This window comes from Phyllostomus hastatus, unplaced genomic scaffold, assembly GCF_019186645.2.
Source record: "Phyllostomus hastatus isolate PE091 unplaced genomic scaffold, TTU_PhHast_1.1 phas_contig_495, whole genome shotgun sequence".
Lineage (NCBI taxonomy): Eukaryota > Metazoa > Chordata > Mammalia > Chiroptera > Phyllostomidae > Phyllostomus > Phyllostomus hastatus.
The window spans coordinates 6,848,755-7,095,414 of NW_025333895.1; the positions used below are offsets into that span (position 1 = coordinate 6,848,755).

General features: G+C 59.8%; 1 protein-coding gene across 3 annotated transcripts; it reads right to left on the minus strand.

Moving 5' to 3' along the window:
- Positions 1-37,301: 37,301 nt before the first annotated feature.
- MED27 (mediator complex subunit 27) lies at positions 37,302-189,509 on the minus strand. 3 transcript variants are annotated; one of them, XM_045846494.1, is made up of 8 exons: positions 189,281-189,509; positions 187,169-187,313; positions 135,574-135,704; positions 84,839-84,932; positions 58,272-58,379; positions 49,357-49,398; positions 39,975-40,052; positions 37,302-38,024 (listed from the first exon to the last, which is right to left on the minus strand). In XM_045846494.1, the coding sequence occupies exons 1-8, from the start codon at positions 189,481-189,483 to the stop codon at positions 37,890-37,892; spliced, it is 936 nt and encodes a 311-aa protein (XP_045702450.1). In that variant the 5' UTR covers positions 189,484-189,509; the 3' UTR covers positions 37,302-37,889. The 3 variants fall into 3 exon arrangements, with proteins under 3 accessions (XP_045702450.1, XP_045702451.1, XP_045702452.1); XM_045846495.1 differs by lacking the exon at positions 49,357-49,398; XM_045846496.1 differs by lacking the exons at positions 84,839-84,932; positions 135,574-135,704.
- Positions 189,510-246,660: the final 57,151 nt, after the last annotated feature.

Sequence of the window (246,660 nt, forward strand, 5' to 3'; positions counted from 1 at the left end):
GGGGACTCGCTCAAGGTCACACGGCGGAGCCGGAAATCAAACCCAGCTCCATCCAGGTCAGAGCCTGAGCCCACGCATGATCGCAGAGCAGGGCGCGGTCCCACTGGGAGGGGAAGCAGCAGGCGGCAGGGGTCTCTGGGCGTGGGCAGGCCTGGAGGGGGGCTGGTGGAGGCTGCCGACCTGGGAGCCCTCGGGGACCCTGAGGTCCGGGGACCGGCGCCGACACCTTCCCGAGCTCAGGGTGATCACAGAGAGTGAGTGAGACAGACGCACTAGAAACTGAGTGTATGGATCTGCATGGATTTAACAGAGATCAATACAAATAGCAGGCGGGCAGGGAGGTCACGGAGATAAACATGTATCTACACGGTATCTACAGCCATGAGTGTAAAGACACGGCGATCTTTTCCTCCCGTGTCTGCTCAGCCCCAGAGGTACCAGCAGTGAGTGTCGCTGGGCCCTGGGGACACACCGGTGAGGAGGGCGCAGCACCGCCTGTGTCCACCAGGGGCGCCCCAGGGCGGGAGCAGCAGCAGGACCAGAGGTTCCCAGGCAGCGAACGCAGGCAGAGGTGCTCACCCAGGAAGCAGCAGAAAGTGCTCCTGGCTCAGGGGGAGAGAGGGCTGGACATGGGGAGGGGTCCCGGCAGGGGTAAGGCCTGAGGGGGGATGTCTTTCCACGCGCACACACATGCATAGATGCATACATACACACATGCAATGTACTGTATGATTAAGGCACGGTAAGTGTGCAGAACTTACACGGGCACCCGCCACCCCGGACAAGACAGAACCCGTTTTCCGGCACCTTTTCAGCTCCCTCCTCTGCTGTCTGGTTTCTAACACCTAGACACCCCCTGCTGCCCCCGGGCCTCGTGCACACGGCCCACGCGTCCTCGCCGAGCCCGTCCCCAGCCCTCGGTGCCCCTGGGGGAGCCAGTGCTTATCTGGCCGCGCTCTGCTGAGCCACCACCTCTCGGTGGGTGTTTGGGGTTGTGTTTCCAGTGGTTATAGACAAAGCTGCCAGGGACGTTCCCGTGCAAGTTTTTCGGGGAACTGCATTGTCACTTGTCCTGGGTAAGCGCCTAGGAGCGGGACAGTGGGGTCACCAGGTAGGTGAACGCTGAGCTTCATGGGAAATGGCCAGTCGGTCCTCCAGGTGGTGAGCCGCCCTGCACTCTGCGGGGACGCACAGAAGTTCCAGTTGCCCCCCCTGCCCTCCAGTCCTCGCCCTCGTTTGGTGCTGTCAGCCTCCTGGCTTTCAGCCGCTCCAGCGGGCGCTGAATGGGGGTGTAAAGCCTGGCGTGGCGTTAGCCAGGAGGTGGGGCGTCGCAGCTCGGAGGTGGGACACCAGGGTGGGCGTGGAGTCTGCAACAAGGGGACGCAGGGGGACGCAGGGGGACAGGGCTGTCGGCAGCGGGGTCGGGGCCCAGGAGGAGGGAAGGCAGGGCCTCCGAGCTCCGTGGGTGCAGGGACGGGGCTGGGCCTCGCAGGCCAATGTGAGCTCTGGGTCCGTGTGGGCCGCTCGGCGCAGGGCCTGGCCCGTGGGGGCCCTGGGATGGGGATTTTGCTGGCACCTTCTGCCCTGCCATTTCCTCGTGACCCCAGGGTAGCCAGCGGCTCGGGAGGCCCAGCTCACCCGAGGCCGGTCTCAGGCAGAAGCCACACTCAGAAACGGAAAAGCTGTGAGTTGAGCTGACATCCCCCCTTTCCCAAAAGGAAGGTTCAGGCCCTAACCCACGGTGTCCGTGGCCGACCTTGTCTAGAAATCAGGTTGTTGCCGACATAATTAGTTTAGAAGACAGGGTGCCGGGCTGGGGCAGGCCCTGAATCCAGGGACAGGTGTCCTTGCGGGGAGAAGAGCCAGAGGCCCAGGGCCAAAGGCCACGTGCAGACGGAGGCGGAGGCTGGAGTGACGTGTCTGCAAGCCACGGGACATCCAGAGCCACCGGAAGCCAGGAGCCAGGCAGAGACCAGTGTCCCCAGAGCCTGAGGGTGGGGGGGACAGACCCTGACACGCCTGGGGCTCGGACCTCTGGCCTCCTGGGGCCGTGTGAGGCCACCCAGCCTGCGGTGCTCGGTTGCGGCGGCCTCAGGGCACTGACCCTCACGTGAGGCCAGGAGGGCCCCGCCCCCTCTGCCTGATGCTTCACCCCTTACCTCCTTCAAGACTTTGCGAGAACCCCAGTTCTCAGAGACCCTCCCTAGCCGCCCGCTTCCACACCACCACGCCCCGCACTCCTGGCCCACCCACCCTGCTGTGTTTCCCTCCCTGCAGCCAACCACCTTCTAACATTCTCCCCAATGTCCTCACTGGTGCCTGCCTGCCTGCCGCACCCCAGACCTGAGCCCCTGCTGCTAGCAGGCTGGTCCCGGCGCCGGCACAGAGGCGCCCCGTCGGTATCTGCTGGAGGGATGGACGGACGGGCAGAGGACGGATGGGTGGGTGGGTGCTCACGCTCTGTAGCAGCTCAGGGACCCTTGCGAGGCCCCGCTGAGGGACCTCCTGCCGGGCACACCTGCCCCGAAGGCCCAGGCGTGTGAGATTTGGGGCGACAGCTCCCTCTCTCCAGGGGATCACAGGGATATTTTTGCTTCAATCGATCCCGCTGCCGCCCTCCCCTGTGTGAGTGACTAGCACGTGGTTTCACTGGCCTTGCTGAGCCGTGGGCTGAGCGGGGGCGGGCGGGGGGGCGGTGAGCTGGTTTGTCACACCCCTGGTGCACGGGGACGGTCCAGCCAAGGGCGAGAAGACTGGCCGCCCCTGCAGGGAGGCTGTGCCGGCCCCCCGGGGGACGGCTGGGGGACCCGTCTCGGACCTCTGTCTTCTCCCCACACGCAGCCTCGGCTCTCTCCACCCAGGCCGGGCTGGCCTGCCCACCGCTGTGTCCCCAGAGCCCAGCCAGCACAGCTCAGGCGTGTGTAGTGGCGCACAAGCCCGGGGGGTGCCCGTCCCCTCGCGCTCCTTGTGAATGGTACCCCCGGGAACTTCACACTTTGACAGCCCTGGTCCCGGTGGACCTACCGGGGCTCAGGGACCACGCCCGGAGGTGGGCCGCTCAGGCCGCCTTGCCCACTCTCGCCATCCCTCCCCAGCTGGTGGCGAAGCTGCGACATAAATGCTTCCAACCTAACAGAGACTTCCCCCCATTTTACAGACAACAAAACTGAGGCCCCAGGTCCCGAGAGCGGCAGCAGGTTGCCCCAGGCCACGCAGCCTGCAAGCGGCAGAGGCGAGATGCTGCCCCAGGCCCTCCTGACCCGGAGCTGCCACTCCTCACGCTGAGCCCCATGGTGAGGGCACGTGCTGGGGGCGTGGCAGGGGCGTGGTGACCACGAGCATCTGCCTTGAGCTCCCCGGGGGAGAGGAAGGGGCCGGGAGGCTCTCCCCAAACTCCGAGCACAGAGCTGCTCGCCCAGGGCTTTGGGGGCTGAACTCAAATCCCGCTCCCCCTACCAGCCTGGCCTGCTTGCTCAGGGCCCGGCACCGGGAGGCACCCAATAAATGGTTGAAGTCAACGCAGTCCGAGGCACAAGCTCAGGGGTGGGGGCTGCAGCGAAGACCCCTGGAGACCAGGGGCAGCGGAACCCCCCCTTCGTCCCTGCCAGGCCCCGGCCCGTCTGGGTCTCTTTCCCATCTCTCTGCTCAGCGCTCGCCGGCTGCCCATCCAGGGGCTCCGGCTGCCAACCACGGCCTCGCCTCCTCCCCACCCACCCACGTCCCGTGTGCACGGAAGCCGTGACGTGGGGTAGAGGACTGTCCGGCCCGGGGCCGGGGCTGTGGCAGGCAGGGCTGTGGGAGCGGGACGAGCAGGTGCCCTTCGGTACAGGCTGCTCTCCCCCACGCTGCCGTGGGGACAGGGGACCGTGGCAGTGTCCTGGGTCCCTGGACATTGGGGGTCTGGACGGCTCGGCAGTGGCCTCTCTGGAAGGAGCCCAGGCAGGTCTGCGGGCGGGGCAGATAGAAGGGCAAGAGCCGGGACAGCGGGGTGGGGGGGAGCGGTACCAGGCGCCCGGTAGTGACAGCTGATGGGCTGGTGCAGGGCGCAAGGGACAACACCCGGTCTGAAACTCGCAGAGGGAGCTGGGTGTGGGGGGGGGGGGCAGGGGAGGCTCTGGAGCCAGCGTGCACCTTGCGTCCCCACAGAGAAGGTCCCGGTTCAGCCGTTGGAGTCCTCAGGCCCTGAAACTGGTGGGGGGTGACGGCGGGGCAGAGACAGGAGGGGGTGGGGTGGGGGGAGGCGAGTGGGGAGGCACCTCGGGCTGATGCGGGAGAGGTGAGACTCCTGCGGGGGAGGGCAGAGCCAGGAGAAAGGCCGAGATGAAACGGGTTGGAGGCACTGAGTTAATGGAACTACTAAGTGGTTCGTATTTCCCAACTAATGAGGCCTCCTCCGCGGGAGGGTGGGGTTGGGACAAGAAAGCGCTGTGGCTCGAATGACTCAAGGCGCTGGAGCTAATGAAGTCACCGGAGACTCGGAATTCCTTGGGCACATCTGACAACGCCATTCTAATTCAGTCTGAGGACGATCAAAGGAGAGAAAGTCCCCCCTGTTAACGTGAGGAGCTGGGGGCGCAGGGATTTGGAGGGAGGTGGCAGGAACTCGTGGGGGGCGGTGTCTAACGTGGACAAAGGGCCCAAGATGGACGCAGGCATGGGGAGGGGCTTCCGGGCTCCGTGTTTGAAATGGGGAGCCAGGCTGCAGCCACGGGGTCCAGGGAGGGTTTGGGGGCAGGTGCGACGCGGTGCTGGGAGGTGGCGTGCACGCCACGGGCGCAGCCACGGCAGCTGCAGTCCCCAGCCAGAGACTTGCGCACAAGGAAGCCCCTCACCCAATATGTATCCGGGGGCCGTGGGTGCAGAGAACAGGGGCCAGCAAGGCTGCGGCCCCTCGGGGCTGAGATCTGTCCGGCTCCCGCGTGAAGCACACGCGGTCTCACAGCAGGAAGTCCAGGCTCCGCTGGGCCTCCTCTGCCCACCTGTCCCGACGCCCCCGGCATCACCCCCGGTATCACCCCCGCCCCCGTCCCCGGCGCACCGGCGCTCGGGCGCCTCCCCCCTGGCTCAGGGCCTTTGCACCTGCTGCTCCATCTGCTGGGGCTGCTCGCGGCTGCTAACTCCTGTGCAAACTCCAGGGCTCCGATCAAACGTCATCTCCTCCGGGGCTGCCCCCGCCTTTCCAGTCCAGGGTGGGCCTCGGAGAATGTCATGGTTTCCTAGGGCGGCCGTAACAAACCGCCACCCCCTGGGGGCTTGAAACCGCAGAACCTGAGTCTGTCCCAGCTCCGGAGGCTAGGAGCCCGACATCGAGGTATCGGAGGGGTCCGTGCCCTCCGGAAACTCTGAGATAAACTGTCCCACGCGCCCTCCCAGATCCTGGTGGCTTCTGGCAACCCTTGGCCTCCCGAGGCTCTTGGCGGTGGAATTCCAGTCTCTGCCTCATCACAGTCTGCAGAGCCGGCACAGCAGGAGAGCCGCGGCCAGCTTCCAGAGGGGGCTTTTACAAAGCAGTGCCATTCTGAGCCCAGAGGTTTTTTTGGGGGGGGGCTCTCCATGGTGCTGAACCGACACCAGGCGGGAGGCCGGCCGTCTCCCCCATGTCTGGGCTCAGCCGGGGGCTGCCCACCTTTCAGGGGTTCTGGCTCGAGGGAGGAAGGAAGTGGCGGGTGGAGTGGGAGGGACGGTGGACGAGAGGCGACTCCGGACGAAGGCTCTGGTCAGACTCCTGGAGGGGCTTTGGTTTCCACGTCATTGCATCGCTGCCAAGCAACAACCCCGCCCCACCCCCTGCCACGTGGGAAGCTGGGGCCCCCCGCCCACCCACAGTGCTTGCGACGCCGCCTCTACGGCGAGAGCCAAGCCCATCCCGTGTCTCCGGACCTGAGATCAGCTCTCCGCACGCACCCTGTTCCTTTCAGCCCAGAGCTCTTGCCCTCCTCCTCATCTCATCACCAACCCACTCCTCGTACCCTTCAAGGCCCACGCTCAGTGCCTCCTCTTCCAGGAAGCCTGCCTCGACCACTTCCTCCCACCCTGCCCTCTCGTTCCTCCGACATCCTACCGAACTTAGAACCACGTTTAGCCAGCCTTCTCTTTCTCCCCACCAGCCGAGGGGGCTCGGGGGGACCGGACCCCTGCTTCCTCTGTCCTCTGCCCAGGAGCACAGAGCCTGGACCTGCGTGGAGGTCAGCAGCATGGTGAGCAAGCGAGCACCAGTGCCCGGGCTGGGCTGGCCCATTCCTGCTCTGCCTCACTGAACACTCGCTAAGTCTCTGAGGCGGGCCCCCTTATTATCGCCGTTATAGTGGGAGGCGCAGAGGAGCCGAGGTGCTTGCCCAGAGTCTACGGACGCCGGAGCCAGGGTTCGAACAAAGGTCTGTCCGACTTGGGAGCCCAGCTCCTAACCGCCAGTCCCTCCGATTCACAGGGATGACCCGCAACCGAAACACACGCTGAAACCAGCCTGGCTCTGCGGCTTGCTCACGGTGAGAACAGACCCCGAAGAACCAAAGCCAGCAGGACGAGAGAGAGGGGGTCGCTGCCATCCGTCCCCGCCTCTGGGAACATCCCGTCACCCAGGAACTGCGGGCGCTTCTGCAGACTCTGACCAAGCACCCCCTCCCCACCGCACCCACGCATCGTGGGCCACGACGAGCACGGGGTGAGACGGCCACGTACACCGAGCACGTGACACGGCAGCCTGCCACACCCGGAGCCTGCACGGAGAGAGTCAGAGACTGACTTTGGGGCCTGGCCCCGTCTCTCTCCTGGGAGCCAGCCCATAGGTGGCGCCAGCTGCTCTGCTTTCGGAGAGACTCTGGGGTGTTCTGAAAATTGCAGGGACTCCGGGAGGGACAAGATGGGCCGGCCGGCCGCTGGGGCTGGGGCTCTGGGGCTGGGGCTCTGGGGCTGAGGCCGCTGGGGAACCACAGACACCACTCGCCTGGCCGGCACTTTGCTTTGTCAGGCCGCTGGATGGCACCGGGCCGCTCAGAGAGCCGAGCCGGCCTGTGGGGCGGGTCTCTGCGTGTGCACGTGTGAGTTTGGTGAGGGGTGCACGCAAGCCTGTGCACGTCTCCCTTTCTGCTCCGTTAGAGGCAGGGGACAGGGCAGGGACGTGACGAAATCATGAGGTCACCGGGTGCATGATGGTGAGGTACCTACAGTACGTGACGATCAGTTGTCCCGTGTGTGTGCGTGTGCACATGTGAGGAAAGCTACAGCCAATGAGAAAATGTCACTTCCTCTGTGCCCGGCGATGGCGCCGAACAGAGCAGGGGCTCCTCGGGGAGCTCCGGGGTTGCAAGGCGGGGTGAGCGGGATGCTGGTGGTGGCGGCCCTCCGGGCAGTTTCGGGGCCTCAGCGGGTCCCACCTGGGCCTGAGCCACACCGCAGGAGCCTCAATCAGAACCTGCCCTCCCCGCCCCGCCCCCGCACTGCCCCCTGCCCCGCCTTCCCTACCTCTTTCCCAAAGGGGCTGTCATCACGTCAAAAGCCCAAGGCTTTTTGGAGAAGCTTTCTCTCCTCCCGCTTTGATTCAGCCCCATCTCCCCAGGGCCTGCCACAGAACAAAGTGCATGACTGAGTGGCCGAGCGTCCCCGCCCCCTGCCGGCCTTGACTTCCACTCCTGCTGAGGGGGCTTGGGTTGCAGGTTCAGTGGCGCCCCCTCACCCTCCTGTGGGAGAGGCAATGCCCACGTGCTTCCTAGGAGCAAGCAGGGCCCCCCAGCCGCTGCCACTCAAAGGCAGGATTCTCCCACTCAGCCCACAAGCACTGGCACCTGCTCCCTTCGCTCAGCACACGCTCAGCCCCGTTGCAGTTGAGGGGAGGGAGCAGCTGAGTCTCCAGACCAAAGCTCTGGCTTTCGTGGGGCTTGTGCCCACGCGGCGAGCGGAGACGTAGGGCCGGCCCAGGCCCCGCCCTTTACCAGCAGTAAGACTGAGCAGAGCACCGAACACCTCCCAGACTCAGTTTTTCCGTCTTCAAAACGGATGCAACAAGAGTGTGCTGATTGTATATGGCTACCACAACGCCGCGTAACAACCCCACGGACTTCGGGGGCGAGCGACGAGCCCAGGCGCCGGGGAGCTCACTGCCGGGTCTGGGGTCAGCTCGCTGTGGGCCGCGGGGACTCAGGAGCCCTGGCCATCAGGCCAGCCCACGCACGTTCCTCACGGCAGCGACAGAGGGCCAACGCGAGCACCTACCCCATCTCGCGAGTGACGCCGGCGCCGTGCTTGCGTCCGCGGGCACATCCTTCTGGCGGAGGGAATTCCCTCCGAGGACCCGGAGAGCCGGCGGTGACGGGCGCGCAAGGTCGCGCAGGGTCGCGCAGGGTCGCGCGGAGGAGGCGGAGCCTCTGGCCCAGTTGGACTGCCGCCGCCCGCTGCAGGAATGTCCTCCAGGCCCGTGGGCAGACGAGCGAGCAGGAGGAGACGCCCTGAGCCCAGCTCACAGCGATGGAGAAGCTCAGATAAAAGCGGAGCAGGGGTTTGGGGTGAGTGGGAGTCGGGCAGCTCTGGCCCCTGGCTATCCCCGAAGCTCCATGATGACTGTCGCATGAAAGCACGGTTCTTCCAGAGACGAAGGCAGCGGATTTCGGCGGCGGTTTGAGCCCACCTGCTGCAGGCTAACCGGCTGCCGGCCGCCCCTGGGGGAGGTCAGGTGGAACCGCCCTGTCCTCGCTGCGGCCTCCCAGACCTCCCAGCTCAAACCAGAGGAACCGCTCCAGGGCTGCGCTGGAAACGCGTTCTCGCTGCCCAGCTCCCAAAGGCGGATGAGGGAGGCCTCCTGTGGGGGTGACTGTAGTAGGCACCAGGGCAGGAGGGAACAGGTGACCCCTGAAAGAAAGCCTCTTCTCGCCTGTGTTGCTCCTGGACATGGAGAACTACATTTCCCAGCATCCCTTGCAGCAGCAAGATGGGGCTGTGCCACGAGTTCTGGCCCATGGGACCTGGGTGGGAGCGATGCAGGCTGCTTCTGCACGGGGCCCACAGCTCTGTCTCCTGGTCTCCTCATCCGAGGCAGAGGCAGCGGTGAGGGACTCTACGGCTCCAGGGCAGGCTCAGAAAGCTACAGCCTGCAGGACAAATCTATCTCTCTCCATGTGTTTTTGTAAATAAAGTTTTATTGGAACGCTGTCATGCCCGTTCTTCTCTGTGTTGTCCATGGGGGCTTTCCCAGCACAGTGGCAGAACTGAGTAGTCGTCACTGTATGGCCCACAAAATATTTATTCTCTGGCCCTTTACAGATAAGGCTTGCTGGCTCCTGCTCCGAGGGGTGGGAGAACCTCTAGCCGGAAGGAGCCTGGGTCCCTGGGTGGCTGCGTGGGGCTCGGTCTCCCCTCCTCTGGTCACCTCTGCTGGACTGTGACAGAGGCAAGAGAGAAGCCACGTGGGGCCCCTGAGGTCTGGGGGCTGTGTGCACAGCAGCCGGCCTGCCCTGGGTGCACGCAGGCCACGGAGCTACACTTGCGCAGGAATGCAACGCTGCCTGTCTGTTTCCCTACCTCGCGCCCGGCACACCCTGGGGAGTAGCCCGGTCTGCCGGCCAGGGCTCCTGCGGGACCGAGGTCACTCAGTCCCGGGGCCCTTCAACCATGGTTGGGCTGGGCTTCCTTTTATAGCGTGGTGGGGTCCTTCTCTCTGCCCGGGAGCTCAGAGCAATGAGACAGGAGAGTGTGGGGGCATGGGGGCAGGGGAGCCCACCCTGGTGCCAGCCTGCCAGTCTTGGAGAGGCAGCCTTGCTCTCAGGACCACCGTTCCAGGAATTTGACCTTGAGGGTTTGTTAATCACTGGCAGTGCGATCCCGGATAAAGTACTTGACTCTCCCTCCCCAGGCCCGAGTTCTCCCGTCCGCAATCGGACCCCCAGTCCCTGTAGCCAGGACCTGACGGTAGACAGGTCTGCAGCAGAGAGGCGCGCCCGCCCTGACACCTGCCACTTCTCCCTCCCGCACTCCGGGCCCTGGAACCACGCCCCTTCTGAGAAACACCTGCCCTCAGCCCTGGCTTCCCGGCCACAGCCCGAGCCCCTGGGGCCCAGTGCTCACCTACAGACTGGGCCGGGCAGCCCTGGTGTCTCTCCCAGCACTCTGGCGGAAGAGGGGCTGGGTGGGGACAGGCTGAGAGGGCCCCAGGCCGGGCCACGTCCCAGAGCAGTGGGCGGAAGGACCCGGCCTGGAGAGGAGAGCATGTGTCCCTGTGAGACAGGCCCCCACCCCTTCTGGGTCGCACCGGCCGGCTGGGGTGGCGGGCTCAGTGTCGGCTTCTGCCACGTGGCTGCTGAGCCCCTGAAATGCAGCTGGTGCGACTGAGGAGCTGGATATTAAATTGCACTTAATTGAAGTAAATTTAAATTTGACTCAATCTATGTAATTAAATTAATTTCAATTCAAACGTGGCTGGTGGCTGTCATCCTGTGCAGCGCCACTCCGGGCTCTGCTGCCCTCCCTCCGGGCCTTCCCTCTGGGCCTTGGGTGCAGGGGGCCGTCTCCCCTGCACACGCCCACCCCTCCGACGGCCTCTGTCCCCCCAGGGTGGGGCTTCTCCTGCGCCCCGGAGCTTGGGGCTGAGGGCAGCCGGCCGGGTGCCAGGGGCTGCCAGGCTACAGTTGTGTGTGCGAGTGTGTGTGCAAACCCACGTGTGTGGAGTGCCTCGCAGGACGGCAGGTCCCGCCAGATGGAGCCAGGCAGGTGCGATGGAGAAGCAAACGAGTCCCGTGTCCCTCTCCGTGGGCGTGGCCTGGAACCTGGTCTTCCCCCGGAGCTCCCAGGGCACGGGGCTCCCAACAGCAAAGCTTCAGAAATGAGCTGCTCTGGGAACTCGCTTCCCAGACCCGGACTCCTGACCCGGCACCGCTTCCCCCACTCCTTCTCAGACCAGCTTCTTGTTTTGCCTCCTGATCTGGTGGCTCGGGAGGTGGCGAAGGGAACAGGTGGTGGAGGGTTTCCCCGGTTTGGTGCTGTGGCGTGTTGGTGCGGAGGCGGGTTCGAGTGCCTGTGCTCGCTGGGCGGCCTGGGCAGGCCGGTCGACCTCTCTGGGTCCCGGCGGACGCATCTGTTGAGCGGGGTGAGGGAAGGCCTCACGGGGGCCCAGGGGCCGGGGCCTGGGTCTGTGCCACACATCGCCTGCCGAGCCCAGAGACAGCCAGCAACTTACTTACAGGCACACAGCTGGTAAGGAGCAAACACAGACTAAGTCCCAGCTGCCACGAACCCAGTGCCTTCACACTTTGAAAATAAAGGAATTCCACAGCCTCTCAGGCTCTGCATCCAGAGCTGATCTGTACGATGGGGAAAACTGCAGGAGGTGATGGGGGCCGGGGAGCCTGGGGCCCCTGGGAACAGGCGTGGGGGCCAGGGGCCGGGGTTTTCTGGGACCTTGGATCTGCTGGGTCCGCTGCCCCCATCCCGAGGTCTTGGCAGATTGCACAGCCCTGACCGAGCCTCAGTTTTCTCCCCTGCAAAATGCGGCTAATCGCAGCCACTGGGCTCCACCAGCGGGCGGTGAGAAGTCAGTGTGCCACTGCGCCCGACGCTGCACGCAGTAGGTGTGCAGTCCGGCGGGGTGAGAGAGGGGCGGTCAGAGGAAGGACCGGGAAATGGCACCGCCTGCTCCTCCTGCTCCTCGTACCACCACCCTCCCAAAGCGGGGCTGGGAGAGAGCCTGACACAGGAGGCCTCCTGCACTGCACCCCCCCCCATAAAAAATGCCTCACCCTGGCCGTGACCTTGGGCAACCCTCCCTTCGCTAAAAGGCAGGGTGGGACTAGCAGACCTTGAGGCCCCCCCCCCAGTCTGAAGGTTTAAGCCTGCGCACCCTCCCCACCGCAGAGGGGGTGCTGCGGCAGCGCGGGGGGGAGGGCGGGAGTCTTTTGGCTTCCCTCCACCCAGACTTGCCCTGGGGTTCCTGAGAACCTTGAATTCATTAGCAGCGGCAGCTCTGAGCGTTGATTAAAAAGATGCCGACTTTTATCCCTTCCTCTTTCCCGAGCCCGGATTTCAATTTGCAGCTGGCTCTCTCTCGGGTGGAGAGCCAGGCGGGCGGGGAGCTGGGCCCCTCCCTTTCTCCTCACCCCCTCCGCTCCCGATCCTTGCCCCTTCCCCTCCCCCCCACCAGGCGCAGGCCGGGATTGGACACACCTGCAGTGCGCATTGATTGCCTGATTACCGGGAGATAGATCGGTCCCTGCTGTCATTAGCATAGAGTTAGCAGTGACCCCTCTGCCTGGCCTCCGGCTGCCACTCTGACCTGAACGGATCAGCAGGACCGCTGGGAAATGGGGCTGTTGGGGGAGGGGCTCAGCGGGGAGCTGAGGCTGCCCAGGTGGGCGGGTGGGAGACCACTCCGGCAGGAGGCCCCCTCCCTGACTTGGCCCAGGACCCTCCACGGGCCCCTTGGGCCTCAGTTTTCCTCTGTTCTAAGTGGGGGGTGGGGGGGGTGGAAGGGGGCCGTGCTCCTTAAAAGCACTTCACACGAGTCAGAGAAAGGGGGGGCTCTTGCCTCCCCAAACCCTTCGCCATCTCCCCACTCTCCCGGCCCCTCTGCTTGACGGATGGGACCAAAGCGCCCCTAGGCTGAGCGCTCGCTCCTTCAGGGAGACTGTTCCTTGCACTTACGTCGTCCCGTGGAGAGAAGCAGCCAGACGGGGCGAGGGGGGAGCAGGAGTGGCCCGAGGGTTGGTGGGGCGCCCACCAACTTCGACCTCACACTCCCCCGAGGACACAGGACGTTTTGTTTGATGGCCGAGCCAGGAGGGCGGGCTCCCTGGTTTATCCACGAGTCCCCTCCCAACCCCCCAGAGGAAAAGGATTTGGAAACTGTCAAGAATACATAAAACAGCCTCCATGCGCTGTAAAATGAAGTTACGGTTCTATCAGCTCCGGCTGTAAAAATCACAACTTTTTCATAAAGCAGAAACCAGAAGAAACACCGAGTGCTCCAGGAGAGGCCGGAGTGGGCGGGGAGGTGGGGGCCTGGAGGGGGAGGAGCCCCGCGGGCCTGGGCACAGGCCACGCACAGGCCCAGAGCGCATCCCACTCAGTCGCTCAGCAGCTCTGCCGCCACCCTCTGCGAGCTCACGACCTCTTGGAGCCGCCTCCCCTGACAAGGACATTAACTGCCCTAAACGGACCCCGAAGGGCTTACATGACATGACTGACACGGGTGGCACGGAGCAGGCGCTCGCCAGATAACGCCGGGCACGGGGAGGCCTGACGCCCGAGGTTCCGCTCCCGCACGCCACTGTCCCCGCCTTCCAGAGTGGCCTGCCTGCTGACCCCCGAAAGCTCGCGCTTCGCAAACAAGCGCTGAGGTTACCGGGCAGTCCGTGACCGCGGGGGACACCTCTCCTTCGGGCTGGCGTCACCCATGGTGCACCTGGGACACGGCAGGTGTGCAGGTGTCCACCAAGGTGAGGCGTTCCGGACCCCGGGTGCTCCCGGGCTCTGTCCGGGGTGCCTGGCTCAGCCCCCTGAATGGTGACCCCTCCTCAGCTGGGGCTCGCACAAGAGGATGGTGATGGATGAAGTAAGCCTAGCCCGCCCTTCCGGCTCCTTGGACGGAGACTCTCCCCCTGGCCACAGCGCTACCGCTGGGAGGGGGCCCGAGGGGAGGGCGGGCCTGGTGCGCATCGCGGGGCTGGGCAGAGGGCCGCAGGCTGGATGCCCCGGAAGGGGCGCCCGTGACATCGCGGCCTGGTGGGTGAGGCCGTGTGTTAGCTCGCTCGGGATGCTGTCATGAAGCGCCGCCTCCCGGCGGGGGGTGGGGTGGGGCAGGGCTTAAACAGCAGGCCTTTCCTGTCTCAGTTCTGCGGCCAGAAGTTCCAGATCGGGCTGTGGGCAGGGCTGGACCCTCCCGAGGACCCCAAGGAAGGGTCTGCGCTGGACCCCTCCCCTGGGCCTGCAGATGGCCGCCCTCTCCCCGTGTGGCTTTTCCCCCCGTGCAGGTCTTGTGCGGGCATTGCGTTGCATCACGGGGGCCTCGCTGGAACTCCACTACTTCTCTGATGACCCTGTCTCCCCGTGAGGTCACCTTCTGACGGTCTCGGGATTAGGACGACAACGTGGGCTTGGGGGCCGCAGGTCAACCTAGAGCAGGTCCCTTGGGGCTCGGAGCCAGGACAGGGCACTGAGGACGGCTGTGGGAGCCTCTGGTGGCACGGCCTGGCTTTGCCGGGTCCGGCTGGTGGGCAAAGAGCATCCCCCGGCACTGGGGGAGCGGCAGCTCCTGGGGAGGAGGGCGGGGCCGGCGGGCGCCTGGCTGAGACGCTGGGGTGCCGCGAGACAGGGTCCTGCAGCAGGACCCGGCACAGCCGGGCGGTGCTGGCCGGGCGGAGCCCCAGCGGGCTGGGCCGCAGAAGGCTCCCCGTGGAGTCTCGGCCCCTTGAAGCTGACTGATAAGGTTGCCTTCTCCTTCTGAGTTGAACGAGCCCGTAGCTGCACAGAGGCTGCCGTCTGCCTACGCCATCCCTGCCAGCCGGGCGCCAGGCCCTCGGCCAATGGAAAAACCCCAGCACGCTCAGCGTGAATCTGCTCCACGGCCGGTGCCGGGGAGAGTCGTTTCCCCTCCACGGCAGAGAGGCCTCCTGCCTCCCCTTCTGGGCCCGCCTCCAGCGTGGATCTAGCACCCTGCGGCCCAGGAGCCCGGAGGCCGTTGGCACCGGCATCGGGAGGCGGAGCGCGACTAGGAGACGAATGTGAGCTCGACAGCAGACCAGTGCGCCCCCCGCCCCAGCTGCTAGAGGCTGGGACGGAGGGGCCACAGCACCTGGGCCTCTCTCCGGGTTAGCCAGTGGCCCATCGTGGTGTAAACGTTTCTTCCCTGGGATGGCTCCCCGTGGGACCCCAGGCCCCTCGAGGGCAGTGCCCCACACGTGTTGTTAATAATAATCACGGGTGATGATCGAGTGCCAGGGCATCCCCAGAACGGGTCGCCTGTGGGTTTTCAGCCGCTCGGGGGTGGGGCGGGGCCCCGGCAGGCAGATCCCCCCTGGGCGCAGGGGTGTCCGACCCGAAGCCCGCGGCCCGAGTGCAGCTCAGGGGGGCTGTGAATGCAGCCTGACACAAAAGTGTAACTTTACATAAAACAGTATGAGATACCTTTGTGATGCCGTGTCGCAAATGTATTTACTGCGCGGCCCAGAGACGCCAGGGGTTCGGACAGCCCTGCAGGGTCAGAAGGGTGGTCGCAAAGCCGGCAGCGTTGCTCAGACGGCTTCCTTCACAGCACTAAGAAGCCCGGAAGGGTCTGTCCCAGCCCACAGCTGCACAGGGAACCACGAGAAGACGGAGAGGTGGCCCCTGGCAGCAGAGAGACAACGGCTGTCCACAGAGGAAATAGGTAGAGGACCACGGCATTTGGGGACCATTTACCTGTGGGGAGCCCCTAGCAGAACATTCCCTTGTTTATTAACGTGCGCATCACGCTGCCCCTCCCCCACTCCACGCTGCGGAGGACCACCCCTGCATCCGGGTCCTCACCATCTGCCATCAGGTCCTGCCTCCCCACACCCCCGGTCTCCCTCTGCCTCCGGCCACTCTAGCCTTTGTTCCCCAAAGCCTGCATCACCGGGGCCTCCTGCCCCAACGCTCTCTCAGCCCTTCCCCCCGCTGCTGCGACGGTCCGGCTTTTGACGGCCACGTGACCGGATGTCAGCCCAAGCCCCGCCCCCGGACTCCCGCCCCCAGGGCCCTGCCCTGCATCTCATCAGCCACGCCATTTCCCCTGGAGCGGGCCTCCCCTCCGGAACGGGCGTGGACCTCTGGGGCTGGGTGCTTCGCGGCCTCCGCCCCGCCTGGATGTATGGTTCCCTGCGCAGGGATGTCGTCTTGCGCGGTCACGGGCTTGTCCCCAGAGGACAGCACAGGCTCAGTTCCTAGAGGCTCCCGTGAAGCCTTTCTGGAAGGAGAGAGACTCCAAGTGGTTGGGGAGGCTCAGGGAGCGAGCGCTGGGCGGCAGGGAGCGGCCCGAGTCCCTGGCGAGGGAGCGCGGCGGCCGAGGCCCAGCTCCAGGTCGCCGCGTCCACTCCGCCGGGGACTTTGGTTGGTCACACAGCCTCTCGGAGCGGGGACTCGCACCTGAGCCTTGTATGGGGCAGGGGGAGGGGTCAAGGTGAGGACCCGGGAGGAGGACCCTGCATGCACGGGTGGGCTTGGACGGCGGGAGCCCGGAGCCTGCCAGCCTGCTCTGCAGGCCCCGGGCAGGGGCCTCCGGCTGCCCTAGAGCCGCCCGAAGCAGCAGCTGTCCCGAGCTGGCAGGGCAGGCGGGCCCTGCAGAGACCTGGACTGCGTTGGCCACAGGCACGGTTGGTGGCAGTGGCTCCACTCCAGCCCAGAGGCTGCGGGAGGAGCTGCGTCACTCTCACTGGCCGGTCCTCGTCCAGGGCCGGCAGGCCAGCCGAGCTCTGGGAAGAGCAAGGAGTCAGGGCTCCTTGCGGGCCCCCAAGCCCCCCATGCTCTGGGAGCTGCTCCTCCCCCCGCCAGACCCAAGGAGACGCCCACGGGGACAGCCATTGGACCACCAGAGACTCAGTTTCCCCATCTGTAAACGGGAGGAACACTACCACCTCCTGTGCACAGTGAGATGCCCCGGACTGGCACAAACCAGGTCCTTGATCGCCTGGGTGCCTGCCCCTCTGGCCACAGCTGCCCCCCTGCTCTGTGCGGCTTCCCAGGGGCTTCCGTCCCCATCGCCTCCCTTCTGGAAGCAGAAGCCTGCTCTCTGATCTCAGGTGAGGGTCCCAGCCCCTTCTGGCTGCAGAGTTAAGGCACAGAAAGTGTCTCCCCAGCAGGAGGCAGGGTTGACTCGACAGGCCAGCAGCCGAAGACACGGGCAGTGGCAGTGACATTTCAGGCTGGCATTCGTGGCCAGAGATGTTCAGGCTGAGGCTGCTCTGCCCTGAGTAAGTGGCTTCTGGTGAAGCGTGAGATGGTGGAAGGGGCGACAGTGAGGGGGCGCTGGTGCCCCCCAAAAATGGGCGTTAAGTCCCGGCCTCTCCGCTCGCGGGCTGCGCGGCCCTGGACTAGCCTCTCGACCCCTCTGAGGCGTCACAGGACTGGAGCCGGCACCCGCCCCCAGGGCTGTGCCCAGGACAACATGGCTGTGCCCGGCAGCCTTCGGCACCGTGTCCGGCGTGCGGCACGGGCCCTCTTCTTCGTCACCGCCGCTGCTGCTGGTTTTACTTCGTGACCAGGAGCTGGTCTCACCCTCAACACGTTCATCGGCCCCAAGCCCTCGGGTCCCCAGCAGCTCGGCTGGGGGGACACAGCTCAAGGCCTGGGGAGGGGCTGCCACTCCCAGACCCCACCCCCTGATTTGTGTGAGGACACACCTGGTTTTTGCCCTTGGACGGGCTCCCAGTGGGAGTGGAGGCCTGGAGACATCACGTCCCAGAGCCTCCGTGTCCCCGCGAGCCGGGCTGCCCCCTCCCGGGGCTGCCCTGTGTTCCTGTCCCCGAGGGCCCGGCCAGCGAGGACGGTGTGTGCCCAGCAGCCAGTGAGTGGCGTCAGGGAATGGGCCAGACCGGTGGAGGGCGGGCCGGGGGGTGGGAGGGCCTCTGGGTAGCCGGCATCTGGGGGCCGAGGGAGGGCTGGAATTTTCCAGGAGCTCACTGCAGCAGCAGTGACCCTGGCCGACCTGCCAGTCCGTGCAGGAGCTCCTGGCACCGAGCCAGAGGCTGTTTCCAAACATTCTTAGGCGGAGGCTCCAGGAAGCTACCCAGGCTTCCTGGTTCCTGGGCTGCAGCAGCGAGGGGGCACTGGGCCCATGGCCGTCAGGAGGGAGCCGGCCACCACCTGCAACGAGGGGCTGGGGGAGGCTGAGCAGGGCCCAGCCGGGACGGTGGACTGGGAGGGCAGAGCTGGCTCAAGAAGCATCTCTGTCCCCGCCTCGTGCCCACAGGGCCTCAAGACGAGGAGGGAAAGCAACAGGGGTGGGAGGGGAGAAGAGGGGAAGACACAGGCCCAGGGAGACCCCACCTTGGCCGACCCTGAGGGTCGGAGGAGGCCTGGGACCACCCCCACTTTCTGGTCACGGCGGGGAGGTCCGGAGGCCCAGACGTGGCCGGGGTCTCACATCAGTGGCGGGAGCTGGCCCTCCCACTACCTGCCTGCTGCGGGAGGGGCGGCGTTTGAAGCCAGGCGGATGACCGGTCCCTCTCCCGCACACACCCCCACTTTGCAGACTAGCAAACGAAGGCCAGTGAATTCACCGACTGCCTCAAGGGGTCACAGGTAAGCAGGCAGATCCGGGCCGGAGCCCAGCTTCCCGCCCCCTGCCTGGGGGCGGCAGACATCTCACTGGCTGGCTACCTACCGACAGTTGGGCTGGCTCCCTGGAGCCCTGGGCTGGGAGGATTAGGAAGCCAGGCTTGGGGCTCAGTGGGAAAGGGCACGGGGATTGATTAGCAATGCCTGCCAAGGGCATAGGCGAGGGAGTGGCAGCCTGCCTGCCACCTGCTGCCACGCTAGCTGGCGCAGTCATACCCCACAGCCCCGGGCTGATGGAGGCCTCCTGCCCTCGCAGCGGAGGAGTCAATTTAATTTCCCAGGGGTCTCGCAGGCCCACTGGTCCTAGGGCAGCAGCCTGGGGGCTTCATGACGGACTAAGGGGACGATGAGAATCTGAGAATCTGAGCGGGAGTGTCCTCCAGGCACGAGTGGTGACGCCCCAGGGTCCACGGCTCTCCAGATTCGGGTTTTATCCTGGGCTGCAGCGGGGCGGGTGCTGGGGTCTCTCCCAGCCCCGCCTGGAGTGCCTGCCCTGGTGCTGGTCTGTGTGTCCGGGGACCTGGACCTGAGGCGCCACTTGGAATCTGCGGTGCCATTTTCACAGGAGCCAAAGGAGCGCCTGCTCCAGCTGCCTCTGCCCCCACGCCTTGCCCTTGGGTGGGCGTGCCAGGTCCCGGGGCTGCAGTAATCCATTTCCCCCCGCCAGGCCTGCCGACCGGCCACTGGGCTGCTGTGGGGGCTGGACGCAGCCGTCCCTGCCTACGGGTGTGTCTGTGAGCGCGACAGGACTCCACCGGGCACCACACCCTGTGAGCCGTGCTGGCCAGGCTGGCCAAAGCCAAGTGCACCAGGGAAATCTGTCCTCTCCTCTCTCTGTGGGGGCTCCTGTGCGGTCGGCAGACAGGGGTCTCTAGGCCCTCCTCCGGAGCGGTGAAATCCCTGCGTGGAAACGAACAGGAGCGAGAAAGACCAGGTGTCGGCTAATGACAGGAGTGCCGCCCAGCACCACAGGCCGGGCTGACCTCGAGCCGGTTCCTCTCCGCGCCCGTCCGGCAACGGTGTCTGCAGCCCGTGCTGCAGAGGACAGGGCGCAGGACTTGCCCGGGGTGGCACGGCCAGTAAGAGGCGGGGCTGGGAGTGACGCCTCGGGCCTCTAAAGGCTCTGCTCCCGAGGCTTCCTGGAGGGGTCGGGCCGCCCAGGCTTCAGTGTGTGGGGGCGCTGGACGCTGGGGCGGGAGGGGACCCGTGGGCAGGGGCGGGGGCTTCCCGGTTCCTGCCCTTGGCCACTCTGGGGCTCCTGGCCGTGGAACTGGACCCTGAGCCAGAGCTGGGTCTCACCAGAAGGTGTCAGACTTTCAGAATGGCCAGACTTTCCTGACGCGGCAAGCAGGGACGGTGCACAGCTGACTCCTGTGACACTACACATTAACGTTCGTGTTGTTTGCTGTACGAACCACTACAAACCTACTTTTGCCCCACCCTGTAGGCAGGTATGTACCACTTTTGCAATTAAAAAAAAAAATCGATCAATAATAAATACTGTGAGGGGCCCTGGCTGGCGTAGCTCAGTGGATTGAGCGCAGGCTGTAAACCAAAGCGTCGCTGGTTCGATTCCCAGTCAGGGCACATGCCTGGGTTGCAGGCCATGGCTCCCAGCAACCACACATTGATGTCTGTCTCTCTCTCTCTCCCTTCCCTCTCTAAAAAAATTAAATAAATAAATAAATAAATAAATAAAAATAAATACTATGAGGGGAAAAAGCCCAATATCCTCAACCCAAGAGAACTATCAAGGAAACAGGGACAACCTGACCGTTTTTGCAGGTGCGGCTCGAGCCAGACCCCAGCCGGAGTGCCCCCTGTGGGCCGAGCAGCGCCGGCCTCCCTCAAGGGACCGCCTCTGCGGGGCAGCGGCCCCCCGGGCCACCGTCCGAGCAGCAGGGGGTGCCCGGCCACCCCGATGCCACCGAGGCAGAACCCCCGGGAGGCCCAGGGCCGCACTGGCGAAGTCCTGGGTGGTTCTGGCACGTGCCGGGCTTGGGGACCCGTCGTCTCCCAGGTTCCGTCTCCCAGGGGCCAGGAGACTGTGTCTGAAAGGCTTTCTCCACCTGCTGGTGGCTCCGTTTCCTGCTGTTTGCATCCTGGTCCAAGCTTCCCGTCTGAGCAGGGGACAGGTCCTGAGACGCTGCCCCAGGCCACCACAGGAAGTGGGCGGCACCCCCGGAGCCAAGTAAAAAAAAAAGACAGGACGATGTGAATCTCTAGGAGAATCACCTCCCGCAGCCCTTACCCTACTTGTCACCCCGTGCTTCTGTGGGGACGGGGCGAGGCCCGGGCGGGCTGGTCCTGCGTGCGGGACTGTGCCTGAGGGGTCCCCTCAGGGTCCAGCGCCTCTAAGCAGGCCACCCAGGAGGGCGTGCTCAGGCTGACAGCAGGGGACGCGCCCAGCAGCCCTCGTCTCTGGCTGGCAGACTGTGCCCGGGCGTGGCCCCGGCCCCGGGGCCTCCCTCCAGCTCTTCTCCAGCTCCCAGGGAAGCACCTCTTGGGTCGGCGGCCGTGGGGGACAGCAGGGTGGGGGCAGACCCCGACTTGCACACCCGCCCCTCCAACCCCTCTCTGCGCCCAGCCCGGCCTGCCTGCGCCGTGGGAAAGGGCCGCTCGGCCTGCGGCTGTCCGGGCTCGTGCAGTGGGCACAGTGTGGGACCGCTGCGTCGGCACCCTGTCAGGGAGACGTCACAGGCGCCACTGCCGAGGCCCGCGGCGAGGCTGCTGCCGAGAGCCCTTGGCCCCGCGCTGGGCAGCCCCGTGGGCGCTCTGCTCCCCGGGCCTCGCCTGCTTCTCGGCCAGGCGAGGACCGGGCAGGCGTCTTTAAAGGCCGGGCGGGGTGGCCACAGGACGCCGGCCCGGGAGTTCTGAGCGCAGTTCAAGCTGCTCTGCGTGAACGCCTGACCCCGGCGCAGGGTTTGTGCACGTCAGCCACGACATCACCAACTTCCCGTCTCACGGTTGCCGGGTTCAGGGCCCACGCTAATTCAAGGTGACCGTGAGGTCCCACCCTCAGCCTCAGCCACACCTGCACAGACGCGCACCCCAGATGAGGTTGGTTCTGAGGTGCTGGGCGGACGCGTCTCTCGGGGCCTCCTCTCCACCCACTTTGGTGGGAGACCCGGCAGCTTGAGGCACCGCAGGGCAGTGCCGCCCCCTCAGGGCTGCCGTGACCCCCTCGCCCCAGGGCACAGCGGAGCCCCGAAGCCCCTCCCGAGACAGGGTCCCGGGGCCCTGGCTGGGTGCCTCTGGGAGCGGCGGCCTGCCCGGCTCGCAGTGGCAGGCAGCTCCCGTCCCCACGACCCACTGCCCGGGCTGTGGTCCCCACTGGCAGATGAGGAGAGACAAACTCAGGGAAGTGCCTTTCCTGGGGACCCACGCCGGCCAGCACACGGCAAGGACGCGTGCTCCCCGCACACACAGCTGGCTCTCCGAAGAGCCTGTGCCCCTAGAGTACAGGGGGGTCCCTTGAGCATGCGCACGGCCCCTGTGTCCCCCAGCTCCCCCAGCTCCTCCCAGGGAGGCCTGAGCAGCGCCGGCTCCCAGACCGGGCGGCGTTCACTCCCGTCAGCAAAACCATCCATCACGGCGCGCGCGGCGGGCCTCCCGAAGGCCGCGTTATGAGAAGATGCTGATACGTGTGTTCACGTCTGCCCGCCCGTCAGGGCCGCTGGCAGGGGCGTCCGCTGAATGCGGACTTTCCCCCGCACGCCCGCCTCCGCCCCTCTGCCCCGCCCCATTGATCGCCGCCCGCGGCCCATCCTGGTGACCGCCTGCCGACGCGGTGGTAGGCATTTTTTTCCCCCTTTTAATTTTCCGTATCGGGTTTCATTGAACCCCGGTGCGCCCCAGCCTGTCAAATGATATCCAAACAGGTCTCCCTGCTGCATGGGGAAAAACATCGGCATAAATTATTGATTGATCTTCATTCAAACTAATCTATCAACGACTGTCCCCGGCTGGGGGAGGCCAGGGGAGCCCTTCGACACTTCAATGCAAAGAGCACCTGAGAGCTTCATTTCAGGGAGATCCGAGGGCCGTCCCTCAGCATCAGTCGCTCCGGCCGGTGGCCAGCAGGGCGGCCCTGGAACCCGGAGGTGCGGCCACACTGTGTGTGGCCCCAGGCCCGCAGCCCCATCAGGTGTCCTGTCGAGTGGGGAGTTCCGTCGGCCTCTGCCCTGGGCGTGGGCCACGGCTCGGGGAGGGGCGGGGATGACGGCAGACACAGGCACAGGGTGTGCCGATTTGTCAAGTGCCGCGACGCAGGCGTTGGGGAGTAACGCTGACAATCCCACAGAAACCTGTGTCGTCGGATGGCGGGCGGTCTGAGGTTTTAACTGAGTTGGAGAAGACATCAGGAAGAACCGGACGCCGATACAGTTGAAAATCAAATGAAACACGTTATCTTAAAAACACAACTTATCCAAACTATCGTAAGGAAAAAATACTTCTCTCTATTAAAGAAACTGAATCCAAAATGAAAATGAGCTGACAAAAAATTTTCAGATGACTTCACTGATTCTGCATGGAAGGAAGCATTTAAGGAAGAAATAACCGGAATTTACACAAAATCCCCAGGAGAAGACAGAGAGAACGGGCCCTTCCCAAGTCGTCTCGTGAGGCGAGCACGGCCTGACCACTGGGTCCCCACGGGGACAGGACGGCGAAGGAACGTCACGGTCACCTGGTCTCGTGCAAACAGACGCAAAATACTTAAAACATGAGCAAGTCCAACCACACGGTGACGTTCAACCTTTTCCATCTCATGGCGCGCGTGCACTAAGGACTAAGATTTTGTGGCACACCAAAAATACATCGTGTTTTTTGCCGATCTGACAACAAACAGGTATAATCTTGATTCTTCCATACCGCACAGGTATTGCCGTTGGCTGGCGTCATTTTTTTAAGTTTGACCCTCTAAGGGGAAAAGAGGTCGGTGCCCCTCACGAAACAGTCAGGTGCTGCGCATTTTGAACATCCCTGTGGTGCCCCCGTTAAAAGTCGCTGAAGTAAGAGCACCTCACAGCCCGGTGGGGTTTGTCTCAGGAAGGCAAGTTGGGCTTAACGTTCACAAGAAAGCATAACAGAACAAAGGAAAAACAACCTGACCAGCTCTACGGATGCAGAGAGACTATTTGATGGAATTCAAGATCACCCGTGAAAAGACAACGCTCTTGGTGGGAGACCAGAACTAGACGCGAACATCCTTACCTTGAACGGAAGAGTCCACCGTGAAATCACACCCAGTGACAGGTTCCAGAAACCTGCCCTGCCCCCAACGAGCCCGGGAGTGAGGCGAGGTTTCACACCATCGTCGCTTTCATTCTACATTGGCCTAGCACTTTTAACCAATGCAATAAAGCAAGAAAAAAAAAAGTACAAGGCTTGAAGAAAAAAAACAAAGCCTCTGTAGTTTTAGATGATACTATCACATACATTGAAATTCCAACAGGATCTGAAGCAAACTACCAGAATAAGTGAGTTTAGCAAGACTTCTGCAAACAAGGTCAGGATATTCCGTCTCCTTATTTCATAAACAAACAAAATGGAAACAAAATCCAAAATAACATTTGTAATAGCATAAAAAATACTTCTTGGGAGTCTACCATTGTTTCTAAATGGAAGCTTTTAAAACGTGCATACCCTCTGATGAACTAATCCCCTCTTTATGATTCTAGCCTGAGGAAAAATAAAAAATGTACTCGAAGGGTTAGCGAGGTCGGCCATAGCAAAGTACCACCAACAGGGGCTTTAACCACAGAAACTAACTAATTAGTTCTGGGGGCCAGAAGTCCAAGATCAAGGTCTCAGCAGGCTTGTTGCCTGCCGTGTCCTTACATGGTCCTTCTTCAGTCCCCATTGTTCACGTCCTGACCTCCTCCTCACAGGGACGCCAGTCACCCTGGATCGGGGCCGCCCGTGTGACACCTCACTTTACCTTACATGGAAAAGGCCCTATTCTCCCAAGAGTCACAGTCGAGGTACTGGAGGTGAAGAGGTGAATGCATGAATTTTGGGAGTGGGGGCAACTCATTATCCGAGATTGCCTCCGGTGACGAAAAACTGAAAACGGCTTCCGTGCCCCCAAAGCGGGGGCTGGTGGGGGGAACGGGGGTGGGTTGGTGCTTCGTGGAATCGGCATCATTTTCTGAGGACCGTGGCACGAGGGTCCCAGCGAGGTCAGGGCTGGCTCCATCCCAAGCCACCGCCGGAAGAGCCAGTGCAGAAGTGCGTGAATGTTTTGCGTTTCAGAGGAGGGAAGGTGGGGGAGAAGGGAGTGGACTGCAGATCGGTCTGGCCGCCGACCACCAGCTGTCACAGCAGCGGGACTTTTTCAGGAGGCGACTGGGAGTGTTTTCCCTTCCCCCCGGGGGGAGCGGGGTGTGGGGGCTTGTGCTCTGCGAGGTTGCGGTTCGAGGGGTGCGAAGGAGGAGAAGACACGGGGCCCTGACACCTTCCAGCAGGGGTCTCCACCGGGAACTGGGGGCGGGAGCGCCCAGGGCTGTGTGCCCGGCCTCCCTCCCCACGCTTGGCTCCTGCCCGGGTTAGGGCAGGACAACTATCGTGGTGATGGGACGGTGGGGGGGGCCGCAGGGTACTGAACAGGCCAGAACCTGAGCTCTTCCCACACTCCTGTCCCGTCCTGCAGGACTCCCACCGCCCCCACCCCCATCCGGCCACGGCCCTACCTGAGTTCAGGTCCTCGTCGCCTGGAGCCCAGCGTGGGTGGCCAGGTTCCCCCTTCCCTCTCTAGCGGAACCTTCCCCCTGCCACCGTCCACCCCCGGGGACAGCCAGGCTGGCGCAGGGGCTGACACAGGCTGTCATGTGCCCGCCCGTGCTCACCTCTCCTAGAATCTTCCCTCCATGTCCCCCCAGCCAAAGCCAGGTGGAAGCCTCCCATTGGCTGAGTCAGGCACATGCCCCGCCCTGGCTGTTAGGGAGCAGAAGAGGAGGGGGAGGAAGGGAGGGGAGGGGCCGGGGTTGGGACCCCTGAGCAGGGTGGGGCTCAGACGGAGCCCAGCGTCTGCTCCTTAAGGTGGCGGAGAGCCAGGCACCTCACTTTCATCTTCAAAATCCCACTGCTGGACCTGAGAGGTGGCGCTGGTGTGGTTAGGGACTTGGGCCTGTGGCAGCACCTGAGCCAGGTGACCATGGCGAATGACGTAAGCTCTCCGAGACTGCTGGGTCCCCTGCCTCCGGCCCGGCTGGGCTGGCACACTGGGGCCGGGAGAGGAGAGGCCTGGGGCAGCCCTGGGGGCGCTGGCCACGTCTCTGGAGGAAGGACTGGATGCGCGGCCGCAGCAGCGAGGTCAGCCCGGCTCCCGGCTGCTTGAGCCCAGGCCTGTGCTGCGGAGACCTGCCCCTCGGACGGATGCCGTGTCCTTCAGGGACGGTTGGCGTCCAGTGACTCGGATGGGCGGGGGTGTACGGTCCAGCAGCCGCAAACCGTCCTGGAACACCCGGACGGACGGCGCTCGTCCTGAGCTCCCCACTGCGCTGGCCAGGCCTCCAAGGTGCCATGGCCCAGCCACGCCCGCTGCCCAGCGCCCCGCCTCCTGCTCCCTCTTCACGGCTGTCGGTCGACAGGGAGTATCTCACGGCCCGTCCCAGCGTCTGCCTCCGGAGAGGCTGGTCTGCGGCGAGGGAGCGCACAGTGCGGGGCACACGGCCAGCCCTCCACGGGTGTCCTCTCATGCCACCGCCACCGCCGTCATCGTCACCGTCACCACCATCGTCACCATCACCCACCACCACCACTGTCATCACCATCACCATTGTCACTGTCACCACTGTTGCCATCATCATACACCATCATCACTATCGTCACTGCAACTACTATCATTACCATCACCATCGTTACTGTCACCACCATCACACTGTCATCATCACCCATCACCACCACACCACCGTCACCATCATCACTGTGACTACTATCATTACCATCACCACTGTCACTGTCACTATCACCCACCACCACCACTGTCACTGTCACCACCACCATCACCATCGTCACCACCACTACCACCATCATCATCATCAACCCTCTCTCAACCCAAATATCAGGCTAGCAGGCAAGCAGATGGATTCAAAACTGGGTGTACAGGAAAAGCCAGACGCCCAAACCAGGTGCGATGTCCCGAGTCCAGGTACAAAGTCTGGGAGCCCGGGGCCTTGGGGCACCTGCCTTCCAAACAGCCGAGACCCTCACAGCCCAGGAGCCGGAACAGGCAGTCAGAAACGCCCAGAAACTGAGGTGAGCATGAAATCTCTTCAGAGCATTTTAAATGGGAGGTGACGTCACTGGCCACACGCGTGGCTGCCTATGGTTTAACTTGGGCGATGCCTGGGAGCCACGCTGTTCCCGAGCTCAAATGCCAGCTTCTTGCCTGGCGCTCTCGCCCGTGGCACCGCCCATCTGGGCCCACGGGCGGCAGGGTGACGATGTCTCACACTCCCCGGCGCGCAGGGCTGCGTGAATCAGGGCCGGGGGAGTCGGAGCCGGGACCAGAATACCCTGGTATTTCATGGTGGTGAGAAAGGACAGGCGATCGGAGAACCTCGCCGCTAACTGCCGGTGGAGGCTATTTTAGGTGGAGCTCGTGTTGTAAGCAAATTCCACCCTGCCCTCCCGTGAACCCCTGGAGCTGGGCTGTGAAGTATCTAGCTGGGCAATGGTCGGAGATGCGTCCGTGGTTGCTCAGGCGCTGGACAGCAGGGACGGCCCCGGGCTGCCCCTGGCGGAGAAAGGGCTCCAGACACAGGTGCGGCCACGGGCGCAGCCATGTGGGTTTGGGGGAATGGCCTGGGGGTGGTGGGGGGTTCCAGGGAGAACCTGGAGATAGCCGCTGATCGTGGGCGGATCCATGGCGAGGCCTCTCTGCGTCCGCATTCTTTCAGGACGGCGGGCCGCCCCCCGTGTGCCCGCCCGAGGGCCCTCCCCGCCCTCTCCCTGCCGGGACTGGCCCCTCGGACGTGCGTGGGCCTCTGCAGGGACAGCAGCTGCCCGGCCGGCCGTCGAGGGGCCGGAGCTGCAGAAACCCCCTGGGCCCAAGGCCTCCGTGGCAGACGCCTCCCGGTTCTGTCCGGAATCCGAATCCAGGCCGGGGTGTCGGCCCCGCTTTGGGCCCCTCAAGGGAGCTGGGGAAACGGGGTGTGAGCCTTCCACATGGACCACGTCACCCAGGGCCAAGTCCCCCGCCCTGGTGTCCATGCCCCACACGCCCAGCACCCCCCTCTTCCAGGTCCCAGAGCACAGGAGGAGCAAAGGGAAAGGGACAGACGGGTGGACGCTGTAGGGTGGCCAAGAGCATGAGTGGGCCTTGCTCCCTCACTCGGTCCCTGTGTCCCCATCACAGGGCAGGCCCGAGATGTGGGGACACACAGTGCCGGTCCCTGCCTCTCTCTATGGAGAATTCAGGACAACGCTGCATGTGGTGGGTGGGTGGGTGGGGTGCTCTGGAGTGACCCCGCCCCTTGGGTCAGGGAGGGGAGCGTAGGGGAGGTCTCCCCCAGGGCCCCAGGCCGGGAAGATGGCGCAGGGAGACACAGGCCGGCGCACCGAGTGGGTGGGGCTCAGGGAGTCACAGGCCACCTCTGTCCCCTGGGCCACCACTCCTCCGACGGGCCGAGGGAGAGGCGCTCCTCGTCCGAGGCTGGCTCCTCTCCACACACGCGCGCACACGCACACACACACACGGCAGGTCTACACGTGTCATTGTCGGCAAATTCCTCAAAGCGTGTGTGCCAGGCCAATCGACACGATCACGACCTCAGTTCTCATGGCCCCTCTGCGACCTCACAGCGAGGCGACGCTGAGCGCGACACTGCTGTCCGGGCCCTGCCGCTGGGTGCGCACGGCCAGTCGGGGCTTCGTTCAGCCCGTGACTCCTGAGCACGGGGACTCCAAGGTCACGGGCACGGCGCACGCGGTCTAGCCTCCAGTCCCCCTTCCGACTGCTCCAGCGCCCGGGGCTGCGTCTCAGGCCGCCCTCCCGCAGCTCTGAGGGCTGATGACCCCGTCCCCTCCCCCTGCACTTACTGGGGGCTCCCCACCCGGCACGCCCTGTGCTGGGGGCGGGGGCGCAGAGGGGGCCAGGCCACCAGGTCCCTGATCCCGTGGGGCCCACCTGCCGGCGGGGGGGTGCGGGGAGAGGGAGTCCGCAGGAAACAGGCAAAGCGACTGTGGACATGCCACGGGCAGTGAAGGACACAGGCCGAGGGACAGGTCTGGAGGTGACATCTGAGCGGGACTGTGAGCCGACCTGTGACGGGCCCAGCCCTTCCGGGCTCCGGGAGGGGCCGGGAGGGGTGAGAATGCTGCACGTGTCCCCGTGTGACCGGAGGGCGGAGTGTGATGACGTGAGCGTGTCCACTGTGACAGTGCGACTCTGTCCCCGAACCCTTTGGGGGGCCCTTCCCACGGGGGGATGGGGCCTGGCCCCCCGCCCCTGGACTCGGTGGCTCCCTTCTGGCGACAAGGAAACGAGCCAGAAGATGGAGCAGGAGGCTGGGTCGCCAGAGGCGCCGTGGGCCCCGCCGGCCCCTCCGACCCCTCGCCCAGGAGCGGGCACACTGCCGCGCCACGGGGTGCCCAAGTAGCCCTGTGGGGGCGCCCGCTTGGCGAGGAGCCGCGGTCTCCTGCTTACGGCCACGTGGGCGTGAGCGCGTACCCCCGGCCCTGTGCCCTGCTGAGGGCGGCTCCTGCCATTCGGCCACGACTTCCGAGGAGGCCCCGAGGCAGAGCTGCTCGGTGAAGGAAGACGGAGGCCCCTGAACCCCTGATGCACAGAAGCGGGGGGCCAGTGACTAAGCCTGTGCCCTGAGTCGCTAAGTGTCGGGCGCTTTGTCATGCAGCAGCCGGGGGCTAGCACAGAGGGCGGCTCCAAACAGGCCCTCAAGAGACAGGCTCCTTAGGGACCCGATGACGAAGCACCTTGAGGCACTGCATTTAGGTGGCAGCGGAAGGGGCTGGAAACCCAGGACCTGGCGTCCTGGGAGTTCACCCCTGATCACCCAGCGCCCGCAACACGCGGGCCGGGGCGTGGGGGTCGGCGGCGGTCCGCCGCGCGGAGCCCCTGCCGTCTGCGGTGCGGGAGACGGGGACGCGGGGCCGGCCGGCCGGGGAGGCAGGGAGGCGAGGGCCCGGGGCTAGAAAATTCAAGCTGTTTGCTGTGACCTGACAGCTTAATCAGCCGATCGATAGCGCTCGAGGGGCAGAAGGAGTTTCGGGAGCCGCGCGTCGGGATGAAAAATGCATGAGGGGACAGGCGGCCGGGGAGGAGAAAATGAAAAAGCCAGCCTGGTCTGTTTGTCCGACCCCGGCCAGGAAGTGCGGCCGGCGATGGGGGGCGGGGCGGGGGAGGTCGGGCCGGTGCAGCTCAGAACGGCGGGCAGCCTCTTTCTCTCCACGGGGCAGAAACGTGCCAAGGAAACGGCTCTTCTTGACTAAAGACGGACTCAACGACCTTTGGCGGTGTTAAACGCCGGCAGACACCGTGGATCTCTGAGGGGGCCAGCGGAACGGGGTGTTCGTGGCCCGGGCAAAGCCAGCCAACTCGACAAGGAGGAAGGGGGCACTCAGCCCTGCCTGGGCCTCGGGTGACAAACACCACATTCCAGAACAAAAAGGGGCGACTGACTGGAACTCTCCATCAGCTCCTCCGAGGGGCGGGCAAGCGAAACAGGAAAACAAGCTCATTCCCAGGACTGTTTCAACGGCCCGCCTTCCATCGGATATCCTTGTGTCTATCAGGGTCAGGTTCAGCAAACGTACAGAACATTCAGAGGAGTGGTGGCTTAGCCAAGGTAGCCTGGTTCTCTCCCACGTGAAAGAAGACCACGAATGGATGTCAAAGTTGCCAGAGAAGCAGGCTCTTTCTTGCTGCTCTGCCACACTCAGCATGAGGCCTCTGCCTCATGGCCCAACATGGCTGCTTGAGGCCAGCCATCACAGTTACTCTTCAGCCAGCAGGAAGGAGGAAGGGCAGAAAAGAACTCCCTTCTCCTACTGCCCCCTTAAGAACACCTCCTAGCAGTTGTACATAACCCAAGTCCCATATGAACGGCCCCCCTAACCATGAAGGAGCTGAGACATGGAGTCTTTATCCCAGGCTCACACAGGGGGCTCTCTTAGGAAGAATGGCCCTGTAGCCGCCGGAAAGGCAAACAGCAGACGCTGCCAGGTCCTGAAGTCAAAATACATCCCAAACCACAGCTCGGGCCGGAACAAGACATCGGCCTTGAGTGCAGCACCGGGGCGGGGGAGGGGGGCAACGAGGGAGCTCGCCAGAACGTCAGAGTGCACGGAAGGAGTCACGCAGACGGTGACAGTAAGTCACGAGGCCATTCGTGCCATGCGGTGTGACAGCCCAGCGGCCGGCTCTCCCGCTGGCCCCCGGCAGCGCGGGGGTTTCGGTCACTCTGGGCTTCAGTCTGGACCCTGCGCTCAGTGGCTTGGGGACGCTTCGTAGAGTGAAATCCTCTGACCGCTCAGTTAGCCAAGGATCCTACAGCCATTAAACGGACCAACTAACCAACCTAGGCTCCTCGTGCAGACCTACTGTGCGCTGAAACCTACCGGGTAACAGACGATCGGACACTGCCCAAATAATCCCGCGACAAACACAGCCTTTCCCAGGCAGTAAGGGCCGGTCGGGGGTGGATGTGTCAGGACTGCCCCTGCTGTGTGAGGGGCAGAGGACACAGAGGGTCTCAGACGGGCCGAGTTTTCACAACCCCGTTGTCAATCCACGCCACCAGACACCCGACTCTGCTCTTGCGTGCTCTCCTGAGCGGCCTCCACTCCCCAGGCCACTGTGTGGTCCGAGCCCATGTCCTCCAGCCCCCCCCCCCCAGTGGAGAGGAAAGGGGAGGGCGGGCCCCCTGCTCTGGTGTTAAAACAAGCTCACACACTCCCAACATCTCTCTTATCTGGGGGGAGGGGGGAGGGGAGGCAGAGGTGAGGGTGCGAAGGATGGGAAATGCTGTGGCCATGCAGGGGGAGGGGACCCTTGCCACGTGCAGCGGGGGGCTGGGTCAGGCCGTCGCCCCGGATGAAGCAGAGCCCAGAAATCCGCCCGATGGACCGCGACACTCAAGAAGACCCCGGGCTCGGGGCTGAGGAGGCTGCCTTGTTTCTTACTGGCTAGAGAGGAAGCTTTCTAGTTTCGAAAGGAAATTCAAAGAAACTATGGAGTTTCTTTGGGTTTGCAAATAAAACCGTTGCTCTGCCCTGATCGCTGTGGCTCAGTGGGTTGGGCGTGGGCCCACGAACCGAGAGGTCATTGGTTCAATTCCCCTCTCTCTAAAAAAAATAAAAAACGGTTTCTCATCCTGGCCTCTCCAGATGGGAAACAACAACAAACAAACAAACAAACAAACCCTCAGATTAAAAATGGCCTCCGGGCAAGGATTTGGCACGGGACAGGGACGGAAGGCTGCGCAGAAGCACCCGAACGTCTCCCGACTGTGCCGGTCACCCACTCCCCCGCCCCCAAACTCACCTCCGGTGCCCGATCTGCAGAGCCCGCCCGTCCGCTCCCCTCCTCGCCCGCCGGCACCATGCACAGGACACACCGGCATAGACGCTGGCACAGGAGAAGGGGCCTCCCCCTTGCCACCCTGGCCCGAGCCTTCGAGGGTGAGCCCCCCGCCCCCAGTGCCGTGTCCGGCAGCCTCTCGACCCCTCTGCTCAGGCTCAGCGGAGACGGGTGCTCTCCTGTTCTCGCAGCGCCCCGGCGGGGTAAGGCGGTGTATCTTGGGCTGGGTGGGACCGCACACCCAGCCCGCAACCAAGCACACGTGTGCATGTGCCTGAGTGCGTGTGAGGGGGCTCTGATACTAAGAATGGCCAGAACTTCCTTAGTCTGCAGTGAGGTGAGGAGGGGGAGCACAGGGTGGATGAGGGGGTATGGCGGGGGGCTCCCCAAAGGCAAGGCAAGCTCCTGTTTCATCCCAAGGAGGGTGGCACCGCCACGGCACCTGGGTCCTTGTGGTCAGGTGTGCCCATGGGCAGGCAGCGTGCACACGCGCAGCTCACAGTGGGGCGGGGGGGGCGGCCGGGGACTCCGAGGACCCAGAACCTTGGTGCAGCGAGGCGCCGTGCACATGCTCTGCGGCTCGGCTGGAAGTGCCCGGGCCTGAGGACGAGCTCCAGCAGGGCGCCTGCATGCTGGACGGGCGCTCCCCACCTGCTCCAGGTCCCTGGTACTGACAGTCTGAGAGCGGGAGGCCGCAGTGGGCAGGCCGCTCTGGACCCGCCCTCGCCGCACGCAGCCCTTTCAGACCGAGCGGGGCCCCCCTGCCCCAGGCAGACGGCCTGGCCTGTGGTCCCTCGCTCAGGGCTGCGGACAAGTTAAACAGGCCACGCGTTCACCCGTGTAGCATGTGGCGGTTGTCCAGGCCTCTGGGTGTCAGGCCCGCAGCCAGGGCTGGCTTCTCTTGCAACTGTCCCACGGCTGCTTGGAACTCGAGGTTGCTGAAAAGGCTTTAGAACTATCTGCCTGCTTCCTAATGAGATCCCTACGCTTTTACGCTGGAAGTTTTCTCAGACTTTGCAGGTCTGCAAACTAACGGAAAGAAAGAGGACGAAGAGCAAATGAATTCTGGCCTTTTGGTAATCGTTAATCTGACCCGCTACCCTTTGGAAATGAAAGGCCAGCACCTATTAGCTTTAGGGGCATCGAGAGCCAAGTCAAATATCGAAAGGCCACGATGAAGAGGGACCCCATTCTGATCTCCGCGGGGAGATGCGTCGCTTCCACAGAAATGCAGATCAGACCCGGAAATGGGGCAGTGTCCTTCCGGGCACCTCCGTGCCAGGGATGGCGTTTTAAGTCTCTTGTGCTTGACAGTCGGTCTCCAGCCCTGGCTGGTGCGGCTCAGTGGGCTGAGCGCCAGCCTGCAAACCACTGAAACGTCGCTGGTTCGGTTCCCAGTCAGGGCACAAGGCTGGGTTGCGGGCCAGGTCCCCAGTTAGGGGTGTGCGAGAGGCAACCGATGGATGTTCCTGTCCCTCCCTCCTCCTCCCTAAAAATAAATAAATAAATAAATAAATAAATAAATAAATAAAATCTCGGGGGGAAAAAGAGTCAGTCTCCATGCACAGCAGAGGCTGCTCCTCCACCTCCCCAGAGGGGCGGTCCCCGGCGGGGCTGCCACAACCCCCCCAGCAGTTCTCTCTCCCTCGGAGTGAGGGGGGACCGGTGGGCGGGCGTCCCAGAGACCACAGCGAAGAGGGACCGGGGCACGCTGTGACCACTGTGTGTGTGTGTGTGTGTGTGGCTGCAGGAGACGCCAGCGGCGAGCTCCCCTGCACAGGCTGGCCCTCTCCCCCTGGATCTGTGGGTTCTATGCCTGGCCCCTGGCCCCTGCACATAGTAGGTGCACAACAAACATCTGCTGTGTGAGCATCTGGTGTGGTCTCTCCTAGGGCCCCCGCATGGGACGGCCAGTCACGGATGAACAGCACACGTGCAGAGGAACTGAGTGACTGACTGGTCATGGTTGCCCTCTAGGAGCAGAGCGGAAACCCGAGCCTGGCTTTCTCACTCCCTTCAGCACCTGGCAGGTGTCCACTGAGCACCTACTGGGTGCAAGGGGCAGAGCAGCGCCCGAGGCAGACACAGTCGCTGTCCTCGTGGAGCTGATGCTTTCTGGTTGGTGTGGGTGGGGCGGGGGGCGGGCGATGACAAGATAAACAACTGATGTCCAGGGCACGGGGTACCGGACTGAAGGGCCAAGCCGGGGTGGGCAGGCCTGGGGACACGCCCTCTCCCACGGCCAGCGGTCCGGGAGGCCTGCCCGACCAGGCCCCGCTCCCCGTGGGAGTGAGGGAGCAGGCCCATGGCGACACCCCGCTGTCCTCCCAGAACCGAAGTGCGAGGTGGCCTGGCCTGCAGCTGAGAGAGGAGCAGCAGGCGGGTGACCTGCTCCCTTCACCGAGGACGGCCCGTCCGCTCCCCGGGCACGTCCAGGGGTGGAGGTGAAGGATGGTGGCAGCAACTTAAAACCGCCGAGACTCAGCCTCGCCGTTCCCCTTCTCACCAACTCGGGCCAGGGGGCCGGGACTCCATTCCACCACACAGGCCCCACCCAGGCCATGGGGGAGGGGGGCTGCGGGGGTGGGGACAGAGCCAACCTCCAGCCAGAACCGCGCCCTCTGGGGCTCTCGCAGGGGAGTGTCTATATAAGCCACCGTACCTGGGGGCTGCTGTGTTCGGGGTAAGTCTCCGCTCGGTGCAAAGAAGCAGGTTTCAGAACAGAGTGCAGGAGGATGTTGTTTTTCACAGGGAACGGACACACACAGACGCGTCCGTGTGGAGGTCCGGACGGACCGACCCCCACGTGCTCTGGTGACTGTCCCTTGCTGGTGGGGGTTACAGGTACCCCTTTCTGGCCTCCGCTCACCCGGGCTACCTCATCTTCCAGAAGAAGGACGTGCGTCCTCCTTTCGTGACGGCAGGAGCGACTGAGACGAGAGCCAGGGACGGGCTGACAGGGAGTGACGGATGCAGTCGCCGAGAATCCGCACGAAGCCCGCAGGGTCCCAGGCTGGCCCCCCACCCCCACCCCACATGGCACGAGGGGAACGCCAGCGTCCAGTCTCCGCGCACACGGGGAAGCTCGACGCACACAAGCCTGCTGCCGGCAGGGCCCGCCTGTTCGGTGAGCGCCGAGCCGGGGCGCACGCCGTCCCCGAGGACAGCCGCGCTCTCCGGCGGGGATTTCAGACTCGATTAGCACAGAGACGGGTGGGAGCCGTTCTCGAGCGACTGACTCATCGCCGTGCAGCTGCCAAGACGGCGCTTTACCTGGGACGCGCCCATGAACTCCAGGGCGCACCTCCTCCAGCACGCGTGACAGGGAGCAGCCGGGAAGCAATTTGAACTCCGACTTGAAAGCGGTTTCCTGAGGTTCCCTTCCACTGATCTGAGGCGCTGCGGCGGGAGCGAGGCGGGAGGGACGGCAGAGGCTGGGGAAGCAAACCTGCCTGTCCTAGAAAGTGAAGCCTAATGACGCTCCGCGCAGACGGGCTGCAGGGCTGGCGGCAGGCGGCTTGTGCAGGCACCTGCCGGGCACCCCTCCCAGTGCCGCCCGGGACGAGCGAGTGGCGGCACGCATGAGGGAGCAGGTGGGGCGGCGCCGGCCCAGCCTCCCCTGCCCACGCGGCCCGGACGAGCAGGTGGGGTGTCGCCCTGCCCTCCCCCCCTCTCCTCTGGACCTGCGCGTGGCCTGGAGATGCCCCCCTCCCTTCGAGCTGGCGGGGGCTCCAGACCCGGTGAGAACCCCGGTGGCTGCAGCCGGAGTCCCTTCAGGGGTGACCTTCAAAGGCTCTCGATTTAGCGCGCCAGGCCCACACTGACACTCCGGGTGCGACGGAGACTTCGCACATTCGCGCCGAAAGGCCATCTCATGCCTGAGCTTCCCGTCAGCAGCGGGAAGTGCGAAAACGTCACCCGACAGCACAAGGCTGGTTCCCGATTTAGCTCAGAAAAAAACCTGGGCCGCCTTTCGGAGTCCGCCTCATGCCGCTTGTCCGCTCCTCCCGCAGCCCTGCTGACCAGCGGTCACCTGGCCGCACGGGGCAGAGGCTGCCCGGCCTGGGCCGAGGGCACCCCAGACGCGGGGCCCTCACGCCCACAGCAGGGGACCCCACACCCACCTGGACGCACACACGGGACACGCCTGGCACGGAGTGGGAGCCGAGATGCCAGGGCAATGGTCAGGTCGCACAGGACGTCCCGCAGTCCTCGAGATCAATCACTCTGGGACAGTCTAAGTAACGTGAGGGGGCACGGCCGCTGACGGCCACGCTCCTGTCCATCAGGCCCCGAAGGACAATCCTGGGACCCCTGGCAGCCACCCCCTGCCCCCGCCACCCCCGCCTCGGAGCAGCTCCGGTCCGCCTGCCCTCTCTGCTGTGGCCGACGTCAGGCCCAGGCCGTCTCAGAGCGGAACACAGAGCCAGTCTCGCTCCCGAGTGCCCCCTGGGGCGCCAGCCTCGGAGGCTCGGCCGCGGGAGGCTGGTGCGAGCGACTCATGCCACACGGGGCCACTGCAAAGGTCACGCCCCCGTCCGGGCGGCAGCGTGCTTCCCGTCCTTGGCAGTCCGTGTGGTGGCGGTGCGCCTCACGGGAGACAGCACCTCCCACGCGGTGAGTGGTGGTCTCCCGACTAAAGCTCCGCCCTCTGGGAGCCCGCCCGTGCGGCGCCACACTGCCGGTCACCGCACTCCTGCCGCGCCAGGCCCTGGGGCCCCACCAGGGCACCGGGCTCCACTGGTTGGGGGGTGCCTCGGAATTCTCGGGAGCCCCCAGGAGCTGGCGCTGCTGGACCGCACTGGGCGCTGCGCCATCGCTCCCACCCCTCTGTCCCGGACCCCTCCGGTCCCATCGGCCTGGTGGCGGTGGGCGGGGAGTGTCCATGCGCCGGGCCCAGCTGGGGACTGCTGTGCTGCGGGACACCCCTGAGGGCGGCGCCCCCCCAGCACACCCACGGCAAGGAGACTAACTTGCGGCGGGGGCGGGGGCGGGGCCGGGAAGGCTCCGGGAGACGTGCGCCTCCTCCTCAGGAACTTGGAGGGCTTGCAATGTCGGGGGCCGAGGCCGGCACGAGCTCAGCAGACTGGACTGGAACCTGCTCACAGTAACGCTCAGGCCAAGACTCAGCGTGAACACGCCACGCACACCAGTCAGGCCTGCCCACGTGTGTCCTAGCTGGTGACACAGGGAAGTTCCTTTCCCTTTGGGGTGTGTGTGCGTGTATTACTAGTTTAGTACAAGAAACGTCTGTGTGTATTTTCCTCAGAAAGTTTCTCACACTGCCAAGGGTCTTTGGCAGGGAGCACTGGCCAGTGCCGCCCTGTGTCCTGAGCGCGGACGCAGGAGGGGAACGCGCCCCCGGAGAGGACCGCTCTGAATGAGGCGGGCGTCACGGAGCCCCCCCCCAGAAGGCCCGGGCTGCTCACGCCGCGTGCTCCCCGATGGACCGTGGCGGTGCTTCAGGAACCAGGAGACAGGGCCCTGCGGTGGGCGAGGAGATTTATTGCTCACAAAGACAAGTCACAGGGCGGGACAGGCCGACAGCCAGCCCGGCCACACGCATGCTCACGAGGGCTCGCTTGCACCTCCGGGCTCGTGGGAGTGACTCGGAGCCCGGAGCCCGGGGGCCAGGTCACCGGCACCGCTCACGTACGCGGAAGGACGTGCTGTGTGGCTTATTTTAGAGAGAGAAGGGGGATGGGGGGTGGGGAGAGAGAGAGGAACCTCGCTCTGTTGTTCACTTATCGACACACTCACTGGTGGGTTCCGGCGTGTGCCCTGACTGGGGCTCGAACCCACAACCTTGGCGCACTGCGACGACGCTCCAACCGCAGAGCCCCCGGCCGGGCCCCGTGCTGCGTTCTAACGAGGTCGTCTTTGCCTTCCACCCGCCTGCGAGGGGTCTCATCAGCACACAGACAAGTCCATTCCTCCAGAGGCTCGGCCGGCCCCACGAACGACACGCTGTTCTATAACAGGGGGCTGGGGGTAGGGGGGCCCTGCGCTGACACTGGGCAGTGAATGACGTGTCTGCTACCCTGAGGCCCGGGGCGGGGCGGGCGCGGCCCGGTCACTGCCGGCAGGTGTCGTGGAAGGCCTCCAGGGTCCGGAAGTCCCTCCAGGTGGGTGGCAGGCCGTCCTGCAGAAACTTCCCGCAGCGCTGGCAGGGGGCCTGGAACAGCTTTATGTAGCTCCGCAGCCAGGTCTGAAACGAGAGTGAGGAGAGGGAGGGGGGGAGCGGGGGCTGGGGGCCTCGGGTGTCACCCTGCCCGCCCAGCCCACCGACTACGGGGACAGAGAACCCAGGGCGCCGCTGGCTGTCCGTCCTGAGGGGTTTGAAAACCGACGCCCTTGCCCCCAGGGGCAGGAAGTGCTCCTGAGCTGTGGCTGAGAAGCAGCCCATGGCACATGGCTCGGGCCACACGTGAGCACGCGTGCCTCTGAGTGCCGGCAATGACCCTGCCCTGCCCCCCGCTCAGCGTGGCCGCGGGCACGCGTGCTGGGAGACTGCGCATCGATGCCGCTGGCAGAATCCTCCCCCGAGGTCGACGGGCTCCTGTCTAATTGGATTTCGGAGGTCGTCACTCGCTGTCACAGCGCGGCCCGACGCGCCTGCGGGGGGGGCAGGGACAACCTGGGGCCACCAAGTAACACGATAAGCGGCACGGACGCGCTGGAGCGGGTCAGAGTGCGGAGTTCTCCCGGCGTCATGCATAGGGATGAGGCCGCCTAACTCGATTCTCAGACTCAAGGAGACCCGCCGCCAGAAGCACGCGGAGCCCCGCCACCCAGAGCCCGCCCGGCCGGTGAGCCAGCCTCCCGGCGGCAGGGCCCCCGCACCCCGTCGTTCGGCGTCCCCCCGCGTCACGTCGGCGGGGGAACGTCGTTCCTCGAGGAGGCCGGCCAAGGTGACGGATACGCGGGTCCTCGCTCCTCATGGCCGCGGCCCCCGCAGGGCGTCCTGTCCCCGTCAACGCTGACCCGCTCTGGAGGCACGGCGCCGGGGGCTCGACAACGAACTCGGGGAGGTCAGCGGATGGATGGCTCGGCCGAACGGTTCTTCTTCGGTGCTGGGGGAACTCAAATGCTCCCCGCGCCCCCGGCCAGTCACCACAGGGAGAGCGGGCACCCCTGGACGCAGGGGGCGGGTGAGCAGCAAGCTTCTGCGTGTCCCCGGCGGCGGGGGGCCCGCAGCAGACGGTCGGCGGGAGTGACCTCCAGGCGCGTGCGTGACCCGCCCTGCGCACGGCTGTGCTGAGCAGCTGGGTTTGCTCGTCCAGCTCCCCGGCCCTGGGGGGAGCCAGGCCCGTGTCCCCCAGGAGGCGGCCCGCAGCTGAGGGGCCTGGCTGTCGGGGCAAGCACGCCGGATGACAGGCACAAGGGGTGCCCGCCGCGGCCGGCCTGCCCGGCAGGCGCTGAAAAGGCAGCTCTCGCCGCGGTGAAGGACGGGCCTGCTGGTGGGAGAGCGCGGCGCTCTGCCGGCGTGGAGTGCACGCAGCTGGCGGGGCTGGCGGGGTGTGCGGCGCCAGCTGCTGGCCCTGCTGAGGCCAGCTGGCGGTCGTGTGGTCGATCCGGGCAGCGGCGTGCTGATGGGCGGGCTTTGGGGCGTGGCGGGTGTGGAGCAGCCCCAAATCAGCGTTTGCTGGTTGCCGCGGTGTAAGTATCCAGGCCCGACCCCGAGCCACCACTGGTTCAATGACCAGCTCAGAACACGCTGCAGGTGCTGCGAGAGCCAGCAGCAGCTGCCTCCAGCACCTGTGGGAGGCTGCCTGGGGGTCGTCCCTGCCCTGAGCCCCAACCCTTTTGACCCGAGGGTGACACGTCTGGGGGAAGCGCCAGATCTGTCTCGGTGGCCGCCACCCGCTCAGCGGCAGCACAGGGCCTGGCACCGACCGCAAGCAGGGGACTGTCTCCCGACCGCGCCTGCGTGGGAGCCCGTGTGGAGGGTCACCTCTGAAACCGCCGACTGCTGGGCAGGGACAGAAGCACACCTGCGTTCAGCAGGAACGGCCCCGCCCACACCCCGTCCCAGCGTTTGGACACCAGCCCGCCGCGCGCTGGGAGGCCCCTGCGGCGTGAAGGAGACGCCCACCTGGGAGCCTCACCCGGGGGGAGTCACGGGGCAGAGGGGGCCTTTGCTCGCACAGCCACTCACCATGAAGGACCTGACCACGACGTCCGGCATCTGGGGCAGCTGGTAGTGCAGCAGGGCGGTGGTGGCGTGGTCCGTCACCTGCGGGCCGAGGACAACGAGGGGGTCAGGGGCCTGTCCCCGTCAGCTCCGAGAAAACCAGGCAGACGCAGCCCTTTCGGATGACAGACAGACCTGCCTGTGAACGTCCCCTGAGGAAAGGACATCTAAAATAGGATCTGGGTACGAACACCAGTTTGCAGACTCGGAGCGGGGAGGGGAGGGTGCGGCCGGTGGGCAGGAAGAAGGGGTTGCAGAGTGTGGAACACCCAGCAACCTGGCAGAGGAGGGGCATGGCTGGGGGGTCGGAGCGGTGAGGGGCACCAGGAGGGGGTTCATGAGCAGTCACTGTGTGCACAGACCCATCTCCCAGCAGCGGAGCCGGTCTCCCCGCTTCCCTCCATCCCCCCTCTGCCCCACCCTTGTGGCCGCATCAGCTGCACGGCCAGGAACAGGGTGCCATCTCACTAGCTCTCCCCGGGCCTCGCTGTGGCTGCCTTTCCGGGGCACTTGCCTCTGACCAGCACTTGGAAGGTGGGGGTCTGTTTTCAGCACCCCCAGAGGGCCCGGCCTGTCCCACAAGCCCAGGCCGAGGCCCCACCAGCAGGGCCCCGTGGCCTGAAGTCTGCCGAGGCAACCCCTGTGGCCAGAGGGCGCCTGCTGGCCCTGTCCTCGGACCCTGACCAAACGTGCAGCCTCCCTCCCGGCTCTCAGGGTGCTCCGGGAAACAGAGGGCCGTCTGCGGCCCCTGCAGCTCTGAAATGGGACGACATCGGGGACCGCCACGGCCTGCCATCCGTCGGCAAATTTGCAGGTGGAGCCTGAGCTGACGGCCGTGTTCCGACACACGGCTACTTCGGCCGTCCCGCCAGGGGTTCTTGCCGTCACCGACGGCGGTGCCTGAGCCGCACCGCGACGAGGCTCTGCACGAGCACAAATGGTGGCGCGCCCCGTGTCTACGGTTGGCCGGCCCCACCGGGCACCACGCGCCGCGCTCAGGACCTCAGGGCAGGGCGCACGCCAGGAGGGGAGCAGCCAGAAGGGCTGGTCCGGGCCCCATGCACGTGCAGAAACCAGCCCAGCGGTGGGCCCATGAGCGAAGCCAGAGCAGCCCCGCCCCCGCCCCCGCCAGGCGAGAATGCAGGCTCCGCAGCTTAGGGGACGCGCTGACAAGCCCTGGCTGAGCCTCGGTGCCCCCAGATACAATGGTCGAGAGACCTCAGCCCCCAGCCTGCCTCCCCATCTCCTCCGCTCTCCCCGGACCTTGACCTTGCCCTCTGCCCCCACAGGACGCGCGTGGCCTGCGTGGGGGCCGGTGGACCCCAAGTGGGGCAGGGATCACGCCGTCTCTGAGGCCCAGAACAGCGCCCGGGACGCAGGAGCAGGTGCTCGGTGCGCGTCTGTTGAACGAGGAGGCAAACCCGAAAATGCCCGCTCACCGCGGCCACCCCCAGGAGCACCCGCACCGGCTGTCTTGCCGGTGCAGGAACAGGCCGTGCCTCCGACCCTGCTGAGAAGCCCTTGCCCAAGTGACCTTCAGACGAACGTCCTCACTCCTTCAAGGGCAAAGGCTCTTTTCGTTGTAAGCATTTCTGACAGACAGCTTTCTAAAACGGGCAGTGCTTTTTTTAGAACAGCAGCAGCGATAACTTGGTGACACGGCAGGTGGTGGGTGGTGGGTGGCGGGTGGGACCGACTGCTCCGACACAGCAAAGCGACGGTGGCCCGGGGGCACCCGGTCGGTCATACGGGCCCGGCTGCCGCCCACCCGGAGCCTGCTGCAGACCCCGGCAAAGGGCCCGCGATCAGCTGGTGAGACGCTCCTCACAGCCGCACCGGCCGTCACGGACAAAGCTACTTCTCTGCCCTACAGTGCCCCTCGCAGGGCCCCACCCCGGGCGTCCTCCTTCCCTGGCCGTGCGGGCCCACCCCCAGCCCCGGGAGCCCCCTGGGATGAGCCCGGATCTGTCCCTCTCAGCCACCTGAGCTCCCGGCCGGGGCCTATCGCCCTGGTCCGATGGGCACCCGGAAACCTCCTCCAGGGCCGGGACGCTGTGTGGCCGTGCAGCCTCTTTGCTTTGCTTCTGACAGTCCGCAGCACGAGCGACCTGCCCTGAAGCCTGGGAAACGCCATCCCACCCGGTCCCAGCTTCTCGTGAAGTGCCGCAGTGGGCGGCATATCCGTCTCAGCCGCAGCCTCCTGGTGTGTCACCTGAGTGTCACGCTCCGTGACTGTTCGCAGCCAGTTTCCCTGAGCTGCCCGTGAGCCCTGACAGGCCAGAGACCCCGCCCGGGGCGGAGTGTGGGGCGGAGAACGAGGCCTCCACGGGTGGGGACGGGAGACGGGAGCGGAGGACTCCGGACTTTGCGTCTGTGCGCGGAGTCCCCAGGGCTCACTGCCCGGCTCTCCTGGCCCCTGGCACGCCGGAACTCCCCAGTTCGGCTCGGTCCACGCGCTGGCTCCCCATCAGGAGGGGAAGGGCAGGTGTCCTTCACCTGGAGCAGAGCGGGGCGACTGTGGGGTCCCCACGTCCTCGCTCCCCGCCAGGTCGGGAGCCGCGCGCAGGGTGGACTCACGGGGCGGAGCCCCTGCTAGGCCCAGTTCCTGGGTGACGGGCAGGAAGGAGCCCAGCCCTGGGGCAACTCGGGCGGCGCGCGGCGCGGGCAGAAAGCAAGCTGCCTGCCTGCAAGGCTCGGACTGAGGAGCGCATCTGTCACCGCCGCACTCCTCCCCGCACACCAGTCTGTCCCCCTTGGCTCCCTTCCGCAGGGTGAGCCGAGACAGTGGCCAGGACGAGGAGTCCACACTGTGGTGCGGGAACGGCGCTGCCGGGCGCGTGGTTTGTGGGCCAGCAGTGCTGGCCTCCCTGGGTGCAGGGGCCCCGCTGCAGACCCAGGGCCGGGGTCTCGGGGCTGGCCCAGAGGCCACATAGGCAGCCCCTGCAGCTGTTCTCGGGGATACTGCGGCATGGGAGGAGGCATAGGTTCATGAGCACGCGCGTCCCCGGGGCCCCGCTACCAGGCAGGTGCTGACTGCGCAGGTCTGGGGCGGGGGGGGGGGGGGCTTCTCCCGGACCGGACATTTCCACGGACCCCAGGAGTGTTTGCTGACTCCCAATCCTGGTCTGACATGAGTCCCTGCTGCAGGGGCCCCTCGAGCTAACCCCCATGGTGACAGTGACGGTGACAGTGACGAGGGTGTGCTCTCCTTATTCCCGCCGCACTGGAGGGGAAGAGCAGACCCACGGCAGGCGAGGACCACGGTGTCTGTGCCCAGGTGCCGATGCCCCGGGCCAGGGGCCTCCCTCCCAGCAGACGCCCCGGCCAGCTCTGCTGGTGTGCTGACAACAGCACACGCCCCAGGTGCCCGGACGTCGCCTGCCCACCACCCCATCTTCGGAGCGCCAGAGTCCCGGTTGGCGGCGCGGGCCGGGAGAGCTGTCGCCGTGGCCGCTGCCCCAGAGCAGAAGGACCTGAGAGCACTGCACAGGGTCCCCGCCAGACCCAGCAGGAGTCACACCCATGCTGTCTGGCGAGGGGCCCCCCCGGGCACGGCACCTGGTCAGTCTTTCTGTCACCGGCCAGCAGTGAGCTCCTTTCAAACAGTCCGGCGCAAAGCACTCCCCCGCTGCCAAGTGGTGACGGCCGAACTTTCCTGCGTTTCCCCATCACCAATCACAGCAACATTCCGACAGAAGGAAACAAGGCTGACTCACTTGCCGTGTTCTCTCTCCCTGCCTTCCCAATCCCTCCCCTGCTGACTGTCGGGCTCCCTGCACCCAGCCCCGCAGCACCAGGCGAGGCGGGGTTGCCGAACAGTGGAGAAATTCACCTTCGATGATCCTGCTTTTTGTCAAAGCATCCCACCTTCAATGTGCTTTTGTTTTACACTTTTCAACAACAAAGTTGTTTTTCTGTTCAGCATCCTAAACATGGAAAAAAACAGGCCTGGGGCAACAATAAAAAAACGGCTATTAACTAATTTAAACTGACTGTGTGCCAGGCAGGCGGGTCACCCCTGTATTGTGAAGCTAATGAGATTCCGCTGGGAGATAAAAGCCGGCCTGCCCGGCTGCGGCGGCTGCGGCGGCTGCGGGGCTGAGACTGGGAGGGCACTAATGCTTCCAGAAGCGTTCACCCCACCAGAGCCGGGGTTTGGAAGAGGAGTGTGGAGAGATCAAAGCGGACGGGAACCCAAGGACAGGAGGGAGGAGACAGGGACCCGCAAAGGGGGGTGGGGGGCATGAGGGAGGAAAGGAGGGCCCCCAGCTCAGTGTGGGGGGCGCCTGCTCCCCCGCCCCAGGCTGGGCTGCAGGCGCTTCGCTTTGAGGAGGGTGATGTTTCCACCGTCGCCGGCAGACCACCTTGTCCTATTATTAACCTCACGTCCGGTTTCTCCTCCTCCCCCAGGCTCACGGTGGCCCAGGGACTGTCCTCGGACTCCTGCGCCCGCTAAGGTGGCAGGCGCCCTGCAGCGGAGTACAGACTCTGGGCCGGAGCGGGGAGCTTGCGGTGCAGAGAGACGGGCTGGGGCACCGGCCCGCAGCTTCTGGAAGGTAGTCTAGGCTGGGGGCCAGGGCCTGCGCTGTTAAGAAGCCCCCAGCGTGATTCGGATGTCAGCAGCTCGAGGAACTGCAGGCGAACAAGCCACTGCGGGTCACCGCCCGCTTCCCACCACCAGGGGGCAGGACTGTGACCACGCAGTGCCAGGTGGGAGCTGAGCCTGACACCGCCCAGCAGTTACGCCAGGCTCCCCCCAATGCAACGAATACCCTGATGGCCCGAGCACATGGCCCACGCAGCCCACGCGGCCCAAGGCCTGCCCCACTAGGCCAGGAGAGCTGGGGCCTCTTACTGTTAAAAGTATGTCCCGCAAGATACAGAAGGAGGAAAAGTTGAGGACCCGCGTGTTTAGAAGCTGCTATTGAAAAGCGAAGCCCAGTAGAGACCGGATTCCGGCTTCCCTCCCCCCACACCTGCTTCTGCTACAACGGAGAGGAGGCTCTCTGGCCTGGGTCCACGGGCGCAGAAGGCAGCCGGTGGGAAGGAGGGGACCCGGAGCCGGCAGGAGACAGGGGCTCAGTCCTGAGTTCGCCACCGCATCCCGGCCGCCCCCAGAGAACGAGGCCGGACCAGCGGACTGGCCGCGGGGCCCGACGGCACGCGCTGAGGGTGCGCCTGTGCCCGGTGAGCGCCACCCTCAGCCCAGCCGGCCGCGGCACTGCGTCCTCCTGTCTTGTAAAAGGGACAAGCTAACCCCAGCTTAACCCTGGGAACTTTTCTTCCACACGTGGAACTGCCCATGTGCCCTCGTGCCGGTGGATGCCGTCCCCTGGGCTGGGCAGCCCCGGGACCCACAGGGAAGGACACGAGGCCACCACACTGGCCCACGACATGCAAATCCTCTGTCTAGCTGTGGGGCCTCTGCCACGGGCCTCGCCCACGCAGTCTCTGAGCAAGGGGGAGGGCAGAGCTTCAGGGCAGAGCTGCACCTGTGCCGCCCGAGGAGAAGGGTTTGTGGACGGACATGTCACTGAGCTTGGGGGAGGGACTCTAGGTGTCGCAGAGCCCGTGACTTAGAACCACGCAGCGACTCCTGGCCGAGCCCCTGGCGAGGTGCGGCACTGAGCAGGTGCACGCACGCCACCCAGCCTTCCCCGAGGGCCGAGCCCGTCTGCTGGCAGCTGCCGCACACTGGGACAGCTCCCGGTCCTGGGACATGGACTGAGTTACAAGTTAGCTTCGTCACAGGCAATCTCGGCAGACAGTGTGTGCTAGGTGCTCGGTGAATCCAAAATTTCAAGAACCGACGCTCCCGGGGATGACGCCGTCTGTGTGCTGACAAGCACCGGTGGCCACACGGCACACGGCCCCGGGTACAGAGGCCGGTCTCTGCACCGGAGTGCGAGCAAGAGAGCAAGCGAGTGGGGCGTGAGCGAGAGGCTGCACGAACAGAGGCAGCGGCAGCCTGGACAGCCTGCCGGAGCATCGCCCACGGCTGGGGCGCAGGGAGTGTGCCGCCGGCACAGCCCGAGGGCTGCACTGCCCCCGCTGCCCCCAGACAATGACTGTGGACTGAGTGGGGCACCCTGGGCTACGACTCTGTGCTTTGCCCCCAAGGGATGAGGCTGGAAGCCTGTGCCGGCCCCTGACACCGTCTCTAGCATCCCCCCCGTCCCCGGGGCGGCACACAGCCTGCCGAGATTTAACATCCGGTGCAGCTGCGCATTGCCTCTCGCGCTTCCTAAGTTACTGGAGGGAAGCGCACACTGTTTTGAACGAGGAGGTTAAAGATCGCAACAGGGACTGCCCTGCAGAGTTTAAATGTCAGGGAAACAAGAACACACTTGAAACCCTTCCCGGCTCTTTGTCAGTCTGCCCTTTCAGATGGCCCGCCCCCCTCCCCAAGCTCCATTCTCTGAATCGGCTCTGCTGGAGCCTCACGGGCTATAAAAAGCTCCTTCGCCCCAGGACGGAGCGCACAGAGCCCCCAGGACTCCGCGGTGAGCCACGGCAGCCTGTTGGCAGCCAGGGACCGCGGTGCGCTGTGCCCAGCCCTCCGCCCTCCCCGCTCCCTCCCGCGGAAGGGGTCTAATGAGGAGGAGAGAGGGCTTGCGGCTGAGCCCCGGGAGCAGACAAAGGGCAGGCCCTGCAGCCTCCCGTGGCGGGAGGGGCAGCAGAACCTTGCCTGCGTCTTTAGCCCAGGCAGCAGCACAGCCCGAGGAGAGCTAGGCAGGTGCGTACTGCTGAGCTCCGACACGGTCCCCAGAATGAACAGGCCTAGCTAGGCAGTGGGGCTCGGCTCTGCGGGCCAGTCCCCCCGCCCCCCACCCCCGCCCCAGGTTTGTCTGGGACGGGGAGGGCCCGGGGTGGGAGGCTTCCCTCCTTCCCAGCAGGTCGCTCTCTGCAGGGGCCACCGCTGCTGCCTGTGGGCAGGAAAACACACGACACACAGTGACCGTGGAAGGGAGGGAAGTCCTGGGCTTCAGGCCCGGAGCGAGGCCCCCCAAGCATCCCAGGAGCCCAGGTGGCGGCCCAGCCGTCTTGTGGGGGAGGTGGAGGAGCAGCACGGAGCCCGCCCACCAGCACGGCCAGGACACCTGGGCGCCGCTCTCCCCCTGGGAAACCCCCTCTGCTGATGCCCAGGGGGCCGCGCGGGCCACCCCGCCGGCGTGCTCTCCCCAGGGCCCCTCCCTCCTGCCTCAGGCTGAGCTGTCCCACTGGCGGCTGCCCCGGGCCGCCTGGTCTGCCCGGAGGGCTAGCAGCCGAGGTCCCCACCGGGCTCTCGGCGTTTTTCTGGAAATGCCACGGGCAGCACTGGTCAGGACCCCTGAAACTTGTGTGGGCGGACAAGAGGAAAGGAGAATTCTGAGAAAAAGGTGACACTAGTAAAAAGCAGAGTTTCGGGGTATTGCCACCTAATCCTTCTCTATTGGCATTTTGAGGTTTTTTTTTTTTTTTTTTTTACATTTTTTGAAAATGTCTTATTTATTTCTTTTTGGAGAGAAGGGAAGGGAAAGGGAAAGGGATAGAAACATCACTGTGTGGTTGCCTTTTGCGCGACCCCTGCTGGGGACCCGGCCCACAACCCACGCATGTGCCTGACCAGGAATCAAACCAGCGACCCTTTGGTTCGCAGCCCGCGCTCAATCCACTGAGCCACACTGGCCGGGGCGGCATTTGGAGTTGGAAATGCTCAACTTCACCCCATAACCTGCACCAGGCCTTCAGAACCTGCAGTGCCAACGTGCTCCCTGCTTTGCCTTTAACAGGTGGCCGTGGAAATGGGGCACCTGCCCTCTGACCCTCCCCCGCCTGGCCCTCGGGGGTGAGCACAGTGACCTGAGCCCCGTGCGGCCCCTGGTCACGACCCCACTCCACGGCGTTCCTCTCCTCTGCCGGCGGCTCCGCAAGCACAGCCATGCAAAACAGACTTTCAGAACACAGAGCCCCACACCATCTCCCTGTGATGATAAAGAGGCGAAAGCCTTACTGGAAAAGGGCTGAGCCCAACTCGTCCCGCACTGTTCTCCGGGGCGCTCCTTATCTGGCGGCACAGGCGGCCCTGCAGCGGGAGGGGAGGCGGCTCCGTAACCCGCTCCTCTCGCCGCCTCTGCGAGGGGAAAGGACTTCGACGCCGTCCGCCTCCAGTGCTCCTCAGGAAGCACTGTCACCTGTCCCCAAATGCCGGCTCCTGGACCTGGCACTGTCAGAGCTGGGTCAAGTGCGTCCGGTTACAAGCAGGTGAAGGGCGAGGCGACGAAAGAACGCCAGGAAGGGCTCCGCGCAAACGCAGACGACGCGCCCTTCTCCAAACCCACCTGCTGTTCCCGCCCCAGACGACAGGCCTGTGCACCGCAGGAAGGGGCCGGCAGGGGCCCCTGAATCCCTCCGGCATCGCGGACTAGTATCAGAGTGTAAACGAGGCTCCAGGGCGTGTGTGCGGTTTCGGACAAACACAAAACGTGCTGTTTTTGGGGGAGGTGGGATAGAAACGGCACCGTCTCTCCACGTGCATGCTTCACGCATTTCACATCCCCCCATCCACTGCCCGCGTGCACTCGACACCACCCGAGACGACACGGAACACGGACAGCCCCGTGTGCAAAGGTGCCCAGTGCACAGCCGTTGTTGACCTTGGTGAGGCAACGAGTGGAACTGCAACCAGCCCTCCACTCGCTCGGCTGGGTGAGCACAGGGGCGGAGGGCAGAAGGGCCTGGCCCGAGTGCCGGGCAGGCGGGGGAACCCTCGCAAGCCCCAGGGGTGGAGCGGGTTCGGGGACAGGACCCCCCCACCCCCCGCCCCCACCCGCCCCGGGAGCAGGAAGTGCGTTTCTCTGGTCACACTTCATTTCCCCCCAATGTATCCCGGAGCGTATTTCACAAGGAAGCGTGGTATCTGGAACAGACATCACCAGTGTGTAAAGTGGGGGCGGGGCGGGGGCGAGCCTCTGACTGTTTTAAAGGTGTAACCGACAGGCACGAAACCCGCCCTCTGCGGGCCACAGCTGCACCGGCTCTGGAACACAGGCAGCTGTGCAGCTGCCGCCGCCACGGTGGAGACACAGACACTCCCGTCACCCAGCCACGCCCCCCCGCACCCTTTCCAGGACGCTCGGGGGGGCCCCCCCTCCAGCCCCAGGCGGCAGCCACCGGTCGGACTCCTCTCCCGGAGGTCCGGTCTTTTCCAGACTGTCCTATAAACGGGATCACGCAGGGAGCGGCCTTTGTGTCCAGCCCTTTTTCGCTTTTTAAAAAGGCTGGCATTAAAGGCCACCGCCTGTCCCTCAAAGCACTCCGACTTCCCTTACGGCCTCCCGAGTAAGAAGCGGAGAGCGCGGCTTACCTTCTGGAACACTTGGTAGTTGGACTTGGACCATATATCCAGCTGGGGAGAAGAGAAAAGGTACTGTCGGCATTCGTTTCAGACTCTGGGCTTCAAAGAGCGGTCTCCTAACCACTGTCGCTAAGCTTGGGAAAAACCCAGGACGACTGAGTAACAACCCTGGGGCTGGAAGGATCTAAATGTCCTGCTCGAGTGCTGGTGACTTTGGTGACGGCAGGAGACTAATGAAGGGATACGGAGAAGTCGCCTGGAGGCAGTGGAGCCTCCGAGGCCCCAGGAGCCACACCCACCACTCACCCCCCTGACCTTGACTCCTACCCCTGTCCTCTCACGGCGCTCAGGGCACCCCGCCCCCCACCCCGTCAGTCCTGCCTCAGGGCCTTTGCACCTGCTGGGCCCGGTGCCTGGGCTGCTTTCCCCATGAACCCCCCCTCGGCCCCTCCCACAGCTCCGTGAGCTCAGAAACCACCTCAGACAGGCCCAGACAAGCATTTCCCAGGGACTCTGAGATGTTATCCCTGTACCTGCTACTTGGGTTCTCATTATTCTTTAAAACAGTTTAAATTTTCCCAGCATTAAAACTGCCTGAAACCTCCTGTGTCGTCTGTGTTGCCTCCTCTGGGCCCCAGGGCGCTGCAGGCAGCCGCCGGCCCCTGCGGGTGGAGGAGGCCTCCCGGCCAGCAAGCACCACGCGGCGCCTCCACGTCCACTCTCCCCAGCTCCCGGAACGGCTCACACGGAGCGCCCCGTCAGCCACCTTCCCCTCCACGTGCCGGACACGGCTCAGAGCCGCTCGACCGCCCAGGTATCTGGGAGGCCTCTCCGGGCGGTCTTGCCTGGGCGGCCTTGCCTGGGCGGCCGGCCGCAGGGGCCCCGGCGGCACCTGTCTGTGGTTCCCCCCACACAGGCCCCGGGCTCCGCCCCGAGTGCATTTTCGGGGGGGGGGGGAGGGGGTGCCGCAGGGTCCGCCCGCATGCTTGTTCCAGTGGCGCTCCCCAGGTCACCGAGACCCGGGACGCCCCCATACCACACGGGGAGAGCAGAGGTCCAGCCGCCTACACCTGGGCCAGCCGTCCTCGGGCCGCACGGGGTGCCGCCCTGTCAGTCCGGCGGCGGTGGCACAGCCTCCCCAGAACCACTCTGGAGTCACAGGTTTGCAGGAGGGATCGGATCGATGCCCTCCCGCTGTTTTCGAGAACAGATGAGCGTGGCCCGGCCAGCGTCGCCCCCAGGCAGTGCTGGGCTGGGGGAGAGCTGGAGGACAGTGCAGATTAGACGGGGCCGCTGGCGGGTCCCCGGGCGCTAAAAAGTCAGCTCTAATGTGCGGGTTCGCGAGCCGAGCAAATTGAAGCGCCTGGTCAATGGGCCTCTTGGAACCTGCCTCCGGGGTTGGCCAGTGGTCAGGGCGGAAGGCTGAGAAGCGGCTATTCACGCCTGCGTGTTGTGTTATTGATTTTGGAACACCTGGGAGCACGAGGAGCAATCAGATGGGAAGATTTCTCTGAGGCAGGAAGAGAAGTGTGGCATCTGGCAGGAGACAGTTCTGCTCAGAGGAGAACACCGAAACTTGGCTTTCTGAAACGGCCCTCGGAAATCAGAAGTTGGGCTGCAAACAGACATACGATATACCCAGTCCTCCCGGGCTCTCCCTCTCCGCGGGTGGTGTCATGGAGACTTCACTCCGTCTGGGAACTCTTGGGGTGGCGGAGAGGCTCCCGTGACCCCGAGGACTGCTGCAGGGCTCCTGCGGGACTGGCGGAGGTCCGGCCGGTGCAAGTCCCGGGCACACCACAGAGGAGCTCTGACGGACTGGCCCGCTACTGGTCCCCACCCTCCTTCCTGCATTTCTGCAAAAGCCCCCTCGGCACCCCTTCTCCTTCCATCCCGGCTAAACTGCTCTCCAGAAAGGTGGTGTCAATTTTCAGGGACTGCTCCTCCCGCCCACCCCCTGAGAGACCAAATGACAGGGTAAAGATTTTTAAAAATCTTTAGGCATCTAACTCGACGGGTCGGTGATTTCTAGGGGACGAGTGACGTGTCCTTTCCAGGTGAGTCTGCAGGAGAGCTCGGGGGAACCACCGGGGGAGGGCGCCCTGTGTGTGTGTGGGGGGAGCTGGCGCGGAACGCTCCTCTGGGCGGCCGGGCGCCCTGCGGGGAGGGCGGCTCGGACCCCGGACCTCGTTCTCAGCGTGGCCCGGGGCTCAGAAAACGCAGCTGAAAGGCTGTCCGGGGACCGCAGAACGGATGAGATTCTGTGCCTTTTGGTTCTGCCGGATCACTGCCAGGATGACGGAGACTCTCAATCCAAATTTTAGGAAGAGGGACACCCGTGTCTGAACTTGAAACTGACACATTCTCCTGCCGCTTTGGCGCCCAGAGCGGTGTCTCTGAGGTCCTCCCCACGTGGTCCCTCCCGCCCGGGCCCGCCGCACAAGGCCCGCCGAGGCGCAACCGCGGGGTCAGGGGCCAGGGACGGAGAGCAAGGGGAGGGTCTGCAGACAGGCGGGACAGTCACAGTTTCTGTCTCGAAGGCAGAATGACTGTTGCTGCTGTTTTTGAAAAAGACCCTTCAGTGCTGCGAGGGTTCTAACAGGAAAATCACCTGGAGAGACATACGCGTCGGGTTTAACTGAAGGCAGCCTCTCTGGCCGGCCGGCCAGGGGTGCTTGGAACACCGCCGCCCCCCCTGCCGCCCCCGGCTCGTCTGGCATGGGCGTGCTGCTCTGCTCGAGAGGCAGCTGAGCTGCATTATCTGGGACCCCAGGGGACGGTGCGGACCATCTGGGGCAGGAGGACGCCGGACAATACGCCGCATCTACCAGGTGCACTCAGGTAAGAGAGGGGATCCGATGACAATGGGTTCTGATTTTGCTGGGGAGGCACAGCAGGTGGCTCGTACTTGATTTTCTGCTAGATTTACGCCAGAGAAAGACACTGGAGCCGGCACTCTGGGGTCGATGGCCTGCCTCTCCTCAGGGCCCGGAAGAGTTTGGAAATGCATTTCAGGGAGCCGGGGCTGACCCGGGTGAATATTCATGAGCTTCAGCCGCCCCGCTGCAAAGGCGGCAGGGCTACCCATGACTGCCGGGGCGGCATTCAAACAGGAGCATTCTGGAAGCTGCACACTTTCAGCCGATGAGTGGGAAATTACTCTGAACCGGAGGGACAGGAGGAAGGAGGGCAAGCACCAGGAAGATCTCAGACCGGAGAAACCAGCCCCGCTGTACGGGAGCAGCTCCCCCCGGGGCTGGGCAGGAGTGGGGTCTGCCCTCAGTCGGACTGCGGCCGCCGCCGCAGGTGGCCAAGGGCTCTGGCGGAGACACACTGCCTTCCGGGCGGTCGTCAGGACGCAAGGGCCCTCTCGAGGTGCGGGAGGAACCAGTGGAAACGGTGACAGTTATTTTTCACTGAAGAGAAAAATCAGGACGACCCACCAGTGGGCCAGGGGGCTCTCACTGCCGGGATGACCGGCCCCTGTGGCCTCCGCCACCACCGGTGAGGCGGGCGCCTCTCTCCGATGATGACGACACGGGCAGCCGGTGCCGCCCCTGCGTTCTCTCCTGGGATACCCCCGGCCAGCGCACGGGATGATGCGATGATTTCTGATCCCCAGGTGGAGGCGCGGAGGCTCGGGGGGTTAAGCCGCCCGTCCAGCGCCACAGGGTCCAGGTGTGATGGGGAGCCAGAGACCGGGGCCGCCTCCAGAGGCGCAGCTCGTGACCTGCAGGGAGACGGCCTTTCCGCTGGACTCTACATGGCTGGAGCCCCGGCCCTGGCTGCCGCCGACCCTCAGGCAGCACCCTTGCGAGCCCGGCACGCCAAGTCGGCCCCGAGGCCTGCAGGGGGACAAGCGCCACGCTAAGATGCGTTAGCAGCAAGAGAGAACTCGGGCAGCTGATCAGAAAGTGGTCAGTTCTTCATTTCAGAAAACAGTGCAACGAACTATGAGTTATCTGAAGCCGACGCTTCCGAGTAGCACTCGTCAGCCTCACAGGGGCGTCAGCCTTCGCAGCGTCTGTCGGCGGCTTCGCCTCTCAAGGCCTGGAGACGACGCGGCTGCGGGGAGGACGGGGCCGGGCGTCTCCACGGCTGCCAGGTGTTTGAGCCGTAAACGTCCCTTTGGCCCTCTTAGGCACCCCCTCCCCTGGAGGACGGAGGAGATGGTCTCACCGAAGAACGCGGCGCCCCAGGCCTGGCACCCTCGAACCCTCACCTGCAGCCAGGACGCACCTGTCCCGGGAGAGCCGCCCAAGGCACGGCTCCGGGTGCCCTCTGCCTGCCGGGTGCAGGGACCCCTTCCCCGGCCGCGCCCTTCCCCCACACGTGACACGGGGCCATTTGTCTGAAGGTCGTCTGAACAATTTCAAAGGCTATACCAAATCAAAATGTTCCCTGCATCCGATATCAAACGGGGCTGATGCCAACACTTATTAGAGAAATCAGATCCGAGCTTCCCGGCCCCAACCACCCCCCCAACTTTGAAGTGGGAAGAGCGCGGGGATCAGAAATTACCCTGGAGACAGCACGGCTGTCTTTGAAGCTTCCCTTTGATACCGCGCTCCTCTTCCTCTCATAGGCGCAGCGGCTAAAAGCAGCCTCTCTTTCTTTCTCTTTTTAATTGATAGGGGAGACTTAATGAAGCTACAGCGTTAACATAACCTAAATCCCCTAATAAGATAAACTCAACTGAGACCCCTGCACTTTTCCAGTTCAGTCCGACGGGCAGTAAAGCCAGGACCACGGCCGGGCATTCAACTCGAACCTGCTCTTCAGCGTGCCGAGTCACGGCTCCGTGGGCCCCTCCGGGCGCAGGGAACACGGGTTGGCCAGTGCTGGGCGCATTCCTGTGTTTTATCAGAGGGAGCCGTCTGCCGCGGGCTGCCGGGACGTGCACCGCGGGTCAGGGGGCGGGATGGCGGGGCAGGGAGCCGCTGGGGCTGCACGGTGCCGGCCCTGCTGCGGCTCTGAGGGGGAGCCCGCTGGGCCTGGGAAGTGGGGTGCGGCTGGGCCACAGGGCAGCCACTGGGGTCTCAGCTCCTTTTAGAGCGTGCTGGAGGCCCCGGATTTGGAGGACACAGCTGACTGCATGCACAGGCGTTTGGAGGACACAGCCGACTGCACGCACAGGAGTTTGGGGGACACAGCCGACTGCATGCACAGGAGTTTGGAGGACACAGCCAACTGCATGCACAGGAGTCCGGAGCCTGTGAGCCCCAGAGGCCTTCCTGCCCATGCCCACTGTGTCCGCTGCTGCTGCCCTAGGAAACCGCAGCAGACGGCCCCAGGCCAGGGCCCGGGCACCGCCAGCGGCTCAGCAGGTGCCAGGGCGCCCGGGGACCAGGGGCTCTGCAAGCAGAGGTGTGCTCTCCTAGACCGCACCTTGAGCGAGTGCCACGGGCTCCTTCCCACCGTCACATTCTGGCTGGGGCGAGCCAGACATCGCCCTGCGTGGACTGCACTAATGCTTATCTGTACGTCAGTACGCTTAAGTTCCCACACACCAGCATCAGTGCTCAGAGCAGAAGACTAATAATGGCTGCACGGCTTTATTTTTATCATGTGTAAAGTGCTGTGAACAAAGGGGCTAATCCAGTTGGCTGGGATTCGATTCTGGGCACCGCAGTCATTTGAGAGCCACTCTGCCAAATGCGGTTAACGCACCTTTAAAATCACAGCGGCCTCGGTCCCTCAGCCCGGCGGCCCCGGCCCGAGGGCCCCGCTCAGCACCTGGCCCGGCGCCTGCAGCTGTAGGGGGAACGAGGGGCCCCTCCACCGCCCTGGAGGCCCGAGTCGTGGCAGGTGCAGGTCCCGGACACACGCATTCCCCGTCTGACGAGCGGAGGCCCCGCTGACTGCTCCCTGGGCCAGCACATGCGTGTGCACACGTGTGTGTGTGTCCTTCACTCTCCGACCCACTCACGACTTCACTCCCACCACTCCCTTCAGTGCCCATCCCTGATTTCTCGCTCTCCGCCCTGCCCTTCCGGAGCAGGCACGTTCGCAGCCCGCGTGGGCTCCCTGGTGACCCCGCCCCGCGCTGCTGGGCGCCCGCGGCCCTGGCACTGCGTTCTCTCCTCGGGAGACAGGCACAGGACAGGGTCGGGACCCGAGGGAGCCAGCTCCCGGAAGAGGGAGGTCTGCGAGCTGGCTCCAGGAGACCGGGGCCAGTCACTTTGCTGCTCTGGGTCTCGGCCTCCTCCTCCGGAAGATGAGGCCAGGACTCCACACCCACCGCAGGCGGGGTCTGCTGGCACAGTGCCTACCGGGGTAACACTGGAGGTCTGTCCGGGAAAGTCCAGCCATTGCTAACACAACGAGAGCCGTTTGTGCGACGTGGATGTGACCTGGCAGCCCAGGAGAGTGGGCGGGAATGCGCATGCGTGAACACTGATGACTTCACGGTACCAGTCAGTGGGGGTGGCAGACAACGCTGAGTGAGCATGTGCACTGTGTGGCCATTGCATTCAAAATGACTGAGCGAGTGGAGCGGACACATCTGCATCAAATTCTGTGTTAAATAAACTTGAATATTCCTCTGCACCAAGTATCCAGATGACTCAGAAGGCCGCAGGTACGGGCGACTGGTGATCGGCAGCCGCATCACAACACACCTGCTCATGCATCACGCATCGTGCAGAGATTTTTGGCAAAACTTCAAATCACTCAGGTGACTCAGCCCCACTGCAGCCCAGAGTTGGCGCCCTGAGACTTCTGCTTTTCCCAAAACTAAAACCACCTTTGAAAGAGAAGATATTCCAGACTGTTGCTGAGATTCGGGAAAACAGGACGGGGCAGCTGATGGCGACTGGGAGAGCTGTGTGAGGTCCCAAGGTGTCTATTTTGAAGGGGACTGAGGTGTCACTGTCCTGTGTACAACGTCAATTGTAGCTTCTTCAATAAGTGTCTCCATTTCTCATATTCCATGGCTGGGTACCCCCTGTACCCCGTATGTCAGTATTTCCACTAACTGCGAGATAGACAGGTAAAGAAATAACCACGATGTGCTAGTTCTGGGAAGGGAGAAGAGGGCTGCGGACGCTCCGGGCACATTGACGACGACAGTTTGTGCCATGCGGGGAGGCAGCCCCAGGCCCGCCGTCTCCGGAGCCTGTGCCCCGGTGAGAGGCCCCTGGGGAGATGGGGATGCAGTGAGAGGCAGGTGGCACTTGGCCAGCGTGACGGGGGTGAGGCACGTGTTTCAGGTGGGCGAGAAGGCAATGGCAGCCCCGGTGAAAGGCACAGAGGGTGCCGGTGTGGGTGGCATGTGACACTGGGGGCGGGGTGAGAGTAGCCAAGGGGCACGAGCGAGGAGACAGGACCCGGGAGTCTGGGGCGTCCGGGGCAGAGGCGAGGGAAGGACCGCGCGGAGCAGCTGAGGAGGGTGATGGGAGCGCCAGGACACCGCTGGCGCCGCTTTCTCGTGCCCTCGTGTTCGGTGCAGAATAACAGCAATAACAATAAAAGACGAGCAGCACTCACTGGGCATTTACCAGGTGGCAGGAGCGCCAAGTGCTTTATCGGCACTGTGCCGGCCCCTGCAGCGTGGGCAGGTGAGCAACCACAACATCGGAGCTCTCACTCCTTGTAACTGCACTTCAGCGCCGCCTCACCCGCACCCTGACCTTGGTGCCTCGTCTCATAGCACCGGCGTCATTCGGGCCCAACTTTTTATGCTCCTGTTCTTCCTCTCTCCACTTCTACGTGCCTGGGGGACCAGGGCTGTTTGGCACCAGGCGAGACTACAAAGCTGCCAACCTTGAACAAAGGCAACCAGAATCACATCGCCAAACGACCACCAGCCCCCGGGGGGGCTCGCAGCCAGGGACCCACTACCCAGGCGCTGCTCCCGCGGCTGCTGAGCGGTCTCGAAGGCCTCGGTCCGAATCCCCACCCGAGCTTCTGAATCACACACGCACAGGTCCTGCCCGCCCCGATTACCGCCCTCAACCTGCACACTCGCTGCAGAGACAGGCTGGTTTTCTCGAAAAGGAGAAGGAAATCTCCCCGTGAGGGAAGCTGCGCCACCCGCGGTGAGGCTCATGAGAACTTGTCCGGAGGCCTGGACCGGGACGACGCCAGCACGAGGACCAGGTGGGCGCGCTGGGCCGCTTGTTGGAAACGCAGAGTTCGGGCTTCACGGGTCGGGCCTCACGTATGTGCAGTCACGGGCTAAGCTACACGCCCCACCTTTCTTTACTTTAAAGAACACTCTATCCTCGGCGTCACGTGGCCGTTGGTGGAGAGTGCCAGAACTACCGCACTTTCAAACTGAAGTGGGATCCACGAGAGAAGGGGCAGCTGCGGAGAGGGCGGGAGAGAGCGCCCAGGCGCTGGAAGGGGCCGGGGTGCATCTGGGGGGCGCCTCGGGCAGAGTGCCCGTCACATGAGGGAGGCAGACATGAGTGAGGGCTGTTGGCCCCCAGCAGTGTCCCCGACGCTCTAGACAGAGCCGCCTGGACAGTGTGTCGTCACGGGCAGTTAGGGGTGCGCCCGGGGAGTCTCCTACCGTCTTCGCTGGCAGAGCTCAGCACGGGCTGCCGGGCGGTTTCCCGGGAAGCGCCTGCCGGCAGCTGGTGTGCCAGGAGAGCTTGGATCTTCCTCGTGGTTCTGGGACAGCGGAACGCTGAACCCTGAGGCGCCTATGTGCTGCGCGACCACGCGACAGGAAAAACCCCATTTCCTCAGAAGACACGTTTAATGAGGTGCCTGGGGTCTGAGGCGATAAATCAGAAATCCCAACCGGGGGCGGCGGGCTCAACGCGAAAAGCAGAAGCCTGATGAAAAACGCACCCGGAGAGAGCTGCTTCCGTAGGGTGTCCCCCTTCACACTGACACGCCACGGCATGGCATGACACGACACAACATGACACGACATGGCATGAGACAACACGACACGCGGGGCGCGGGGCGCTCACCTTGCCGTCCTCCGTGTAGACGTTCTCGCTGAAGCCCTTCACGATCGTCCGGTCGATGAACAGGCTCCGCATGACCACGATCACTTTCAGCACCTTCCCCAGGGTCACCTGTCAGAACACACGTGTGCAAACGTGAACACGTACACGTGAACGTGCAGATCACACACAGGCGGGCAAGACGGTGAAGGAAGATGCGCTCTCCCTCCTGTTCCTGGCAGGGGGGCCGCCCCTGGCGCCGGCCCCCCTGGAGCACCGAGCAGCGAACTCCCGGAGAAACAAGCGAGTCCTCAAACCACCGAAGGAGGGCGCGGGCCGCGGCGCACCGGACTGCCCCGGACGTGCCCCTGATTTCACTCTCTGTCCCGCGGGTGTCTTCCTCAAAGGCGCTCCCGGCGCTCTGGGAGTTGGTGAGCCCACGTTCCCACGTGACCCATGGCCCCCGTGCGCCGTGGACTGCGCGGAGAGTGCAGGGGAGACCGAAGGCACGCACCACACCCCCCCGGTGGAACCGTCTCTCTGTAACGGCGGCTCAGGAGTGGAGAAGCCACGCCAAACAGACTCTGAAGGGGAATGCAGAGCAGCCGAGTTTTACCCCCCAAAAGGAACGTCATCCTGGAGATACATTTAAGTGCTTTTATTCTTTCAGAACGTTAAGGGAGTACATGGATTAAAGAAAAAACAAAACTAAAAAATGCAGTTTCCTATATGCCAGGGAAGAAGTACCCCGCTGCGCCTGGTGGGACAGCCGGCACCATGACAAGAAACGGCCCCTTCCTTCAATCGGGCGGGGGCTGGGGGGTCCGGTAACCCTTCCGATGCTCTGCCAAGCCTCTTGTTCCAGCCCCTAGACGGAGGGGTCCCGGACCCCTGGAGGGGGCCTCAGCACAGGACCCACCGGGGTCCACAGTCGGGCTGTGCCGATGAGGCCGGCATCACAGAACTGGCTGCAAGGAGTCCCACAGGTCGGCACAGCACAAAAGCCCCTGCCCCAGAGAGCAGTTCCCCACCCCGCAGCGCCGACGTGCAGCGGGCTCCGGGGTGCTGCCCCCCTCCCTTCTGTGTTTCCCCACTCCTTGCGGGCAGGCATTCGACCGACTGCCCTCCGCAGCACCCTTCCTCCTTCCCTGATCCGTCCCGCTCTCCCTAACGGCCATCCCGTCACCAACTCCTGGCGCTGGGTTGATGCCCCCATTTTCGTGAGCCTGCGATGGTCCAGAGTATGTGCTGGGCAAGAGAAAGGTGCGGTGCATTTATTCCCACGGAGGAGAACGTTGATAACAACGTCCTATTTTACTAACTGTACGCTTACATTTCTGCGTAGTACTTTTAATTATCGCTGCGCCACGTAGCCCTGAAAGGGTCATTTCTTCTACGACTGGAAGTCACTACTTAAGGATGCCAATAAGCCACAAAGGCAGGAAGAGCCACTCTGTCTCTAGGTTACAGGCCTTTCATGGGCAGGAAGGGAGGGAGCGGGGAGGGGAAGGAATCGGCTGTAGTTCTGCGGTTGCAAGCACTGAAATGAGCCGCTGCGTGGTGGGCTGCAGCGAGGGCCAGTGCCGGCCACTGGGTCCGAACACACGATTCGGCGCTCTCTGCCGCCAGGCAAGGATAACCGAGCGGCCGTGTCCTTTAAAACACCCAAAGCCTAGTTGATTTTAGTTACCTGACAAATTGCCTTAGTAACTCCTCAAGTTTCCTAAGTTGGAATTCAGGGGGAAAACCACTAAGAATACCAGAAATTTTATATTTAACTTCTTTTTTTATTTTTTTATGGCTGCAACACGCATGTCTGTTCACGAAGCTTTCACTACGTTTGGGATTATTTCTCGAGGACAGGTTTGTAGAGTTGTAATTACTGAAGAAATAATACAAATATTTCAAGGTTTTTGAGACAATCTGCCGCAGGATAAATCGCTATGAACCCACCCACTTCATCCTGCTCTTGTTAGCAATAGGTGCTATTAGAGTAAAATAGAATCCACCCCCTCCGTAAGTACCAACTTAATTTATTTCTTCACATCTTCTGTTATAGATTTTTTTAAAATCCTCACCCGAGGACATGTTTATTGATTTGAGAGAGAGAGAGAAACATCGATGTGAGACAGAAACATCAATCAGCTGCCTCTCACACACACCCCAACTGGGGATTGAACCCACAACCTAGGTATGTGCCCTGACCAGGGATTGAACCTGTGACCTTTTTGGTGCGTGGGACAATGCTCCAACCAACTGAGCCCAGCTCAGGCACAGAAAATTTTAAATAATGTACAAAAATAAATGAAATGGTATAAAGAATTCCCGTGGACCCATCCCAACTTTAACAGTTATAATTCTTGGCAAACCTTGCTTCACCCCCCCCCACCTGCTTTTCTCTTCCTGTATTTCTTTTGAAACAAATAACAACTACGGTATCACTTCAGATGTCAGTATTCCGCTCTGTATCTCCAACACACAAGGGCCCTGAAAACAGCAAAGCCTCGCCGCGATGCTCTCCTGCGTCTGAAACTCAGAGGTTAGAATCCTCCGATAGCACCACCGGCACTCGGCCCCGTCGGCGTTCAGAGCTCCGGCGGCCCTCCCCCCGCCCCCGGGGGCGTGTCGGTCCACGTTCGCCCGTGGCAGGATCCGAACACGGCCCGCGCCACCTGACGGCGGCCAGGTCTCAGCAGCCTCTGCTACACGAAAGCTCCCCTCCTCCCGGCCACCGGCCCCACTTGGTTTGGTGCCGAACCCGGGCTCTGTCTCCCCCTCGAGCCTTCCGGTCGGGATTCTGCGGACAGCCTCCCTGTGCGGTGCTCTCCGTGCTCCCCTCACCAGTACTTCCCGTAAACCGGTGAGTACGTGCGATTCCAGCTTGATTTTTTTTTTTTTTTGGTCAAGACTCCTTCGCGGGCAGTGTCGCAGCTGACCAACGGGGGGCGCTAGAGGCCAGGCATCTCACTGTGACACAGGCAGTGGGCGGCCCAGGAGCTCCCCGGGGTTCCTGACACCGTGCCCCACAGCGATCACCCCGCTTTCGTTCACGAGCTGGGGCGCTTCTACAAGAAGAACTCCCCCTCATCTCCAATTTGCTTATTCAGGGGTCGAGTTCGTTCCACCGGAAAAGCAGGGTAAACCGCTCATTTCTTTTTATTTGCCAGTTTTTAAAACTATGCATGGGTTCACCATTTTCTCCCAGGGTAGGTGGGATTAGCTTCCCTCCCCTAACATGAGTGTAAACTCACAGATTTAAACACATTGACGTGTTTCTGCCCAGTGCGCACTGTTCCCAGCGACGCGCACACCGTCCAGCCTGCGGCGGGCGGGCATGTCCGCCCCACCCCTGCGGCGGAGCCTCTTCGCCCCGCCCCGCCCCGCCCTCCAGGATGCTTCCGTGCTCTCTGGGGTCTGACACTCGGGGCGTCTTCCACAAGTCCTGCCTGGGGTCCTTTCCTCCAGTGGCCCTGGCTCTCTTCAGTGGGAAATGGTATTCCAAGACCACGATTAGCGGAAGAGGGGCAAGTAATTTGATGGGTTAAATTTTTTAAACTGATTTTTAGACAGCGAGAGAGAGACACCCATTTGTTGTTCTAGTCAGTCATGCCTTCACCGGTTGATTCTTGTACGTGCCCTGCCCGGGGATTGAACCCACAGCCTTGGAGCATTGGGACGGTGCCCTAACCAACTGAGCTACCCAGCCGGGGCGACAGGCTGAGTTTATTTTTTCACTGTATGAATCTGAATCCGGGTGAACGCCTTCCTTCCCCCTTTCCCGGTCCTGCATTCGTTCATGCACCGAGCACCCCGACGGCGGGCCCGGGACACGCTCCCGCGGTGGCCCCGCCCAGCCCCGCCAGGGCTTCACCGAGGAGGTGGCCTGAAGCCAGCTCACGTCAAAGCTGGACCCGCAGCGGCGCTGCCTCCACACGGCGAACCTGCACTCACGTCCCTGCACCTTCCTGCCGCCGCTCCTGCGGCCACAGGGGCGCTGCGCCCTGAGGCACGCACAAAACCGTGCTTCCGCATGCCTCCCAAAGACGGCAGTGAGGGGTGACGGCCAAGGGCACCGGGCTGCAGCCTCGCACCTGCCACGTGCAGGCAGGGGGGCCGAGGGCAAGTCAAACGCCCTCCTGTGCCTGTTTGCTCGGCTGGGAGCGCGGCAGGGCCTGTTGGGGGGATTAAGCGGGACGATCCATGGGATGCACAGCTACGGGTGCGGCGCACTACTAAACGAAACAGCCGCCGGCCTCCGTTTCTCCGCAGAGCGAGGTGTGCTCGAGAGGGCAGGGTGAGCCGCTCAAGCTCCGCCACCGAGACGGAGCTCCCCGTGCGTTCTCCGGCGTTCCTTCCGGCCCTCACATCCCTCCACGATGATTCAGATTCTCGTGCAGCTGGCCCGGGCTGGCTCTCATGCATCTGGGCGCACCAGGATGCAGTGACCTTGGGGTTTTGGTAGATGGATATGGCAACGCCTCACACACAGGCTGACGGATGCCATCTGCAAACGAGCCAGCGCTGGCCATGGTCACAGGCAAAACGCCCAGTGACAGGGGCTACACGTCGGTTCTTGGCAACGGCTCCGGAATACCACAAATAAAGCTAATGCCATCTGGTAATGAAGCAGGCTCGCTGTTGCCAAGGTAACCCTTCTTCTATCCTAGGCAGCACATTTCCAAAGAGCTCACTCCACACTCCTCCTGCGTCTGTCCCCGCGAGTGTTCGGTGGCACGTTGTGAGGAGTCACAGAAGGCACCGTGCTTCCTCCCCAGGAGCTGAGGTGGCCGGAGCAGGAAGCCGGCAGGCCTCCCAGCAGGTCACCGGCCTCCCGGGGAGGTGTCCTTAGAAATGCTGTCGCTGCCCAGCTGCTCATCAGGCTGTGGGCTGGCGGGCGGGCAGCCTTCCCCATGAAGAGAATTTCTGGCTCGCTGTGGAAGGCAAGTCGCAAGGCAGGAGGGCAAAATGGGGACAAAGGCGAGGATAACAGCAAAAACGTTTATTTCCGGCTGCCCCCAAACACTACCTAACACAAACTTAGCAGACAGAGCAGTGGGGTGCTGTCCAGGCTGGCAGGCCGTAAAAGACGCCGACCACTGGAAACCTTGCCCCTCCGGGGCTCTCACGTGGGGAGAAGCACTTTGACCTTGAGCAGGATCTGTGTCCAGGATGCAGGGAGGCGAGCCGACCAAACGCTTACCTGCACGAGGAGCCCAGGCGCAGGTGCGGCAGGCCCGCCCGGCGTAAAGGCCACGTTGGGGGTGGGGTGAAGGGAGCACAGGACCGGTCACTCGGACAAAGCTGCGCGGCTGACCTCGGCTTTGGGGGAGGGACGTTAAAAAGAAAGAAGCCAGCCACCCCGCCCCCCACAGAGGTAAGTTACCTGCCAGGTCCACACAAGGCAGGAGTCTAACGTGCAGGCGTCCTCGGGAGGTCTGCAGTGCTCTAAGTGCGAGTTCTCCAAAGCGTGGCTAGAAAGGTGGGGGCGGGAGGGCGGGGCGTACGGCAGGGCGACAGCCCAGCACGGCGCCGGGAACCTGCCTCTCCGGGCCGACTGCGAGGAAAGAGACGGCAAGGGGCGCGGTCCCGATGAGCGCTTTCCTGTGAATAACTAAGTGTCTGCACGACGGGACGCTCTGGGCGCAGACACTGGTTCAGAGAACCGTGTAACTTTGGATCGGGAAAGAATTTAAAAAATCATTGGTCAAACTCCCGTGCTTTTTTATCCTCACCCGAGGGTATGTTCATTGATTTTTAGGAGGAGAGGGAAAGGGAGAGGCAGAGAGAAACACTGACGTGAGACAGAACCACCGACCCGCTGCCTTCCGTAGGTGCCCCGACCAGGAATTGAACCCGCGAACTTTAGGTGTGCGGGATGACGCTCCAGTCAGTGGAGCCGCCCGGCCAGGGCCCGATGCTCCCATTTTTAAAGGTGCAAACTGAAGCCCAGACTGGCCAGGAGGTGCCCAATGTGGCTCCCACCTCGAAGGAGGCGATAAAAGTGACAGGTGACTGCAGCAGCAGCAAGCGTAAGCGCCGCATAGGCGGGGCTCCCGGAGCCCCCGAGGAATTCCGGGGGGCGGGGCACTGCATCCTCGCTGAGCTGTCTGGCCCCGCCCAGAATACACACTCAGCGCCTGCCCAGTCATCACCGCCCCGGACGTGGGGGCGGCTGTGTGGAGGAGCACGCCCCGCACCGTGTCCGTGGAGCACCCCCTGGGGTGCTGGTAGACGCGGCCTGGGAACAATGTGCGGCGCCGCCGGGGCCCTCCCTCACTCCTGGGGTCTCCCCCCAAAACGCAGTTCACCCCTGGATCTGTGACACGGGCGGGCGAGCCCGTGAGGCCGCAAAGGGCTGCGTCTGGCCTGAGCACCCGGCCGGTGGTTTTGCTCTTGGTTGAGGTGAGATGAGGAAGGAGGCGGAAGAACAGGGTGCAGGGGGAGGGGTCACCTCGCCTTCAGTAAGCTGGAGATGCTGCGAAACCTACACGCAGAGAGCTTAAGTGGGCAGTCTGCAGACAGACTCCCAGACAAGGTCTTGGCTGGGTAGTTCAAGTTAATGATCTTTTTCAGGGGGTCTGTGTGAACTCAGATGTGCTGACAGCTCATCGTGCACCCCCACCCCTGAGCAGCACTTTCCGGGCTCTGAGGTGCTGCTCAGGGGCGCTGTTCCCCCAAAGAGGCAGGAGGCGGGTTCAAGTCCAGGCAGAGGGGTCCCCACCCAGACCCGCCACCTCTCACCTGCACGAGGAGGGCACCAGGGCGCCCCCCCCACCGCCGTGGCCAACCCGGACCTAGACACCCCCACTTGTCCCGGCGATACCCTGCTAGGCAGCACTTGGCTTTTTACTATTTTGACTGTAGGATGTGTGCCAACTTGACCTTGATGGAGAAAATTTTAATTCAAATCAATACACAGACAAGGTCACTTTAAAGTCCAATTAGTACGAACGGGGAAACACGCCCCCGGCTCTGTGGGCTGCAACAGAACGGCCGCAAGTGCCCGACGACGAGAGCGCCCCAGCCCGCGCCCGAGCCCGGCGGGCCCCCTCCCGTGTGCGGGCGCCGCGAGCCGTGTCCTCACGCACAGGCCGTCGTCGGAACACTGGGAAGCTTTTTTTTTGCTTCTATTTAGGGTAGCTTAAAATTAATCTAGTTTGTTTGAAGAAATGTACTGAAAACTGTGAATTCCTATAACCCGATTTTGAATACGCGAAGCCCCGGACTTCAGCTCACCCGGGAATCCCTGGAGAAGCCGAGGGCGTCTGAGCAGTGTGAACCTCGGCGATTTGCACTTATGCAGAACGCGGCCCCAGGGCGGAGTGCCAGACGCAGAACGCGGGGGAAACTGAGGCGCTGGTGTCCCGGAGGCTAGTTCCTACGGGTTCTGTTGCGGGGGGGCCGCTCTGCAAGCGGGGTGCCGGGCGCCGCCTCCACAGACTCGGCGCCTCTGCCCCTCCTCCTCCTCCTCCTCCTCCTCCTCCTCCTCCTCCTCCAGGAGAGACGTTTATTCTGTCCCAAGAGCGGGCGAGCCACACAACACATGACGGGAACACAGTATTATTACCAGCTTCTTTCCCTCCCGCTTCATCTCCTTCCCACTTGGCGCTCAGCTTTCCTGCCCTGAAGCCAGGTTAGAGCAGCATATAAATGATCGAGGATCCATCAAGAGAGGATAAAATTGCTTTGTAACTTCAAGAAATGGCTGCAAAGCATGTAAAACTGGAAGGAGATATCAGGCACAGGGGTGCCAGTGAAATATCATAAACCTCCTTCTTGGTGTGCTTTACACTGGGATTTGTTTTTTCAAAGGCTGCTCGCCAGAGGGGCCGAGCGGCCCGCGGAGGACCCACGGCTCCGCCGGCCTTCTCAGCTCCCGGGAGTCCTCGGTGACTTGAAGCGCAGACGTCCTGCAGCGCAGGGCTGGGAAGAAAGCCGCCGCGGCCGATCCCTGCCAGCTAAGGCCGCAGGCAGCCGTGTGAGTGTGCGCTCGCCTTCCCAGGCTGCACTGCGGCAGCGGATTAAAAGCAGCCCGGCTATCTGCAGCCGAAGGCCAAGCTGCCGCCTTGCACCCTGTCCTCTCCGTCCTCCCGCAGCAGACCGGCTCAGAGGACCCCTCCCCCCGCGCTCTCCTCCACCGGAAAATGATACAACACAACGCCAGCAGCCTCCCCCTCCGCCCCCCCTCTCCCTAACAGCCCCATTACCTCATCTGCTGCCAGTATTAATGCTCTTCACACACTCATTATTCTTTAACGATGCCTGTTTGTAAATAGCAAGATGGGATGCAATTAAACCATGAGAGGCTAAATAAACACATACTAATTAGGGCCTTTACAAGAGATTTTTTTTCATGCGTAGACTGGAATTTACCTTTCATTAATCTAACTTAATTGCAATAGTGCACCAATAAAGAGTCAACACAAATTAAGTGCTCTAAATGATTTCCCCACATCACGTTACAGGCAGCGCGAGATCCTCCTCTGGGTGACGAGCCGCACTCTGCGGAGCCGGGGGCTGACGGGGCAGGCAGCCCCGCGGAGCACGAGGCAAGGAATTTCGGCAGCCAGACAGGTACGTGCACAGTTTCGAGGATGCTGGTGCTTCAGATGCCTGAAGTTAATGAGGTCAGGGTCACAGGTTCGGGCTGCAGCCTCGCCCTCTCGTGAGCCAACGAGCTTCTCTCAGTTCCATGTAGCAGACACCGCCCCTTACTCCTGTCGGCTTTCCGTCACTGGCTCCAGGGGAGACAGGGTCCAGGCTCGGACCAATCGGTTCCAGTCCACTCCCACTCCGGGAACAGTGATGCCCGGGACACGTGCCACGCGGCCAGGCCGTGCACAGCAGGTGCTTCTGCGTGAGGGCACACCCGCTGGCTGCAGGAACAGGAAAGCGAGCTTGTCGTAACCTTTGACCCTAGCTGTGAAAGATTCCACACGTCTGACGACGCCACCTCGACAGAAGGGGACGGAGCACCAACGCCAGAGGCCTTTCCTGCAAAGAACAGGCACCGCACCCTGGACTCACCCAGCAGGCACCGCCTGGGCCCCGCAGGGCGCAGCCCCGGGGCAGGGGCAGCGGACCACGCCAGAAAAAGGTTTCCTGTTCCAGAGCGCCTTCCTCTCCCACGCGGTCACTTGTCCTTCCCCACTCACTGCTGCTCAGGCAGGGTCGCCCTCCTCTTTGCCAAGGACAGACAGGCACGGGTGAGCAGGGGCCCACGCTGAGCCGGGGGCGCCGGCGGCTTGGGCCCCGAGACCCAAAGAAGCCAGCCCCTGCCAGGTTCAAAGCGGCACGATGGCCACCGCAGCCACCCCGGGCGAGGGGCCGAGGCCCGAGTTCAACGGCGGGACCCAGACAGCATCACTTAGTTCTTCTGTTCCTCATTTTAACGTGAGTACTCAGGGACGGCTCCACGACGGCGTGTCCCAGAGCCCACCCCACGAGAAGGAAATGGCTCCCGTGGTCAGGAGTGTTGGGGGAACTGTGCATGGGACCCCCTTGGAGGGTCCCATCTGACCCGGCACGGTCAAGGCTCTGAAGGGGGGCTCAAGCAAGGAGCCTGTCAGCTTCGTGTAACCACGGAGTGCTGCTCCCTGAGCTGGCGGACTGTGCATCGCACATCGACTTCCTTGACCATCAGCGTGGCAAGAACCCGCGCTTCCGTGGGTACCAGGAAGGGAGTGTGGCCCAGCAGCCCGGTCGGCAGTTTGCCATGCTGCTCCCTCCGACCCCCTGCATCCGCCCCCCGCCCCGAGCCCAGAACCCGCTGCAGCCGGGCTGCTGGGCCGCAGATCCACGGCAGCACCAGGGAAACGCTCCCTGACACTGTGGGTGAGAACCCACCGGCTCCGAGACGCCCGATTGCTCCCAGTTCCAGAACTCCCCAAAGATTCCCTCTGAAACTCATTTTTATGGTTACATTACACGTCTCTGAAAACCTGGTCTCACAACAGCACCACTGACAGCCCTCACTTAATCGCGCCGGTAGAACATATATAAAAACAAAACAGAGCTAAAAAAATCACTCAGCGTTAGTGAGCAGATGTCTAGCCCATTTGCAATTAATACGACCCACTTCCACACAATCAGCCTGCTTAAAATTCCTGGAACAAGATGTAAAAGTTAAGATGCAAATGTTCCGATTTTAATGAGAATGAATGGAAACCATAAATCCTCTCTCCCTTTGAGGGCAGGTACCATCTACAGAGCAGTCCCAACCGTGCACTGAATTTACCGACAAGACGACCAGCAGGTGAGGCCTGCGTGAAGAAGGAGACAGACCTGGGAGCGTGAGAAGTGTGTCCTGAATGCACTTCCTACCAAAATTACGGGCTGTCGAAACCACAGTTCTCTCGAGAAGCTTTTAGAGAGACCCTGGCTCCTTTCAGCCCACTCCGCCCCAGAGAGCGACCTGTCCCGACTGGGACCTTCTCGTACCTGCCTGACCCAGCCCAGTGGCCTCCCCCTGGGCAGCGCAGAGGGGGACTTCCTGGACCCCCTCCTGATCCCAGCCCCACTCCTTCACACGCCCCGCCCCCCCCCCCCCCCGCAAGTTCCACTCTCACCCACCAGACGGCGGGAACACCTCGCGCTGCGGGGCTGCTGCGGAAGTCCAAGCGGCGAGCACACGTTACAGTTCCAGCCGCACTGCAGGCACCTTTCCTGGTGGCAACTATCAGAGCGCCACCCACGGCTTTTCCAGAATCAGCACCGGTCTCCCCTTTCCCTCCGCTCTCGCCTGCTCGGGAGGCCCCGGCGGCTCCGTGGCACCGCAGCCCCGCCGAGACGGTGCTGCTGCGGAACTTCTCCTGGAGTCTGTTTCTCACGGGCAAGGCGGGGGCGCCACCGCACTCCGCCTGAATCAGATACCCCGACCCCTCGCCCCACCGGCGCCGGGGTGGACCGGCACTCCCGCCAGCGCCGGGTCAGGGTCTGCTGGGCGAACGGCAAAGGGCTGTCAGCACCGTTTCTGCCCGGGCCTCCTTGTCTCAGAGCGTGCCGGTGGAGTGGCTATGAGGAAGGAGGAGGGAGGGGAGAGGAAGGACGGCGGGTCGGCAACAGGAAGCCGGGAGGTGCAAGTGGAGGAGGTGGGGTGGGCTCACGGACGCAGGGGCCGCTGCTGAAGCGGGACGCCAACAGGCAGCGGGAGTCTGGAGAGGCCCGGGCCCCCGGGTGACAACGCGGGCGCCGCCAGCAAACAGAACGCAGTCAACCCCAGGGCAGGGTGTGTGAGGTCACCCAGGAGGCGGGAGCAGGCAGAGGAGGAACCGCGCCCCAGAGTCAAGTCGGGGGCGGGACTCGCCGGTGGTCTGGGGGGAGGAAGAGGGGTCTGGGAAGGAGGCTGAGAGGAAGCAGCCAGCGTGGTGGGAGGAGACCCTGAACCAACGGGCGCTCACAGAGGCGTGGAGGCTGGCTCTAAGGCGAAACCCATGCGGCCCCTGCTCCAAGTCCGCCCGACAGACCTCCCGTGTCCGGAGCCCACGGGCTGGAGAACCGGGGGCTCTGAAGAGTGAGCGTGAGCAGCAAGCAGCTGCCTTAAAGGCTGATGCAAACACTGTCACCAGCATGAGGGGGAAAAGGAAGAAAAGTATTTTCACGTTCTGTTTGGAAAAAAAAGCGCCTCACTTTGTCCCAAAGGACTTTTGCGCAGAAAAAAGGAATGTTCTTGCATTCACACTGCCTATGACCGACAGCTGACACGGTGAGCTAAGTCAGGAACGGGGCCTACAGAGTTTCTCGGCCTTGGACAGACGCCTACTGGACACCATTGTCCCCCCCACCCCCGGCCTGCACAGCAGCCCCGCTCGGGAGGCCTCTGGCCAGCTCCACCGTGCAGGGCAGAGATGGCGGCACAGGGAGTGAAGTGGCCACTCAACACCACACGGCTGGAAGTGGCCGAGCCAGGGACGGAACCCAGCGGCCTGGCTCCTGGGCCTGTGTTCTTTCTCACTCATTTGCCGCTGAGGTGGGGTGACGACGGTGACGGAGACGGTGACGGTGCGAGTGGTGACCCCCACCACTCCCATAACTGCGGACAGCCCCGTCAGTGCAACCGGCTGTGGTCAGCATTCAGTAGGACGTGATTTACCTAATTAACACCACCAGAGGCCACGGCAGTGCAAACGACACGCACTGTGTGCGCCGTGTCTGTGAAAACGAGCGTCTGTTTCATCTCGGCGCGTGGACACGGCGGAAAGATTAGGTGGAGGAAAACCAAGCGTGCGGACTGGGACTAGGGAACAAGTAAAGCACAGAGATAAACTGCTGTTGAAACCAGCTGCAGAGCTAACACGGCTCTGGAAGGCTTCGGTCATTCGCAGGCGCGGCCTCTGCAGCGTGCACATCCGAGCTAATGAGGTTCAGTCGCCGCCCACAAATCTGCAGTGAGACAGCCCCGCGGCCCGCGGACACAGCAGCCTGGGCGCCCGAGTGCACGGCTCTCCAGAGCAGAGATCACGACGCGGGAAGAGCAACGTCGTCCTACTGCACGTTACTGATCGTAGCCGGTGCTGAGGGAAGTGGCTCCGTTTGGTCAAATACAAACCGAGACAAGTTACAAGGGGTTGAGAGAACCTACTGACCAATATTGTTGTTCTTCTAATAACAAGATCAGCGACAATAATTCACACCGTGTCTCTGTCCTGTGGCAGTCTCGAAGCCCCGAGAGCAGCGGCCCGCGTGAAGTGCCAGGCCGGCACCGAGGGCGCCGTGGGGCTGCCGACGGGGTGCGGTGCCGGAGCTGTCACCGGCCGACCGCAGCACTGCCCTCCCGGGCTTCATCGCGGCTCTGTGCCCTGCCCTGTCGTGTGTGATGTTGCAGGACTGTCCAGTGGCGCTTCAAAGCCAAGGGATCCCTTTAAGATGGAGCCACGACACTTCTGTGCACTGTTACCCCTGTAACGCAGGCATAAGCAGTACTTTAGGGGCAGAGAGAGAGAGACCGTCTCGACCCGAAGAAGGGTGGGCTTCTTGAAAGTTCTGCCGGACGCCAGTGTCAGACGGAGGACACACGACAGCCCTGCCCGCAGGGGCAGGAGGTGGACGGGGACTCCTGTGGTTCCCAAGACCCAAGGGGCTTCTGGGAATGAGGAGGTATTTCCGCGTGCCACAGGAAGTGGGGAGAGCTACAGGTGTTTAGCAGTGTGGGGCTGGGGGTGCTCAACCTTCTGCATACACCCCCAGTTCCCTGCGAGAGGAACCGTCCAACCCGAAACGCCAACCGTGCCTCCGTGGAGAAACACCAGCGAGCGCCAGGGCCGCCCAGGCAGGTGGAGGGAGGGAGGGGGAAAGAGCTTAGAGGTAAACTGAGGCCAGGCCATAAGGATCACGTAAGCTCCTCCAAGGAGGAGGGCTTTCTCCTACAAGCAACAAGGCACCCCCAGAGCAGCACACTGGCCTGGTGAGAGCTGCCCGTTAGAAGGGTCACTCAGGTGTGGGGATGGCGTGGAGGCCGAACGTCCAGAGACAGGGAAGCCAAGAGGCCAATCGGAAGCCAGAGGCGGGCAGAGTGCAGGCCACAGGGGGCGGGGGCGGGGGGGCAGGGGCCGAGGGGACTGCGCAGGCGGGACCACCAGCAGGCACACCGGAGACAGTGCGTGCGTGGCTCACCGCCGGGGGTTACAGCGCGGGGTTATTTTCCACACAGTGTTTGGTCAGCAGGTACCTGTCAGGAGAACGAAGATAAGTGCTGGAGCAGAGGGCTGTCCGCACGGGGCCGCAGTGCAAGACGAGCAGTCTGGCAACCAGACCCCCGCACGCAGAGCCGACCCCCCCAGGAAACAGGCCTGAACGAGCCCGCCGGAAAAGCTGCCGGTGGCTTGGGCACGGCGCTCCCTCGGCCACTCGCCTGCGTCTGGGACGCGGTTTCGCCCTGTTTCCCCAGCCGGTGGTTTCACGTGATGCATTCAAAACAGTTTGAAGCGAAACCCAATGTAACACCTGTGGAGTCGGACGGCTTCCTCCAACCCTGCGACTCGCCGCTGTCAATGCCAGGCTCGTGCTGCACACCGGCGCGCGGTGGCAGAGCACGCGTCCCGACTCTCCGGGGACAAACGGAACTGGGAAGCATCGCGGGAAACTGAGATACGGATTATGGGCTTCAGCCGTCACTATGAATGACAGAACCTGAGGAGCACTGAAACACCAGCACTTCGGGGGGATTGCAGGGTGCCTAAGTGGGCTGGCACTCATCTGGACTAAATGTTTCTCGGGAATCTTAGGGAAACTGTCAGTCACCGGTAAGTCCCAAACGCACCTTGGGTGACCGATGTGAGTGCGTCACCGTCGCCTCTGGGAACGCCTGCGCGGAGCTGGCAGCTACAGAAAGTAAAGCAGCAACACACACCTAGTAATGGCATTTGTTTTAAAAAAAGGAAACAGTACGAACTACTCCCCCCTTTCTTCCTGTTCTAAAAAAAGTTAGCTTGTTTGTACTGCTCCTTGAAACTAGTTCTAGGAAAAATCAAGCTTTTGTCAGAAAATAAAACGACGTAACTCAAAAATTTTTTTTTAACATCCTAGCTGTCGGATCTGAAGCGACACATGTGACGTCCGCGTGTGTTTTCAAGCCACCCTGTGGTGCCGCCCCTGTGGTGCCCGAAGGCGCCCATCCCCCTGCCCCCGTTCGCAGGCCCCGTCTTTAAGGGCGGGATCTCCCGAGTTCACCCGGACGCCGCCGAAGTTCACCGGGAAACGAAGCCCGAAGGCTGGTATCGGGCTGAACACGACACAGCAGCACAGAGAACAGAACCCCCGCCTGCGGGCAACCAGGAGGCCGGACGGGAAGGGCCTCAGAGCCCCAGTCAGGGACTAAGGGGGACGTCCGCCACCGTCCTCAGGACGAACCGCCCTCCTCCCGGGAGCCACAGACCCCCGCCCCGAGGAGAGGGCACGTGGGCACACCGACGCGCAGACACCGCCGGGCCTCCAGGGCTCCTGAGGCCTAGCCGCCGCCTCCGAGAGCGCACGAGCCCAGGTTAAGATGCCGGAAATGACAACAGTGGCTGGTGTCAGAGGGTCAAGTAGGGACAGGACAGGGACTGACTCCCAGGAAATGGCATCTGTGTGTCTTAAAGGAAGGCCCTATCTACACGGAACTGAGAACCACATGCCCCCCCCACCCGCCCCCCGCAGAGCGAGCCCACACAGCCCCTCGGGGCACGGACAGCTCTGCAGGGCGCGGCAGGCCGGCAGGCCTCTCGCCCGAGGGGCCTCAGGGAGGTGGGCCTGCCATCGCTGAGGCCACGCCCGGCGGCACCCTCTCAGGCCTGGTGCGGCCGCCACTGCGGGTCTGCCCCGTCCTGAGTCTGTGTCTGGGGGGTGGGACCCCCCCCCGCTCCCCCCCCCCCCACCGCCGCCCCAAGGGCCCAGAGCGCCTCTGGGAGGAGGAGCAAGAGGACTCAGGACGGGACAGGACGGGACAGGATGGGACATCGGGGATGAAAGTCTGAGCTCCTGCCCTGTCGGGACTGGGGGTATCTCGCAGCCGTGGGGCCCGCAGCCTCTGCACACCTCAGCTTAGTCACCTGGAAGGCCTCCGGAGTCGCAGGTGGGGCTGGGAGGTGGCGCGTGGGACTGAGCTTGGCACCGGCACTGGGAAAGCTCTCGCTACACAATGACAGTTAGTGAAGAAATCTGTCACACAAGCCAGTATTTCTGCACCCATTGAATTTTATACTTGAAGGGACAGTTTTTCTTTTTACAAATCTTAATCCCAAGAAGGACTCATGATTACAATTTAAAAAATCAAATAGTATTTAGTGTTTCATGCAGAAAACAGAAGCACTGCCCTCCGTGAGATCAGTAGAATTCTACCAGCTGGGGACACTAGGGACATGCGGACACAGGGTCGGGCCCCCTCTGTCCACACCAGCCTGCGGGCTCCCTCGGGGCTCCCATCTCTCCCCAGGAGCTCATCTCAGCGTTTAAACACCCTGGACTCCGGTTTCCTGTACACCTGCAGGGTGGCCAACCTTTGGCGTCTCTGGGCCACACTGGAAGAAGATTTGCCTTGGGCCACATGTTAAATACATTGCAACGCGTTATCGCAAAAAAGAAATGTCATCATGTTTTAAGTAAATTTATGCTTTTGTGTTGGGCCGCACTCGCAGGCCATCCTGGGCTGCCGGCGGCCTCGGGCCGCGGGGTGGACACCCCTGCAGGCACACAGGAATGTGACGGTTACGCCACGCACAGTTATCAAGCACCTATTCTGTGCCAGGCCCTGGTCTAGAGGCTTGGGGACACATCAGTGCACAGACAGCCAAGCTCTGTCCCCTGTGGAGCTCCCAGTCTCCCCAGAGGTGACACTGGGTAAGGAGATCATGGACTGTCTCAGAGAGAGGTAAGTAGTATGCAAAACACAAAGGACATTCCAGGAGACGGGGGGCAGCTGTACACGCCAGTCAGTCAGGACGGGCCTCACTGAGAGGGGCGTAAGCGTGGACCCTGGTGGCTGCGAGCACGGGGCGCAGCGAGGGGCAGGGTGGGGAGCCAGGGCAGATGGCGAGCCGCACGAGGACTCGGGCTGTCAGGGAGGGAAGTGGGGAGCCACTCGGCGGGCTCCGGACAGAGCAGACCCACGACCTGACTCCCCTGTAAAAGCCTCTGGCTCTGGGCGGAGAGCTGGACGGAGGCAGGGGAGCGGGAGGGCTGCCAGGAGGCTGCCGCACAGTCCCGGGCCGGGGTGGTGGCAGTGCGGGGCGGGAGGGGCAATGGTCACACTCTGGACCAAACGCATATAATACATCTAATGAATCAATCTAAATATGCATGCTTAAAAAATGTAACTTCTTATTTTGAAATAATTTTGGACAATTACAGACTTATAGAACAGTTGCAAAAATAGTGCCAAGAATTCCTGACAACCTTCCACCTGGATGACCTAAATGTTACCATTACACCCCTTGGGCTTGTGCTGGTGGCCACAGATCCGCGCTCTCTGCACACACACACAGGTGTACACCCCAACATTCAGACTGTCCATCCCCCAAGTTTACTCATTAATCTCAGCATCCCCCAATGAGTCTTGATTCTTAGGGGAAGCAATTATTACTATGATGGCCGCTCAACTTTCTCATTCTTTGCATATTTATTAGCTCTCATTCTACTGTGAAGAATAGTTCTCCTGTAGCTGTCGTTATGTCATGCTGATACCTCCACTTCTTTACTCGTTTATTTTTGAGTTACTGTTTCCTCTCTGGGTTATAACCCACTACCGTCTAACTCAGTTGGCGCCCAGGGGTCCCAGCTTGGCCGGCAGGAGCCCCTCCAAACCGGCGTCTCTGTCTCTCTAACCCAGCCCAGCCCTCCTTCAAGAACGCCCCGATCTCCCGCACAGCGAGGCGCTCCGGGTTCACCTCGCACTCCCTCCGCCCCCGCCCCGTCCGGAGCCAGCCGCGTCTCCAGGAAGCCGAGTTCCCGTAAGGGAGCTGATGTCCTGGAACTCAGACGCGGACCTCGGGCGCTCTGGCGCTTCCCGGCGTCTTGCTGCTTCCCCACCTTCTCAGCAGACGGAGCTGGGACTGGCGTGTGTGTGTGTGTGCGCGCACGCGCTTGCACACTGCCGCCTGTATCTACCTCTCTCTACTATATGTATTGGAAGATAATCAGTTCCTACTGTCACTCCTGATTCCAACCCTAGCAAGAGGTGATTCTAGCGTTCCCCCTCCTGTAACTGCACTGTTTCTCTCCGAAAGGGAGCGGCCTGGCTCCCATCCCACTTAATTTATCTCCTTATTTGCTCAACCCCGGAACACACAGCGCAGCTGCAGAACTGCTAACTCACGCTCCTGGGGAAGGCCGGCCAGCCTAGGGTTTTAATATCGGCTCACGGCTTTAACAGTCCTCAGCCCCAGGATTAGAGTAAAAATGCTGTATCCAAAGGACATTCCTCCTCCAAAGAGTGGCTGCATTCTTTATTTGAAATGCAGTCAGGTTTACTCACTTCCCTTTGCATTCTGTTTTTTTTAAAATCCACTCTTGTCAATTAGATTTATTTTTTCAGCATGTAACACATTACCTTGGTTCTAAAAGTCAGAAGTATGCAAAAAGGACACTCAGAGACACGTTCTCCCTGCCCACAACCTCTGTCCGACCTATCCCCGCCCACCTCCCCGCTCGCCCATTTCTTGGGTCCCGGTGCACCTTTCCTGTGTGCTCCCCTCCCCACGAGCAGAGGGCGGGCACCCCACATCCCTTCCTCACAGAGAGAGAGCGCACAGTAAGGACACTGCTGCACTTGGCTTTCTTCCTCTTGGCAGTGCGTCCTGGAAATCGCTTCCTGCGAGCCACCGAGCGGCACGGCAACGGTGTGGCTGTGTCACGGCCTGCACAGGCAGTCCGGTGACGCCCGTATTCTGAATTACAAGCGAGCCCCGACCAACGGTCTGCGCACACGCACTCTCCTGCTGCTGGGCGTGCGCCGTCAGGGGCACCTCCTGGGAGCGGTGCTGCTGGGTCGGAAGGTGAACACGCCTGGGTTCATCAGACACCCCCAAGTCCCTCCAGGTGGGCGGGGCCGCCTCCAGTCCCAGGGGCGGCGGCGTCTGACATCTGAGAGCGTCTGCTTCCTCCCGGGCTCGTGCGCAGCAAGCGGTGCCGCGCTCCGCGGTTCTTGCCAATCTGGTAGGTGAGAAATGGCACCTCAGCGCAGCCTCAATTTGCATTTCTCTAATTATGGAGAGGTGGAACATCCTTTCATATGTTTAAGTGCCATTTTTATATATCTTTCAGTGGGGTGAATTGTCTGTTTCTTTTCCTCATTTTCTACCCCATTTTTGGTCTTTTCCCCTTCACTTTTAAGATTTTGAAAGTGATCTTAGGGATATGAGCCCTGCATCTCTGATATATGTTGCAAATATTTTCTCCTAGCCTGTCAGTTGTCTTCTGACTTCATGTTTCCTGGCTACATTTTTTTCCCTCCGATGACTGAGGCCCTAGGATTTCAGATGCCGCCTTAGCTTTCTCACGGGCTAACCCTTCGTATGTGCTCTAGCCTGTTCTACTCTACTCGTCGGTGTGTTCGCCCACGGGCCACGGCCACACAGCTTCAGCCACAGATGCTCTCGCAGGGGCGTGCAACCCACAGCCCGCGTGCAGCCCGGGATGGCTGCGAGTGCGGCCCAGTACGAACCGTAGACTTGCTTAGAACACGATGAGGTATTTTTGTGATGCTGCGTCGCACTGTATTTAATGTCTGGCCCAAGACGACTCTTCTTCCAGCGTGGCCCAGAGACACCAAAAGGCCGGCCGGCCCTGGTGGCGTGTGTTTTGATGACAGACACGGCCAGTCCCCGGGCAGCTGCCCCCTTCTGGTGGGTTCCTGCCCTTTCTTGCATGTTTTTTTTTTCATAGGAACTTTAATACCAACTTTAAAAGTCTTTTCACGAGCAAGAAGTTAAACGCGCTCACCTGTGTGGGTGTGACTGATACGTGCGGTCTCACGCTGCTCCCGTAGTTGCACAGCTTGTACGCTCTGTTACACGTTCAATGCTCCCCTGTGCTCGCCCGCTTGGTCACCCGCAGCCCGGCTGTGCTCAGGGGGGCTCGGAATCGGGAAGGCGCAGCTGTGAAGTGCACGCTCAACAGCTATACACTCTAATAATGCCCTCCGCCCCCGCGTGCAGCGTCTCGGGGGCCGATTTTTAACAGTACCTCTGAGCCTCATCCGTCACACACACGAAAACCAGCGAGCTCGCTCTGCTGTCCCCGCTGCCTGTCCCCTCCCTCTTCGGTTCCGAGGATGCCCACCGCGCTGGAACCCACACGGGGCGCATCGCCACTTCACCCCCAGCAGCGCCCTCCTTTCCCGCCCTCCCTCACACGCGTCACACGCCCGCTCTCGGTCCGCAGGCTGAGGTCCTCCCGCCATCTCCTGGCTGGATGGAGCCCACCCTCCCGCCAATTCCTTAGGACGGGGTAACAGGCACAGACTTCCGTGTTTGAAACGGTTTTTCTTGGCCTGGATGCTTGAGAGACGCACATGTCCTTGAGTCACGCCGTCGTTGACCATGGGGCTCCATCACTGCCTCGCCTTATACATTGATTTCAAGGCGTCTGATGCCAGACCAAGTCTCCTGCCTCGTCATTTATTTGATTCTTTTTTTCTTTTTTTTTTTTTGCTTGGAAGCCCTGGGGGTTTTTCTTCATCTCTGAAGTCTGAGAGTATCACCAGCATGTATCTTAGACCGGACTGCCGCTGGTCGATTTTCCCAGGTGCCCCGGGAGCCCTTCCCCGCGCAGATTCAGACCCCCTCCAGCTCCAGACACGACAGTCCCCCTGCTGGTCCTGCCCCCCCGCCACTTCGCTCTCCTCCTTCACAAACTCCAGTCACAGTGCACGCGCGTTTTCCTTGCCTCATGTGGCACTTCAGCCGCCTCCTCTCCGACCCCTTCTTACTCTTTTCTTTCTCTTCCTTTCATTCTCTTGGTTGTTTCCTGCCATTTCCTCAATATCCTTCATTAAATGTCATTGGACTCCGGTTTTTCCTCGAGCTTCTGAAAATGTAGTCAATTTCTGAGATAATTTTATCATTTTTACTTTGTATAATAAACCCTTCTCGTGTCTTTACATTCTTTGCCTGTTTCTGTCTTTAACGTCTCAGTTTTTGACTCGAGAACACCCTTCGCCTCCCCACGCGCCTGAGCACACTGAGGTCGGCACGGGGCACGGGGCAGGGCGGGCGGTCCTCACCTTGCGTCGCTTAGCCCTTCGACACTTTATTACGGAAAATCTCAAACACCTAAAGAGTCCAAGGAGTTGCAGAGTGAACGGCCACACTCCCAGGAGCTGGGGCCCGTAACCATCATTTTGTCCTGCCTGGTTATTCCATGCATCTCCATCTCACTCTCCACTGATCTACCTTAATGCCACTGGCTGGGAGGCTGGACCCTCTCATTGGCTTTTCGCATGGGATTCTGGGAGAGGAGTTTTGAAACAGAGCGCGCCAGACAGCAGAAAGGCAGTGGGTTTGTTCCCCTCCCCTGGGAGGGGGACACGTCACTGGTCGCCAGCAGGCCTGCCAGCGGTGGCCAGTGCTGGCCTGTGAGCAGAGGCCTGGGGCGCAGACTCCTAGAGAGTCCTGGAGCCAGACAGGGACTGGGGACCAGCTAAGCCACCTATGTTTACGGCACCTTAGGGTGGCAGAAGAGATTCCTGGTATAACCTTGAGCTGAGCTGGCAGAGGGTGACAGGGTGACTTTTCTTTGGGTGTCTTAGTGGGAACGGGCTTTGCGGCAGAAGCTGGCTGTTGTTTCCAAAGGCCCTGGTGAACAGGCTTTCGCTCTCGTGTTACTTTCAGTTCTTGAGCCTGGCAGTAGCTCTAACGAGACAATCTTTGATGCCATACCCTGACTTTTCCCTTCCCCTTACTTTTGTTACCCAGATATTTTAGGCAGAAACTTGCCATTAAATAAAAGATTCCTTTCTTTTTCACCGAACTCCATCTTTGGGGAACTGCCAGTAGGCAGCAGAGGTAGGCCCGCCCCCACTCCCCACCTGGTTGGGTTTGGTAACAGAACCTGGCGATCAGGAAGGGACCCTGGCCTCACGGCAGGCAGGCCCGCCGCCGGGGGAGTGGGGCTGTGGGTTTCCCCGCTGCTGGGAAGTCCTCTGCATTTGGAAGCTGCAGACATTAGTACACTTCATCCCTAACCACTTAGCAAGCATGCCATTCAGGAGAGTTTAATGTTTAAACACTTTTTGAAGTAAAGTTTGCCTAGAGCAAAACGTACAACTCCTACCTGTGCTGTTCCCTGAAATTTGGGAAATGCACACAGCCACATAAACCTTTGTCCATGCACGGGACTCCCCCCCAAACCCCGCCCAGTCCACGCCCACCCCCCTCTCCCAGGGCAAACACCTGCTGATTCTATCGTCTCCCCGCCGTGGGCCTGCCCCAGGACTTCCCGGGGAACCACACAGCCCGGACTCTGTGTGAGGCCCTGCCCAAAAGCAGAGCTCTATGGTGACAGCGCGAGTGGCAGCCCACTGGCGGGGCGGTGCCGCCTGCTTTTTTCCTGAGGCGTGGCCATTCGTGGTCTCCTGCTGTGTTTATGGTGTTTTCTGTAGTTTTACTTGTTTGCGTTTTCCTGGATTTTTTGGAGGATCCATGGGAGAGCTGGATTTAGGTAGTTACAATACTTCTGGTTGCAAACATTTTCAAACATAAAGGAACAGAGATTATTTAATAACCACCCAAATTAAAAAATGGCCAAGACTTAGATTTTGCCTCACCTGCTTTATCTATCCCTTTTTTTTTGCGGGGGGGTGAAGATAGTTTAAAGCAAAACTCACACATATTATTTCAACTTTACACACCTCGGTGTCCATCTCTGAAAAGCAGACTTTCGGTTTTACAGCCGCGAGGCCATTACTGCATCCAGCAAAATCACCAGCAGCCCCTTGGCGTCATCTGGAACTTAGACGGTGCTTGAATCCTTCAAAGCGCTTTAAAAATGTTCTTTTGAAGACACTTGAGTTAGCTGTCGTGTGGAAAGGCCAATATTCCTTGCTTTTCACTTTTCGACATTTTTTTTAACCGATTTTTCAAATCAGTAATAAACCTCCATTCACTTCACTACCATTGCAACGCACATTTTTGGAACCACTTTTCTGAAGTGTAGCTGGATGTGCTGTTCTGAACGTTCTTGGGTTAAGTCAGACACATTTCCCCTTAAAGCTGCAGCTCTCGCATTTTGGTCTTAGGGACTCACTGTGCTGGTGAGACTGACCGCGGGCCTTAAGGAACTTCAGTTTCTGAGACACGGCTCTCCGCAGTCACCGTTTCAGAAACACAACAGAGTTGTCTGACACCGAGGCGCGAGCCGACAAACGCTAGGGTGATGACGTCATCTGACACAGCGGAGCCTCCGGGGAACTCCACCCCGAACTTGTCGATGATGAACGAGAGTGGAGAGGGAGAGCGGGATCTCAGCACTGCCACCAGGACGGTGCTGACTTCGGGACCCCCAGAAGCGGTCTCTGCGCACCGCTTCTCCACGGCGGGAGCGCTGCTCTGGCCCACGGCGGGAGCGCTGCTCGCTGCCTTGAAAATGGGTCCAATGTGTGAAAACAAATGCATGACTTTTATGTGCCAAACACGAAGTAGAAAATAAAAGCTGCTTTTTCTTATAAGTCTTATACAGTGGCATTTAAAGAAGGCATTTAGCAAAGAACTCCAATAACATTCTGTGCTGTGACGAAAATGTTAAAACGCCGTCCAGGGCCCTAGAGCGGGTGCTGCAGCCTCTTCAGAAACTTCTGAAGGACAACCGGAGCTACTATTTCCGTCCCCGTGCACTTGGGAAAAGGCCCCGTGGGAGAACACGCTGGCATTTCCACGGGACACCACACATGGCACGCACTAAACCAGGGCTTCTCAACCTTGGCACGATCGCGCGTCTGGATGGTTTAAAAAGAGACGTGTCATTCAAAAGCAAGGCATGAGTATGTCAAAGCAACTGAAGGTTAGTTAAAATGCATGTTTAGAAAGATTGACACATGAGTTTTATCTGCTGCAAATCAAAAACCTATAAAGATGAACTGTATACAATATCAAGTTACCTTCCAAGTATCATGGCTGAAGCTTCATCTTTTCCATCTTTTCTTACATTTTTATATCTAGTGAATCAGTCACAGTTGTAGATCAATACTTTAAATGCCAGAAGAAGCCAGCTGCTTGTTCTAGTCTCTGACTCAGTTGAGCTCTTACAATATTTTGACGGTTTGAAGAATACTAATAATGGGATGTTAGGTGGTAGATTGACTGAAACTAAATATCAACATAGCTCGGTTTATTTTCGGAGGACTGAGCTCATCCCTTCCGAGAGCGGAAACAGGGTTCGTTACATCACGAGCTGTTGTTACCTTATGGCATGCCAGCGCAGCCCCCCGCCCGCCCGCCCGCTGGGGCGCTCTGGGAGACCGGAGGCTGAAGGGTTCCGTTCCCAGCAGCCGGGGCCCGGGGTGCACGGGCTATAGCCGGCTGTGGGAGACTCCCAGGGACGCTGCGGGAGTCACAGCCACCAGCGTCCGGACAGTTCTGGGGCCACACCGGTGTTAACGCCTCAGCCCTCCTTGCCCGGGGGGGCGGGTCCCCCTCGCAGCCAGTGGGGACAGTCTGACGTGTGAGGAGAGTGCTGCTTCCATCCGTCTGTCGAGCCTCTGCTCAGCAGACACTTCCCAAACACCTGCCCGCCCTCCACTTCCTCTCGCCCCCCCCCGCCCCCGCACGCACTGTCTGCGCACCGCCGTAGGCGCTGAGAGGAAGTGCGCGTGCACTTCCACGTCAGCCTCAGCGCCCAGGCCAGAAGGGACGGCTCCTCAAGTTCCGATGGGTTCTGCGGCCCCGATGCCTCCAGGCCAGCAAGGAAAGGCCGGTTTAGCTTCGGGTGAGCCAAACGGACCCCGACCGCCCAAGAGAGTGCCAAGTGCGCCCTCCCCGTTCCCCTCCTAGGTCCTGAGGAGACCAGTGCTGATGTGGGGGTGGGGGGCTCCCAACGACAGGTCACGGTGCCTCCGAGGCCCCTCTGCCTCTCGGTGAAGGAGGAAACCACTCGGGACCACCAAAGCCTGCGCCGGGTCAGGGGCTCCGGAGTTCAGTGGCTGCCTGTTTCCCCATGCACGTGCACCGGAAGTCTGAAGACCCCTCTGCACCAACATGCCCAGACCAGCAGACCTCTGCACCAGCAGTGAGATCAGCAGGACACGCTCCGCGTGGAGGCCGGGCCCCTCCGCCACAGCCGCCTCTGCACCCCTGTGAACGTGGGCGCCACGCCGCCACCATTCACGGCGCCCGGAGGTTGCGCCCACCAGCCCCACTGCCACCCAGCTTCCCGGGCACACGGCACCCCAGGCGAGCACAGCCCACCCCAGCTCGGCTCCAGACAACTCGTCCAACCCTGGTCCGAACCAGCCGGGGCGGTGCCCTGCGGGCGGCAGTGCGGGGACCGGGGTGCTAGGGAGGGGAGCAGGGGAGGTGGCAGCTGCCGGTCCTCCCAGGTGGGAGTCCCCTTCAGCCTCGAGCTAGGTGCGGGGGCAGTGCAGGGCCCCGAGACCTGCCGTCTGTAAGGTGCCACCTTTGGAAAGCAAAGGCCCCGTAAGGCCATTACACTGAAAGTACGACCACCCCCCTGGCAATCTGACGCTGAGGCAGACCACCCACTGCTACTCCTGCAGGTAAGCTCCACCGTCTGTGAATCCCCGAGTCCCTGAAGGAAGCTCACGAGCAACTGGCTAGACCACGGCGCCTGAATTTGCCCCTCACTGGTGGGGGCTGGGGGGTGGAGGGGTAAAAGCTCCCACCTTCCTCGAGAAATGCAAGCTCAGTGGCCCAAGAGTGACAGAACAGACCTATGTCACCGAGGACGCACTCGTTTTTGTCCTCGCTAACCAACTCTCCGGTCCTCGTCAAGTGCGCTGGAAGCGGCGTTTGTTTCAGCTGCTGGGTACAGAGGACCCTGCAGTTTAGAGGCGGAAAGAACTGAGGCAGAAGACACTTCTTCATGTTCCGCAGACAGACACAAATCGTTCTTCTATTAAAAGAACACCGCATTATCTCACTCACCGTATGTGTCAACAGAAAGGATCTTAAAGAAACGTAGCATGTCACCCAGATAAACTCCACCCCCCCACGAGGCACCCCACGTCCCTCGAGCCCACTGTTCCTCTCCCGAGAGACGGGCACCGGGTCCGCCCGTGTCCCGGGCGAGGGCGGGGGCGCGCGGCAGCAGCTCACCCCGGCTGGCGCTCCTCCCGGGAGTTCACCAAAGCACAGCGCCGAGGTGCGGGCTGCCCCCACAGGCGCCCGGAGGCTGAGACACCCGAAGGCCCGGAGGCACCGCCCCGACACCCGTCAGGACCCACCGCTCTCGCTCGACCAGTTCTGCTTTCTGTAGCCCGTGGTGCTCCCCCAAACCGGCGTTCGGGGGTTCCGCGCGTGCATGCTATTATTACACAGGCCCTTCGCGGGGCCTCTCGCCGTCCCCGCTCTGCGCCTTTCTGAGGGTGCCCCGGTGCAGCACTGCTGCCCGCTCTGTCCCCCAGACACCCCGTCTCCGGCGAACTCACACGACCGCGAACATCAGGAGTGGGGAGGTCATGAGGCCCGCCGGCTCCCAGCAAACCAACAGAAACCACAGGGGTGGACGCCATCAGTGACCAGGTCTCAGGACAGTTTCCTCGAATACGTAATGGGCGTTATGAGCGACTCCCCACAGACCCTGCTTCTGTTTCGAGGGGCGTCTCCGTTAGCAGGGTCCAAGAGTTGAGGGGACTCCTGTCATTGGGACACCAGAGAACAGAGTCGCTGGAACGCCAGGAGCCGACTGGCTGGTGACACGGTCTCGGAGTGTCCTTCCTCTCCGGTTAATGCGAGAAGGGCTCTGCAGCTTTGCTCAGAAGCAAAGTTCCGAACGAAGCGCAGGGTTCTGCACTGCGGAACGCCGACGCAGAGAAACGCGCCATCTGCCTCCAGCTGGGATTTAACTTCCATTCTGTACCTCCGACGACGCAGCACCGGCACGGTAACCCCTAACCCCGAGGCCGACTTTCTGCCACACGCCCCCGCCGACCGTCGGCTGGAACTCACCAGGAGCATGGCTGAGGTCCCGTTGGGTCTGGACAAGTGGATGGACATCTCTGGAAACATCCTGTCGATGCGGCTGATCACGTCGTCAACGTACCTGGGCGGGAAGAGGAAACACCCGTGGGTGAGGCGAGACCTGGTCAAACCAATGCAAGTCCACGGGCTCTAAAGCTCCTCTTTCCAACTTAGTTTTTAATTCATGGAGTGCATTCTCAGGAAGGCAAACAGGCCAGCATGGCTTCTGATAAAAATACTGCACCCCTGCTCCTCCTCTTGCCTTCCCGAGCTAAGCGCTTCTCAGCGGTCGCTTCGGTGTTCTCCCTGGGGTGTTCTCGGTCGGCATCAGTCTTGCCTTCCCACCTCAGGGCGTGGCCCGGCGACCCTCTCCTGCAGGAGACCAGAACTCGGCTCGGTCACCGTGCTGGCCGCTGGGCTCCCCGCTCTGGCCTCAGCGCCAGGAAGGCAGCTGCTTCCCGGGCTCAGCTCTGGCCGCCTCACCACCTGCCGTCTGGTTTCTCGGCTCGGTCACTGGAACCACCCACTTCCGGGGCCGAGTTCCTGCGGTCACCTGCGGTCACCTGCGGTCTCCCGGCGGCACGCTAATTCAAGTTGTATCACGGTTTGTGTTCGCGCGGGTGTTCACAGCCTGCGTGCCCCGGGCTCTGAGCCGCGGCGGCTCAGGAGCGTGCTGGTTCGCCGGGGGCACAGCCTCCCGCTCTGCCTTGCCTCTCCCTTGGCCCGCTGACTCGGCACCCACTCCGAGGCTCGCCCTCCACCCGCCCCCCCGACCGCCCACTTCTCTCAGCACAGGCACACACCTGGGCCATCCACCAGTTCCAGTTTCCTTGGGGGCCTTCTTCCAAAAGGGAGCCCTCTGTCCCAGAGGGAACCTGCAGTGACGATTAGCTCTTAAGGCCTTACTGTCGTCACTGAGACAGCTGACTGGAAGCACGGGGCACGGACCCGGCTCACAGGGAGAGCACCAGCACCCTGCTCCCGGTGCACCGTGGGCCTGGTCCGCAGGACGGGTCCTCCCCTGCAGGGCGGCGCCCTGTGCAGAGGCGCCAAGCCGCAGCACCCGCAGAGCTGGGTCTGGCTCAGACCCTCTGGGAGTGAAATCACACCGGCCTCCGTGCCCCCGTCTAATCCGCTGGCCACAGAGGGGATGCATAACACAATAGCTGGGATGCAAAACTATCCATTAAGGACCCTGCGTTGGATTTTGTATCTGTTGGATACGACAAATTAAATTACATGTCCATTAGAGGAGGGACATGGAAAAGCTCTGTTCTCTTGGGGGAGCAGGGAGGTTAGCTCTCCGCTCACAACACGAAGCGGTTCCAGCCCAAAACCTGGGGCTCCGGAGAGGCGGCGGGCAGCGCAACGCCGTTTGTTGAAAAAGTGAACACAGCGTATCGGCTGTGAAAGTGGAGAGTAATCCCACTGATTAACTTCCCGGGCTTTCCTTAGAGAGGATTATGCAGTTTTGAACTCTGAGTTGAAGAAGGAAGAGAAAAAACGACAGAAGGCCGGTGGCAGACAAGGAATTAGCAGTAGGAAGCGAGCGTGAGAGGAGGGGGAGGTGCCCGAAGGCTCTCTGCTGCTGGGAGAGGGCTGGGGGGACGGGCACTCTTCCCGTGCAGGAGCGACCTCTGCAAACCCAGGACCTAACAGCTGCCGGCCGCCTCCGGGAAGAACCGAAAGGCGAGGATAAGGCACTCGCAGGCGAACCAGCTCAGAAAGAACACGAGGTGTTTCTCAAAGCCCCGTTCGGGTGAGTCTGGAAGGGGCTCGGAGACCGTGACCAGGAAACCACGCCTCCTGTCCCAGCCTCCTTCCAGACTCACGGGGGCATGACACACAGCCTTGGCTCTAGGCTTAAGTGCTACAAAAGGTGGAAGACGGAGACGGGAGGACAGGAACTCATTTTTCATCAGCGCCTGACGTTTCGAGACCCGGTGGGAGGCACACGGCACACACCATGTCCCTGGAAACGCTCGCACGCTTCTCTTCTACACCTAGCACGTAGACTGACTGACTGCGGCGACTTCGGCCTCAGCAGGCAGCGTCCTGAGCAACCCGCTGTCCTGGGTGAACAGAGGTCACTGCTAAGTGTATGCTAACGGCAGGTGTAGGCAACGCTTCCCAGCCGACCCTCAATCAATAGCCGTGCCAGCTCTGGACAGCAGAATGCAAATGCACGCCCAGAACTCCAGTGCAAAGGTAACTCCGTCACTTGCTCTCCCGGTGCCCTTCACCTTGACAGGTTCAGAGTCCTTTCTGGAAGACTCGCCTCCTCACTAGACTAGGAAACAGGGAACAAGGAGGTGAAGTGATGATCCCAGGAAACCGAGAAACCCAGATGCCGGGCTCAGGCGTGCAGGTTCCAGGACGCCCTTAGGGAGGGCCGGCGTGCTGTCTGGGCAGACGGCACACGTCCCTTGCCGTTTTGGGTTCCTTTTTCGTTTTTGTTAATGAGTTCTTCACTTGTCAAGGGAGACAGCGGCAGGGGAAAAGAGCCCCTATGAAGGACGTCTGCTGTCCGAGTAGGAGAGTGGAGAGGTCCGGGGAGGCAACTTTTCCTGCCCTACCCACGATCACAGAAAAGGCTCGGCACGCTCAACCCAGAGACTTTACTGAGCAGGAGTGATTTTCAAGGAGACTGTTCTTCATTCACAAGCCCAACATAAAGGAGATGCAAATTTCCTTTTTTACAGGTGACATTATGTGTTTGCCAAGGAGAGAAGGAGGGGAAGTCAGCTGTGCTTTCACGGAGAAAACAACAGCTAAATCCTAGAAGCAAAAATCAAAACATTTCACTTCCAAGCAGACCCAGCTCTCGAAACGCAAACCCGCCACTTGCGACTTGACAGAAAGGCAGAGCTGGAGACAAAGGACACTCTCCTTCTGCCGAGGGGCACTGCACGGGGGGGTGGCTGCCCCAGGTGCCCCTCGGGCGGGGCTCCCCGAATGCCGCCTCCCCGGCCGGCTGAGGCTGGGGGCTCGGGGGCAGGGCCGGGCCCCGGCGGGACGGTGCGCGCCCCTCCTGCACGCCGCCGCGTGCGCCGTCCCTTCTGTGCAGGATGACATTAATTTTTACCTTCGGAAGCCAGGCAAACAAGCAGTAACCCAGCAGTGGTGACTCGTTCACACTCGAGCAGATGCAGCGTGGAAAGATTAATTTAGTGCCAAATTGAGCAGTGAGTCACAATTTGCACATATCTGTCAACCTGTTAACAGGGTAATAACTTGGAGAGATCGCTGCTCCTATTTACATTACAGGAGCCTGTCGGATGGAGAGCGGCCGGGTTCTCCGATGAGCTCGTGGCTCCACGGTCCAGGAGCGGGGTTCGGAACACGGACCCCTAGAAATCGCAGGTCCACTTCAAGGTGTGGCTCATCGCTTGGGTGTTCTCAGGCAGGAAATTCACCTTCAACCAATCAGAGAACCCCACCCCCCTCCCGGCTCCCCAGTTCCAGTGAGACTCCCAGGGCTTCCGACCCGCTCTCCCCCAGGACCGTCCAGCAGACCCTTCTCAAGGCTTCCACAGGCCTCCTCGGACGCAGCTCCAGAGCCAGTCGCCTCGCCACCTCTGCTGCGTCAGGAACAGGCAGGCCATCCTCAGACCCCAGCGTCAATTTCTGAAGCCCTTAAACCTCCTTCCCTTATGCTTTTCTTCAAGTACCTTGGCCTGCTCCTTCCAAAAGAGCGCCGGGACCCCAGAAGCCCCTCCTCTGACGCCCCCTCCACCCAGCACTTCCACGAGGGGGAACACCCCTGTGACGCCTCCCCAAGGCACCGGGTACTGCTGGCCACCAGGGGTACTTCAGTCCTGCCACCCAATCAATCACCCACATGGGTCTCAGGGAATGACACTCGGTACTTCCTCCAAAGCCCAAGGGCTTTCTGCAAACCCGTAAGAGACTACGGGGTTCATCTCCCCACCAAGGTCAAGGACCTGCCTCCGTGACCGCAGAGAGACGAGGCTCTCATGGCCACATGCACGCGTGCTTTACAGATGCTCCTTCCTCTCTGTCGCTGTGGAAGGCCCAGCTCAGGGTGAGCTCAGGCCCCGGGCCCTCAGAGGGCCCGACAGGTGCTGCGGTCAGCTGCTGCGGTCAGCTGCTGCCACTGCTGCCGACCGGCCGGGCCTCCTCCTTCCCGGAACGGCCTCAGCAGGCTCGCACCGCCCGGCACCGCCTTGCACACCGGGCACGCTCTGCACTCTCTGCCTGGAGGGCTCGTCACTGCAGCGTCCACCCCAGGTGCCGGCCAGCCCTGCTCGGCTGAAACACCAGCGGCGGGGGAAGCCCCCTCCCCTGCCGGCACGCCCCCGGCCCGAGCCAGTCAGTGCGTCTCCTCTCCCCGCTCACGGGGCTGTTAAGTTCTCCTCTGCGTCTCCTGCCCTGGTTGTAATGAAGAGGTTTTTCCGGTAACTATTTGTTTAATGTCGTTCTTCCCAACAGGACTCTCCGCGGGATCTCATGACTCCCTCCCTCCGTGCTGGGTCCTAGCACAGCACAGCACCGCCCCGCGGGGCCTGGCGCCTGCGACGCATGCCTTCCCTGTGTGCTGCGCCGAGCGGCCAGGACATTGGAAGGCCAGTCGTGTGGACTCAGGTGAGGCAGCCAGGAAACAGCTCAGATGCACAGTTCCCTGCAGCAGACGTTATTGGCGGATCTGAGGTGCTGGGCGAGCCCACTGCCCCAGCCACCAGAAGCCACCGATAACGGCACCCGGAGACCGCACGCGGCAAACCCCGAAGAAAGCGGCAGAGCAGCTTCCAGTCTCCAAGCTTAACACGCGGCCACAAACCCCCGCAGCCGCTCTGGTGGGAGCCGAGGCCCCCCAGACGCCGGAGCCTTCTGAGGAAGCGTGTGCCGCGCATGCCCGTTCTAACACGCTGCTTCTAACCAGCTAATTAATCCTGCAAAAGCGTTAGTACAGAGATACGTGCTACCAAATTGGAATCGCAATGCAGAACGATAACACAACAGAATGTGGGAAACATTTCTAAAGATGCTGGTTTCACAAAACGTTCGTTTTCCACTCTACACATTAGAACAATTGTGAACTATTTGTCATTAAAGCCGTAACGTAACTTGCTGGACAGATGGCTGGGTTCTCTAGAGTCTGACCCCTCCTCAGAAGAAAACAAAACCGCAGCCAGTCTGGCCTCCCGCCAGTGCTCCCGGGGAGCCAGGTGCCCATCGGCTCTGGCAGGACTCAGGCGCCCGTCTCCCCCACACGGCGCGCACCACATGACACGCCCTGCTCACTGTCCCCACCCGTGCCCGACCCCAGCGGCAGGAGCGCGTGGGTTCGTCAGCCACATCTGGGACAAGGGTAGTGCCCGTGGACGTCCTCTGCACGGCCTGAAAGTGACAGAGCGTCCTCCTCCACACCTGTCCAGGTGACAGCCGAGGGGACTCCGCCGGTGGGGGACGCCGAGGGGGCCGGTTTAATGACCCCGTGGGGGTGCGGCTGCCTGAACCCTCACCTACCACTCTCAACACGCCAGCGAAAGAGACTGGACACTCAGGCCAAAAGGGCTCACGGCTCTCCCTCGGGCCCCACTTCTCAGATCTGGAGGACGCCTGCGTCATGTCTGGGAAAGACTTCTGGTGCTTCTCCCGGGTGGCGCGGCAGAAACGAGACTCGCTGCCCCCCGCCCCCCATGGAAGCGAGAGCACGTGCCTGGACTGCGGTCCTCTCTCACTGCACCCGTCCCCCCCCGCCCCCCGCCCCTACCCCACAGCCGCCTCCTGCGCTGCTCTCTGCCCAGGGGAGGCCCTCAGAAACGCCGAGGCCTCTCCATGGGGTCGGCACCCCAGCACACAGCTGTGCAGCTCAGAAGGCCCGCTGCCACCGCGGAGTGAGGGGGCCGGGCCACAGACCCCGCAGGGAGCCCCCGCCCCCCTCGGGCGTGCCTTTGGGCCTGCGCGCGCCCGCCCGCAGCCCTGCCGCCTGCACAAACAGAGGAGGGGGAGCACCCGCACGAGCCCACAAACACCACCCCGCGCCTCAAGCCGAAGTGCGCGCGCAGGGACCCGCCGCTCGTGCAGTTCGCGGAGCCCGCCTTCCGCTGGGTGCCAGGCAGCCCCGGCGGTTCGTGGGCACGTGTGGCCAGCACCACCGCAAAGACAGAGCTCTGCTCAGCACACGGCACAGAGGAGCACCGAGGTGGGCCACAAAGCTGCCCCTTGCTGAGTGCCTGCGGTCCCCACGAATGGTCCCTGTGTCCGGGCAATGACAGTAACTGGGAGGACGGAGAACAGCAGAGGCCACTGCCCGCGGTGGGCTCTCTGGGAGTGGGGTGGGGTGGCTGGGGCGGTGGGCCTCGCCCAGCCTCCTGCTGCAGGAGGGCTGGGAGGAATGGGGCAGCGGGCACTGCGTCCCCGGGCTCAGAAGCCCTCGCGCCCTGGGTCTCACGGCTCTCTCACCTGCTCTGGGAAGCAGCAGGGGCAGGTGTGACACGACAGAGAAAGAGGAGGCTGAGCGACCGGCCCGAGGTCCCAGGCGGCTGAGCGGCGGGCCCCACTCCAGGGCCCCCTGGCTCTGGGCGGCGGCCCTGTGAGGGGCCTGCAGAGACGCGGGTCTACTTCGTTCTCTCGCTCCCTGCACGTCCGGTAAGACGGCTGGATGACGTTCCCGCGGCGCACCAACACGAACCCAGCTCACGGCCTTCTCTCTCCCCATCCCTCGGCAAGTGCCACGCAGTGCCCGAGGGGGCCCGGGGGCACAGTGCCGCGGCCGGAGGCCGACACGCGGGGGCCCCCACCTCGTTCGCTGCACTGCATCCCCCTCAGGGCCGCCAGCTCACGCCCAGAGAAACAAGACAACCGAGTGAAACCGCCCTCCGTCCGCCTGTTGGGCTTCTGACTGTGTGACTCTCAGTTCACGTACAAAGTTGGCAGGTAACAGGAAGGGGCAGAACAGTAGGCACTTATTTTGCATTTTATTTTATGTTAGTAACTGAAAGGCAGATGTTTTTCTCAATTTCTGTTCTTGCACTAAAACTGTACTCAATATCTGTAGGTCCCAGTTTTCCCCCAAACACTGAGACAGTGTGTTAACCTTGGGGAAGGCTTGTAATTTTCACGCCACAGCTACTCCTTTGCGAGCCCTGGCACGTCAGAGAGACGCCGCCCAACAAGGAAAGCACGCGCACACCGAGCCTCCCGGCAACTGCCATCAAAGACAGTTACGAAGCCGGCCTGCTGCGTCAGACCTGGTGAAGTGACACCTGGCGCTCAGATGGGCGGTGACGAGTGTGCAAGCACGTGACGCGGTGACAGCATACCCCCGGGCTTCTGGCTTTCCACCAGGGAGCTGACCAGGACACAAGGGCACGAAGGCTCCCCGGCTTCCCCAGCCCCACGGCCGCCCCGCCCAAGGTCACACGCAGACCGGTCACCGAGTGCGGACTGGTCGCACAGGCCTGGCTCGGCCAGGCGAGGCTGTCGTGTGGTGAGCAGTTCCAGAGGCGGTTCACTGCGCACATGCAAGGCAAGAACCCTGTCCCCACGTGACTGTGAGTGCCCGAGAGCACACGGGGTAGACTGCACGAACAGAGAGAATGCCGCTCACAGCCCCGCACACGGGACTGGCTGCAGGCGTACAACACATGACGCAAGCGCGTGCGGTGGTCAGCAACGCCCTCACAGTCCAGGAACCGCACCCTCCGCCCCCGGGACAAACGTGCCTGCATGGCAGGGACTCTGAGTTCTGCTCTCAGTGGTCAGACAGTCGCTCCAGGGAGCGGCCAGCCCGAGGCCCCGCCCCCGGCCCCTGCCGGGACTCTGCACACGCCCCAGGCGCGGCACACCCGTGCTGACCTGGACAGCCTGGGGGTCAGGTCAGGGCTGATGAGGAACACAGTGAGCAGAACCTTGCCGGGCACCTGTTCCTTTCACAAAAACTAGCAACTTCCCAACCTGAAGGTGTCGTTCAGCAGAGTTCACGGACACACGAGGTCGTCCCCCACCCCCGGCCCGTGCTGACAGCACTGACTCGAACCAGCCGAGACCAGACATTCCCGGTGGGCGGCTCTGGGTGGGGCCAGGACTCCGACCGACAGTCGTCCGCAGGGCTCTCAGCCCGGCTCTCCGCTCCCGCCTGCCCCGCCAGCTCCCCGCTGCCCCAGCCCGCGCAGGAAAGCCTCCCCGGGGCCCCCCCCACGGAAAGCGCTCCTTCAGAGCCCACCTCACCGCCGACCCCAGCCGGCCGGACCAGTGACTGTGGACGCTGACCTGCCCCACCAGACTGGACACTGCACTGTTCCCGGCCACCAGCCCCGGCACACCGCCCAGCACACAGCGGGCTCCCAGGGGTCCCCTGCCGCCACCGGACAGGAAGAGCACTGGCTGGGGGTGTGACCGAAAGACACACTCCCTCCAGACCGACGCCTCCTCCAGTGGCCCTGCCCCGACAGGCCGACCACGCAGACCTCACCCACGGGTCCCTCGCCCTCCGGCCTGTGGTGGGGTGCGGCTGCGGGAGGCAGTGACAGGGGACAACGCAAGGTGTTAGAGTGAGAGCAGAGCACCTCTCCGCCAGCGAAGCCACCGTCCCCCAGCTGCGTCCCTCAGCAGGGCTCTCCCACGATGCCTGTCCGGCGGCTCTCCCCCTCTCTGGGTGCCAGTAAGCACGCCCTCCTCCTGCCCCTGGGGGAGGACAGGCGCAGGGCAGCACCACTGCCGGTGGCCGCCCGCCTGCCCTCTAGAAACAGCAGTCCCCAGCCAGAACGAGAAATATGGAAAACTGAAAAGTGTTTAACTGAGGACAGCAGTGACACGAGTATTCTGAATTGGTAACAAATAAAGCCTTACACATGCTCTGCTGACTTAATTCAACATCATTCACGTGACAGACCTTCCCGGGAGCGTTTTAACTGTGGATGCGGCTAGTTCGGGCAGCCACGGCGTTCCAGCAGAACGGGGGGGGGGGGGGGGGCCTGACGGAGGGCTGCACGTCACTGAGAAACGGTGCCCCCGCCGCCTCCTCTGCTCCCCTTTCTCCCCAAGGGCCCCGGCACCCCACGCAGCGGGCACAGCGGTTCCTTCTCGTACCACAGCCAAGGGCTAGTCTGCTTTCCCTCTCTCTGAGTTCACTGTCACAGTCATGCCTTCCCCGGACTAAGAGCTCCCACGGCGTGGCAGGCGTGCTTACTAAGTGCTGCGGGCGGTGCTGGGCGGTGCACGGGCGGGCACTCTGAACTGAACTGTGCGTGTACGCAGAAAACTATGACTAGCAAAGAAAACCTATGAGCTCATGGCGTCATTTCTTAGAATGAGGCTAGGTTTTAAAAATGAGTTTATTTAAAGAAAATTATTACACAAACAATAGAACGGCTGATCAAAGGTTACGGCAGAAACCCTATAGGTACCTGGCTGTAAACGACTGACCGGAGACCCCCTTAAAGCAAGGCAGGTGATAAAACAGCTTGGTCTGAAAAAGGTCTTGCTTGTCTTTGTAAACTGCGTGGGGGGGGGGGTTCCATTCTAAATAAATCTCCATATGCGCACCTTTACAACAACCCCAGGTTTCCGTGCGTACAGCCAGAGCCGGCGAGGAGAGGAGACGAGGAGAGGCACGCGGGGAGGGCCGGCTGCTGAGGTCAGCAACCCCGGGACGGGGTGCGGGGCTGCAGGCGATCAATCACCCTGGGCGCTGCCTCCGCTGGGACGTGTCTGGGAGAGCGCAGTCTGAGCACCGCGGCGGGGCGGGGGCGGGGATGGGGATGTGGGGGCTGGGGCGGGATGTGGGGGCTGGGGCGGGATGTGGGGGCCGCGCTTCTCGATAGAAAACAACATGGCTCCCGCACAGGCAGCAGCAGGCGTGGCCGCTGGCCCCCAAATTCCTCTCGCCACTTTCAAAAGTGTTAAAAATGGTGCCGGAGCCATCTTCTCCCACTGGAGCCAAATCTGTGAGTCTCCTGGAGGCAGGTGGGTAGGTGACGTGTGCAGCACCCAGGACAAACTCCCAAAGGGCGCCCTCTGCAGGTGTGCAGGGGCCTCGCCCGGCCACAAACAGCAGTGACCGCGGTTAGCTCCCTAAGCGCTGCATCTGCGTAGGGCAGTCCTCTGAATCCCGCAAACGCCTTCTCCGCTGTGAGTCCAGGAAGGAACAGCTGGTCGCGCGGACCCCTGCCTGTGCACCCCCCCCACCCCCCACCCCTCTCCCGGCCTGGCCTGCTCTCTGCCCCGCCCGGCACCCACCCCAAGTCCCAGGGAGACTTTCCTCCGCTGGGGAAAGAAGAGCACTTCCGGGGAAAAAGCCCATGATTTACAAAGAAGAAAGTCGTAAAAATGATTTAAAAAATGAAAAAGCTTGAAAGGATGACTTAATAAATCCTAAGTGTTGTTCCCAAGAACCGTCATTAAGAACCTTCTCTCAGTAAGTAGCAGAACAAGGAACAGATCAGTAACCTACTCCACAGGCCCCCCCGGTATCCTATTCAGTTATTCTAAATAACTCATGAGACAAACAGGAACTCACAAGGGAAGTTAGAAAATACCCTGAAATGAATGATAAAAACATATCAAAATTTGTGGGATGCAGCTAACGCCACGCTGGAGAGAAATTTATAGTTTAAAAAAGCTTCCATAAAAATGGAAAAGTGACTAAAAGATCAAAGATCTATGCTTCCGATTTAAGAAATTAAAAAAGCAAATTAAACCCAACGTAAAAAGAGGGAAACGATGTTTGTGAAGGCATGAAAAAGAAAACAGATAAAAACTGAAATCAAGAGTGGGTAATTTGGACGAGAACAAGTGACACTGAGAAAGCCCCAGCCAGACTGATCGAGGGAAGAAGACAAGACGCAACTCAGCGACATCAGGGACGCGCGAGGAGGCGTCGCTCGGGCGCAGACACGTCAACAGGCCCGCGGGGGCGCACCCTGAGCGACTGTGCGCCGACAGACCCGACAACTCAGAGGACGGGACAGCCCTTGAAAGACGGCGACTGGATACCTGACATACGGAGAAATAAAAGTCCAAGCCTCTACTTTTTAAACAGTGCATTTGTTGTGACAAACCTTCCTGTGAAGAAAGCTCCAGTCCCACACGGATTCGTGGTTAATTCCAGGAAACACCGGGGAAAGCAGCGGTCACAGCCTCACGGGTGCTCCTTCAGGAAACTGGAAGGGGGAGCGGTTCTCGGCCCCTCCGAGGGGCCAGTGTTACCCTGACACCGGTATCGGGGTCAAGGGCATCGCAGACGATGCGCTCCTCATAAGCAAAGACACAAGATTCCTCAACAAAATACCGGCAAATAGAACCCCGCAACACACGAAAATGACAACACAACCAAGTACATTCTAGAATGCGAAGTTGGATTGACGTACAAAATCAACCCACGTTGTGCCGCATACATATATAATGGAATGTTACTCAGCATCAAATGGGTCTGGTTTATGTGAATCACACCTCGAAAAGTCCACTTAAAAGAGTGTTCACAGCGTGCTGAACCCCCCGCGTGAACCTCTGACAGCAACGGGTGAGAGTCGGAGTGGTGGTTTCTGACGCCCGGGGGGCAAGGCGGGAGACGGGCTCCCTGTGGACACCGGGGGGCGGGGCGGGTGTGCTTCCCACCCCAGGTGGCTCGTCAGAGCTGGAAGACCCGTGTGGCGCTCGCTGTGACTCGGGGGGCGGGGAGCCCCACCCCAAAGGCTCCGGTGCAAAGCGAGTCTCTGCGCTCCCGGGGCCACGGCGATGGCACACCGTCTGACCTCGGCTTCCCCTTCCGCGCCCTAGGAGGGCCCCTCCTGCTCCGGCCAGTGCGACCTGCGGACGTCTCCTGCGAGCTCACCGAGGTGCAAGGAGGAGATTACGCGGCTCCAAAGACCATCCATCTTCCGATGGTCCATGCGGTCGTTGCTCCTGGAGACCCGATCAATCAGAGCACCCCATTCTTTGACCTTTGTACGTAACCGGGATCCGTTGTACTTGATGGATCTCAGTAAAATCCACGGTGTTTCAATAGCAGACCCACTCCGCACACTGGCACAAAACACACTGCCTCTGTCACCGCGGTGGGGGTGGGGGGGGGTGGGGGGGGCGGTCGTTACCAGAAACCTCTGAAGAAACTTGTAACGGGAAAGGACTACCGCAACGAGATCTTAGAACTAAAGAGGAGAGTCTTAACGAGCACCCCAGGACACAGCAAACTTGCAGCCCAGGAGACCGACAGGGCGGACCTGCCCAGCGGACCTCACAGACGAGGACTCGCTGTGGCTGAGCGGCCGCCCCAGGGTGGCCGGGAGGGTGTTCAGGGGGCGCGTGCCATCAGCGGGCGCCTGACTCCTGTTCTTCACTGGAGGGTCTCGGAGTGAGACGGAGCAGAACCACCGTTCACTGAAACGCTAATGCCTCTAGAAGGAGGGACCAGGAGTGTAAGCATCCAGGTCCTTGAAATCTTAGACTCAGATGCCCACCCTGCGAACAGAAGACCTGCCCCGGCAAACAGGTGCAGCCGTGACGCAGCTGTGCCGTGCCCACCAGACCCCACCTTGGGCGCCTGCCCGCAGCAGCCGTGGCTCCAGCTCCGGCCTGAGAAGGGGCGGGCACTCGCGCGCGCGCACACGCTGCTTCAGGGGCAGGGCGGACTGCTCGGGGGTCAGGGCCGCGCTCTCCACGCGGGAGCGAGCCCAGCTCCTCCGCCCGGACGCCGCGGTGCCCAAGGAGGATGCAGAGGACCGCCCCGGGAATGAGTCAGCAGCACAGCGGGTTGGAGGCGGCTGCTCGGAACTGTGTCCAGGTGGGACAGGCGCCGTGCCACCGGGAACGGCAACGAAGGGATGACAAACTGCAGGGTGTGCACTTCACGGGGGGGGTGCTGCTGTCTTTAACGGAGGTGAGGTGACACGGCACTCCTCGCACACGCCAAGCGAAGTTGCTGAGCGAAGACGGATCAATTATGCGCGGTCGATGAGAATAATAAGAACGAGTTCCAGCAGGGAACATGGAGGTTAAATATTAGGCAAAACTTTACAAGTGGAGAAGCGGCTGGCAGCGTGGAGAAGAGGCCGCCGGGAGAGGCAGGGAAAGGCCGCCTGCAGAGCGTTCCGGGGCCAACCCGACGCCTGCCTCCTCCCAGTGGGGTCACTCCTGCTGCACACAGTTCAGGGGGGCCGAGAGACGTGCCCCCAGAGGGGTCTCTTCTGCGCTAGGCGAGAAGGAAAGGAAGGAGGCTAGCCCCTGCTTTTCAACACCCCGAACCCCGAGTGGAGGTGAGGGTGTGCCCCCGGGCAGGACCCTGCACACTCCAACGCGCCCACTTCAGTGAGAACGGGCTGCGCCCGAGTCCGCGGGCGGGAGCCGGCGCGGGGGGAGCACAGCTGGAGAAGAGCAGGACCCCGGCCCTGCCCGGAAGGCCTCGCCATTGTCGGCCTCAGTTCAGAGGTTGTCCACTTTGCTGAGTTGCTAACGCGGCACTGCTTGTTGTCACACGTGGGAAAAGCATTTACGCTGGATTAGCATGACTGAACGTCTCCGCACTTCAACGGAGGTTCCAAGGGCCTGCCGCCGGCTCTGGCAGACAGGACTTTTTCCAGGTTTCCAGTGTGCATGACCGACCACCGGCCTCCCCGCCCCAAGGCCCAAGGGGGGGCGGCAGGGTGCGGGAGGGCACTTGGGCCTCCCCTAGCGCGCTAAGGGGCCTCGAGTTGGGAGAAGCTTGCCACCGCCCCCCACCCCTCGAAGAGCAGAGCCCACGCACGCCCACTGGGCCCTAACGCTCTGCGGCTAACAGGCCTGCCCGGCTCCGATGACGACGCCGTGCACAGTGTCACTTCTGCAGCCGTGTCCTCCACGAGGAGGAAGGCGCCTTGGGGAATCGTGCGTGTTTGGAAAGACATCCTGAGAGCCGACAGATTTAAGAATTATAATATATAACAGCCCCCAAAGGAGGCATGTAATGCTTAGGCCGGATGGCAGAGGCTGCCCAGGCCAAGCCCTTCCCTCTCCGGAGAGCGAAGCTGGGGCACCGGGGGGCTGGCGGGGCCGGCGGACTCGCCGAAAGCCTTCCGGCCGGCCGCAGGCAACACTGGCATTAAAACTCAGGCCTCTGAACCCGTCCTGGTCCCAGGTACAGACCTTTAAAATGTGGCTGCATAATGAAAACATGAACATAAAAAAAAATAAACAAACTCTTCCAAAAGACATATTTAAGAGCCTTTCATAGTAGCCACATGCAAGAAAGTTTTCATTGTGTATTTCCACTGTAGTTTTTACAATACCCTCAGCCACTCTCACTTTTCCAACAATAAATTCTGGTCATAGCTTAAATGGGATTGGAATTACGTCGCACGGTTCTGAGAAACCTTCTTGATCTGTTTTCCAGCACAGACTCTGGAGAAATAATGAGTGTGTGCTCAGATGCATGCGCGGATGTCCTGAAACCAAGCCAGGCTGGTGCGGCCGTGCTCAGTTAACAGGTGCTTTGGCGTCTTCTGACACACAGCTGGAGGGGAACATGGACCCGGCGGAGAAGCACGCTTCCCTGGAGCCCCGCGGCGTTTTCCCGTCGGTGCGGAGGGAGGCGGTCCCACTGCGTGTGGGCGCCAGGGACCCACCCGGCCAATGCCGCTCGCCCTGCAGATGCGGGCGGCACCTCAGCACCGACTCAACCACACTTGATGCATCCATCCTGGCGCGTGAGAAAGTTTCCCCTCTTAAAAATAAAACTTTAAAAACCCGAACATGTATCTCCAAAACCTTGTGCCGCAATGACCAGTGAAATATTGGAGCGTAATGTTCCGCTAAACCATTTCCAGGCCGTACATCACCTTCAGTTTGGGCCCTACCCGACTGTTTGAAAGTTCATTTTTACAGTGCTCAGGGATAATAGCACCCGCATCATTCACGGGAGCCGTGTCCAGTCAGTTTCTACAGGGAGCAAATGGGATTTTTCCAAATAGATTAAGTTTTAGTGTAGAGAACAAAGGCCCCCTGAGGTTAGTGTTTCCAAAACAAAATGGCCAGAAATTAAGTTTAGATCATTTCAAGGGGTATTTTTCAAGTGTGACTGGCTCAGAACGGGAGGCCCACTACCTTGACCGTGGAGCTTCCCCAAGCCCCAGAAGCGGCGTGCAGAACAAGGTGCGGGGTGCAGGTGCATCCCCGCCCCCTGCCCCCCTGCCTGCCGCTCCCGGGGAAGGCACCCCTCCTCACGCGCAGACCCCCACACACCTCAGGCCCACCTCTCTGGGTGCCGGCACTGGGTTTCATCCACCTTTACGAGCTGCTTCTTGAAACAGAGACACATTCACCCCTAACAGAGAACAGGTGACTTCACGACTGCCCTGCGCAGCCACTTGTGGTTCTAGCCCCTCCTCTCCTCCCTGGTGCGCAGGCGCGGGCTCCTCATCGTGGCCGGCGTGTTTCCCAGCACCTCGCCATGGAGCCCGAAGGTGGGCCCCACAGGCGGGGCTCTGACCGTCTGAGACGTGGACAGCGGTGGTAGCTGGGCCTGCTCTCCCACTCTGTGGGTCCACGTGTTATGGAATCAAGAAGGGACAGTGAGGGGTGGGTGTGGCCGTCCTTGGTGCTGGCTGTGTGGCAGCAGAGAAGGCGGCATCGGTGGTGACAGGGGCATAAACGCAGGCTCTGGGCACCTGGGCCAGGAACCTGGAGCTCCCAGCCTCTATCCACACCTGGCACTCGAGGGTGACAGTTGCACCCGGTTCAGAAGGGCGCTGGGGCTAAGTAAGGTGCTAAGCGCTTAAAACAGGGCCTGAAACCAGGCCGTCACCCGACACATGACAACTGCCTGCGGTGGTGGCCGCGGCACTCGCTGAGAAGCAGCGGCCAGGCTCATGCCTGCCCTGACCTCCTTTGGGGCCAAGCCGGTCCATGGGCAGTCCTCCCCGGGGGCTTCCCCTCCGGTCACGCAGCCCACGGGCCCCCAAACACAGAACTGTGGGGCTCCAGGGCGGGACAGCGAGAGAAGGAAGGAGGGGGAGGGCGGGGTGCTGGCGCTGCGGTGCCGCACCCGCCCCGCCCATCCCAGACTCTCTCCTGCAGACCCCGCGGTGTGGATGGTGTGGACGTGGGACCGGAGGCCGAGGGCGGTCGGTTTGGCGCGGCGGAAAGCCCAGTGCTCCGGCACAAGGGAGCACGCTGGCCCGCGCCTCATTCCGAGGCAAGGACGCAGGACGCGCGCCTCCAGCTGCCCACGGCGCCACGCGTCAGCGCCGCATCTAAACCCCCAAACCCTCAGCAATCCCATACCCGGGTCTTACTTCAAACGCACTGCGTTGCAGGACTACGCCTCTCTCAACAAAGGTTCTTCGAAAGCGGAAGGACACACACGTCCATCGAGTGTGCATGGTGGGTTTTGTTTATCGGGACCGAGATCATTTGCAGGCATTTTCTTCACTGAAGTACAAAAGGTTCGGGAAGGGGAAAAAGTTTGGATCCCTTCATCTTTTCTTCGGAAATAAATTATTCATGGAGCTCTCTCCCTCATTCCCAAATGGCCAGGTTTAAACAACTGCTTAAAGTGCTGTTTTTAACTGAAGAGCGCATTATTCATAATGCCTGCAGCCCAGGAAACACTTACTGCTAACTGGCGTTTTCCCTGATCAATGGCTGCTCGGTGTGGGGCACGCCGCAGGGGCAGGGGCTCCAGCACCGGCCAGGGGCGGTCAGTGCCCGCCTCCCGCGCCCAGAGCGGGCTGGCGAGTGGTCACAGGGCCCGCCCATCACCCTGACAGCCTCTTCCAGTGTGGCTCAGCCGGCCTCATCTCAGATGACCGGGGGTACTAAGCACAGTGGGAACCTTCCTGTAACAGGTTAGTGGATCAATCTATTTGTTTCAAATGTGTTCTCTTCAAGTTGAAAAACCGCTACAGACGTTCCAAGCCATCAGCTCACCACGCGCAAGGCGAGGCAGCCACGCTGGATCTGCTGACGGAGGCCCTTGTCGGCCCAGTGCGGTTCCCGGCTGGGCCGGTGCGGCCGGCCCACTGGCGGCCCCCAGGCAGAGCCGAGACGCCACGCCGGCTGCGCCTCCCAGGAGCCTGCGTGTTGGGCCGCCTTGTTTTGTGCTCGAGAGCACCAGTGTGCTCCACTTACCTTAAATACAAATCAAAAACTAAGAAAACAGTTCAAATACACACACACACACGCAGGACTGCATTCCAACAACAAAGCCCAGCCACGCTCATTGGTCGGTATTACCTCAAACTTCGCATACAACAGTGTCACTAAAGGTACAACTAGACCCCTCCACACGCACGTGCACACACACACACACACACACCCCTCCAAACTGGGGACACGCTTTTTAGACGAATGCCTTTCAAGCAGTCAGGCTCCAGCGCAGCGTGAGCAAGCCTCAGCAGGACAGCCGGTGACCGCCGGAGCCTCCGGTGCGTCCTGGTGACCGTGGGTGCCGGGAGGGATGCACCCTGCAGTCTGGGCCGCACGGCTGAGACCGAGCACGCCATCCTGCCAGCGGTCCCCAGACCCCGGGCCTCAGCGACCGGGCCACCGGCAGTTTCACTCCTGCTGGATTTCATGTCGCACGCAGTAGGGCTTATGACGCAACCTTGTCCCCGACAGCAGGAACACGTCTGCAGTCTCTTCACTTAGGGCCCCTTGTGCTCTGCTCGTGTCACTGCTCGTGGCTTGGCTGAACGCAAGGATGGTGCAGTCTTTCTGTCGCACCATCTGCTGCTGGGCAACACGATACCGAGATGAGACTCTGGACGCCGACTGCCAGGTTCAAGTACACCCTCCGACATGCACTAGCAATGGGGCCTTGGCCAAGTCACCTCTCATGTCCACGCCTCAGCTTCCTCGTTTGGGCACGAACCACCACAGCCCCCACCTCACGGGGACTCGGCCGAGATTCAGCGGCATACTAAGCACGGAGCACGCAGACCAGAGCGCGGCACCTACTAAGCACACTGCCCGAATGCTCACTGGGATGCTGACCTGGTCGCCGCCACGAGCCGTGGGGCAGTCTCCGTGCCTCGCCGCCCAGCCTCCTCACCTGCGAAGCTCAGGAAGGACAGCGATGTTTTCCTCATCCGCAGCAGAGCCAACCGATGGTGCGCGTGGTGCGCGGGGCGCGGGGCCTGGCACACAGCACGGGCGCAGCGCCAGGGGGCCGCCGTCGTCATCCGTCAGTGAGTGACACGGCTCACACCACTCCTATCTGCGCAAGCTCATTGGTGCTCGAATAAACAGGACGCCGCAAGCTTATTTACAACACCAGCCCCAGGCCAGTCCAATTTGTGGGTGTTAATTCAAAAGCCTCAGAAAGGCACGGTACTGTTTTCAGAACTGAACCTGACCGAGACACCTCTCCTCCCGCGTGCGCCCCACGCCGCCGCCACTGCAGATCCACACAGAGGCTCCCTGGCTGCCTGCAAATGGACAGCTGCAAACGAGACTGGCGCGCACGGCCTTTCCAGCGTCCCCGTCTGCTCTGTCGGGTCACGGTCACGGCCGAGGCTCCGATCAGACACCGTCTCGTGACTGGGACTCAGGAGTCAGCACTGGTCCTGAGCTGATAGATATGAGGGGAGACTCCCCATAAAACACGATTTATTTATAAAAAATTGTACATTTATTCTTACACGTTTAAACTTCAGTCACCTTCAAAGTCCTCTCCAAGGGATGCAGTACACCTATTGAGACTTTTGTCCCACTACTTGAAACAGTTTAAAACAGTTTTTGACCTCGTCGATTTTGGTATCTTTTAGTGCTTCTGCCATTTTTTGGTTCACCTCTTCTGCACCAGCAAAACGTTTCCCTCTGAGGACGTTCCCACCAGGGAAACAGAAAGAAGTCGCGCAGGGCGAGATCAGGTGAGCAGGGAGGGTAGGGCATGCAGGTCATGCCATTTCCAGCCAAAAACTGCTGACCACTCAGCGCAGTCGCGCTGGTGCAGGTGCGCTGGCAGAGCACCCGTCATGGGACAGGCAAATGTGTTGAGTCTTCCAAGAAAAATTCGCAGAAGCTGAACACAGCCTCTCACAACAATGCCAGCTGGTGCACTGATGCAGACGGGATCCTAGAACACTCACCTAGCGGCAGAAGCCTGCACTCCAAGGGGCCTGCCCTCCAGAAGGTAGTTCTGGGTTTTCGTGGGTACCCCCTAGTATTTATAAGAATGTTAGTCCTCGGAGCCGTAAGGAATCCAGCCCCCGTATTTTAAGTGATGGAAGAAAACCTAATGGCATTCAGTAGTCGAGGCCATGCAATTGCTAAGGGCAGAGACGGGGCCACAGTCTTGCTTGCTTCTGGCTCCAAGTTCATCTTTCTTCCTGCCGCATCACGGGGCTCCCCAGTGGAAACATCCCGTTGGCGAATCTCGCGTTTCTGCTGCAGACGCCAGCTACTGCCCATCTGACTTCAACGACTCTGTGCACCGAGCACGCGGTGCATTGTGGGAAAGACAAGAGACCGGGAGAGCAAGACATTCGTCATCTTTGCTGGGACAAGGTTAAGTCCAGAGTTTAAAATTTTGATGATATTTAATCCAGTGTATATTTCATTAATATTTTAATATCTTAAATAGAATTTCCTTCTTGCACTTTATTAGTTTAAGGGCCCTCAATACGCTGGAGAAGATTTTCCTCTCCCTCAGCTTTCATAGTAATTTAATCACCGTAAAAAGGGTCAGCGCCGCGGGGAAAACTCCACAATTCCAGGGTGGTGGGGAGGGCGGGGCCGCAGTGGCCGGCCCGGCCCAGCAGGGGTGCGGAGGCCAGGACCCCGGCCCTGACAGGCGGGGGGCGGGGGCGAGCGCGCTGCTGCGCACGGGGGCCCGGAGCCCGGAGTGCGGGTGTGGCAGCACGTGGGGCGGCTGCCTTGAGGGTGGCCAGGAAGGCCTCCCAGGTGCTGTTTCACTTGACGGAGCCAGCATGATTTTTGGAATCTTTCTAAATCTCTCCTGGAAACTAGACAAAACATCTAAAATAGTGAGGGACGGAGGGTATTTTCAATAAAACCTGATGTGAAAAACTCCTCCCAAACCACAGAATCCAGGCGGGCAGGACAGCAAAACCTCCAAGTCACGTCACGGGGAAATACCCTAACCCTCCGAAAAGAGGGGCCGTGCCGGGCGGGAGAGCTGCAGAGAGGGCCTGGGCGCGGCTGGCACAGGGAGGGAGTCCTCCCCGGGCCTGGGCGCAGACAGACGGTCAGACACCCAGGGGGGCCCGGGGTTGCAGGAGGGCCGGCCAGCACCTCCCGGCACACACTGTGCTTAGACAGGCCCCCGCCCCCCGAGGACATGGGCCCAGAGCAGTGGTCAGTGCAGAGGGTAGGACGGCTGGGCGCCCAGCACCGAAGGCCCCTGCAGCGGCATGGAGCCCCGAGGGGCGGGCTGTGCCTGGGTCCTTCGTGAGCCACCGTGCTCCCTCCCCAGAGCGGGACGCCCACCCCACACACAGGGACACAACAGGAAGGGGGGCCCGGCCGGTCAGGACCCCGGAGACGAGAAGGTGAAACGGAGCAGCCCAGCGGCCCACACCGCGAGAACGCGCACAAGCAGATGAACACGGCGACCGAGTTTTCACACCGAGCTGCAAGACCCCGAGGAAACAGCCGACTGGCGGTTTGAAAAAGCAGCACGAACCAGAGACGCCGCTCCCAGAAGCGGGAAGGCCGGGTGCACGCGCAGCTGACCTGAGGGCCGACAGGACTCGGGAGGAGGACGCGAGAAGGAGCTCAGACGTGAAAACCAACCCAAGAAGCAGGATAGCCCAGAGGCACCGTGGGGGGGGGGGGGGAGGAGCGCAGGGGGGGCAGGGGGGGCACGGAGCAGAGGAGACAGGCACAGGGCACAGAGGCCCACTGACTGGGTCCCGTGGGGTCTGGGTCCGCGAAAAAACCGGCCGTGAGGACGTTTTCGGGACAACTGGAGACACGTGAGCAGGACCGGAGTGTGAGGTGGCGCGATGAGGAATTTGAAGGGTGATAATGACATCGTTATTGTAAAAGTGAGCGCCCTCGTGTTGTAGAAATAAGCATTCAGGAGTAAAACGAAGAGATTTGCTTTTGAAAATGTAACAGCAGCAACAACAACAAAAGCAAAAAAAAAAAAAAAAAAGGCTAAAGAGACCACGGCCCGCCCGTCGTTGGGGATGAGAGTCCGGGGCCGTCCTGCGGAGGTCGTCCTCCCGCCCTCTTTTACATCCATCTGGGCCACCCGGGGTAAAACGTGTGTGTGTGTGTGGGTGTGTGGGGGGGGAGCAGAGGGTGGAGCTGGAGCCAGAGCCGTGGGAGGGCAGGGGCAGGGTTACCTGGGTGGGCCGGGAGGAGGGGTCTGGAACTTGGTCTGGGTGGGACGGGAGGTCGCCGGCAGGTTTAACCGCTGGGGACAAAATCAGCCCCAGGCCGTGAGAGGGCCCCTCTGGCTGCAGTGTGTAGGGCGAGGAGGAGGTGGCGGGGCCAGCAGGGAGTGGGTGTGCAGGGTTCCTGTGTGCAACGAGGGGCGCCGTGACCCGGGCCACAGGTGGAGACCGTGAAGGGTGGGTTGGGAATGTGACTGAAAAGAAGTTGCTAACGGACCAGACTGGGGCGGAGTGAAAAAGGGACGTTTGCTCTGGATTCGCTCTTGTTTGTGGCAGCTCTCCGTCTGATCTGAACCTTCTCCCCGGCGATGAAAAGGAAGCTTTGTGGTTCCCCATGGTTAATCTCTGAAAGGTGCTCTAGGCAGGGGAGCGTACAGTTCTCGGAGGGAAATTTCAGGAGCACCGTCGGATGCTGTCACCACGAGAAGCCTGCTGTGGGTGGGCCCGGGCCCAGCCGCGCTCCACCCGCGGACCGGACTGTGCAGGCAGCAGGCGGCGGGGCGGCTGCCGGGCGAACTGCACCCCCCCGACCCCGAAACACACCCCAGCCCGGCACCTGCAGGGCCCCCAGCCCTCAGTCCTGCCACAGACACCTTCTCCCGGACCCGTCCCATCACGAACCGAGAGGTTTCACGTGTGAGAGCCTGGCCAAGGAGCATTTATTTCTCATGTGCTGCAGGAATGAACGCTGGAATGATCTGGGTCTTTCCCCGCTTGGGAAGTGAGGTCGGGTTTCACATTCCAATCCCCAATCGGACCGGGTCCTCAGTACAAAATAGTGTCTTTGGATTTGTCAAAAAAGAACAGCTAGGGCGGGCAGCCTTCGCTCAGTCAGTCCCACGGCAAACGCTGCTTTTGGGGATGTCCTGCTGCAGACCGTCAAGGGGAGAGGCCCATGCAGTTGAGGGACAAAGCACAGAAATACTCCCCAGGCGGCAGAGAGGAAACGTGACCCCCAGCACTGAATCCCTCCAGACCAGACCCCCGTCCTCCCGAGGGCCCTAAGGTGGGAGGCACAGGCTGGGTCGCCTCTGAGTCCTCACCAGCACCAGCGCCAGGCCCTGCAGACACGGGCCCGGTCCAGGCCCACCCAACGACCACCGCGTGAGCGCGTGCCAAGCCCTTGAGTCCAGCGTCCTCCTCCTCCCCTGCCCTCCCCAGTCCCCGGGCTGCATGAAGACGGCCTCGAGCAGGGGTAATGCTCCGGGGGGGAGCGAGGCGAAGAAGACCCCTGGCGACATCCACAGGAGAACGGCTGCGCCACGAAAGCTTGGGTCCGAGCAACCAGAGACCGCCGCCCCGGTCCCACTCAGGCCGCCAAGGACAAATCCGGCGCCTGCGTGCCAACAGAGGAGGCAGGGTGCATAACTACACCACGGTCGGCTTTTCGGGGGAAGGAGGGGAAAGGGCCCCCCTCCGGGCACCGGGCGCTGAGGCAGGAGAGAAGCACTGTGGGCGCGCAGGCCAAGGCCAGGAGGCGGCGCCCAGGAGCCTACCTATCCAAGTGGCGAGTGGGCTACAACGTCTCAGTCCTTCCAGAGCTCTATCAGGAAGCGTAAGTAAACGGCTACATTATTCCAAATCAAGAACAAGAGCATCAAGAACACCTATTTCCTTTGTCATGAAGCACTTAAAAATAATAAAAAGGCCCTGGCTGGTATGGCTCAGTGGGCTGAGTGCTGGCCTGTGAACCGAAAGGTCACCAGTTCGATTCCCAGTTGGGGCACATGCCTGGGTTGTGGGCCAGTCCCCAGTTGCAAGTGTCTAGAGGTAACCAATCAGTGTTTCTCTTGCGCACCGATGTTTCTCTCCCTCTCTTTCTCCCTCCCTTCCCCTCTCTCTAAAAATAAATAAATAAAATCTTTAAAAAACCCAAGGGATTCTTAAAAAAAAACAACAAAAAACCGAAAACAATAAAATGAAGCCTAAATGTATGTGGGAAGGAAGATAAATGTTCAAACGGTATGAACTGCACGTCCGCCTTTAAAGGATATGCAAGTTAAAGAACGCCGTGTCACAATCAATCAGCGAGCATGTAGAAACAGACTTCACAGCTTGAAAACAAAAACCATATTTTTCAATAACCCGGTATGTACCTTTCCATGTTGCACCGGACAGAAACAATTACACTAAAGAACTCACACACGATTTCATGCAGCAACGGCAGCTCAGACGCTCCAATGCTCAGGGCGGGGTGAAAGCTGACCTGGTTGCGGACCTTCTTCTGGTCACCAAGTTCTGCCCGGAAAACCCTGAACCCCACCAGCACACTCTCCTGCTGCAGCAGCCCCCGTGCCTCCCCTCTCTTCCCCGGGCGCCGGCCTGGCCGTGACAGCGCTGACCGGCGAGGGCTGAGCCCCGAGGAGCCTGGCCCCAGCCGCCCGGCAGGTGCTGGTGCCCTGGCAGGGCCCCTCGGCCGGGGGGGTGGGGAAGGGCACCAGAAGGGGCAGAGCCGCCCCACGCCTCGGGCCTGCCCTGCCGTGACAGCACGGGCTGCAGCCCCCTTGCTCCTGGGGGGAGCGGGCCAGCAGGCGAGGCCGACCCGCTGCGCACAGCGGCCCGGGAGGACGGCGCCCCTGCACACCCCCCAGTTCTAGGATCCACTGCCGCCCATGCTGGTCGTCCCCGAAATCAAATCAGGCGGGCTTTACAGCCGATGGCACGTCACGGTCTGACCACAGAGATTCCTCTTCCTCAGTGGGACGTGCGGCACGGGAGCACCTTCCAGGTGGTGACGCCTGGGCGGTGATGAACGGTGGCACACCCGCAGAGCTGCCAACAAACGGCCCTCCTGCTGACGTCAGCGACACCGGGTTTCTGATGCGCGCGGAGGAAGGTCCCAGTGCTAACTGATACCCGAGCGCACGGGAGTCACCCGAGGCTCAGCGTCACCCCGAGTCTGCATCCCAGTCTCCACTCCCCCCCGCCCCGCCGCCGGCACTGAGCTGGACTCCGAAGGCCCAGGGCCTGCGGGGTGTGCGCACGGTCCGACTGCGTGGGCCGGGGTTTCCCGCTGAGACGGGGCCTCGGAGACTGCCCAGTCTGGCGCTCTCAGTTACAGCCGCGGCCGCGCTCAGGCCCAGGGAGCAGCGGCCTGCCCTGCCCGCCGGCCGAAGGCGCCGCACAGGAGAGGAGAGCCACGGCGGCGAGCGGAGGGGACGCTGACCCAACCTGCCCTTGCAGGCCCCCAGTGCCCCTCGCGGGCTGGTGTCCGCGCTGGGAGACCCCCGTCCCTCCCTCCGGCTGTGCCCCTGCATAGGTGCCGCATCCCTGTCTGGGTGACGGATGGCTCGAGGTCGCCTCCACTTCCTGTCCACTTCCCGTCCACTTCCCATCGGTTCGGAAGGGCACCCGCAAGGTTCTAAGACCAGCAAACCCGAAAGGTGCCAGGAGAACCGTGTGACTCGGGGGTAAGGCACGGGGGCGGGGAGGGCCGGTCAATGGAGCCTAAGTGATTTTCTGTCTGACACGCTGGCTTCCGAGTTTAACTCTCATCCATTTTCATGCTGACCTTTAAGCCAGCGTAAAAGGCCATAAAAAGAAACTTAATTACTTTGCAGTCATTTGTAACACTTGTTTTAGTTGCCGTTATTTATTTTTTTATCCTTTAAACATGAGGTTTGGAGAAGGTTTGCTGAATAATATCTTGGAGCCAACGTTTTTTAAAAACGAATGTATCTCTTAACTTTTTTTTTTTTTTTACCAAATAAAAGTCAGCTTAGCATTACACCTCTGCTAGGAGAGATTCACTTGATCTTTAAGACTGCAAAGTCGCTTCCCGCCCCTCCGTGACACACGGAGTAGGCAGGAGACTGGCTAGTGGGCCATCTAGACCAGGCGACTCTGCCTTTGGCTTTGCCGGCCGACCCCAGCTACTGACCGGCACCCCAACAGGGGGCGGGTGTGTCCCTTGCCGCTGGGCACCAAGGCGACAACTGACTGGGAGAAGGGACCCAAACCAGCGGCGACAGGGACGCACAGGCTGACGAAGTCCTGGGTGCTGACGCAGCTCCTGCCTCTACATTAACAAGCTTCGTAAAGTCTGAGCAGCTCTCTCTCTGGGGTTCGGTTTCCCAGTTTAAAAAAAGGAGCTGCGTCCTCCGGCCCCTCAGGCTTTCGGCAGCACCTGCTGCGCCCGGCGCCGCCGTCAGAGAGAAGATGAACGGGGGTTGTCCCCTGCCCTCTGAGCATGCCTGGTGCGGAAGAGGCAGAAACGCGCAGGGACAGACAGACAGAACGCGCGGGCTCCGTGAGGGGCGGGTGTCCGCGGGAGCACACCGCTGCAGGGGACGGGGACTGCCGAGAGCACGGGGAGGGCCGGGGCGCCCTGCGGCAGGACAGCGGACGGCCCTCACAGACCCGAGCAACAGGGCCTGCGGGGCGCCTGGCTGCACCTTCCCATCCGATCCGTCGGTCGGGCTGTCTGTCCTTGCCTGAGACAGCCACCGGTGGAGGCAGTGACCGTCTCGCCCAGGGCAGAGCAGGTCCGGGGGGACCAGAGTTAGTCCAGCTTCTCACAGCTGCCAGCGAGGAGGCCGAGGGGAGCGTGAGTCACGTGAGCCCAAGGTCGCGGGCTGCACGGAGGAAGCCCCGAGGGCGCCCAGCCTCCTCTCGCGCTCAGCCCGGGAACCTAACCCGACTTCTGCTCTAAAACACTGTGATGCTAGAGATTCGATTATCCCCTCCATTATCCTAATCAGCTGATGATAAATTACGCTCTTAGGATCAAAGGCCAAGAAGGAAATGAAAACAGACGCGGGGCTGCTGGCGCATTAGGCAATTTCGTTCCCGACATGAGTGATGGCACTGTCCCCGGGGCTGTGAGGGCCGGTCCTGCAGCCGGTCGGAACAGCTGTCAGCCCCGGCCCAAGCTTCCACCACCGATAGGCCTTGCCCAGGACCTCGACCAATCCCGCCGGGAAAAACAAGGCAGTCTCGGGCAGGGAGCGAAGAAATATGTTCCAAGTCTCTCTTCTTCTTTGACAAGCTGAACTCTGATAAATCTGCTCCATCACGTGCTTTAAAAAATCCGTAAGCAAAAACTGTTTACAGTGATTATGGAAACAGCTACCAAAAGACAGCCACCCAAACCCCAAACGAGCGCAGCAATCCACCTGGCCGGCTCTGCGTCCAGCCCGCCGCCGTCACGTGACCAGGAGGGACGGGAGAGCGGGTCGTCAAGCTCTCGGGACCCAGTCCTGAGCGAGGCCGCCCCGCCCCTACGCCCCCCGCCCCCAATCCCAGCCCGGCCACTTCACGGCTCCCCGCCCGTTTGAGCAAGGGCAGCACTAATTGGGACTCTGGCAGCAGCTGCACGGCTTTGATGTCCGTTAGGAGGGTGAGCTTGAGCAGAATCCCTCACGGCCCTGCCAAGCCAGAGCCAGGGAGGCTGACCCTCAGGCCGCGCTCGCCGTTCCAGTCGTGGTTTCCGGAACCTCTTTCAGAAGCGGCTGCCGCAGGGACGCTCCGCGTGGGACGCGTCCCCTGGCGGGGTCTCTGCTCTGCGTCTGTCACAGCGCACGCAGGCAAGCGCCAGGTGACGGGGCCCGTCAGGAGGCGGCCGCCCTGGAGCCAAGGCAGGCAGGCCGAGCCTGCCCGGCTGGGAACAGCGGTCCACGGCAGTCAGACTCTCTGTCACGGCTGCCGCCTGAGGCCACCTTTCCGGGCCTCCTGTCCCTTCTCTGCACAGCTGGTCAGGAATGACTGCTGAGGACCGTCTGACTCCTGCCCAGGCAGGGGCAGGGCGATTCGGTTTATTCAGCCCGTCCCCAGGCCCCCAGGCCCCCGGCTCCCGAGAGGCGTGGCCCACCTGGCTGGGTCTCCTGCTGGTGAGCCCCCAAAGAGCAGTGCACGGATCACGCCTGAGAGGTTTCTGGAACCCAGCACAGCCACCAGCCCCCAGCAGCCTGGGCATGCTCTAGATCCAGGGAAAGGACCACCAAAGCCATCTGAAAATGAGTGTTCCTACCCCAAAATAAAAACCTTACTTTAAAGTAATTAGAAGCCGAGTGACTAGGTCTTGGCTGAAGGATGATTTTGGGGAACCAGCCCCGTCCCGAGAGCAGGAGAGGAAAGGGGAGGAACCCAGCCTGACTCTGCCCGGCCGATCTGCCCCGCCCCGCCCCATGCCGCACCGCTGGGAGTCAGCCATGGGTGCGGGGAGCCTGCCCGTACGGCAGGATCCGGCTGACAGGCCCGACAGACGAGCACGGCGGATACTGTTGGTGCGCCCCCACCCTGCATGCTGCTGCGTCTGCACACTGGGTGCCAATGGCTGCTGACACTGTCGACGACACAGACACGTGGCCCCCTGTGCCTCCTGGTGGGAGACGACGCCGTCGACGGGGCGGCCCTGACCAAACAAACCAGCCGCCCTGACCCCGGCCGAGTGGCGGAGTCCGGCCACACACTTGCCGTCTGCCCTGAGGTCAAAGAAGCAGCTTCCCCAGGCTCAGCAATGCAGCAGCAAACCCAGACCACGGGGAGGGGGGGCCCATGGGACACCGGTCACTCGGGGCAGTGTGGGACGAGAGCAGGCGGGAGAAGGAGGGGAGGGGGAACCGCAGGCTGAAAGAGAAACACAAAATGCACGTCAATCAGCGAACCGGTCACAAGACGGGAGTCTGGGGGGACGCAGAAGAAGAATCTGTGACGAGCCGGAATGTGAAGACTCGCTGGAAATGTGACGTCACAGAACCGCCGCCGGCTTCCTGCTCAGGAGAAGGCAGTATCTCGGCTGCCGTCTGACCAGCCCGAGCACTCTGCGCACCTGTGCCCGCCCGCCCGCCGGGACCCGGGCTGCGACGCCGGGGATGACGCGGGGCGTCTCAGCCTCGCCTCGAGATACTGCAGGAGACTGTCGGCGCTGGGGCACACCTGAGTCCGTGGCAGTACTCATCCACTTTGTGTGTGTCCGGAATGTGCCACTGAAGAGTTAAAACCACGCAGTTAAAAACGTGGGGAAGGACCGGCGGCGCGCCAGGGCAGGGCGGCCACTCTGTGTGACGCCCGGCAGCGGGCAGCGACAGCTTGCATCTGTCACACCCACGGGGCGCAGCCGCCGCGAGTGGCCTCTCCGTGCACGGGGGGCCAGGGGTGACGCTGGGTGTCGGCGTGGGTCCTGCAGCTGAGACACACGGGCCTGTCTCGGGGGAGGGGCCGTGCGTGTGGGGGGACGGGGGGCGCACGGGAACCCCGTACCTGCCGCTCAGTCCTGCTGCGAACGGAAAACTGCTGCAAAAATCAAGTGCATCACTTACGGTGTATTAAGTTAAGGAGTAACACGGGAACAGACCGCCCCACGCGTGGTGCCGCCTCCCACACGCCCCACCGCGCTGGAGCGCAAACAGGCCGAGGCGTCCGCCGTCAGCACAGTTACAGATGGGGATGGGCCCTCCCAGAGGGGCGTTTCAGTCAGGGTTTAATTCTATCTACAGAGAACTTCCAGCAAAGAACACTCTCCGGCTGTGTTCAACACGGCTAGATCATCTCCACCCTTCCCCGAGATTCTTGCCCTGCGTTCACAGGGCAAAACCCCCAACGCCGGGCCAAAGAGCCCCCCTACACACAGCCGAGCTGTGCTGCTGGGCTGCCGCGTCCGCCGGCACCGCGGTGCCCGGGCTGGAGGAGTTGAGGGGCGCTGCACAGAGGCGACGGCTGTCACTGGGACCACTTCCCTCTTCCGCTTCCCTCCCACCCGGGCCCTGGGCCTCGGAGCCGCTCTGGGCGTTGTCTGGCACCCAGAGGTGGGGGGGCGGCTGGAGGCAGTGGACACCCAGTCAGGGTGGACCTCGGGACCGCACCCTTTCCCCTCCCTCCCATGGGGCCGGCGGACAGAATTAAAACAGACAAGCTCCGGGGCATCTCTGCCATCTCTCGATTTGAGCAGATTAAGAAAATCTAATCAATTCTTGCGTATCTTCCTTTCTGTATCAGTGGCATGTGATAAATGTGAGCAAACATTCATCTGTTTCCAACTAAGTTGCACGCCTCATCACGGAGCAATAAAAGCTGTTCTCAAAAACACACCGGAACTGTGGCGCTGAGACAGGATCCCTCGTGTCTCACTCGGGCCCTGCGGTCGCTGCTGCCGCCCGCCATCCGCGGGCACGGCGCCCGGCTGTGCCCGGCTGTGCCCGGGCGCTCAGCGGAGCGTCTGCCGAGTGAGGAAAGGAACAGGGCTCTCTTGCTGAACCCCGGGTGCCGGGAGCGGGGGTCACGTGACCCCCGCGGAGCCAGCCCCGCTGGGCAGCAGAGCCCCCCCGCCCCAGAGCACTCTCACCTCGGAAGGGGGCTCCCTCCCCTGGACCATGCTCCTTCCCCGTAGAGTAGCCCCTGGGCCCAGGAAGGAGGATGGATGGACGGATGGATAGACAGACAGACAATAAAATTCAACCCCCCCCAGGATTCTTCTACAAGATCTCCTTTTTTTTTTCTCTCAAAACCTTGGCCTACTTGGTCTGCCAAACTGACCTTTAAACTTTTAATTTAAAACATAATGAAACTGTAGGCATCTCCGATTCAGAACCTCAGCTCAAACAGCAACCGTTTCTCCAAGTGGCTGCCGGTCTGCCGGAAGTACACGCACGCCGCCACCAGGAAGCGGCCGCCGCTGCCTTGGGGTGCAGGGAACATGCATCACAGGCATACGTACACATAAGCTCCCGATGTGAAGCTGGCCTTTTACAAAGGGGGTGGCGGAGGGCAGGGGACAGAAAGCAAGCTGCCACTTTAATGAGGGTCGTAGCTCTCAGCACCGGACGGCTCTCGAAACGAGCCGGCCTCCCAGTTCATCAGACACCAAGCGCTGGACCAGGCAGAAACCCCCTCCCCCCGCCTCCGAGCACGCCTGGCTCGGACCCCCGCACACAGGCCGCCGCGGTCCGCAGGGGCGGCAGCGGTGAGGAGACTGCAGGGGTCGGGCGAGCTGAAAACAGACCGGCGGGCACCAGCTCCGGACACAGTGGTGTCATGTGCCTGCACTCTGTCTTCCCACAAAACAAACGGGACCCCAGGGCTCAGAGGCATGGGGGACAGAACCACACATCCCTCTTCACGCATCAGGGAGACGGTGACAGCAGATGGTTGTGCTCCCCAATTAGTCCTGAAAAAGCAGCGCGCAAGATTCTATCACTCCGTGGGTTCCGCTCTTCTTGGAGACCGCCTCTTCACAGTGGGCTCTGACTGCTGGGGGAGAAGCTCTACAGGGACGTTGGCCTGCCTGGTCCCCTTTTCACACAGGCACGAGGCGTGTCAGCTCTAACCGGCCTCCCCGGCTCAGCGAGTCCCGACAGTCTCCCGGCGGAGAGCCGTCAGCGAGGGCTCAGCTGAAGTCCTTGTTAGCGGAGGGAACCCTTCAGCGGGGCAGACTGGGAGACAAAGCCCCTGGGGGAGAGTTCTGGTCACCCCAAATTCTTGATGGAGCGCGCCCATCTGGGAGGCAGGGACTGGGCCCCGGGGCTTCGCCGGGGTGGGCGCAGCTTCCCTCGTCGGGAGCCCGGGCCGGACGAGCACCTCGCTTCTCAGCGCAGCGGGGCTCTTCATTGCAACCGGCGCCAGCCCTGAAATCGTCGCCCGAAATATAAATACGATTTCAGAGCTGTTGGCTGGAGCTCACATTCTGTGACTACATGAAACTTAATTTCACACCTTGTATAAACATTTGCTCGTTCGCAGCAATTGTAGCAAGTCCTAAGGAAAATCACTATTTGTTTTGGCTAAATTACAATAAATCACATGCCTTGGATTTTTGCTCAGGGTGACGGCTAAAGACGGTCCCCCTCCACGCTGGCGTGACACACACGTGGAGGGCTTCGCGGAGCCTGGGCTGCGTGCTGAAACAAAACCAGACCACCACCGCTGACAACAAGAGTCGGACACATCGGAACCACACCCACAGACGATCGGAGCTCCTCCTCTCCCTCGGCTTACTTACTGCGAAACGTGGCCATTTGGGAGAGACGACGCTCACCTGTCCCTTCCTCCTGTCCCTTCCTCGGGGATTCGAAGGGGAGGGGCCGAGCACTCACAGCCGCCTGGGAGCTTGGAGCAAACCGGGACAGGGGGGCCAGGCCGGCCCAGATCCCCCAGCAGCAAGAGGAGCTCCAGGAGAAGATGGGCACACTGCAGGCAAGGAGTGTGCGTGCTTGTAGCAGAAACGGGCCTCCGATTTCCAACCTGATTTGACCAGTGACCAGTCCCCCCTGCCCACCGGCCACTGTGTTCTGCAGCAGGGGACGAGGGGAAGGGGAATCCGGGCGGGAGGAATCACCTGGGGAAAGGCGCTCACCAACCTTATTTCGTTAGCACATGTGTGCACAGTAGCAGAGAGCACGCTGTGCGCACACAACGTGTCCTTCCGGGCGCGGTGGTCAGCTACACTGACAGCCCCCAAGGGAGCCCGTCCCAGTGCTTCTGTCTGCCCTTGTGTGGTGCCCTCCCCTAGAGCCCGAGATGACCTCAGGACCTAACTAATCCCGTGCGGCTGCACCCTGACGTGATTCACCCCGAGTCCCTTCTGGCTGTCTCGGGAACGTCACGGGGGATTTTAGCACATGCCAAGCACCCCTCTCCCCTCCCACTCCGGCACAGACCTCCCCTCCCCACGCAGGCCCCGTCGTCACCGTCACTGGGGAAGGCACCCTTTCACCTTAGTGGCTGCTCCCACGGCAAAGGCTGCCGGCAGCACTCGCCACGCCGGCTTCGGCTTGGGTGTGACACACACTGCGTGGACACGTGTCACTGCATCACACCCCGACTTCCCTGCCGGTCACTATCAAGGGTTACACTAGCATCGGAAAGTGTGCACCTCAGACAGACATGGAAATATTTAGCGCCATCCGTATGAGACTGTTACACGTTCACTTTCAATCACACAGAGGTGTGTGTTTTCATTAATAGTCTAACTATATCATCTATTCCCATTCCATGCAGTATTTTGCTTCTATGTTTGAAATAATTGAATTTATTTGTGCAAATAAATGTTCTAAATGGACACTTTAATCACTGAAACTAGCACATATTGTATCCCTGAAAACAACCGATAAAACTAGAAGCCCAGAACTACTGTTTGTAGCACACCAAGGCAGAACAGCCCACCACTGGCGGCTTGGCTCAAGGTCACACCAGCCTAAGTCCCTCACGTTACTCCCACCGACCGATCCAAGGGTATCTGATGGGAGCTGGGTTTTGACCTCTAGTCCCAAGGGTAAGTCCAAGCACCTTCACCTGGAGTTCAAGGCCCTGACTTGTCCTTACAACCTTATCTGAATGTCCCCAGTTGCCTGCGTTCCTCTGGCTGGACCACTCTCCCCAGAAACCTACCTGCCTCCAGGTCACGTCTGCTCAGTGTCACCGTCTCCAGCAAGTGCCCCCCTCTCCGTAACTGTTAAAGCTGCAGCCCTGCTGCCCCAGGCCCAGCTCTCCCGGCACGAGACAACCAGGGCTCCTCCTGCAGAGATTTTGGCCGAATAATTGAAAACAAAACAAAACAAAAACCCAAGATGATAAACCGATAAGACGGTGATGAGCACCACAAAGACGGTAAAAAAGCCGTGTGATGGAGAGTGAGGGAGCTACTTTAGACTGGGCAGTCCGGGAGGGCCTCCCCGAGCAGGTGACATTTCAACCAACAAGGAAGGAGATATTATGTGAACCTCACACATGCTTGTCTGACTCTGTCTCCCTGATCTGTGGTGGGCTCCTAAGCGAGTCACGGTGCCCTCCCACCACTCCGGCTGTGTCTCCTGGCACTTCCTGCCATTGACGTGGTCGGTCGGCATTTTGGCCCCTGGTCTGCCTGCTCTGGCCTCCCTGTGGGCTGCACCCACTCGTCACGACAATGATCCCTCTGCTGCCCCGTACACCGCGTGCCTGAACTCGCTCGTCCAGTATGTCTACCACAGCCCAGTCTCTGAGAAACGCGCACCCCATCTGTCCAGCGGCCCTTGAGCTGCTGCACGCAGTAGGGCTCTGGTGTGGGGGACAACCCGAGCCTTTCCCTTTAGGCACATCAGGGGTGTTTACTTTAGGAACTTACTCCATCAGCATTTAGTGGCAATACAAACGTGTGTCCTGAACTTGGTCATCTTACTTCATGTTTGTATGCTTTCTTCCTACACAAGGTGCCTTTTTTGTTGTCTTGGGAGATTGTATTCCATCTTCTTTTTTCAGGTTCTTCAAAAGGTTTTCTAATTTTTTATCCAGCACTTAAATCTCTATTCTTGATATTCAGACCTATCTCGGGCCCCCAAATCAGACGAGGCGACTCGCCTCCCCAGACTAACTGCTCTGTGAACATTTCCATGTTCCCACATTTTATAACATTTGCCTTACGATGATACGTTATGTTCCTGATGATCACTTGCCCGTGGCTACATATTCAAAAAGACCAACAGCTTTGCCGTTGCTCACCGGCACGTGAGCTAGTGAACTGGCGAGCTCCGGGCCTGGGGCGGGGCCTGGGGCGGGGCCTGGGGCAGGGCGGAGCCACCACACACCCGTGGGAAGAACAAGCGGGTGCAGCTTGTCCCCCGACTCACTGGACTGCGTCACCGGGCAGGTGTCTAAAGAACATTCGTGGGCTTTGCCTGGTGTTTGTTTGTTTGTTTGTTTAAAGAACAGTGCAGTCTTCCTATGTAATAGAATTTGGCTGAATATAAAACTCGTGGGTCACACTCTCCACCCGAGTTCTGGGGCCCCGCCCCACTGTCTCCTGGCACTGCACGGACACTGTGGGAGAGAGGTGAGGGAACGATTGCCGTGACCTTCCGTGGCACCGTCCCGGCCACCATTTTCAAAGAGGTTACACCCTCCCTCCTTCCTCCGACGGAGGCAGATGCGTCTTCTACGGGGTCAGCCTCTCGGCTCTCCCGTCAAGCATACAAGCAGGAGGACGCTGCGGCCGGAGAGGCTCCGCCGGCGCCCCGATGCCCCGCGCACCCGCGTGCGTCAGAGTCCCGGGACACGCTGCCGCACGGCCGGCCCACGGAACCCGCCGCCAGCGTCGCAAGGAGTTCTGAAACAGGGCGTGGGCGATGGCGCAGAGGCGAGGACTCGCAGGAGGCCGGCGCGATGTGCTGTGTCCTCCACCTGCTCAGCGGAGGAGGGGACGGGCGGGGGCCCGCGCTCCTTCCCCACCGGCGCCTCGTGCCGGAGAGGGCGCACCGGACGCGGGCTCTGCCGCAAGGGGGTGGCCCTCCCCGGGGATCACGCCTGACAGCGCTCGAGGGCGAAACACCTGCCCGACGACGGCCAGCCAGCCTTCTGCGTGCTTCCAGGGCGTTCTTGCTCTCCTGCGGATTTACTCCCTCTTCTGTCCCCTCTGGCTTTCTGTCCGCACCACCCCGGCTGCCTGAAGAACAATGTTTTGGCACAGGAGTAAGCGCTCGCTGAAAACGCTTTGGGCAGCCGTGAAGAGCTGCGTGTGCGGCCCTCCCCGCCACGGAGAGTGTGCACCGGAGGGCCTCCCGGGTCCGCCCCTCCCCAGGCAGCGGGCAGCAGCGTGCCGGGAGTCGGGTGCGGACGGACTGGTGTCCCCCCGAGCGGGACCGACCCCCCAGCCCCACGGTAACGGCACATGATGCCCAGCACTCTGTCCCCGCGCCACGAAAAACCGTCGGAGAAGGTCCGAGTCCGCGTCCGTCAAGACACGGGCTGAATTAGCGGACTTTCAGGTTTGCAACCTTTAAGAAGTAGGCTTCACTGAGAAATTCATTTCCGTAAATACGACAAAGTGAAATTTAAAAAATCATGATATTAAAGAGGTAAAATTAGGAGCCTTTTCTTTTTTCAAAAATTTCTCTGGCATAGCAATTACTCACACTTTTTAATTTAAAAAAAAATGACAACATAAACATTGAGAAAATATTTTTTGTTAGCCACTTCGCTATGCTTACTGACACAGGAATAGTTATCGACGTGTCAACCGTCCCCGGCCCATTAAAGAAGCCGCTAACTCCGCCAGCCTCGGGCCGAGCGAGGGCGCTCAGGCAGGGAGGGTGCTCAGGAGCGCAGGGAGGCAGAGCGGGTGCGCGGTGGCTTTATGCTCGCGCTCTCACCTAGACGTCCCAACAACTACAAGGTGTAAATGCTGTTACCCCTGCTTCCCGGGAGAAGAAACCAAGGCTTAAGGCAATTATATAAATAGCTGGTGAATACTAGAAAAGAACACATTTGTAACACTTTGAAAAGGTTCCAATTTTCAGACACCGCTAATTAAAGACTGAGCTTCCTCTCAGCAGAACCACGCAGCGAGGAGACTGCGCTGGTGTGGGCACCTTCTGTTTCGTCCAGGGCCCTGGCCCGGCCTCCCTTTCTGACCAGCCCTGAGGTCCCTCCCCTGTGGTCCTGAAACTGCGTGCACCTCTTCATGTTCGTGAGACTGCCCCCGTGAGACCAGCGCTCCTGTCTGAACCACGTCCCAGGTCCCCGGTCCCTGCAACAGTGCCCCCACCCGATTCCTTCAGGGAGCACCCCACCCACTTCCCAAGGGCGCACAGCGTCTCTCGCTCCAACAAAGGTTCAATCCAGCACCGCTGGCCTCGTCCCCTGCAGTCATGCCTGGGCCACCCAGCCCACCTGCCCTGGATTTCGGTGTCCCCCTAAGGGGATGTGATCTCTCGGTGCACCTGAGCCGCACGCTCTGCAGCCCGAAGGCAGGCCTGCCCCGGACCCCAGGACCCGACCAGACCCAGGGCCCCCAGGAGAGCAGGAGAGCTGGCGAAAGCTCACCTCCCGCGGGACGGCAGCTCACAACAGCTCACGAAGGACCGTCGGTACCAATCACCTGGAGCTGGTCCTCTCCCATCTGCCTCTGGACATAGTTTCACCCTCCCACCGGACTGCCGGCTCCTGCGAGTCCGGGGCGTGTCACGCCACACGCCCATCAGATACGGAGTGGGGAGTCTGTGAACAGTGGGGGCCAGTCCACTCGTCAGTGTCATCATCGCACTGCAGGGCCGGAATGTGGAGGGGCGCCGCGGCGCAGAGCACGGCGAGCCCTGCTCTGTAAACCGCAGTGGCCCAGAGGCACTGACTCCGAAGGGGCCGGTCTCCCTTCCCAGACAGACAGCTTCCGCCGGCTGTCCCTAACTGCCGCCTGGCCCCGGGCGGCTCCGCAGCGGCCGTGCAGGATGACAGGTGCTGGCCGGCTGCGGCGAAGCAGGACTGCCTTCCGGAAGGGGCGGGCGCCTCCGGGGACGAGCCTGCACCTGTGGGGGGAAGCCCTCGGACGCCGGCGTTCGGGACCCACCCGTCGGAGCAGAGCCGCCGCTCTCACCTTCTCCGGCCCGGTCGGGAGCCCAGAGGGAGCACCCCCGTGCCGCCTGCCCCTGCCCACGCCCCGCCCGGAGCCGATTCACACTCCGTCCGTGTCACGGGCAGGTCCGCGCTGCGTGCGCTGAGCACTCTGCCCCTCCGAGACTCCCTGTCCTCCGGGCGCCGCACTTGGTGTCTAACCCGATAACCCGCAGAATTAAAATACGATAGAACGCACGCACCACGAAACACATAAAATGGAATTCAATTTTCTCTGAAGGTTCAGGAAGGAACTCATAGATTTTTCAGTGTCTTGGACTCATTAATTATTGCTAACCGGAACACCCGCCCAAAAGGCGCGCCAGGAGAGCTTTGAAACGGGTCCGCCCAGCGCCCCTCTGTCACGGCCTTGTGTTCGCCGCCGCCGCCCGGCTCCCACGGCCTCGTGTGGGCACCGCGTGCTCCCGTGTGCACCGCGTGCTCCCGTGTGCACCGCGTGCGCCTGCACAGCGGAACGCGCACGTGCCAACGGGAGATGCGATTTCATCTGAGTTTAAACTGGTAGGAAAAAAGAAAAGGAAGCTTCGTGAGTACCCCTGTCACGGGCACCTTCTCGCCTCCCAGGGCGCGGCCATGGAAACGGGTGAAAATCCGCAAACCCCCCCCATTGGGTCTGCACCTCTCTCGGTGCCCACGGCAGAGAGGAATGCACACGTCTGGTCTGCACGAAGGGCAGCTCGCGGCCCCTGGCCGACCCCCGGCGGGGCGGGGCACAGCACCCAGGGCGCATGCTCAGCCCAGGCTGCTGCCACTGTCAGTAGCAATGACCACGCAGAATGAGCGGCTGGCAGGTGCTGAGTGGTGACCGCATGGCAGACGCCGTGCGACGCCCCATCACGTCACCCTCGTCTCACCACCGCACGAGCTGCGGGTGAGAGGCTAAACAGCATGCCTGCCTGGGCGCTCGGGCAGGAAAGAGACCCGGGTTCGAAGCCAGGCAGGCTGGCGCCAGAGCCTGCCGTCTGGCCTCTGCCTCCCAGCGCATTTCCATGTGCACTGGATTCTAAACCCCAATTCACCGTAGACTGCTGAGAGTGAGGCCGGCCCCCTGGACCTAGCTGCAGGGTGAGAGTCCCCAGATGCGGAGGCTGCGGCAGACGCACCGCCCAGAGCCCTTTGGGCGGCTGTGGGAGCGCAGCCCACGTGCAGGCTCCGGCTGCCGGCTCCTGCAGGGTCAGGCGCGGACAGTCACTCTGCACCGAGTCCCAGAGACCCAGAACGTGACCACACTGCTGCACCCTGCTAAGCGTGGGGGCCCCCAGGCCAGGCAGCAGATGGAGTCCTGGCCAAAGCCCAGTTCACAGGGGTCTGCCCACTGGCTCTGCAGACCCATCCGGTGGCACGTAACCAACAGCGACACACCTGACCGTGGGCACAGCCAGCACACCAGGTCCCTGGTCCGTGGGGTGAGGCCTGCTGCAGTGGGGAGGCCGAGCGGAAGTCTGAGATCATGCTGGCCCAACGCACCCCTCCCCCGGAGCCAGGAGAGCAAACAGAAACCAGCCTGCACCTCAAAGCAGTGGGGAGGGTCAGCACCCTTCCTGAAGGACCCAAAGGACACGCGGTGGCGGTGATGTCTGTTTATCTGCCCAGCCTGACCCTGCAGAAGCCACGTTCTGGCCTCCCTGGGCCCCCCTGGGTCTGGTGACCGCTTCTCTCCCCACCTTCCACAGGTGCGGGCACCTACCAAACACACCGCACCCCAAACTCCAGCTCGGCACCTGCTTCCAGAAAACCTGACCCAGGTGAGTACAGGCATGACCCTGCCGTGTGCAGCCGCGATGTGTGGGTCCCGGAGCCCCGGTGCCCAGGTTTGAAACCAGACCCCCCCCTCCCCCGATGGCGGACTCTGGGCAAGGTCTGAGCATCAGCGGCATCACCTGGGAAGGCCGGGAGAGTGACAGTCCCCCCGGAGGGTGAACACAGGGACTAAACGAGCCCCTGTCGTCACTGACCAGTCCGGTGCCCTCCTTGCCTCGCCGTGGATTTGGCTTCGGTCGGTGATCTCTCACCTTAGTTCTTTGGACTCTGCGTCCATCAACGCGGGCTCATCTGCAGAGCAGAGACACCGGTTCCTAGGAGCTGATGAAGCAGTGCTCCTCTGCCACAGAGCAGTGCTCGCAGGGCGGAGCTCCAGGGACCCGAGGGGCGCCGGAGCAGGACGCTGCTGGAGTTCTCCACACACCCACGTGGCAACATCCCTGGCCATTCGCAAAGAACCAGGCGCAGCGGCAAGGCCGGGCTGGCGGCCTCTGCCAGGTTCACATGCAAGACCCAATGTACAGTCAGCGAAGCACCCAACGGGGGGGAAATCCCAGGACAGCAGAGTGCAGGTGGGAATTCTGTGACACCACCGCAAACCATCGCCTAAAATGGCACGGTTTTCTTAGCATCCTGGGTCATCTCCCCCTTCCTCCTACACTGCGCCCCCCAACTCACCCAGGAGTGGGTGTGGGGCGGAGCATCGGCAGGGGCACCAGGGGACAACCGTGCAGAGGCCCCAGGCGGGCTCTGCAGCAGTGCGTCTTTGGTGGAGAGCACGTCACGCAGCAGCAGCAGCAGCAGCAGCAGCAGCAGCGGGGGAGGGAGGGGCCGCCTCCAGCCCCCGCCCCCGTCGGGGCCTTCACCGCACCCTGGACGGTCCCTCAACGGCATCAGAGGCTCCTCGGGGGGCAGGGCAATGCCACACACTGTCTAAGTGTCTGCTGCACGCACTGCATTGAATTAATTGGTCTTGGGAGACCTTTACATTATGTGTCCTTTGTTAAAAATAAAAATAGTACCATAAAAAACTGGCGAGGAGACGCTGATCTGGGAGCACCAATCCCAGCCCCACATCTGGCGTGCGAGTCGGGTTCTGCGCCTCACGCCACCCTCGGGCGGCGGGGTGGGGGTGGGGAGGGGTGGGGGTCATCCTACCTGACGAGACATTTCTGGGAAAGAGAAGAAAGGAATCTGGTGGCTTTTATTTACTTAATTTTGATTATTCTACTTTTCCCAAGGTGACTGTTCCCCCCCCCAAAAATTTTATTTTACATCAGACAGGAAAAAAATATCTTTCTCGAGCTACTGTGCTTGGGATTTACGCTGGCTCAGTAACAAGTCACCGATGAAGTGAAATGCACAAGGGCACTGTCTTCGGGGCCCTGAGACGGCAACACAGGAGCGGTGAGGGGAAGAACAGGACTTCCGGGCCCCGGCGAGGGGGGTGGGGTTGGAGGGGGTGGTTGCTGACTCGGAGGTGACGAGCCCCAGGTTTCCTCTCCGGGCACAGCAGGCCCCTGTGGGTGGGCGGGCGCAGCTGCACGGGAGGTCCGGAGGGCCCAGAGCTGCCCTCCTCTGAGCGGCCGGGCCAGGACTGTGTCTGAGCCCCACACCCGCAGGGCAGGGCGGGCAGGAAGGCGCCGGACATCGGCCGGGCCTGATGGACTCCACCTGTGTGGGCGGCGCACACGAAGGCTGTCCCGTCCTCTCCCCTTGTGACATGTCCAGTGAGGCTGGAGACTCAGGTCTCGCGTAAGTTTGATGGGAGGCTCAGGCCTGGCCAAGTCTCTCCCAGTTACTGAACAACAGGGTTACTAGGGACAAAGACGAGCGGGGTTGCACAGCCTGCCCCAGAGAGAGCAGAGGAGGGGCCCCGGCCTCAGGCCGCCTGTCGCACAGCCTGGTGCCCGAGAAGACGGGCCTGGGGCACCAGCTGCCCTGGGCCTTGGGGAGGCTCCCTGAGAGCGGAGGGAGCCGCCTCTCTCTACTCCGAGGCATGCGGGCTCCAGGGACTCCGGGAGCAGGGTGAGCGGGGGGCCGGGATGCTCCCACTCCTCAGTCACTGCAGCTCGTGCCTCAGTCCCTGCCTCCGGCTCCTTTCGGGGGGGACGGGCGCTGGGCCCACCGCACGCTGTCGGGCAGCCCCAAGTCCAGCACGGGGAATCACAGCTCTTCGGAGTCCACGTCCCCCAGGGAGCCTCTCGGGGGTCCCCAGAGCCGGCCACGCGTCCTTCTGGGGATGCTGACGGCCTCGATGCTTGTCTCCCCAAGACTCTGAGTTCCTTAAGGGAAGGTTTACTTACCACTGAGTATCCAGCACCTCGCATTATCAAATCAACATCAGGCTCTACTGCTGAATTTTAAAAATGAATAAAAAGCAGCGTGGGCTGCAAATAAATGTCAGTTAAGGCGGAAGAACAGCAGGAGCCTAGGCTCGGGTGGCGTGAAGACAAGGGCCCCTCCTGGAAAATCAGGGCAGACCGACCTAACAGCCTGCGCCCAGCACCAGCCAGGCCCAGACCCGGGGCTACGACACGAAGACAGAGGAGAGGACAGACGTGGCGAAGAAACACAAGGCAGGGTCAAGCACCACCTGCAGCGACGGCCTTCCCTCTGACCGCCCCCAGCGACGCTACTTAGCAGACACTCACCAACCCATCCACGCGCAGTGGTCGACCCATGGCAGGCTCCGCAGGACCAGATTTTCAAAGCCATCAAAGGACAGGGCACCTGCCTTTCTCAAAAGTAACATCTCACGCAGCAGACTTCAGCCTCATTTCTGCACGTCACCAGAAAAGGCACGTGGGCGGCAAACACGCACACGCAGAGGGGCTCCAACCACGAGCCCCAGGGAGATCCGGCCACAGCCACAATGAGACGCTGGCGCGCACGCATCAGAACGTCCGACGTTCAGGAGGGACCGCCCCCCGCGGCGGCGCGGACGCGGAGCGACCGGAACTCGGGTGCGCGGGCAGTGGCGGCAAACGGCCGGACCCCGGTGGGGAACAGGCTGGGGGCTCCCTACCAAGTCAGACACGCACCTACCACCTGGCCTCGAGGCGGCGCGCCTGCTCACCCCGAGGAAGCGGCGGCACGCGTGCGCGGGAGGGTTTGTACCGGACGTTTCCGCAAGCGGAAACCGCAAACCACCGGACGTCCGGCGGCGGGTGGGAGGGCAGGCGGGCTGTGGGGCCGGCGCCCAGCGGCCGGCCACACGGCAGCAGGAAGAAACGACCTGATGTCCGCGGCAGTGCAGACGGATCTCAAAGAAGTCGTGCTGACGGAGAAGGCCACATCAGAAAGGAAAGGGTACAGCCTGGCTGGGGCGCTCCGTTGGCTATAGCATCGTACCGATACACCAGGGCTGCAGGTTCGATCCCCGGGCAGGGCACATCCAAGAATCAACCAGTAAGTGCAGCAATGAGCGGAACAACAAACCGATGCCTGTCTGTCTCTTCTCCCCGTCCTTCCCTCCCGCCTTTCCTCTATAGAAATAAATTTTAAGAGTGTGTACTGAACGATTCCATTTATATAAACTTCTGGAGAACGCAAACTAGTTTACAGTGATGGAAAAAAGCAGCCCGATGGTCACCTGGGGACGGTGGTGTCGGGGGAAAAGTCAACAGAGGGGCAGAGGCATGTCCAGGGCGATGAACATGTTCATGACCTTGATTGTGGTGAGCTGCTGATGGCTTCACGGGTGCACACATGTGTCAGAATCCACACGCCATAAACACATGCCGCACAGAAAAGACGACACGGTGGGCCTGCGGTGAGCTGAGCTGCGTCCCCCTGATTTACACAGCTTGGTGTGCAAGCGTCCGAGGACACTAACTCAACTAGAAGGACCAAACCACTGGTATAACATAAAAATTCTTTCAAAGGAAAGGAGTAAAATGTCAGCGGACATTGTGCGTCTTTCCCTGGGGCCCTGTGGGTCACCGGCCAAGAGTGGTCAGGGAAGTGACTGGCATGGACAGCAGTGGGTGCGTCTGGGAGCTCATGAGGAGGCACCCGAGCTGGGACCCACCTCCTGCTGCGTTCCAGTTGGTCCGGGGCCTGGAGCAGGTAAGCTCCGACACGCCCTCCCACAGTGACCACTCCACCATCCGGTACCTGTCGGCCCCTCTTCCCCGGGCCGCTCCATGCCTGCAGTGCCCCCTGTGCCCCTCCCGAGGCGGTGGCCCGGACCCTCAGGGGCAAACAGGAACCGTCCTGTGAGACGTTTAAAAATATGGACGATGGGGCCGCTCCCTGCAAGGGCTCCCGGGCAATTGTCCCGTGGCGCCCGGACCAGAACCGCCGCTCTCAGGGACCCCTCGTCTCTGCGGGGGGCTGCACGCCCCGCCTCTGCCGGGCAGACCCCTTCCTACCCACTGCAACCTGGCTGTCAGAACGTCCCAGGGTGGGCACTGACCTTGACAGCTCATCCCAAGGACCAGGCAGGTCCCGTGCTCAGAGGGCACTAGCCATGCCCCGAGGTGTGATTTGCTAAGGCCTCGGGAAGCCAGAAGTGAGTACACTCCTGCCAACCACGAGGGAGGACTCGGGGGATGCCACCAGATCAGAGTCCATGCTGCCAGACTCAGCTCGGGGACAAAGCCTCTTCCCGGGCACACGCACCACGGAGGTCGCCGTGTCTGTCGGCGCGCGGGACAGTTTCCGCCGTAGGTGAGCGCAGACGCGGGCCCGCCGCTTCTCGATGGCTTATACCCCTGAACGGGGGCTTTCTGGGCCAGAATCGGTGGGTGACCAACAGCTTACACGGCAGAGACAGAAAGAAACGGAGACACATCAAAAGACCAACAAAATGACTTTCATTCCAGGAGAGAAGGGAGATTTGAAAAGAGGAGAGAGAGGGTGTTTCACTTACAAACAGCGTTGGGTGGAAGTGACACAGTGTGAAATATTAATAATCCCGAAGCTCTCTCTGTTATGCAAAAGAGGATTAAAAACCCAGCTCCCATCTGCGGAGCTGCACTGTACAACCACCACCTCTTCTCTGCCTTCGCCCAGTAATGGCCACAGTGATGTAATCACCACACGGGACAGCTGTCTTCCTGGGTCACATCGCCTCGTCAAGGACGCAATTAGGGGGTGCAACGAAGTACAGTGTTTCCACGGGTACTGTAGGCGGCCACACGTGGCGTGGCTCTGGATGGCCAGGTTCTTCACTACAGTTTTCCCTCTTACACAATCGCTCTTTGATTTGGCGTCCACAGAAGACACCGAGTTTCCAACTTCGGAACAGGTCTGAGGCGAACAAAGGACAGAGCAGCTGGAAGGGAGGCCGGGGCGGAGCCAGGTCAAAAGGTGCTGCGGCGCCTCCTGGCAGGCGGGGCGGCGGGGCTCCGGCCCCGGCCTCCTCCGGTCTCCCTCCACGACCCCTGACCAGTCCCACCCACTCCCAAGGCTTTTCCCGCCAACTTTGCACTGCTGATTACCAAACTCGGTTGCTTTAACAACAATCCAAGCTCCAGACCCACATTTTTAAACATATTTTACTGTGAAATTTTTCAAATTTACACAAAAGTAGATAAAACAGTATAATGAGCTCATCAACAGCATCATGTTCTTACCATCCTGTTCCAACAATTAGCAACTATTTTTATCATACACCCTCCCTCCAACACGTTGGAGAAGAGAAGGCAGAGGCTGGAGTGTCTGCGAGCAAACTGAATCCATCCCAGCGCACCCAAGGCTGCGAGCACTCGACTCATCACCCCGCTCGCCTGTTTACGGACGGTGCCGCTGCCCCTCCCACGCCCGGCGGACTGAGCCTGCGCCCGGCCTTGCCCAGGGTTGCAGCACCGGCAGGGTGAGCAGCACAGACTCGCCCACACGGGGACCCGAGGCCCCAGTGGAGGGTCTGGGACGCCAGGCAGCACCCAGGCCCCCCTCGTGGCTCCCCACCAGGGGCCAGCGCTCTGTGGGCGGACACAGGGACCTGCTGGCCGGAGGAGTCCCCCGGTCCCTCTGAAGCACGACAGCCTGACAAGCTACAGGCTCCAGTGTGCGGCGATCAGTGGAACGAAACGTGGTTCTCTCTGCACGTGTGCTAAGGAAGCCTAACGTCATGGAGCATTTACAACAAAATGCCCCTGTATTTATTCTCCAGACAGTTACTACATGAATGTTGATGAGAGATTCCTCTCAATTTCTCCCGGAGAGTCTCCTCCTGCCCAGAAGAGGGGATAAAAGATCAGTGACGCGAACCAACTACCTTTTAAACAGCTACAAAGGACTACCTGAGTCATCTGCATCCTGCCACTTGATGAATCTTCCCCATACACCACTCCCCACACAGGGCCCGTCACGAGCCCCCGGGGCCTGCTGCTCCGCGTGGCGGCACCTGCGCGGCCGCAGCCTGGCTCCCGGGCCCTGCCGGCCGCCTGAGCCTCCGCGCCCCACCCTGTCCGTCCTCCCTCGGCGGGGCCAGGCCCACCGCAGCTCCAGATCCTCACCCTGAGGCACATCTGTCTGTCCCCAAGGCCCCCGACTCCAGGCAAGCGACCCCCAGTGCTTATTCTTCGGGCTTGCTAACAGCCCGAGCAGTGCAGACGCAGGTCCCGAGAGAGGATCTCGTAGAAAGATGTTCTCGGGCCCTGCAGCTGGGACGAGTGTGCGTGGGCGTGCACCGCCGCACAGCGGGGAACTAGCCCTTGGGACTCGTTCACTCAGCCCTCGGCCCCGGGCCAAGGCCAGGCGGCAAAGGAGACACAGAGAGCCCTGGTCCCCACGGCGTTCCCACTCTAACCGAGACCCAGGGGCAGGCAGCGGTAGACCCCTTGGTGCAGTGGGGACGGGGTGGGGGGGCTACGGAATGAAAGCCTCACGGGAGCCCCGAGCCGGAGGAGTCCTTCTGCCCAGGCACCGAGCCACACTCCCCCTCCCCAGTCACTGACACAGGCCGGCAGAGACCTGGTCTGTCCCTCCCTGCCACACACAAGAGCACGAGACGCAGGAGAAAGGACGTAGGTCAGGACGTCCTTCCGAGTGTCTGCTCCAGGCCCTGGCCCAAGAAACCAAAAGTGCGAGGCCGAGCACAGACGGACAACACCCCACCCCTGACCTCTAAATGCCTTCCGACTGTATTTCAAGGAGAATGGGAAACAACCCGATGTGCACAGCAACCTAAATAAATACGTACATAAATAAAATAAGGAAAAAGCAAGCAGAGGGAGGAAATGAAACGGGGCTTGTGCAGTTCAGCTCTGCACCCGGTTGGGCAGGGCCTGCACCTCCCTGTGCCTGGCTCTGAGCCCCGAACTCCCAGCACTGCCCACGGATGGTGTCTTTCTGCCGCTGGGTCAAGACGGTGTGACAGCATTTCATGGTGTTCTCCTCCCTTTCCCAGCCACAACAACAATACTGAAAATATTCAGGTACACTTCAACCCTGCGCAGAAAGGGCGGCCACAACTGGCAGAGACAGTCCCAGGCTGGAGGCCCGTCGTCGGGTGGCCCCGGCTGGCCGGCCAGCCGGCCCTGTGCGAACACGGGGCCAGAGTGGGGCTCCGGGGCGTGGCCGGTGTCCCCGCCGCTCCTGGAGACGGCGGCGGTCCCGCGGGGGAAACGCCAGAGCGGCGCCGAGTCAGACGCGCGCGCGCGGGCTGCTAATAACCGGCTCGGCAGGGACGGTTATTGGAAACTGATCTCTTCCTTATTAACCCGGCCCCACAATGCGGAGGAAGATCTCTCCATGTTCTAGAATGCAAACAATGTTTTAATCTTTAATTATATTCTCAATTTCAGCTCTTCTGGAGAGTTACAGCCACCCAGGCCAAGGATTATTTCTTTATTACATAGCCTCTCAGTGGTATTTAATGAATATTATTGCTTAACACTTGCCAATTGGGGAAAGAAGGATTTGGTGAACTTCTACCCAAGTTTTGATGACTTTTTCCAAAACTCAGGAAATCTACAGCTGCGAAGTTCCCTGCTTCCTTTCGGGGACACTCTGTACAGGCTCGCCAGCCCAAGCTGGGGGGAGGGGATGGGGGGTGCCCGCCTGAGCCCTCCACACCCCACACCCCGGAAAGGGGACTCGGGAAGTGACGCTCTGTACTTCGGGAGCTCGGGGCAGAGAGAACCGGCCTGCCTGCTCCTCACTCGGGCTGCTCCCCTGTCGTGTGCCCGGAGGGAAACTCGGCCCCAGGGAAGAACAATGCCAAAAAGAGCAACTCATCAACACGTCACAAAGTCTGCCCTCAGCAAAATACCGAGACCCTCGGGGGGGGGGGCCAAACAAAGCCCCAGTACTGCAGAGGAAGACCGGCCCCTGGAGGAGGCATGTTCACAGCCACCATTCCAGTGCCACCTGCACGGGGGCGTCTGCAACGGCGGGGCAGTAGGGTGGGGGGAGCTGCAGTTTCAGGCCCGCATGGCCGAGGACGGCTCCCAGAGGGCGGCCTTGGGAGTCGGACACGCAGAGAGGACAGGACGACGCCACGGTTGGGAGGAGGCGCGGGCTTCCTGCGCTTCATTCACCCCACCCGGTGCCTGCTGGCTCGGCTCCCAAAGCCACGGCCACAAAGCCCCACGCTTGTGCGTCACCATCTCCCAGGACAGGGCGGTGTGGCCGCTCTGCTCTGCTCGGTGTGGCTCCATCCAGTCTCACGGGAAGCGGAGGGCGGGCCGAGCCTCCGGCTTTCAGGCGCAGCAGCAGCAGCAGCAGCAGCAGCATCCCCACCCCCCGGAAGACCCAGTCACCCTGGTGAGCACCTGTGTCGTTTTCAGGGACTCGGTGTGCAAGGCGGTGGCAGAAAAGGAGTCTTTCGGTTCAACTCTGGCGATCTGTCGCTCAGACACTGGGCCCCTGGGCGTGCGTGCCGTCACCATCCCTGTCACCTCCGGAATCGGTGGCGTTCCCTTCCAGCAGCCCTGTCCCTGCACGCGGTTCCCGTGTTGTTGCTGTTCCTCAAACGTGGGGCCGGTCGCCCAGGAGCAGGAGGGGGCGAGTTCCCTGCTGTTAGGCCTCCAGGGAGTGGGCGGCCTGTCGTGCGGCGACGGGTAAGGAGCGCAGCAGACCCCGAAGGACTCAGGTGTCGTTCTGAAAGGGAGTTCGAGGGGCTTTCTTAATGACAAAGCTATTTTGTGGTTACGCGTGCTTGTTGTGAAGTTTTGTGATTAGTGTTCTACAGAATACAAGCAGAACATGGGTGACTGATTAATATACAAATTTAAATATTCCACAGATAAAATTATACTACCTTAAAATCTAACAACTACACCCAATAAATATTGAGACGTGATATAGAACAATAGGACAATACAGTCTTTTTGGAGGTTCTTTTTTGTTTTTAAAAATTATATATTACTCCCTGGCTGGTGTGGCTCAGTGGACTGAGTGCCAGCCTGCGAACCAAAGGGTTATGGGTTCAATTCCCCTCAGAGCAGATGCCTGGGTTGCAGGCCAGGTCCCCAGTAGGGGGCGCACGAGAGGCAACCACAGATTGATGTTTCCCTCCCTCTCTCTCTTCCTTCCTCTCTCTCTAAAAGTAAATAAATAAAATCTTTTTTAAAAAATTATATATTACATACGCATAGAAAAAAGTCTAAACAATATCCATCAAAACCTTAACAGTAACTTTCTCAGGGTGGAAGTGTTACTTTGTCTTTTTGTTATCTTTCTTCCCCCCAACCTACAGTAATGCGTACATTCCTAGTGCCCCCATTTAACGACCATTTGTACAGTCCAGCTAAGCCAGCCACTGTGCTGTGCCGGCGTTTTCACCCCCGATGCCTGGAACAGCGGGCACCGCCGCCGCCGCCACCACCACCAGGTACAGACCCCGCCGCGGGACGGGGCCTCTGAGGGCCCCCAGGGCGGCGCGCGCCCGTGGGCTCAATGATGCGAAAAGGCGACAGTCGATTTTCACAGGAAACTGGCTACCCAGTATAGGAAATCATTTCAACGCTGTATTCTTAGCACACGGTAACCACTTTTCTCTTCGAAACTAAGTGTTTTGAGTGATTTATTATAAATGTATAATGACAGTTGTGAACACCTCTCTCTTTTTTTCTTCCTGGCATGAGAACAGAGTCTGTTGATTGCCTTGCTGCTTAAAATAGTTTCTGAGCGTCCTCATAATAGCGTGTCACCTGTAGCAGGCTCCAGGCCGATGCGAGTGAACAAATGGCAAACAGATGGGCTGGGCGCTGACTTCCGTCGAGAGGGAGTTCGCAGCTCACGCCTCCCGGCTCCGGTCTTACGGGGCCGCCGGGATGTCGCTCTCTTCTCGCCAAGTGTGCCGCCCCGGCGGGCAGTCCATGCAGGGCAGGGACGAGTCACGAGGCCCGTCGGACTCCAGAGAGCGGGAGGCCGAGGCTCCTGGAACCACTGCACCGACACACGGGACGCGACAGACACGGGGACGCTCCCCGGGACGCTTCGGCCGAGCAGCGAGGACTCCGTCGTCCCGCTGCAGTCACAGAGGCCCCGTCGTCCCTGCAGAGCAGGGCCCCGGGGTCTGCGGCGGGCGGGAGGGGGCTGGTGGGTCATGCCCGTGCTGTCCCGGAAGCCACCATTCATCGCGAAGAAAGCCTGACAATCGCCGAAGCGGGGGGCGTCTGACAGTGTCCCCCAGTGAGACACGAGGTCCCCGGGCCACCCGGCAGCCTCCCCAGGCCCTGCCTGGCCTGTCTCCTCCGCACCCGCCAGGTCTCCCCCTGACGTCACCGCCCCAGGAGGCCTGCTCTTGACTGCCCGGTTCACACAGTGTCGCCCCCCCCCACGCCCACGTGGTCCCTTCTGAAGCACCAATCATAACCAGAAATGTTTGCATTGCATTGATCAATCTGTTTAGAGGTGCTTTATTTTTTATCCTCACTCAAGGACATGCTTACTGATTTCAGAAATGGGGGTAGGGGGGTAGAAACATCTACGTGAGAGACGAACATCCATCTGCTGCCTCTTGCATGCGACCCAGCTAAGACCGAACCCGCAACCCAGGCACGTGCCCTGACCAGGGGCCGAACTGGTGACCGTTCAGTTTACGGGATGGCGCTCCAACCAACTGAACCACAACAGCCAGGGCGAGGAGGTGCTTTTACTTATTTTTCTCTTCCCCAGTAGACAAAAAGCTTCAGGAAGCTGGGGCCAGGTCTGTCCTGATCCTGACTCCATCCCCGGAGCCTAGGACAGGGCCTGGCGGACAGCAGGTACCATAAAGATCTGCTGATCGACAAGAAAACGAACGAAGGCAAACGAGTGCGCTTCATCCGCAAACGCTCCTCCGGACCGGACGCTTTTACACGGGGTTTGTAACCGGGGGTGTAAACGGAACAGGTTTGTGCGGGAGGGCTGGAGGACACCGGGACGAGTCTGAGCCCAGACCAGCCGGCGGGGAGCGCCGCCCCTCCCGGGGCGCGTGCGTGCCGAGAGAACGCCAGCGGCAGACGGCTGGCTGCGTCCGCCTTTCTGATCCCGCGGCACCAAGCGAGCCTCGGCCCTCACCCTCGGGGGTTCCTGGCACAAAGTAACCCAAGAGGTGAATGAACGGACCAACTGTGGCGGTATTCAAGAAGGAATACTAGGTGGCGACAAAAAAAAAAAAAAAAGAGCCACCGACCTGGATGAGTCTAACAGACACTATGTTGAGTTTAAAAAAACAGCTGACACAAAAGATTACGCATGTGATCTGCTAGCTCCCAGTTCAAGGACAGCCAAGTTGAGGAACGAAGCCGGAGCAGTGCCGAGTGAGGGGAGAGCGGGGGTTCGTGTGCACACTGCGGCAGGAGGAGGGGCCCTGAGCGGCGGACCTGGGCAGTGGCGGCCACGGGGCTCGATCTGCGTGCGGTCACGTGGAGGGGAACATCATCCCCCACGTGAATATTATCAAGCCGTACACCTTGTGAACCTCACAGCTCTCTCTCCTGCTGAGAAAAGGGCGCACACACTCCTATTTATCAAGAAAACAGAAACGGAAACGAGTGGGCCCAGCAACCGCAGCCCTCCCGGGTCCCGCAGGCAGCCGGCAGCTCGTCCCGGCGTGTCCCAGCGTGCCCCTCGGCCGTCCCGTTTGTCAGAAAGGACGGCTGTACTCACCCGCCGCCTGCCGTGGGGGTGCGACGAGGAAACAAAGAGTAAGCGAGGAGGAATCTCCAAGTCCCGGGTGGAAAAGTCACACACACAACAAACACGTCAACTGTGAACTGTGGTATATAACTGCTTCAGTTAAGATCTATGTAAAGTGTTACCTATGTGCCGGGTTTCTAATTTTAACAGATACTCTTCTGAAAGAAAAAAACAAACGGGGCAAAAAGTAACTTTTCGGGAGCCAGAAACAAGCACAGAGGAGAGCACCCCGGGGACAGCAGCCCCGCCCCGCCCGCTACTCACTGCGGTGGTAAGACGAGGGTGGTGGGCTGGGCCTTGGGTCTGCGCTTCGCAGAGACGCCCATCTGGTTGGCAGAGCGTTTCAGCGACTGCTGATTCAAAAGGCCGGACGCCAGGCCTGCGTGGTACTGCAGCTGCGGAGAACGACAAAGCCAAGGGGGGAGAGTGAGGTGTGGGGAGGCGGGCCAAGGGGCGTGACACCAGCCACGCTCGATCCGTTTCACCCCTTTACAACGTGTTACACCACTTCAAGTGCGCCTGCTAACACTCCCCTTCAAGGACGGCATTCGGGGGAGATCATCAGAAACACAGGAAAAGCAACGGGAGCAGAGCTGCTCATCACAGCACCACGTAATGACGAAGGACTGGAAGCCACCTACATGCCCAGCGAAAGCTGGGAAATTGGTTAGTTATAAGAATACTTTTACTTCACTTTTTTTCATTGAAAAAAGAAAACAAACAGGTTACACTATAGACAGATGCTTAAAAAGGCGCTCTCTGCAATGTTAACAGTGTATTTCTAAGTCACAGAAGTAGAGTAATTTTTACTTAGTTTACTACTATTCACATATACTTTATGTAAATAGTTTTAAAACCGATGCCATTTTTGTAAGAAGATCCATTCGCTCCTAAAGATAAATTAGTTCTGGAAACTCTCGCTACTGTCACGTCCTGCGTATAACAAAAACCACGTAACTCGTAACTCGGGGCACCACAGCAAGCCAGGAGCGTGGCGCTGCCACGACAGACTCGAACACCCCAGGGAGTCAGGGTTCAGAAGCACTGGGCCGCCGCTCTCAGTGGCTGAGATACAAGCATCAACCATAATAAGCTCAAGAGGATATTTTACAACGACATATACACAAACGGATACACACGCTGAGGAGGAAGAGAGAAAGAAGTTCATTTCACTCCTTGTACACATAACGGGAACACAATGGGCTGAGGAAGCGGCATGCTTTCAAATGGGCTCAGGGCCAGCTTCCTTTGCTTGTTCTGGACAGACGACGGAGCTTTGAGGTTACTCAGATCATTTCACTTCTCTAGACCTCAATTTCTCCATCGGAAAAGAGAAGTAACTGCCTAATTCTAAACCAAATGGGACTTTTAAAAAAGCCCACCTTGCCCTGGCTGGTGTGGCTCAGTGGACTGAGTGCCAGCCCGAGAACCGAAATGCTGCAGGTTCGATTCCCGGCCAGGCACATGCCTGGGCTGCACACCAGGTCCCAGCTGGGGGGTGAGGGTGTGGGCAAAAGGCAACCGATGGACGTTTCTCTGGCACAGCAATATTTCTTTTCTTCTCCCCCCCCTCCCTTTCTCTCTCTAAAATAAATAAAATCTAATTATATCCAATTTGACATGTGATAGTGACTTCTATCTTCCTTCCTCTTTTTAAATCCCATACTTTTGTTATTTTAGATCATAAGAGTTGTCATCAATCTGTCTATCATGAAATTATCCTTGAAAGGTATTCTAATTTTAAACAGATGTGAATAAAACATTCAAATGTGAAAATGCCAAGCTAAGAATCTGGATTGAGACCATTTATAACATCTAGTGTGTTTCTTCCCCCTCTCTCAAATTAAGCAAGGTCTTCCCAGCATGTATTGAGAATCAACTGAACATACACACAGTAATTCATTCTGAAGCTCTGAATCAATTTCTCTTTCCCAAACGCTCTTCAATGGGCAGATTTCCTCTGCAGAGTCAGCTACATTACAGCTCATGGTAATGAGGCTGGTGACCACCGTTTAAACGGGGCTGGGCCCCGGACGCAAAGGCTAACAGCGTTCTGAAGGACAAATGGCCTCGCCCGCAGCCGCTGGGCTGCACACAGACAGAGAAGGAAAGAAAGCAGAACCAAATGAAATGATCTGCTTCTTGAAAGTGGCTATAAAGTGAAGATATCCAGTCACCCAGGAAGGCCGAAATGTCTGTGTTTGGAGCATCCGTATTGCTTTTTAACTGCCTCTTGATTTACGTGGCCAGCCTGCGGCGGGAGCCTTATGGCGGCACAATGCAAGACAAAGATGTATCACATTTGTAATAAAAACGGAGCTCCTTTCAGGGTGGAAGAGGGGGGCATCATTTGGTTTTAACAACTCATCTTAGACCAATGAATTTTGCTCGAATTTGTTTTTCTCCTACAGAGTTCTTAAATGGGAAATCGATGGCAGCGAGGGGCAGTACAAGTTTGAAAGACAATGTTTCAAAATGTCAGCTGCTTGGGTTTCGATCTCCCCCGCCAGAATTTGCAATGAGTGCAATATGCACGGGGCTTTATGGAATTAAAGGGAGAGACGGCTTGGCAGGGGTCCCCCCCGGCCCCAGGAGCGGGTGCTCCTTCGGACTCGCCTGCGCTTTGCGTCTCGTTAGGGTCCGTGCAAGATCAGCCCTTGCAGCCCTGCTGACTCTGAGTGGAGGCGGCCTGCTAACTGTGCGGAGTGGCAGGGCGATTCTGCCCACCTGGCAGCGTCCTGCGCTTCGCTCAAACAAACAAACAAAAGAAAACCAAAGCAGCAGAAACGCACGCGAGCGGCTGCCCGTCTTTCAAAGGGCTCCTTTGTGTGCCCTCAGCCCCGCGGGCGGCGTCAGTGTGCGCTGCGCCCCGAGTGCGCGTGGTGTGGACGGAAGGGCTCCTCTCCCCAGGGCCAGGCCCAGGCCCACTGACTCACGGTGATTAAGCGGCACTTGTTAATCACATGCCCCTACCCCGGCTTCCAGGAACACGGCTCCGACTGTCAGGATCTATAAGGGCCCATTAAATATTTACTGGACCGTCTTTATAATGGGAGAAAAGGTCAAAGTTAATAAAACTGACAGGCAGCGCCTGTCCAACTGGATTTATACATTATTTAAGCGGCAAATACTCCATTCCATGAAACAGTTTAGATCCGAAAGGACTCTTGGAAAACGTTCATGGAGCCGGTGGTTGTAAAACAGCGGAAGGAGTTCAGAGCGAACCCATAAATTAGCATCAGGAACTCATCGTGGCCCCAAAACACTGCCATAGGTTTTTTCAATTACAGGTTCTGTAATATTTTCTATAAAAATATATTTCAATAAACATACTTTGCTCCAAACGTCTGTGGCATGAAAAGAACTCTGGTTCAAAAGCAACTTGTTCAAGTCCTAGTGCAATTTTTCTCTCCGAGATCAGCTCTGCACTAACCGACGAGAAAAAAATGAAAACAGGAGAAAAAATAGGTTCTGTTCTTTTTAACTCCCACAGCGTGCCGCTGGGGGGGAGGAGGGTTTATGCGGTGCGCTGGGGGCAGGGGTCTTTGCCGCATGGTAAGGTGCTGCTCGGTCCCAGCGGCGACTTCAGGGTCCTCTGGATTCTGAGAACATTTCTCAGTCCCACTCCCTGGGGTGGGCCTAGGGTTCTTCTGTCAGTTCTCCGCCTACAGCCCTTCCTAATCAATTACGTCTGCTCCTTCCTCCAAACGTGGGACAGTTTCAACAGCTCACAGTGACCTTGGGGAAACACTGTTAGGAATTAGAAAAACCTCGATCTGCTGAGTGTTTTTGAACCTGAGGCTGCTTCAGTAATAATAAGTACGTGACGGTGCCGAGTGCCGCCCGGCAGGGGTCCCCGTGACCCCGGGCGGCCGGACCAGGAGCCTGTGCAGGAAGCAATGACGCCCGGGAAGCATGCTCCTGGGCTCTGCTGCTCACGAGAGCCGGGGGGCGGGGGGGCGGGGGGGCGGGGGCGGCACGCGATCTCCCAGGATCCCCCGCCCCCCCCAAGTCTGACTCGTCCGGGTTCTGAAGGAGTCTCGCGGGGAGCTGGTTTCACCACAAACTAGTGAAGTACTATGCCCACACCTCCGCACGAGAGGCGAGCGAACCTTGTACCCCCGGGTAGCCTAGGCCTTTACAGAACCTGTTTTTAAGGAAGCCTGAACGATTAAGGCCAAGTGCAATAAGCTTTAATATGCTTCCGATTACAAACGGCACACACTAGAAGGAAATGGTAGGAAGGGAAATGATGAAGAGCAGGAATCAAATGCCAAGTCTCTGACTTAAATCTTGGGTTCAGAAAATCTGACACACAATCATGCCCCGCCCCCGCCCGTCTCCTGGCTTCGGTTTCCACGCCGTCCTAATACACGGAACAATGTCAACAACCCATGGAGCTCTCCTGCCTGCCCCAAAACCAGTAAGAAACACGCATGCTTTGCGAGGGGCAGGGGTCTGAGGAGGAGACAGGAGAAGGAAACCGCTCACGCCGGTCCCCCCCAGAGCACCGTCAGGCCAGCAGCGCTCAGGTAGGCCGGGGACTCCCCAGCTGGCGTGCGCAGGCCCTCCCTGGCGCCCGGGGCACAGCCGCTCCTCGGGCAGCGCCCCCCTGCCCAAGCCAGATGGCCCGAATCCCGCGCCGAGGACACCTGACACCCCCAAAATCTCAGAGCCCATAAGCCAGATCAGTCAAGGTTTGATTCGTGCCACTATGAACATCATTACTTCCTTGTCTAGGGGTCACCGAAAACTCCTTGGGTGGGGGTGGGGGGTCTCCTAAGGCATGGTGCAACGTACTTTTAAAAGTCTCTTCCTGGATAATCCCCTGTACGTTTCTAAGGAACACCAGCAAGGCACATTGATACTTCTGGTTGCTGAACCTTCGGCTGAAGAACGAGATGTGCTGAAGCCACACCTGACCCTGGCTGGCTTGGGCCGGGGGGCCCTCTGGGTCAGCCTCGCTGCCCCAGGCACAGCGCTCCCGACTGCAGTGGGGCCCAGCACCCAGGAAAGGCAGCCCTGGGTTAGTTCTTCGTCCTGCAGGGAAGCCGGCCACCCAGGGAGACCCTGCAGGCGAAGACCTCGCTGCTGCTCACTCCGTGTCTCGACACCGCCCGGGACAGCGCCCTGCACACAGGCGATGCTGAGGAATCTGCCAGCTGATGAGCGCACCGCCCGCCAGGTGAGCACCAGGGCTGGGCCTGGCCTGTCACGGTAACCCGTCCAGGGGACAGAATGGCTCCCTCAGACAGTCCTCCTGGGGCTGGCCTCTTGAAAAAGCCAGCACGCTGCTCTGCGGGTGCTGGCCGTCGTCACAGAGCCGTGCGGGAGTCCCTCCTCCCCTTCCTCTAACTGCCCAAAAAGCAGGTGCGTCTGATGCCCGGTGCAGACCTGCAGCCAGGTAAAGGCACCCCCAGGGACTGTGCGTGGATGACTTCGCTGCCAGAGAAAGGCCTTGGAGAAGCCACCCCCACGCCACCCCGGTCCTGTTTTACGCTGGAGGGGACGCCAGCTGAGGGCGCGAGTGACCCCAGGCGGCCCCGCTCCTCGGGGGGAAGCAGGCCTCCAGCACACGCCTTACAGGCCGCTCTCCCGGGGGCAGGGTGGGCCACGTCGCCCTCCCTGGCGGCGCCGGCTGGCCCCGGTGCCCTCGCTCCAGCAGGCAGGCCAGCGCCCCTTCCCCGACAGGGGCCCCGGCTGCGCTCCAAGAGCTGCTGCGCTGGTGGCACGGCGCTCGCTGGCTCCTGTCACGCCGGCCTCCTCTAAGCACCGGGAGTCGCCTCTTCTCCCTTCCTGCCCCCCCGTCGCGTCTAGCACGGGGGGTCTGGGGAAGCTCTGTCTTACCGTTTCAAGGTTTTAAGATCATTCAGGGTTAAAAAAAAAAACAAAAACAAACCCTTGGAGAAAAGAAACCTAGAAATCCCGGAACTCCCAGTGCTGCCGGAAAACCTACACCTGGACTCAGCAGGAGCACACCCCGTCCCAGCAGCTCTGATGCCGTGGGAGGGGGCGGCAGGCCGCTGCCTTCCGGGCCTGCAGACCCCCTTCCTGTCCTGGGGGGCTGCGCGTGCCGTCTGTTTTTATTGGGGGTTCTCTTCGAAAAGCTGTATGATGCGCCCCGAGAGCAACAAGAAAGGACGTTGTCCACGTAGAGTCACCTCCTCCTCGGAACACCGACCGACACGGCCACCGCTGGCTGGGAACCGCACGTGCCCGAGCTCGCGCCCCCGTGCGAGGCACGTGGCGCCTGGGTCACGCCGCACCGAGTGTGGCGGGGACGTGTGCAAGGGTCCAGGTGGGGGGGGGGGTGATAATTTGCGATTCTCACACAGTCCTCCTCCCCCTAAACCATTAAGCTTTCAACTAGAACCAAGATTTGTGCAAACACAGGAACGCTTCATCACCACGTGGAGTTGCAGAGACCTTTGCCCCTCGTTATTGAAACATGTTTTGTTTGCAGCTAATGAGAAGGAATCATGCATTATAATAAAGCTCGGCTGCTTCTTTTGAACATAGCTCTAAGGAGAGAAACAAGCAGGCCCGTCTGGTATCATCTGTGCCAAGAAAAACCACCGCAGAAAAATACCATAAATCTAATTGTTTTACTTGGATTTTTTATCTAAATATTAGATAATGGTATTAGCGTCTTTCCTCCTTTTATCTCCCAACACTTCTTCCAAACAGCCAGTATTTCTTAAAAAAGAAAAACAACCTTAGATTTGACTTTTTATGGGTAAATGATCTTTTTACTTGGTCAAAACAACATCAATAAACCATAAGAAGGAAGCCTCCAATTTATTTGCCTATTTGTTCTCCATCGGGGAGCTGGGCTTCAGGCCTTTCAATTACCCTGAAAGCAGGACACCCGACCAGGGCCGTGCTTCCCGCTCAGCTGCAGCACCACCGACGTGCCGAACGCCGCCCGGGTTCCTTTGTCCCCGCGCACAAATCCTCAACTGTCCCGACTTCACAGGCTGCCGCAGACCCGAGGGGACAGGCGGCACGGTGGTGGTGGTGCCCTCCTTTCTCAGACAGCAGTGCTGCCTGGGGTCTCTCAGAGCCGCTCCCCGGGACACCCCAGAACTCACACCTTTATTAATAGCCCTCCTCACAACTGGGCCCGTTGGCACCACAGCTGCACGCATGTCGCCGTGCGCCAGAGATGCCAGTCAGCGGGGGACGGCGCCCGTGTCTCTGAGCAGACTCACCAGCGAGGCGAACTGTGGCTGCGGCTGAAAATGGAGGAGATGACCTTCACGGGGGCGGTCTGTAAGGAGAGAGGGACGGCGGAAGGAGGCAAAGAGGAAGAGCCGAGTCCCAGTCTGTTTGTTTTTCTAACCCGACAGCACGTGTACGTTTTCCATAGTCCGTGTCACCTTGCACTAGGTCAGGGTGCTGCACAGCGATCACACAACCGTGTGCTCCACCGAGCGCCCCCCGTGTTCCCAGCACCCACCTGGCACCACACACAGTCCTCACAACGTGACTGACCGTCTCCCCTGCGCTGTACCTGCTGAACACCAGCTTTTTAAACACGTACTCGAGGCCTGATGGATCAACAGTCTAAAAACCAAAACCAGACTTATGTCTAAAGCCTTTTCTAACATTAAAATTCTATAATGCTATAAATATTTCTCTATGAAAATGCAGTCTGAACTTGACTCCCTCGTATGAAAATCAACACTGGAAAATTGAAACACACTTAGGAAATGCCAACATTTCATCAGCCACCCGAAGTCTCTAACTCGGGCCGTTACTGGGGGGCGGGGCGGGGCCCCCGGTGAGGCCTGCCGCCTGCTATGACTAGCTGGAGCCCAGACCTGGGCCAGACACCCGCCGGGTGTCAAGTGTCTCCTGACCTACGGCCTTTATCCGTGTGTCATTCTGCCCAGACACACCCACGGGAGGCATGGGGAGAACGGAGTATTCCCACACTACAGACACATCCCTGAATGTTTCTTCCTCCTGAAAAGAGAAAACAGAAGTTCTTGAGCTGAGAAGTGAGTGAAGTGAGAACCACCGGCTGCTTCTATAGCTCGTACCTGGACACCGAATGCTGAGCATTGGTCGTCTGCCTAGCTGTCGCTGAAAAGATTTCAGTCAAGAAACCAGTAAACGTGATTTTTTAAAATAACCCATCCGACCGATATAAGATTACAATTAGATTACTATCCGCTTCTTTCGTGAGCAGTAGAAATGATTCCTATGTGCCTCCTGGTCAGCCCAGACTCGGGGGGAGAGCCTGTCCTCTCTCTCCCACGTCCCGAGGGGGTGGCTCTGCCCCCAGCCCGCACCAGCCCGCTGGCCCCCTTCCTCACACCTGTAACTCACAGGAGTGTGAGCGAAGGCAGAGCAGGCGTCAGCCTCCGGGATGGGATTTTCCTGCAGTAACTACGGGGCTACGATTTCTTTTGTAAGAAAAAGAAAAAAGCAAGTCACACGTACTAACAGTGGGTTTGGGTTTGGTTTAAAGTGAGCGCCAGACCAGAGTGAGTTCTCTGCCGGTCAACACAACCCGGCTGCGATTTCTACTCCACCTCCTCTGGCGAGGGGCTCGGGGGCGTCTTCCCCGCCCGGACACAAGTCGGAGGGCCCTTACCGGCAGAGGCGGCGTGCGACCTCGAGCGAGCTTCCCTGCGGGTGGGCGGAACCTCAGCCCTCCCTCACTGGGGCCGCCGCACTCCCCGGTCACTCTACAGGTGACCCGGGACTTCAGTGAGCAAAGCCACGCTCAAGCTCTCGGAGTCAGGGAGGGTCATGTGCAGCGAAGTGCCGAGCCAAGCGGCTGGCGCACACACACACTCTCAACAAGTGTCAGCGATGGCCGTGCACACGCTGAGGCTGCTGAGCCAGTAACACTCAGACTGAGCTCGGGGCTGCCTGAGCCCACAACCGGAAGGCCTTGCTTCTGGCAAAAATCAAAATTAAAACCTCCCCTCCCCTGCCCCCAAAGACACCCTTCGCGGCGATGAGCCAGTGAAAACCAGGCCTGTTCTAGAACGGACCTGAGGGGGGGGCGGGGTACAGGGAAGGCTGGACTGCAAGGGAGCGGGTCCCTGCTCGGGTGCAAGTTCCTGACTCCCATGATGCTCTGCAGCCCTCCTCCAAGTCTCCCAACTCCGTTCTGATGAACAAGCCGAATGACCAAAACGGGGATCAGCAGCCGCCAGCTCGGAGTGTCTAAGAAGGGGCAGTGACAGCACGGCCATCGCCAAACGCCCGCCCCGGACGAGGTCCCCAATGTGGGAAGCAGCCCTCTTCGGAACCGGAAGTGCGAGAGTAGGCAGCAGGTACCCCATGCAGCGTTTCCTTTCCAGCCACGGTCCCCAGACAGGCTGCCCTCCCCTTCAGGAGCTGGCGTGCGAGGAGCTGGGAGGAGCTGGCGTGCGAGGAGCTGGGAGGAGCTGGGGCTCGGCCAGGCCAGTCCCAGAGCCTCCCCGGACCACCCTGCACACGGCCGGCCGCTGTGCACTGCAGCGTGCTTCACCGCGTCTCCACCTGCACTGGTTTCCTAGACCGCTGCCGCCGGGGTCAGGCCCACCTCACACCAGACCACCGGTCCAGCCAGGGGCCCAGGGGAAGTTCCTCGAAGGTTCGCTGAGGACGGGATGGCTTGATGGGTGCTCAGCACCGCGCCGGACACGGGCCGACACGTGAGGGGGCGTCCTCTGCTCTCGGAGGCAGATCCGCCCGGAACGAGGGCTCCGCGGGGGCAGCCGAGAGCGCCCCCGGGCTCCCAGGCTCCACGGTGCGCCCGAGTCTTCACCAGCGCTGGGCGCAGCAACGAAAACCCAGCAACGACACCAGTGGCCAGTGGGTCCACGGACTCCCTGTGGAACGGCAGCACTCTGAGGCACGCGACATCGTCAGCCCACAGAGCCGCCCTGGGAGGTCGGCAGCACTGTCGCCTCTGGTGCACGGAGAGGGAAGCAGGGGCACAGCCGGTCAGTGGCAGGGCCACGGCCACAGAGCCAGTCAGTGGCAGGGCCGGGACCGGAACCGGCGCAGTCTGGCTCCAGGGCCCCTGCTCTGTGCCCACGACCCCGCCGGCCTCTCCAGAGCTCAGCATGTTCCTGACAAGCGTTTTCTAAGTAAACGAACCATTACTAAACAGCCAAGCATGGGAGGAACTTGGGTTCGGAGCCCCCTTCAGGCATAAGGTCCCACGACAAGGGGGAGAGGGAACTACTGGGTCCCCCGGAGCCCTGGCTTGGTCATTTCACGTCGCAACGAGCGGTCGCACGCAGCCGACACAGCTGTGCCGTGCGGCTCCACGGGAAGCGGGGAAAACAGGAGAGGTGTCCACCACCAGGCCTCTTGGGACACGTGCGCGCAGCTCGCCGCCCTTCGGAAACAGTTCCGCCAGTGCCCGCCGGTCCCCCCCCCCCCCCGGGCGCTCAGCTCTGACTCCCTGCCCACTCGCTGCCTCTTCCAGCCCAGCAGCAGCTGCGGCTCCAGACTCGCCCTTGCGCTCTCCGCCAGGGCTCCGCCCGCCCGCTGCCGTGTGCACATTCGCACACGCACCTTTTCACCCACTTAGTGCCTTCTGGCGTGTCGCACCCGACAAGGGGGGACGGGGCGAGAATCTGCCAGCACCGAGCCATAATTAGTTTTTGCAACACAAAAATGTATAAAAAGTTCTGGGAGTCAAACGCTTTCTCATCAGTGTAGGTGCCGAGGCTCCGTGGCAGCACAAACTGACAGGTGCTGACGGGAGTCTATTTCAGTCTCAGTTTATCTCCCTCGGTGGGACCAGCCGCACCACCGGCTACACAGTGTCTGACTCCAGGGTCCTGCCCCGGGCCCCGCTGGGGAAATCAGTGTGACACGTGGTATATGAACCATACCCGCTTTCAACAATCCAGGCACCTTGGTACCTGCTGGCAGCCTCCGGCTCTGGCACCATCCCCGGTGCAGCGGCCACAGCCAGCCTACCGGGCCCCAGGGCGCAGACACCCCCCATGACCTCTGAGAGGAGCTGGCCCTGCCTCCCTCCTCACCTCTCCGGACACCCCCACACTGGTGGGCTCCCCGTTCCTGGTGCACCAGCTCACTCCGGCCTCGGGCCCCTTCTCTACCTGCGGAGCTCTCCTCACCCTGACCCTGCTGCACACATGACAAGGTCAGTCATGCAGGTCCCAAGCTGCGTGTCCCCTAAGAGCCTTCGGTGGCCCCTAACCTACAGAGAGGCCTCGGGGTCCTCTGTCTCACCACGGTGTTTACAATCAAAGCAGTAAGCCAGGGGAGGTGTTTCGCACCTACTGTTTGTTTCCTTGTTTGGTGTATGCTCCCCCACCTCCCCGCCACCACCTCCCCCACGAGAACACACAGTCTCCGCCAAAACGCAGACTTCAGCGATGTTCTGAGTCACTGCTGGAGCTCCGACACCTAGAACAGTGCTTGGCGCAGCGCTGCGGCTCGGTAAGTGCTCACTGAATGAACGAGGAAACACTCGCACGCGGCCTGCAGGCACTGCACAGCCAGACCCACGCCCCTGCCCACACGAAGCACAAACCCACACGACCTGCAGGTGGTGTGTACAGACTTCTCACAGCTTCTGCGGACCTGGCCCAGCAGACAGCGGGGAGGGCCACTGAGGGCACTGAGCGGGGAGTGGGGCGGTCGGAAGGCACTGGAAGCTTCCAGTCATTCTTCAGAACAACAGCCCTACATGGTCTGCATCAGGGTCCTCCGTAGAGTGTGTGTTGGAAATGCAGGTTACCGCGTCGCCCTCGGATGTGAGGGGTCGGGATTTGTGCCCAGGAGCCCCTGGGGGCGAGGGGCTGGGACGGGGGGTGGGGTGGGGAGTGGGGAGGAAGCGCCCAGGCGGCACTCAGACACTCAGACACACAGACACACCGAGGCTCCAACACAGCCTCGGCACAGCCTCGGATACACCTGCTGACTCGCTGGCTGACTCGAGAAATCGGCCGCTACCTGGAACCCCCAAGAACACGCGGCAGAGGGAAACCTCGGACAAGTCTTGGCGCCTGCTGGCCCAGCACCAGGGCCCGGGCCCCGCAGTCAGGATGCCGGCTCCGTGCCGGCAGCTGAGGGGGGCGGGCGGCAGGACCGGGACCAACACTGGAGACGAGCGAGCGAGCCTTCAGACCTGGGTCTACGCTGGTGCTGAGCCACACCTGATCCGAACGCGCAGCGCAAGAGCCTTCAAATAGTTAAATTTCCAATCTTGATAAAAAAGAAAATCCATCAGATTTGATTGATAAGTGTACTTTTTAAAACCAAGAGTAAAAAAGTGAAGATTGGCAACATTTTTCGCCCCATAATTTGCTTTCTTTGCCTTTTTCCACAGCACTGCCCATAAATCAAAGAAGCGTTAAAGCGGCACATACATCACCAGCCGGCATTTCGAAACGGCTGCCGAGTCTCTTAACAGACACAGGCCAGGGCACAGAGAACCGTGGCCAGGGGGCCGAGATTAACTCGCAAGCACTGGCAGAGAGTTAATTAAGTTTACAAATAACACTCCGACGAACAAATTATGATATTTAATAAGAGCAGCCTCAGCGGAGCAGGGTTACGAGATACGGAGGGGGTGGGGAGGGAGACGAGCCAAAGGTCTTTCCGACATGAATAACGCACACTTGAACGAGCCGCCTTCCTATGAGTGAGCGCGGAAATCTGGGCCCAGCTGGGGGAAGCGGTGCTTTGTCAGGCGCACGCGGGGCTTGCGGGCTGCGTTCTGCCTCGCCCTCGGGGAGAGAGGAGGGGGTGGGGGCGTGGTCCCAAAGCTGGAGATCAGCGCTTGCAGGCCACTGCGCGTGACCTGCTCCTGGAGCTGGACTGGCACAGAGGTCAGCACAGAGGGACTTAAAGGGGCCGTGCTTCCCACACAGAAGAATGCAAGGATCCCCCAAGGGCAGAGCACGGTAGTCCTCGCTTACTGGCCGTAGGTTTCGCAACTGTAAGCACACTGTATAACGAAAATCAATTTGACCACGGGATAATTAACATAAACAAGAGTTAAGCTCCTCCGGCATCTCACCAACATAATAATGAAACCATTTTGAATGAAACAGTGGTACTGAGGGCCAGCTGCACTTGAACTGGCGGCTCGGACGGTTCCCAGGACAGGAAGAGAGGCGCCAAGGCTCGGGCTGCTCCGACAGCAGGCGACAGGCTGGGCGCTTAGCCCACAGCCACGGCTTTGCACCCTCCTGCAGACCGCAAGTTCGCGATCCAGGGCCCGCCGGCAGATTCGGGTCTCGGTGAGGGTCTCCTCCGGGCTTGTGCGTGGCCACCACGTCACCATGTGCTCACACAGTCTTTGTGCGTCCCCAGACAGAAAGAGCTCTGGCCCCTCTTCCTCTTCTTGTAAAGATACTAAATCCCACCCTGGGGGATCGACCCTCCCGCCCTCCCCTGATTACCTCCTAACACAGCCCCACTGGGGCAGGACTTCAACACAGGAGTGTGCGGGCGGGGGCGGGGACACGAACAGGCAGTCCGAGGCCGCACCGGCCCGGCCCAGCGAGGGCCTGGCCACGCGCTCCACCCCTGTCCCCAGCACGGGGCTGTCGGCCCTGGCCCCAGAGTCGGGCTCCGCCTCGGGAGCCCCCGCCACCCCTCACCGGGGCACTGCCCGGCCCCGCACGGGGGCAGTGGCTGTGATTCCAACGGCGTTGCTCCTGCTTTGAAACACTGTCACCAGCCGCCAGGCTCTCTTGCCCTCCGCCACGCACCCCAGCAAAGCTCTTGGCTGGGCACCCAAATAACGGGGGCGGCTCCACTGAGACAGGTTTCAAACCGCCTGTCGGTAAAAGAGGGGGAAGGGCCAGTCTTTTCTTCTCAAGAACTCGGTGTTTCGTTTTCTCCCCCTCCTCCTACATAATGAAATATTAGCATCAGAGAGATGGTCTCAGAAAGCGTGCGAGGGGCCTGGAGATATATTACTCTATTTCAAATCACCAGCACACAAATGTCTGCACAAATTCCTTTGAATCTTGCAATGAAAAGGAGACCCTTCATGGAAAATGAAAGCCCATTACATCAAAATGTGCTTTTCACAATACAAAGTTAAGGTGCCGCGAACCTACGTGTGAGAGGAAGCAGAATGTATTCCAAACAGGAGCCAGAGGTCCTCCTGCTGCGCCCGGCGGAATGGGCAGTCGGGGCCCCGCTCGCTCTCCCTCCGCACACCGCCGGACCGCGGCACAGGAACAACCTGGGGCTGCGCCCGCAGGGGTAAAGGGAACAGCAGAGGAGACAACAGCAGAAAGGGAGGTCAACATAGTCTCAGAAGACAGGAAACAAGTGGGCCAGAGCCACCTCCGCGGAGAGAAGCAGGGGGAGAGGCGCCCCGCCTTGGGACAGAGGGCTGGGAAGGCAGCAAAGAGCAGCCGGAGCCGGATTGCAGGGTTCACAGAGGCCGAGGGAGGGGGGGCACGCGGGGTGTGGAGGCCAGGTGTGGGGTGAGCACGAAAGCGCCTGGATGGGCCATCGGGGTCGCCGACCCCTGGGCGTCTCTGGGCCACACAGGAAGAGGAGTTGTCTCGGGCTGCACAGTGAAGACACCGTGACACGAGATCACAAAGAAATCTCATCACGCTGTCAGTAAATTTGCGTGGTTCTGTGCAGGGCCGCAGGCTGGACACCCCCAGTTAGGTCTTCTCCCAACACCCCGACGCCAGCAGGTGCGCTCGCTGGAGAGGCTGGTGAGGAGAGGCTCAGGGCTCGGCCGCGGCCGGGACCAGGGACAAACCGGCTCTCCGGACGGCGAGACAGCCCCCACCCCCGCCTTCACACAGAAGAGCGGTGGTCACAGCACGCTGCATGGCTCGGCCGTGAACAACCGTTCACGGTCCTAGTAATACCAAAACTGAGTATCAATTAAGCAAATCAATGGGAGAAGGGGATTATGGAAGTGAAATCCTTATCTTCCAGAGTGGGGTCAGAGATGACGCCTAAAATGCAGTTTAAACAAGTTACTTGGAAAAGCACAGGCGAGCCCCCGGAGAAAGAGCTGGGGGAGCCGAGAGGGGTCCCTCCTGAGAGCGCCCCGTGGAACAGAAGCAAAGGACTCGTGCTGCTGCTACAAATCTTGGAGGACGACCTGCCGGCCTTTCCGTACTCCTTTGATGAACAGTAAAATTATGCTGGTTGGCGGGGGAGAAGCCTCCAAGTGAAGCAGGTCCTGAAAACGTAAGCCCCTGCACACCACAAAATGTGTGTTGTCACCTGGGGACTATTAGTTTGCTCCAGTAACACTTAATTTAATTTCCTTTTACTGCGACAGTTACAGGTTTTTACAATAGCAGATGCCTTCCCTCCCACACATCAATTAATGTGCAAATCCACTCAGGTCGTAGAAATAATGAGGCGCGGAGACTTTGCACCAGCGAGCCTGCCATCAGAAGGTGGGCGTGGTGGGCGAGTGCTGAACTGAACGGGGCTGCTGGCAGCCCGAGGCTCGCCGGGTGGGGTGGGGGTGGGGTGAGGGCGGGGGCGGTGCGGCGGGCCGGCACCGCATCAGCCCACCAGCCCCAAAGCCCTGACACCTCATTAGGTGTGTACCAAGAAAGCCAAGATTTTTGAAAAGCAGTGATGTGGCCCTCGGAATCCAACTTGGGTCTATAATTTGGCAAAACCACCTCTTAAGCCCACACGTTTGACCTTTTTCCTTCTTTCTGCAAGAGCCGAACCCAAGTAACCAATGTTGTTTCCAAACTGGTTGAAAAAGACTTACGCCACTTCCGCTCTGCCCAAGAACTGCCTCTCGTCTCCTTCTCACTGAACTCTCTTTTGTAACGACCTAAACGGTGAAATGGACAAGAAGTCGAGTTCTCACTCTCGCCTGCACCGACGACGACGCTGCGTGTGGAACACGTCATCGACTGCGGACCTTAACCCCCGGGGGGAGCTGCCGGCCGGAGGCAGAACTGACGAGTGGGACCACAGGGGCCCCCTCCCAGGCTCCCCCCTCCCCGGGTCCAGGACGGGCTCTTCTCTGCCCAGCCTCCCTCGAGGTGCCCCGGCCCCTCTCCCAAAGCCCGGCGGTGGAGCCACCCTCCTCCGGGCAGGGCCCTTGCCTTCTCGCCAGTCTGCGCTCTGCTGCCTGAGTGTGGACGAGCATCTCAAGGCCCTCCTGCGGGGAGAAGCCCCCGTTCCGACCAATTAAACAGCCGTCCACACGGCCTGACGGGTGGAACATCAACCCGTCTCCTCTCCCTCAGGGTCTGGACCAGAAGGAACCCGCCCCGCCCCGCCCCACAGTGTGCGTCCCACCGGTCTCTCTGCGTTCTGAGGCCATTTTCCCCGCGCGCTCAGGAAGGCCGCCGGGGGCCGCCCTGCGGTCCCTGGCCCGGCGCCGACTGCCACGGGCAGGGGTCAGCCATGTTTGAGGAAAGCTCACATATGACAGACCGGCCACGAAGACCCCGGGACCAGGAAAACCCACCGCTCCGCGTCCACCTGCACCCCACCCCGGGCTCCGCCAAGCGCCGTTAAAATGCCAGCAGAGGCGTTTTGGGATCTACAACCAGTTGACATTTTTTCTAAGAAAATTTAAATTTAAAAAACTTGGGTACATTTAATCTTGTGAAGTACCACCCGCCTCCCCTTCCACTCCCCTAGAAAGGGCGAGAAAATTCGCCGCCAAAGGTCGCCCCTCCGCCGAGCGTCCTCGGAGCGTGGCATTTCAGCCCCCGCGCTCGCGCGGGCAGGTCCGCAGCTGCTCTGGGAGCCCGGCCGCCGCCGCCACAGCCGATGGGTTACGGATGGGGCGGCTCCCCCCAACCCCACCATCCCCCCGCCACTGTCCGTCAGCCCAGTGCAGACCCTTCGCGCCCCCTCTAGGCCCCTGGATCCTACCCGGCACAGAAGCCAGCGGAAGGCACCTTCCTTCCCCGTCAACCCCCTCCCGCTCAAGAATCCAAGGACATTCCTAACTTGGTGATTAAAAATGCACTTTTTATTTCAGAAGTTCAACCACAACACATTCTCTTCTTTAAAAATTTTATAGCATCTACACTTTCAATTTGAGACTTTTCATTCATGCTAGGTGAGCCTCTTATGTTCTATATTAAATGCAGGGCATGTGTGAGCAGCACTATTAATAATATAACAGTGCCAATCTCCGAGGCGGCGACACAGCCGCGGCCCACGGCCCCGCAGGGACGGACGTGGACGGCGGGCGCCCGGCAGTCGCTGCCAGGGATGTGGGGACAGCGAAGGCAGCGTGCTGCCCCCCCCCCAAGCCCCCGCCCCCCCCCCGACTCCCCCGCCCCGCCCAACGTGAGAGTCAGGAGGGAGTTTTCCTTTCTCCCCCAGAGGCACCGCACATCACTGGCGCTCGTAAACACACGCAGAGCTGAAGCAGAAAACAAGTGGTTACCTTTACTAGACTCAAAAGAGAAAGGGAAGGTGCGTTTGAAAGTGTTCACGGAGAAATGGAGGTCGTAAATTCATTGGGGACGTCAGACTCGGAACCGAAGGTCGCCAGAGTCACGGGTGGTGACGGTGAAACTAAGTCCGGTTCGCCTGTCTCCACGAGCCGGCCTCCGGACACAGCCTGCCGCCCGCCGGGACCCGCCGGGACCCGCTGGGACGGCACCCCAGAGCTCCGTCCCAGGATGCAGCTGGGCGACGGCCCCCAGGGCGTCTGCAGACCACTCACGAGGTCCCCCGCTCCCAGGCCCGACAGAGGTTACAATGAGCCCGTGACGGAGAACTGGGCCTCAGAGGGTCGGCCGGGTTTGGCACGTTCCCGACGGTGACGCCCGGCAATCGCACCCGCAGCGAGCGAGGGCGGGCCCCCCTCCTGCGCACGGAGGACTCGGGCAGGTGGCCTGACCGCCCCGACGGGGGCCTGCACCTTCCCCCTGCTGGGCTGCGAGCAGAGCTCAATGGGAAAGACTCGAGGCAGGGAATTGCTGCGTGTGGGTCTTCACGTGAAACACCACGCTGCGACGTGTAGAAGGCAGGGGCTGCGTGCTGGGACTTCGGCTCTGAAAACTGCCTGTGGAAACGGCCCAGTTCCCTCGCAGCGTAACTTCAGCAAAGCACACACCTGCGCGAGCACGCACACATGCACGAACACACACGTGCATGAGCACACCCCTGCACACGTACACACATGCACGAACACACACGTGCACGAGCACACCCCTGCAGGCACACACGCATGAACACACACGTGCACGAGCGCACACACTGCGACCCCCAGCGAGCGCACGGACACGGGGAACGGACAAGACCCCCGGCCGGCGCAGCAGCAGCAGCGACAGCACAGGCGAGCCACACCCGCGGGCCTGACGGCCGGCCCACGCCGCCTCACCGAGTACGGTCTCGCCCGTTCCCGACCGACCGACCGACCCTGGTGGGCAACAAAACGCGTCCCCGCTCCTGGACGGGACACACCGCCAGCTCCCGCGGGCTGGGCACCGCCCTGGGCACAACACGGGAATGAAGCGACAACCAAGCAGACGCCCGTCCTTGGGCAGACTGCCTTCCAGAGGGGCCGGGGCGGACCACGACCAGAAAGAGTAAGACGCTGGACGTCCAGGGACGACACAGAGGCGGGGAACAGTTAGGCAGGGAAGCAGTGGGGTGGGGGTGACAGGAGGGCCTCGACGGTCAGCCGGAAGGAGGTCCCACCAGGAGCCTGGACACGGCCCACCCTCCCTCGGAGGGGAGACCCACACCGCGGACTACGTGAGAGCACCCATCCAGAGAAGGTCGGGCTACGGGCAGCGGGGACGAAACACCGGCCTTTCACGAGGGCGCGCTGGCGACTGCACCGCGGCCGTGGACGGGGGTGCCCCGCTCTTCGGGGTGCAGGGCCGGGGCCAGCTCACACACTGAAGCGCCGTGCAAACCCCGCACGGAGCAAGTGTATCGGCGCCGTTTCTCCAACAGGAAGTGCCGAGCATTTTTCAACAATGGGGCATTTTAAAATTAAGGTGTGTGCGCTGCTTTTTTCAGACAAAATGCTGCTGCACACTTACCAGACGAGAGTGCAGGCGTAACTCTTACCCGCACTGGGGACGCGAACACGCCCCGGGACTTGCTTTGTTGTGGTTGCGCTGTACCGTGCTGGTCTGGCGCCGGACCCGCGGGAGCTGCGAGGGACGCCTGCGCACCGTGCACGGTGACGGCCGATACGCCAAGGTGGCGAGGGCAGGTAAGAGGGTGCGGAGCTCTGTGTGCTGTTCTTGTGACCTTCCTGAAGGCGAGGAGTATCTTCAAAGCACACGGTGCACGGAGAGGGGTCTGACGGTGGCCAGCCCTTGCCGGGGGAAGCCCCACGACACCCAGGCCCCGGCCTCCCCCTCAGAGAGGAGCAGGCAGCCGCCCCGGCACCGAGGCGGGCGGAGCGGGGGCGGCAGAAGACCCCTGCCTGTGTGACGCGGGCCTGGGTCACAGGCGGGCGCCCGCCCCAGCGCAAGCTGACGGTCTGGGTGACGGCTCTGAAAACCCGCAGCCTCCTCAGCACAAAAGAAAGAAGACAAAATTACAATCATGTGCTGGATCAGAGCAGAAAAAGAGGTATTTTGAAAGCATGTGAAAAAGCCGGAGGACAGAAATACTCCCCAGCTAACACCGAGTACACAAGAACACCTCGCTTCCCTAGGCGTCGGACTCCGTGGGAACACAGGCCCGGCGGTGCACGCGCTCTGGTGTTTCACTGTGCTAGCCGCCGGTCAGCCTGCCTCCCGCGCCAGCGTCCCCTGCCCCCTGCACGGGAGGGGCGCGCGCGGAGAAGCGGTGCAGGTCTGAGCCCTGGCTCCGCTCCTCAGCAGCCTAGCCGGGTGGTCCCGGGCAAGTGGTGCGACCTCTCCTCCCCCGGCTCCCTCTTCGGTGAGGCTGAGACCACAGTGAGCACACCCTCGGGGGCTGACTGTGGAAACCACGCCACGGCCCTCGCTGCCCAGAGTCGTGACTCTCTCCAGGCATGCCCGGGTACTCCCGGGTACTCCCAGGTACGATGCTGGGTGCCGGGGACACAGCTGTGGAGCGCAGGCAGCCTGCAGCCTGTCGGTACAGACAGACGTGGCCCCAAACTGACAACGGAGGGCCCCGGGGGACACGCGGAGGCGTCTGACAGGAGCGGGCCGAAAGCCCACACGGGGAGGGCACTCTGGCCGCACGCAGGGCAGTGAGAAAGTGGAAGCCAGAGGGGCCCTGGCACGCTGACGAGCGTGCGGGAAGCACGTGCGTGTGAGCCGCGCTCCACAAGGGCAGGGGAGACCACAGGCGCTGCCGGAGCCGAGCGCGCCCCTGTGGTCCCGCTCACACAGCCCCCCGCCCCCGGCCTCAGACAGCGGCAGGCCTGGGTCTCGACGCGAGCGCGCACACGTGAAACGAGCGCGTTCCGGATTCACCGCTCACGGCGCGCGGCGCTGCTGTACGCTGGCGGCTGTCTGAAGCGGTTCTGTGGTTTAGTGTCGCCCATCAGAGCGAAAGCAGGGGCAGGAACAGCTGCAGGGGAAGGTTCCTGAGCCCGCGGTCCGATGGGGCACCCAGGCGCTGGTCCGCCCCGCCTCGGCGAGAGCCCAAGGCACCTACACAAAGCAGGAGCGGGCCGGGCTTTCACGACGGCGGCTCTGGCGGTCCCGCCAGTGGAAGGATGAGTGACAGGCCTGCAAGGCGAACGGCGAGCAGCTGAAATGCACGGAGCGGCTGGTGGTTCCTATTTCAAAACCTAAAGCTTGGATGGCGCAGGGGACAGATGGCTGTGCAATATGCAAACAAACCTGCAGCAACAATGGGCTCGGGCTGGCTGCAGTGGCACCGGGGGCAGACGGGGGCCGCCACGCTGCTCCGGGGACGCGGCCACGGCGGGGCTCGGAGTCCCCAGGGAACATCGCGGAAGGAAGGCCAGCAAGGAAGACCAGGCAGGACCCCCACCCCCCCACCCCGGGCAGCTGCAGACTGGGCGGAGGGGCATGTTTCTCCGGCATGCGCCCCGGCTGACACAGGACGTTCCCTCACCATCTGATCTCTAGATCCAGCAATGCCATGCCACCTGCCTCCGCAACACCAGCTCCAGCTGCATCCCGCCCGCCCCACGAACCCCCCCGCCGGCCCGGGTGGGGTGAGGATGGATGGCGGATGCATCCACACAACTGAGGTGCGAAGAATCCACAGAACTTACAGTCGGGAGGATGCGACATCTCACCCAGCGCACGCGGCTGTTTGGTTTTCGGAAGGCCCAGGGAGAAAGTGGCTTCACCATAGCAACACTCATCCATGTCTTCACTCATTCATTCATTCACTCATTCATTCGTTCACTCATTCACCCAGAAACTCTTTACGGGCCACTCCCTAAAGTGTGCCAGGCTTCTCCTAAGCGTTTGGGAAGCATCAGTGAAATAACCAAAGAACACCCCCAGCAGAAACAGACAGACAGACAGCTCCCTTCTCTTTAAGGAAGACACACGCTGTGTCAAAGACAGCGTGCGCCCCAGTTTCCGAGCTGTGCATAGAGTGGGTGCTGCCGGCGGGGATGCCGCGTGTCGAGTGCGGGGCTTCCTGCGGCGACGACTTCCGAGCAGAGAGACCCGGACTGTTTGGAAGCGCGGTCAGCACAGAGGCCGGGGCAGACGGGAGCACGGCGTGCGTGTTCTGGAGTCAGCCAGGGGGTGGGGGTGGGGGTGGCGGGGAGCACGGGGGTGTGGAAGCCCACTGCAAGTACCTGGCTTTCACTCCGGGCAAGGGGGGCTCACGGCGGGGCTTCGGGCGGAGGAGTGGTAATGCGACAACTGTCCTCGCTGAAGGACACCTGCCCGCTGGCGGAGAGCAGGCTCCTGGCGCAGGGGGGGCCGGCAGGCCCACGGCAGGGCCAACAAGAGCCTGAAGGTCAACCTGGCTCACCGATGGTCCCAAACGCAGCTAAGTGGCGCTGTTCTGGTCCCCGCGCTTTCACCCAGGACTACTGAACCGCAAGGAATGCCACAGGTCGGAGCAACCCCCCGTGGAGTAGAGCAGTTCCCAGATGGAGAACTCTGCTACATGGGAGCAAAGTGAGAACACAAAGAAAACGGCTCGTGGATGTGGCACCCAAATGTTTTACTTTTATCATCGAACCTGCAACTTACTGAGAGCGAACAATGTGTCTGCCGCTCTGCCGCGAGGCGGGTGAGCTCGGGGCTGGAGGCGTGCACCCTGCCAAGCCCTGGGAGCTGCCTGCACCAGGGCCGCCTCCCCTCCAAAAGCAGAGTGACGGGAGAGCCGCACACACGCCCGAAGGCCGCTGTGGGGTGACACGCGCTAATCCGCGCAGCGCAGCCAGGCCAGGGCCCAGCGAGTGCGGGTGCCCGGCAGTGCCGGCCGCCGCCACGCCTGGCCGCCGCAGCGCGGTCCCACCCTGGCCACGGGGTGCGGGCAGGGGACGCAGCAGGCGCTCCGGGTAGTGGACGCAGAGCGGAGTTCACCCCCGGGCTACGTGAGGTCACCCTGGCGGGGAGCCCTCCCTCAGGAGAGCCCCCACCACGCAGAGCGATCGCGCGAAGGCACGGCTGTCCGAGGACGGGGGAGGAACCGGGAGGCGGCCTCCACCTGCCCCAGAACCCCTCCAGCCTCCTGCGGGCCTGGGGACACACAGACACCAGGACGGGGTCCCGCCTCGGGGGACTCCCCCAGAGGACACCCTTCACCTCTGTGGCCACAGGTCCCCCCTCACAGCAGATGCCACCGCGACGGCCCCCCTTCCAGCTCTGAAATTCCATGACTCCATGCTTTGCTCTCTGGCTGGTTTCATGAGACCGCAGAGGGGGGAAGTGTCGATAAAACGTGCGACACTCTTGAGAAAGTGAAAACAGACGACACACGTGCGCATCCCCCTCACACGGACTTCACGGTCTGATACATCTCACCCCTGCAGCCACACCAGCACCGACTCCTTACACGTCACTTCTCAAACCGCGGTCGGGTGCACACTGGTCACGCGAGAGAGGCCGTCCCGTCCCACTCGGCCCACGACACCACACGGGACAGGCCCTTTCCCGCCGGCGGAGCCTCGCCCCCCTCCCTGCCGCAGGGAGGTGGGTTATTAAATGACGAGAGGCCAGTGCCGTCACCTTTTTTGCTTCATCTCCCTACGGGAGAGTAGTCTAAACCAGACCAGGCAAGGGGTTGTGTGGCCGGTCACCTAAGAACAGCCACATAGAAGGTACAGATACCACAGCGGGGCCGGGGAGGGGGCGCGGACCACGAGGAGAGGGGCTGACGGGGCCCAGGTGGCTCCACAGGCGCAGAAGGCATCACCTGACGGGGCCTGCCCATGCACCTGTCACGGGGAAGCTATAAATAGGGCTTTAAATCTATACATCGGGCAAAAGTGTGATGCGGCAAATAAGTACTAAGACAGCATGTTTACTTTTAGCAGAGTCCCGGCGGAACAGGGGGCAAAGCTGAGCTACACCCAGACCTCTCCGCCCACTGAGACTGAATCTGGATCAAGGACACATGGGTCCCAAGAAGAAGCACTGAAGGAGACCGAGTGTTGTGTCTCTTCTGCGGGCACCTCCCCCTCCGCTCACACCCCCTCCGCTCACACCCCCCGCCCTTCGGGGCTCCAGTGAGGCTCCCGCCACAGTTCTGTTTCCCCTGGTTTGGCAGGGGTGGGGGTGGGCGAGCACTGCAGGGGGGGGCGGGGCCAAGACGGGGCTCTGGCCTCAGCTCGGCCTCTGAGCCAGCGCCGCAGGATCTGGGAAACAGTGGATGCTCACCTCAGTAGTGTTATCTCAGGCGGAGGTTGGTTTGGAGCTGCACCCCACCCGCAGGATCGGGCGCCGGGGCCCATGGCTCCGGGGCTGCCACTCACCGTCTGTCCTGGAGCACTACAAGGCAGTTGCTCCTGCTGGCATCAGTCAAGAGACCAAACCATGTGCAACAAAGAATAAAAGGGAGGAAAAGGAAAAAGAAAATCAAGTAGCAGAAAAGGGCAGAGAGGGAGAAAACAGAAAGAACGAAGGCCCGTCAAGGAGGGCCCCTCAACTCCTCAGCTTTCCTGAGCACCCACTCTGGGCTGCCGGTGCAGGCAGAGCAGGGTGGAAGGGCCCTGGTGGGCGGGGCTCCGTTGGTTGGAGCACTGTCCTGCAGACCAAAGGGTCGTGGGCTCGATTCCCGGTCCGGGCACATGCCTGGGTTGTGGGTTCCGTCCCCAGTTGGAGCACCTACAACAAGCAACCCATCAATGTTTCTCTGTCACGTGGATGTTTCTCCCCTTCCCCTCCCCTTGCTCTGAAACCAGTATGCACGTCCTGGGGTGCAGAGTAAAAAGACGAGGAAGAAGAAGGTGGACGGGAGCGATGAGCTGGCAGCAGTGCAGCGGCGGCCGCGGTTGAGCCCCCACGGGAGCGGGTCTAGCGGGGCACAGGGACCGCAACTGCGGGTGGGCGTGTCCACCACTCTCAGGTCCACCCCCTTCCACCCTCCGCCTGGTGACTTGGGAGCAAGGAGAAACCCTGTGGACAACGATCTTCGGGAAGACCGGGCGGCGCACGCAGAGGGAGCGGCACTAACGATACACTTCACTTGGGGGCGGTCAGCTGTGTGCAGGAGAGCGCCCGTCCCGGGACCGGGCGCAGAGCCGGCAGCTCGTCGGCACCGTCCTCTCGGGGGCCGCGGGCCAGGCCCACGCGGCGGCCGGCGGGGCACACGTGTGCACTGGGGCACAGCTCTGGTTGAGCGCGACCCCCTACTGCTGGAAAATGCACTACCGCCGGATTTTTCGGACCAAACACAAGATTAGATTAAAAAAAATTTTAATGTTCAGGGTGGCTTAAAAACTTAGGACCGAAGTCCCAATTAGTGCTGCCTGGCAGAGCAGAAGAGGGGGCAGGCGCGTTCTGAAGCCGGCACGAGCAGGCGCACTCGCCAGCCCAGGGTGGCAGCTGCCACGGGCCTTCTTCTCCTCGAGAATGCAAATGACTAAGATAGATCAAATACCTACTTTGCTTAAATACTCTTCATAATGAGCTTCTTTCCTTCTTTTAAGGATATTTGATGTTGGCAGCTGACGGATCTCGAGTTAAATTGTTTTAATTCAAAACAGCACCATCTGTTGTCAGGATCTGCCGGTTCACGCAAGGAGGCAAGAGACGGAGCTGCCGGGAGCCGGGAAAGGTGACAAAGGGAATGACTGAGACGTGTCTGTCTGCGGGACGGCAGGGGTGGGGGTGGGCGAGCACTGCAGGGTGGGGCGGGGCCAAGATGGGGCTCTGGCCTCAGCTCGGCCTCTGAGCCAGTGCTGCAGGATCTGGGGCTCAGTTCCTACCTCTACAAAATGGGGTGCCGGCTTAAAAACGGCGCCAACGGCAATGGCAGTTATTTCTGGCCGCCACGGTTACCGGAGCCGGGCGCTGAGAGAGGGTCTCACAGGAACGACCTCGCTTGTATTCTCTGCATGCCCGGCTTAAGCTCCTTATGCCCACCAGCGTGTGCACTGACGTCCCCGTTTTCCAGGTGAGAAAACCAGACTCGGAGAGGTCAGGTCACATGCCCAAGGTCACGCAGCAGGGACTGAGAAAGCCCAGACGTGTGTGTGACTCCAGGGACTGCACTGCAACCAGGGCACTGCACTGCCCAGCGGCCGCCGGGAGAGACTCCTGCCCCCACACCCCCGGCAGGCACCCAGGGCCCAGCGGCCCGGCCTGCGACCGCCCTGAGCCATGGCTGCGGCAGCACCGAGGCTGGGCTGAGCTGAGCTGAGCTGAGCGGCTGAGGCTGGCAGGCAGACCCGTGAGGACACTGCTGTACCCAGCACTACTGCAGACAGGTCTTGTTTTACTGGGCTCCACTTTCCATCTGCAGCTGTGATCTGAATGTTGATGGGAGTTGTAAAAATTAGTGGAAAGTGAACCAGGTCCAGTGGAAAATCCCCAGCATCTGATCTTCCAGGAGGCCGGCTAGGTGCCTCCCAAGACGTGTCCCCTCGTGCGGAGCCGGCACGCTGACCGCCCTCCACCAGCTCTGGACCTGGGCACAGACGAAGGGGCGGGGCGGACCCTCCCGGGGCCGTGCGTTCACCTCCTGACGGCGGACGGGTTTTCTAGCAACATCTGAGCTAGACCAGCGTCAACCTCTCAGGGCCAGATAAAGGGAGAGGCAGATAAACACAGCACAGCTTCCCAGAACCTACTCGAGGCCCTCTTCGGGGGCCTGTCCGGCTGACACGGGGGACGGACGGCGGCCGGCTGACAGGAAACAAGGAGGCAGCGCCGCGGGGGCTGGTGTCACAGCTGCCGTTACTGCCGGACCCTGGGCCCGAGGCCACCCTGCTCGGGCTCAGTTTTCCCGCCTAAAAGCAAGCGGAAGGAAACAGCAAACTAAAACCCGAAAACCCAGAACACTGCCGGAGGAGCCGGGAGGGGCGTCTCCTTGCAGGACGGAGGGACCGCAAGTCCCAGGGCGGGGACTGCTTCCGGCCCACGCTCCAGCGAGGAGTGGGTACATGGGTGTTCACTTTATTGTCATGTGTGTGTTCCGTAAATGCACAGATTCCCACTCTATATATCAAATCTTTCATAATTTAAAAAAGGAAAAAACTCTTCCGACTCTCCTACTGTGGCAGGCGTTTCGGAAAAGAGTAACCGAAAGAAATGACTCATTGAAACATAAGTGAACAGATTTTAGAAGGAATTCTAGCGGTCAGTGATGTAATTGTGCTTCAGTAAAAAGGTCCTCGTGGGGAGAGAAGCAGCAGTCGGCAGGCAGCACGGGGGACGGCACGTGGACCCCAACAGGAAGAACGGCAGACCGCCGACCCACCCGCCCGGCCGGCCCGGTGCGCTGCGCTGTGCGTGCGAGGGGAGGCGCGCACACCCCGCTTCCTCCTGCGGGAGAGGGCGGGCTGGTCCTGCGGGCGCCAGTTCTGACCAGCAAAGGGGGTTCACGGACACTGGTCACGGGGTCCAACCAGCATCTTCTTCCTCAGAGTTGCTATCTTTTCCGAATTTCTAGAATGAACCCGTTATTTTCAAAATCTTAAATGTAATTTGTAAAGTGGCTCACAAGGCAACAAAGGAAAAAGGGAAGAAAAGGGAGAAGCAGCCCAGGTAGGCGGGAGAGATGGACGGAAGGAAGGAGGGAGGGGCCTCCAGCGCCTGGTGGCTGAGGGTCCTGGTGCAGGTCCTGACCCCCCCCCCACGGGGCCCCCCCCCCAGGCTGTTTCCTCCTCAGTGACCGAGAGACCACAGTGCACACATTATAGCGGCTTCCGGGGTCAGAAGCTGTGAAACGCCTAGCACAGCGCGTGACAATTTACAAACACACAACACACGTTATCATTCTTACTTCTGACGGCCACTTTTTCAGGGTCTTTCAGCAGAAACGCCGAGAGGCAGAGGGATAGGGAGAGGGAGGGGGTGGCGGTGCCCAGGTCCACCCTACGAGCAGTGACGAGGACACGGGCCTGGCCTGCCCCCGGCAGGTGCTCTGCTGGCAGCCGCCCACCCCTGCACCACACTCTTGGTGTGCAAGCTGACTGTGCCCCTGATCACCTGCTCTGCAGCCGGATCTGCTGACCTCCCCTCTGAAGGACAATCCTGTATCTGCTTAAGTGATCAAAAACAACGCACATTTCATCCACAGACTCCGTGGCTGGAAAATTACCTGTAGAACTGCATCAGTTCTGTTCACTCTGGTCAGCTTTCCTTTAATGAGAGGCATGCCCTCAACGAGGCAAAAAATAAAATTCATTTACTTCAGTAAAAATGCATTAAACACACACACAGAAACGTTAATTTACAGTGTTACCTCATGCCATACACCAAAAGTAATTTCAGATCAATTCGAGGTAAAAGCATGAAATCAGATCACCAAAAAGACGGGAGACAACAGGATGTGAGCGCCCCACAACTACTTCCCTTAGTTGAAAAGAGGCAGAAGACACGAAGAAAAAGACCAGCAGATCTGAGTACACACTTCAAACTTCTGTATGTCAAAAAAAAGAATACAACAAATTCTAACGCAAGCAAAAAACTGAGAAGATATCTACAAAGATGAAAAAAGCTTAGTATTAATAGTGGTAGAAAAGTAATGAAAAGTATTTGCACAAAGCATGCCAAGCTGTGTTTGCAAGAATATCCCTGCAGCATATTTTCAAGCGTGGAATAACTACGCAACCTGTCTGTCATAGAAGAAAAGTTAAATAAATCATAATTCATCCATAGAGCAGAACACTGTATGAGCAGTGTATTTCTATATATGTTATTGAATAAAAGAAAATTGTAAGATAATATGCTTAGTAAGATCCCACATTTGTGTTTGTTTGTTTGTTTGTTTGTGGTCTTACACACACGCAGGAGAAAAGGCCCTGAAGAACTACTCATCAGGCTGTTAACAGTGGCTTTCCACCTGAGCGGTGAAGGGAAAGGGGCCAGGGAAGGAGTCCCACCCTAGCCACTCACTTCTAACTTTTCAGACCTCTGTGTGTGTGTGTGTGTGTGTGTGTGTGTGTGTGTGTGTGTGTGTGTGTGTGTGTGTGCTGTGCGCGCGCGCGTGCTTATTTTATTGGAAACAGACATTCTCTTCTGGTTCGGAGGAAAGCAGTACTGCTGTGGCCGCTTCTAACTGCCTGTCCGTCAATATCCCATCTCTTTCACTTCCTTAATAACGACCCCTGAGATGTTAAACAGGACCCACTGCTGCTGGGCCAGGAGACTGTGCTCCTCAGCGGCCTTTATGGCGAGCGTGCAGGTTCTGACCAATCAGATGCAAACGAAATGTTCTGGGCGGGATCTGGAAAAACACCTCAGAAGTTCAGGATGAGTGCCCTTCGCTCCTTCTTCAGTCCTTCCTCCGGGCTGCTGCTGGGGGCGAGAATGAGACGGCCGGAGAACGCGGGAACAGAAGCTGTGCTTGGCAGAGCACCAAGACGAAAGGGGCATTGGTTCCCCGGCAACATGGCACTTCCACCGCAGCCCTGGACCACTGTGAGAGGTCTAAGTCATGTACAACCAAACCCGATCTTGATACGAACTTGTGTGTCTAAATTAAGCAAGTTAATAGGCCATGGATCTGAACTGACGAGGGAAAAGAAGAGATACACCTAAGTAATACGCATAAAGGTGACCGTTTAATTCTAATCACTACTAATTAAGGAAGTTAACACCATAAGCTGCTGTGGGTCACCTGTTACTAAATAAAGATGGGAGTCTTTTTGTTTCATTTTGACAACCTTTTTTGACAACCTCTTCCCAATGTTCATGAAGTACAGTGAAACAGGACAAGTAACATTATCATGAATTGTAGACTGGTCCGGTAACTTTGGAAAGTAACATGGCAATAAGCCTCAAGAATCTTTAAAAAAACATCCATTCCTCATCCCAGGTCCAGGGAAGACAGAGAGGCGTCCTGCACCCTGCCTCTCCACTGAACGCAGCTACAAAACCTGGACAGACCATACGGAGCGGCTATCTGAAGATGCTGAGAAGTAACCAGTAGCCGGTGAGCTAAAGAAGAAGACCAGACTCAACGCACCACTGAACCAGAGACGAGTGAATCGTCTCTGTCCTCCAGGCTCCCCCAGCCTCGACCCGCTGCTGCCCCAAACTGGCGGTGCAGACAAAGACACTCCAGGTCCCCCGAGTGGACGGCCGGAGCGCCAGGCACCCTAGTTCCGGCTCACGGGGTGGAAGGAGGTCACCTCCTGCAGACCGAGCGGGCGAACTCGCCCGCCGGGCTCTCTCTCCTCCCTGCTCTCACACGCCTGGCCCTCGGAGGCAACCGAAGCAGTGTTGGCAACATCGGCATTAGCAGCTGCAGTGGGAGCCCCCAAAAGTGTCGAACTTTGCGGATAGGGAGATGTCCCTTCCCAGCGGAGGAGCTGCCGTTCCACGAGAGTGAAGGGATACGCACGCACCCGCCTGCACTTTTACTCTCTCTGCCTGTCCGCTGCTTTGCCCCCAACACCATGGTGAGAGGTACAGAGCAGAGCAGGGCAGGTAAAGCCCCAGATCCCGGCCTGGGACCAAAAGGAGAGGCCCGAGAACCAGAAAGTGCAAGAGAGACTGCAGAAAGCATGCCTGGAGCAATGGACCTCGTACAGTTGGTTCATGAGCTCCTGGCTTCACCCCCAGGCTGGACAAGCATAGATTCGACCTTAAAGGGAATAAAAGAGACTTCAGCAACTGAACTGCCAGAGAGATGACCGCCAAGTCACAGACACGAGTGGCACACCTCTGACACAGGTCAGAGGGCCACGGGAAGGCTTCAAAAACAAAACTAACAAAACCAACCACAACCCACAGAAGGCTGACCTGACCCTGCAGCCCAAACCCCACAGACCGCCTGCCTGCCTGCTAGAACGAGAGCATCCGTATTCTCCGTAGGATCTGAACAGGGTCTCCCCACACGGGCTCAGAAACGCCCAGGACACAACCCGAAACGATCGGGCACATCGATGACAAGGAGAACCTCAGCTCACGCAAACAAAGAGACCACTACAAGATGTCAGAGACACTGGAGTTTTCTGACAAACACGTCAAACGATTATTATAAAAATGCTCCAACAAGTAAAGGGCAGACACGCTCGAAAGAAACAGAAAAAGAATGTTTCTGCAAAGCAACAGCAGCTACAAAGAGGGGCCAGATGGAACGTCTGGAAGGGAAGGACAGACACACACACCCCTTCGCCCACCGGGCACCTCTGGGGGGTCGGCTGCTGACTGTGGCTCTAATACGGAAGCTCCCCCAAACCTGGGGAAAAATCCGTGCCCTTGGGCACAGTAATTCTGCTTCCGGGGCTCTGTCCTTGGAACGTGCTCCTGAAACAAAGCTACTTGTAGCGAAGCTGGCAAACTCAATGCCTGACCTAACAGAACGGTGGGGAAAACTATGAGAATACCATACAGTTTCCTAATGTAAAACTGTCTGACCGCTATGTGATATTCCCACACAATGGCCGACGAGACAATTCTGAGACTATAAGGGGCACCAGAGGGGGGGTGGCTCCCTTGTGCACGAAGGAGGAACACCGCAGAGCGAACGCGGACACGTCCACCGAGGGAAGGACGGGAGGGGCAGAACGCTGAGACGCTGCCCGCGCTCGGCTCCACGCGGAGGGGGCGCGGGCCACGTGCCGTCGTCCTCACGCTCCTCCGCAGTCTCCAGACCGCGCCAACGAGCACCTACCGCTTTGAAAACGGTCATTAACTGCTCCCTGCCAAAATGTTGTTTTCTCTCTTGCAAACGCTCACAACATCATCTCGCAGGATACTAAGTCGTATTATATAAATTTTCCAGCCACAGCTTTTCTCTGAAGAGCGAGAACACGCTCCTTGAATACAGGAATCCCGACCGTTCTTGTTTCCAGTCCTCTGGTCAACCGCTCAGGCAAGGAAGACACCCCTTCTGCTGACGGTTGACAAGTAACGTGGAATTGTGCAGAACCATTCAAATCCGACCAGTCCTCCTGATTAGGAAGAAATGTAATACGACACGTTGGCAAGAACTCCATTCCAAAGCAGCTCAGTCTCTGTGGACAATTACGGAATGTCAAGTTGTCACACAGAACGCCACTAGTAACTGAACTGTTCTTTCGAGTCCCCTCACTTAAAGGTCCCCGCCCCCCAGCCTGTCAAGGAGGCCCCTGCCCCTCCATCTGTTCGGCGGCGCTGGGCCGCACAGGAGAGGCCGACGGCACAGCCCCCCGGACCTGCCAGCCTGCCCGTCAGCCGCGCGGAGCACCGACCCGCTCTGCGGCCACGGCCGCCCTTCACCCGACGCCCCGGCAACCGGGCGGAGAGCGGGGCTCTGGCAGCACACCGGAGTGTCATCCTCTCGCGTCAGGGCTTCCGCGAGCAGAGCAGAGCGGACCGTGGCCGACCCGCAGCAGACTGGCGGCGCCTCGTTTTCGCGATAACACGTGCACACCGGGCGCCTGCCCTTGGAGCACTCGGCACGGCTGCCCCGCAGCTGAGCGCAGAGCCGCAGAGAGCGAACAGCGCCGAGGGAGGGCGCGAACAGCGCCAGAGCCAGAGCCAGCGCCCATGCCTGGAGGTCCGGCTTCTCCCCCCCCCCTTCCTGGGCTGGGCGTTAAGCGTGACCTCTGAGAGCAGTGGGTCAAGCGATCCAATTCGGAGAGAGGACCTCGAGCACAGCACAGAGCACACGGCCGAGGGGCACCGACCCTGGCCGCGGGGCTGCCCGTCTCGCGCGCAGGAAAAGTTACTGAGACTTGTCTCAGCTGATTCCACTTGCAAGAAAGACGCATCCTAAAACTGCAGCCTCAGCAGGACACCAAAGGTCGGTCTTGGCTTCTTGAAGGGTGAGCTCGATATCAATAGTTATTAGGACACATCATACAAGACACACAGGAGAGGCGGAGAGAAGATGCTGGTAATCTCCCTTAATCCTGATGCGGCCGAAGCCAGGCTCTGCAGACTGTGGGAAAATCAAGGGGAAGCTTCAACGTTCCTGAGAAGAGAGCTGTGCGTGTGTGCTCGGGTCTGGGGCCGGAAGAGAAGTGACGGGGAAGCTGTGGGCCCACAGCCCTGGGTGGGGTGGCACCCTGCGAGGAGCCAGGGGAGCGACAGAGTGGACGCGTCACCCTCCTGACCATTCTCGGCGACAAGCCAGCAAGACCTGGTTGAACGTCGAGCAGGGTACGAGGTTGGCCAGGAAAACACACAGGACCACAGAGGGTTAGACCTGGGCAGGGCTTACAGTCGGAGAAGGCTGGCGTAGCTCAGCGGGTTGAGCACCAGCCAGCGAACCAAAAGGTGGCCAGTTCGATTCCCTGTCAGGACACACACCTGGGTGGTGGGCCAGGTCCCGGGTTGGGGATGTGCAAGGGGCAGCTGGTCCATGTTTCTCTTGCACACCCATGTTTCTCTCCCTCCCTTCCTCCTTCCCCTACCCTCTCTCTGAAAAATAAACAGACTCTTAAACAAAACCAGGGAGGGTAACGAGAGAACCAAGACAACTCGAGCGCTCTGCACCGCCCAGACCGGTCCCCAGGACCGCACGCCACCCTAACCACAGAGTCAGCTCTCAGTGGAGGCGGAAAACTGAAAGCATCACCAGGAGGAAATGGAGGGACTCCAGAGAGAACAAAAAATGGCGGAGTTTCTGCAAAAGAATCTAGAATTGGGAGATACATACGTATGTGTGTGTATACACATATACCTACACACTTAGAGGTCGTACATGGTTTTAAAATTAAATTATCCTTTTTCCTTAAACCTCACAACACAAAGAGTCCTGCAGTTCACGCCCAAGAAATTGGAGAACATGTTTCCTGCGTATCCAGCTCAGCAAGTACCCGGGCATCACTTGTGATGCAGTACTTGACCGGGAACCTGGAAACATGGGTTGCGGTCACATCCGCATGACAGGGACGGTGTCCCAGCAGAGAGGAGGCCCGTGGGTCCTGGGGACGGGGAGGGTCTGGGAAGGAGCGAGGAGAAGGGACGTCCTGGCAGAGGTGCGGCGTCGGCAACGGGAAGTGCGGGAAGGACCGGCCATGTCCCTAGGGTAGGGGACGGGGCAGTCTGACCACGGAGCATGCGTGGCGGGCACTGGGTGGGCGAGCAGAGGTGGTCAGGGTGGGCTGCAGTCGGGAAGCCAGGCTAGGGAGGGCGGAGGCTGCCGCTGGGTGGCCACTGAGGACCGCGGCAGGGCGGGCAGGAAGGACGCAGGCCACGGGGGGTCCTTCACAGCCTCCTTCCGGCGGAAGGTGTCCCACCGCAGGTGTTCACAGGGAAGAGAACACTAGGAAGTCAATATAAACCATAGATATAAAGTGTCCTTTTTGACACCAGAAGGTACTAACAAGCAACACTGTAGCAGAACGCCTTCCAAAGACTCCCAGGCCGGAAATGCTGCTGGTTCCTCTGCAGGGGTGGCTCTCCCCAGACAGCTGCGTGCAGCCCCCTCTGCTCCGCACGGACCCCCACACCCCGCCCCCTCCAGCTACAGGAGCCCCGCCCCCGTCTCCCTCCAGGCTTTCACCTGCATCACTTCGTCTTTAAAGCACTTATCACTACCAGCTGCTGTTCACATACTTCCATCTGCGTCCCCACCAGAATGTGAGCCCCGCAAGGGCAAGGACCTGGAGTCGTTTTTCCATTGTGCCAGCATCCGAGGTGCACTCAGTAAACACTGGATGAACGGCTGGAAAGACTCAGTCACAGTGCATCCAGGGAATCCCTGGCTACACACACACACACACGCGTGCGCACACACACACGTGTGCAAGCACACACGCGCCCAACGCCGCTGCAAATGCTGCACTCAGCCTCTCCTTTCTCAGCGCAGGTGTCAGGGCCGCAGCTTCTGTCGTCGATGGTGAGGTGTGTCCCAAATAATGCGTTTGCAGTAACCAAGTACGTGAGGCTGTCGCTCTGTGTGAAGTCAGACCGAATTCAAGGTCATCCCTGTAACGTGTCTGCCCCTCATTTGCATTCAGTAAGCTTTCCTGAGTGGGGAAGGAGAGAGAGCTACAGCGGGCTGGTGCACGGGTTTCGGGAAGGATGAACCCAAATGCCGCCTGCACTTTGTTCCGGGATCTGCCAAGGCCGGAGGAGAGAGGGCCTGACTCGCCGCAGACGGTTCCCTCCAGCTGACGGTCTGCGCGCACGCTCTCTCCCCATCGCTACGTCGTGGCAGCCGACAGCCGAGGCTTCTCAAAGACCACCCCGCCCCGCCCACCCGGGATGAGACCACACGACCATGAAAACAGGCGCGGCTAAGCCAAGGACAAGGGCAGGACCGGTCCGCGTGGCCCGGGGCTCCTTCCAGCCTCTGCATCCGTGCCACCCACTACAGGCCTACGGGCCACACGGGACTGTTTACTCTCAATGTAGTTAAAATGAAATAAAATGTAAGTTTAGTCTCTCAGATGCACTAAGTACATTTCAAGGGCTCAACGGTTCCTTGTGGCCCCAGCGGATAACACAGCCAGAGGACACTCGCGCCATCACAGAGAGCTCTGTGGGCGAGCTCCGCTCCGGGGGAACGCAGAACCGGGCAGGTCCCCGCCGTCGGACAGAGGAATTCAGCGGGGGAGCGGGCGGTGCCCGAGCAGGCCCCCCACGTGCCGTCTGAACCGTGAAGGGGCGTTCGGCCTGAGACCCACGGAACGAGAGGCCATAAAACAAAGCCACCTGCGGCTCAGGACAAGGGGCGCCAGGAGCTGGCCACACGGCCACCGTTCCCTCGGGACGCCTCCCGCCCAGCCCCGGCACCGGCCACCGCGCGCCGTGGGCAAGCCGCGAGCAGCGCAGCTCGCGCGGGGACAGATGGCGGCCTCTGAGAAGGGCGCGGGAGGGAAGGCGGCGGCGGCGAGGGCCGGATCTCCGAGAGGCAGTCACCTTAAGACGTTTCATCCCTTCATATTTCCCTTAAAAGGGGTCAGCCATTTGTCTACAAACTTCTGCTTCACAAGCAAAAACAAAACATCTTGGAGAAGAGCTGACATTTAATCTGCAAACAGTCTCTATTTTGAGGTTCAATAACAAAAGATTAATTCCACAGAGTGGCCGTCTCGTGGCGGTGCCATATGTGTGGTTCTGAGTACACAATGGCTGTCAGGATGGAGCCCAATAGCTCTTCGTAGAAGGAACATTTCAAAGGTAAGACTTTCACACACACACACACACACACACACACACACACACACAGAAAAACTCCCTCTGTCTGACACAGCCCAGTCCAGAGCCGGGGCGCACTGAGATCATGTTCCGGGTCAATGCAGTCACGACCCCTCTGTCCCTGAGGAGCAGGCGCCGCAGGGGCCCGCGGGCAGCCTGGCTGTGAAGGAAGCGCCCGGGGAAAGACAGCCCCGGCGTGAGAGGTGCCCACTTCCTCAGGACCCGCGCCCAAGATCTGAGCAGTGCGGCCGGGTTGGGGGCGGCTCGGGGATCCATTGGGGGAGACACAAGGGCAGTGGGGAGAGCCTCCCGTGTGCCACACCCACGGGGGTGACGCGGAGACCCCTCGGTCCTGCCCCCAGCCCGGTGCCACCGCGACAACAGGGCACAGGGGCACGGAACAACACGCCTGGAGCCACAGAGCCGGGGAGCAGCCGCACACGTGAACAGAGAAGGTCCGCTCCCCGCCGCTGGGGCGGGTTCCCGCCCGGCCACGCCCCTACTGCTCTGCCCCTCCTCCAGCCCCCTTCCGCAGCTCGGTCAGTCCCAGGCAGAACGGTCCATCTCAGGAGGCCGCCGGGAGGTCGCCCAGGTGTGCGCCCCGGGGCCGCCAGGGGACTCCTGGGAGCTGCTCGGTGAGCACCGGTTTTCCGTTCCGTCGCTGGGCGCTCTAACGCCTGTCAGAAAACACACACACACGACTTCTAATTAAACGCCACAGCTTTCTTTTCAAAGCAAACGTAGGAAGAAAAAGCGCTAATCTACTTAAAAAGTGATCAAAGCAAAAACGATACAGGAACATGGTTCAAAAACAAAACCGAGACGGCGGAAGGGGGACCGAACTTTCTGGATGCGGAAGTTGAGGAATCGAGCTTTGTAAAGCCTTAACTGTTGTGTTCGGGGCTGTTTTTCCCATGGTCCTGTCGAAAGCTCAGATCCCTTTCTAGGCAGGTCAACGCCCCCCCCCACCCCCACTCACTCGGCCCCAGAGGGCGCCCTCCAGGGCTGTCTCCTCTGCTGCCCCTTGGAGCACTCCGAGTGTCCCTGCGATGGCGGCCCCCTGCCCTGCCTCCCCTCCTGCTGGCCGGGAAGTACCGTGAGGCAGGGCCTCGGCTTCTCCAGCCGCCTCCCCCCACCCCCGCCCTGCACCGGTGCACAGCTCTGCACACAGCAGGCCCTCAAGAAGCACACCCTAGCTGACGGTGCTGCCCGCCCCGTCATTCTCAGGAAAAAAGATTCAGCATTCCTCCCTTCCATCAGCAAACAGGAAGAGGCACAAAGTAGCTGCGCCCCAACAGTTCCTGAGACAAAGGACGCCAGCAGTGAAGTGGCCGGGAGACCTACGGGGCCCTGCGTTCCTTCCCCCCGACGCTCGCCCTGCTCCCCTGCGAGGAAGCCGCCGGAGCCGTGCGCCCAGCCTTCTATGAGTGCTTCACAAACACACACAGTAATTAACCTTGGGACCACTGGAAACCACATGGACGGCCCAACGAAATTAATATTTACAAGATCAAACAGGGCAGACGATTAAATCAAAAGGGATTTCGATGTGGGTCCGCTCACACCCCAAACCACAAGTGAAACCCGCTATTAAGACGCCTCCCACTCGGGGCTGACGGGCGGCTCCGAGACGGACGTGAGGAAGGGAAGCCTCTGGACCGACACCACGTGGAGAGGACTCCCACTGGTCCCACAAGACACCCGAGAAACGCCCCCTGTTTGCTTCCGTGAACTCAGGCGACTCTTCTCCTTGGGACCAAGAGAGCCCGGTGTGAGGCGGAAGTGAACGCCAGCCCGCCCCACCTGCGGCGACCGGCGGCCACGCCGCGGAGCCGTGTCCGTGGTGTGCCAGCCCTTCCGGGGCTCCCCACCTCCAAGGGAAGGGGGTGGGGGTGGGGGGGCATCGCAGCACGGGCCCACGCGGGCTCCCTCTCAGCACGGCACTTACGGATTCTCCTGCCTCTGAAGCCAGCTTCCTTCTACCCGAAACCGTCGGGAGGGGCCTAGGCGGGACCTCGGCAAGCCGGGGGGGAACACAGGAGCACGTGGAAGCCAGTGGGAGGCCGGACTTCCGGTTCCCCGGATGCCCAGCTAGCTGGCGACCAGAACGTTCCTCCTGCCTGTGCCTAGGATTTCTAGCAGTGGTCCCAAGACCCACTCACCAAAGTGTAAAGACTCCTTGAGTTCAGCACCAGTAAGCCCGTCAAGGGCAGAAAGCCGGGTCTGCCTTTCTTCAAGACGCCCAAATCATCACTGTCCCCCTCCACGTTCTCAGCCCCTCCGCGATGACAGGGGCGCAGCTGTCACAACAGCTACTCCCGGCGAGCGCAACAAACACAAAGGGAAGTTCCACATTCAAGCGAAACAAGCAGCAACAGCGACGATGCTGGTTTCCTCACTCGGAGGATCGTGAGCCGTGGCTGCCGATTTTAAAGGTAAAACCCATGCATGAGGTCGAGGGGGACACACGCGGCGTGATCACCTGGAAGTCAAATGTGAAAGCACGACGACGCCGGTCCCCTCTCCTGACCGCACACACAGGCACGGCGCGCTACCTCCTCCAGCAACTGGAAGGTCGTGTGAAGGGCACTGCGTGACAGAAACGCCTGCACCCTCCACATCCACAGCTGTAGGACTCCGGTGAAAACGCATCAAAAGCTAAGGATTTTGTTAACTAACCCCGCTGTCAATATATCATATTTCACTTATTCTAAAGCCCGCTGAAACCTCAATGCATCTTACAATCATGATGTCAGAAAATTATCTCTGCAACACTTTGTCTTTCTCAATGGCACAGGAAATACAGGCGCACCTTATGATCAATGGCATCTCACAGCCAATAAAACAGAAGGGATTTGGTGGCTGTCACCCCTCACCATTCACACCTCCTTCCCAGCCCCGGAAAAGAGCTCATAAACCCTCTCTCGCCCCATTCTGAAAATCCCACTTAATCTGAAGGAACGCAGCAGCAGCCGCGGGCTGCGGATCCTCACTGCATTAGAGACAGAGGAACTCCACTCGCAGGCAAAGATAAAAGAGAACCATCCTCCACAAGTGAGATGTGACCTACGGGATCAGAATCCAAACAGTGCCTTTCCTTTCTTAAAAGCATCGAACTCCAACTACGGTGTCCTTCGGACGGAGGCTGGTGTCTTGGGGCAGGGGGTGGGGGGAGGCACCTGCAGAACTGCTCAGCACGGAGCTTGGGGAGGGGGACAAGCTGCAAGTTTAAACAGTAGTTGGTGCATAATTATCCTCTAAGGCTGATACTCGACACTTAGACTAAATGAATCCAACCAAGTACGAACTGTGCCGGAAGTTCCAGAGCAGGGTCCCTCAGACCAAACTGCCAACAGCTCCGAGGCTGGCTCCCCGGCGCCCGAGTCGGGCTGGCAGGTGCCGGGCAGCCAGGGTGCGGCCCCGCGAGGAGCCGGGCGTGGGGCACACTCTGCTGAGCCACGACAACGGAAACCCCAGGCATAAGACCCACGACAGCCTGCGCCCACACCGCCACGCTTACACAGCGCGGCCGCACAGGGGTCCTCGGGGGCGCCGAGACGAGGGGCCACAGACACGAGGACGCCGTGCTCAAAGCCAGCACGAGCTCACTGCCCGCACGTGTGGCCGGGACGCTGGTCTTCTGCCCCCCGACCTCCTCACGTGGGGTCACGGTCAGGAAGTCAGGCTGGTGCCAGTAAATCAGTATCAGCCCTCACTGATCTAGTTCAGTAGCATGCTCCCAACATTCACTGAGCCCTGGGCTAAGTTCCTTACCAGCATCAGCTCGTAAATCTTCACAAAGCCCAAGAAAATAAGGACTGTTATTATCCCTGTTGAAGACGTGAAAACTGAGGCTCAAGCAAGACCAAGGGGCCGGCCCGAGGTCACCAGTCAGTAGTGACACAGAGCCTGGGTGCGATCTAGACCCCACATGCCAGGGAGAGAGGGGAGGTCAAGGAGGAAAAAATACTAACAAACCAACAAAAATTCCATTCCCACTTCTTCCGTAAAAGAGTGCCCGGTCAGCAGGAGCGCGGTCCCGCAGGAAGCCACACGGCGGTGGGGTGAGGGTGTCCCTGCTGCGGGGAGAAGTGCCGGGGGCTCTCGGTCCGGTAGAGATGCGGACGCAGGGCCGCTGGCGGCCGCAAGCAGAGGGAAGCGGGGCCAAGGGACTCGTGGTAAGAGTTGACGAAAAGGGGGTCAAACACCCCAGTCCTGCAGGCTACCAGTTCCATCTGCGTCCACAGGACAGGGACGCGTCTCAAAGCCAGCCCCGCAGGGCCGATTCCCGAATGTCCCCCTCCTGTCGGCGGGAGAGGGGCGCAGGGGCAGTGCGCACTGCTGCTCGCTGACTCGGACTGCGGCACCGTCGCCGTTCCAGCGGTGGCCCCTGCCTCTGGAGCTTCCTGACAGGGTGCCCTTCCTGAGCTTCTGCGGGAAGCCTGCACCCTCTCCCCGGGTCACACTGGAATCACTCGGCTTCAAAACTCAATTTTCACGCAAACTGCTTCAAAACATTCTCCTTCTGTCTTTCAGAGGAAGGCGCCCACAAGTCCTTCCTTGGTTTCCTGTCGCCCCGAAGTCCCCCCAGATAACACCGTCACCTTCCACTGGCGGAGGGGCTGGGACGAGACTCCTCCTGCACCCACGAGCATTTCCGCGGCATCAAGGACAGTTCAGGAAGGAAAACAAAAGGTGGGGACACAGGGGCGGCGGGAGGAAGAGACGACAGGGAGCGCATGAAGCCTCGAGGGACGGAGGCTGAACCTCGACTTCGAAAGTAAGTTAACTTTCTGCTCAAGTCAGAAAGGTCGGCCAGGGCTACAGGGGCCGAGGGCGCCTGGTGGGCTGCGCTCTCCCTTGGGCCCAGCCCGAGGGAGCCCATTACCAGCCTCGTTCACAGGTCGGGAAGCAGGAGAAAACCGCCCCGGGGCCCAAGGAGTGACGGGAAGAAGCAGGACTTGAACCCAGGCCGCCTGGCCAGAGCTCCTGCTGTCAGCAGCCCGTGCACACCCCCCCCCGCCCCGACCCCCCCAGCCCCACTCCAGGTCTGCAGGGGGCCCCTTCCAGCCCCTTCCATGTGGGTCAGAAACTGGAAAGTGCTACAGTAAATGAAAGGCATTCGGGAACTTCCGCTGTATCTTTGCTTTGCCCTTTTCAGAGCTGCCTCAAAATAATCAACATAATTTGCCTTCTGTTTGTCTCCCCAAACTAGTGTAAAAAAAAAAAACTTAATACGCATTGCCCTTCAGCAAGGAAGCCGTGAGTGGAGCACACGAGCCAAATGAAGACAGCTGGGCGGCTGCGCGCTCAGGGAGCGGGGCGGTGGGTGAGCCCACCGCCTCCCGAACCTGGAGGAAGCGGCTCGGAGCCCCTCCTGGCCTCCCCGCCCCGTCCCCCTCAGAAGCACTGTCCATTAGCCCCCGGGTGCTGACTTCAAAGACGAGTAAGCTCCTCATTTAACGGAAGTGTTTTCTTTTATAGATTTCACTTATTTTTAGAGAGAAGGGAAGGGGGGGAGAAAGACAGGGAGGGAAACACCAGTGTGAGAGAGAAACATCAACTGGTTGCCTTTGTACACACCCCATCTGGGACTGCACCTGCAACCCAGGCACGTGCCCTGACTGGGAATCGAACCCGCGACCTTTCGCTTTGCAGGACAATGCCCAACCAACTGAGCCACGCCAGTCAAGCCTTAATGGACACGTTTCTGTCGGTCTATTTTCTTCCGCCAGGCCCTGCTGGGCACTGGAACCACGATGGTGAACAGGCAGACAGGGCCCTGTCCCCACCCGAACAGCAGGTGCCCCCACAGCCAATCTCCGCCCACAGCGAATCGCGCCGTGATGTGGGAGACCGGTGTGGGGAGGGGGAGAGACCCTCCCGAGCGTGGGAGCACAAGCCAAAGCAGAGAAACAGCACGAGAAGGTGTGAGCCTCAGAAGACGAGGGGCGGGGGGCACTGACACCGCTTCGGGGCAGGGGGTGGGGCTGGGGGCGGGCCCCTCGGGGTCAGGTGCAGACCAGCACACGCCACCTGAGGGGCTTCGCCTGAATCCTGGGCACAAAGAGGGAGGCATCGGCGTCTTTTAAGCAGGAGGCCTCTGTGATTAAACTTGCGTGTTTACGTATTTATTTTGGTTTTTTTTGGAGAGAGAGAGAAGCACAGACTCGCTGCTCCACTCGTTTGCGCACCACTAGGTTGACTCTCACACGTGCCCGGACCAGGGATCAAACCTGCAACCCTGGCATATGGGGACGGCGCTCTAACCACTGAGCAACCCAGCCAGAGCCTTCAAACCTGCCTTTTTAAAGGGCACTCTGCAGCGGCGTGGGGAAAGACGGGAGGTGGTGAGATGGGGAGCCCAGGGAGGAGACGGCTGCAAGTGCCCTGGCGGAGACAGAGGCTGGCCTGCGAGGGAGTCCCTGCTCCCCCATTTAGCGACAGGCACTAAGCACAGAAGTGGCAGGCTCCCTGCGAAGCACCAGGAACCACACGTGCGACCACAGGGCGGGACACGCTCCGGCTCAGGCAGCCGAGGTGCGGAGCGAGTGAACTCCAGGAGGCAGGGCGCCGCCCGGTGTGCTGCTGCCGATTTGCTGGCACCGCCCAGAGCACGCCGTTTCCAGCTCCGTCACCGGCGGGGGGGGGGGTGGAGGGAGCACGGTCTGAGAGGTGGGAGTGAGCCATGGGGACTGCCCCCAGACCGCGGGGCCAGAGGCTGCCCATGTTCCTTCGGGACCAAAAGCAAAGTGCAGGCTCACGAGAGGCCCTTCCCGTTTTGTGACTCATCAGCACAAAGCTACCTCCTCGGAGGCACCCTCTGCTCACGAAAGCTCAGAAAGCCTTCCTCGAAAGCACGGCGTGCCCATCACTATGGGACTTCGAAGGCCACGCTTCACGACTCAGAGGAAGTCTCCGGAAAAGCAGCACTCCCCACAAGACATCTTGCGAGGAACCTGCCTTGTTCCGGCTTCGGAAGCCACGGTCCCCAGCCCAGCGTGCTGGCCGAGGATGCCCATGAGCTGCCAGCAGGCTGCTGCGGCGGCCCTGTCTGAGCCACTGGGAAAACGCATCAGAATCGCAGTGTGGGAGCTCACCCCAGCAGTTACAGTGAGCACGGCTGCAGACGGCTCTGTCTCCGGTGGGGGCGAGGCCGGGGCAGGAGGGTGCCGGCCCCGCAGTCCTCTGACAGTTACCTCCTCTAACAGGGTGAAGGCACACAGAGGAGCAACTAGCTCCCCGAACCAACCCGCTCGCCAGGACGGTCTCCACGGGCTGGAGCTAAGTGCTTGGGGGAGGGGGATGGGGCGGCACAGCAGACAGGAACCTGCTGGGACGGAAGGAGGACCGACACCCAGCGGCACCGGCCTACTGGGTGCAGGCGCCCCCCGCCCCCCGTGCTCAGTGCACCCACCACCTGGAAAGCACGTCTCCAGACTCGCAGGCGGGCGAGGCGGGCGCGGCCCGGCAAGGAACTGCGGCATGCAGAGACCACCGCAGCGGGTTTCACAAGGAGAACGTGCCGCCACCCACCCCCCACCCAGAGCTCGTCCATAAGCGCTGAATCATGCTCCACTCCTTAAGACGCAGAGGTCGAGAATCCATTCCAGCTGGAAGCGCAGAGGGACAGGGCGATTCAGATTCTCAGCACAAACCCCGCGGACGACGCAGGGCTGTGAATCAGTGCAGGCACCTCTGGGAGGCACTCGGATTACCAAGCGGGATTTCACATGGAGAGAGGGAGACAGGACAGGGTGGGCGGCCGGCAGGCGCGGAGGGAGCACGGTGCACCCGGCGGGGTGCGCCCCCGCAGGGCCCTGCGCCTCGGCGAGCTCCTGGGGGTCGGTGCCCAGGGCCTGCCCCCCCACGGGCTCCAGGCATCTCAGTGAGACCCAAACAGGCCCAGTCGTAACTACGGGAAACAGCACACACGCAGCACCCTCTGCCGCACGGCCACTAACCCCGTCTCCACGGACACGCAGAGAGCTCTCCAACGGTGGAAAGAGACCACCGGTCTGTTTGAAGTCGGAGGCGTCGGAGGCGTCAGGGCGGCAGCGCCCTGCGAGGGGCGAACGACGCTTCCCTCTGGACACACGTTGGGGGTGCATCACCATTCTCGTGGAAGCAGGGAGAGCCCCCCCAGAACAACCTCAGACTTAGGCTCAGGACAGGGGACGACTGCGGACACGCCACGGGCAAATGACCCAGAAACATGTTCGCTACCGGCAATGAACTTGCACTGCATTAAGCATATGACAGGAGCGAAATGCACCACACCATAAAAACAGGCTGATACATAAGATGTCATGGCGACCAGCCAAAGTTTCCTTTACATTCAGACACTGTTCTAGATTAAGTTCGATCCGCCAGTGGCTTCACCCCGCACTCCCGGAGTTATGCTGCTTTCTGACAGCAAAGGCTGGTCAACGGAGGCAGATAAAGGTCACTGAGTGAGGAGGGAAAGAGACCAGCGACAGAGCCGGGATGATCATTAAACCCAGGGGACTGGGCACTTAACTTCTCTGATCAAACCAGAGAACTGGATGTAACCTCAGTCCCAAGGTGATGGGAGTTTACCAGTTGCATTCGCTGTGCCTGAAACATAGTAGGTGCTCAATAAACACACACTGACTGGGTGGATCAGATCACTTCCCAGCCAAAATTGCACACTGCTCTAAAGCAGGGTTTGCAGATGACTAAGACCGGGCACTTTATAACCAGTGTGACCACTCCTCGCACGTGCACACACACACACATTGCAGATGTGCCCTCTCCCCGCACAAGCTACCAGGTTCAGAGCCATCGGGAGACAGCAGAGCCAGAATGCTCAGTGGCGGCAACTGCTGACAAGTCATCAATGGTGCAATGTAACTCTTCCGCCCCAAAACACACAGACACACTCCAGCGGGGAAGAGGAACAGGAATGCGAACCCAGTGGAGGACTCAGCACCATTCCCGTTAAAAAGGACAACAAAGTGGGGAGCGGCCTTATCTTGTCACAGCCGTCCTTGGCGTCCCCACCCATGGCCATGAGGGCTGCAGGAATGCCCAGCAAAGATGCCGGTCGGTTGCTGCGACCCAACCTACTGTCTCCAGAGCCTGAACAGATGAGGGCACGCCCGCCTCTAGAAACTGGGGGCTGGGCCACTCTGCTCAGGAGGTTGCGGTAACGAACGCCCTGACCCGTGCCCCCCCACATCCCTGCTCCGTGCACAGACTGCAGTGGTCACGGATCGCAGGGATCCCCGATGGTCCCCTCCGATGTGTCATGTGGACTCCCGCTGCTCCTGCTGCACTGGTGGGACCGGCGCCTGCAACGCCACGGGGGGACGGCAGTACGTTAACAGGCCTCAGCAGCAGAAGAAACCTCTCTGCTCTTCCGCACACCCGGCGAGTCCGAGCCACCAAACGCTGCAGGTCTGGGTCGGACAGGACGCAGGGCGGCCTCGGACAGGCCACTCTCTCCACAAAACAAGGGGTGACGACCGACCTGATCGCCGAGGTCCCCAAGAGGTCTAACACCTCGTTACGGGAGGCACAGCTCCTAGAGTCTGGAAATGAGATGGGGGACCTCACTAAGTGGCTTCGGTGAACTAGGTCTGAGGTGTCTGACGACCATGCCCCAGCCCCAGCCCCAGCCCCAGAGAAAATGGGACAGAGCTGGAGAGCAAGCCGCATGGCACAGTGTGACCAGCGCGACCTCTTCAAGAGGCTGTGGGCAGGCCCCGAGGGGAGGGGCCCTGCCTGGCCCTGCTGGAGGCTGCTCTGAAGCGGCACTCCAACGGGGCTGGAGGGGGCGGGAGGACGCACACAGAAAGGCAAAGGCACGGCGTGCCGCTCCTGGCAGCGGGGACGGCGCGGGGTACGTGCAGCAGAGCAGCCGCAGACACAGCTGGAGATTTCAGAAAGCGCCTCCCAGTCGAGGGCGGAGGGGAAGCTGACAGTGCACCAGAGCGGGAGGGCAAGAGTTGCTGCCTTGCCAGGCCTGCAGGGCGAGCCAGCTGTCCCGGGGAAGGGCAGGTCCTGGGGAGTTCCATTCCCCAAGACCTTGCTCCGTCAGGTCGGCAAGGAAAGGCAGAGGGCCGAGCCAAAGCCCTGGCCCCGGGACCCGAGAGGCCGCAGCTCACTGCAGCTCACTGCAGCCTCCCCGAAACAAGTGATGCAGCAGAAGAGCGCCTGCACGGGGTGGGGCATGCAGACGCGCAGCAAGTCCCAGGAGCCCGTAACGGGCAGCGTGGCGAGCTAGGGCCAGACAGACACACAGCTGCCCCTCCTTCACACAGGACGCAACCCTGACCTGGCCCAGAGGGCCCCCAGACATTAGGGGGCAGCGGTTGGAGAACATGGGATGCAGCCTCTCGGCCCTCGCTCCCCTCCCGCAGCTGTCCTGTGCCTAACTACAACACCGACAATACCACCAACAACGCTGGGACCCCCAGATTCACCCACAGTATTTCCCCACAGGCCAGCGGGCGGCTGACCACCCTGGGTCCCGAGCTCCAGGAGGAAGGCCGTGGCGAGTGCCACCAAGACACGGCTCCTCCTCTCTATGGACAAGCGGACAGCAGGCGGCCGTGCTCCGCTCCCCCGCTGTAGCCCCCACTCCTCCCGTGTTCTCCCCCCAGGTCTCGGGCCCTGCCTGGACAGCCCCACGACGCCCACGGGCAGCCAGGCCCGGCCAAGCCCTCCCTGTCACCCCCAGGTTTTATGAGGGGAGGCCCCCCGTGCACTCACGCACACTAATGTGTAAACGCTTGGTGTCTGTGCTCAGGCTTCCCCGGGGAAAGAGGAGCCGACGCTCTCAAGGAATTTCCAGTCTGCGGAGTCTAGTCCAGGAGACCACACTCAAGTCACGTGGGGGAGGCCCCGTGACGGCGCCGAACCCCCAGGAGGACGGGACCGTGCTACCCGTTCTGCCCTCGCTGTCCGCTGAGACAACAGGCCAGCCCCGAGAGTGCTGGCTCTGCGCAGGGGAGTGCTCTGCCTCCACCACCTCACCTGGTCCCACAGCACCTTCCCGAGGCGGGCCCTGCCCTGCCCTCGTTTCGGAGGACGGAGCCCTGGGGCAGAGCGGTCGGCCCACAGCTGTCAGGCAGCGGGGCCGGGGTGGAAACCAAAGCTGTCTAGCTCTGGAGCCGGGGTCTTAACCACTGAGCGATCCTGCCCCTCCATCGATAAGCACAAACTCGCTCTGTGACTGTGCCCGGTGACTACCACACCATTTACGTTAACGCTTACTATGCGTGAGTCACCCTGAGGCATTTTACGTGCATTTTTCACTTAGTCCTCACCATAACGCTGTGATACAAACACCTACATTATCCCCACTCTGCAGATGAGGACGCTGATGCTCTTCAAACTCGTCCAAGGCTTGGAGTGAGTGCAGAGCCGGATCAGAGCTCAAGCAGCCGAGCTCGAAAACGTACCTGTAGCCTGGACACGTCTGGCCACACCTTCCTTCATTCCCAAATCCAAGAGCATCCAGACTTCCTTTTGTTTCTTTTTGTTTGTTTGTTTGGCCACCGTTGCCCTTTGTTCTTTCCATAATGGCCCCCGTGGTGCAGAGTCGAGACCCAGGCTGGCCAGGGCAGTCTCCCGACAGGCAGGCCGGCGACGCCCGCGGTTCCAGCGACAGGGGCTCCGGGGGCTGGAGTCAGGGGAAGGGACGCGTCGGAGAGCAGCCCCGGCCCCTCTGCTAACGACGACGGGACGGTCGAGAGCAGTGCCCGTCCCCAAGTCGGGACGTTTGCGCTGTGAAGGGGCATCGGAGTGACCCTCCGGCCCTCACTGTGCTTGGAATGAGCTGGTGCCCCCTGAGCACGCACCAGAGAGAAGGGCGCGCCAGAGCCGGGCCTGGTGGGGAAAACAGGGGAACAGAACTGGTTATGACCCCTGACGGGGCGGGAAAGCCCCTCCGAGGCTGAGGGAGCCCACGCCCCTCTCCCCAGACAGGTTCCGCAGTCCTGCCAAAGCGACAGCTGCCACGGGACGCCCGCCACCGGGCGCATCCGTCCAGATCAGCCTGACTCAGTCCACTCAGACCCCCGCCGAGTCCCGCCCCTCCTGAGTGCTGGCTGTCGGCCCGCTCTCCCAGAAGGGGCACGCCAGGTGACAGAGGACGTGGGCAAAACTGCTGACTGCAGCCCTCGGAGACGGACCGTCAGCCAGTTCACCGGCGGCCCTCACGCCACCCCTCCGAACCCCGCTGGAGCCCAGCCAGGGCCCGTGTTGCGGGTCGCAGCAGACTTTTCTCCACAAGCGACACAACCGGACTCTCGGTAACGGCCCAAAATGGGAATGCCTTCCTTGCACTTGACCAAAACTACAAGCCAGCGGACCACAGAAGGGGCTGTGGGGTAAAGACTCAGCAGCGGAAGCTTTCGGCTGTCCTTGCGTTCATTCGAGGCGTTGCAGCCCAATGCTGCTGTACACCAGGCGCTGCGCTAGGCGCTGGGACTCCCCGCAGGGGGCAAGACGGACACGGCGTCTCTCCCTGGGGACTTAAAGGAAGACAGGGTCCCTCGAGGAGAAGGCCCGGTGCCGCGATTTAAACAATCCCACCCCTGCTAGCTCCACAATGCGAAAACATGACGCATCTGAGAGGTGCAGGTGACGGCCACGTGGACCGAGAAGGAACGAGGCTCTGATGAGAGCGGTTCAGGACGGCGCGGGGAGGACAGGTCCTCAGACTTCCCAGACGAGCCATCTCGGAACAGGGGGACGCGCCTTCTCTATGAAAATGTAAAACCGGGCGCCCGGCAACAGGACAGGCAGCAGCAGCCGCCGCCACCTCCAGGCCGCTTCCCGCCCCTCGGAGCCAGGGGCTGCCGGGGTCTTCGCGGCGTCAGAGACAGGCTGCTGTCTCAGTCTGCTTTCCAGGCAGGTGAACGAGGAGCCCCCTGCCACGAACAAAGAAGAAAGTCCGAGCCGAAAATGAAGGTCTGGTCACAGGACGCTGGAAGCCCGAGAAAGGGACCGACAGGGCACGCGCCGCCGGACTCTCGCGCATCTGCACGTAAGGAGCGGGAGAGCCCGCACGCGGCCGCTGCGCGGCGAGAGCGGCGCCGCTGAGGCCAGTGCCCCCTGCCCCCGTCAGGGCCGCCCGCCACCCCTGCGCGGAACCGTCGCATCATTTCACTGCATCCGATTAATTTTTAAATGTGTTACCCTAACAATTACGCCAACGACCACGGAATTAATATTCCAACTGACTCTACAAAAGTCACAGAATCCCCTCCAGAAAGTGATTAGCGTTAGGCACGAATGAGACTCTTCCACGGCCCACGGCCCACAAACCCGGAGGCCCATCAGTGACGGGCCAGCAGGGCCTGTGCCGCGCCCCTCCGGCCCCCGGCCAGCCGGGCGGAACGCCGGCACTGGCGAGCTACCCTAGCTGCACTTAACGCGGTCAATGCGCGTGGTTTAAACTCTTTGAGTGTGAAATGATGAACAGTGCAGGTCTCAGCAATTAAAGAACTCTTTCCACTCGTACGAGAGGCGAGACACACACATATAGTCGTTTGCTTCCGTATCCCCGGCTGAATATTAGAATGCTGGCTTATTTCTTGGGGTTATTTCTTCAGTCTTTAAAGATGTATCCATAAGACATCCTTGCTCTTACTTCCCTCATTTCTTTCAGGGTTGTATTTATTCCTATAATCTACCTAACACCCTTCCCGGAGTCAGGTAAGTCACGGTCAGAGAGGACGTGACCTACTGGAGCAGAGATAAAAGCACGTCCCCCCTGCGGCCCACCTGTGAGTGACTGGCAGGGCTGCCCAGCCCGGGACAGAGCCGAGAGCCGCGTGCGGCCTCGGCGGGAAAGGGCGCCACGGCTGACGAGAGGCGTCTGCCCTGGACGAGGGCAGCAGTCTGAGGACACACACACCACGCATCTACCATCTCCATCCTTCGACAGACCAAGAAAAATCAGCAACACGCATGCAGATTCGTGAATAACATACGTGAATTGTTTCCAGGATACAGGTTAACGAGGGGGGGAGAATGTTTCCTGTCGTCCAAAGCCTTAAGCCAAACTGGACGACGGAACCATCCGGGTCCAGAGGAGAGACCCCTGGCCTCCGTCAGGAAACGCAGACGCTCCTGTAGCTGCAGAGCCGCGCGTCAGCCACGGGTCTGCTCTGCCGTGAGGTCGGGGGCTGCACAGAAGACCCCCAGTCACTCTCCCCATTCCTCCCGGCTCCCCCGATTGGGACTACATGGAGCCCCACACCCCCTCCCTCCACTGGGGCAGCGGGCAGCCGGCCGGGGAGCACCTCCTCTGCAGATGTGACTGAGACCCCCCCCGCCCCCCGCCGCCCACGTGGGATTCACTGTCTCACGCACGCCTGCACCCACCCTCTCCCTGCAGCATCGCCGGAACACGAAGCTCCACACAGGCGACATTTCTCTCCCTTAACGCAACCTCTTTTCCTTCCTGGGGCCACGGTGGGGGCAGGGGCAGGCGCTTCTACTTTAATACTCGAACCATTAATTCGGCGAACAAGGAAGTCACTTTCATTCAAAAGTTAAGTGCCGTCATTTCAATTTAAAGCCGGTCACTTCCCCTGGAATCCCAGTCACTGGTGGTTTCCCCACGGGGAAATCTCCAACCCTCTGGCATGTTCCAAGAACACCCGTGCCCACACGATCCATCCACACGGCTTCCACGTCCAATCGCCAAACAGCAAGGCCAGGAGGCCAGCCATGCTCCCACTGACCACATCCCCCCACCCGTCAGGTAAACTCCCGTTAAGATGACCGAGCGTCCCCGTGGGAAAACAAGGAGGCGCACACAGGACGGCCTCAGAGGGCAGGGCTGACCGTGACGGGCTGGGACGGTCTCACGTCTGGCCCTAGCAGCTGCGGTCCCCTCCGTTGGGAGCTGCCCGCCTCCAGCTGCAAGGGGCCCCCGCTTCCTGTGCTGGCGGTGCTCCACGCTGGCCAAGCAGAGAATCCCACCCCCTGGACTTAGTGAGCTGTCTCGGGGGCCGCCCACCAAGCAGGGCCAGAACTCTCCTCCAGGGTCTGATGCGGACACCGAGAGACCAGCTGGCGTAAGGACCACGCAAACCCGCAGTCGCCGGGCCACCTCTCCTTCCACACGGACAGCACCAGGCCAACCCCGCAGAGGCCTAGAGGGGACAAGCGAGTGACAGACCCCCACGGCGCCTAGGCACCCTGATCCCCAGGACCAGACGGAGCTCCTGTCACTGGCGGCCTACCCGAGCCTCAAGCTCTTTCTCCAGCACGGCACGATCAACCCCTCCTCCCCGAGTCTCAGACTCAGCTCCCAAGTTTCCACCTAAAACCAAAGAACATAAATGCCCCCGCAGAGCCATTTCTGCACGCCGCAAACACTGTCAAGGCCGGCCTGTCATCCAGCACCTGAGGGGGACACAGCCCACAGGGAAGAGGAACACTACAACAGACGGCTGCGGCGGCAGAGCGGGGCACAGCCAGCAACCACGAGACCCAAGGAGCTGGCAGAGGCTAACGAGAAACGCTACCAAAATCGTTCCAAACACAGAGTCTCATCCTCTACCAGCAGGACAGAAGTTAAAGAACACAGCCACCCACGGCACCCGAACGGAAGGAACTTGTCGGCAAACGTCTCCCGGCCCTGACCCCAACCGCGCCTGGGATTTTCAGACCACGGCCTCGGGTTCCCTTTACAGCCGTCCTCGCGGTCTCCACCCCTGCCCGCCCGCCTGCCAGAGGAAACCACAAACGGCAAATTCTGTGGCGTGTGCACGGAACAGTCCTCCTCGGGAGCGGCCCGGAGTAATTAGAGAGCAATTAGAGCGCAATCTAATGGCACTCCAGTGACGCCCTTCCACCCGCGACGCGAGAGGACGGTGCACACAGCACAGGCGACAGTGAGTGGCGGACCATCCAGACCCCAGTCCCCACCTTCAGGGGGTGAGGACTCCTCTGAGACTCTGATGGAAGCTAGGTAGGCTTCCCCAGGGGAAAAAAAATGCACACACCGCATTCTGTATATAAGTTTAAGGGGTTTATAAAAGCTGCTTCCTACAACTGGCCTCCAGGTTACACACGCCTGACTTTGACAGTTTACCTTGATTATCTGAGCACTGTGAAGAAGCAAGCCTCAAAGCCCTCCAAGGACTGCACCACAGCTCACAGGGAAATTCTGAAGCGTCCAGCTCTGTCAACCCCGTGCAGAACCAAGACCAAAAAAAGAAACGGAAACCCGCCCTCGCCTTCTGCACTTAGGACATGTGAGAGCATTTGGCTGTTCCTGCATCGCTCCCTCGCTGGCGTGGCGCCCTTACCTTGTTCGACCACTTGTACGCCTGCAGGAGCTGGCTGTAGAGGGGCGTCTTGTCCTGCACGGGGTCCAGGCTCAGCAGCCCGCTGTTGTGCAGCGGGTGGTTCTCGGACGGCTTGCCCACCAAGTTGCTCAGGCGCTCCAGCTCGCTGAAGGGGAAACAGAAAAAGCGAACCTGAGCCCACCAAAGTGCCAGGACTCGGCCCACCACGTGGGTCAGGGGCTGCTTGTCACACTGTCCGTCAGCGGTCCCGCAAAGAGAAGTCCTTTTGGAAAGATGAAGAAGATTAGGGACAATCAGAACACCCCTAACTGGGCGCCAATCCTAGTGTAACACCAAGCTCTCTGGTGCCATTCCAAAGGAAGGGGGGAAGCTAAGAGCCCTGGCAACAGTAAGACTCCAAAAAGTGGGACGTAGCAACTCGTGTTATTCTCCTCGAGAGGGAGGGAACCTTCTGGAATTTTGAAGTGTGGTGCAACACTGCTCGCCACCGAGTTTTCAGACCCGCACGCAGACCACCACATTTGGCAGAGCGGCAAGTACCCGAATAAATGACGATCATTTGTCATTCACATAGGGGCAGATTTGTACGTGACGCTTCACGGACGGTAACGCTTAAAACAGAGAAGAGATAAAATAAACAAATGGAATGGGAAGACAGTGAGAAGGGGCTGTGTCCAATCAGCACGCCCGGTCTGGCAGGGAAACGCTAGAGAAACCGGAGAGGGGGCCAAGCGCAAGCGCACCCCAGGGGCACGCTCCGCGGGGCGGGCCCACACGGTCGGCCAGAGGTGCTGTGGGCACGGCTTCTCATGCCACACTCACTTCGGAATCTCCAGGCACCTTCTCCTTGGCACGACTGCAGAAAGACTGAAGAAGGCAAAGGGGTCACGTAAACACTCCCAGACTTTCTCCAAGGGTGAAGGGCTACGACATCCTGAACGCGAGGAAGGGAAGCAAATTGGAGAGGAAGTGGGAGAGAAGAAAGAAGGGCCAGCACGTCCCCTCCAGCCGGGAGAGCACCGAGGGGCGCTGTGCCAGAGAGCAGCAAGGGATGTGGGAGTTGAGGAGGGGGTGCAGTTTCCTGGCCTTCCCCCAAAGAATGGCAACTGCTTGGCAGAGCGGGGAGAGGGGACAGAGGCACCCTCCATTTGGTCACCACCTCCTCCTCCTCCCTTCTACCTCCCTCTTCCATCTGGTTACTAAGGAGACAAGTTGAGGGGAAAAACAAATCCATCCACTCCAGCACTCCAAGGAGGACTAGCTCCCCCATCGCCCTTCCTGGCTCAGGTCAGTCTGCGAAACAAAACGCAAACCCCTGTCTGGGCAGGACGGCCTCTCGGAAGCAAGGGAAGACAACCTGAGGCCCTAACCGGTTAACAAGCGCCTACTATGTGCGCTTTACAAACACCCTCCCACCTAACTCCGACAACACCACTTATGAAACAGAAGTAAAGAAGGTGGCCTGTGAGAAAGAGATATAGTGCGATCCTTACCCTTAAAGGGTCCGCAAATGAATAAATGGGGAGGGGAGGGGTGTGAAGCCTGAGCTTCGTTCTCTCTGGAGGAAGGACCTGAACAGAGCCGTGGGGGGTGCGGAGGAGGCAGGGAAAGGCGGATCAAGGGCTGTTTGGTCGTGTCCGGCGGCGGGACAGCGGGCACCGACCAATGGCAGGTCGCGGGGAGGAACCAGAGCTCATCAGCTCGGGGGGCACTCGGGTTTGGGGCGGGGCTGCGCCGGTCCCGCTGGGTGCTGCGCGTCCAGTGTGATGAGACGCGGCGGGGCACAGAGGGCCTGCCTACAGGTGAGAAACCTGTCGAGCCGAAGCGAAAAGTTCGCTGAAGGAGGTGTCTCCACGGGAGCAATGGAACGACCACGGAAGGGGGCCCGGGCGGCGGGGGGCAGCCGGAACAGGAGGCCAAGGGAAGGGAGACGAGAACGCAGAGGTGAGGGGCCAGGTGTCCCCGAGGGCAGGCAGAGGCTGCGAGGAGGGGGAGACAGCGAGGGAGCAAGGGGAAGAGAGCAAGGTCCCTGCACAGGGAGACTCGCGCGGGGTCGGGGCAGGGTGGCAGCCGGGGCAGCCCCGGACCCCGGCCCCTTCAGCCGGTACCTACTTGAGGTCCCGGTTGACTGAATGCAAGTTGTCCTGGAACTGCGCGATGAAGGCCTTCTCCCGGCCCTCCAGCGTCTCCTTGTTCCGCATGCCATCTTTCAGGCAGTCGAACACCCTGCTTACGCTGGAGCGCAGCGCCTGGATGGCATTAATGGCCTGGGAAAATGCCTCCAGGTTCACGCCGACACTTAGCACGTCAGCCATGTTGCCGCCGCCGCCACAGCGGGCTCTCCCAAGCCGGCTTCGCGAGCGAAGCGCCGCGCGCGCTGATGACGCGGCCTCGAAGGCTTCTGGGAAATGTAGTTTCCGCGGGCTGGAGCTGCCCAGGTGGGTGGTGCGGGAACTATCCAAAAGAGGATTTCCACTTTAACTACAGGAACGCAAGGATAGAAAGTGATCTCGACTTAGAGAAGTCGGGCCACCCGCCTGGACTTCTTGATGGTGACAAGGAAATACAAAAGGTTCCCAGATTTCCCCAAACTTGCCCTCTTGAGAGTTATAGGGAAAAGAATTTCTCAGAGCAATAGTGTCCATGGAGTAAAAAATGATAGCCCATTGAATAAAGTTAGTCCATATTTATAAATAAATGGGAGAGAAGGGAAATTTCTTCCCTACAGTAAGGCGCCAACTTATAAATGTAGAAGGAATGATGGAAAGAAAATTGCCGTTTGGCAGCATTGGAATAGTCATTGATTCAAGTAGGATCAAGGGGTGCTAAAACCAGTGAGTCAAAGTGTCAAGGGTAGAGGGCTATTTGTATAGTCTCGGACTGTCATCCCACAAGGAACTTACACACTAAGAAGGGAAACATGGTGATCCAGCGATTTCACTTCTGGGTACAGATCCCAAAGAAGGGAAAATGGGGGAAGCAGGTATTTGCGCATGAGTGCTCCTAGCAGCTTTATTCACAGTAAATGAAAGGCAGGGTGACCCAGCGTCCATCCTGGGATGAATGCATAAGCCACATGTGGTGTATATATATAAAGGGCTATTTCTTTCAGCCTCAGAAAGGAAGGAATTTCTGACACATGCTGCCATATGGTTGAGCCTCGAAAACACGTTGAATAAAATAAGCCTGTCACAGAAGGACTGTTGCTGTATGATTTCACTTACATGAGGTCCCTAGCATGGGCACATTCACAGAAACAAACGTAGAATGCTGGTTGTGGGAGAGATGGGGAGTTAGTGATTAACCGCCTTCAGTTGGAGAAGATGAAAAATTTCTGCAGGTGGGGGTGATGGTTGCCTAACAACGTGAATGCACTTGATGCTACGGAACTAGACACTTAAAACTGGTGCAAATAGTAACTTTTATGTTATAAATATTTTCCCATATATTACTAAATGCAGTAATGTAAAAGAGAAAGGAGGTACTAGTCACTGCACAGTGGGGAAGTCTGGCAGACATCCGCCTAACCAAGAGGTCAAGGTCAACATCACCAGTGTAGGGCAAAGCTGCCTCCTGAAAGGATGCCCTGAAAAGAGGGTGGCATGACTTCTCTGATAGTCCTGCGCAAAATGCAAAACCTGAGTCTGATCAGGACGTCAGGCAAACTCAAATGGAAGGACAGGTCATTCAACGAAGTAGCAGACCTGTGCTTTCCCACAAGACAGGTGCCATGAAAGACCCAAAAGGACCGAGGAACGGTTCCGAGTAAAAGCGACCGAAGAGACAGGATGGCTGAATGCAGCCCAGGAGCTGGGATTTTCTTTTGCTGACATGACCAAGACAATGGGTGAAATCTGAATGAGGCTGTCGATTCTTAGTGGTGTTTTATCAGTGATGGTTCCATGACTTGGATAACTATAGCCTCACTTAGGAGAGATGTACCCTGAAGAGATAAAAGAGCATCGTCATATCTGCATGCTAAAGAAAACAGTATGGATAAGTTTATTTAGAGGACAACAAGGCAAATGCAGTAAGATACGAGCAATTGTAGAATCTGGATGAAAGATATACAGAAATTATCTGTACTGTTCTTGCAAGTGTAAGTCTGAAGGTGTGTCAAAATAAATTGTTTTCAATGGCCATCAATAAGGAGCCTGGAAAGTTCAAGCACAGTCTAGGTGCTAAGAAAAATCTTCCATTTGCCAGGCCACATGGGCCAGGATTTTTGAAGTTGTGTAGCTTACCTTAAACGCCCTTCCTGAATAACCTCATTTCTTCTGCAACCTCAGCCCTCTGCCCCCGACCCCAGACCACCTCAACTCAGACCCTATGGTTCTGGAACAACACAGCTGACTTCTGCCCAGAAACCGGGCCCTGGGTTTCCTCCTCATGAGACAGCCAGCCAGCCCATAAACATTATTCAAATAGGTTAATAATACCATGAGAACAAAAGGTGTCTTGTTGTCTTGGGTTTATAAAGTTACTTTCATTTCCTGACATCCACCTCACTTTTTTTTTAAGTATTGGCATTTATAGGTTTTTTTTTAAGGGAGTGGGGTAACATTAGGAAACTTCTAGCTGTGAACCTCAGACAAGTTATGGAACCTTCATGAGCCTCAATTTCCTCGTCTGTCATAAGACCGATAATAGCATCTATCTTTGTAAAATAAGTGTGTGATAATACCTTGCAGGCACAGCTCTTAAAATAATGGCTGGTGAACAATAATCACTCAGAAGGTCGTAGGTGGTAGGAGAATGTGCTGAGACAGTCCCCCACAGGCCTGTGGGCCATGCCTCTGTCGGCACGTGAGGACACTGAGCAGCGTCAAACAAGGCTTAGCAGCAGGTCGATTACTTCCAGTTCTCTGTCGTGACACAGCCCTGGACGGGGTGACTTGGATGTACAAGAGTTTGGCAAGCCTGGGTCCTGTCATCCACGCTTTCGTGGTGACCTCTTAGCCCCTTTACAGTGCAGGGTTTTTCTCTTTTGAAGGTTTTATTTTCAAGTTGGATTTTTACAATTATTTTTGTTGCGGTATAATTGACGCAAAACCACTTATTGGTTCCGGGGGTACAACATAATGACCTGATAGTTGTGTGTATTGGGAAATGGTCACCCCAATGTCTACTTAACATATGCGGCCAGAGTTACTCTCTTAGCAACTTCCAAACATGAGATACAGTAGTATTGAGTTGCCATGCTGGCTTGTTTTTTTTTTTAATCCTCACCCAAAGATATTTTCTCATTTTAGACATTTTAAAGAGAGAGGAAGGGCAAAAGAGAAACATTGATGTGAGACAGAAGCCCAGATTGGTTTTCTCCCAGCCTGGGGATCACATGTGCCTAGACCTGGGACCGAACCCACAGTGTAGGCATGTACCCTGACCGGGAATTGAACTGCAACCTTTTGGTTATGGGACAACGCTCCAACCAACTGAGCCACACCAGCCAGGGAGTTCCCATGCTGTGTTGAAGGCTTTCATAGACAACACCTTTTTACCTTCGCAAAAGTAAAATATCGGTGCTCATTGGCTTGAGTGGGTTTTGGCTTCAGTTGGTTCATCCTTTCCAGGGGAAGATTAGAGAAGGCAGACTCTACTTACTGTGACCCCCCCTGTCTACTGTATCCTCAGGAAAGAAGTACCACTCTTATTTCCGCCCACACCACTATCTACCCACAAACATGAGTTGTGCATACAATTTTGGGAGTTCACAGTCCCCTTAAAGTGCAAACACGGACCTCTGGTTAAGACCCTGCTCCAGGCAAGCGCCGTGGGGGTGTGGCCCGCAGCCTCGCCTGGGGCGCGATGGATGCTGGTGTAAGCCAAAACAATGGGGAAACACAGTGTATTATATATTTGCCTTCTGGACTCCCTCTCCGAATTATTTCTTCTCTTTGTCTCCTCAGATACCATCTCTCTTCCCTCCTGCTCAGCCCTCCTCCCACCCACTCCCACCCTCCCCCTCCCCCCCCCACACACATGCATGCGCACAATGAGGTTTCCCTTCGTCTCGGTCTCTGACCCGGTGGTTTAGACTCTGACTGGTGCAGTAAGGTACAAACACACTCTGCTCCCACAGTCATTGGTTTTCAGGATTTCTCCGAGGCTCCCTCTCCCAGGAAACTCAGAAAGTGATCCATGGAAATACCCATTTCCCCCGCACCTAGTAAGGAGCCTTTCCCTATGTCCACAGAAAACTTTTCATTCTGGAAGGAATGGACAGAGTTTCTCCAAAGTGTCATAGATCCTTGAGGATGTCAGCCCACGGATGCTTGCCCCCGCGTGTGTCTGTAGGATATCAATCACTGTAGAGGAGTTCATTTAGAGCAATATCAGATTTTAATTACTATGATCTTACGTTCGGGTGAAAGGCAGCACCCTGCGGCTAATATCTTCTGAGATGAACAAGCCATTAGCTTGCTACTATCAGCTCAAGAGTATTAGAATGAGCAATCAGAATTAAAGTTGTCAGTATTTAATTAAAATATGCTGCACATCCCATCTTATTCAGAGGGCACGTGGTTTAAGCATTCAGGCCGTGAAAGCAGTTTCATCAATTAATAATTATTAAGGATTCGCTGGATGCAGAGCGCTGCACTGGGCGGCTGGGAAGAATGTGACCAGGAGGATTTAAATCCAATCTGCCTTGGATAAGCCACCGTGTACCTAAGGCCCCTGCCGCCAGTGGCGTGGCATAATGCCTAAGACCCTGGGTCACTCTGAGGATTACATGGAGGCAGCGTACAGTCCTGCGGACGTGGAAGCATTCGAGTCAGTCATTCAGTACATGTAGATGTTTCATGTGCTCGACGGTTTGCAGAACAGCTGGGGCGCCGATGACCAAACCAGGCCCCTGTAGCCCCAGTCCTTGTCACGCAACATACCTGAGTCGGATTATGGGTTCCTCCACATTTACCTAAGACTCAGTGCGTCAGTTGCTTTTAGATTGCTTAGAATCGGCTCTGGCCAGTGTGGCTCAGTGGGTTGGGCATCGTCCCGTACACCAAAAGGTCGCAGGTTTGGTTCCCAGTCAGAGCACATGCCTCGGTCGCAGGTTCAGTCCCCAGCTGGTCGGGGGGCGGGCAAGAGGCAACCGACCAATGTTTCTCTGTCATGTCAATGTTCCTTCCTCCCTCCCTCCCTTCCACTCTGTCTGAAACCAGTGAGCATGTCCTCAGGTGAGGATTAAATAAATAAATGAATGAATGAATGAATAAATGCTTAGAATCCGATTTACTATAATTAATCCAAAACAAGAATGGTGAGAACCCCTCCTCTCCCATTCCTGTTGTCCCCTTATTTCCTGCCTATCGTGATTTCCACACGATAGTGGTGACGATGACCACAGTGACCCCAAGGACAAAGAAGATCCTGGAGATCGGGACACCAGCCTCGCCTGGGCCCACGGGCCCCAGACTCGGGTCTCTCTGGCAGACGAGTTCGTCCTTCTGGGTCTCTGGTTTAGCGTGCAGACAGTGAGGACTCAGAGTCGCTCCAGAGACAGCCCAGGAGCAGGAGGGGAAGGGGAAGCTAGCTCTCCATTGAAGAAGGAGGAACGGATCCTTCCACTCCCGTTACCGCTGATCAAAACCACCGCCCCGGGTTCCCGCCCTCCGCGTTCATGCGTTCACTCAGCGACACTCATGGATTAAAGCAGTTACACAAGGACCCACGGGGAGCGTGTTCCTGCACTCCTGGCACTCCCTCGCTCGCAGCTAGCAGGGCAGGCGGGTCACAGACGGACCACAAACTGCGGTGAGGTTCAAGTGCAGGGTAACAGACCTGCACAGAGAACCGTGGAGTCTCCAGAGAGGGCAACCACAATGTCTCGGTCAGAAGGGAGGCCTGAGTCCAGCCTGCCGAGGTGCGGTGGGGATACAGGTGAGGGAGTGCACTTAAACAGGCTGTGTAAGTGCGCCGGGGTGTGATTAGACCCGCGTTTTTGGAAGTCCACTCTCTGGCTGTGGAGAAGGTGGGCGGAAGTGTCCAAGCTGGGAGGCAGAGACCAGAAAGGCAGGGAGAGCTACACCTTCAGAGCAGCCGACAAAGGACCACACTGGAGCCATATTCTTCCCACCCCAGGAAGCCAGAAGGTATTTTAAATATTTTAGTAAATGATTGATCGCCCACTTGTAGGCCCACTTAATCAACCACCAAGCGTGTTATTAGCGGCCTCCACTTACTGCCGCGTTCCTACGCAATTAAGTGGGAAACATCGCAGGACCGGACCCTTTACCGGCGCATTAGGCTGAGTCCCAGTGAAAGAAAACACAGGTTTGTTTGTGCGGTCTCGACCACAGCCCCTCCAAGGGGGGAACCACCTCCTCATTCCATTACTGTGCTATGTGGACAGTGTATTTTAACCAGGAGGGAAAAGGGACTGCCAACAGCAAGCCACCGAGCCTGGGACCGCCGTCACCCACCACACGGAAGCAGAGGGCAGGTGCCAGGCACGCAGCTCCCAGGGAAAGCCAGGGCGCGAGGGGTGGCCAAGCAGCATGGGGGGAGGGGGGTGGCTTTGCCTCAGCTGGTCTCCTTGAACAGCAGCCCCTAGTTCTGCCAACACCCCCTCCAGCTCCACGGCCCTCCCAACTCGTCAGCCCCAGGGCATCACATTCCTGATGAAGAAACCATCCACTCATCTAAGGGGGTAGGCTTTAAAAAAAGACAACTGTTGCCCTGGCTGGCATAGCTCAGTGTATTGAGCTCAGGCTGCAAACCAAAGGGTCATAGGTTCAATTCCCAGTCAGGGCACATGGCTGGGTTGCAGGCCACAGCCCCCAGCAACCGCACATTGATGTTTCTCTCTCTCTCTCTTTCTCCCTCCCTTCCATCTCTAAAAAATAAATAAATAAAATCTTTTAAAAAACCTGTTGCTTTATTTTTCCAATTACTAAATACACACTTACTTTGAAGCTTTGGAACCAATAAAAAAATCCTATGCAAGAAATTAAGTTATGCGTAATTCTGCCACTCAACATCCTAGTTATTCACATGGACACATACTTTTACAAAATTGGAATTGTGCTATTTTTATGACCTCCATTTTTCATACTATAACTTAAATACTTTTCCCTATCATAAAAGAGTCTTCCAAAACCATTTTAATGACTGCCAAAGATTCCATTTGATAGCTTTATATAGGTTCTTTTTTCTCTTTGTTTATTAAATTTATTGGAATGACATAAACTTATACAGGTTCCGGGTGCACAATTCTATGATACATCATCTGTACATTACATTGTGTGTTCACCACCCAAAGTCAAGTCTCCTTCCATCACCGTATATTTGACCTCCTTTAACCTTTACTACCGCCTGACCTCCCTTTACTCCGGTGACGGCCATACTGTTGTCTGTGTCAATAAGTTTTTGTTTGTTTTTGTGTTTGTCTTACTTGTTCATTTATTGCTTTCAGTTTTATAACCCTCTCTGACTTCAAATTATACTACAAAGCAACAATAATCAAAACAGCATGGTATTGACAGAATAACAGACACACAGAACAAATGAAATAGAATTAAGAGTCTAGAAATAAACCCACATGTATATGGGCAAATAATTTTCAGCAAAGGAACCAAAAACATACAATGGAGAAAAGAAAACCTCTTCAATAAATGGTGCAGGGAAAATTGGAACACCACATGCAAAACAATGAAACTAAACTTCCATTTGTCCCCATGTACAAAAATTAACTCAAAATGGGTCAAAGACCTAAACATAAGGCCTGAAACACTAAATTACATAGAAAAAAAACATAGATACAGAACTTATGGACTTTGGTCTTGGAGGGGATTTCGTGAATTTGACCACCAAGGCAAGGGAAGGAAGAGCAAAGATAAATGAGGGGGACGATATCAGACTGAAAGGGTACTGTTCAGCAGTCAACGAAAGAAAGCCATCAACAAAACAAAAAGGCAACCCACCCCGTGGGAGATCCTTGCAAACAACAGCTCCAATAAGAGGTTGGTATCCAAAATATGTAAAGTACTCATACAGCTCAACAACCAGAAACACAAACAACCCAGTTAAGTCCTTGAACGCCTCATGGCTGACCACCAAGGCTCTCCCGCTTTAAACTACACAGCTGCGGACACCCCGACTGCACACCCTTGTGTGGAAAGTTGAATGCACTCCCTGAAACTGAGGTCTGTTCACCGTTTGGCTGTGAATGACCATTAGGGTTACTAAGCGCAGAGAACAGACAATTAGCTGACTTTTCCTCATACTTCATTGGCTGGAACCATGACACATGGTCTACCTCTAGCTGCCGAGGAGGCTGGGAAATTGAATTTCATCTTTCTTTTCTGGTCTTTATTAGCACTGCTGTCCAAAGGAAATACAAGGTAAGCCATAAATATGAGTCACGTATTTTCTAACAATCACATTTAAAGAGGTTTCATAGCCCTGGCTGGCATAGCTCAGTGGATTGAGCGCGGGCTGCGAACCAAAGTGTCGCAGGTTCGATTCCCAGTCAGGGTACATGCTTGGGTTGTGGGCCACGACCCCCAGCAACCCCACATTGATGTTTCTCTCTCTCTCTCTCCCTTCCCTCTCTAAAAATAAATAAATAAAATCTTTTTTTTAAAAAAAAGGTAAAGAGATTCACATCTATCAGGATGTCTATCATCACAAAGGAGAGAGAAGCTTGCGGGAGGACGTGGAGAGGTCAGAACCCTATGCACTGCGGGAGGCAAGGGAAAACAGTGTAGCAACTCAAGAACTTCCATAGAGAATTGCCGAGTTGTCTGTAAATGCTGCTCTGAGCCCACACCCACAAGAATCAAAAGCAGGGGTGAGAAAAGACGTCTGTACGCCCACGCTCCTAGCGGCGCCATTCACGTTAGCCACAGTGTAGAAGCACCCCGGTGTCTGCTGAGGGATGATGGGTGGACACACCCAGTGTGGTGCAGCCACACCGCGGAATGTTAGGGTTCAGCCTGGAAGAGGAAGGAAGTTCTGACACTCACGGCAGCATGGGTGAACCTGGAGGACATCATGCTAAGTGAAGTAAGACAGTCACAGAAGGACAAATGTCGGGTGATTCTTTCTGCTCATGGGAGATGACGAGAGTGGTCAAATGCTAAACGATGGAGAGTAGATTGGTGGTTGCCAGGGGCTGGAGGGAAGGACAAAGGGGAGTAGTGTTTAATAGACAGAGTTTCCACTGGACAAGATGAAAGGGTTCCGGAGCCGGACGGGCGGTGTCGGCGGCGGCCCAGCACCGCGAGGGTGCAGAGTACCGGTGAATACACACCCAGAAATAGCCACGATGACCAAGGTTATGTTATATGTGTTTTATCACAGTTAAAAAAAAAGAGAAAGAGAAACATGTGAAATCAATGTATTTTAGTTCATCAACATATCTGAAATATGGTCATTTCAATGCAAAAATACTAAGTTTACATTTTTTTCAAATTGTGTTTTTGAACTGCTTTGTGACACTTGAGGTGACAGCACATCTCGAGTTGGACTGGGCACGTCAGGACTCTGTGGCTATGGTGCCCAGCAGCCAGCTGCTGCCAGTGGCTGTGCCATTTAGGGCTGCCCCAACACAGCCCCAAAATAAAGGCAGGCCATGGGGGACACTTGGGAAACACAGGTGGGTCCGCCAGTTCCACCTGTTTGTGACGCCAGGGTCCCCCCGTCACTGAACGCCCCTGAGCTTTCGTGACCGAAACAAAGATGATAACGGGTCATCCGTGGAAAGCCCCCAGAAAGCTGTCTGGCACGCAATAACCGCCCCTGGAAATGGTTGTGGTTGCTATTCCTGTTTCTATGCTTCCAGGGAGACAAAGGTAACAATAAAGAAGGACTTCATACACACTGCTTCTTCAAAATAAATTTAAGATAATAAGGGACATTTGAACACGTTTTGTGCTTTTTTAAAGTCACCTTTCAGAGGTCTGTGCTGGGGTATTTATGGGTGAATTAATGGGATGTATGAGCCCTGGAGAAATAACCCAGGGCCCAGAGGCAGCCAGGGAAGGGTGAAACCCCAGGCCGTCAGCTGGTGAGGGCTGACACTGGGGACGAGCCTGTGGGTGTCACTGTACTGCTTGTCACACTTTTTCATAGTTCCCAACATGAAGAGTTTGGGCTTTTTTAAAAAGGATATCATGTGAGTATTCAACATGCCTTGAGTTGTTCAGGTGCTCGGTCAGGTTTTAATTTTTGTTTTTGTTTTTGCAGAATGTCTTCCATCTGGTGACTGCCTGTTCGGAACAAAGGGGCCCCGTGGCCCCCCCGGGCAGTTACGGCTGCAAGGGACTGGGCAGCAGGGTGGGGAACTGACACACACTTCATTTCCCGTTCGGAACGTCTCCAAGGAAGAGACTTCTGCCCTGACCCAGTGGCTCAGTGGGTTGGAGCGTCGCCCAGTACACCAAAAGGTTGTGGGTTTGATTCCCAGTCAGGGCACACACCTAGGTTGCGGTTCGGTCCCCACTAGGGGCGTATGTGGGAGGCAACCGATCAATGTCTCTCACATCAAGATTTCTCTCTCTCCCCCCACCCTTCCTCTCTCTCTAAAAGCAATAAAAGCAAATCCTCAGGTGAGGCGGCGGGCGGGGGGGGGGGCGGGGGAGAAAGAAGGAGGCTTCTGGTTTATCTCCACCCAAAAGAGGGTGTCTTGTGCTGCCTGTGCTGTGAGGGGACAGTTACAGACTGTCAGAATGGTAACTGACACGGACACTTTTCAACTGCCTGGTCCGTGCGTGGGTTTCTGTTTTGTCTTGTCTCGTTTCCATAAGGCTTTTGAATACACGAGAGCCAACTGCAGTTATCGCTTTTGTTAAGTGTTTAAAAGGTGAGGACCTTTTTTAAAAAATAACAGCTTGTTTGGCGTGTAATTCACATGCCATAGTGTTTGTGAATGTTCAGTTACAGCGAATACACCGCTGTAGCACGTTTGGTTAGCGTGTATCAGCGTGTTCACACCACTCTGTAGCTACCACGCCGTCTCCTTCCAGAACACCGCCTGCTGCCCTCGGCCCCCGGAGACCGCTCTGTACTCTCTGTGTCTCTGTGGGTTTGCCTGTTCTGCAAGTTTCACATGAAGAGAATCATACGACGTGGCCTTTCGTGTCTAGCTTCCTTCTTTCACTTGTCCTAGTGCTTTTAGGGTTCATCCATGTTGTCTGGTGGACCAGTACTTCATCCCTGGTTATCGGCAAAAAGGATGGGCAGACCACATTTCGTTTGCCCTTCAACGGCTGGTGGACATTTGGGTTGTTTCCACTTTTTTGGCTATTATCACCCATGCTGCTCTGAACATATGTGTACAGGTTACTGTGTGGACTTTGGTTTTCGATTCTCTTGGATATTTATCTAGGAGGGGCTTGCTGGGTCCTATGGTGACTCTGTTTAAATTTTTGAGAAACTGTCAGTTTTCCACAGACGCCACGTCATTTTATATCCCCACCAGCAATGCGTGAGGGTTATAATTTCTTCACATCCTTGCCAACACTTACTGTTGTCTGCTTTGTGGATGTAGCCACCCTAGTGGTGCGAAGTGGAATCTCACTGTGGTTTTGATTTGCTTGTCCCGGATGACGAATGACGTGGAGCATCTTTTCTTGTGCCTGCTGGCTGTTTGCATATCTGCTTTGGAGAAATGTCTACTCAAGTCCTCTGTCCACTTTTAAGTTCGGGTTATCTTTTTGTTGTTAAGTTGTAAGGGGACTTTCGATTAATCCTAAATGATGCCTAAATTACAGTGAACATAACTGAGCAAATAGCCAAGGTCCTGTGAGACGGCACCCACATTGGTAACCAGCACCCCAGCTGTACTGGATGCGGCAGGCTTCCATCAGGAGCAGCTGCCGTAACCGGAGTATCCCCAACACCGTCACACCGAAGAGAACAACGGAGCCGCAGGAAGACGCCACTCCCTTCTGCACCTGTGCCCTCTGACCTCCTGCTGGCCAGCTTGCTCTCCAGGAGCTCCCCCCCCCCCGCCAGGACAGACATGAAGGAAAGTCAACTACAACTCGAACTGCCAGAAGGTCAAGGCCACATCCATGGGGACTAGTGAGTCTGAAGAACACTTACAGAAGGCAGAGTCCCTTTATCGGCAGTCAGAAAGCCTCAGGAAGGACGTAGCACTAAAGCCAATCCAGTCACTCTCCAGTCTGTCCGCAGGGCATTCTGAGATTGATACCCACAGATCGACCCTCACACACTCATGCAATATATATGGATTAATTGAAAACCGTACGTCCACAGCATTCAGCAGGGGACCTAGTTACAGTCCCTGCCATCCAGCGCCTACAAGCCAATGAATGGAAGCAGACGATAAAAAAGAACGGCTATATATACAATACACGGCGTAGTGACAGATGTTAGGAAGAAGATAAAGCAGGGCGGGTGGAGGGGAGGTGGCACTCTGACAGGGGGGGCCTGACAGGGAGCTCGGGGAGCGGCACCCTGCGTGAAGCCGGGACGGAGCCCCGGGGAGGACAGGGAGAGCGTCCCTGCAGAGGGAAGCGAGGGCAAGTCCGGGAGGGCAGGTCGCAGAGGCCCGTTCACGGGACACCGACTGCAGGTCCCCCGTCGCTGATGCGTGGACACGTCCCATCGAGTCCGGCCGGAGTCATTCCGCGTTAACTTGGACAAGTTTGTTGACGTGTCTTTTCCTCGTGGTTGAAGAGAGGACAGGTAGGAGCTGGTCCGAGGGGTGTCTTGACCGGCTGCTGCTGCTGCTGCGGCCTCCAGGCCTTTCTGTGGAAGAACCTGGGAACGGATCTGAATCCGTTTTCCCGAGAAGACCACACCTCCAGAGAAGCCGCGGCAGGAACAGAAGGCTGGGGGTTCTCACCCGTCCGGCTGCAGGGAGCCCCGAACATCTCCCTGGTCTCCTTGTCCTGCCCGCCATGAACAGGCCCCCAGAAGATTGTCACGTCTGGAACTGGAGGGACCTCTTCGAGCTGTCCTGTTCCGTCCCTGGGGATGCTTACCTGGGACCAGGGCCGGTGGGGGCAGAAGAAAAGTCCCAGTGGTGACCTTCAACTCGCTCTCGCCTCCGCCACTGGGAAGACCCCTTCTGCGTCAGCCCGTGGCAAGAGCCAGGACTAGTTGTCGGGAAGCCATGGGGAGGAGGGTTTCAACCTGATATTGCAAAGGGCTTTCTGCAGCTGGGGAGGGCGGCGAGTTCCGTGACTGAAGGCATTCGAGCAGAAAGTGAATGAACGTTTATCCGGGATCTACGCGAGAGGTTCCAGCCTCGGTCGGCAGCTTGGACCAGAATGCCCTCGCAGCTAAAACTCTGTAATGCTGCTGCACTGTCTTTCTTCTGGATGAAAACCAAGACCTTCCCTGAACGGGAGCCCTGGGGAACAGCGTGCAGGTCGTTGCCAACGCATCCTGAGTCTTTTTGCTGGAGCTGCGTGCTGGGGAGGGGCCTTGAACTCAACCTCGGCCTCCAGGCGCCACCCGCCTGTCTGTGGTGAGCGCGCCACGCCGTCCCCGAACACGTGGGCCTTCATTTGCAAAATATCAGACTGCTGTTTCCTTCCCAGAGCCAATCTGCACAGTAATACGTTCAATAACTTTTGCTCTTTTTGCTCTCAAAGCTAGGTCTCTTTTTGGAGTTGATGGCGCAATAAACGTGGAATCTGGTGCAAACTCCGATGGAAAGAAAAGATATTGTTATTTAAAGGCCAAATAACGGCTTAAAATTAGAGCTGCGAAGGCATTGAAAAACACCAGACTTCCCAGATGGCTTGGAGACAATTCATTTTGCACTCAGTCCGTTCAACGCTAAAAAAAAATTGCTTTGACTCTGTTTCTCCTCGGATTGAAAGTCGGAGCCTGCTTTAAACATATGTGCTTCTCTCTTTAAATTTAGCTCTGAGTCATGTTGTATTACATTAGGAATTCAGCAGGCAGGCACTTGGAAAGTGTACATCAATGCGTTTATTTTTAAGTTATATAAAAATAAAAATATATATATGTTTAAATATATTAGGCTGTATTTTTGCCCAATTTCAAAATGGTTGCTCTCCAGAACACATTAGAGCAAAAACAATAATAATGATGACGACGCCGTGATGCTGGAACGCCGCCCACCGCTGAGGATCCCAGGGCAGCCTAACAATTCCCGTGGCTCCTGGCACGCCCCCCCCCGGCGAAGTGCAGAGTCCGCAGAGCAACCTCCGCCTCCGCCGCCGGGACCCGCAGCTCCCTGAACAGCTGCAGGGTGGCCTAATTAAGACGCGTCTTCCTCCAGAGAGTCAGGTCGGGGGCAGGAGTCAGCGACAGGCAGGGACTGAGGCGGCCGGTCTGGAGGGACAGCTTCAGTTTAGTGGCTGCACTCGTGGGCTGTAGGGCTCGACAGACACTGCCGGGCTCAGGTCCTGGCCCTGCCCCCTGGAATCCATGTGTCCTCAGGAAAGTGACTCAGTCTCCCCATCTGTGCAATGGGAAACAGTTCCCACGCCTAGGGGTTGTGCGGAGGACTGCTGGAGGTAATCGTCGGTTCGTCTGGTCGTTCACGCAGCACAGATTTAGTCATGTCGCTGGGACAGACGTGGCGGATAAGACGCAGGGAGCCGCCCTGCGAGCCCTCGCGGTGTAGTGGGCAGAGAGACACTTCAGGAATAGGCACGGCCATTGTCAGTTCCTCGGAATTAAGACGAGCGCAGCGGGGGTGAGTCTGCCACGTGGTTCCGCCTGATCCGTGGCTCAGGAGGGGCTCCTGCAAAGTTGGGGGGTGTGAGCTTCTGGGCGAGACGTGGGCAGGGAGTGTGCACTCGTTAGTCCCTCTGCGGGGTCCCTGCGGCTGCCACAACACATCGCCACACACCTGGCAACTTAGAACGGCACACGCGTGTTCTCCCGCAGTCTGGAGTCCGTGGATCTGGCCCGGGTCGCACTGGGCGGCAGTCCCGGGGGCCGCGGGGCTGGGCTCCTTTTGGAGACTCGAGGACAGAACCTGTGAGCTGGCCTCTCCCGGCGCCTAGAGGTCACCCCCGCTCCTTGGCTGGCGGGCCTTTCCTGTGTCTTCAGAGCGCATCACCGTGGCCGCTGCTTCCAGAGTCACGCCTCCTTTTTCTGCCTCTGACCTTCTTGCTGCCCTCTTAGCAGGACCCTGGTGATGACATTGGGCCCCGCTGTATAATCCAGGACACTCTCCCTGTCTCAGGTCCTTAACTGAATCGCCTCCGCAGAGTCCCTCTTGCCATGTGAGGTCACGCACTCACGGGTGTCAGGGGTTGGGGTACAGACACTGGGGGGGGCAGTGTGTTCTGTCTACCCCATCCGGGAATATCAATATCCTAAACCAGGAGTTGCACACAAAAAGAACAGAGAAGAGAGAGGGGAGGAAATCGTTAAAGAAATCATATACGGCAACCTCCTGGAACTCCAGGGCACACGTTTCAGGGTTTAAAGAGCCTTCAGAGCGCCCAGCACGGCAGCCTGGCAGAAGTGTCCAAAGTGAGAATGCCACACACACAGCACCAGGGGCCAGGCACTGGGCCTTTTAACATCGTCACGAGCAACTGGAACACAGGGTGCAGATCCTTCCTAACCCCAAGGAAAATAATTCCCAGCCATTGATTTATTGACAATTGTACCCATCACACGTAGGCGTGGACAAACGCATTTCAGACGTGCAGGCTGGGTCTCACCAAAGCTCCCTCCTTTCTCAAGAAGCTACAGGAGGATGTGCTTCATCAGAACGAGAGAGTAAACCAAGGAAGCGGAACCCAGAGAATGCGGGAAACAGCTGACGCTGCGCGGGGGAGGGGCAAAGGCTCCCCCAGAAGAGGCGGTCCGCAGGTGTGCCCGGGCCCGCGGGTGTGCATCGGGCTGGGCCCAGCGATCTGCCTCGAGTGGGCCCAGGACATAGGGCTCAGGGCAAAACCCTGAACTAATAGGTTCCAGAGGTGGTTATTACATGGACAAGAACTGTGTAGTGATGATGGAGAGTTTAGAGACACATCGTAGTTAGACAACTAAGCAACCAAAAAAATCACTCACTCTGAGTGATTTGTACACAGAATTGTACCGACGTCGTCATAGTGTGCTGGTGGCTGAAAGCAGTATTGACACGACTCAGAGGGCAGAATTGATGGTACGGGGGGATGCGGAGAGGGGAAGTCTGTGCACACACAAGTGTGTATGCAATGCATATGTGTGTGCGTGTGTGTGTGTGTGTGTGTGCAAGAACTAAATCCTCACTTTCTATAGCAGGATGTCAGTTGGATGATGCCCGAAACAGAAGAAGTCAAGACCAAGTTGGAAGAGCTGAAGGTGGCCGCCTCTGGGGCAGAACCCTAGGGTCAGCAAGTGGGGCTCTTTTAAGCCTGCTTGACTTTCAAACTGTGGACATGTATGATGTGAAAGAAAAAATTCATTTAAAGGGAAGGGAAGGATATTCATGCTTTCTGGAAAAGGCGGCAGGTGGGGGTCCTGGAAATGCAGGCCCTCTGGGCAGGTCCAGGTTCTCTCCAACTCTGGGCTCCTTAGAACACAGGAGAGAGGTGATCTCACTCGGCAAAGGACCTCAGGCCAGTGGGAGGTCCTGCGAGGCCATGAAGCGCCCACCCTCCCCAGGAGTCACGGCGGCTACAGCTATGAGGGTGGAGGGGTGGAGGACAGGGCCCCATGAGCCGTGGCCACCTCCCAGCAAGCCGGGTGGCCACGGTGCAGGGGTCAGCTTGGGAGCAACAAGGCTCCCTGGGACAGACCTGGGTGGAGGGGGCAGAGAGGGAGAGCTGGAAGGGTTGGGGGCTCAGCCCCGATCCCACCCCTCACACTCCTTGGGAGTGTGAGGAAAACTCCCCTTGCTCCGCGGCCAGAGACGCCCTCTGTCCTCTGCTGTCCGCACCTCTCTGCTCCAGGCTCCAGCTCGGAGAAGACCCCAAGGGAGGGGGCATCCCGTCCCAGGGGAGGGGGGCCTGGGGAGCTAGAGGGAGTGCTGCCCTCCATCAGCAATGAAGCGCCTGTCTCCTAGGAGGGCTCCCCGGGGTTCAAGACCCCAGACAGAGCCACGGCGCCATGGAACTCCACACCGCCCATCAGAAAAGAGGTAAAGCATTTAAAGAATGGGGTCCCTTCCGGTCTGGGCACAGGAGAACGGCGTGTGACTCTTGTTGGTTCCCTCTACCCCCTTTTTAAAACAATACGATGATGGCCAGCATCGGATTATGCTGGGCTCTCGCAAGTCAAACACATTTGAGATGTGAAGTCTAAACCCTGGAGCCAGGACTTCAAGGGCCTGGCATTCTCAAAGGGACATGGAGGCCCCTGCATGGTGCACTTTGCCATCCTGAACCCGAGGAGGAATGAGCTTGTTCCCCACAATCTCCATGGAGCTGAGACCGGTGTTTTCCGGAGCGGCCGAGCCTGCCAGCGGGCAGCGGGGGTTAAAGGTCTACATGCGGGATGGGGAACTGGCCGAGGTCAGGTGGGTTTGGGAAATTTTGGGTTTAAGAAGGGAAATGGGTGGGGGCGCTAAAACCTTTGACTTTTATCATAAATATCCTGGAGAAAGTTGCACCTTTTGAAAGTTTGCCAGAAGCATCCCGCAGGATTGGAGTTCCACGGAACACACTCCGAGAGACCCTGGCTAGGCATCCCGCGTGCCGAGGGCGTGGAAACCTGAGCGTCTGTCTGCGGCGTGCCCGGTCAGGATGCGTGTCTGTAGTCTCTGGTCCCGGTCCTCCGCCCAGCAAAGCTGTCCCCAGATATGTGCAGGATGGACTCTGCCTTCTCCTCACGCACCAGCCGTGTGGTCTCTGGTTCTCACACACAGTGTCTTTGTTTCGAAATGATTTCCTTAGACATGGAGACGATTCTTGGGAAGTAAGAGCTGGGTCTTTCTGGATTTCTTGGATTTCTCTTGAACTGATTCCACCAAAAAAAAAAAATCAGATTTTTTTTTCCCTTAAGCCAAACCATTCTGAGAATCAGCATTGCTTGTTTCCATGCTTCAGCTCCCAAGAGCCAAGACTTACGCATTTGTTAAGAAAACCCCTCCTACCAGAATTTCAGAAGCGGCCCTCTTCCCGTTGCCAAAGGCGAACAGCTCAAGGTCCCTGGCAACAGATGCTCCTCATGCAGCCGGCGTGCCTTCAAGGTCACACAAAGTCGCAGAGGACGAAGGTAATCGCATGAGCGTCCTCCGGCTGATGCTAGCCAAGGCCATTGGCTCTGCACATCCGAGCCTGGTGACTCCTTAAATCCATCTACTCATCCATCTGTCCAACATATATTTAGTTAAACACCAGCTTTGAGTCAGGCGCTGAGCTGGATGCTTGGATACGGGTGTGAGCGAGAGAGCTGTTTCCACCCCGGTGGAGCCGGCAGTCCAACTTCCTCGTGGATCTTACACGACCCCTCCCTGCAGGCCAGCACGTGCCGCCGTGCGGTGAGGTCCCTGACGAGGGCTCCGGCCACAGGGGCCATGGGGGAGCTGAAACCTGCCCTGTGGTCCGTTCGCCTAGGTGACGAGGTTTGCAGCTGCACCCAGCTGGAGGGGCACCTTTTGCTGTGTTGCACGCAGGTGCTGCTGTGTGGGTGAATGATGACTCCAACTTCCACGAGGTTATGGGGCTTGGAGGCTGGTGAGCGGGCCCCATGTTAATGATTTCCAGGTTTATTATTAGAGCCTCCAAGCCCCGGAGTTGAGCTGAGTGGCTGTGAGACCCACACAAAGGACAGGAGACCTGCACTCGCTCACCTGAGAGGCAAGAAAGGGAGGAGTCAAGTTCCACTAGTTACGTTGGAACTGGTGCTGATTTTTCCCCAAAACAAGGCCCGTGGCCCCTAGCCGTCCTCTGTGGAACTGGGGCTCTCAGCCTTTCAAGGCACCCGGCTTTGTAAATAGAACTGCCCTGCCCCCCTGCACACTTGCCCAGAATCCCTGCCCCATCCCGAACAGCTCAGGGGACACAGCAGCAGCCCACAAGGGCCACCCCCCCCCCCGGGGGAGACTGTGGCTCTGTGAGCCCCGGCTCAGTGCCTCTCACATGTTAAAGTGTAAATGAATCACCTTGGTGCTCACTGAAATGAACCGCGATGCAGCAGGCGCCTTGCTGACCAGTGCCCGGTGAACATCAATGCAGCAGGAACACAAGTTGCCAGGCTCTGGACACGTGCTCGGGGCTCAGGGTCAGGCGAGCGGGAGTCCTGCTCCTGCCGGTCACCCCTGCGGGGCCTCCGGGAGTTGCTCGGCTTCCCCGGGTCTCCGCCTTCTCCCTGGAAAGCAGACAGGTGCACGCCCCTGGCTTTGCCCTCCGTTAGGATTCCGCGAGAGGGACCCTGCCCGGTAGCGGGGCGTCTGGCACGTTGGAGGCACTCACTCATGTGGGCATGAACACTCCCCCCCTTTTTAAAAAGGAATTTCAGAGAAGGAGAGACTGTTAAATAAAACCCCAGTTGTCACATTCACTTGGTCTTTGTCACAGTCTGAAACCCTGAAGGGGGCTCACACCTTTTTGTCTCATCCCAGTGCTGGCACGAGGCGAGTGTTCCGTAAACGGCTGCTGAAGGAGTGACTGAGGCTTCTGTCAGTCACCGTCGCCGGAGCTGGCAGAGGGGCCCTCTCCCTGCGGCGGTGGAACTGGCACGTGCGGGAGGGGCAGCGACCAGAGGAGAGAAGCTCTAAGGCTCCGATGCGTCCCCCAAGGGGACAACCCTTCTTCACATGTAGGAATCAGCAGTCCCCGGGAACCTCCAGAAAACTTCATTCTGCCTTCTCTAAAAGAGCGCATTATTCGGTGCTGTTCTCTCACGTAAGCCCCGAGACCGGGGGGAGAGCTTCCAGGGTGGCTTGGGAGCCATCCCTGGCCAGCTGTGCCAGAGAGAAGGGCCGCCCTCCCGGGGGCCCGCCCGGGGTCCTCCCGGCCCCTGGATCTGCTCCCTGGGGCTGCAGCGACACTCTCTGCAGGGTCGGCAGGTCTCTGGCTAAAGGCACACGTCGTCACCTTTGCAACCTGCTGTCGCCAGCATCCTCTCGCAGGCGCTCTGCCCCGCCCCGCCCAGCCCAGCTGGGGCTCGGTGGCCCTCTGCCCGGGCCGGCAGGAGGGTTCCGAGCCTCCGCGGCACTCCCCGAGCCAAACGGAGCCGTCTCTGCCTGGCCTTTCATTTTCTTTCTCTGTGGGTAAATCGTGTTGACAGCGACAGAAACCAAATGTTTCCCCGCGCGCCGTGCAGAACCGTGTGGCCCATGAGGCTCCTCTCCACATTGTTATCACCACGGCTGCGACGAGCACAGTTGTCGGGAGGGAAAACCTCAAAACACTGCGAGGAAACGGCACACCCCGCGTCCCGGCCACGTGTTCCCATTAGACGGATGACTCACTCGGGCAGCCCCGTCGCGGCGACCGAGCAGTGTGCCTAGCTCCATGTGGCCCGGGGGCGGGCAGCGGGGCGGGCACCGGGGCAGGGACCTGTGTGCCGCAGCCCCGGGCAGGCGGAGCCAAAATGCAAGGGAGAGCTGGCTCGGGGGAGGGGAGGTGGGCGACCGAGGGGGGCGCATGCGGGTACGCCATCGAAGGCTGCAGCTCAGAGCTGGGAACAGAGGCTCAGACAGCGATGGTGCCACAGATGCACACACACGACCTCCCACCCACACCTCTCTACAGCAGGGTTGCATTAGATTTATTTTTCTGTCTTCAAGGGACTGTTCTGATTATGAGGTATAATCTCCTATGAAAAACACGGTAGGAAACAGTCCACTTTTGGCTGCGTATGCTACCCGCATGTCCTGACTGTTTCACCATCAAAACGTGTTTGGAATCCAGCCACCCCCGGCCACCTCCTCTGGCATCTCCCTGCTCCGTGTCACAGTCAACTCGCGTCTGGAAGGTTGCTTTCTCGCTGGTCTCTTTGCTTCCCGTCTTTGCTTCCTTACGGTTCATTCTTCTCCCAGAAGCCGAAAGCATCTTTTGAAACAATAGATCGGTCCTGCCATCCCCTCCTCTGACTCTCCTGCGACTTTTCGTTGCACTCAGAATAAAATCGAAACTCGGTGCTTTGCCCAGGAGGCCCGCAGGGCTGGCCTCCACCTCGTGTCTTCCCGCCCTGCCCCTTGCTGAAGCCGTTCCAGCCCTGCTGGCCTGCTCGTTCCCTGGACGCGCCCAGCTCATTCCCCACCACTGGGCTTTTGCTTATGCTGGTCCGTTTCACGAGAACACTTTTCCCACAGATCTCTGTATAACTCAAGCCTTTCCTCCATAGAAACATTCTCTAACCACTCTTTAAAAAAAAAAAAGAAAAAGACAAACCCCAACTCTCCAAGCCTGTTTTCTTCTTAAAAAACATACAGACATTACTATGAAATTATTGTTAAAGTACACAGTTACTCTCAGGGAATCTAAAGCTGTAGGCTTCCACAATTTGAGAATCATGAAATTTTATCATCTAAATTTTATAGTCATGGAATCTTCACCTTGCCAACACTGAGAGCTCAGGGTTCCAGAGACCAGCCAGTCACAGAGATCCGCTGTGCAGGCAGAGAACACAGCGGGGACTGAGTGACTCCCTCGAGGTCCGACAGCTAAGGGCCTAGCCCGGAAAGAACCCGGCCCCCCAACTTCAAGGCCATGCCAGGTCTCTGCCGGCGGTTTTCAAAGTGTGTCCCCGAGGCACCGATGTTCCTCAGGAGCACCACGAAGGTTCCGTCTCAGGGTAGAGGCAAGAACAGGGTGGTCAAAGAGTGGATCCTCAGCCCTCTCCAACTGAAACAGTTCTGCTCTTATGAATCATTTAAAGATTGATTGATTGATTGATGGATTTTTAGAAAAGAGGGGAAGGAAGAGAGAAAGAGAAGGAGGGACACATCACAGTGTGAGATAAACAATCGTTTGCCTCTCGCACACCCCCAACTGGGGACCTGACCCACAACACACAGGACACACAGGACACCTTCTAGTCCTGTGTCTGGACTAGAAGGTGAACCAGCAACATTTTGAATTGTAGACCAGCACTCAGTCTACGGTGCCACACCAGCCAGGGCACTTCTATGCCATTTATATTGAGACCTGAGTAGGTGTCTTTTTAGAAAAGCATTTTTCTGCTCCCTCAACTTTACCTCTGTACTGTCTACTAAGTTCAATAAATACTCATGAGAAACAACAAACAAATAAATAAGCCAAAGCCTAAAAAACAAACCCCCCCACACAACCACTCTGGTTATTAGTTAAAACTATTAGTTAGCAAAACTCAGGTTGATGCAAACAGCCCACTGGTACTTCCTGCAGGCATGGGTGGTGGTGGTGGTGGTGGGGTGATCAGGATGAAAACTGTCTACAACCAAATACAGTCCAGAAATCTGCCTCTGAGCTCACTTCTCAAATATAGCCTGGCAATTTCAGGCTCTGGGCACAGAAAGGAGAAGAAAAGCCTGTTCTAAAATGTACTTCTGGCAGCCTATCAGGAACCACATGTATTTACAAAGAAAGCACACCCTCCTTAAGAGCCATAGTGGATAACAATAATATGCGTGGAAGATTGGATCCTTACCCTGACAAAGACATTCAGCTACACAAATAAAATCTCTTCATTGATCAAGACTGAATCTTCCAGTCACCGCCCCCCTGAAATACCTGTTTCCCATCCTGGTGGGGCAACACCCCCCAAAAAAAAACTCAAACAAGTATCCAGGTCAGGATCCAGACAGCAGCAATCAACAAGAAGAAATGGATTAACGACTGGTTGTAAAAAGACATTTGTCTAGGTCTGCAACGTCCATTTGTAAAGGCGATAGCATCTTCGTCAATAAACTGCTTCCCCTCTAGCACCTTTCACGGGGACCTACTAGGGCACCAGAGGAGTGTGCTGCTTTTAGTTCCCAGATTTCGTCTTTCTGTCTGGTCCAACCAGTAGGTCGGTTAGAGAGGCAGACCTATAAACTGCGTTTGTGAAGTGCCTTGGCCCCCAAGATGGGAGATCTCATTTCCACTTTGCTTGGATCAAGATTTTATTTCACTGAAGTCCGGTGTTTCTGTGTCTGAAGGAAGATGAAAGAGAAGAGATACCATCCGTGAAAAGCTACAAAGAGCAGGAGTAATTCTCAAGAGGGACGAGACCCTGCTTAGAGCCCACTTTGTTTCTGGTGGGTTTTAAGAGCAACCCCCTTTTCTTTACTTTGCTGTCCTGTTTCTGGTTGTTTGTTTTCCACGCACACTCAGCAAGGGTCGTGAAAAGTCTTGCCCCACAACACGGTGACAGTTCTCTCCCCCTCTCCCTCCCCCTCTCTGCCTCTCTGTGGGTTCACTTGCTTTTCTTCGTAGCTGGCATGACTTCATAACTTATAATCCAAATGACACCCTCAGAGTTAAAGCGGGAACTCTGAATAAACAGCCTGCATTCCCTTCCTTGTTTGCGTACGTTCAGTTTCCAGGACTATGGCGTCTGAGAGCTCCCGGAGCGCGGCTCCGCCTCGCGCTGTTGTTGTTCAGCACCGCGGACAGCGGTCCGCATGGCGGATACTGGGGCCAGGCCCGCAAGGCGGTCAACACCGCGTCAGGCAGCTTCCCGGGTGATCCCACGCACCTACCGGGAGGCCTGAACCAGGAGCCTGGGCTTCCTACGCAGGCATTTGGGAAGCGACCACGCCGACTAGAATGCATAGCTTGTGTAAAAGCCCACAGAAACAGGGAAGACTGGCGTATAGAAGACTAGGGGAACGGTGGGTCTTTGGGGGGCCCCGTGGGGGCCTAGACCTTATTCCAGGGGACATGGAACATCACTGAAAGATTTCAAGGGGAGCAGTAACTCTCAGTAACAGTCACTTTCTAGGCTCGTCCCCACTGAATGGTATCCACACGCTTCAGGGTATTTTTATTTTGCTTTTTAGTAGATACTTACACATGGCTCAGAATTTCAAAGGGTTCATTGAAAAGTCTATTCCCCGCCCCCCAGAGTCAACTTGACTTGGAGTCAAGTTATTCATTTCTTATCTATATTTCCAGAGACAGTCGTGTGCCTATAAGAAGTATATGCGTGCATGTGTCTGTACGTGTGTATGTGTTTATATGTGATTTATATATTCACATATACCTCCCACCCCTGTTGTTAAAGAAGCAAGGAAGGCCTACTCTACACGGTCTTCTGCATCCACCTTTCTCGCCCAGTACATGGGCCTGGGAGACCTTGCCCCCCAGGTGTGTACCTTGGTCGAGCGTGTAAGGCTCTCCCAAACTGTTTCCTGCTACTTCTCATTACTTGCCTTTTTTCTGGGATACCAATTAAGGCCTTCGGTCTAATCTTTAGATCATTCTCCTCTAAACTGTGTCTCACACTCAGACGTTCCTTCTCCCACCCCAGCTGCAGGTGAGTTGGGGCCGTGCCCAGGTAAACAAGGACGAGGAAGCGTTCTTGACTGTTTGCTGCAGAATGCTCTGGACTTCAGGGAGTCAAATGTGCTGAGTCACATGGAGGGATGCAGGGTGCAGTACTTGCCACCTGTCCTGGATTTGGGGTCTCTTCCCCCAAGCGTCCCCGGGAACTGGTGAGCTACCGGAGAGACTTGGAAGAGCTGCCTCGGACAGTGCCTGTCTTCCCAGGGCAGCACTGGGTAAAACCTGACCCGTCCCCACCCTCCCTTGAAGCTTGATGATGACCGGTACTTTTCTGTTAATAGTTTCTCTCCAGGTAGGGCAGGGCACCATTGATTAGGTTACCACTGTCTTAATCGGTCCTGATGATATCACCCTGATCCCCTCCATTCGATCTGTTTCCCAAGTCAGCAGGGCATTCACAGGCTCTTTGTCAGAGGGAGCAAGTGTCTGACTTTGTACGCTCTATGCTGATTCCTACCGGCGCTACACTGAGAGAAAGTCTTCATTCCCACAGTGGGGGCGCCTGACCCCAGGTCCCTAACGAATGACTCCAGACCGGAGAGACCCCAGCATTCTCTGAGCTGCCCCACGGTCTCCCAGCCCTGTTTCCCTACTTCATAGTGGAGGATGTTTCACTGGGCGTCCGTCTCCTCTCTCCAGCATAACTGCAAAATCTTTCGAGTCAGAAACTTTGTTTTCTCCCTCTCTGAATGCTTGCTATCAACCCCTGGCAGTGCCAGGCACAGTAGAGCTGGTTAATATAGTACGTCTGGTGATCGTTTGCAGTAACTTTAGGGCAGGAGACGGGTGTCTGCAGCCTCTCTCTCCACTTGGAGAACAGGAGACGCATCGCTCAGTTGCAGTTCGGCAAACCAGTGCGTGCGTGGCCTGGCATGCCGCGGGGACGCAGAGGATGCTGGGAAACGCAGCCTGTCTGCTTATTTTAACATTCACGGAGCACACAGTGATCAAGCCTGGGGGTTTCCAAGGCTCACTGGGTCTGCCAGAGGAGGCTGTGGCTTGCCCCAGTTCACGCAGAGCGTGGGACCCGAGCCCAGGGCCGCTGCCCCGCCCTGACTCCCCGTCGCTGGCCACGTTGCCTCATTCGTGAACTGGAGCTGGCAGTGCACACTGCGTGGGCTGCTGTGAGGCCCGCCCAGCTGCGAGGGTGCGTGTAGAGCTCTGGGTGCAATGCCCGGTCTGCGACCACTCGATGTATGGTTGCCATTCTTGCTGAGCACACGCCTTTCCATCTCGATACCTTTATGCTCGAAGGAGGGAGGACGATTTCTCAGCGTTTCTAATGTCTGTTGGTGTCTCACACCCGATGGGGCCCAGCAGGTACCTGAGGACGATACCCAGCAATCTTGTAACTTCCGTCTTAAGTCCCAAGTGGATCGGCTTTGTCCTCTTCCTGAGGACCACAGGATTGACTCTGGGGGATGTTCCCATGTGACTTTCATTAGACAAGACTCTAAACTTCCCCCTGCCTCAGTTTCCCCATTCAGTTCGCTGAGCTTGGCCGGAGGAAGGAGAAGCAGCAAGCCTTGATGGATGGGATCATTAGGGCTGGGAACGGGCCTCAGGGCCCAGCCCCATTACTTAAAGAACACTGCTGGGGGAGCGGAGTTAGTCAGGTCCCCCTCGGAGGGCCGGCAGGGCAGCCGGTCACTGCAGGGCATTTGGAGAGCAGAGTCCTTGCATCAGTATTTAAGGCCTTTGGACAAAAGCTACATCCATCTTCCATGAAGGGAAAAAAAATGTTCGTGTGTCTTCCCGCTACCTAGAGATTATTTAGTGCTGTGGTATCGACACCGCTTCTGTAGAAAGATTTAAAGATAAAAACGCAATGTATTCAAGTGCTGATCATTTTTCATTGTCACTTAGTGACGGCGCAGCCGGGAGTCAATTGCTGCAGATTTATCTTTTGTGATATTGATTGCGTGTGCGTGTGTGCCTAAGCTGTTGGCAGGTGCCTGGCCCTGGCGATGAGGGGGCCCTGCAGGGGCTGGCGGGGGGCCCTGCCCCTACTGTGCCACCGTCCCAGGGCCCGGCGGGGCAGTTCCGAGAAGAGGCTGGCCCGGGAGACCCAGAACGCGCCGACCCATGAAGGGCCCAGCGAGTGACCTGCTGTGTAATCGTCACACAAAGCCTCTGAGGTTCAAGGGACAGAAAGATCTGGAATCCCCACTGTCCCCAAGGGCACCAGAGCTGGAGTTTCAGGCTTCTCGGAAGTCTGCCTCTCTTCCCAAAGCGTGGTTGGTCCACCGCTCCTCCGTCGGGGCGTCAGCGAAGCTGCGGTGCAGCACCCCCTTTTCCCCGCAGTGACAGCGCTGTTTATGGAGGACCCTGAGCACCGGGCTCCCCGCTGGGGTTCCCCACGCACCTTCCTACAAGAGCAAGGCTGTGGGGGGAGGCCCGCAGACATTGGAAGGAGTCGAAGGTCATTACTCCGCATTTGACAGAGAAGCCTGAGCCTCCAGAAGTTAAAAGACTTGCCCCAAACCACTTGCCTTGTGTGTCTTATCATTTTTTTCTATCTTCCCTCCCTGGGTGGCCCCTCCCTGGCCATCCTGCCTTCAAATCTCACACAGCCTCCCTGCTGGGGAGTGGTTCTCACCAGGCCTCAAGCCCTCGGAAAACACTACATGCCAGTGGAGTATAGTGGAAGGAAACAATGAAAAAGGAAGGAAACACTGGGTTAGGGGTGAGGAGTGCAGAATTCCCAGCCGGACTCTGCAGCTAGCTTATTTGGCGGCCTCGTTGCTTGGCTTCCGTAGAGTCGGTCTCCTCACCTGTGCAATGGGAACTGAGCGGTGCATTTCCTATGGGCCCGGGTCAGTGCGAAAGTGTCCTCAGATAAAAGCATTGATGCTGTCCCTCAGTTCGCTGGTGGAACAGGTGTTTGCAGGGGGCGGATTGAGGTTGGGGCACCCGCTTGGTTCTGGGCAGCATGGACATGTCTCCTGTGGCACTGGAACGTTCCAGGCTTGAGGGTTCGAATCCCACTGCCACTTCTTGCTGACTGTGTGACCCCAGCAACTCCTTCAGCCTCTCTGGCCCTCGGTCTCCTTGTCCGCACTGTTGAGATCATTATCCCTGCTGCACAGGGCGATGATGGGGACAGGACAGCACGCATGTGAAGATTTTCGGGGGGGCAGCCGACACCAGAGGGTCTCATGGCCCTTGGCATGCTCAGGTCTCTGCTCCCTGCGCACCCTCGTCCGGCGGCCTGCTGGTGGACAGGGGGCCTCCTGAGCGCTCCTCCCCAAACTGCCTGTACCTCTAGGTCATCACCGGCTTAGACACCTTGGGTCCTGTGGAGGCCAGGGCCCCCCTCCAGCAAAGATGTACTTGAGCCCATTGAGGACGGCCGGGCCATCCTGGTGGGGCCGGCTAGGAACTCCTCGGACGGCTGAGTTCTCACAGACACAGAGCATTGCCTGATAGTTAGTCTGCATCGCCTGTCACTAAGCTGCACCAACCACACTGCCACAGACCCAGCAAAGGCACCCCCACCCCCAGCTCCTCCCCACGCCTCCACTGTTCAACACACCACCGGGCCCCTCTTCTTGGCCAGTATCTGCTCCGATGTTTCAAAGACGGCCGGGGAGGAGGGCCTCACTGCCTGCCCTGCCTCAGCTGGACTTTTGGAGTCAGCGTGCTGGCACCACCCGGACAGACAGCAGGCTTTTGGGGGACAGGAACGACTTCAGAAGCTACTGAGTTTATAGATGGGGAAACTGAGGCCCAGAGAAGGGATGACCTCAGCAAAATTGCCAGATCAATGATTTCAAGATAGTTTGGCCTTTTGGATACAAATAAGCATAAAATTAAACAAAATGAAATAAGTTGTTGGATTTCATTGGATACAATGATACATGTTACAGTCACAGTTAGGTCATTGGACTAGAGCGATTGGTTAGCTTAATGCGCACTGTTGGCTGAGTACTTCCTGCCCGTCGGGGGAGGGGCTTCCCAAGGCAGGTGGAGTCACTGATCCGCCCTCACGGCGGCCCTAGGAGGGGGCACTGCCACCTCCGTTTCCTGGCTGAGAAGGCGGAGGCTCAGAAAAGTTAACTCCCTCCCCCAAGGTCACAGGGCACACGAGAGGCAGGGCAGGGCCTCCAAGCCAGCTGTCCCTGACTCAAAGCCCATCACTTCAGTTTTGATGATGAAAGTGGGGAGAATGGCAGAAAGCACGAAGAGGCTCCGATTTCAAAGATGGAAGAGGAACAGGCCAAGCACTGTCTTTGGGGACGAGCCTCTTGGCCCGGGTCCCGAGGAAATAAAGGGCCCGGCAGTGTCCTGGGCACCGGGCGGGCCTCCGTCACCTGTTTCCACAGAGGCCGGCACCGAGCAGGCGCTCAACAAACGTGGGTGACAACATGGGAAACAGGGACGATGGCTTCACCAGAGGGAAGACCGGGAAAGAAGACAGGCCGCAGTCCATGCCCCTTCTCGGTGACACACCAGGGAGCGTCCCGGTGTGCCGGCACCGCCCGGACGGACGGAAGCACAGGCACGGGGCTGAGGCGCAGCCTGCAGGCACTCCGGAATGCTGGGGCCGCCAGCAGTCTGGTGCACAGTGATCAGGCCCCGAGAGGCACGCCGACTGAATGCCCACCCAGTGTCGGGCACGGCACGGAGCCCTTCTGGCGCGTTAGTTAGTTCACACGAGCCTCACGCCAGCTCCCGAGAAGAGGGTGCTGTTGAGAGTCACACTTTACAGAGGAGAAACCTGAGGGTCAGAGAGGTTCAGTGACTGGCCCACGGTCCCACAGCTAGTAAGAGCCGCAGCTTGAACTTGAAGCTCAGTCTGCTAGGTCCACAGGTCTGTGAACTCCCAGTTATTGGCTGGTGGTCCTTCTCATTGAATTGGAGACTTGAGCCCCAAATAACCATCAGCCTGGGAGCCACCGCTTGGACAATACTGTTCTAGCATCAGTGTATCAGAACCTGACAATGACCCACATCTTACTTTCTTGTTCTTAGTATTTATCTTCATCTGTCCAAGAAGATGGGAGAGGTCCCGTCTTCTTTAATCACTGCTTATCACCTGATGATCGTTTAGAGTTATTTCATTTTTCTGGGGTTTCTTTGCCGGGTGCAGAAAAGGTTTGTTTCATCATCTGGAGGGTGATATCTTCCTAGAGAAGATCATCACATGGCCACCTCTTCTTGATTCCTTTAGAGGCAGGGGCCACCCGTGGATGCCCCACTGTAACATTCACCGGGGTCTAAGCTCCAGGAGGACAGGGGTCATGCCTGTGTGTGCGCGCCCAGCATTGCAGCAGGTACTTGCAAATGAATTGCATATCTCCATGAGCAGACGTGGTGCCGGCGTCTCTGAGCGGAGGAAGACGACTGCACAGGGTGCAGCAGCCCAGTCTCTCGTGTCCCAGTCCCTGGGAAGCATTTCCAGGGGCCACAGTGTCTCTTTCTGTGGGCCAGAAAACCCCGAAGGGCCGCCTACCGGGCCAGCCTCCCTGGCCCGAGTGCCCTGGCCTTCCAGGGGCCCACCCACCCTGGCCCGCTGTGCCCACCGAGAGAAGGAAGCTTCTGGGAGCTGACGCCTGAGCCGGGATGGCTCATAGTGGAAATTCCCCACAGCCTGCCTGCAAGGACACTTTCCCAAGCGGAAGGGCTGGGGCCCACGGGACCTGCGGGGCCCAGGATGGGGTCTCTGGGGCCTGTGACACTCCGGGAGGGCGGGGGCACGGGGATCCCACCCATGGCACACGCGTCCCCTTTCGGAACGTCCTCCAGCACCTTGACCGTGTGTGCCTCACCTCGTGTCCCCAGCTCAGGCTGTTCTCGGCCTGAGCCTCCTTCCGCGTTATTTTTGCATTGTTCCTCTCTCCGGGGAATTTCCTGTTTTAGACTTCCCTCCCGACTGAGTTTGTCTTTCTCCCTCTGAGCCAAACCTTATTGTGTTATTTTCCATCTACATCTTTAATCCGCTTTGAGGCCTCTGCAGCCCTTCCCTGCCCTTCCCGGAGACAGGGGCGCCTCCCAAGTAAGGGTCGTATGCAGATTTCATCAGCACGCCATTTATGCCATCTTCCCGATCATCACAGAGACGTGGAGTGAGAGCAGGACACACGCCGGGTCCCCACAGCTGCAGCAAGACCCTACCCGGTCATTCGCCTTTGCTTTGTGGGCACCGTTCCCATTTCCAAAGTTAGGTTTCTCTCCATCCCTGGTTGGACTTTGTTTCACCAGGAATACCTTGTAATGCATTATGGCAAGCACTTTAATAAGCGCTGAGCGTATAGGTGTTCTCGCACGGTGCCCCCGCACACGTGGTCTCGGCAGAAGAAGGAGCAGGCGTAGGGACCTGCTGGCTTTGCCCGGGAACTCCCATGGCCGGGAAGTCCTCAGTCTTCAGGACGTCGGCTGAGTTCCCCTGAGTCGCTCTGTGTCCCGTGGTCAGCCAGCCAGGTATGGAAGGCCTACTGGGTTCAGACGTCCACTCGTGCTGGGGAAAGGGCGCCAAGTGGACCGAGGGGCCGTGTCTGCAGGAACCTTACCCTCCAGCGGAGCAGAGAGCTTTCCCGCACAGGCGCCGCCGCCCCTCCCAGAGAGGCGCGGACGGACTAGGATTCTGACACAGCCAACGTGCGATCAGGTATGGGCCACATTTTAAAATATTGGCGTGTGGCACACGTCTCAAAACTTTAGCGTTTGCCCTGGCCGGGTGGCTCGGTTGGTTAGAGTGTCACCCTGTACACGGAAAGGTGGCGGGTTCGACCCCTCAGCAGGGTGAATACCTAGGGCTCTCTGGTGAGGGCGTGTGTGGGAAACAACTAGTGGATATACTTCTCTCCCTCACATCGATGTTTGCCGCCCTCTCTCTCTCTCTCCCCGCCCTCCCTTCCTCTCTCTAAAATCAATAAAATGTATCTTCAGGTGAAGATTAAAAAAAATTTAACTTTTTATCGTGGGAAATTTCCAACACACACAAAAGGCAGTATGCACTGGAGCCTACATGAGCCCATCCTCCAGGTTCGACAGCTGGAAGTTTGCTACTCTTATTCCGTATCTTCGCTCTTCTCTTTCCTTTAAAAAAAAAACAAAAAACAAAAAAAAAAACACTTTAAAGGAAACCCCAGGCATCATATCATTGCATCGGTAATTACTTCAGAATGCGCTCCAGCAGATAAGGGCTTTTTGAAACATAACCACTATACCATTATCACATCTAACACAATTAAAGATAATTCCTTATGGCGTATCGTCCGATACCTGATTCTTGTTCAATTTTGTCCCTGATTGCCCAAACATACATCTTTTTACATTTGGTTCCCTTGAATCAGGCCTCCACTAAGGATGACATCTTGTATTCGCTTCTTAATCTCTTCATCTACAATGTTTTAAATGCCATTTGCTTGTTGAAGAAACTAAGTCATTTATCTTACACAATTCCAAATGCAGCCGGTCTGAAAGGACATTTGTTAATCTAAGCTAAAGAGAAACCAAAAAAAACGCCAAGCCAGAGAAACAGGGACCCTCCGAGTCAGAAGGCAGCCTGGGGGTCGTCCTCGCGAACCCGACATCCGCCCCGAACACTGCGGCCTCGTGGGCAATGGCCCCGACAGGTGTCCGCCTCCTCACGTCGCACGGGAACTCACTGTGGGATTCTTTGTACAGCAAGTCATTCCTTCGCAGATTAAAGAAGACAGTATTTGGCTTAACGATGATTACAAAATATATTTCTGTAAATCTGTACAGTGAAAGCTTTTGGCCCAAAGGCACTGTGCCTGGGGGGGGGGGCCTTTAGGGGAAGGGAAGAGGGAGGGAAGGCTAAGGAAGGAAGAAAGGGAGGGAGGAAGGAAGGTACCAGAGACACAAGGAAATCCCAGCCAGAGTTACACAGGGTTAGGAGGCCAAGGGTAGGGGTAGGGGTGGGGAGTCAAAAGCAAAAGATGCTGCAGTTTGTAACCCTGAATGTGGCCCTGCTACCTCCAAACTCTTCTGGGGGCCTGGGTCAGCAGGGTGAGGGGGAAGCAAGGTTGGGTGGGCGGTGCCCAGCCTTCGTGACTCAGCAGGAGACCCCCCTGGGACTCCCGCCTGCCTCTATCTGAGCAAAGCCTTCAGCTTCCTGGGCCCCAGCCTTCTCAGTGACCTGGGCGGACAACTCTCGTCTCAGGAGTCGTTGTCCAAGTGGAGCCAAAGGGCGCAGGAGGACAGCGGGGCTCCCTGGGCGGAGCTGTGTGTGGGCTCGGTCGGGCTCAGCTCCGTCCGCCCCGCGCCCCGCACAAGACAGATGCCTGTTCGCTGCAGCTGCAGGCTGCTGCCCGGGGAGAATCCCCATGGCACTGACAGGCTCTAATACCGGGGTGACCGGGGCGTGGGGATGAAACACTCGCCTTTGGGAGAAAAGGGAGGCGTCTGCTCCACCTGTCCTTTGGGGAGGTGGCTGCAGCTGGGGTTCAAGTTCGGGTGAGGGACTAGAGAGCAACCTGCCCGTCTTTTCTGCAGATCGCCCTGCATTTCCGGTCTCAGCTTGATCCTGTGTAATTTTCCCAAAATATTAAGTAGGTTAGGTAATTCCTCCAGGGCTCTCGGTTGCTGCCTTCCTGACGTGCTGATGCTGCACTTGTTTACCCAGAGGGATCCAGGTGAGGCGAGCGCCTGGGCCCCGCCTTCCTCCGAGTCCCCTCCGGACACGGGGACCTTAAGACAGGGACAGAGGCCTCAGCCACCCCTCTCGCCCCCTCCGGCCCCTCCACGAAGGACTTGGAGGGAAAAGCTGAAAATCTGAATAAGGGGTTTGGGCGTATCACGAGAGAAACAGAAGCTGCTGTGGGCATCATCTCGGTATTGATCAGGGCTCATACAGCTGAATCCCACGTTCTCATCCGGCCCGGGTTAACCCTCGGCAGTCTGCCGTCCATCAGTCTCAGCTCTCCGCGGGAACCAGAGAGGCGGGAACCAGAGAGGTGGGCGGTGGGGTGTCAGGGGTGCCACGGTGGGCCTCCCTCCTCTGTCAGCAGACTCTGCCCCTTGAGTGTCTCCGTCTGAACAGCCAGCCCCTAGCAGATGGTCTGGATTGGGAGACCACCGGAGAGACAACAGCTCCTCTAAGTCCATCAGGAACCCATTATTTAGGGCGACTGGGCCTACTTCCTCCCCACCCCCCTCCTGTGACCCCTGAGATCCCGCATCAGGAAACTCGCTGTTTGGTTTGGGGTGGGGGACACGCCCATCCGCACCCAGCAAACAGAAAACAGCTCCGCGTGCCAGCCACCCTCAGAATGAGGAAGGCGGCCCCGTTCCCGCTGGGACACCGGGATGCAGGAACTCCGCGCCCACCTGCGGGCCCAGGAGAGCGCTCCGGCCCTGGCCCCGGCCCCGGCCCCGGCAGGGAGAGCAGCCAGGGAGGAGGCGCTTGCCCGAGATTCAGACAGAGCTCTTCGCTGCTATTGATCGCCACCAGCAATCAATCATTTCTTTTCAATAAGCAAGTCTCGCAGTCCACCCCCCTCTCCAGGAGAATTCCAAAATAAACCCAGCCGCTTGTGAAGAGTCCCTTTCCCCTGCTTCGTGTTCAAAGTACTGATTTGAGTTTCTTTCTTTTTTTATTTTATTTTTAGAGAGAGGGTAAGGGAAAGAGAGAAGGACAGAAATATCAACTGGTCGCCTCTCGCAAGCACCCAACTGGGAACCTGGACCACAACCCAGGCCTGTGCCCCGACTGGGAGTCGTGCCGGCGACCCTTTGGTTTGCTGGCCGGCGCTCGATCCACTGAGCCACACCAGCCAGGGCCTGAGCTTCTTTTGTAAGTGGGGATTCCCTCCACCCTCAGCCAGCAGCCCCCTGTTCCTGAAAATGCAAAATAGAAAGCAGAAGCAGAGAGTGGATGTCTCTGCCATCGGTGGAAGCAGGGACAGCCAGCCAAGACGGGCCCACTGCCCCGCTGGCGTGTGCCCGCCCTCCTCTCTCCCGAAGCAAGGCCCACGGAGAACTCCTTCTAGCTTCTCCAGTCACACTGCCCTTTTATTAATCATTTAGCCCTGGGGCGGGGCTGCCTCTGCTGACGGGTAGCTTTGGGGGCTCAGGGATCAAAAGACTACAATGCTACCCATTTCGAAGCCCCAGCTGGTGGGGTGTCAGAGGTGGCTGGTCGTTTTGGCGGAGGGTCACCCATAATAATAGGGAAGATCTCGGCAACCTCTGGCCTGTTCTGTGCCCCTGGCCTTCCCGGGACCCTTCAGGACCCCAAAAGACCGGCTCCGACCTTGGTGTCCATTAGACCCTCCGGGGGCCAAGGGCAAAAGGGAGAGGGACGGCGCAGCCGATCTGGTGGTTTGGATTCCTGAGGGCGGGCATAGGGGCCCCCCGCGGAGTGTCCTTATGGATTGCTTCACCGCCTGCCAACACGTGGGACGCCGGCCCCGGCGGTGAGTGCCAGCAAGGGCTTCCGTGGGCCTGGGCACGATGCTGAGGAACGTTCAGTAGCAGCGAGAGCGGCTCCCTTTCCAAGTCTCCTTCAACCTTCACGTTGCTCCGAGGGAAGTTCCTGACTCAGGGCTCCTGCGTCCTCCACGCCTCTCCCTCCGCAGCCAAGGGGGCTGCCCTCGGGCTCCCTGGCCTCCGTGGGAACGGAGCCCCTGGGAACGGGCAGCGTGGCTCGGCTGTCGTTCTACGCATTTTCCTAGTTCCCTCGTGTTTGCGGCCAGTTGTAGTGGCGGTCCGTTCACTTTCATGATACCAAGATTCCTTTTAAAGTGCCCATACTGAAGGTGGTTCAAAATGAACGCATGAAAGAAGAGATAGTCCGGGCGTAGGTGGACGCGATAGCACAGGGTGCGGCAAGGCAGGTGCGCAGCCGTGAGCGTGCGAAACAGAGTTTGTTCTTGGGTCATTAAGTGTCATTATTTCCCACGCCCTGTGTTTGCCCCACCCTGTGCACGTGCAGGTGGTGGGGGGTGCTTGGAGTTCAGCACACCTAGGTTTGTTGGAGTTGTCATGGAGACAAGGCCTTTGGAAACTGCCCCCAGGGTGGTGCTGGGAGAAGGCAGGTGGTGGGGAGCATTCAGGGAAACAGGAGGTGCCTCCACCCCTGCCTTGCCTCCCAGCACAGGTGTGGGCGTCACACTGGACGTGCGGTATATCCTTCCTGCCTACCCAGCACCCTCCTCCCCTTCTGCTGGTATCAAGACTCACTTTCCTTCAGGGAATAGCAGTGATTGGTTCACAAGCGGGTGAGTGACGCAGTCCAGACCAATAGAGTTCTTCCCTGAGAGTTTTCATACTAAATATAGGGGGGAAATCCTTTTTTCCTTGGTAAGAGAGGAGAGGGCTCCCCCACAGAGAAGAGTTGAGATGAGAAGAAGAGACAGAAAGAAAAGCCCCGATCCCAGTCAAGTCCCTGGACCTAGGGGACCCTTCGGCCAACTTCTCTGTCTCTATGGTCTGCTCCCCTGAAACCAGTCTGCCCGCTGGTGGTCCTTGGCGTAGAGGACCCTCCAGGACCTTGGAGGCCATGGCTACAGGGATGGGACCTGGTGGCTGTCACCCTTTTGACCCTGGACTTTTATTTTGCATAGAATTTGGTGGAAGGGAACAAAGGGCATTCATGTAAAAAAAGAGGTGCCTCGTGGACCAGAAGCGACAGGCGGCTGATGCTGGGGGGAGGGGCCCCTGGGTGGGGGAAGGAGACTCCCCAAGGGCAGAGGAGCCACCTGGCCTTTGAGCCCCTCCTTGGCATCCCCCTGAGAGCCCTCGGGAGGACTCAGTGACCGGCTGACTCTCGGGGCTCCAGGTGTGTCTCCTACAAGACTGGACTTTTTCACCCAGCTGTCCCATCACCGCCTCTCGGGGTCACGTAGGAAGCCGGAGTGAGCCTCCCGGGGCTGGGTCTGCCTGATGCCCATGCGTGGGCTCACGTGGTCGACCGGCCAAGGATGGCTTCGGGGAAAACAGACTTGCTGCCTCGTCAAGTAACAACGCTAACGAGTAGCCGGTCTGCATCGGCCCCCCGATTTGCCAGGCTCTGGGCCTCCCGCACCCCAGGCCCTCTCTCACTGAACCCCGAACCCACCTATGGGGTGGGGATTATTCCTGCTTCACAGATGAGGAAACCGAGGCCCGGGGAACTTAAACAAGTTGGTTATTTGTGTACTAAGACATTAATTCTAAACCGTCTGCTTGGGGCCCCCTTGCAGGCAGATTACATGAGATGCAAGCACATGGTGTCACTCGCAGCGGAGCACAGACGATGGAGAGAAGGAATTCGTCCCGGCTCACCACTCACTGAGGGCCGGCGTGGGTCCCCGCGCCTCCCATGCATCGTCTGGGGGCGTCCTCTCGGGGGGAGGGGCTGTGGATGTGAAACACAACGTAAGCGAGTCCAGTGACTCCCCTGGGGTCACTGGCAATGGCAGGGTGGGGACCCGACCCCAGGTCCACGTCAGCATGAGCCGCCCCGAGCACGTGGCGCACCGGGGCTGTGTGCTGAGTGTCGGCTGCAAGTCCGGTGGCCCCTGCACCCGCCGCACACGCTGCCTAGACCCGGCCTTCCCGGGGGCCTCCTGTCCCCTCCCCAGCTGCTCCCGTCAGCCGGTGTCTCCACGGCTCTGCCGTGACAACGGCCACGCCTGGGCCTGGGCACAAGTCGAGGCCTGACTTCTCTTACGAGGCCAGGGTGGGGCAGGGGCAGCAGAGGGTGGGGACCCCCTCAGCATCCCTTCCTAAAAGTGGGGATGTTTAGGCTACTGCAGGGGCAAATGAGAAAAGCCTGGGCAAGTTCTCACAAGTGGGGAAGTGTGATCAGAAGGTAAGGGGTGGGTACGGTTGACGATATCACGTACTATGCACATATCTCCTTTTACCAGCTGGGCACGGACCGGCCCACCCGCCGCAGACCCAGCGGCCCCCTGAACAGGGAGACTCAGCAGCGAAGCCGAAGGGACTCTGCGGAAAGCACCCTCGGCCAGGCGCTTACCCGCCCAGCGTCCCGGAAATGAGGGGGCCGCCCCCAGTCTCAGATGGAGGCAGGGGCTTGGAAGGGGCGGTGACCCTTCCCAGGGCACGTGGCGGTTGCGTAGGGGAGCCCGGCTCACCAGCCAGGGATCTGACGGCAAACCTCCCCTCCCGTCCCCAACACCGCCCTGCGTCACGTGGTCCCGACCTGAAACCACGCAGGCAGGCGAGCGTGGCGAAGTCCGCCTGGGCCCGCCGTCCTCCCGCTCCCGCTCCCGCCCCCGCCGGCGCGGCCTTCTCAGTTACCCTCTACGGGCAGACGCAGCCAGGAAGATGCATGGAATCTACGTGTTCTTACTCTGCCCCGCTCGTTCTCGTACAAAGGCAGCCCACCTGAGGCGTTGCTCTCCCCGCGGCTGCTGTTGTTTTACTAAATGGCCTGTCCTGGGGACCACCTGCAGCCGTGCATGCAGATGGCCCGCATCCTTTTTCACGGCTGCGTAGTGTTCCTCCAGCCAGGGCTGGGTCCCCCGTGAGCCTTCATAAATGTCCTGTTCACATGATAATATTGATAACTGGCACAAACTTCTTTGGAGACCATTTCATTCCATGGGGACAAAGGCCCAGAGATTATCCAATGTGTCGGTTGCAGTGCAGACCTTACTAGCCTCCTTTCTTAGTGGCCTTGACCTTGGCCTTGACAGGGTTCCAACCAGGAAGGGCAGGTGGTTCTGGCCAGAGCACCCCCTCCGCTGCTGACTGCTGGCACCCATTCAGAGTGAGCCTGCCCTTGGGGGGCCTGCCGCCCCGGCCACCACACCCTCAGACACCTCGCCCAGGTGGCGGCAGCTAAACTGGAATGTGGCCTGGTCACCAGACCCTGAGAACCCCGAGGCACGGGACGAGTCAGAGAGGGGCCCCTCCCTCCCCTGGGTCCCCCAAGGGCATCGCCGCCTGCGGCATCTAGGAACCAGGCAGGCTCTGAGTCCAGAGGGCGGAGCCAGGCCCCGAGGCACCTGGGCTGCCCCTGAGACCGCTGGGTCTCTGTTTGCTCCTCTCCAAAACAGAATGACAAGGGGACCTGTACGTTAGTGTTGGGAGATGCGGGCCTCACTGCGTTCACATCAACTCCCACAACCCCCTGCAGGGGGAAGCACGCTGCCCAGCCAGGGCAAGCACCGGTCATGGTGGGTTTAACCCCTTAGTGGTCACTTTCCAGATCGCCGGCAGCAGTAAGGACAACAAAGGAAAGTCGGAGGTCTGGCCATGGTCATAGGCGTTGAAGTGCAGTCACCTGTGTCCCGGGGGCAGAGGCACGGGACCCTCAAACCCTTTTCCCTCCCGGGTCTCAGAGGCCTCACCTGCACCATGCGGGGGAAGGGCCCCGAGGAGAAGCCCTGGGCCCCGTCTGTCCAGCGCTGGGATGTGAAGGTCCCGTCTGCTTTGGGAGGGGCTCCCATGGCCTGTGTCCCCGCGTCCCCCAGGGGCGGCGGCGGTACCCCACCCGGGCTCCGAGGACACGGTGCCCCTTCCCAGGGAAGACCCTCCGCAGCTCTGCAGCCGCCTCTCCCCACCGACGGGAGCGGAGCGGGCTCCGTGGAGAGGCTTTTAAACCTTGCCGGTCGCAGCCTGCATCGATCAGCCTTGTTCCTTAATGGGATTCTTCTGTGCTCTCCGCCCGCCCCCCTCCACCGGCCTCCATTACTCTGGGCCTTTGCCGCTTCACACCTGCCTCTTTGGGGCCCTTGACTCCAGCAAGGCTCCTTAAAGGGGGGCGGGGGGGCGGGAGAAGACAAACAAGCCACACAAGCCAGGCTGCCCTCTGGGTGCCTGGGGGCCCTGAGCCTTGGCCTGTCACGAAGGAGGGCTGATTGCTGAGCTCCCTGTCCTTGTCTGAGAGGCTGCTGGCTCTTGGGCGGCTGGCCGTGGTGGGGTCAGGCCCTCTCCCGAGCCCAGCTGAGCCTCAGCCCCCTCCTTCCTCCCCGCCCCCATGGTCCTGGTGATTGGGAACCCCCGTAGGTGGATGGCCTTGCCATAGCCCCAGAACCTTCTGTCCCTTGCTATTGCCAAAGAAGCCGCCAAAAATGTCATTTGCGAGGGTTCCGCCGCCACCGCCTCCCTGGGCTCCCGGTCTTTGGGTTACGAGGTGACGTGGGGCCCGTCCGTTGCTATGGGTTCAAACGCTCGGCACCTCGGGGCTGCTTCCTGGCTCCCCAGCGTCCTCCCCAGTCAAGTCAGTAGGAAGCCACCTCACCCCGCTCTTTTTAGCTTTTATATTTCAGATCGATGTGAGGCCGAAGCCCATCAATGACCCGCTTAACGGGCTGCAAAGAGGCGCAGCACTAAACAGGACTAGTTTCGAGATGGATCCAGGGAGGCTCCTGGTGGATGAGCCACCTCTTCTCCCCACCCTGTGCAGTCTTTCGTCCACACGGCTGCACTGTCCGTCCGGGTTTCCACTGTTGCCTCCCCGGGGCCACAGGGGGCTGCATCTCCGTGCCGAGTCCTGACCATTGTGCCGGATCGTCCGTCACAGACACTCTGGGGCAGTGTCCAGGGTCGGCCCTGGAGAGCCGTCGCTGTGTGTGCGTCCCCTTCTATGACCCCGCCCCCCGGGGGGCGCCCTCCCAGTGTGATGCTCCTGACGGCCCATCAGTCCTCCAACTGCAAGCTGCATGTCAGCTGCCCTGGCTTCACATCCTCCAATAGCCCCCTTCTCCGGCCACCACCAGAGTGGGGACTATGTCACTCCCACTTTGTACTGGCCTCCGCGATGCCTCTGCAGCTGCCGACACCGGTCCTCCCTCCAGGCCCGGGGCGGTGGCGGGGGGCGGGGGGGGGTTGGCGCAGGGCTGTCAGCGAGCTGGCCTTCTGCGGCCACACACAGGTCACTGCAGGGGGCCGTAAACCACCGCGCGGAACCCGGAGCCCTGTCCCACTCTCGCCCACATGCCCCGGGCGACGCGGCAATGGGGGACAGAGAAGGGGCCCGTCCAGGCTTCGGGGCAGAGAGAGAGAGCATCACGTGGCCACGGCCAAGGGGGCAGGGTGGGGTCTGGAAAGGAGCCCGTTTTGGTATTCTTTTTTAAGATTTTTTATTTATTTATTTTTAGAGAGGGAAGGGAGGGAGAAAGAGAGAGCGAGAAACATCAATGTACAGTTGCTGGGGGCCGTGGCCTGCAACGCAGGCATGTGCCTTGACTGGGAATCGAACCTGCGATGCTTTGGTTTGCAGCCCGTGCTCAATCCACTGAGCTACGCCAGCCAGGGCTCCGTTTTGGTGGATAACAGTTTATAATTCAGGGAGCCAGGGGGCGCAGTGGTTAAGAGGGCAGCCTGGGGAGCTGGACAGACCTGAGTTCAGGCTGGGGCTGCCACTTCTCAGCTCTGTGATTTTAGGCCAGTGGCTTAACATTGCTGAGCTGCTGGCGTCCTTGCCACTAAACGGGGGGTCAGAACACTGCCCGCTGACTGGGCTGGTGGGAGGTCCCCTGGGATAACACAGGCAGAGCCCCGCCTGCGCGTCTGGGCCAAGGACAGCCCTGGATCCTCTTCCGCGGTTGTCGTCGTCACTGCGCATGCGTCTGTCCGAGCTCCGCGCCAGGCGCTTGCCCGCGCTTTTCTGTATATTATTAACTCATCGGGTCCTCAACCGAGGGGTAGCTAGCCAGTCATCGCGACAGTTCCCGGAAAATCCCCGGCAAATCCGAGAACTTGACGGACAGCCGCGCTGGGCTTAGAGGCCCTTCCGGCAGAGGGCGGGGAGGGCGGGCTGCAGGTGAGCTCGGCCGCGGGCGCGGGCCGCGGAGCAGACGGACCGCACACAGCGCGGGTCTTCTTGCCTGGCTTCTCCAGCTCTTCCTTTTCGCACTTTTTTTTTTTTTTGAGGTGACGTTCACATAACATAAATTAGCCGTCTTCAAGTGAACAATTCAGCGGCATTTAGCACATCCACAGTGTTGTGCAACCGGCACCTCTCCCTACCCAGCTCCGGAACACGTGCGCCGCCCCAGCGGGAAGCCCGCGGTCGCTGGCAGCCGCTCCCTGCTCCCCTCCCACGGCCCCTGGCAGCCACCATCTGCTCTGTCTCCGTGGAGTGGCCTGTTCTCGACATTTCGTGTAAGCGGGACCGTGCGGCGTGTGACCGCCGGTGTCTGGCTTCCTGCACTGAGCCGGCGACTCGGAAGTCCGCCCACGCTGCGGCGCGTCACCGCACTTCTTTCTTTTCGTGGCTGGATACTGCTCCGCCACGCAGACCTCACAAACCTTGTTTCTCTGTCCTTCACAGACGGACCCTGGGGTTGCTTCCACTCCGGGCGGCCGTGAATCGTGCGGCCTGAATGAGGGTGTGCAGTGCAGCCACACCTGGTGCTCGCTCACCTGTCGCTTCGCGGTTCCTGCCTCTGGGCCTCTGCACCTGCCTGTGTATCCCTGGTGCCCCCTCTCCCCTTGGAGGACCCCTGCCCACACGGCAGGGCTCAGCTTCACGCCACTTTCTCCAGGAAACCTCCTCGCTCTACTTGGCCAGGCCGGCGGTCCTTCCCCTGAGTCTTTTCACTATTTTGCCACATAGACGAGTTTGCTCTGGAAAGCTGCTCATGAATAGCTCGTCTGGTTTCGGGGTGATTAACTTAAGGTCTCTTTGCTAAGCTGTTCTAGTTAAATCATTATGCAAAAGGTACAAGGGGTAAACTTTGCTGTTTATTGCTTTGATGTCTTCTTTCATCGTTCCATAAAACCAAGTGCTCAGAGTATAGCAGGAGATCATTTAATGTGTAGGTTCCTCAAATAGCTCCGGCCAATGAACCGTCACAGAAGGTTCCCACCGCTCCCGGCCATATCCTGGCGGGCCCTTCTCCTTGTGGTTGTACTGGCTCCTGCGTCCACCTTTGCTGATGAGGACGGGGCTGTGATGGCTCCGACCTCCACTGCCTCCTCAGAGCTGAGTGAAGGGCTGGGTGCACAGGAGGTGCTTCTAAAACGTTTGCCAAATGAATGCCTGATGGTCATCTCTGCGGGCCGTCACGGCAGCCTCATGGGGGTTCTGCCCTTGGAGCCGTCGCCAGATTGCAACTGGCCTGGGGGAGGAGATCAGCCACCCTCAGTTAATATTCTGTGGCGAAAGGTCCCTTGGGAGACTTGTTGATTAAAAATACAATATGAAAATGGAAGCAAAGCTGCCATTAAAAATGATTAATTAGAGGCCTGCTCATTATTCTGTTTGGGACAATGCTATTAATATTAATGACCCTTAAAAATATTTTACATACAGGCTCTCACGCTTTATTTCTGCCCTTCCTATCATGTGGTCTCATCCCTTATCCAACCTCTGCAAAGCCCGTATTCTTCCCCCAAATTGTCCCTTCTGGGGGACACCAGGCCAGAGCTCCTGCCACTCACTTGGCCAAGGACTGTCACCATTGTTCTCCCCACCCCCAGCCCCCAGCGCTGGGCAGCTCTGGAATGGCTGCCCCCCCACCCCACTCCAGGCAGGAGGCAGGGACTCGGTGCCTGTTTACAGCTTCATCTGGTATGAAGCAGCGGGCCGGGAAAAGGAGGGCTATGCCCGCCCATGGGGGAGAGAGCAGAGCTGTCCCTCATCAGACTGGCAGCAGAGAGAAGACGGGAGAATGAAAGGACCACTCCCACAGGGGAGGTGGGGGAGACTTGTTCCCCAGAGGGCAGAGTGAGAAGCTTGGGGGCAGCCTCCCCGAGCCCAGCTGCCCCTGCGGGGATGCTCCACCCCAACCCCAGAAAGCTCCAATTAAAAATGTGAACCCCGCCACCAGGGCTCCGGACACAGGGGCTGGGCGCAGCGGGAGCAGCAGCGCTGTTCGAGGAAGGTGGGTGGGGGTAGCCTGCAAGAAATTGGGGGAGGAGGTGGCGAGAACTGGGTGACACTCACCAGTGTGCCTGACCTGGTGGGAGGAAGAAACCACTCCCTTGTCATCGGTGCCCCTCGTTGGCCCTTGTGGCATCTTTATCAGTGGCTCAGGGCATCCTACCTCCACGGCCAAAGGCAGTGGCACGGCCTGGACCCGACGGACTGGTCCGGAGGGTGGGGACCCTGCCCGCCTTGCTCACTGGTGCCCAGCACGGAGCTTGCACACAGCCAGTGCTCCGTGCACACTCCCTCAGTGATAACGATGACCTCATTGGGGGCTGCTCCCTGACGCACTGTAAGCAGATTCTCTGACCTTTGGAGAGAGATCAGAAGGAGGGCGGAGACTGTCCAGAGGTCTCTGTCTGTCTTGGGAGGGCGTGTCTGGAACGGACGCTTCGTGGTGAATGTATACACACCAGGAGTTTAGCAGCCACATTCTTCTCTGGGTCCACGGTGTGTTCGCTGCTTTTTTTTCCCCGTTAAAGATAATTGACATTCATCGGACACCGGGTGCGCTGCAGGGGGCTTCCATGGCACAAACTCACCGGGCCCTCACACACACTGGGAGGCAGGCACCACGGTGACCTTTCTCCACGGGTAGGTGAGCACGACTTCATCAGTGTGTCCCCAAGAACAGACAACCACGGCACCCGGCTCCCGCGCATGCACACCTGAACTTGTGCATCAGGGCACGTGCACACACACACACACACACACACACACACAGACCCTTTCTGCGCTGTATATTCACGGCCCTTTTTAGGAAATAGCTCATATAAAAAGGTTTTCCAGAGCATCAGCGGTTAAAAGAATCCCTCACCTTACCCAACAGGTGCACTCCTGTGGCTGTGATCAGGAGACCCAGCCAGGAGGCCCAGAGGTGAAGGTTCAATGACTTCCTGAGGTCACACAGCCAGGAACTGGCAGACTGTAGGATACGGTATTTATTTTTAAATGCAAATTTATTCAAACGCTAGGCTAACGGATGGCCTTCTGATCTGCTGTGATGGGAGCCTCTCCCAGACTTTCCAGGGACACAGGCTGGTGTTCCCCACGCCCCCTGGCTCAGGGCAGCCGCCCTACTCCTGCCGGTGGCAGTGTCTGCGGTGACAGCAAAGCGTGCTCCTCACCTTGTCGGATTGCTGCAATCTCTCCTGATGATCAGGCGGTCTTCCCCAGCCTCCTCGTTCTGTCTTCAGTCCTCTTTAATTAAACAGCAGCTCTCCCTGGAAAGCAATTGAATTATCCAATTACGTGCTCCTAACCTGATTGCTATCATCGCCAGGGACCCGGTGACTCAGGTGTTGATGGGGCTCAAACAGGAGCCAGCGTGAATGAGCAGCAGAGATGGTTGTAACTTCAACACCCACTTGCCGCCCTGCCCCCTCCGCCCAGGGAGCGGCACGTGGCTGGTCCTGGATAGTGACCAGCGCAGAACCCAGTGACTGCACTGCCCGGGGCCTCCCCTGCCACTGTGCTCTCCTGAGTGGCTGCTTCCCTGCGTGTCAGTGTCGGCAAACGACAGGTGGGGAAGCACAGCCCCCTAGACCCCCCATCACCCCATCCGGGCCCCTCGGACCTCTGTGTGGCCCCAGCAATATTCGGCTCCTCCCTGTTTTTGTGCAGATCTGTCCCTCTCCCAAGGGCTCCCTGCCAGAGCTGGGCGTGGACGACGAAGCCTGCGGTCACCCGGCCACCACCGTCTCTCCACACGGCCTTGACCCTGAGGCCTTAGCCTGGAGGCGTCTGATTTGCCCCCGCCCTCTGCCAGGGCCCAGCTCCCATGTCTGCTCAGAGGACAGTTCCAGGCATATCTGTGGAAGTAAAGAAAAACTATTAAAATCAAGGTCTAGTATCATGTGCATGTAGGGTAATAACCTGTTGTTGAATGTCTCCCATGTAGCAAGTGCTAGGTGCTTTTAAATTAAATGGAACTGGTTTTGCGTTTGGCTTTTATTAAAATTTCTTCCAGCCACGTCCAGGTTCTGGTTTATTGGCTATTGCTTTTTAAAACATTATGTGTATTGCGGTAACATTGCTTAGTAGCACAGGAGTTCCAGGTGTACGGCTCTGTGAGACGTCACCTTCCAGCTGCACCGTGCGCCCACCACCCGAAGCCCAGCCTCCTCCTGTCACACATACTCCACCCCCTTTACCCTCTCTATCCTCCCCCCAGCCTCCTGCTTTTTGCCTCTCAATGTGAAAACATTGCAGACCTACCCGAGAAGCGTACAATTAACTCCCATGCACCCTGCACACAGATTCGCTGGTTGTCAGCTGTTGGCCACTCGCGTCTCTCTGTGCACACGTCACCCGTGTCGCCGTGGTGACCGCTTCGCTGAGTCCTCTGAGACCGCGTTTCGGACACCACCCCCCTTCATCGCCAGGTACTTGCACGGTCTCTAGTAGTCACAAGGACATTCTCTTTCTTAAAAAAAAATTTGTTTTTAATTCATTGAGGTGAAATTCACGTAGCGTAAAATTAGCCATTTTAAAGTGGACAATCCTGTAGCATTTGGCACGTTCGCCACGTTGCGCAGCCGCCACCTCGGTCCTGTTCCGAAACGTCTCCGTCACCCCAGAGCAGCACCACGAGCCCTCCAGGAAACGCCCCCAAAGCTGCCCACACCCCAGCCCCTGGCACCCGCCCGGCTTCGTGCCGAGGGACCTTCTCCCTCCCAGCCCCGGGCCGGGGCCAGGTTCCAGACTCTCTCTCGTGGGGATGCAGTGTCATGCTACAGACAGAGCGTGTGCGCGTTTTGCTAAATTCCCCCAATGTTATTCTTTTCGGCAACTTTATTTTTCCTCTTAACAAGGATCCAGTTCAAGCCTCCACATGCATCGGGTTAACCGAGACCAGTCCTTGGACCTTGAAAAATATATACATTTATAATGTGATTGTAATTATACTTATCGTAGTATATTTAACATATTAATTCTAATACATTAATATTTAACTAAATTTGAGTAACGCTTAATTTATATTTAATATAATTATAATAAATATATTATTTATAAATCTTTAATTTTGAAAAAATTTTAGATTTATAGAAAAGTCACAAAGAGCCCTAGCTGATATGGCTCAGTGGATTGAACGCCAGCCTGCAGACCAAAGGGCCGCCAGTTCGATTCCCAGTCAGGGCACATGCCTGGGTTGTGGGCCAGGTCCCCAGTAGGGGGCGTGCAAGAGGCAACCACATTGATGTTGCTCTCCCTCTCTTTCTCCCTCCCTTCCCCTTTCTCTAAAAATAAATAAATAAATAAATACTCTTTAAAAATAGTCACAGAGAGCGCAGTTTCCCCAGCTGTTATCATCCCATATAATCACGGTGCCCATGTCAAAATGAAGAAACTAATGTTAATACACACTGTTAACTGAACTTCAGACTTTGGATTTCACCTGCTCCTCTACTAATGTCCTCTTTCCGTCCCAGGGTCCCGCTCTGCACGCAGCTACGGACGCCTTTCGTGAGGCTGGCCGACTTGAGGTTCCTCGCAGGCGTGTGTCGTTTTGCATTTCCTCAGCACCTGCATGATGCAGGTGCGTCGTCGCCGCTCCGGAGAGGACACGGGTCAAAGGTGGCGTGGCGTGGCGTGGCGTGGCGGAGATCACCCTGAAACCAGAGAGGCTGGACTCAAGCCCGTCAGTCTGCTTCCCGCGCTTGCTCTCTGCCATCTGTGTCGTAAACGGCACGTACACGTTCTCTCCCTTGCTCACACACACACACACACACACACACACACACATCACACTTACACACACTCAGACACTCGCAGCGTTATGGCCACATCCCGCAACTGGCCAGCATGAGAAGTTTTCACAAAGCGTCAGCTGCGGGAAGGATCGCTCCCTCTACCCACCAGGTGCGTCCCTGAAGCTCGCTGGAGGAGAATCCGCTGGGGCGTGGGCCGGCACGGACTGCCTGCCTGTGCTAAGTGCTTTGCATGCAGTTCTTCACGGGAGCAGGACACAGCTCTTGGTGGGACGCGGGGTTGTACCCATCTTACAGAAGTGAACACTGAGTCACAGGGACACGTGATGCATTCCAGGTCGAACAGCCAGGTCGTAGCAGAGCTGGGACCCAAGCTCTGCCCCTTTTGCCCCCACTACCCTGGTCCTTTAACCACCAGGCTGGACGCGCCCCCAGGCCCTCGAGCGCCCCAGTCCGGCGGCGGTCAGGAACGCCGGTGCGGGATGGCCGAGAGGCTCCGGGGTCTGGCGGAGCAAGACCTCCCGCTGTTCTGTCTCAGGGGCCCCTTTGCCTCGAGAAGCGGGCGCCACCTTGTCACTCACACGGCATATGCTAATCCTGGGGCTCCGCTTTAATAACGAGTCCAGCTGGTAGGAGCTTCGCTCTCCCGAAGTGTGAACGCTGTTGCCATGGAATGCAGCCTTACGCCCGGGGAGCAGGGATCGCCCGCGGGAGACGCCGCGAAGCCGCTCTGGGCTGCGCTTGCCTTACCCGAGCTCCGTTTTCCTCCGTGCGCGGCCCCACCGATTTCCATCCTGGCGCGCGCGGGCCACCAGCGCACGCACGTGGGATGTCCCGCACGTGGGATGTCCGGGTGCTCCGCGCTCGCCTTCCCCGCCCCCACCCCCACCCCGTGTGTTTACGAGCCGCCCCCTCTGGGACGGGAGGGGATGAAATAGCTCTTCTCCCCACTGTGCACGGAAACAGCATCGGAGTAGAGTGGAGCAAGACTGGTCTCTCGAGCCAAACATCAACGCCTCGCTGTCAATAGCGTGGCTGTTCCTCCGCCACCCTCCGCTCCTGTCAAAACTTGGATTTAAAAGTCCCTTACAGGAAAGGTGGGCTGGGGACCCCAGTAGCGTCTGGCTTGGCGCGCACCCACGGGACTGCCCTTCTCCACACATGCTGTGTGGCGGCCGGGAGCCCCAGCTTCGGAGCCAGCAGTCCTGGGCTCGCTCCCTACTACTAGCTGGGCGACCTTGGGCCAGTGACTCTCCTGCTCTGAGCCCGTTTTCTCATTGCGAACAGGGGGAACCAGTGGCCACAGCACAGAGCAACGGGTATGCAGGCGGTCATTCCGGAGACGGGGGTGGGGGGGGGGGCCGCGCCCACCGACTCTCACTGCTGGGTAAGGGGAGCTGCTGTACCACCAGCTCCTTCTCTTCCCAGGACTTCCTCTCCTCCCTCCCTCCCTCCCTCCCTCCCTTCCTCCCTCCCTCCTTCCTCAGCAAAGGGGGAGGGGGTGAGGTTGGAGGGGGTGAGGCCACCTGCGCCTCAGTGGTCCCTGCTTTCAGTTCTCCCTGCCTGGAGGAGTTGGGAGCCATGTGCCCAGACAGCTGCCGGGCAAGTCAGCCCAAGATCACGCACACGCCAGTGTATGCAGAGCGTGCGGCACGCAGCTCAAACCCGGCTTCGTGCACAGTCTCTGCTGATCCTCAGATCGGTCTTGCGGGGGAGGGGCGGCCCTTAGTCCCATTCTGCAGATGAGGAGACCGAGCTCAGAGAGCTTAGTTAACGTGCCCGAAGTCACGCAGGGCCCGAGCGCCGGGGCTGGGATTCGACGCCTGTCGTCTGCAGAGACGCGAGCTCCGTCACCACACTGCACCGCCTCCCCGCTGAGCAGTCAGGGCCTCGGGGCTCTTCCAGGCCAGAAGGCCGGGCACGGCCCCCCAGAGGAGCGCCATGGAGCCTCTGAAGCCGTGGCAGATGCCCTGGAAACCCGCGGAGGCAGAGGGCCCGGGCTCTGGGCTCAGATCCACCCTTTGCCTACTGTGTTGTCCCCAGTGGAAGACAGGGGGACACCCAGGTGTGTTTGGGGGAGAGCCGGGGTCCCACCCACGGGAGCAAGTGGGGCCAGTGGGGCATCGTGACGGGGATGGTCGAGGCAGGCCGGGCTGGGACTGAAGGGCCACAGAGAAACCCTTGTTTTCTAGGTGGCAGGACCCTGAGTGTGGCTGGCAAAGGGATAAAAGGGGAGGCGGGGGCCTGGGGATGACCAATTCCAAGACAGGTGTCAGGAGCTGACGGTCCCCTGGCGCTCTCCATGTGTCATCTGTTCACTGACTGGGGACATCCGTGGACTGTTAACCCTCTTTTCCCCTCCCCAGATAACACGTATGCCCCCTGGGGCGCAGTGGGAGAGCTTGGTGCTTGGGTTTTGCGAGGCCACCAGGGTCAGGGCGTCCAACCACGTGGTGGTGCCGCTGCCTCCTGCTGTCCACCAGCCAGCCCTCCATCTCCCGTCCCCCTCCTCCTCCTCTTCTTCCTCCTCCGGTCGAGCACACAGTGTCACGACAAACGGCGGGACGCGCCGGCCGAGCCAACCCAGGCCCGGGGTGCTGCGCGTGGGGCATGCGGCTGCATTTCGTCGCCTGTGTTGGAGCTCTTGGCGCCCTCCATCCGCCGTGGGAACTCCAGGCGGGTGGCAGAGCTGGGCGGGCTGCTGAGATTGGTAGTGAAGCCAAGTAACACACACATGGGCCCGTCTCTCCGCGTCTTATCGGGACGCTCAGACGACCTATCGGAGCGGTGGCTGTCAGAGCCTCATGTGCACCCTGGCAGAGCTGACAGCTGAGACACCTACTCAGGGGATGGGGGAGAGAGAGAGAGAATGTGCACCTCAAGAACTAGGAGAACTTGATATTAATATTGCAATTAGCAGCTATGCTGATCCCATTCATCCACTAATTACTCAGCCTTACCTGTGCACACAGGGGTCATCTGAGATCAGCAGCATCAGCCCCCTCCTCTTACTCGCCGCTGCTCCTCCATTCATTCAGCCAATACGTCCTGAGCACCTACTCTGGGCCAGGCGCTGGGACGCCTGTGTGGACCCAGACAGGCAAGGCCGCCCCACGGGGAGCCTGTCATCCGTGGGGATGTGGGGAGGGGCCTGGTAACCAGGAAACCGCGGTGCCCTGTGGGAGGACTCCGTGGGAGGGCTCCGTGGGAGGGGAAGCAGAGGCGCCCATGGGAGCAGTGAGTTTCCCAAAAGCAGAACGAGCCATCTCGGTCCTCCTCTGCCGTTCCCCAGATGAGGCCCGTGGAGCGGCCTCGGTGGGGCCTTGGGTGGACAGCTGTCACCTTACACACCTGCGAGGGGTCAGCCCTGGGCACTCACAGTCCCCACCGTTGCCGTCCTCGTCTCCTGCTTGTCAATGAGGGAACTCAGACAGACGCTGCTTCTCACAGTGGGTTAGTGAGGGGTGGGGGGTGGGGATTCGAACCTGCTCTCTCCCGAGGTCTTAGTCCCCCTACACCTCTTTCTTCCAAAGACAGGCCTCTTCCCATCAGCACCTGCTGCCTTCCTGACAGCCGGGGCAGGCACAGGCTGGGTGAGGAGGGGCCGGGGGGACGGAGGAGGAGGGGAGGGCGGTCAGGGTCAAGGCTACCTAGCATCGTGTGACGCTGAAACCCAAGGGCCCCCTGACTCCGCGGGATATCAGTAACCCTGGCCGGCCCTCAGTGGGGGGGTGGCCCTGCCGGGGCCCAGGAGGGCAGCAGGGCACACACCACTGTGTTCGCTGTGTGCGTCCCCCACGCCAGGCTGGGCTGGTCTGCCTCCCCAGCCCCAACACAGAGCTGGGCGTACAGCAGGCACTCAATAAGAACTGTAGAGAGAAAGAATGAATGGATAGGTAGGTACACAAACTGACCCTTACATTTCCCAGAAGCATGGCTACTTTATCATCTGGGTCATTGCTCACAGGACGTGCTCTGTAAATGCAGGTTGCTTGGTTCATAGTTGACATCGCCCTCAATTAGAAGCATTTCCCAAGCACCTATTTGTACTTGGTGTGATTCTGGGCTGTCTATGGGGTGGACGGAGCTCCATCCCCTGTCCCAGGCAGACATGACGAATCCATCGCCAAGCAGCCATGACTAATCAACTGCGGCACTATGGCTCCGCAACTGGGGGTCCCTCTCAGCACAGCCCACTGGGCAGTCAATATTGCCCGTGGGAACTGGGCCCTTCTCTCTGTCCCCTGCACGGACTCTGCTTGGGAGAGAGCAGCCAGGGCAGCCAGCAGAGCGCTCCCTCCTCCAGCAGAAGCCACTCTTCTCTGGTTATAAAGTGCGGAGTGGTGGGTGGGCCTGGCTGGGGAGAGGTTTATGGCGACAGGAACTCACAGGTCCTGGGAGGCCACCGCGACTCCGTGGGTGGGTGCTGCGCTCCGAGGCACCTGCGGGATCGGACGTTGTCTTCCAAGGGGGCCAACCCAATGAGCTGGGCCCTGTTGGGTGCCTGGGGGCGGGGTCTCCCTGAGGTCCACCCGTAGGGAACTCCATAGGACAGCAACCAGCCCCCTCACCCCAAACTCAGGGCTGTGTGTGTGTGTGTGTGTGTGTGTGTGTGTGTGTAGGTGTGTGTGTGTGTGGTCAGCAGTGATAATTGGCACAGTTAACCTCCTGCGGCCACAGGTGCTCACCAATCCAAGCAGGTGCCAGGAGAGCGCAGGAGTGGGCCCGGGGGGCCCGCCACTGTGCCAGCAGCCAGCCCAGGGAGCTCCTGGCAGGAGGGTTCCGGGGAAGGGTCACAGGTGGCTCGGAAAACAGGTGGTGGGGGCTCCTCCGGGGGCTCAGGGCCACGGGCCTTACCACCTGGTAAGTGATGGAGCGTGTTCGTGTCTCGCCAACAGGGTCTGTGCTCCTTGCACAGACCAGTCGCACAGCAGCGGCCGCCGTCTCATGCCGAGAGGCTCTTCCGGGAACCAGCCCCGTCCCGCTTGGCTAAGGAGTCCCAGTCTCGTCCTCGGGTGCCCCGGGCCCCGCAGGCATGCCGCAGGCGCTCGTCACTCGTTGGGCCATTCAGCTACAGAAGGACAGCGCCCCGCTGCGCACTGCACGGGGGGTTCTGGAGCCATTCCAGGCCCGTCCGCCCGCTGCTGCCTCTGCCTTACCCCGTGGCCAGGCCGCGCGCCGCCCGGGCCTCGCCTGCGTGTGCGCGAGGCGTGTTAATGTCAGGCTTCTAACACGCCAGCGCTCGGCACGCGTGTCTGCTCTCCCTGGGGAGTCGTCGGTCTGTGGGTCCTTCAGAGAAACGTTTGTGCCGGGGGAGCTTAGACCCCGGCACCCGGAGGACCAGGGGCGGGCGGGCGGTTCTCATTCTTCCAGAGCCGTAGTGCAGAGGGGGGTGGGACCCTCCGGCAGCACCAGCTCATCCCACTCACGCGCCAGATGAGATCTGCGGCCCAGAGAGAGGGACAGGGGTCTGAGCTGGCACGGTGGGGGTCCAGGGTGCTGGCTCTGGGTCCCACAGGCCCGGGTTCGCCTCCTGGTGTGGGGCTTGGAGCAGATTGTTTCTCCTGTCTGAGCCTCCACGGCCTGTCTGCAAGGGGGAAGCAAGTAAGGGCACCTCCCCCAGGGTGTGCCCCTGGTGCGTCACAGCCCATCGAGGCCTCTTTAGAGAAAGCCCTGCAGTCTCCTGGACCCTGCGGCCGAGGGTCACGTCTGCGCTGTGAGGACCCACAGAGAGAGAGCACAGGTGGCCGTGGGGACGGGCTGTGCTTCTGGCTTCACACAGGTGCCCCAAGCAGGGCTCAGAGAGTGAGTTAACCTGGACAGGACGGGGGCACACCACCCAGTGCCACCTGGTGTCACACTCCCTTTGGCTTCTGGTGTCACCCCAGTTTGGCTGCCTCATGAGTTCCAAGCCAAAGGCAGCATCTCCCCTTCCCGCTGGGCTGAGCCCGCCCTGTTGCTCACTGGGACCCTGGGGAGCTGGAGGAGCGTCCTGGCAGTGGGCAGAGCGTGGGACACCCTAGAGACTGTGGGCACAGCCGGCAAAGTCCATAGAGCGAGGGGACAGTGGCAGCTGTGGGCTGCCTCCATCCGTTAGGCCAAGGGTCACGAGGTGAGAAATCAGACAGGTTTCCAAGGTCAAGAGTCACACTTTGTGACTGATGGTGGCTGCACTGTCCTGGGGGCTTTGGGGAGAGACGGGGATGTGTCCGCACACCCAGGAGCCCCCAGACGCACGGGCGTGAGCAGCGGCTGGTTCTGCCTGTGCGGCCTTTAGACCAGAGACCTGCTGTCTGTCAAAGGCGCTCTGGGCACCCGCTGGGCACTAACGGGGCTGAAACCCCAGCTGTCTGCTGGTCCCCCGGGAACTGGCAAAGCTCAGCCCTGGAAAAGGAGCTGAGCAGCTTTGCTGGGAGGAGCTGGGCTCCTCCCAGGCTGAGCTCTCTCCCTACCATGCTGCTGGGGGCTCGGGAACGAACGGGACAGTCCCCCGTGGAAGGAAACCCAGCCATGTGGGGGGTGGGGTGGGGGTGGGGGCGGCCCCATGGCACGAGCGCCCACGCAGCAGACCTTTTCTGATGGCCCACCTGCTGCTCGCTGGCTGCGCACCCAGGAGAAGGGCTGGGCCACAGGGTCCCCAGGGCTGCTACCGAGTGGGGCCTGAGGTACTGGTGCCTGCAGGGCTGTGGGGGAGGGACCCGTCCAGGAGTGTCCGCTCAGTTCGGAGAGCCTGCTCCCGTGACCCTGCCATGAGGCCTGGGCGCGAACACCAGCCCGCCCTCAGCCCTGCCTGGGTCTCCCAGCACAGTCTCAACCTGCGTGTCCTTGCCTGCACGGTGGGCAGGGTGACAGCGTCTTTCACAGGGCGGCGGCGGGAACCCGGGAGCCCAGGACATCTGCGGACGGCTGCGGAAGGCCAGAGCCACCTGGTGTTAAACGCTTCCTAGAAACCAGCAGCTCATTCAATCCTTACACTGGGCTTCGGCATTGGACACCAGCAGCACCCCCTTTTTCAGAGGAGGCACCGGGGGTGGGGGGGGCTTGGCGAGGGCAGGCCTTTGCCCAGGGCGCGACTCCCACGGCTACCACTCACATCGACTGTGCCCTCACCACGTGCTTCATGCGTGTTGTCGTGACACGCATATTTTTTTGCAATAACCCTAGAAAGAGAGACTTTTACTCATCTCGGCTTTCATTTGGGTAAACCGAGGCAGGAAGGGGCAGTAGCTTACTCCAGGTCACACAGCTAATTAACAGGAGAGGCAGGAGTCCCACCCCAAAGTCAAGCTCGGGAGCCCTGGGCCACTGCCACGGGTCACGCTGCCTCCCTGCAGAGCACGAGCTGTCCCCGCCCAGCGGCAAGGGGCCCCCGCAGACCCACCTGCCCGGGGAGTGGGGCCCGAGGGGTTCATGGGCCTGGCCGCACCAGGCGCGGCAGGGCACAGCAGGGGCCCCGGGGCGGGGAGGCATTGCTTGCGCGCCCTGCCAGGGAGATGGGCGCGGAGCCGGCGCTGGCAAGCACGGGCTGCCTGAGCGCCATTAGCCCCCTGCCTCCGGAAAAGAAGTTTATCCAACAAAACGCGGCGAGCGGAGAACACGCCTCCTCTGGGTGTCTGTGTGGGCGGCACGCATCTCGGGAGATGTGTGGATGGAGGCGCCATCTAAAATGCAATCAATTATGAATCACCATTACTGAATTAATCACAGCATGATTAATAAAGTAATAATAATTAATGGGAGTCTGGTCTGGATGTTGGAGCGGAGAACTGACAGAGAGGCATCGGGGTGCTTCTGGCAGCCTCTGCCACTGCTGGGGGTGGGGGCGGGGGGGTAACCCTGAGGAAGGCCCGGGGCCCGAGTCTCGGCCTCTCTCCCCCGCCCCTGCCTTGGCCATGGGGTGGAGGGCCCCCCCACTTGCCTGGAAGCCCCCAGAACGGGCTGGCTGGTTCCCGGGAGCTCACCGACTACTTACAGCCACATCTCAGCTGCTCAAGGTCAAGGGGACAAATCAAAACCTCGCTCTGGCAGAGTGGAGACGGCGTGAACGAGGCAAGCGCACCTCCGGGTGGCTTTCGGGCGTCCCCGGCCTCTGATGGGTGGCGGGAGCTCCTTTCCTCACCCGTCCTCCTGTCCGTCTGCGCGAGGATTTGCCGTCTCTCGGAAACCTCCAGAGGGCCTGGGCCTCGGGCTGGTTCTCGTGGCAACGCTGGTAGGCCATCTTTGCGTGACTGTATAATTCCGGGCTCCTCGCCTACCCGGCTGATGCGTTTCCTCGTGTTGGAGGCGAGCACGCAGGAAGAACATACACAGTGACGCACGCCATCGCCCGGTCTCCCTGCTCATGCTTTAGTGTCCCCATCGCACGTGTGTACGTGTATGTCCATGCACACATACCCTTGCATGTATCTCTCTTTACGGGGCCAGAGGGAAGACAATTAAGTGTGTTGTTCTGCGGTGCTTTCCATAGGAGAGCCCCCCCCAGCACCACACAGCTCGAATGAGAGCCCGCTGTGGAGCCGAGCCCCTGCCGATGAAGAGGGAGCCAGCGATGATCTGGGGGAGATCTGTTAACACTCTCCTGCCCCCGGCGCTCGGTTCCTTGTCATGGCCGGGAAGAGGTCATTTGTCATGAGGCACCGTGATGAAGTTTAAACAAGACCATCCCCCAGCCACCTGGTCCCTACGTGGCTGGAATCCAATCTGTTCCCCGTCCGGAGAGTAAGGACGTCGCCGTCCACGCGAAAGGAAGGTGTCTCTTGGGGGCTGCTGTGGCCCACTGTCGGCTCAGGGTCAGGGACCACCTCCCTGGGCCGACCCCCTCGTTACGCAGATGGAGAAACTGAGGCCAAGCACAGGGCAGTGACGAGCCCAGGCCACATAGCTAGTTTGGGGCCGACACCTCCCCCCAAGAAAAGCTCGTTACCCTGTCAGTTCAGTGCTCTCTCCACCAGCCCTGATCCCCAGGGTCTGGAGTCGGGGAGACGGAGGGCAGGCTCCGGAGCGGGCCCCTGAGAAAGCCTGCTGGCCCCCGCGCGCTGGAGGGGCAGGGAGTCCAGGGAGGCAGGGCCGCAGGCTGTTTGCAGGGGCGCACAGCTTTGCCTCTGGGCCACAGAAGCCACCCTGGCAATGACGGAAGGACACCCTCGGGCCCTGCACTGTGTTTAAAGGAACCGCAGTAAGACGCGTCCTCCTCCGGCCTTGTCCTGACCGCATCCGGACAGGTGATGACGGAGGAGCGGGGCGGTCCCCGGGGACCGGGGACCACGGACCACGCCTGGGGGCGACAGCGGGCTGAGGGCTGCCTGCAGGCCCAGTGCTCACAAATCGAACCGGGACCTGACCTCCCTGAGGAGGAGTGTCTCCCTGTGGACGCTGTGTGGCCAGTGCCAGGGGCGGGGCTTCTGCTCCTGGGGACAGCTTTGGGCGGTGGGCCCCTCCCGGGGTGGCTGGGATCTGAGCCCCCAGGCAGGAGGAGCCGCTTGACGGCCTTGTTTTGACCCCCGCTCAGAAAGGAAAGACTCAGTATTCCCATCTCGCAGATGGGGAAACTGAGGCCCACAAGCAACCTGTGCCGGGCCCCAAGTTTCCCGGCCCGTGAGGCAGTGGCAGAGTCCCACAGTGGGGGGGGGAGGGGAGAGGGGGGCCAGAGGGACCTGCCTCCCAGGCCAGAGACTCCCTTAGCCGTGTGACCTTAAGCAAGGGACTTAACATCTCGAAGCGTCATCTTGGGACCTGGGGCTTGGCTCCGGGGAGGTAGGTCACGGAGCTATTGGGGAAAATCCGTGGATAATACACAGACTGGTTTGCACGGAGCCTGGCATAAAACAGCCATTCAATAAATGTCAAATAATAGTAGTAATTATTATTAAAGCACACGAGAGTCTTCCACCCGGCACCCTCCGCCCGCTCTGTGACAGCAGCAGCCTCCGTGTTCCCCAGCAGCAGCGCCCCTCCACGCGCTCGAACTGGGGGTTGTGGGGGGGGATCCAGGCCCAGGGAAGGGTTAGGGCGAGGGCAGCAGGTGGCGGGAGGGTGGGGCGCTGAGGTGCCACATCTTGCTCCCATTCCTGACACCCTCTGTGACCTTGGACGAGTCCCCCTCTTTCCGTCTCTGTCCCCGGGCTCTTTGTTCCCGATGCACCCATACGAGGGTGCTGTCTGCTGTGCGCCGCCCTGAGAGCCCACCCTGGAGGAGGGCGGGAGCCCCTGGGAGCCACGGGCTCCCCCTGGAAGACCACAGAGGAGCTCTTCCCACCGCCCAGGGCTGCAGGCCGGCAGGAAACCTCCCGCTGCAGGGGGAGGGGATGCAGAACGCAGGGCTGTCCAGGGCTGCCAACTGCGCGGCCTCTGCCCTGGCCGCTGCTGGAGTCCTCCCGGCCCTCCTCCCGGGCTGGCCGGGGTCTGAGGCCCTCCTGCCCCCCTGCTCCCCTGCTCTGGGCTCCCGCTGAGATGGCTCGGCTTCTCAAAAGCAGGGCCCATCAGGGTGGAGGCGGCATGTGTCAGCTGGTACTCAGGCTCTGGTTGTGCGCTCGAATCGCTCCCCCTCCCCATCTCCCCAAATCCACCCACCCACCCCTTTACCCACTGCTTGGGGCCTTCTGGGCGGCAGCACTCCGCGCAGGGAGCCAGAGCAGCAGCCTTGAGCCCTGGGCTGTTGGGGTGGGCGGACTGACT

Coding starts and splice junctions, on each gene's coding strand:
- MED27 (XM_045846494.1), bottom strand. CDS start 189,483: ATGGCTGACGTGCTAAGTGTCGGCGTGAACCTGGAGGCATTTTCCCAG. Junction 187,314..189,280: donor TCAGTCAACCGGGACCTCAA/GTAGGTACCGGC, acceptor TTTCCCCTTCAG/CGAGCTGGAGCGCCTGAGCA. Junction 135,705..187,168: donor CGTACAAGTGGTCGAACAAG/GTAAGGGCGCCA, acceptor CGTTCTCCGCAG/CTGCAGTACCACGCAGGCCT.